At 43.3% G+C, this 288,358-nt stretch overlaps 1 protein-coding gene across 6 annotated transcripts; it reads left to right on the top strand.

Moving 5' to 3' along the window:
- The first annotated feature begins 85,179 nt into the window (after positions 1-85,179).
- LOC137529038 (kelch-like protein 13) lies at positions 85,180-277,193 on the top strand. Of its 6 annotated transcripts, none has more exons than XM_068250925.1 (8): positions 85,180-85,260; positions 102,579-102,652; positions 198,243-198,384; positions 215,922-216,054; positions 219,920-220,116; positions 239,601-240,396; positions 268,080-268,193; positions 274,986-277,193. In XM_068250925.1, exons 2-8 carry the CDS (start codon positions 102,600-102,602, stop codon positions 275,471-275,473), a joined length of 1,923 nt encoding a protein of 640 aa, XP_068107026.1. In that variant the 5' UTR covers positions 85,180-85,260; positions 102,579-102,599; the 3' UTR covers positions 275,474-277,193. The 6 variants fall into 6 exon arrangements, with proteins under 6 accessions (XP_068107026.1, XP_068107025.1, XP_068107024.1 ...); XM_068250924.1 differs by lacking the exon at positions 85,180-85,260 and adding an exon at positions 85,293-85,620; XM_068250922.1 differs by lacking the exons at positions 85,180-85,260; positions 102,579-102,652 and adding exons at positions 147,472-147,531; positions 147,794-148,172.
- The last annotated feature ends 11,165 nt before the right edge of the window (positions 277,194-288,358 follow it).

The raw sequence follows: 288,358 nt of genomic DNA, 5'->3' as shown, positions 1-288,358 counted from the left end.
GTTAGGATTGTATTATTTGTATTGCCTGTTCTGTCTGTCTGTGGGGTGCTAACCAGAGCAGCGGTTGCTACTGGTAGGCCCTTCTGTTCTGTTATTATCTTCTCTGGATCGCACTAGTCTCTTTGCGCTAGTGCCGTGGATCCTTCTGTTCTGTCTTCTGGGATCGCGCTAGCTACTTTTTGCTAGCGCTGGGGATCCTTCTGTTCTGTCTTCTGGGATCGCGCTAGCCACTTTTCGCTAGCGCTGGGGATCCTTCTGATCTGTCTTCCTGTATCGCACTAACCGCTAGCGGTAGCGGCTGTGGATCGTTCTGATCTGTGTTTCTGCTTGGATCACACTTGCTCTGACGGAAGAGCGGTGGATCCTTTCTGCCTAGTTCCTGTTTCACGTTTGTCTGTCTTGTCTGATTCGAAACGCTTGCTTTAGGCTCGGTGAGGTAACCGTTAGGCAAGCGCTCGCGTTCTCTGTTTCGTGTTTCTCTGTCTTTGGTTAGTTAGGCGTGCTTGTCTCTGTTGTGCGTAACACGCGGAGACCGCGCACGAACGCGTGCACTGTTGCGAATGAGTGCAGTGTTCACGTTCAGCTAGCATTTGTTATTTTCTTTATCTTTCTCTTTGTATGATTTGCTGTGCCTTTGCTGTCCTGCTCAGTCTTGTGTCGCTATTGGCAATCGCCATTCTTGCGATTGCGTTTCCTACTTCATTTCCGCCGTTGTGTGTTCGCCGTCGCTGGGTGGCGACTAATTTGGTGGGCACGCATTGGTTCTGTCCCTTTGCTCTGTTCCCTGTGGGCTATCCAGCCCTGCCTGATTGTACCTTGTCCCGGATCTGTACAATTCCCATTTGGCATCTGTGGCTGTGCAGCGGCTGTGTTCGCCTGCACTCCACAGCGCCATCTGCCGGTGGGAATTGCCCTCTGCGGGTGCATAGCACCTAGCCTGGGTGTCCGCAATAATACGCTTGTGGAGGAAATCCGCCGCGTCAGCGCACGTCTGGTGCACTGACCACGGAGACGATTCCACAATCGTTACATGTGCTGGATGAAGAGATCAGCCAATTCCTGGGCCGAGGGGAGTCTTTTCAGGGGGACAAAATGGGCCATCTTACTGAATTGATCGACTACCACCCAAATGACCAACATGCCCTTCAACCTGGGGAGTTCGCCCACAAAATCCATGGACAAATGGGTCCACGGCTCATTCGGAACTGGTAAAGGCTGCAATGTTCCAACAGGTGCCTGACGGGAGGGTTTGCTTCTAGCACATACTGCACATTCTCTTACATACTCCTTACAGTCTGTTGCCAATGACGGCCATCACGCACATCTAGCAATGAGATCCTGAGTTCTGGTGGGCCCAGGATGCCCAGCATTCTTGTGGTAATGAAACAGCTGCAACAGTTGTAGGCGAAAAGGCAATGGTACAAACATGACCCCCTCAGGCTTCCCCTCTGGAACATCTTGTTGGAACGGACTTAAAGTGACAGTCCAGTCTTTCCAGGTCTCAGTGGCTGCCAGGACCACTTTCTGAGGGACAATGGTCTCTGGGTCTGAGGGCTGTGCTGTCTCGGGCTCAAAACACCTGGATAAGGCATCAGCCTTGATGTTCTTACTACCAGGGGTATACGTGATTACAAATCTGAATCTTGAGAAAAATAATGACCACCGGGCCTGTTGGGGGCTAAGTCTCTTAGCGCCCTCAATGTACTCCAAATTCTTGTGGTCAGTGTAAACAGTAATGGTATGTTCTGCTTCTTCTAGCCAATGTCGCCATTCCTCAAAGGCCAATTTTCCTGGCTAGAAGTTCCCTATTGCCTATATCGTAGTTTTTCTCTGTGGGTGAAAACCTACGGGGAAAATAGGCACAGGGGTGAAGTTTCCCCTGCAAACCAGAATGCTGAGACAGCACAGCCCCTACCCCTACCTCTGAGGCATCAACCTCCACGATAAAGGGAAAGGTGACATCTACATGTCTCAAAATAGGTGCAGAACAGAACAATTTCTTCAGAGTGGAGAAAGCAGCATGGGCCTCTGGGGACCAGTGGTGAGTATCTGCCCCTTTCTTGGTGAGACTGGTGAGAGGTGAAATCACCGTAGAGTACCCCTTTATGAACCTCCTGTAGTAGTTGGCAAACCCCAGGAATCTCTGGAGAGCTTTCAGTCCTACAGGTTGAGGCCACTCCAAGACAGCTGAAACCTTTCCAGGGTTCATAGAGAGGCCAGAGGTCGAGATTATGTACCCCAGAATGGCGACAGAGGTCACTTTGAAAATGCACTTTTCCAACTTAGCATACAGCATATTTTGTCTTAACTTCCGTAACACAAACGCAATATGTTTCCTGTGTTCTGAGAAGTTGGATGAGAAAATTAGTATGTCGTCTAAGTACACTAAGACGAATTTGCCCAATACCACTCTGAAGACCTCGTTAATCAGCTCTTGGAAGACGGCCGGGGCGTTACACAACCCGAAGGGCATCACTAGGTACTCGTAATGCCCATCGGGAGTGTTAAAGGCCGTCTTCCATTCATCACCGTCCCTGATACGCACAAGGTTGTATGCACCCCTTAAATCCAGCTTCGAGAAAATCTTAGCATTGGTGACTTGGGTAAACAAATCGTCTAATAAGGGCAGAGGATAACGATTTTTTACTGTAATTTTATTTAAGCCCCGATAATCAATGCATGGACAGAGGCCTCCATCCTTCTTTTTCACAAAAAAGAATCCTGCCCCTGCTGGTGACCGAGAGGGACGAATAAAGCCTTTAGCTAAATTTTCTCGGATGTATTCTTGCATAGCTAATTTCTCTGGCCCAGATAAATTATAGAGATGACCTCTAGGGGGCATACAACCACACCTGAGATCAATGGGACAATCAAAAGGGCGATGCAGAGGAAGTTTATTTGCTGACTTGGGACAAAACACGTCCGCAAATTCTGAATACTGGTCTGGCAACTCCTCCATGTGAATCTTGGTTTTACCCAATGTTACCTTCGTTAGACAATGATGATAACAATGGGTAGACCAGCGTTAGCTGACCTGAAGCCCAATTAATCTGAGGAGAGTGAAGTTGTAACCATGGCATACCAGGAATGATTGAGGAGGTTGTCATCTGCAAGACCAGAAACTGTAGATTATCTCTATGTAACACCCCCACCGTAACCCTTAACTCTGGGGTCTGAGACAGAGGGTGTTTACTCTGCAGAGGAGAATCGTCCACTGCAGTGACTAGAATCCGTTGATTCAACGGGGAAATAGGAATCCCCAATTTTTTAGCAAATTCGTAATCCATAAAATTGGCTGCTGAGCCAGAGTCAATGAAGGCCTCAGTGATCTCTGTCTGATCCTTCCAAGATATAGTACAAGGGAGGAGCAAACATTTATCGTCTAGAGGCAAAGACTGCTTGGGACAGCTCTGGACAACTCTGCACTCTATGACCCACCTCTGCACAGTATAGACAGGGCTGCTCTGTCTTTCTGCGCCTCTGCTCCACCCGGGACAATTTCGACCGCCCAATCTGCATTGGTTCTGGTGGAGATGAAACAGGTTGAGGCGCGGCGTAGGAAACATATCTCACATCGTTCCTACTCCGAGTCTGTCTTTGATAGCGTAGGCGACGATCAACCCTGACTGCTAATGAAATGGCCTCATCAATAGACTTCGGTTCGGGGTGACCCAACATTAGATCAGAGACCGCGTCTGATAACCCTGACAAAAAACAGTCCAGAAGTGTGAATGAGTCCCATCTAGCTGACACTGCCCATTTCCTGAACTCAGCTGCATAATTTTCCACCGGACTCTTGCCCTGCCGTAGCGTCTTGAGCTTCCACTCAGCGGTAGAGGCAATGTCCGGATCATCATAAATTATAGCCATAGCTTTAAAAAATTCCTCAACCGAGGCTAGAGCCTCATTCCCTGGCTGAAGATTATATGCCCAGGTCTGGGAATCCCCTGACAACAGAGTCTTAATGAACGTAATTCTCTGTGCCACGGTTCCTGAAGAATTAGGTCTCAACTCAAAATACGATAACACTCGATTTCTAAAGTTCTGAAAGTCAGATCTGTGACCAGAAAACCAGGCATGCATATGTCTGTGCTAGGAGGAGATCGCACTGTATTCACAGCCGTCTGAAAGACTTGTACAGACCCAGATAATGCGTTGATCTGAGTCTGATGACTGTCCAGCACTCGGATGAAAGTTTCCACCAAGGTGGTGAGTGCATCAAGACATGTGTAAAGTGCATGACCAGAAAACCTTTCGGGTACAGGCATGCATATGTCTGTGCTAGGAGGAGATCGCACTGTATTCACAGCCATCTGAAAGACTTGTACAGACCCAGATAATGCGTTGATTTGAGTCTGATGACTGTCCAGCACTCGGATGAAAGTTTCCACCAAGGTGGTGAGTGCATCAAGACGTCTGTAAAGTGCGTGACCAGAAAACCTTTCGGGTACAGGCATGCATATGTCTGTGCTAGGAGGAGATCGCACTGTATTCACAGCCATCTGAAAGACTTGTACAGACCCAGATAATGCGTTGATCTGAGTCTGATGACTGTCCAGCACTCGGATGAAAGTTTCCACCAAGGTGGTGAGTGCATCAAGACGTCTGTAAAGTGCGTCCATTTGGGTTTGGTCTGCCGTTCTGTAACGATCGGTGTCAGCACACAGAGAGAATCTGATTATTGGTGATCTGCAGTATCACCAAGAATACAGATATATACCTGATTATTGATGATCTGCAGAATCACCAATAATACAGATATAGTACTAACCTCTGGACACCTATATGTATCGTGAGTGTTTGGTGCAACAGTATTTACTTTGAGTAATCCACCTGATGAGCAGGTGGTCCTTGGCAGTGTGGACAACACTGCTATTTGAAAAGCACGAGAACCCTTAAGCAGCCTAAGGCTGAAGTAGGAAGGGTCAGAGAGTGAGTGACACCTGAAGGTGGATGTCACTAACTGATCTGGAGACTATCTCCTAAAGAGGAGAGATAGCTCTCGAGGTCGGGCAAGCCGGGTCGGCAACACACAGACAATTAAAGTACAAAGACAGAAGGCTGGTTCGGTATCCAAGACAGGCAGGGTTGGCAACAGGTAATCAGATATGCGTGGTACCGAATCAGCGAACGGAGGGATAGTCAGGAAAGCAATAGGTCATAACAGATATCAAACAATGCCTAGTCTTGGGTGTGAGGTCCATGGTCTCTACACCCTGGAACTAGGCTGATGTATAACAGAATGATAACACAAGTTCCCTAGTCTTGGGTGTGAGGTCCGTGGTTTCTACACCCTGGAACTAGTCTGAAGTATAACAGAATGATAACACAAGTTCCCTAGTCTTGGGTGTGAGGTCCGTGGTCTCTACACCCTGGAACTGGGATAAAGTTCAATTTTGGGTTAAAGTTCCTCTTTAAATTCGGTACAGTTGTGCTAACTGGGTTGTAGAAGCTCAGAGATCATATTTCACAGTTTCTCCAAGATGGTATAACAAAATATTGCAAGATTAATGACTGCAGATGCCACACAATGAAGCGGATTATCCAGTCTGGTCATGAACTGATATTTACAAGATTGAACCCTGTTAATTCACTTGTCACTTGCACTGAACACTAAAGGTAGCCATACATTGGTCGATTTGCCATTAGATCGACCAACTGACAGATCCCTATCTGATCGAATCTGATCAGAGAGGGATCGTATGGCTGCCTTTACTGCAATTCTGCAAACAGATTGTGAATCGGTTTCAGGCTGAAACCGATCACAATCTGTTCAGCTGCTCCTGCCGCCTGTCTGCCCCCCCCCCCCCCCCCCCCGTATACATTACCTGAAGCTGGTTCCGGGTCCTCTTCTCCGCGCTGCACCGCATCCCAGCATCCTGCACCCAGGGCCGGCCCTAGACTTTTTGCCGCCTGAGGCAAAATTAGAAAAAAAATCGCTCCCCCCCCCCCCCCCCCGTGGGTGGGGGGGGGGGGGGGTGCCGCCGAGCTGGAGGGGTAGCTAGCAGAAAGGGGGTATTGGGCCTAGCGGCGGGGAGGGGGGTCGGACCCCCCCCTCCCTCGCCTGGGTCCCCCGATCTGCGCTCCTTCTCCAGCGTAAAGTACCAGCCAACCTGTCCTGCATATGAGAAGAGGCAACGGGCGGGGGAATCACTCACCTTCCGCGTTCCATCGTGCGCTCCACCGACGTCACTTCCTGCAAGGCCGTCCACTTACAATACAGTGGGCGGCGTTGCCGGAAGTGACGTCAGTGGAGCACGCGATGGAACGCGGAAGGTGAGTGATTCCCCCGCCCGTTGCCTCTTCTCATATGCACGCTGGCTGGTACTTTACGCTGGAGGAGGAGCGCAGATCGGGGGACCCAGGCGAGGGAGGGGGGGGTCCGACCCCCCTCCCCGCCGCTAGGCCCAATACCCCCTTTCTGCCCGCTACCCCTCCAGCTCGGCGGGCGGCCCCAGCGTCCATGGACGGGCGGGTGCCGCCCCCCCAGATCTGCCGCCTGAGGCAAATGTTTCACCCCGCCTCATGAGCGGGCCGGCCCTGCCTGCACCGCATCCTAGTGTACACTGTGTCACTCCGTGACCAGGAAGTTCAAATAGAGCACCCTCTAGTTGAACTTCCTGGTCACTGGAGTGACACAGGAAGTTAATGTACGCCGGGATGGAGCAGGAACAGTGCGGTGCAGCGCGGAGAAGATGCCCGGGAGCCAGCGTCAGGTAATGTATACCTGCATCGGATCGTCCGCCGCTAGCGACGCGCTCCCTACCCGCGGGCGATCGACGGTAATTTCCCGCACGGCGCGATCGACGGACCGATCCGATTTTGGGAGGAAATCGGATCGGCGGGTGCGTTTAGCGCGAACGATTGGCAGCAGATTCGATCCCAGTGTTCGAATCTGCTGTCGAAACGGCGGCAAATCGGGCCAGTGTATGGCCAGCTTAAATGATAGGCTGAATATTGCTCAATATTTCCGCCTGAGGGCATCTGGTAATCTATGTGGACAACAGGTACTCTTTAAAATTTTGTCTTAAAACTAAAAACAAGAAAAAGCTTATTACAGTGAATCTCTAATGGGTGCGACTGCAGCTCATTCATAGAATACATTATTGCAAAACGAAGGGGAATGACAATGCGCTCCGAATGGTATTACCCCGCCAAATGATGGAAATGACTTCCTTAGTCTCATAAAATCTATTTAAGGGCTAATGCATGCGCAATTAGTTGAAGGTCAGAAAAACCTTGTGAGAGATGGCAGAAGAAAAGCTAAAACCTTGTTTATTTTCAAGTCCTGTGCCTAGGAGAGCACATGAGGGTCATAAATAGGATGCAAATTATTGTTTCCTTAACTTGCTCCGCACGAAATGAAATATATCCCTTTTTAAAACTATTTCATGCATTCACCTACCGGATAACTTGATGAAAAGCCTCTCAGTCAAAATAAACAATTAGAGATGACACTCTTGGCTGCATTTCATAGCGTGAGGAGGAGAAATATGTCACTGGGTACATTATGCTGGCAGCATGTGCTGCAAACAGAATGCTCAAGCGACTGGCACACCAAGATGGAATAAATGGCCTGTGGATTATTTTTAAAGCAAACCTGTCATAGGAGAAATATTTTACCACCTCCTGAAAAAAATGCTACTTTCCTGGCAGTAAAGCTGATCCTCTGTTGGCATTTCTTTGACCTTTAGGAACAGGGAGAAATTGGCAGCGCTCCTAATCAGGATACACCTGAAATGACTACCAACAGAGGTGTGCAGAGCCCCCTAGAGTTTAAATACACACTTTGAATTCAAAACAGATGCAAACTGTGCACTAAACCCTAGACTCAGATTAAAATACAATGCAAACTGAAATAGCAAATGGACGCAGCTATCCATAACATAAGTAAACATACATTTCAATTCAGCAAGGAGGAGGAGGTGGCAACGCTTACCTAGACATACTACATCTGACTGACTAACTGCATAGATGTGCAGAGCCTAATTATAGGTAGGTTACACAACTTGCATACAAATCAGCTGCAACAAAATAGAGGATGTTGGCTTCCAAAAACAGTTTGCCAGCAGAGTGTTCCTGCACTAGACTCTTCCACCACGTTGAGGGATCCTCATGAAAGAAATCCTTAATTAGTGGTTAGGGTCTTTTCCATGAGGATCTCTCAATGCGGTGGAAGAATCTAGTACAGGAACACTCTGCGCGCAAACTGTTTTTGGAAGCCAACATCCTCCATTTTGTTGCATCTGATTTGTATGCAAGTTGTGTAACCTGCCTATATTTAGGCTCTGCACATCTATGCAGTTAGTCAGGCAGATGTAGTATGTCTAGGGAAACCCTTCACCTCCTCCTCATTTATCTGACCTTCCTGATCTGCCTTCACTGTTAAATAAGTATTAAAATCAGAGGATCAGGATTGCAGCATTCAATTCATATTTTAAGGAGAAGGAACAATGGCAGACTCAGTGGTGTAGCAATAGGGGTTACAGGGTTTGTAACACATTAGGGCCCCTGAATCAAAGGGAACTACCAGGGGCCCTCCTTCAACTGCTGAATTAGCTCTTCATTGGTGCTATGCTGGTAATAATAACTTCCATATGTGGAAGTATAACTTACTTTTACAGTTTCAAATGTGTCTACCTAGCCGCATCGCATCACTTCCGCCACCGGCCGCAACACTTCCACATCTCCCGATGCGGAAGTGTATTGGAGGAGATGGGACGCGGCTGCGGGCAGATGCGGCCGTGCGAGAATCTGCAGCATTCTGCAGATTCTCAGTTCGCTCCGCACCGCTCCGCACAACATGCACGCAGTGGAAACTCTTCCATAGCCGTGCATGTGTTTCAGCACACCTGCGGTGCGATGTGGCTATGTAGCCGCATCGCACCGCTCCTAGTGGAAACGGGCCCTAACTGTCATGTCATTGGCAGATTTGCAAGTGTTACATATAGAAAACATGTGGGGCCACAAAATAAAACTTGCATAGGGGCTAATAGTTCCTCAGCCGTGTCATCACTGGGCAGACTCAATATTTATTTCATGACAGGTGTGCTTAAAAGTGCAAGTGAACTATATCTCAACCCCACTAGTATACATAATTTCAAGTGACATACAACACAGGTCAAATAATCTGCGGGCTAATTCCTGCAATGGAACAATCTCTACAGCATAATGCCATGATACTGAAACTGGAGCTCTGTGGTATATAATTACAAATTTAATTAAATAATAGGTTAGTTACAGATCAATCTCAGCTACTGATTGGGATGGAATTTAATCCTGGGTTAAAGGGCCTTTTTAAACATTGGGCCAAACACAAACTCAGAGCAGCAGAATCTTCAGGGTCTCAAAGGCAGTTAACTCTTTACACACTTGAGTGTGCGAGGGGTTAACTGACTTTGCTATTTTGTTGGCCAGGCCCTTTAGTACCTCCCTTATAACTTATTTAAATGTCCTAACTTGAGGTGATGTGCCTAACTCTGTGAGATTTTTCTTCAGTGTCTCAGTCTCTCTTTTGTATGATCTGACTCCAAATATAACGACAGCATTATGCGACTATCAGGTAGCATGAGCAAGGGGAACACCGGCACTAATGCAAGCCACATAGATACACATGAAAGCAGTGAGGTATAAAGCAGTACTCACACTTTTTTGGTTGTTGATGTAACCACTGAGATGAGGTTGGTGTTGATGAATGTCTTCAGATCATTTCCCTACTTTGCATATTCTACAAACCAGCCTTTCTCAACCGTTTTACCCTGGAGGAACCCTGCAAATATCTTTTGGATCTCAAGGAACCCTTGCAAACAATTTTTTGATCTTGCAGGAGGCATGGTCTTTAAAAGTAGGCAAGGCTGTTTATTTCACTCCCGCCTATTACACTCACACTCATTATACTGTCTCCTTATCCCAGTGCTTTATTATTTTTTATATTTTTTTTCATATGCTCATTATTATTCTGACCCCCAATATAGTGCTACTTTTTACAATACCCCCTATTATAATGTGCTCCAGTATACTTCCCCCCACTATGGGGGAAAATGCCAAGGAACCCCTACAGAGTACTCAAGGAACCCTGGGGTTCTAGGGAAACTTGGTTGGGAAAGCCTGCGACAGTATAAACTGTAAGGGTGGCCATGTATTACCTAATTTTCGGCATCAATATTTATAATGAGTCTGGCGGAGATCGATGCTGCTACATGGCCACCCGATTGATGATTTCCATCAATTTCCAGCTGAATCGATCTGGCATGCTGGAAATTCCTAGTTGAAAGGGCTTGATTGGGTGCGTGATGGTAGAGCCTTTAAATTCCTGACAACCGATGGACCCGACGGACCCTGGCCGATCTCCACACAAGTGTATGTGTCCCCCCCTAGGTCCATGGTGAGTCTTTCAAGCTCCCCTGTAATACTTTTGCAGCTCCTCACCTCCTCAAGTGTCTGGTGTCTTTTTGAATTGCCACTGCGAGCGCCTGTACCATGTGGTACAAGCGCTTATTGTGGTAATTCAAAAAGACATGATGTGGCACAGAAGTAGACCAGGAGTCGTGCTGGTGTGACAGGTGTGGGGCAAACCCAGGATTTTCAAGGGGGGATTCCTAAAAAGGTCTTCCTCAGCCCTGCACAATACAGTATAATAATATGGTAGGACATCATGCTGGGTACACATAATGCAATTTCCCGTCCGACCAACCGACAACAGGATCTATCAGAAGCAGTTTGGATACAGAAAATAATGAGGACAGCTGACTAATAAAGGGGAAAGTGAAGCAGTCACACAGCAGGGACACAGGATTGTGCTCATACCTGACTCTGTTAAGTTTCCCAGAGCTGCTCCATGCTCTGTTCACACACTGCTGCTACATCCAAAGTCAACTGTAGCAGGGAAATTAAGGGGGAAGATATTCTGGTGTCTCAGCTTGTGCCTGTCCCCAGACACTGCACCGGCCCTTGTCTGAGTGGGGATTCTGGGCAGCTGTAATCCCCCCCTGCGTTTGCCTGTGAGCCTGCAATACTCACCACAGGCCCGCAGTGGCAGTAGGTTGATTTTTAATAGACTTCAAGCCGAAATCTAATGAAACTATGTGAATTTAAAATGAGATTTTACCCATGAGGTAAATTATCAAACGTTTGATAAAGTGTTTGATAAACGTTTGATAATGCTCAGTGAATTGAGGCCTATGTCTGCAGTATTTGGGCATGTAGTAGATCTAACTTTGTTTGGGCAAGTCTATCTGATGGTCAATCTGGTGGCCATCATCTAATCCATGGCCACCTTTAGTTGCTCTCTTTGATGGGCCACCTTGTGAAACTGAGAAAAGACAGGTGGAGTTACTGAACTTTATTGTGTAAGGGAAAACTGGTGAAATAGGTGAAGGAAAAAAGGAGCCCAAACAATCAAAGTATTAAAAGAATAAAATTCACTGCTGGAGAGGAGCTTTCCTCCGATTAAGAAAAGAAGCTTAATAGCTATTATAGGGCAGAAGAAATGATAGACTTTATTAACAATGCGCTTCTCTGGTTGCTGTCAGCTTCTTCAGGTTAAAAGTCTTTCTCTTCCAGTAAGCACAAATAACAGAGGCACTTATTTGTGCTGTAATAGCTATATAAGCTATTGAGCTTCTTTTCTTCGTAGGAGTGAAGCACCCCTCCAACAAAGAATTTTATTCTTTTAATCCTTTTATTCTTTGGGTGCCGCTTTTCCCGCACCTATTGCTTGTATGAAAGAAAAATTCTGACAGTGGGTGTCTGTGAAGGGCAAAGGGAAGATTATTACTAATAACATGACACTGAAAAGGTAAACTACTTACAATAGCGGATAGGCAGGCAGCTGGTTTCCGTTCTGCTTGTGGCAGTGTTATAACAAATAAGAGCAAAATAACCACGATTACAATGTATAACATTATGTGCCAATCTACATAGGAAATTCAGCGCTGGCATTGTTTGTGACCGTCATAGGTCACTGAATTACGCTGTATATTGCATTGTTATTTCTGAACCGTGTGTGACTATGAGTCATCTTTTGGTTGTGTTAAACTGCTGTGTAGAAATGAACCATGCAAATGTACTGTGTATTTGTAGCATATGGATTCTGCATGAAAACATAGGCAAGCTATAGTTTACTGTTACAGAGAACTTATCTTGAATTATCATTATAATATTTACCTAAAGGAATAATGTCTGGTGCCTGATCAGTATAACTTTAAGACATTTTGGAGTTTACAAACTTACAAACTGATGTCTTGTATTATTTTTAGTCACTAAAGTCCATAACCAGGCACAAATCAGATATACAGCACAGTTGCGAACAACAGCTTCCTGCCCACTACAATATTAAACTTACTAGTCCTTAAAGGACACCTGAAGTGACAGGGATATGGAGGCTGCCATATTTATTTCCTTCAAACAATACTAGTTGCCTGGCTTTACTGGTGATCTTTTGGCTGCGATAGTGTCTGAATCCCACTCGTGAAACAAACATGCAGTTTACCCAGTCAGAAACACCTGGACTGCATCATTGTTTTGGGTCTATGGCTAAACGTATTGAAGGCAGAGGATCAGCAGGACAGCCAATGTGCATTGTTTAAATGGAAGTAAATATATCAGCCTCCATATCCCTTTCACTTTAGGTGTCCTATAAAGTAAACCTGAGGTGAGAGGTATATGGAGGCTGCCATATTTAATTACACCAGAAACAAGCATGCAGCTAATCTGGTCAGTTCTGACAATTTTGTCGGAAACACCTGATCTGGATAAATTTGTTCAGGGTATGTGGTGAAAAGTATTAGAGGCTTAGCAGGACAGCCAGGCAATTGCTATTGGTTAAAAGGAAGTAAATATGTCTGCCTCCATATCCCTCTCACTTTAAGTGTCATTTAAATCTGTGCGATAATCCTAGGCTGTAATAAAGTATGCCCACCAAAAGCAAGAGATTTAGGCAGGCACCAGAAGGTAAAAGTCTGTGGCTGTGCCCCTCACATGTTTTCTATTTTTCTTTTGTTAAATCTATTAAAAGGAAAAAAAAATCACTGGAGTGCTACTTGCACTGTGTGATTTCAGGCCAGGCAGGCAGCTGTAAAGCCAACCTGGTATATAATTCTCCTCCTCCTCACATAAGGCCAGCATTGCAGGTAGGACTTTGTGTACCCATTGCTTTGCAGTCCTGGGATCTCTGGAATGTATACATTTAAAAGCGCTGCATGTTAAATTGGGTGCAAAATGTACCCAACAATAGTCACCAATGTTCTACTATCTCCAGTTCCCGACATTTTACTATCGCTTAATTTTATCCTATCCTCACTCTACCACACCCCCACCCCCACCATGCCTAACACTAATTTTCCTTCTAACGATGCCTCACAATAACCTAACCCTTCCTACGCCTAACACTAGTCTACCTACACTTAACACTAACCTACCCACTACCCATGCCTAACACTAACCTACCTCCTAACTAGGCCTAACACTAACCTACCTCCGCCAAACACTAGCCTACCCCCTACCTATGCCTGAAACTAACCTACCCCCCTACCTAGGCCTAACACTAACCTACTCCCTACCTATTCCTGCCACTAACACTTGAAGTCCCTGTCGCTACCTGGAGTTCAGCAACATAGTAGCCACACTGTACTGGCGTAGTCACTACTGCTATTTACACAGTAGTCAATCTACGATGCTACCACCAGTTCTCTGGAGCCCAAATTACCATCCATAGTCACAATTTGTATGGGCGCCTATAATGGGTCCAATGTATGTGGATGTGCAGCAGACCCAAGTTACCTGTTCTGCTCTGGAATTGGCAAACAGTGCTCTGACAGGCTGACAGACTGGTAATTTCATTTCAATTAGCATTTTCATTTCTCCTAGGCTTTGTACCAGGGGACTGAAGAAAGCAATATGTGGCTAAGAAGGGGACACAGTAATATGGGGCAGTGTGTTGCCTGTTTAGCTGTGTATATCATGTGCATTAATAGAAGGCATGTCTGGAAACTAGGCGGGGTTGAGCCTGAGAAGTGGGGATTGTGACCAGAACTGAGCATAGCCAATGACAGCAAATGGCAGGGCAGCTTTGTTGTATCCTGTTATAAAGTTCCCCTGTTACAACAATGCACCTTTTATAGTATTAAGGCTCGTACACACGCCGTACTAAAGGCAAGGATGGGTCCGTCGTCACCTCCCGCTGGGCGGGTTTTCAGCAGACAGTACAGCATGTGTACAGTCTGTCGGCGGACTCATAAGGCTGTTTCTGAACGATCCGCCCGGTGTATGAGCCTTTACACTCCCATTTTAGTACAGTGCTCCCCATTGGCGACTTCTGCCTCTTGCACACTGCAAGCGATTCCGATTCAGATTCCGCTTTTTAATCAGTTTTTACATCCGATTCAGATTCTGATTTGCAGTTTGCTCCCTGCACACTGCAAATCTGAATCTGAATCGGATGTAAAAACTGATTAAAAAGCGGAATCTGAATCTGAATAATTATAGTTTCCAAAAGAATGCCATTTTTGCTAGAGTGCAAAGATGGAGTTATTCACAAAGATTTCTATTTTCAAAGGGTGATATAATGTATCTTACCCAATATGATATTCACCTTAAAGTGGACTTTTAGAAGAAATAAATACCTGTAGGTGCAAAGAATAAAACATCACACTTTCTCTGGCACTGTGATTCTAGCACAGATCAGGGCCATGATCTCTTTTTCTGGCCAGTGCTTCATTCCCTCCACAATAGAGACAGAGTGTTTGGTTAGTATAAGAAAAACTGCAGAAAACGATAAAAATTAGACACCGAGATCCCAATATAATGTAGGTGGGTGTGAAAGGGTAAATATAATGCTCTACTCACAAGTCAGGGTTGCCATCCAGGTAACCACTATGTAGGCAGGTGGGGAGTATTTGACCTTTCCCCACTCAGGATTAAGAAGTCGCTCTCTGGAGATCGGAAGCAAGGGGCCAAATCCCCTCCTCCAGGGGTGGACACGATTAGTTGTACAGTGGTGCCAGTAGAGTAAAAAAGGCTAAATCATTTAAAATGGAGGAAGCAGTGGTGGACTTACCCCCTCGAAGTAGACACAAGATGCTGTTGAGTTTTTTTCAACAAAAACATTTTATTACAGTAATGTAAGGAATGTCCCTGTTGATCCTAAAAGCGCCGCCGAGACCAGGGCAGAATCTGCCATTTCCGGGTCTCAGCGCTTGTTCCCTGCCGCCAGCCCTGCTGGTGACTCACAGTCCACACACACTGATAGGTGGAGGGCGCGTTCACAGTACGCCCTCCGCAAGGGTACACAATAGTCAGCTGACCCGCTCAGCTGACAGGAGCGGTGTCAGCTGATCTCTAGCTGATATTTGCCTTGCTGTGTGATTGGTTGAGCGAAAGGTGGCCGGCCACTGATTGGAGAATGATTGCTATTTAAATGTGCAGAGTGCTCCCAGTCATTGTCCGTGATAAGTATAGCTTTGGCTAGTTGCTGGGTGCGCACTCTGAAACCTGTATTGATATTCTGGACATTGACCTCGGCTTGTATTGACTACTCAGTTGTGATTAACCTCTGCTTGATTCCTGGATTACCCTTTTGCCTGCCGCCTGGACCGACCACTGCTAAGTTACTGGAAACAATATTAGACTTGTGTCTCTGCTGCTAATGTTTTCTTTCTTAGCTGTACTACACATACAAATTATTATAACATTTTTTTTTTTTTGCTTCAGTGTCTCTTTAAGGACCCATTAAAACTGGGGATCGCAAAATGCTAGCGATTAGCGCTAGCGAGTAGCAGCTGTGTTTTTTCAATGTAAACATGTATTTTTCATTGTACATTTTTGCAATTTATGAGCAATTCATGTTTTTTAACATGGCAATCGTGATCGCTCAAAAATCGCAGAAAAAATGCTGCATGCACTGTGTTTGCATTTACCATGAATTGCCAGCGATCGCGGCAGTGAGATCACTGCAAAATACTTTTAGTTACACCAGTGCTTTAGCTATAGCTGGTGAATCGTGATTAGCGGTAAATGGCGTCTAATCACCCCAGTGTGAATGGGCCCTAACTTTTACAGGTTTGTTTATTTTTGTCTTGAGTTCTTCTTTAATGTTGGGAAGTAAACAAAAAAGGTAGTGTAAAACCTCCGGCAAATGCTGCTGTTTACGCCTTATATGACAGCTCTGACTTCTATATATTCTTTATAGGCTTAAGATAAATACCATCTCCTTGCCATTAACCAAGTGCAAAACCTTCACGCTCTGTGATTCAAAACTCCCTAACCTGCTCATAATAAATACTTCATATTACCAAAATGATATTCCTCTCCATGTAAAACAGACAGAAATGCAGTAAGTGCTGGAAAATTGTACCGCTGGCGGATGAGTCAGTAGCGGTAACGGGAAATTTAATAAGCAGGTAAAGTTCACTGCGACTTTTTGCTACAGCTAACCTCTAAGTGAAAACTGAGTGGGAAGCCAATATTTATGTGATTTGTCGCTGTTTATTTTTATTTCCACTTAGACCTTATTTAGTTTATCTTGCTCCTGGCGTTCCTTTTCTTTTTAGAGAACTAGCCAGATGGTGTATGTGGAGAGGGGGTGTGAACTTGGACGTAACCGCAGAGCAGCACAGAGGCAGGGTTGCTTTGTAGGTTAATGACTTGTCAATTGAAGTTGGTAGGGTATGGTGCCATTGAAGTGTTCCTGAACTCAGGAGCTCGATTGCAAGAAAAACTTATATCTAAGCTTGACTCACAAACATAGCTCAACAAATAGGTACCGTTTGATTGCAAAGCCAAAGCTACTTTTAGCAGATGTTGCATTTTTAATTTAGAGAACCAACCTTAACCACTGCTGAGTAGCGGCACTCCTGTGGTTGGCATCACCACTCATGCCTTATACAACCATTGTTTAAAGTGGACCTGAACTCTTGCACAGGGCAGAAGGACAACAGAGAGAAACACACCCTGTGTGTTTTTAGAGAGAAGAGCCTGTCTAATTCCCCCTCGTCTGCAAGTATTCACAAGTGTAATTTGAGCACTCAGCACAGAAATTCAGCAGTCTCGGCAGACACGGCTAACAAGTAAACACAGGATGTTAACCCTTTCTTTGCTTCCATGAAACCAGGAAGTAGACACCGCAGATTTATTGCAGGAGTTCTGTAAGCTGTAACAAAGAAATGTTTTTCTTTAAAGGTTATTCTTTAAAGGTTATGCTGTTGCTTATCTTTTAGAGCAGAAATGAAGTTCTCAGTTCAGGTCTGCTTTAAATAAAGAAAGGCTGCTAAAAGTTGGTATATGGAATCAAGTAAACAGAACTCTAATATACGGTTTCTGCTTTAGTATGGTTTTGTATGGCTCCAGCTTGTATTTAGCATAAATACTGATCATAACCCTGCTATATGTAATCTTGGCGCTAGTCTAGTTTAGGGGACTCGGGTGGAAACCACATAGGCAGTGGTGGGCCAAAATTTCCCATATGTGGAATTTTGCATCAAAATTAGCATTTACGAAATTTCAGGGAAAATCTTAATTAATTTTGTATGTAATAGTAATATTTAATAATTTTGCGTACATTTTTGCGTAATTTTCTCACAACAACACGTGAAATTTTGTGCTGACTTTGGCGGTACACCTCCCTGGGGTTATGATTATTTCCAGATTTAGGGTCTAAAGGCCGTGCAATTTTTTTCATAAGCTTTTAGACCCTAAAATCAAGAAGAAAAACATACCTCAGGGAGGTCTGCAGCAGCTCCTGCATGAAACTCACTTAAGTACGGGATTATCACCTTGTTCTGTGGCTTTCCGTCCCGAGCCTGACTTGGGATTATTGCTAAGGAGGTTAATAGCAAAGCTCCCATACATGCTATTACTGCCAAAATTGCTACATATGTTAAGAAGAATATTGGGTACAAGTAAAAAAAAATTAATTTTTCAAAAAGACTGTGTAGTTTTTGAGAAAAATCAATTTTAAACATACAAATATGCAATGAAAACTGACATTTGTTTGTTTAAAAACCATTTTTTCTTTGCATTTTTAAAATCGATTTTCTCAAAAACTACAAGGTCTTTTTGGAAAATTATTTTTTTGACTTGTACCCACTATTCTCCTTACCATATTTAGAAATTTTGGTGTCACTACCATGTATGGGGGCTTTGCTATTCCCTGCAATGATTGGTACGAAATTACGCAAAAATCTCGCAAAATTTTAGGCGAAATTACGAATCCCTATACGAAATCAATTGAATTTACAAACTGTAATTACATACTGTATAAGCGTAAATGCTAAAATAATGCTGTATAAGCATAAATCACTGCTCATAGGGAACAGTGGCCAGTCACAGCACCCCCTACAGTGTTGTGATTGGCCAAATAGTGTGGAGATCATTTACTACAACATATCTGAAATCTAGAAGTTCGAACGGTTACTCTCCAACCAATCACATTGATGGAATTTCCGTAATCTTTGCAAACTCATTGTATATAATTACAAGAATACATTTTTTACAAAAATATTTTGGTATACTGTATTTTATTTAATTGGTTATATTTGTGATACTACAACCACATATTATTGGAATGACAGTGACTGAGAGTCCAGTTGGTTAACCTATTTTATGTAGGAATTGATACCTGATTATAATTAGGCCAAGGATACTGCATAGAGATTGTATGTTCTCACAGTGCTTGCATGGGTTTCCTTGGGGCCCTTTGGTTTCCTCCCACATCACAAGAACATGTTTCCCACAAAATTGGCATTAGTCTACGATAAGGATGACTATGTCAATAATATCAATAATATATGGTTTATTACTTTGTTTATTAATTACAGGGAAAAATGCACTCATCTTGCAGAGAGAGAGAGAGATTTTCTACCTTTTTTTTCTCTGGAGAAGCACATAAACAAGAACTACATAAGCAGCTCTAAAAGCATTTGAAATGAGTGGCATTAGATAAACTAAAAGTGTGCAGTCTGTTCCTGAACTCAGGTTTTAGGACACCGTTTTGCTGCAAATAGTCAGATAGTCTAAAGCAGAGACCTTTTGTTCAGGCTCTCTCCCTCCCTGCATGATAATGCATTTTACCAGTTGGAAGCAGTGGACAGGAACAGAATGTTAAAGCAAAGAGAGTGAACTGCATTACACATCGTCTCCTGTTTTCCTTGCGAAATATACTGTATGGATCACTTGTACTGAATGGATGAATGAATTTACAGATATAAAGTTTAGCTTCCCTTGTTTCCCCTCGAAAACAGCAAAAAACGAAATACTGCGCATACCTTGGAGTTCCTGTTCTTTCAAATGACCCACTTTGGCTCCCAATGGCGGTGCAGCTAAAATAGGCTGTACCCAAACTTGTCTCGGGGATAAGGTTAGGCCGGGGGAAGGGGGGGGTTGAGAGTTTGGGATTGACCAGGGGGATAAGGTTACTGTGAGGGGGTTGAGGTTAGGTGCCCACCAGGGATGGGGGGGAGGGGGATGTTAACATAGCTCCCAACTGTCCCTTTTTTAGAGGGACAGTCCCTTTTTGGGAACCAAATCCCTCTGCCCCTCTCTCTTTCTCATTTGTCTCTCTTTAGGACTCATGAACAGATCTATGTAAAGCATTTTGCTACTGAGAACTGTGTTTAACTGACTCTAAACTTTATTTTTATCATCTAAATTGATATATTTCTTATTTTTAAATGATAAAATGAAGGAGAACTTTGATGATAGAGAGGGCCAGTGTGGGCTAAATGAAAAAAAAAAACAGTAACATTGTGATTGAATAGAATCGCATTGCAACATATTGGGCATAGTGTGCAAGGAGCCTTTGAGAATATGCTTCATAGACACCCCACAGAGAAACACATTTATGAGCTTTGTTTTGCATTTTTACACTGATAATTATAGGGCGTTTTACTCCCCATAAGGGATTGTGTCTGTTTGCAGCCACTATGCATGTTATGATACACGGTACATTTTTTTTATTGTAATATTTTTTTGGGCCACTAGACTTCCCCACGCATTTTCCTGTCTGGTTAGAATGCAGCTCCAGCTGCTTTCCAGCCAACAGGAAATTACAGTTACTGTCATTTTGCAATGGAATGATTACTGTTGTTGTGTTTTTAAACATAAAATACTGTATATACCATGAATTATCCCCCCCAAAAAGGTAATTTATAAGAGTAGGATAGATACAATTATTTATCTCATCAGTTTAAGATAACAAACCACATAACTTATAAAAAAACTGTTCACAACCCCCAAAAGTCACACATTCTCCCATTGGAAACTAATAGCAGAAGGTTGAAAACCAGCTCCATTTGCTCACAGTTCTATCATAGCAGCAGATACTGTCATCCCTACTCTTATACCATTATTGGTTTTAGAGATGCGGTACTCTGTCTGCAAGTATCATGCATTACCTTTCCCTATTACCTTCCATATTACCTTCACAGCCATGCAATTACGCAGCATAATATCTCACATTACAACAGCGTTCCTTTTAATTGGAGCGAAAGCGAATGAAGTCTTATTGGAAAGCCATACTATGTAAATAATGTGTGGCTAACAGTGATGCATGCCATGGCTTTTTTTAGTTGGCGAGGTGTTAGCTACATAGTTGAACCTCAGCCAGAATATACAAGAGTGGAATGAGCTGTCTGACAGCAAAGATAAATGCCAAAGCTCAACATCCAGTTTAGAAATGACACCATGCTTCATAACTGAGAATTTTTCTGCTTGACTTTAGAGTTTTATTAAGCCGGTGCCTAATTTAGGACTTCATGGAAGGAGAAACTATTATCCCTGCCATAAAAAGAATGCTTGGTGGTCCTTGTTTCCTAAATAGTAACCTGGCCTGTTTTGGAGTTTATTAATAGGACATTAGGCCAAAGGAGTTTACTATATAAGCTCAGCCTGTATTGTTAAGTAAATATGAATAATTTACTTCAATTGGTTGAAGGATAGGATCAGCAGACAAGCCATTTTAAGATGCAGTGAATATTACTCTTCAAGACTCTGTGTACATTGATTTTATGGATTTTAAATGCATTTTGGTCCTTATTCAATATTAAATTCACTTTTTCTCCGAATGTTTTCTCCTGGGAGATCATGTTTCATCTCTTCTTTAGAATAACTTTTCAGCCCTCTGGAAGTACCAAAAGGTAGGTGAAAAATTGGTGTAAAAAAATATCCTTAGTATGTGCTTTAAAAGACATTTTATTGATGATAAGGTGTGAAAATATCACTTAGGAGAAAACATAGGAGAAACAGCATAGATACAATAAGGGCACTGGGGTGCTCAGAAAACTAGTACAATATTGGTAAGTTTACAGAAATTCAAGTTAATTGGCCTTTCCCTATAGTGGCCCTAGACCATGATACATACACTACACGATACATACATAGACATATGACTAAGGCAGGGATTAGATTGAGAGCCCACCTGAGGGACAGTTAGTGACAAGACAACATACTTTGTACAGCACTGCGGACGATGTCGGCGCTATATAAATAAATAAAAATTAATAAAATTCTACTATTACAGTGAAAATGACAATAATAAATATGATTTATAAATAACGATATTTTACTATAGCTAAACATGACTTTATTCTCACGCTGAACCCCCCTTCTCACCTTAACCCCCCCCAATGGCTAATCTTAACCACCCTCCCCCATGGCTAATCTTAACCACCCAAGTATTTACAAATGAGGTATGCACACCTATATAAATAGCAATAAACCTTAACAACAGGGGGTGCTGAGTCGATAAACAGGCCTATCACAGGCCATACATCAATACAATATATATAAAAGACTCGCACACCAACACAGTGATCTATGCAAAATTAGTTTATCGATGAAAACGTAGCCCATACAAAATAGCCACACAAAGTGTTACAAGGTTACAATAATGACACCATAGTAATACACCACAGCAGGTGAGGTTAGCAGCAATTACACATGGGGAAATTCAAATGCATACAGTTATATGAATAAACAGCAAAGCGACAATATCAAAAAAGTAGCAAATGCAATCAATCATAATGGTATCCCCATGTTTAACAGAAATATACCCTGACAGCGCGCTGTTTCGGAAATGTCCTTCGTCAGAGAGTATATACGACCTTCCGGCTGCTGTAAGAATACTGCCCTAGTGAGACCTTAAATACCTGAATGTTACTATGCCTCCCGCTCTGGACATCCGGGCCGGCCCCTCTGGCGCATGTGAGACTACGCGGCGGCTGCCGCGAGTCACCATGCGTCACTTCCGGTCCCCCGCAGCTCCGCTTCCTGTGCGGCCAACCACCCGGAGACAGGCCAGCCATCCCCAGTATGGCCACCGCACATGCGCAAGCGGGGCAGCAGTGCCGGGTTTACGGCTAACTCTAATCCCATACATGGAGCAAAAAGCAACAATAATCAGCATAGTGCAACGTAGTGTCCAAATAGCGGGGGCTTCAGAGCTTGTCAACAGGATGTCCAGAGACCGGGAATCCCAGCTTCAAACATACAGGCAATATCTAAAAGGATAAAAACCAGAATTAAAATCAAAAAAACGGAAGTCGACAGAATATTAAAGGGAAAGGTCAGTCATAATGGTTAGTTACAGAGAAGTCAAAGCACACTAAAGTCACCACACCTAACACTGACCTAGCGACCCCCAAGCCAACATACTTCATCTCAGGAATGGTGATAGGTCCACATCCTCATTCATCCCATTAGGTACTTTGCTATCCAATTTATAGATCCAGTACAATTCTCTCTGTAGCAACTTTTGTTCCAAATCACCTCCCCTATACGACGGGGTCACCTCCTCCACCACCCTAAACCTCAACTGAGTTACATTGTGACCTGCCTCCCAAAAGTGGCGTGCAACAGGTGAGTCCATGTCACCGCAGCGAATGTTGCTGTGGTGCTCGCTTATCCTAGTCCTAATCTCTCTGGTAGTCTGTCCGACATATAGTCGGCCACACGGGCATAGCAGGCAATACACTACAAACTTAGAAGAGCAATTGGCAAACCCTTTAAGCATAATACGCTCCCCCGTGCGTGGATGGGGAAAAGAAGGACCCCTTTGTACATAGCTGCATTGTGCACAATGTCCACATGAGAACATACCCATTGGTCTTTGCAAACTGCCAAGCCAAGTAGCCCGACTCGGTGTTGGTGTACTAGTATTCCTGGCATGAACAAGGGAGTCCCTCAAATTCTTGGAACGTCGGTAAGCGCAAATTGGTTGATCATGAAAGGTTTCCGCTAACTCCGGATCGCTACTCAGTACATGCCAATGCTTTCTGACTATCTGTTGGGCCTGCAATGAAAAAGGTGAGTATGTTAGGACCATAGGAATACGTTTAGATTTCATTTTAGGTTTATTCTTGAGGAAAGAAGTGCGGTCCTGCCTAGGGATGCTCGGAAAATTCCGCGGAATTATAAATTCCGTGATTCCGGCCGGAATTAGGTTAATTCCGATTCCGGTAGTCAATCGGAATTCCTATACCTCTCAAACGGAATTCCGCGGAAATTTTATAATTCCGACGGAATTTTCCGGAATAGTACAAAAAAAATCTCTCTCTCTCTCTCTCTCTCTCTCTCTCTCTCTCTCTCTCTCTCTCTCTCTCTCTCTCTCTCTCTCTCTCTCTCTCTCTCTCTCTCTCTCTCTCTCTCTCTCTCTCTCTCTCTCTCTCTCTCTCTCTCTCTCTCTCTCTCTCTCTCTCTCTCTCTCTCTCTCTCTCTCTCTCTCTCTCTCTCTCTCTCTCTCTCTCTCTCTCTCTCTCTCTCTCTCTCTCTCTCTCTCTCTCTCTCTCTCTCTCTCTCTCTCTCTCTCTCTCTCTCTCTCTCTCTCTCTCTCTCTCTCTCTCTCTCTCTCTCTCTCTCTCTCTCTCTCTCTCTCTCTCTCTCATCCATCCATCTCATGCAGTAGGGAATTGCAGATTTTCAAAACAGCTTATATACCATAGCTGGGATTTGAACCTAGAACCTAGTGTGTAGTAGGTATGTGTCTTAACCTCTAGACCATGACCCACACTACATGCTAAAGCTGGCGGTAGCATAAACCATACTTCCATTATGATCAATTCGATAGAAAAAGTAGCATGATTAAGGATTTGTACTTTTTGAAAAGCATGCCTATATACCATAGCTGGGATTTGAACCAAGGACCTTGTGTATAGTAGGTATCTGTCTTAACCTCTAGACCATGACCCACACTACATGCTAAAGCTGGCGGTAGCATAAACCATACTTCCATTATGATCAATTCGATAGAAAAAGTAGCATGATTAAGGATTTGTACTTTTTGAAAAGCATGCCTATATACCATAGCTGGGATTTGAACCAAGGACCTTGTGTATAGTAGGTATCTGTCTTAACCTCTAGACCATGACCCACACTACATGCTAAAGCTGGCGGTAGCATAAACCATACTTCCATTATGATCAATTCGATAGAAAAAGTAGCATGATTAAGGATTTGTACTTTTTGAAAAGCATGCCTATATACCATAGCTGGGATTTGAACCAAGGACCTTGTGTATAGTAGGTATCTGTCTTAACCTCTAGACCATGACCCACACTACATGCTAAAGCTGGCGGTAGCATAAACCATACTTCCATTATGATCAATTCGATAGAAAAAGTAGCATGATTAAGGATTTGTACTTTTTGAAAAGCATGCCTATATACCATAGCTGGGATTTGAACCAAGGACCTTGTGTATAGTAGGTATCTGTCTTAACCTCTAGACCATGACCCACACTACATGCTAAAGCTGGCGGTAGCATAAACCATACTTCCATTATGATCAATTCGATAGAAAAAGTAGCATGATTAAGGATTTGTACTTTTTGAAAAGCATGCCTATATACCATAGCTGGGATTTGAACCAAGGACCTAGTGTATAGTAGGTATCTGTCTTAACCTCTAGACCATGACCCACACTACATGCTAAAGCTGGCGGTAGCATAAACCATTAAACCATACTTCCATTATGATCAATTCGATAGAAAAAGTAGCATGATTAAGGATTTGTACTTTTTGAAAAGCATGCCTATATACCATAGCTGGGATTTGAACCAAGGACCTTGTGTATAGTAGGTATCTGTCTTAACCTCTAGACCATGACCCACACTACATGCTAAAGCTGGCGGTAGCATAAACCATACTTCCATTATGATCAATTCGATAGAAAAAGTAGCATGATTAAGGATTTGTACTTTTTGAAAAGCATGCCTATATACCATAGCTGGGATTTGAACCAAGGACCTTGTGTATAGTAGGTATCTGTCTTAACCTCTAGACCATGACCCACACTACATGCTAAAGCTGGCGGTAGCATAAACCATACTTCCATTATGATCAATTCGATAGAAAAAGTAGCATGATTAAGGATTTGTACTTTTTGAAAAGCATGCCTATATACCATAGCTGGGATTTGAACCAAGGACCTTGTGTATAGTAGGTATCTGTCTTAACCTCTAGACCATGACCCACACTACATGCTAAAGCTGGCGGTAGCATAAACCATACTTCCATTATGATCAATTCGATAGAAAAAGTAGCATGATTAAGGATTTGTACTTTTTGAAAAGCATGCCTATATACCATAGCTGGGATTTGAACCAAGGACCTAGTGTATAGTAGGTATCTGTCTTAACCTCTAGACCATGACCCACACTACATGCTAAAGCTGGCGGTAGCATAAACCATTAAACCATACTTCCATTATGATCAATTCGATAGAAAAAGTAGCATGATTAAGGATTTGTACTTTTTGAAAAGCATGCCTATATACCATAGCTGGGATTTGAACCAAGGACCTTGTGTATAGTAGGTATCTGTCTTAACCTCTAGACCATGACCCACACTACATGCTAAAGCTGGCGGTAGCATAAACCATACTTCCATTATGATCAATTCGATAGAAAAAGTAGCATGATTAAGGATTTGTACTTTTTGAAAAGCATGCCTATATACCATAGCTGGGATTTGAACCAAGGACCTTGTGTATAGTAGGTATCTGTCTTAACCTCTAGACCATGACCCACACTACATGCTAAAGCTGGTGGTAGCATAAACCATACTTCCATTATGATCAATTCGATAGAAAAAGTAGCATGATTAAGGATTTGTACTTTCTGGCTTCCATGTGGATGGGGGGTGCTGCACTGCTATTCCATATGTGGACCACCAATATTTAAAGATGTAGCTGACTGCATTCATAAGCAATACATTTTCTGTGTGGGGGGCCGGTAAGAAAGCCTTAGGGGGCCACATTCGGCCTGCGGGCCTTAGTTTGAGGACCACTGCTCTAGACCATCAACCACACTCAGGGCCAGGCTTTAGCATGTAGTGTGGTCAGAGGTGGGACAAGGTCCTTCAGCACCCAAGGCTGAGACAGCAAAGTGCGCCCCCCCATCCCTCCCACCCCAGCTGTCACACACTGATTGCTATTACACTAAGAGGTGCCCCAGGGCCCCCCCCCCCCACCCCCAACACCTTAATCTCTACTTATCTGGCTTGCAGTCGCTGCCATGTATCACCTTTTCTTATTTCTTTCTGCTTCAAACACAATTGGGAATGACAGCTGAATGAATTGTGCACCCCCTCCTACACTGCGCCCTGAGGCTGCAGCCTCTCCCTTACTAGTGGGTAAGACAGGTACCTACTACTATGCAGTGTGGGTCATGGTCTAGAGGTTAAGACAGATTTCTACTATACACTAGGTCCTTGGTTCAAATCCCAGCTATGGTATATAGGCATGCTTTTCAAAAAGTACAAATCCTTAATCATGCTACTTTTTCTATCGAATTGATCATAATGGAAGTATGGTTTATGCTACCGCCAGCTTTAGCATGTAGTGTGGGTCATGGTCTAGAGGTTAAGACAGATACCTACTATACACAAGGTCCTTGGTTCAAATCCCAGCTATGGCATATAGGCATGCTTTTCAAAAAGTACAAATCCTTAATCATGCTACTTTTTCTATCGAATTGATCATAATGGAAGTATGGTTTATGCTACCGCCAGCTTTAACATGTAGTGTGGGTCATGGTCTAGAGGTTAAGACAGATACCTACTACACACTAGGTTCTGGGTTCAAATCCCAGCTATGGTATATAAGCTGTTTTGAAAATCTGCAATTCCCTACTGTGATGGATGGATGGATGGATGGATGGAGAGAGAGAGAGAGAGAATGAGAGAGAGAGAGAGAGAGAATGAGAGAGAGAGAGAGAGAGAATGAGAGAGAGAGAGAGAGAATTTTAAAAATTTTCCGGCGGAATTCCGACTTAAACGGAATTCCGCGGAATTACCCCGGTATACCGTCGGAATGGAACGGTAACGGAATTTCTATATGACGGAATGCGGAATTGTGACGGAAACGGAAATGGGCTATTCCGACCATGCCTGGACTCCTGCCTAGTCGCTTTCTCCAAAGCCTGGTTTAACAAATCATGGCTATATCCTCTCTTTCTAAAATTTTCCAACATAACCCCTGCCTCCCTAAAGAAGGCCTCGTCCGTGGAGGAGATTCTCCGAAGTCTCAGGAGCTGGCTATAGGGCAATCCCTTTATAAGCCTCTGTGGATGATAGCTCTTAGCCAACAGGTAAGTATTTTTTATCAGTTGGCTTCCTGTATGTGGACCTATCACCATTCCTGAGATGAAGTATGTTGGCTTGGGGGTCGCTAGGTCAGTGTTAGGTGTGGTGACTTTAGTGTGCTTTGACTTCTCTGTAACTAACCATTATGACTGACCTTTCCCTTTAATATTCTGTCGACTTCCGTTTTTTTGATTTTAATTCTGGTTTTTATCCTTTTAGATATTGCCTGTATGTTTGAAGCTGGGATTCCCGGTCTCTGGACATCCTGTTGACAAGCTCTGAAGCCCCCGCTATTTGGACACTACGTTGCACTATGCTGATTATTGTTGCTTTTTGCTCCATGTATGGGATTAGAGTTAGCCGTAAACCCGGCACTGCTGCCCCGCTTGCGCATGTGCGGTGGCCATACTGGGGATGGCTGGCCTGTCTCCGGGTGGTTGGCCGCACAGGAAGCGGAGCTGCGGGGGACCGGAAGTGACGCATGGTGACTCGCGGTGGCCGCCGCGTAGTCTCACATGCGCCAGAGGGGCCGGCCCGGATGTCCAGAGCGGGAGGCATAGTAACATTCAGGTATTTAAGGTCTCACTAGGGCAGTATTCTTACAGCAGCCGGAAGGTCGTATATACTCTCTGACAAAGGACATTTCCGAAACAGCGCGCTGTCAGGGTATATTTCTGTTAAACATGGGGATACCATTATGATTGATTGCATTTGCTACTTTTTTGATATTGTCGCTTTGCTGTTTATTCATATAACTGTATGCATTTGAATTTCCCCATGTGTAATTGCTGCTAACCTCACCTGCTGTGGTGTATTACTATGGTGTCATTATTGTAACCTTGTAACACTTTGTGTGGCTATTTTGTATGGGCTACGTTTTCATCGATAAACTAATTTTGCATAGATCACTGTGTTGGTGTGCGAGTCTTTTATATATATTGTAATCTTAACCACCCACCATGCACGACTAACCTTAAAGTGTACCTGAGATGGGGCCACATAAAAAATGTATACATACCTGGGGCTTTTCTCCAGTCCCCTCCAGGCTGATCGATCCCACGCCCTCCTCTTCCGACTCCTCGTTCACCAGCAACTGGCCCTGGAAATTGCTCCAGTTGTGCATGTGCTGTTGGCCCCAGACCGGGGGACTTTTCAAGTCGAAGAAGGAAGGTGTGGGAGCGATTACAGCCTGAAGGGGGCTGGAGGAGCTCCACGTATGTATAAATTGTTGTTTTAGTCCCATTTCAGGTTCCCTTTAACCCCCCACCACCAATCAACACAAAGTTTTTTGGGCATCGATGAAATTTGTGAGCCTGTGGTGCCCATTGTGGGCACCCAAATATCCTGTCAGGCGCAGGACGCTATTTCAAATGGGAACCTGAACAAGGATTTGCATGGCCAGAGCTGCACAGACGCAGTGGTCTGCCGACTCCAAGTCAGCGAAATCTAAACTAACCCGCGGCGGGTGACCAGAGCATCGGTGTCACGTACCTTGATGTGAGGAGACCAATGTGCTGAGGACAGCAACCCCTGCAACTTATTAACTGGTAGCCCTGGAATGGGTACAGAGGCGGCCAGTGAACAAAGGGCAGGAGCGCTAACAGGACCGATGGCGGGACCACGATGGAACTGAAGCGCTCCCGCAGGCTGAGTCGGGTAGTGCAAGGACTCAGCTGGTAGTTGGTAGCAGGAACAGGCTGGATTCCAGTGAGCAGGTAAGTAGGTAAACAGGCAGAGGTCGGCAACAGTGCAGGTTCTCGGACAGGCAGCAGGTCGGCAACAAATCGGATTCTCAGAAGGGCCGGGGTCAGCAACAAAGCGGGTAGTCGGACGGAGCAGAAGTCAAAGCCAGAGCGGGTAATCAGACAAGCCAGGTTCAGCATCAGTAATCAGGAACAGGTAATTAGGCAGACTCAAAGTCACGTCACAGGAGTGCAAACTTGCTGCAATACTACAGCTCCGCAGTGTTGCACTCTCCAGGCTTTTATAGGCCGTTTTGCACAGCGCTACGTGCAACGCGCGCATGAGCAAACACACACGCGCACAACAACCAGAGACATGCATAAAACAGATCACCCTTTGCGCACGCGCGTGCACAATGCTCACATCAGCGCCTTGATACGCCAATGCTTACGCCGTGCAACGCAACGTGCGCTGGAGAGCACCGACAGGCCACCCCGTGAGGAAGCCCGCCGAGACCCCCCAGGATGACTGCCAGCACCTGTATGTGCCAGCCGCCTCGCCTGAACAGGTAACTGACCGTGACAATCGGTGAGTAGCTGTGCGGGCACAGGATGGCTGCCGGGAGCTGGAAGAAGCCCCAGGTAAGTGAAACTCTCAAGTATCCTTTATCTCAAATAATGTACAGGCAATACAGTGGACACTCTGACGTCAGGTCAGACAATGTTTGGGTAAAATGATGGACGAGCCAAGGTTAAGCTAGGCAGAGTTCAGGCACTACAATTGAGAAGCCTAGGTTGATACAAGGAAAAGTAACCAAATGTTAGTAAGACTGAATAGATCAGGCAATTGGTTGGAGGCCTTCCTAAATGTTTTGTTAGAATGCTGCCAAAAGGGACAGCTCTGCACACCAGGATTGGTGTTTAAAAATTGTTCCTACCCACCTGTCTAGCTGAACATGTACCATCCCATCCTTGGCCTTAAGACCATGCCAGGAATACACATACTGTACATACTGCTACACTGGGTAAGAGAACCTAATGAGAACTGTAACATTTTTCTTATTAATCTGTTTGGCATTATGATTATTTCCGGGTTTAGGGTCTAAAAGCCGTGCAATTTTTTAGGGCTTTTAGACCCTAAAAACAAGGTATAAAAACATACCACAGAGATATCTGCAGCAGCTCCTGCATATAACTCACCCAGGGACGGGATTACCGCTCTAAGATGTGGATTTCCATCCCGAGCCTGACTCAGGGTTACTGCTAAGGAGGTTAAAGACAAACCAAAAAACAAATGGAATCTGTTAAAACATGTTTTAACAAACTGAACTTCTGTTTATCAGTTCAGTAGTTTAGGTCTCAAGACTTAAGCTTTAAACAAAAGGTGCAGATATATTAAGCCTTTATTAATGCATGCTGAGTTTTCTAATCAGAAATCCCAGCACTGCCTGCACGTCTGGAGGCATATTCACTAACACTCAAACAAATGGGACATTAGTTTGTTTAAATTATTTGGCTGGGAGAGCAAGTAGATATTTCTCTTTATTAAATTACATACTTTTCACAATACAGAATGGACTTGTTTCTATTATGGAAGCAGGTAGAGTCAATAAACCCGACTTCAATTGGGGTGTCCAGATGGAACTGGATGTGGTTGCTCTCTTTAGTAGAAAAAAAAGTGTGTTTGGACCGAGGAAAAACATTGCCTGTGTTAAATAAACCTTTTGACTTATGTGACTACTGGTATTGAGATAAGCCACCTCATTTGTATGGTTTTTAGTTTTACCTACACCTGAGCACCTCTTTACCCTTTTGTTTTCTGCTGCAGATGGAGGGGTGAGGCTTCATGACAAAACAGGCAGAATTGGGATCATTGGAGTACCTGGAGCCTTGTGTTGACAACAGACATTTGATATCAGTTGGCCAGATTGGAGAGGGCTTCTGCTCCTCTCTCCACCCACTTCACTTCATAGGTCAAAACAAGATGCCTGGTGAAGTCAAGCAGGGATGCAAGTGGAGGTCACCCAACATTCTTTCTACCAAAAGCTCTGATGTCTGTGTGGCATTATGAAGATATAAGAAGCCACTAAGTGGCACAGTCCACTAGAGTTGAGTGAGAATATTAAAAACTGCTCCACAAATCATCTGCCTACCTGGATTCACAAATTTGCCCCCCATCTCTTCAACAAAGGGAATTTCAAACTCTCACTCGGGAAGGACCGTACCCCACTTCCAGATGACTACATACTGGTACTCATCATTCTGCTCTAATGGGAAGTCTTTGCTTTAATTACAAGCTTAGTCTTCAAATATCTCTCCATTTATGTGCAGTCCTTTTATAATGACCACCAGGTGGAGAGTGAAATCTTGAAATAAGAGTGGAGAGGGTGCTTACCGAAAGTGTAACGATCGGTGTAACACAGAGAGGGTCTGATTACCGGTGATCTGCAGTATAACCAAGAATGCAGAATATACCCGATTATTGATGATCTGCAGTATCACCGATAATCAGATATATATTCTAACCTCTGGACACCTGAGAGATAAGGGTGTTTTGTTGTAACAGTAATACTTTGAGTATTGCACCTTAGGAAAAGGTACAGTAGCAGTAAGGAGTACTGCACAGAAGTGTGTTCCTTCAGTATGCCTAGACTCTCCCGGGGGAGGAGCTAGGCTGAGGGTAGGAAGGACAGAACGTGAGTGACACCAGTGAGGGGGTGTCACTAACAGATCTGGGAACTGCCTCTAACAGTAAGGCCAGTTCTCGAGGTCGGGCAATCCAGGTCATTTAACACACAGACAGATACAGTACAGATTCAGGAGACAGATACGGAATCCAATAAACAGGCAGGGTTTGGCAACGGAGTATCAGAATAGCGGGGTACAGAATCAGGAGGCAAATGCAGAGTCCAGGAACAAGCAGAGTTTGGCAACAGGATATCAGAGATAGCAAGGTACAGAATCAGAGTACAGGAGGATAGTCAGGCAGGCAGAAGGTCATAACAAATAATACAGTTCAATATTCCTAACGCTAAGGTATGAGGTCCGTGATCGTCAACACCGTTGGAAAATATGCTAGAACACAGATACAGACAAGGCCTGAGTGCTACCACGTAGTGATCGCAACGACAGACAACCAGAGAATGACCAGCACCCAGTATATATACACCAGTGCTCTCCAGCACCTCCCTTAAGTGCTGGACCAATGAAAGTTGCTGCAATTGTCAGCTGACCGGCCTGGTCAGCTGACCCTCCTCTGACTGCCATAAAGGCCCTGCCTCTCTGCGCGCGCACGCGTCCTCCTAAACCAGTGTGGACTATCAGTCCCAGCCACACCAGTCATGTGTTGTAATGTTGTATGGGATGCGGAATCCGCCGCCACGCTATCTGAGCGTGCGGCGTTTCCTCCGCATCCCGCCTCACTGAGAGAAGCAGGCCTATGCGTACAAACCGCTGCGTCTGACGCGGCGGTTTCTCCGCGTTCTGCTATGCCAGCCGCGGAAACAGCCGCCTCATCCTGCGTCCATGCGGCAACTTTTCCGCGTTTCTTCACAGAAAGTGTTGGCTTTCAATTAAAGGAAAGAGCATTGCATGTAGTGAGTGAACCGGTAGCCCTTTCAACAATTTTCAATTGCGATAAATAAGCCAACACGTTGCATTTTTCTTTCACTCTAGTCCAGGGATGTCAAATTCCAGTCCTCAAGGGCCTGAGGTTCTCACACATTTTTGGCACAGCTCAAATTATTTAAAAAAGAACACCTTTCTCACTCCATCCTAAGCACTGAGATGGCTATGGCACTCGGAGACTGGAGTTAGACACTTGTGCTCTAGATCAACCAAATCTTACCATGCAACACCACAGCACATTACCAAAATACTAGTTGAGGGTGGATAGAACCTTTGGTGAAATACAGTGGCTTGCAAAAGTATTTGGCCCCCTTGAAGTTTTCCACATTTTGTCATAATACTGCCACAAACATGAATCAATTCAATTGGAATTCCACGTGAAAGACCAATACAAAGTGGTGTACACGTGAGAGGTGGAACGAAAATCATACATGATTCCAAACATTTTTTACAAATCAATAACTACAAAGTGGGGTGTGCGTAATTATTCAGCCCCCCTTTGGTCTGAGTGCAGTCAGTTGCCCATAGACATTGCCTGATGAGTGCTAATGACTAAATAGAGTGCACCTGTGTGTAATCTAATGTCAGAACAAATACAGATGCTCTGTGATGCCCTCAGAGGTTGTCTAAGAGAATATTGGGAGCAATAACACCATGAAGTCCAAAGAACACACCAGACAGGTCAGGGATAAAGTTATTGAGAAATTTAAAGCACGCTTAGACTACAAAAATATTTCCAAAGCCTTAAACATCCCACGGAGTACTGTTCAAGCGATCATTCAGAAATGGAAGGAGTATGGCACAACTGTAAACCTACCAAGACAAGGCCGTCCACCTAAACTCACAGGCCGAACAAGAAGAGCGCTGATCAGAAATGCAGTCAAGAGGCCCATGGTGACTCTCGATGAGCTGTAGAGATCTACAGCTCAGGTGGGGGAATCTGTCCATAGGACAACTATTAGTCGTGCACTGCACAAAGTTGGCCTTTATGGAAGAGTAGCAAGAAGAAAGCCATTGTTATCAGAAAAGCATAAGAAGTCCCGTTTGCAGTTTGCCACAAGCCATGTGGGGGACACAGTAAACATGTGGAAGAAAGTGCTCTGGTCAGATGAGACCAAAATGGAACTTTTTGGCCAAAATGCAAAACGCTATGTGTGGCGGAAAACTAACACTGCACATCACTCTGAACACACCATCCCCACCCCACTGTCAAATATGGTGGTGGCAGCATCATGCTCTGGGGGTGCTTCTCTTCAGCAGGGACAGGGAAGATTGTCAGAGTTGATGGGAAGATGGATGGAGCCAAATACAGGGCAATCTGGAAGAAAACCTCTTGGAGTCTGCAAAAGACTTGAGACTGGGGTGGAGGTTCACCTTCCAGCAGGACAACGACCCTAAACATACAGCCAGGGCAACAATGGAATGGTTTACAACAAAACATATCCATGTGTTAGAATGGCCCAGTCAATGTCCAGATCTAAATCCAATCCAGAATCTGTGGCAAGATCTGAAATCTGCTGTTCACAAACGCTGTCCATCTAATCTGACTGAGCTGGAGCTGTTTTGCAAAGAAGAATGGACAAGGATTTCAGTCTCTAGATGTGCAAAGCTGGTAGAGACATACCATAAAAGACAGGCAGCTGTAATAGCAGCAAAAGGTGGTTCTATAAAGTATTGACTCAGGGGGCTGAATAATTACTCACACCCCACTTTGCAGTTATTGATTTGTAAAAAAATGTTTGGAATCATGTATGATTTTCGTTCCACTTCTCACGTGTGCACCACTTTGTATTGGTCTTTCATGTGGAATTCCAATAAAATTGATTCATGTTTGTGGCAGTAATGTGACAAAATGTGGAAAACTTCAAGGGGGCCGAATACTTTTGCAAGCCACTGTAAGTCTGCTATTGTTTGTATGCTGGTGGACTCACATAGACTTCTGAAGAGGAGTATACATCCTGCGCGCTTGAATAGCTTGTTCAGTCTCACATATGACAATTATACACTGTGCTTTGCTCTTATAGTTGCTTTCCCAGCTGAGCACTGTGAAAATGTAGTACACTTGTGGACAATTTACACCCACAGACACCCACCCTGAGTGTCATCTGCTCATTCTGTAATTATTTTTGAAGAATGCCCTCAGGATGTTATCTACAGATGAATACTCAAGACATTTGCCAAGTAACATATGAAGTGCTTCACACACTTGCAAGTTGCAACATAAAAATAAATAAGAACATATCTGTATGGTGTATGGAGTCTCATCAAGTTACATTGTACAAACTGCTGTAATAGATATAATGGAACTGTTGTGTAGAATCAGGAGGTCCAGGCCCACCTGCACTCCCCTCCAGGTATCGCACATTGGCCTTGGGGCCCCTGGCCATCGTGTGAACCAATCGTGTGTTTTTAGAATCAGGATATGTTAGAAGTTATCCTGATATTTATGTGAGAAAAGCTTGCTTACACCACACAACCATCAGGAACTAACCAAAAACCTGGAGCTACCAGTGCTTTATCATTTTTATGTCCAGCACTGATCAGAGAGGTGGCAACTTTAACAGAGGTGGCCAGTAGAGAAGTATGGAGATATACTCTGTGCAAGCACAATTCTCCCTTTTTAGACATACACAGCTTGATTCATGAGACCTCTCTATTACTACACCGAAAAGTGATGCTTTTAAATTTCACAATTACTGACTTTATATTCTGTATTTAAAAGGAACCTGAACACAAGTAAAACAATGCCATACTGAACTTAACTGTGGCATCTTCCAACCCCCCATAGTCCATGAGGTCCCTCGGCATCCTCTGGGCTCCCTCCATTCTCCCACTGGGGGTTCCGCTAGCTGTGTGACTTGGCCAGGAGTCATGTGCAACTGCACTCGTGCAGCCTATTTGCGCGCCTGTCTAGCTTTCGTGCCCATCACCATGAGCATTCAGCGCAGTTCTCAAAAGGATGAACCGCGCATGCATAGAACGCCTATGGTGATGGGCGCACAAACGTTATGCGTGTGTGGACGGGCCACGCATCTGAAATTACACGCAACTCCTGGCCAAGTTGGTGTGGCTAATGGAGCAACCAGCGGGAGAAAGGAGGGAGCCCAGAGAATGCCTAGGGACCTCATGGACTCGGGAAGGGGGGGGGGAGGTGAGGTTGGGATAGGGGCTAGAGGAAGCCACAGGTGAGTTCAGTATACCATTTTTTACTTGTGTTCAGGTTCTCTTCAACGCAATCGTGAATTTGTCTGAACATGATCCGAACAGGAGGTAAGGCTAGGCTCCCTGGTATGGTCTTACAAGCCCTCCCATACCACAGATATACAGTATTATAGCCAGGCCTCTGCATCAATGCAGAAATTGGACTGTGTGTGTGTGAGGGGTGCTGGGGGGGGGGGGGGGGGTTGGAGGATGACACATTTATTTAATTTATTTAAAGATAACATTTACTGAATGTAATATACTGATTAAAATAGCTTATGTTTTACAATATTTGTTGATAACTTATTTAGTCAATGTTTGCTTATGGTAAAATCTTTCCTCTCCCTGATTTACATTCTTGTATTTGTCACAGGCAGCCACATCTTTACTGCTGTCAAGGTGCATCACTGGGGAATGTTTTTTTGTTGTGTGTTCCAAAGTAATTAGAAATAACACCTGGGCCCATATGCAATTCACTTTTCCTCCTTAGTTTTCTCCAAGTTGACTTTTTTTAAACTTGTCAATAAAATGCCTTTTAAGCCACCAGAAACCAAGAAAATACTCAAAATAATTTTGATAATACTTTTTCAACTACTTTTGGGTACTTTTTTAGTTGAAAAGTGCTGGAAAGTTATTTTAAAGAGAACCCGAGGTGTGTTTTAAGAATGTAATCTGCATACAGAGGCTGGATCTGCCTATACAGCCCAGCCTCTGTTGGTATCCCAAACCCCCTAAGGTCCCCCTGCACTCTGCAATCAGACATAAATCACAGCCGCACACGCTGTGATGGCTGTGTTTACATCTGTAGTGTCAGTCTCGGCTGCTCTCCCGCCTCCTGCAGAGCTCCGGTCCCTGCCCTCCTCCCTTCCCTCTAATCAGCGGGGAGGGAAGGGAGGCAGGCGGGGACCGGAGTTCTGCAGGAGGTGGGGAGAGCAGCAGACACATCCTGCTGCAACAGAGAGCAAAAACACATCCTGCTGCAACACTGCTGTGTGTCGACAGTGAGGCTGTGATTTATGAGGGATTGCAGAGTGGAAGGGGACCTTAGGGGGGTTTGGGATACCGACAGAGCCTGGGCTGTATAGGCAGATCCAGCCTCTGTACGCAGATCACGTTCTTCAAACCCACCTCGGGTTCTCTTTAACCACCTTGCATCCAGACCTTGTTTCCCACTTATGGACCAGAGTAGTTTTGACAGTTTAGCTATGCCCTTATTTAATCAGAAATAACTTTATCCCTACTTATGACACCTAAATGAAATATATATTGTATTTTTCAAGACAAACACGGCTTTCATTGTATGCCATTTTTTCCCTCAAACAATTTTGTTTTGTATTAATTTTAATGGGAAAACAAGGAAAAAATAGAAAAAACACATTATTTCTCAGTTTTACCAATTCCGGTTTAAAAATAAAAAGTGCTACTGTAGATAAAAAACACATATTTTGTTTGGCTATTCTTGCCGCTTATCACAAAACTTAGATTATGTTCCTGTCACTATTTAAGGTGCAGATATTTGATTCTGAAATGATGCTACAGAGTGTATTTTTCACTATGAACTGAGAAAATAAAAGTATTTTTAATGGTAAAATTAGCTCAGGAAACATATATTCCCGTTCACCAATTAGTGCTGCATCAGATAGTGCCAGAAATGTGCACAGAAGCAAGCCCAACCCTGCACAGCACTGCTTCTGCTACAAGACGTATATCTACTGACTCGTGGCTTAGATGAAGTCACAGAGGACGCCGATATACTGTAGTGGTGGATAAAGTGGTTTAATTGAAAATGAAAAAGTATCTCCTAGGAGAAAACTCAGGTGAAAAAGTGAATTGCATATGTCCCCTGGTCTCCCTTAATGCACTTGACGGAGAAGGGTAAACATCATTAGGAGGGTGGGGTTACATACCAATACACAGCAATATATACATATAGAAAGCGTTTCTGCTGCAGAAACCAGGATAATCAATGTTGCATTACACATGATTTTCTGGTATCTGTTCGGCTAGTTTCACAGTAGGACATTGCAGTGCTGCGTCATAAAGTCTTATAACACAGCTTACCGTATTGTAATTAAAAGTCTATACTATGTTCACAGTAGGATGTTAGCATTGCATTGTAACGTGTAGCATTATGGTAACCCACTGCTGCGGTGCGTTATCTCTAAATGCACACGTTACCAGGTACAGGAAAGCAGAGGCGTATCTAGAGGGGTGCAGGCATGGCTTGTGCTATGGGCGCCACAGCACCATGGGCGCCATGGCTGCCTCCTCCTCCCTCATGCTTCACCACCATACTGAAGGATGCCTCTCAGGCATTTGTACCAGCTCTTATACTGGAGGACATTTCTCACCACCTATACTGGGGGGGGTCTACTTATACTGGGAGACACCTGCCAAATCTATACTGGGGGGTTACTTATACTGAGGAGAACCTCTCATTACCTATACTGAGGGACTACTTATACTGGGGAGATAGCTCTTACCACTTATAGTAAAGAAGGCTACTTATACTGGGGAGACATCTCTAAGTACATATACTGGGAGGGCAACGTAAACATGGGTCTACTTATACTGGGAGAACTACATCTGGCTACCTATACTAGGGTGCTACCTCTCGTTACTTTTACTTGGGGGTTAACTCTAGCAACCTATACTGGGGAGACTTGTATCATTGAAAACTTGCAAGAAAATAAGCTCTTATTATGGGAAAAGGTGGTCTGATGGAGGAGGGGGGCACAATTTCAGTGTTTGCCATAGGCGCTATGTCACCCAGATACGCCCCTGCAGGAAAGCATACTTTTCATTGACTGTATGTACCTGTACCTACTTTATGCACCAGTAATGCAGCGTTAATCTGCGTTACCACTTTTTTGTTGCATTGCATTGTGTTGCAACTTTACAATGCAACGTCCTAGTGTGAACCTAGTCTTAGAGTCTGTATATGCCTCATGTGTCTCCATCATCCAATCGCAGGTGATGATTCTGCGCTTTAAAACAAAGTCCTTGTTTTTGGCAGCACAAACTCTGTTGCACACAACACCCAGCAGTATTAAAAATAAAAAAATAAAAAAAAAATAAAAAAACTTTTTAGAAAACCTCAGAAACTCACCTATACTTTTATTTCATCAGCTCATATCCTCGCAGCTCCTGATCGCTTTGATGTATAATTTCAGTAACGCTAACATCTGGTTATGATTTTCCTTTCACCATATGCTCAGTTTTTACAGCTCAGCTTAATGGCAGGATTGCTTTAATGACAGATTCCCCTCCGTTAACATTTCATGTGACACGGTTAATGACAAAGAGGGTTGGGTTGTGTACAAGCAGGTGTCACATTTAACAACATCCTAGGACAGAATGACGAACCTAGGCACAGCCGCTAAGGACAGGCAGCCCCTGCCATGCGGCACAACCACAGCTGTTTGTTTTTTGGGAATAGAGATGAGGAAGTTGAAAACTGCATTTCTAATGTTGTTTATTTGCTAACTCGTGATGAACTATCTTTAATAATATAGAATGATAGGGAAGTTGAAACAGTTTTAAAAATAATTTTGTGGCACGCAGATGTTTTACAGAGAAGGGTGCTAATGAGGCACCTTGCATGGCAGAAATACAAGTGCTTTGCACATACCAGCTATTTTTATCTTCGCAAATGATTGGTCGGGCAGTCCAACAATTGGCACAATTTGATATGAACACGACCCGATGCCAACTTTTTTAAATTCCTCTTAACGCCGGCCAAGAAGCTTAGAGGAAGATAAGGATTTGGAAGTATGTGTCTGACTCACACTATATTTGGACTTGTTGGTACAGTGAGCTCAGCCTTGTATTCCTAAAGAGGAGGACCGCACTTGGCCAGAAATACCATTATGTCATAAGCCAGAGCTGGGAAATGCATTTCTTTCTTTTTTTAGATAGCATACTGCTTTTAAACCATGTCTGACCTACATTAAGCAGCAAATACTGGGGTCTAAGGAAAAAACATCACTGAATTTAAGAAATAACTGCAATACCAGTTATACTTGTTACAGTTATTTCAACCATAAAATCCTAAAGGAGCACATATAGCAAGAAATACAATTAAATCATGTACCATAGCTGGGAAATACATTTTTTTTTATTTAAAGCGGACCCAAACCAAACATTTTTTTTAATTCAAAATATTTAGTTGCAGCACTCTGACACATACAAAGATAAACAATCCTTCAAGCCTATGAGCATTTCAGTGCATGCTTTTCACTCTTCTCTTTTCATAACTAGGGTTATACAGGTGGCAGCCATTATTAGGCAATATGAAAGGAAGGGAGGGGTTCCTCCAATAAATGTAAAATATTTTATATTTGTCATCATGCAGCTGAAAAAAGGTTGCTATTTATTATTATAATTTTGAAAATAGATTTTATTTCTGAAATCTTGTATTTTTTATTTGGGTCCACTTTAAGGTAGCATAATTTTTTTTTTTTTTAAGAATTTTAACCAAGGACTGAACTTCATTCCAATCAGTAACTGATACCCCCTTTCCCACAAGAAAACATTTCCTTTTCTCAAATAGATCATCAGGGGGGTCTGTATGGCTGATATTGTGGTGAAACCCCTCCCACAGCATGATGTCATGACCAAAGTCCTGACAGTTTGCTGTCTGTGAACCTGATTGCATTGTAGGAAATAACAGTTTTTTCCAACTGCCAAGTAAGCAATATCTCTCTCTGTGAATAGAACTCTCAGTAAATGAACATTCCGTACAGATCACCTGACAGAACTAGAGATGGCACCACCAGTGATAAATTTCAGAATGTAAAGGCCCATACACACGTCGGATTAATCAGGGAGAGGAATGATTTTACAATGGGCAAACACTGACTAAATAATTTAGAAATTAATATTGTACAAAAATATCAATTTTATTCATTATGCTATTTTCACTACAGTTCCTCTTTAAGTTCATAATCAGAGCACTTGTACTCTTGTAACGCTTATTAATGTGTGTATGTAAAGGGCAAGGTAATAGAATGTGTACCTCTCCACAACGCTGAGAACTCTTCAACCTAAACACCACCTTAAAGAGAACCCGAGGTGGGTTCTAAGAATCCTATTAGCACACAGAGGCTGGGTCTGCATATAATGCCCAGCCTCTGTTGCTATACTGTCTACCGCCATGCCCTCCCCCCCCCTATGCTCTGCTGTCCCCCATAAATCACACAGCAATGCTAGCGACATTGCTAGCTGGCTGTTTACATCTCCACTGTCACTCTTGCCGCTCTCCCGCCTCCTCTTTCGTCGCTGCTCCCTGCCTCCGTCCCTTCCCTCCCCGCTGTTTGGAGGGATGGGTCGCAGGCGGGAGTGGCGAGAGTGACAGTGTGCATGTAAACAGCCTGCTATCGACACGCTGCTTGTTGCTAGCAAGGCTGTGTGATTTATGGGGGCCAGCAGAGCGCAGGGGGGGCCTGGAGGGAAACAGTATAGCAACAGAGGCTGGGCATTATATGCAGACCCAGACTCTGTGTGCTAATAGGATTCTTACAAGCCACCTTGGGTTCTCTTTAAAGTTCTCAGTTAATAGTAAATGGTAATTAGGGATGGTCAGAAATGCCCATTTCCGATTCCGCAGAAATTTGAATTTTCGTCAATTTCCATTTTCATTTTCCCAATTTCCGTTTTTCCATTTTCTGTTTTTCCGATTTCAGATTTTGTTATTCATTTTTTGCATCAGAAAAAGTAAAAAAAACAGAAAATTGGTTAAAGCGGTATAAAACCCTGACATATTATTCAATAAAAACGTGTTTTCCTACTTTTTATATGCCATACGGTTAGCATATTTTCTTTTGTGCATAAGTATTATTATTCATTTAGAAATTATACGTTTCTAAAGTACACTTATTTTACTCTGAGAGCTGACTTTGCATTTTATTTATAACTACTTTATTAATCCTCTAACTTAATCAGAAAGCATCAGAAAGCATTTATGCTTGTCTGACTTTGTTCGGGGACCAGGCAGTGTGAGAGAAGGCTTTGTTTACATTTCTCACTTGATACAATTAAACACAAGATAACATTATGTAAAGTTCGGAAGCGGCCAGCTCTGCTGGCAGGGAAGCTTCTAAAGCCTGTGTTAACCCTTTGAATGCATTTCTAGTAAAAAAAAAATGCTGGTTGTATATAATATGCTGTAAATAATCTATTAGAGCAAAGTAGAAATGCTGGATTTCATTCCACTTTAATTAGCGTGGTGATCGAATTTTTGCAGAAAAAAATCTGCATTCTCTGATTGGTCCAATGCTTCCAAATCCTGTGATAGGGGTTAAAATTACAGAGTTGCAGTAAATTGCATTTTTGTGGAATTCTGATTTCTGTTTTCCGATCAGAAATGCTTAAATTTTAATTCTGCAGAATCCTAATAAGCATCCCTAATGGCAATACATTCATACTGTACTTAATTAAGCATCCATTTTTTTTAAACTGAGTCAATGTGTGTTCTTCCCATAATTATATACACTGTGCAAAAATTGGGAATATAATTAAAATAATGAAGAAAATAACATAAAAAGGAAGGACAAAGATAGAAAAAAGAAAAGAAGGGGGGCATAAAGGGAAAAAGAAAAGAAAAAGAATGGGCAGAGGAATAAGGGAAGAGGGAGAAAGAAAATAAATAAATCTCAACATTGAAGAAAGGGGAAAGTGGATGGGAAAAGAGAGAGGGGGTAAAAATAAAGAAAAAGAAGAAATTTGAAGTGAAAGGTACAAAGAAGGGATAAGAAGGGATTAAGTAAATCCCCAGGAGTAAAAGATCATAATGTAGATAACATGTTATATAGCCTTAAAACCTATGCTTGTTATTACAACTGCACATGGACCAGTATCTGCCAAACAACTAAAGGGTCCAAAATATGTCTCTGAATCTAACAACACTTAGGTATGAATATGTGGTAAAAGGATTTTGCCCTATGGATCATAATGACAGGCACACACTAAACTCATTTATTTGCTTAATTAAATGACAATATTTCATAAGCTTCTCACATTAACCAAGGCCTGCTGAAAAATAGAGGAAAAGAAGGAAATAGGGAAGGGGGAGGAACAAGTAGGGAAGATGGGGGAGTAAGAGTAAGAAAAAGAAGATAAATGGCATTAACTCATTGGCAGCTTCAATAGAGTTATCTCATTTGAGATAGTGCATTGCTTTTGACCTCAGTCAAGAGGCAGAACTCATTGTGCTGTAAATTATAGGAATGCTTTGATCTCTCTCTGCTAGCAGAAACTACTGATACTGAAAGCAGAACTCTCTTTTATTGCCTCACACTGCCCCCTAGTGACAAGTGGCCATAAATACACTTTCTAGCAGTACTATTTAGTAGCACACAAATGTAACAAATAAGAAATACAAAAAATGTGCTAAAATAAATTGGCCTGGAATGCAGATTTATTTAGAGGCCTTGCTAGCCTCTAAATAAATTGGCATCTAAAGGGTTAAAAGACAGAAGAGGCCAACCGAAGCCCCCACCCCACCCCACCCCCATATGTAATAATTGAAATTTGACTGATTTCTGTTCTCCATAGCATATATACAACCAGGCTTATCTTTCAGATGAAACAAGGATTTGGGATGGTTGCTAAGGACAACAATCCTCTTATTCCTGCAGGTTTTTAGTCAGTCCAACCTTTACGGCTTCTTGACTTTTTAAAAAAAACTTTTTAAACATTAAGGTAATGGAGATAAATACATATATTTCCTGGAACAAGCTGTTCTTTCCAGAAGAGTAGGAATCTCAGATGAGAGAAGATGTACTTTTACATTAAAACGGCAGCGTATTGTTGAAGTAAGAAGAGATAGCGGGATTCCTGTTTCAATACATTTTGTCCTCTGCTCTTGTGTAAGAAAACCTCTAACTGACAGCCAAATAAATATTCAGCTTTTTATTGAAAAAAAACTTTCCTTTTGAGAGTGGAAACAAATTGGTACACGGAAAGGTAAGAGGAGATAAGAGATATTTCAATTGGATCTGTCATGCTGGTTTTAAATATCTTAAAAGTTAACTGGAGGCTTTTGCCATCTGACTCACAAGTTGCATGATGGTTCCAGGGCCATAAAGCTCCTGTTAAAGATGAACTTTAGCAAAAGGGGAAAAATAAATCAATACATTGCAAATTTATCAGCAAAAAAATAAATAAAAGATAGATCAATAAATGATTGATATTCACCATGTAATTTGTTCCTATTTTTTAAACCACAGTGAGCCTGCACAACATCATCTTTACTACTGGCAGACATGAAAACCACCAACTGCCATTATCCATAACCTCACCCCCTAACAATGCGATAGGCTAAAGGTTTTTTTTTTTTAATATATGTGTGTATATATGTATATATGTACACACACACACACACACACACACACGGAGATACTGGTTGCTTGGCAGTTGGAAACAGCCATTATTTCCCACAATGCAACACTTTTCCCAGACAGGAAACTGTCAGAACCTAGGCCTTGATATCATATTGTGGGAGGGGTTTCACCACAATACCAGCCATACAGACCCCCCCTTATGATCTATTCGAGAAAAAGTAAATATTTCTAAAGAGAAAAGAGGTTTCAGCTACTGATGAGATGAAGTTCGATCTTTGGTTACAGTTCCTTTTTAACTATTACTGTCAATCACATGACTGTAGAAAGATGGCTACATGATTTTGATTTTATAAGTTGACCAATCAGTATTTCCCGTACAATGGTTGTTTACTTGGATTACAACCTTTCATCAATTTATGTCAGTCAGATATTAGCTTTGCCTGCAGTAAAAGACTATGGGCCTGATGTTATTCCATGCATGAAAGCTACTTATTCCTTGCCTACAAGTTGCATATATCACCAGGCCAACGCACCAGGTAACAAAAGTAATTGCCAAGCCTTAATTGCATTACTCCGATGAATACTCAATATTTGCACAAATACTCACTATTTGCCCGAGGGATGGGGAGTGAGGTTTCGTGCTGTGGTGCTGTCCTTCAGCACCATGGTACTGCTGCCTCGCTCCCCCGGGAGATGCGTGTGCACCTGTCGCTGTCGCCTAATGTCTGTGGTGAAAGCCAGCAGCAGCTGGCACCCAACCACTTACTGGCATCGTTGTCTCCCAGTTGCTATGTGTCACCAGTGGACCTCCCGGGAAATCCGCAAATGAAGTCCTCTTCTTCATCTTCACTGGAGCCCTGGCATAAGCATCTTCCAATGTCCGGGGCTCTCCATTCTTATAGTAGGTGGACTAATGTGAGTGATTCTCATTGGACTATTGCTAAATTTCTATTTATTTTTAGGGATGTTGAAAGCTCAGTACCTCTACAAAACATTTATAAGTAATCTTTGTTATAGTATTACGCCTGGCACCCAGTTTGTTACCTACAATAAAATAAATAGTGTTAATGTACATGAAAAAATACATCTTGTATTCAGGTCGCCTGTCCTGTTTATCACAAAAGTGAAATTATGTTGCCGGTGGTACAATGTACGGTGGAGATATTTTATTTTGAAATAAAGGTGTACTTTTTCACCTTGTACTTTATCAATAATTAAAAACCTTAAGACAGCGTTATACCCTCATGCCATACATATTTAAAAATCAGCGTCCTTAAGGTAATAATTTATGCCTGCGCTCCTAAATTCTGTCACTTTATTTTCTTTTTACAGATAATTTATTTTGATACATGATATATGAATATGACATTTTTATTGCTTTTGTTGCAATTTGTCACCATATTTTTTTCACATGAGCGAGGTCTCCGATTTAAAACACTGTGAAACCTATTCAACCACTTCACTCTTAAAATTATGTCACACATGCCTCATTTGATAACTAGCTGGGCATGCAGCAGACTGTTAACCCCGAGGTACTCATTTGGATTCTTGCAGGCCAATATTTTACACTTAATATTTTAGTCTCATTCATTTTTTTGCAGAATCCCAGGAGTGTCTGAACATCAGAACCCCCCCACACACACAAATGTCACAATTTTTACAAGCAGACATGCAAGACAAATGTGAGTATTTCATACATTTCTTTACACATGACTTTGTAAATTTTTTCCAAAATTTGATAACTAAAAAATGTGTCCCTAATTCAGATATTTATTTTTTTCAGTTTGCCACAAATGATTTTTTACGTGATATAGCTTAAAATATATCTGAATACATGTGTCATTGTTAAAATGAAGCTACATTTGCCCTGATTTGTTAATGTAGTGTTCAACTCAAGTTGTATTAGGCCAGATGTATTATTATTATTGATTTACAAAGCACCAACATATTCCATGGTGCTATACAATGTAAGAAACAGTAATACAGACAATAGCATAAACTAAATATAGACACAGGTACAAACTACAAAAGTGGTAGACTTAGCAATTACAGTGACAAATGTAATATGATAAATAAAATGTATAACAAATTCCAAGACAAAAAAGGGTAAAAGAGCCCTGCCCTTGTGAGCTTACAATCTAAAGGAATAGGGAGGAAACAAAAGGTTGGGTATTATACAATATGTTTAGGTTATATATAGGTTAAAATATTGCTTAAAATATTTCCCCAGTACAATGTATGGCGCCAATATTTAATTTGGAAATAAAGGTGCATTTTTTTTTATACAAAAGTTTTATTTAGGTAACTATGGGAGAGTGTGAGAGGTCAGGGTTTACTTTTAAATGTATGTATAGTTTTTTTTATTTAAAAAAAAATGTATGTATGTGTAAGTTTACTATTTGGTCACAAGATTAGTACGCTAACAGGAAATAATGCGTGAATGTGTTACTTTCGTTTTTTGTCAATGAACATGGCATCTAATTGATGCCGGTGATCATTGACATGGTGCTCCCATCCATTGATCTACCCTCTAACAATTGGCGGCGTGAACGAGCACGGGAGCGAGCAGGAGTGCGTGATGGCAATGGACAAGTATCTACATCCCTGAGAGCTGTAGAGGTATTTTGCAGGGACGTAGTAGATACTTATCCCCGGGAGGGGACGTGGTTAAAGTTGTATCAGATACAAAAATACATTTTTGCTCTAAAATATTAAACACAGCAAAAAACAAATAAATAAAAAAAAACACCAACAGAAAACAGTAAAATATTGATATTATGTCCCTCAAATACATATTTAACATACATCATGTGCAGGCAGCCCACTTAAAGTTTAAAGAGATATTTACCTTTCAAGATTCTATTGAGGATTCCCTTCATGCTCTGATGTCGCCTCTTATTCAGCGCAGCTCCCCTCCACATTCGGGGCCACACTACTCACCTTTTATGAGTGCGGCCGTGAAGTAGCCATATGAAAACAGCCGTGCATGCGCAGTAGCATCTATCTATCTATCTATCTATCTATCTATCTATCTATCTATCTATCTATCTAATCTATCAAAAATATCCAAGTATGCTGCGTTAACCACATAGACAACACACTGGTTCAATAGGTAGCGGCTTTTTGTGGGTGCACACATAGGTAGAGTTCCAGAGTGTAAAACGGTATGTCAAATTACCAGTGTGCTCTCCATACCCATGAAAATGTAGACCCGTCTCTCCGTCTCACGGCATTTTTCATTTGACTCATCTGGGGCTTCAGTTCAGTCTGCTGTTAGATGAGCTCCTGCTTCCTGCTCCTCGATAACAGGCTTTTGTCTTCTATTTACTTTTCTGGAAACTGGACTAAATTCTACAAGCTGTTGGACAAGCTCATTCGCATAGACAACACTAGAGCCTAAATCTATTACATTTTGATGAGTGTGGAGAGCGCACTGGTAATTTAACATACAATCTAATCTATCTATCTATCTATCTATCTATCTATCTATCTATCTATCTATATTAGTTACAGTGTGTATGCAGCCAGCTCTAAACAGGGGCTGTCTAATTTTCTGGCTTTACTTGTTGTTGCAACTACTTTGTGCCACCATTGTGGGGGAAAAATACCACCAGTCAACATGGTGGAGAAAGGGAAAAAAGGAAGGGGGGATGTATCATTTTTAGAGTGATGCATGGTGCTGAAGACAGCTCCACACAACCCAACATCTGGCTTTACATCCCCTGTATAGCTCAAAGCAATTTGTTAACATGCTGTGCAGTGATAACCTTGCATAGAAACTAGGAGCATGTGTGTCTCTGCATCTTTGCATTTAATCCATTCATTAACTAAGATGGATTTGGTCTTTTTTATATGATGCTGCTGCTGTGATGACATCCATATCATCATTATAACATTACATTCATGGTTAACAATTCAAATCAAGTACAGTATCTAAAATAACACCATCACATCCATTCTATTGCGGTGCACGTGCTTTTTATTTTATTTTTTTGCTAGAAGGGTATGGCTTGAATTCAGATGATTATCCAGTAACCTTTACCATGGAAGCCCTTCTCTCTTAGAGTCTTAAATGAAATATTGTAAGGCATACTCTGAGACCATTATAATTGTGCAGCTGTTCAGTTTCACTCATCTTGATAGCATTAAGTAGACGTACACTTCTGTTTTTTTCTGTGGCTGTCTATGCAGCTGTGATGTGAAGGGCAGCTTTACAGAACTAGGATCCTATGGCCAAATAACGCTAGCAATTTTATACTTAAAAACAATTCTGTCATCATACCTGCTTAGCTACAGGATGTGGAAAAACCTGACGCACGGTAAACATGTTTTGTTTGTGTTAACATTCATTTAATTATTCAGAAAATGCAGAAGGTTCGGTACAATGCTAGAGACTAGAAATTTGATATGAAATGTAACTTTCCATTTTTGTTTTCCTCTGCAATCACCACAGTTAGAAAAAGTTGAACTTGAATTTTGCTGTAAGAAACTTACCTGATGGCTCCAGCGATGCGGCCAGGTCTGTTGCAAGTTGGTATTATCCATTTACTTCCTGTTTTAGGTGGAGCTCTGGGGATGCTCCTGCTGTCCTGGTATTGCTCCTGGCGGGGTCGTGCATGCACAGCTGAGTGCTAGCAGAGGACGGGCACACGTGACCACGCGTCCATCCTACTTGATAATTAATTTTCAATATTCATTTGAAAATTGTTTAGTCAGATTTTTCCTTTTGTAAAATCTTTCCTCTCCCTGATTTACATTCTGAAACTTATCACAGGTGGCGACATCTTTAGTATTGGAAAGTGATCTCTACAAAATGAGTTCTAAAGCCAGTACAAAAGCATACCTGGTCTCCCAGAATACTCAGGGAGTGAGAATTCCACGTAATAAACAACCTAAGATAAGCCTCAGTGGAGTCAATATACAGCAATCTATAGCTATAAGGATTTTTTTTGATGCTGAAACCAGGGTATTTCACATAAAAGTGGGTATCCTGAATAATTGACTGCATTCTACTGTATGTTGTTAGAGTTCTTCTTTAAATCAAGAAGCATCTCTCTATGAAAACCCTTCCATGCCAGTGTCTGTTAAATACAGTGGCTTGCAAAAGTATTCAGCCCCCTTGAAGTTTTTCACATTTAGTCCCATTACTGCCACAAACAAGAATCTTTTTTTTTTTTGGAATTCCACGTGAAAGACCAATACAAAGTGGTGTACACGTGAGAAATGGAATGAAAATCATACATGATTCCAAATTTTTTTTTAAAATAAATAACTGCAAAGTGGGGTGTGCGTAATTATTCAGCCCCCTTTGGTCTGAGTGCAGTCAGTTGCCCATAGACATTGCCTGATAAGTGCTAATGACTAAATAGAGTGCACCTGTGTGTAATCTAATGTCAGTACAAATACAGCTGCTCTGTGACGGCCTTAGAGGTTGTCTAAGAGAATATTGGGAGCAACAAAACCGTGAAGTTCAAAGAACACACCAGACAGGTCAGGGATAAAGTTATTGAGAAATTGAAAGAAGGCTTAGGCTACAAAAAATATTTCCAAGGCCTTGAACATCCCACGGAGCACTGTTCAAGCGATCATTCAGAAATGGAAGCAGTATGGCACAACTGTAAACCTACCAAGAAGACAAGGCCGTCCACCTCAACTCACAGGCCAAACAAGGAGAGCGCTGATCAGAAATGCAGTTAAGAGGCCTATGGTGACTCTGGACGAGCTGCAGAGATCTACAGCTCAGGTGGGGGAATCTGTCCATAGGACAACTATTAGTCGTGCACTGCACAAAGTTGGCCATTATTGAAGAGTGGCAAGAAGAAAGCCGTTGTTAACCGAAAAGCATAAGAAGTCCCGTTTGCAGTTTGCCACAACCCATATGGGGGACACAGCAAACATGTGCTCTGGTCAGATGAGACCAAAAATTGAACTTTTTGGCCAAAATGCAAAACGCTATGTGTGGTGGAAAACTATCACTGCACATTATTCTGAACACACCATCCACACTGTCAAATATGGTGGTGGCAGCATCATGCTCTGGGGGAGCTTCTCTTCAGCAGGGACAGGGAAGCTGATCAGAGTTGATGGGAAGATGGATGGAGACAAATACAGGGCAATCTTGGAAGAAAACCTCTTAGAGTCTGCAAGAGACTTGAGACTGGGGCGGAGGTTCACCTTCCAGCAGGACAACGACCCTAAACATAAAGCCAGGGCAGCAATGGAATGGTTTAAAGCAAAACATATCCATGTGTTAGAATGGCCCAGTCAATGTCCAGATCTAAATCCAATCCAGAATCTGTGGCAAGATCTGAAAACTGGTGTTCACAAACGCTGTCCATCTAATCTGACTGAGCTGGAGCTGTTTTGCAAAGAAGAATGGGCAAGGATTTCAGTCTCTAGATGTGCTAAGCTGGTAGAGACATACCCTAAAAGACTGACAGCTGTAATAGCAGCAAAAGGTGGTTCTACAAAGTATTGACTCAGGGGGCTGAATAATTAAGCACCCCCCCACTTTGCAGTTATTTATTTGTAAAAAATGTTTGGAATCATGTATGATTTTTGTTCCACTTCTCATGTGTACACCACTTTGTATTGGTCTTTCACGTGAAATTCCAATAAAATTGATTCATGTTTGTGGCAGTAATATGACAAAATGTGGAAAACTTCAAGGGGGCCGAATACTTTTGCAAGCCACTGTATCTACACAAGCACACCTCGTACAGCTTTATGAAGTACTGAGTAGGTGATCACCTGAATCCTCTTATTTAATGAACAAAAGTATGAAAACACTGCTGTAATCAACACTCTCCACTTTCGGTGTGACCAGTTTGATCATGGTAAAACACTGCTAGAAGTACAGGGTGGGACATTTATATGGATGCACCTTAATAAAATGGGAATGGTTGGTGATATTAACATCCTGTTTGTGGCACATTAGTACATGTGAGGGGGGAAACTTTTCAAGATGGGTGGTGACCATGGTGGCCATTTTGAAGTCGGCCATTTTGAATCCAACTTTAGTTTTTTCAATAGGAAGAGGGTCATGTGACACATCAAACTTATTGGGAATTTTACAAGAAAAACAATGGTGTGCTTGAAAAGTTTCCCCCCTCACATATACTAATGTGCCACAAACAGGAAGTTAATATCACCAACCATTCCCATTTTATTAAGGTATATCCATATAAATGGCCCACCCTGTACATCTATGGATTATCTACTATGCAACCTAGGCAAGTGCTTGGGGCCTAGTGGGTGTCAAGGGGTCCATCTGCCACTTTCTGTGACTTCTCTCCTCTTCAGCTTACAAAAAGGACCACAAGCCCCCCCCCCCCCCCCCCCCCCAAATCTATTACCTTGCCTTGCCTAGGCCCCCATTATATCTTAATCCATCTATGATCTATACTAATTAAAAATAAAATTAATGATTGATCATACCAAAACAGAAGAAAGTCCAACACCTGATCATGTTATGTTTAGATCAAATTCTGTAAAAGCCTAAAGCCACAGTGTATTACAACCAACTGTAACATATGGAGAAGGATCAGTCATCACTGACCTAGGGGTGCTTCCTCATTGTCATTGGGAAAATGTGTCTTTGGGAAGGACATGTGAATCAAGCCAAATGCAAGGTAGTCCTTGAAAAAAAAACATTTACTTCCTTCTGCTATGGCTACATTCCCCAATAGGGAATAGAATAGGGGATTCTCAGCAAGGCTTTTATTCTCTATAACGATATTCCCTAAAAAGCATTTCAAGAATGATGCTGGCCAGCTTTCCTGCTCGCTACACAGTTTCTTGGCAGTTGGACAAAGCAACTACCATTCACTAAGTGCTTTTGAAAATAAATAAACCCCTGAGAATCCCCCCATGAAGAGGTGGACTAGTCCAAAACCTGTCACTTCTGTCAGATTTCTACTACCTACTGTAAGTGACAGCAACATAGAAGAAAATAAATTTATGGCTCACTTTACTCTGGAAAAAATGTACGTCTTATTTGTTTATATTTGCACATATTTAAAATTTTTAAATTTTTCACCATAGTGCCCCTTTAACTACCTGCCGACCACCTAACGCCAATGGGCGTGGCCGTGACGTCAAGTCCTGGGGCTCTGTTTTGCAGGAGATCGCGTGCAGGCTGCGCGCGCATCTCCTGCTCGGGGGAGGAGCTTCACCCCGCCTTCAGTCTCCGAGTGGCAACTGCCGCTCGGGAGACTGTTAGACGGTGAAACCACCGTCTTTACATATAGTATGGAGGATGAGCAAATCTCCAGATCTGAACCCTAAAGAAAACGTCTAGAGTGAAATTAAGAGGAAGATAGATGGTCACAAACAAACAAGCAAAGCTGAGCTGTTTGATTTGTTTTTGCAGAAAGAGTTGTATGAAGCTACCCAACAGTAATGTGAAAAACTGGTGGAGAACATGCCAAAACATACTTTTTCTGCACATTCTGTAGTCAAAACAGTATTGCCACCTCCTTGTGACTGCCTAACGCCAATAGGTGGTCGCAGGGTGGCAGCCCCAGGACCGCGTAATGCCAATTGGTGTTGAGTCCTGGGGGAGTGGTTTGCAGGGGATTGTGCGCGCCAATGCGTGCGCATCTCCACTTGAGTGACAGAGCCTCGCTCCGTCATCAGTCTAACTGATCGCCGCATTAGAATGTTATCTATTTATATTGTACAGCGATGCGATCTAGGGCAGCGCTGTACTGGGAACAGCCGTGTCACTCGGCTGTCCCTGGGGAGGCTCAGAAAGCGATCGGTTCTCATAGGCTGATGCGGGAGGGGGGGGGGGGGGGGGATTAAAAAATAGTAAAATACACTTATTTATTTAAAAAGAACACAAATAAAAAAATAAATAAACACTGCAGCAACGATCAGAGCCCACCAACAGAAAGCTCTGCTGGTGGGCAGAAAAAAAGGGGGGATTCATATGTGTGCTAAGTTGTATGGCTCTGCAGCAAGCTCTTAAAGCTGCAAATCCCAGAATTGTAAAAAAAATAGCCTGGTCACTAGGGGGTGTAAGCCTATGGTACTGAAGTGGTTAAAGGACACCTGAAGGGAGAGGGACATGGAGGCTGCCATATTTATTTCCTTTTAATTTCAATAGAATACTAGTTGCCTGGAAGTTCTGCTAAGCTTTCAGGCATCAGTGGCGTTTGAATCACTCATCTAAAACAAGCATGCAGCAAATGCAGTCAAATTTAAGTCAAACAGAGACATGGCTACAAGTATTAGAGTCTGAATTGTTTAAAAAGAATTAAATATGGCAGCCTCCATATCCCTCTTACTTTAGGTTTGCTTTAAGAGAAAATGGGATTTATTTTCTTTGAATTATTCAAGTTCTGCAAACACTGCATAATTTCTCTAATTTTGATGCACTGCTATTTCCTTTGAATGTAGGCTTTCAAGTGTACTTGTAGGAAAAAGGATCCCCATTTAGATACTAGAGTCTCTGGATAATCCAGAATCTTCCCTGCCTCCACCAATCCAGCTGTAGGACTCCCCTCAAACCTCTTTGACAAAGGCATGTTGAGATTCACGTAGCCGTGCTCCCATCCATGGTCAAGAGCGGTCACACTGGGAAGTAGCGTGGAGCTGTTTGGGCTTGGCTTTTTCTGCTGAGCCCGATCATCTCCATCTTACTGCATAGGTGTAAGGCATCCTGCACCTGCGGCGTGCAGCCTTGGTTGTGGTCGCAAACTTCCAGAGGAACCCAGCACTGGATCGGTGGTCTCAAGGAGGACTAGAGATGTCGCGAACCGCCGATTTTCGGTTTGCGAACCCGGTTCGCGAACTTCCGCGGAAGGTTCGGTTCGCGGAAAAGTTTGCGAACCGCAATAGACTTTAATGGGGAGGCGAACTTTGAAAAATAGAAAAAATTATGCTGGCCACAAAAGTGATGGAAAAGATGTTTCAAGGGGTCTAACACCTGGAGGGGGGCATGGCGGAGTGGGATACATGCCCAAAGTCCCGGGGAAAAATCTGGATGTGACGCAAATCAGCGTTTTAAGGGCAGAAATCACATTGAATGCTAAATTGCAGGCCTAACGTGCTTTCAAACATCTTGCATGTGTATACATCAATCAGGGAGTGTAATTAGAGTACTGCTTCACACTGACACACCAAACTCACTGTGTAACGCACCGCAAATAGCTGTTTGTGTAGTGACGGCCATGCTGGACTGGTGCGCACCATGGCGAGATTGGTCTTCCTCACTCAGTGTCAGGTAATGTGTGACTTCCTTCTCAACTTTCCATGGCATTGTTAAAAAGCTTACGTTTTGTTTTTAAATTACATTTTCTACTTGCTGTGTACTTGTTCAGTACCGCTACAATGAGAATCCTGTGGAGGCGGGCAAGTCTGCCATTGTGACCCCGGGTAATGGCCGGGGAATGAGAGGTTTGAATCCGGTGTGGAGCCTGAGCAACGGCTACCACTGCACATCCAGGCAAGGAGGGCAGCAGGCAGGCATGCCCGCCCTGAGGTAGTGACCAAAAATAACAATACAGGACTCAGGAGGACCTTTTGCGTCCCTAATTGTCATGAATCAACTTCAGGCTCCCTGCACACTGCAAATCCGTTTTCCGATTCCGATTCCGATTCCGTTTCCGATTCCGATTCCGATTCCGTTTCCGATTTTCCTTGAATACATTCAACAGAAAAACGGATCAAAAAACGCAGCATGCAGTTAAGATTAAAAATCTGAATCGGAATCAGATGTAAAAACAGATTCAAAATCTGAATCTGAATCTGATTTGCTTGCAGTGTGCAAGAGGCCTTAAATCCTTTAACGGGAAATCGTTATGGCGGGCAAAGATGACACCACATTCCTTTCACGAGAATCATATGGAGGCAGGCAAGTCTGCCATTTGTGAGTGACCCCGGGTAATGGCCGGGGAATGAGGGATGGAATCCGGTATGGAGCCTGAGCAACGGCTACCACTGCACATCCAAGGAGGGCAGCAGGCAGGCATGCAATACAGGACTTTGAGGCCCTAATTGTAATGAATCAACTTTAAATCCTTTTAACGGGAATCCGTTATGGAGGGCAAGTCTGCCATTGTCACCGCGGGGAATGAAGGTTGGATTCCGGCCCGAAGTGGGAGCCTGCTGAGACCCATGCTGTAGCTGCCCAGACCGTGCTTTGCAGACCAGGCATCTGTGGTCAGATGGACCCTTGACCCAGCGGAAGACAAACCAAGTCGAAAGCATTTGCCAAGAATGTTTTACGGAGGGCAAGTTTTTTTGCCCTTTTTTTAAATTGTTTGAAAATGATAGATGGTTGTATTTTTAAATTGTTTGAAAGTTAGATGGTTGTATTTTTAAATTGTTCGAAAGTTTAGATGGTTGTATTTTTAAATTGTTTAAAAGTGTATCCATTCAAGTGCAAGTTATGCACTGACTGCCAGGTATAATGTGCAGTCACAGATGCAGTGAAAGATATGCAGTGACTGCAAACAGCCGTTTGTGTAGTGACGGCCGTGCTGGATTGGTGCGCACCATGACGAGAGTGCAGGTGATGGTGGCTTTTCAGGCCATATGCTCGCCCGGCTGATGTAGCTGAATGACAGAACAGTGACTGTCCAGCTGATCAAATTTGGTCTGACCACAATGAAGCAACGACCTTATTATCTTTTGTGTGCCACCCCCACCCGAGACACTCAAATAGCCGGCGGTCATTGCTTCATTGTGATGCGCAAGCCCCTTCACCGCGGCAAGGTAATGATCACAAAGGGGGATGGGCACATGTACACGCACCAGAAAAATTAGTGTAGAGGCCGCTGCTAGCAGCGGCCTTAAAAATTCAGGAATCCGCCTAGAGTCCTGGACCCTGTTGGTGGTGGCGGAGAAGGCAGTAAAGCGGCCTGCAGGCAGAGATGCTGTGTGTGGGGACTGACTTAGTCTTCGGTGGTGCAGTAGCCCTCCGTGATCCATTCCTCATTCATTTTGATAAAGGTCAGGTACTGAACACTGTCGTGACTTAGGCGACATCTCATCTCAGTAACTATGCCTCCAGCTGCACTGAAGGTCCTTTCTGACAGGACGCTTGTGGCAGGGCAAGAGAGAAGTTGTATGGCAAATTGGGACAGCTCTGGCCACAGGTCAAGCCTGCGCAACCAGTAGTCCAAGGGTCCATCATCGCTTTTCGCAGAGTCTACATCCACACTCAAGGCCAGGTAGTCGGCTACCTGCCGGTCCAGGCGTTGGTGGAGGGTGGATCCGGAAGGACTATGATGAGGAGTTGGACTAAAGAACGTCCGCATGTCCGACATCACCCTGAGATCGCTGGAGCGTCCTGTCCTTGCCTGCGTGGACTTGGGAGGAGGAGGGTTACTGCCAGTGGTACCTTGATTGCGTTGTGCAGCCACATCACCCTTAAATGCATTGTAAAGCATCCTCGACAGCTTGTTCTGCAAGTGCTGCATCCTTTCTGCCTTTTGTTGAGTTGCTAAGAGGTCCGCCACTTTGTGCCTGTACTGAGGGTCTAGTAGCGTGGCCACCCAGTACAGGTCATTCGTCTTGAGTTTTTTGATACGGAGGTCCCTCAACAGGCTGGACAACATGAAAGAGGACATCTGCACAAAGCTGGATGCAGACGTACTCTCCATCTCCTCTTGCTCTTCCTCAGTGACGGGACGCAACTCCTCTTTCTCCCCCCATCCACGAACAATACCACGGGAACGTGGAGCAGCAGAAGCCCACTGTGATGGCTGCCGCGGTTGTTCTCCTTCCGCCGCCTCTTCCTCCTCCACAGAAACACCTTCCTCATCATCACCATCATCAGAGTCTGACTCCTCTCCTTCCCCACACGACTCCTCTTCTTCCTCCTCCTCCCCCCTCTGTGCTGCCGCCGGTGTTGTGGAAACATCGGGTTCGTGTGTAAATGGCTCCCACGACTCCTGCTGCCCTAACTCTTCTTGTTCACGCTCCTCCACAGCTGTATCCACCAATCTACGCACGGCACGCTCCAGGAAGTAAGCGTAGGGGATCAAGTCGCTGATGGTGCCCTCATCGCGACTCACCAGTTTGGTCACCTCCTCAAAGGGCTCCATGACCCTGCATGCATTTCGCATCAGTGTCCAGTTGTTAGGCCAGAACATCCCCATCCTCCCAGATTGTGTCCTTGTACTGTAATTATACAGGTACTGGGTGACGGCTTTTTCCTGGTCTAGCAGGCGAGAGAACATCAGCAGGGTGGAATTCCAGCGAGTCGGGCTATCGCAAATCAGGCGTCTCACCGGCAAGTTGATTCTACGCTGAATCTCCGCAAAGCGTGCCATGGCCTTGTAAGAGCGCCTGAAATGCCCACACAACTTCCTGGCCTGCTTCAGGACGTCCTCTAAGCCTGGGTACTTGGACACAAATCTTTGCACGACCAGATTCAGCACATGTGCCATGCAGGGTATGTGTGTCAGCTTTCCCAAATTCAATGCAGCAAAGAGATTGCTGCCGTTGTCACACACCACGTTGCCGATCTCAAGCTTGTGCAGGGTCAGCTATTGCTCCACCTGTTTGTTAAGAGCAGCCAGGAGAGCTGCTCCAGTGTGACTCTCCGCTTTCAGGCAAGACATGTCTAACACTGCGTGACACCATCGTACCTGGCATGCAGCATAGGCCCTGGGGTGCTGGGGCTGTGTAGCTGGAGAGGAGATGGCGGCACCAGCCAAGGAGGAGGAGGAGGAGGAGGATGACGACAGCGAAGCGGTGATAGCAGGTGGATAGGAGGTGGCTGGAGGCCTGCCTGCAAGCCGTGGAGGTGTGACAAGTCGGTCCTCTGCGCAGCCACGTACTCCCTGCTTGCTACCATCGGTCACCAGGTTGACCTAATGGGCTGTGTATGTAATGTAGTGGCCCTACCCGTGCTTGGCAGACCAGGCATCCGTGGTCAGGTTGCCCCTTGACCCAACGCTGTGTGCCAGAGATGACACCACTTGCCTCTCAACTGCACGGTAGAGTTTGGGTATGGCCTTTTGTAAAAAATAATTGCGGCCTGGTATCTTCCACTGTGGTGTACCAATGGCCACAAACTTACGGAAAGCCTCCGACTCCACCAGCTTGTATGGTAATAGCTGGCGAGCTAATAGTTCCGCCACGCCAGCTGTCAGACGCCGGGCAAGAGGGTGACTGGTAGACATTTGCTTCCTACGCTCAAATACTTCCTTCACGGACAGCTGGGTACTGCTGTGGGCAGAGGAGAAGGAACCGCTGAAGGGAAGAGGCGGTGTGGAGGAGGGTGGCTGTGAAGGTGCAAGGGAGAAAGTGGATGAAGACGATGCACCTGAAGGAGGAAGAGGAGAAGGAGGGTGGCTTGTCTTTTGAGGGGTGCTGCTTTTCCTCAGGTGTTCTTGCCATAGCTGTTTGTGCCTTCTCTCCAGGTGCCTTCGTAAGGCACTTGTCCCTACGTGAGAGTTGGCCTTTCCACAGCTCAATTTTTGCTGGCAGAGACAACAGATGGCTTTGCTCCGATCTGAGACACACACGTGAAAAAATTTCCAAACCGCTGAGCCCCCCTGGGGTGATGGTGGTACGGTGGCATCAGCAGCTGACGTTGAAGGGCATGTGTGCTGGCTGGCCATAGCTGGCGATACATGGCGCAGGATACACCCCCCAGCTGTTTCTGAGGACGAGCTCCCTCTGCTTTTATCATGGAGTCGTCTCCTCCTACTCCTCTCTGACTCCTCCTCTGAACTGTCCTCCTGGTCATCTCCTCTACCGGGAACATATGTGGTATCCGTATAATCGTCATCATAATCCTCCTGGCCAGCTGCGCTTTCCTCAGACACCTCCTCAAGTGCACCAACTTCAAGTGGTCCACCATCATCCCCATCCACACACGTTACGTCCATACTATCGCCACCTAACTCAGACGTATGAGGTGGTGTACCTGCGCCTTCTTGTTGTTGTGGCAGTAGTGGCTGGGAATCAGTGATTTCACCACCACTACCAAATAACTCCTGCGAAGTGTCAAATGCAGTGGATGTGGTGCTTGTTGTAGCGCTGGTGGTTGCGGGAGATGAGGTGTTCTGTGTTAAATACTCAATCACCTCCTCACGATTTTGGGAAGTGATGGCACGTGCCTTCTTCTGAGCACTGTATTTTGGGCCAGGTCCGCACGAAATCACAGCAACACCACCTCGCACAGACCTGCCGGTGCCTGGTGGCCTTCCTCTGGGTCTGCCTCTAGCTCTTCCTCTACCTGGTTTGTCCATTTTGTCCATCTCGGGGGGATGCTAGGTATATGCAGTGAGCTGGGTTCACTGAACAGTAAAGGTTCTTGGATGCAGTGAGGTGGGTTCACTCAACACAACAGGTAGTTGGATGCAGTGAGCTGGGTTCACTCAACACAACAGGTAGTAGGATGAGGTGAGCTGGGTTCACTGAACACTAAAGGTACTAGGATGCAGTGAGCTGGGTTCACTGAACAGTAAAGGTACTAGGATGCAGTGAGGTGGGTTCACTCAACACAACAGGTAGTAGGATGCAGTGAGCTGGGTTCACTCAACACAACAGGTAGTAGGTATATGCAGTGAGCTGGGTTCACTTAACACAACAGGTAGTTATGTGCAGTGATGAGGTGGGTTAAGTAAACACAACAGGTAGTAGGTATATGCAGTGAGCTGGGTTCACTCAACACAACAGGTAGTAGGTATATGCAGTGAGCTGGGTTCACTCAACACAACATGTAGTAGGTATATGCAGTGAGCTGGGTTTACTCAACACTACAGGTAGTTGTGTGCAGTGATGAGGTGGGTTAAGTAAACACAACAGGTAGTAGGTATATGCAGTGAGCTGGGTTTACTCAACACAACAGGTAGTTATGTGCAGTGATGAGGTGGGTTAAGTAAACACAACAGGTAGTAGGTATATGCAGTGAGCTGGGTTCACTCAACACAACAGGTAATAGGTATATGCAGTGAGCTGGGTTCACTCAACACAACAGGTAGTTATGTGCAGTGATGAGGTGGGTTAAGTAAACACAACAGGTAGTAGGTATATGCAGTGAGCTGGGTTCACTCAACACAACAGGTAGTAGGTATATGCAGTGAGCTGGGTTCACTCAACACAACAGGTAGTAGGTATATGCAGTGAGCTGGGTTCACTCAACACAACAGGTAGTAGATATATGCAGTGAGCTGGGTTCACTCAACACAACAGGTAGTAGGTATATGCAGTGAGCTGGGTTCACTTAACACAACAGGTAGTTATGTGCAGTGATGAGGTGGGTTAAGTAAACACAACAGGTAGTAGGTATATGCAGTGAGCTGGGTTCACTCAACACAACAGGTAGTAGGTATATGCAGTGAGCTGGGTTCACTCAACACAACATGTAGTAGGTATATGCAGTGAGCTGGGTTTACTCAACACTACAGGTAGTTATGTGCAGTGATGAGCTGGGTTAAGTAAACACAACAGGTAGTAGGTATATGCAGTGAGCTGGGTTCACTCAACACAACATGTAGTAGGTATATGCAGTGAGCTGGGTTTACTCAACACTACTATGTGCAGTGATGAGGTGGGTTAAGTAAACGCAACAGGTAGTAGGTATATGCAGTGAGCTGGGTTCACTCAACACAACAGGTAGTAGGTATATGCAGTGAGCTGGGTTCACTCAACACAACAGGTAGTAGGTATATGCAGTGAGCTGGGTTCACTTAACACAACAGGTAGTTATGTGCAGTGATGAGGTGGGTTAAGTAAACACAGCAGGTAGTAGGTATATGCAGTGAGCTGGGTTTACTCAACACTACAGGTAGTTGTTAGGCTTGGTGGGCTTATTCTCCACCGTCAGCATGCAACACATAAGCTGACGTGAAGGAGGTACACACACCAGCACAAGGAATCAGGATATCCCCAGTTTAGTGGAGGAGAGGACTGACTCCAATAGGAGATTGTGGCGCACAGAGCCGGTGCAGATCCGAACAGCCACAAACAATACTTCGTGATAACGTCTCAGCGCAAAATAGCGCTGAGCGCAAAAACCAGAACTGAGGAGATCAGGACAGGTAGACAGAATGAACGCTTGCTTAACTAGCCACTACTTAGTGACAGCAAGCGTCCACAACAAGACAGACTGGAATGAGGCAGCCAATGCGTAGCAGCGATGGCGTGCCTCACAAAGACAGGACAGGATAGTCAGGAAATAGGAGGATCAAGATAGATGAACGTAACACAGACAAATATACAATAAGTATGTTTTTTCCTAGCGTATTACAATTACAGCTATCAATGAAACTATTTGTAACGTCTGACTAACATATGTATATATCGGCAATGAACCGATATATGACATAAGCAGGAACACTGACTAGGACTGGAGCAATACAGGGAACAGGACTCAGAAGGATTCGCTATCTCTTCGCAGAGATGAACGCAATCCACAAACAGAACCAGGAGCAGGATAACTAACTCAGCACCGGTGATCACGATACGCGCAAACTACCAAAACGTGCAGGAAAGCTGACTAACTCAACACAGGATATAAACAGTTCGTGTACGTATACATCAGCGACACTGGTGTATCAACGTAACACTAATACAAGGAAAATAACTAAACGTGCAAGTATGCGTATATATTGGCGATGAACCAATATATGACACAAGACAAGCAAAGTAACAACTTCTAGAAACAAGAGCAGAACTAGGAGGACTCGCTGACCCCTTCGCAGGAGTCAGCACAGTCTACACCGACTAGGAACGAAGTGGGAGCCGCACAGAGTAACAGACAGAATCTGAGACTATGGTAGCCCATGGAGCATTGCAGGAAGCAGTTCTTTATACTGAGGTCATCCAATGGGAGCAGACATGCAGATTCCCACACAAGTGAATGGTAATTAATCACAGGCTGACAGCAGGAAAAGGCAGACAATGATATGCAGCCTGCAGGAAAGGGATTGCCACTCCATTGCAGCAGACAATGTTTGTTTTCACAAAAGCATATTAAACTGTCATTAACTTCAGAGCGACTGCAGATGGAATCAGCAACTAGTTTAAGTGCAAACCAAACTATGCAAGCAAATGCATGTAATGACATCAGAACTGCTTGGGTTGCAATACCACTGCAGCCAGCAGTAAACGCTGCAGAAGCGATCGTAACAGTAGTTATGTGCAGTGATGAGGTGGGTTAAGTAAACACAACAGGTAGTAGGTATATGCAGTGAGCTGGGTTCACTCAACACAACAGGTAGTAGGTATATGCAGTGAGCTGGGTTCACTCAACACAACATGTAGTAGGTATATGCAGTGAGCTGGGTTTACTCAACACTACAGGTAGTTATGTGCAGTGATGAGGTGGGTTAAGTAAACACAACAGGCAGTAGGTATATGCAGTGAGCTGGGTTCACTCAACACAACATGTAGTAGGTATATGCAGTGAGCTGGGTTTACTCAACACTACTATGTGCAGTGATGAGGTGGGTTAAGTAAACACAACAGGTAATAGGTATATGCAGTGAGCTGGGTTCACTCAACACAACAGGTAGTAGGTATATGCAGTGAGCTGGGTTCACTCAACACAACATGTAGTAGGTATATGCAGTGAGCTGGGTTCACTTAACACAACAGGTAGTTATGTGCAGTGATGAGGTGGGTTAAGTAAACACAACAGGTAGTAGGTATATGCAGTGAGCTGGGTTCACTCAACACAAAGCTAGGTATATGCAGTGATGAGGTGGGTTAAGTAAACACAACAGGTACTGGGTATATGCAGTACTGGGTAGTACAATGTGCAGCTCCCTGTCACACACACAGGTAGTCAGTCACTGAATGTGCTGGGCTGCTGGCAGTGGCACACACACACTATCAATTAGCAAGGCTGTGCATACAACAAAAGTGTCAGTTTGACACACAGTAAAAAAAATAAAGTACAGGATGAGCTCTGAAAAGAGCTAGGGTGCTATAAAAGCAATAACAATCAGCCAGGAGCAAACCAAGTAGCCAAGAACCTAACTAATCTGTCCCTAGAAGAACAAGTCTGCAGCAGCTCGCCCTAGTCTGTCTAATAGCAGGCACACGAGTGAGTGTAATGGCCGCCGGACCCTGCCTTATATAAGGGGGGGTGGGGCTCCAGGGCTTACTGTAGCCTGAATGGCTACAATGTGCCTGCTGACTGTAATGCAGAGGGTCAAAGTTGACCCTCATAGTGCATTATGGGGCGAATCGAACTTCTGCAAAGGTTCGCCTGGCGCAGGCGAACGCGAACCCCCAATGTTCGCCTGGAACCGTTCGCCGGCTACATCTCTAAGGAGGACGTGGGAAGCCACTGGAAGTATGCAAGTTTTAATTTTGTCAAAGTTACAGGTTTGCTTTAAAGAACAATATTTTTGAAAATTAGGAGAAATATTGTAAGCAGCTCTTAAAACTATGGCAATGGTTCACCATCTTTTTGTTCACATCTCTGTGACATGCTGTTGCTGGCAAAGCTGCGGCTGCTAATCAGTGTCCGCTACAACTGATGATGGCTGCTAATCAGTGGCTGTTACTGCTGCTGGAACAGTGGCAGCTGCTAATGAGTGACTGCTACTGTTGCTGGCATACATGCCACAGCTGCCAATTAGTGGTTGCTATTTCTGCTAGTACATTGGAGGCAAATAATCAGTGGCTGCTGGTGGCACAGTGATGGATGCTAATCAGTGGCTGCTGGTAGTGATGCTCATCCGAGCTAGAATATCTGAGATACTTGGATATCCTAGCTCTTTTTTCACTATTCGAGCTGGAATACCGAGCTCGAATAGTATTAGCTATCCGGGCTGTGTTATCCGAGCGCATTTGGATAGCAATCAGCTATCCGGAGATATCTGAGCTATCCGAGCTCGAATACGGAGCTCGGATAGCGTCATCAGCGGGTGACGTCACCTCGAGTCCTCACAAGCGAATCAGAGGGCTCCCAGCCTCTGACTGCAGCCAATCACAGAGGGGGAGCCTGGCCAAGCCCCCCTCTATATAAAATATATATAAAATATATGATGTCTGGCACTGGCAGCCGCGGTTTGGGCAGGGGCAGCAAGGGCATCGGCAAGAGAGGAGGTCGTGGCAGCCGTGCCACCACCACCACCATGCGCAGTTCTGTGTCTGCACCAGTGGCTTGTCATGATTCTAATTCATTGGTATGCAATGGAAGGGAATCACAAGGAGGATTGTTCTGTCAGGACGCATAAACAATAGCATTAAGTTTATGCAGAGAATCATACAAACGTCAGGCTATTAGTATAAGCAATGGTGCAACTGGAAACTGACACAGTAGCAAAACCTATCAGGGATTGTATATGCTATGGGCCCCCCGCATATAGGATAATATGCAAAGGTATCTCAAGCATAACAATAGTGTGCACACTGAACCCTGAACCTGACTGAAATATACACTTAGGAATTATATACACTATATACATAGGCAAAGTAACAGAATATAATCGGCAGGCAATGGAACGTCATACATGCAGGGTCAAACCAGAGAAACAAAAAAGATACAATCGCTTAGGCAAAGGGTTAGTCAAAATACAGTAAAACAGGTCAAACACGGCAAGAGCAGATACAAGGCTGAGCAAGACAGGAAGGCTAGGACTCAGGACCAAGAACTGACATTGATGAGCTAGCACAGGGTGGTCTGTTAAAGCAGCTTATATAGTGTGCAAGAAAGTCAGATGACAAAGTCCAGGTGATCACAGACCTGCCCTCATTAAATCTGCAATAACAGTTTCTGTGAGTGGGACCTCTGCTGGTGGCAGAGAATATTTCCGGCTGCTGCAAACACTGAGGACACGGAGGACATCTGCTGGCGAAATGGAGAAAGTTCATCAATAGTTCAGGAAATTTGCCAGCAGATGCATTTTGTGACATGGCTATTCCGCCATTAGCCACTGGCCGTGGCCGTCTTGGCCGCCCAACAGCTGGGAGTCACGCTGCAGAGACACAGCAGCAGCGCGTGGTGCAGATGTTCCTCCCACCGCCAGGTCGTAGCCGTCCTATTGAGGAGAAGGACGCAGACTCTGTGGTGGAACTGATGGTGGATGAGCAGGCCACCATTAGCTCTGGAACCGAGTCCTCCACCCCCGCCACCACTCCTGTTTGCAAGAGCAGAAGCAGCCGCCCAGCACTGCCTGGGGAGGAGGAGGAGGAGGAGTGCAGTTCTCCAGCCCCAGCGGGCAACACCAGCACCCTGTCACTCAGCACCTTCTTATCCCCAAGCACAGTGAGGCTATGGAGTGCTGTTGCGGCAGAATTGGAGGAGGAAGAAATGCTGATGGGCACTTTGGGGGATGATGCTTTGGACAGTCAGACAGTGGTGAGTGTCCATCAGCCCATGCATGCAGAAGGGGAGTTTGTGGGGTCATCCCAGCAGGACATGTTTGCGGAGGGTGAGGATAATGATGACAGGGTAAAGGACAGAGACTGGGTGGCAGATCCTGGGGATGTCATCAGCTCTGAGGAGGAGGAGTATGCGTCTGCGGGCCTTGCTAGAAGGATCAGCATCGCAGACATAGGCAAGATCAGAAGTGGGCGTGGTATGCAGGCCACACAGCGTGCTGATCCGGAAAGTTCTGCCAGTGCCACCAGCCGCACCAAGAACCCCCCCAACCACCACAGGGAGACCAGCGGCAGCAGCACCTTCGAGCCGAAGGGGAAACTTCACCTCCCCAATTTGGAATTTTTTCACCCTGCCATATGTGGATTGCAAGTATGCCACCTGCAACCAGTGCCGCCAGCAGCTCAGCAGAGGAAAGGACACCTCTGCGTATGGCACCACCTCTCTGGTGAACCATCTGGCAGGGAAACACTTTCATGAGCATGAGGAGTTAATGAAGTTGAAGGAAGCTGGCAGTGGCAGAGCCGCCACCACTGCGAAGCCGTCGGCAGCAGCCACCCGCCCTCCTCCACCTCCTCCAGCAGCACCAGCAGGAGTGCATCAGAAACGCACTGCTCCTCCTCCCTCTGCAACTCCTGCCACCGACACTGAGGCCTGTTCTGGCAGCCAGTCCTCAGTGGCCTCCTCTGCTCCCTCCAGTGATTCCTGTGCCAGCAAAAGGCGTCGCCAGACCCTGCTCAGCGACACCTTCCAGAGGGGGGTCAGGGTTCTGCCTCCCAGCAGCCGTCGCGTGCGTCAGCTGAACGGCTTGCTGGCACGGGCCATGTGCTCCCAACTCCTGCCTTATCCTCTTGTGCTGGAGGGGAGCAACATGCGTGCGCTCCTGATGTGTGCAGCCCCCGATTGGCCAATCCCCAGCCGACATTTTTTTGCACGCACGGCCATCCCTGCACGTCACCGCTCTGTGATGGCCAATGTCAGGAGAGGGCTGGATCACGCGGTGGGTCAACGGGTCCACGTCACCATGGACTCGTGGAGCAGCCAGTTTGGGACAGGCCGCTATCTGTCCTTCACCGTGCATTGGGTCAGCTTGGTGGAAGGGGGTTAGGAGGGGGGAGCAGCATTGGGCACTGTCAGAGCAGCAGCAGCAGCAACAACGCAGTGGGTGGTGCCACCATGCAGGGTCAGCGGAATTGCAGCAGGTTCCTTTGATCCGCTTCCATCCTCCGCCACACCAGCCCAAACCCCCTGCCTCAGCAGCAGCATGAAGCCCCGCCACTGCCAAGCGCTGCTGGAATTGGTCAGCCTGAGGAAGACCAAAATGACAGCGAACCATGTCCTGGCCAAACTCCGAGAGCAGGAGAGGAATTGGCTGACCCCCAGAGGCCTCAGAGTCGGAGAGGTGGTGTCCGACAATGGGGCAAACCTGGTTGCTGCAATCAGCAGGGGAGACCTGACCCACATCCCCTGCCTGGCGCACGTCCTGAACCTGGTAGTCCAAAAGTTCCTGCGGACCTACCAGGGGATGAACCGACTCCTTGAGGCGGCAAGTAAGGTTGTGCGTCATTTCCGGCACTCGGCTGCAGCCGTAGCGAGCCTGGAAGAGGTGCAGAAGGAGCTGCACCTGCCACAGCACCGACTCATGATCGATGTTCCAACTCGCTGGAACTCCACCCTGGCAATGTTGGAGCGTATGGTTGAACAGAGGCAGGCTGTCAGCCAGTACGTTGCACGAGCAACAGTTGCCGCCATCACTGCAACTGGGCGTACCGCCACCAACCTCCCGTCCATCATCTCCACGGAATACTGGGGGCACATGCAGCAGGTGTGCTCAGTGCTGGCACCCTTCCTGCAGGCCACCAACATGGTAAGCAGGGACCATGCAATGGTGTGCGAGTGGGTCCCCATGGTGTGTGTGCTGGACAGGGCCCTGTATGCACTGCTGGAAGAGGGAGCGGCAGCCTTGGACCAGCAGGAGCTGCAGGCAGCTTCACAGGCCACCTCTGAGGAGGAGGGCTTGGAGTTGGTGGAGGTCCCTGACCTTGCTGCTGATGAGGGGGAGCAGCAGAGTGCAGCTGGAGTAGTGCGGAGGTGAAGAGAGGATGAGGTGGAGGAGGCAGAGGATGAGGAGGACAGCACTTTCGGCTCTGGGGCTGCCGATGATGTGCAGGCAGACGTGGCCAGACTCTTCCCAATGGCAGCGCACATGCTGGGGTGCCTGCGCAAGGACCCAAGGGTCATCCAGATGAAGCAGAGGGAGGACATCTGGATCTGCATGATGCTGGACCCACGTCTGAAGGGGAAGCTCAGCCAGTTCCTGCCTGCAGGAGGAGACCGTGCGCAACAAATGAGGGATTTGCAGCTGTCCCTTGTTGAGCGCTTGGAGGAAGCCTTCCCTCAGCCATCCACCCCCACTGTCTAGCCAGCACAGAGGCAGCAGCAGGTGCCTGCATCCACCAGCAGCAAGCGCACGCGCACCACAGACCTGCTGTCTCTGACCAACGAGCTCTACATGAGTGTAGAGCTGCCAGGGACTAGAGAGGAGGTGCCTGCAGCAGCATCCTTCTCCAGTTACAGACAGCGCATGACCCGCATGGTGGCTGACTACATGGGGTCCTTCAGCGGGCTTGACAGCGTTGCCCCTGTTGATCCCATGGAGTATTGGGTCAAGCACCTGCCGATCTGGAGCGAGCTTGCGCAGTACGCCCTGGAAGTGCTCTCCTGCCCCCCTTCCAGCTTACTGTCAGAGCGTTGCTTCACTGCAGCCGGTGGAGTCGTCACTAAGAAGCGATCTCGTCTGTCTCACAAGTCTGTGGACAGACTGACGTTTCTCAAAATAAACCAGGCTTGGGTGGAAGGCGAATTCCTGGCCCCTGTTGTCGGCGAGAGGGGGACATGAAGTGGCACACACACATTACACCTGCTGCTGCTGCTGCTGTATTTCTTCCTGCTGTCTGTGTCTCCACTGCCAGGGAACACATTACAAGGTGCTGCTGCCCATGCGCCACCAGCTATTTACGCTCACAAATAGCTGCATTATTTTGAAAAAAAAAAACAATAATTAAATTATTTTAGAGGTGTCCGGGTTGAAAACTGTGCTGTCCCAATTGTGTATTGGACACAATGTGGGCTTCACGACCGCTGTCTGGAACCTCATGGTGTTTATTTACGGCCCTGGAACCACTGCTAGGACCCAGGGCCTATTATGTCTCGCTGCCTGCCCTCCTGCCTGCTGCCTGCTGCCAGTCTGCCACACATTTAACCTCCTCACGCTGCCTGCTGCTGTATTTCCTCCTGCTGTCTGTATGTTTCCACTGCCAGGGAACACATTACAAGGTGCTGCTGCCTATGCGCCACCAGCTATTTATGCTCACAAATAGCTGCATAATTTTGAAAAAAAGAAACAATAATTAAATTATTTTAGAGGTGTCCGGGTTGAAAACTGTGCTGTCCCAATTATGTATTGGACACAATGTGGGCTTCACGACCACTGTCTGGAACTTCATGGTGTTTATTTACGGCCCTGGAACCACCGCTAGGACCCAGGGCCTATTATGTCTCGCTGCCTGCCCTCCTGCCTGCTGGCAGTCTGCCACACACTCAACCTCCTCACGCTGCCTGCTGCTGTATTTCCTCCTGCTGTCTCTATGTTTCCACTGCCAGGGAACACATTACAAGGTGCTGCTACCCATGCGCCACCAGCTATTTACGCTCACAAATAGCTGCATTATTTTGAAAAAAATAAACAATAATTAAATTATTTTAGAGGTGTCCGGGTTGAAAACTGTGCTGTCCCAATTGTGTATTGGACACAATGTGGGCTTCACGATTACTGTCTGGAACCTCATGATGTTCATTTACGGCCCTGGTACCACCGCTAGGAACCAGGGCCTATTATGTCAGTCACATCACACTGCCTGACACACACTACTCCTCCTCCTGTAGCTGCATTGAGCTTCTGCTGTCTGTGTGCTGCTACCACTGCCAGGGAGAACAGAAGAACTATTTTCTGCTGCCACCCACTCTCCTACCAGCTATTACCACACTACAATAGCTGCAACTACTTCCTCCTCCTGCTGATGTCTGTGTTTTACCACCGCCAGGGTACACAGAAAAAGGCGCTGTGGCTTGTAATGTGCCACTAGTACCTATTATGCCATCAACACAAATATAACTATGGTGTTATTAAAATAAAATATTTCCACAAATGAAGTAAAAACAAATATTACAAAAGAAAGGAAAACCAAGACACATAATAATATAATGATAGAGAAGAAGAGGAAGAAGAAGAGGAAGAAGAAGAAGATATAGAAGAAGAAGATATAGAAGAAGAAGATATAGACGAAGAAGATATAGAAGAAGAAGAAGAAGAAGAAGAAGATATAGAAGAAGAAGACGAAGATATAGAAGAAGAAGACGAAGAAGAAGAAGATATAGAAGAAGAAGAAGAAGAAGAAGAAGAAGAAGAAGAAGAAGAAGATATAGAAGAAGTAGAAGATGATATAGAAGAAGAAGATATAGAAGAAGAAAAAGATAATTGAAGAAGATACAAAAAGTAGAAGATGAAGAAGATTCAAGTAGAAGAAGATATAGAAGATAAAGAAAAAAGAAGAAGATATAGAGGAAGAAGAAGATATAGAAGAAGAAGATGAAGATGACGTAAATGAAGACTTCCAACTTACAAACATTTTGGACACACCTTCTCTTGCAAACACTTTTCATGAAGTTAATTTACTATTTTTGATACCTTTTTTATAACTACTATATCACCACATAATCACTTGATGTTTTTCTTCATAAAAAAGGTGGTTTCATGCATCATTGACCTCCAATACAAGTTTTAAAAGCTATTTAAGGCCAGCTCGAATATTTTACTCGAATACAGACTCGGATAGTGACGTCGGATATCCGAGTTCGAATCGGATATTCGATTAACTCGAATATATCGAACTTCGAGTGAATTCGGATAGTTTACTCTCCGAATTCGACCAAACTCGAATAGGTTAATGAGGTATCCGATCAACACTGGCTGCTGGTGGCACAATAGTGGCTGCTAATCAGTGGCTGCTGTTGCAGCTGTCACAATGATGGGTGCTACAAGCCCAACAACAACACAACACACACACACACACACACACATACACACATACACACGGGCATAACTAGAAATCAGTGGGCTCCCCCTGCAAAACTTTGGATGGGCTCCCTCCCCATGCACAATGAATAGGGACTGCCTACAAATCTTTGTCTACAAAACTTTGTATAATTCATTATCAGTGGCTGAGCAGATGCAGTCATTAGAACAATTGCGCAGAAAGCAGAACATTTTTTATCTCCTTGCCCTTAGTTGTGAGTCTCTCAGTTCGGGGCCCCCAGTGGCTTTTGGGCCCCCCTGCGGCTGCATCCCTAGCAGGGCCAATTGTTACACACCCACTACACACACACACACACACACACACACACACACACACACACACACACACACACACACACACACACACACACAGCACTAACATTTTCTGATATAGCCAGTAAGTTAATATTTTGCTTCCCTTTTATTGTGGTAACAGTACAGTATTTGGTGTGTGACACTTCCCTAATTCACACCCACTGTCTGTGTAAGTGGCTGTATGGAGCAAAAATATATTTTTAGCATTCCCAACATCATTATTTTTAGGCTTACACTGGCAAGTCTCTCATCTATGTGCTCTAGATGCATTGTTTCACTTCTTAGAGCTTTGGAACTGATTATGTGATTATAGCGGTTTGACACTCCCACTTACCTCTTTCAGTTTGGAATTCACAAAAAAATGGTTGCGTCTGCATATGCACAGCAGCAGCAGCACATACTAATCTGCAGTAATTTGCTAAGATCCATGCAGAGACCTGGAGCAGATTGTTTATTTCTGTCAGCAAACTGGAGCTACATTTTAAATTCTGTGCCAAGGGTACTAAGGGAGAAGTGAAAAGCTGTGAAGGTTTATGGTGATCATGCCATACAGTCAATCGCATCTCATTTCTTCATCTGCATTCCTGTGTACGTAGGTGGATATCTGAAATGATCCTAGCAATACTTTGCATATTTAATTCACCGAATCACTGACATTTTTATATTAGAGAATTCCTTCCTGAGGAAAATGGAGCAAATAACCAAATTCCAAGAGGACTCGTCAGTAATGCTGCTGTGCCTGAAATCACTACAGTTACAGCACTTCTTAGCATAACATCAGAGCTGTATGTAGACATCATATGATCCATTGCTGTAATTCTACTGTTTCTGTTTAGATTAAGGAATGATTTGATGTCTGTATGGTAATTGCCTGAGCCTGTGGTCTGACCCGGCTTCGGAGAAAGAAATTGGCTGGGTTGAATTTCTTTGTCCAATCACATTACTTTTCTTGATGCAGGGAATTAATTTTCTGTCTGTTCCTTCTCCAGAGCAATGCACATGAAGCCAGACGTATAGCTAAGTCATAGCTTCAACCCATACCTCAATGTCTCATTCCAGCTGCCCTTGTTTGTCTGGACTATGTTTTGATAGAGCTATGACTTTGTAGGCATTTTCCAAAACAGACTTGGTAAAAAGTCTGGATATAAACAAGGAGCTGATAGACTTGTCTATGAACAGTTATGAAGATCTTCATTTACTCTGCTCACTGGCAGAAGTCAAGTTTGGTTTTTATACTTTTTCCATCTCTAAGCCAACTTTATGTTGCAGAAGCCCACCACCCATTCCATGTGCAGCCCCATCTTCCACATGTAACACGAGTCTACATAGGTCCTTTGTTGTTGTATCCATCTTACTTGGGCAGCAGCTCCTCTCTTTCATGTGTTACTCTCCATTTTCAGCCTCTTCTTTCATTTGCAGGCCCTTCTGCCATGCCCAGCATTAGCCCAAGACCAGAGCCTTTGTGACCTTTCCAGAAATTCAGGGGCTCTACATTAAGTGCAATAATGGACATCTCATAAGAAGATGATTTAATAAAGGTGACCAACATGGGGAAATTTTGTGATATACTTGATCACTTTAATTAACCCATTAGTATCTTCAATAGAGTTATCTCCTTAGAGATAAGTGTACTGCTTTTGGCCTCGGTCGGCAGAACTCATTTTGCTATAAATGATTTGGAATGCTTTGTTCTCTCCCTGCTAACAGAAAATACAGAAACTGAAAGCTCCTTTAGTATTGTCTCACACTGTCCCCTTGTGACAAGTGTCCATAAATACAGCAGTACTATTTCGTAGCAAATAAGAAATAAAAAAATGTGCAAAATTAAATTGGCCTGGAGCACGTGCAAACCTCTAAATAAATTGGCTGCTAAAGGGTTAAATCTGACAGTTATCTGTAGGCCTATGCATGCTTGTGTGATAAATTTGGAGCACTCTTTCATTCAAAAGTGTGAATTGGTTATAGGAATACATTTTTTGGGCCTCATGTATATTTAACCCCTTCCGTACCAGGAGTCTCTGGCCCCTCAAGGACCAGAAACTGCTGGTTAAAAAAAATGTTGCCTACCGCCATCACGCCACATTGAGCCGCTGCAACTGCCGTTCACACAGATGTCCCGTCGCTGTAGCCCCCTTGCACTGCGGAGAGCTCACTGAGGTGGCCAGGAGCTGATTTCATTGTACAATTGGCTCATAGTGATCATGGGGTAAGGAGGCAATGAAATCGGCTCCTGATCAGCTCAGGGAGATCTGCTGTCATACCGATGGCAGAGCAAGGGGGATGCAGCATCGAGAGAGTGGTGCGATCGGTGGGAATGTGCAGCGGGGCAAAGATAATAGATGCAAGATAGGGCATTGATTTCAATCAGCGCGGTACGGAAGTGGTTAACTAAACACTGTGAAACACTTGCTGCTTGCCTCTTGTATCCCCACTGGCGCACAGAGGCAGATTTCTACATTTGATCCCTGTGTACATGCCTACTCAATAATAGGTAGAGTGACCATTTAAAGGTTTAACGCAGTTTCAGAACAACATATGGAAATTGGTGTTACCATCAGCATCGTCAGTGTTTCAAGAAGCCATATACAGTAGATATGTGAGCTTTAATCTTATTACTTTCAATAATCCTTTCATGTGAAAAGAGCACTCTGATCTCTGAGTTTGTTTTCCTGAGAGGAATATAGAGGAGGGCTAAAGCAGTCTGCAGACATGAAATGAGGTGACAGTCTTGCAACCTGGATGTTTCAGAAGTTCAGCACTGATGTTTGTGTCTATATTCCAAGACTTAACCACTTGACGACCAGGGGATTTTTCAGTGATCGGTGCTGCGTGGGCTCGACAGCCCGCAGCACCGATCAGGAGTGCAGCAGGGCGATCAGACTACCCCCCTTTTTTCCCCACTAGGGGGATGTCCTGCTGGGGGGGGGGGTCTGATCGCCGCCGGCTGCATTTGCTTAGCGGGGGCTCTTCAAAGCCCCCCCTCTGCAGCGTTCTCCTCCCTCTCGCCCGTTCCCTCCCTCTCCCTTCCCCTCTGAGCGGCGCAGGACGAATATCCGTCCTGCGCCTGATAGGATAGGCTTCTGCCTATCAGATGCTGGCGATCCCCGGCCAATCAGAGGCCGGGGATCGCTGATCTACATCACGGCGCTGCTACGCAGTAGCGCCGTATGATGTAAACAGCGGGGATTTCTTCCCCGCATGTTTACATTTTGCCGGCGAGCCACGATCGGCGGCTCTCCGGCTGTTCACGGAGACTCCCTCCGTGAACTGACATGGAAAGGCCGCTCAAACGACCGGCCGTTTCCATGGAAACCCTCAGACAACTAGTTTACGCCAATCGGCGTTAGCTAGCGAATCTGAAGCAAAAATAAACTTATGAGATAATTAATTGAATTTGTAGTATGGATAATTAATAGAAGATTAGTAGCAAAAAAAAGATTCTTATGTATTTTTCCAGTAAAGGTAGAATTAAAAAAAGCGTGAATTATTATCAATGCAAAAGAGCTTCTCTGTGCTAGTCTACTAAAGGCCCATACACACGCCTGACTAAGGTGGCCCATAACGACCACCTCAGCCAATAGGCGTGTGTACAGCCACAGCCAACCCCCAACCCATAAGTGATCTGCTCGGTGGATCAACTCTCCCCCCCCCCCCCCCCCCGATGGCTCAACGCATTGTCTGCGTCTCTCCCCACCCACTGTGTGACATCACGCACATGCCGCTCCGTCGTCCCTCCACCCCCCCACCGCACAGCAACAGAATGCGGTATTAGCTACATAGCCCTGATTTGTTTTACAGCTTAAAATACAGAGTGTGGATTCTAAACATGCAACTGTGACAGTATGATGCAATGGTATAAATAAAGCTATGTAACCAAAAATAAAAATATGGGACTCTTTTCTTTGCTACTAATGTTCTATTTATTTTCCTACTATGCATACAAGTCATTATCTCATTAGTTTATTTCCGCTTCAAATTTGCTTTAAGTTAATTCTGTCCTTGATCATTTTAGTTGACTCTGTACAGGCCTACTAATCTTCAGTTCCCAAATAATGTGAATGTACTTTATTATTACAGTATATAATTTGTGTATATTTTGTGGGTACAACAGTACCCACTATTAGGTGTAACGGCCGACCCAAGAACAAGATTGGCCGTGATGCTATTCCTGGGGCTCCCCATGGATTTGTGCAATTGATGAATCTCAGGTTATACTGGAAATTGTCATGTATATTTGCTGCCTACACTGGTGCAAACCAGGGAATATCTTACTTCCAGTGAGTTAGCTTGCCTCACTCTGTGATACATTTTGATAAATAAGGAACTGCTTTATTTTATCATGCATTGCTGTGAGTCTCAATACAGGGAGCTTTAGGACCTCTGGGCATGGGGTAAGCTTCCAGGTAATTTACCTTTAACTGTTATGTATAGAGGTATATGTCCCAGTGTCAATGCACTATTTGTGTAGGAAACAATAGCAGTTATTGTTAGCATTGGGACCACAGAACGAGATTAACCTTGACGGTTGGCTGTAGGACCGCCTGCATTTGTCTGGATATGTGCAACTGACAACTTTCTGTTTATATCTCCGAGGCTGGATACCGATAGTACCTTTCTTTGCTAAAGCAAATGCAATCTTGCATGAGCCAATCACTGATCTTAAATAGAAAATACCATAAATAAAAAATGTGAAATTAGCATTAAAGAATTAAAAAAAACTAATCCCCACTGTCTATATTGAAAGGAAAAGATCCTTTTGCATAAAAAGAGATTTGTTAGTGGGTGGGTAGGGGGAAAACAAGGTAAAAGATAAACTGAAAAAGCAAAAAATAAAATATTACACAATAAAATATATAAAAAATCAGGTCAACACATAGACGTAAGCTGCAAAAATACAGAAAGGCAAAAGTAAATGTCTCAATCATCCCATACAACCCACGGTACTGATCACTGTTAATACAGAAGATTTAGTTACAATACTTGATGCAATGATGATATTTATAGCAGATGCTAAAGTAGAAGTCCTACCTTGGAGGCACCCAGATTAACACCTATCCCAGCTGGTGACTGGATGAAGGGAACGGCAAAAGCATGTCTTGATGCTGCACAAGTTACTCTACTTGGTCTTCTGCACTGGCACTGGCCATAAGTGATGTCACTCTATGGGAAACAATAGCAAAGTATGATGTGCTGGCCAATTGCTGGTGCCAATGCATTTAAGTGGGAAAGCCTATCATCATCAGGGTTGATCCCTGCCATACTTAACCCTCCTGTTGCTTTCATATTAGAGAACGTGTTATAGGACGTTAGAGGTCTCCTAATCTACTATTTCACCCACACTTGGAATATTAATGAGTCCTTCACATAGAATACTGCAATTATCGATATGATAAGATTGTATTATTGAAGGGCACCTTTAGAGGGAAGGCATCACTGAGCAGCCACGCACCTCATTTATTATATGTGTGGGCCAGTGTACACCAAAAACCGTTAGCGTATCCGCAAACGCTAGTGTTTTTTGAAGCGTTTTTTCAGAGCAATTCTAAGCATGTGCAGAGCAATTTTCTACACATTGCGCAAAAGGTGGATCAGCGCAACACCAGGCCGCCTCCGAATGGCCTCCAATCAGAGGTGCGCTGAGCCCCCCCAGAAACTACAAACGCACCTTGAACCCAAACAGAAGCTCTGCATATACACCAAAAGCATGGCTGTTAAGTGGGAGCAGCTGACCAAAACGAAATAAATTAGTACATAGCAAGGAAATGAGCAGCGCTACTTAAAAACAGACTAGTGCCTACCTGCAAAAGAGTGCAAGCCCCACTTGTGGGATAAAATACACACCGAGCATACACATGACCTGTCTACCACTAGAGGAGGATGTTGGTTTCCATTAACAGCTTGCATGCAACCTATTAAGTACTCGTCCCTCCCACTGCGAAGAAGTCGATCCTCCATGGGAGGGGCCTAACACTAACTAAATCCTAACCTATGTATATGCAAAGCCTGGGGGCGGCTAATCAAATAAAATCGAAAATTGAAAATTGCGCAAAAGGTGGATCAGCGCAACACCAGGCCGCCTCCGAATGGCCTCCAATCAGAGGTGCGCTGAGCCCCCCCCCCCAGAAACTACAAACGCACCTTGAACCCAAACAGAAGCTTTGCATATACACCAAAAGCATGGCTGTTAAGTGGGAGCAGCTGACCAAAACGAAATAAATTAGTACATAGCAAGGAAATGAACAGCACTACTTAAAAATTTTCTACACATGCCTAGCGTTTTTTGGAGCGTTTTGGTGTAGCATATTTTATTTGTTGTTACAGTAGAGCTTTAACTGAACAGCTTCTGTAACAAAAAACGCTTGGAAAATTGCTCTGATCTAGCGTTTTTCTAAGCGATTTTCCGATTTCCTATACTTAACATTGAGGCAGAATCGCCTCAGTAATCCGTAAAAATGCTGCAGGACCTGAGTTTGTGTTTGGGGAAGAAACAAATTGCTCTGGTGTGCACCATCCTATTGAAATACATTAACCAAGCGGGTTTCAAACCGCAAGCATTTTTAAAAATGCTCAGAACCGCTCTTGGGGCTTGATTCACTAAACCGTGATAACTCAAATATCACACCTTATCAAAGATCACACCTTATGAAAAGGTATCACGCCTTATGGAAAGATATCACACCTTATGAAAAGATATCACACCTTATCAAAGTTAACGCACATTATCAGAGTAGCATAGTGTGCGCTACAAACTTATGCCTGCTAATTGCACTCGTCCTGCCCTGAGCCCCTGCGGATTCATAGTGCTCGCTAGGCTACTCTGATAAGGCGTGTTAACTTTTATAAGATGTGATATCTTTTCATAAGGTGTGATATATTTTCATAAGGTGTGATATCTTTGATGAGGTGTGATATTTGAGTTATCACAGTTTAGTGAATCAAGCCCTTGGTGTGCACCAGGCGTGTGTGTGAGTGTGTGTGTGTGTGTGTGTGTGCGCACGTGTGTGTGTGTGTGTGTGTGTGTGTGTGTGTGTGTGTGTGTGTTTGTGTGTGTGTGTGTGTGTGTGCGCGTGTGTGTGTGTGTGGGCATCATTCAACTTGTTGGGAACAATGGTGAGGAGAGGAGATCATTATTACTGCAGGTGGAGGGTTGTATGGTTCTGACTCCAGATGCCCCAAAATATGTGTAATCCTGTTAGTCCCCAGGCTCCTCTACCCACACTGCCACTTTATCCTGACTTTCAGTCCGTGTCCTCTCTCAGTGACAGGGAAATAGACGGGGCAGCTCCTCCCAGCAGCATGCCTGAGGAGGTTACAGGAGCTGCCGCTGAACATTTACTGATTTTCTGGACTTAGCTGTAACTTGGCTTTTGTAGACATTGCAGTAACGAAACGCTAAGTCCCATGATACACGACTTTATGTATATGTTACGGCCAGAAACCGAAGCCTGGCAACTTCAGGATCTGGCCTGCCAATGTTAAACGTGGCCAGCTTCTGTGGCCAAAACAGTGGTGTAGCTAAGGAGCTGTGGGCCCTGATGCAAGTTTTACTTTGGGGCCCCACAAGCACTCTACACATAACAGTTGATACGGTGCACCAAAACCTGCCAATGGCAACTACAGTGTCAGAGGTGCAAGAAGGGGATGGGCAACAGTTTGCTAATGATTACCACTATTCAAAGCATCTATAGAAGTGATTATAATGAGCACAGGACCAATAGAGAGCTAATGCTGTAGTTGAGGGAGGGCCCTTCGGGGCCCCTCTGGCCCATGGGCCCCGATACGGTCACAACCTCTGCAACCCCTATTGCTACGCCCTTGGGCCAAAACGGAAACGCTTGTACATAGTTTTCAGTAATCGCAAATCCGGCCAGAACGCGACCTTACCAGAGCTGGCCAGGCAAGTTAAAAAAATCAGTAAACTTCAGTGGTGTTTTGACACTGCAACGGACAAAACATGTCCAAATGAATAAAGTCTTTAAGGGATTGTTCACACTAAGAGCGTTTTTGCCCTTTTTACAAGCACAGGCGACTTTCAAAATCGCTCACAAAATGCTTGTGCAACAGATCTCTATGAGAAGGTCCATATCAGCACTTTGCGTCTGCTTTGTGGTTCGCAAAGCGGTGCCTGTACCATTTTGGGGGCATTTTTGCTATAATGGAAGGTATAGGAAGGGCACTAAATGCTCACAAAACCACTTTATGCGGAGATTGCATTTGTGTTTTTTAGAATAAATACATTGTATTTATTCTTTTTCGGGTCAAAGAGTTCACTTCCTGACTTGTGTCAGGGAGTGAATGACAAAACCGCTGTGGAAAAGCGCTTAGAAAAGCAATTTTATCAAAAACACAGCACGCAGTGGAGTGCTGTGAGGAGGGAGAAAAATGCCGCACAAAATCGCAAAACGCTTGCGATTATGATTTTAGATGTGAATGAGGCTTCAGACAGACCGAAACCTAGAACTTCTGTTCTGTTCTAAAAGATAATCAACAGGATTATAACTTTTAAAGAAAAAACATTTGTTCATTACAACTTACAAAAATCTTACAAAACCCCCAGCAGTGTTTACGTCCTAGTATCCTGGGAGCACAGAAAGGGTTAACTTTCAGGCACACCTGACAGCCCTGATTTACACTTGAGATCATAAAGAAGGTTCCGCACACAGGCTGTACCCAATATTAGGTAGGATGTGACCGTTATCGCCATCGATCGTTTCAGAGCCAATCCGGTCCCCTTTGTCAAGGCATAGGGTAGACAAGAAATGTACGTTTCTTGTCTGCCCTATGCCTTGACAAAGGGGTCCAAATTGGCCCCAAAACGATTGGTGACGATAACAGTCAGATACTGTCTATTGTGCATGAGGGGGCAATTAAATTGCATAGTTCCTGAATATAGCCTGTGTGCGGAATCTTTTTCACAATCTCTTGTCATTTGCTGCCGATTGGGTTTCGGCTCATCCAGACCAATATGTGATCTTCCCGATTGGATACTAATTTCCACTTGCTCAATTAATTGCTGATAAGGCCTATTAAAGCCTGTAAACACACATAGAGCGAATTATATGTGTTTTCCTTCTCTGCTGTGCAAACGTTTAAGTGCGCTTTAAAGGACACCTGAAATGAGAGGGATACAGAGGCTGCCATATTTATTTCCTTTCAAAAAATGCAACTTGCCAGGCTGTCCCGTTGATCCTCTGCCTCTCCCGTAATACTTCAGGGATCTGTTTACAGTGATTTTCCTGTGGACTGTAATCACACAATGCGCAACTGACCCGCAGCACTCATAATAATGCATCTAGTGTCTTCTAATGGGCTGGTTTAAAGTGACTCTGTAACAAAAATTACAACGTTTTTCCTACCATCCTACAAGTTCCTAAACCTATTCTAATCTGTTCTGGCTCACTGCAGCACTTTGTACTATCACGGTCTCTGTAATAAATCAATGTATCTTTCCCTTGTCAGACTTTTCGGCCTGTGTCTGGAAGGCTGCCAACTTTTCCGTGCTCACTGTTCCTCTATGCACACTCCAGTGTGTGTTTTATTTACATAAGCCAGCAGCTTCTCTGCTATCTTATCAGTGATAGAAGAGAGCTGGATAAAAATCTTCCTCTGTTAGGCTGTGAAAGTAGCTGGCTGACACATACTGAGGAATTACAAACACAGGCACATGCAGAGCTGTCTGCAGGAAGCCTGTAATGTTCAGTGCATAAGAGAAGAAGGGGACAGAAGGTAAACACACAAATTATCTTTTGAGATTCAGAAGGAAGGCTGTATACAGCCTGCTTGTGTATAGATGTATTTTCTATGTGTGGACATACTGTACATCAATCTACTTCCTGTTTTGGTGGCCATTTTGTTTGTTTATAAACAAACTTTTAAAAACTGTTTTTGACTACTTTTAATGGGGCGGGGAGCGGCGAAATTGTGACAGAGGGTAATAGGAGATGTCCCCTAACGCACTGGTATGTTTACTTTTGTGCGATTTTAACAATACAGATTCTCTTTAAATCAATGAGCTGCAGCTCTGTGTGCCACGATGATGCACTGCTGCATACATTTTTGTGTGCATGCAAATCAGATGTTTGACTAACGTTCAATTGGATTTGCCGCATGTTTTTTTTCAGGTGTGTGATTCAGACACTACTGATGCATGAAACATAAGCAGGACGCCAGGCAACTGGTATTCTTTAAAAGGTAATAATTATTATTATTGATTTATGAAGCGCCAAAATATTCTGTGGCGCTGTACAAAGTAAGAAACAAACATGGGGTACATAATAATACAGACAATAGTATACACCAATATACAAGATGCATTATTGGTAAGAAAATACAGAATCAATACAAAATACAGAATTGGTAATGACAGTAACATATGTAACATGATGAATAACATTTGAATTCATCTTTTGAAAACATAATGAATTCCAAGACACAAAAGGGTGAGAGAGCCCTGCCCTTGCAAGCTTGCAATCTAAATAGAAATAAGGAATAGGGGGGAAACAAGAGGTGGGGTAGTATACAATGAACATACCTAGAGGCAGTGTGTTTTTAGGATATCTAGTAGGAGTGCAACTTGGGCATAGGCCTAAGGTAGAGCGTATGTTGCAAAAAGTGAGTTTTGAGAGGGCGTTTAAAGATACCAAAGGGTGGAGAGTGTTGGATGTGCTGTGAAAGGGCATTCCAGAGATCCAGATATACATAAATGCGAGGAGATAATTCTAGAGAAGGACAAAAGAAGGTCCTCCTCCCCTCGGCTTCTGAAATATCTGGCTGGTAATGCCTCCACCTCCTGCCCAGACTGAGCTCCCATAAGCCCTTGCTACATGGGACTCAGAATACCTAGGCACTGGAGAAGCTGTGGGGAGGCTTGTTTAGTTTATAGGGAATTAGGGTATTCAAACAAAAAAAAGTATTTAGCTAGGGGAATGCCCTATAAACTATATGTAAGGGGCACAATTATGCAATGAGTAAAAGTTTATCTCGGATGCACTTTAACCTCTTCAGGATCCACCCTTTACCCCCCCCCCCCTTAAGGACCAGCGCTGTTTTAGCTGATCTGTGCTGGGTGGGCTCTACAGCCCCCAGCACAGATCAGGGTGCAGGCAGAGCGACCAGATCGCCCCCCTTTTTTCCCCACTAGGGGGATGATGTGCTGGGGGGGTCTGATCGCTCCTGCCTGATGGGTGTTGCGGGGGGGGGGGGGCACCTCAAAGCCCCCCTCCGCGGCGAGATTCCCCCCTCCCTCTCCTCCCTGTCCCCCCTGGTGATCTGGGCTGCACAGGACGCTATCCGTCCAGTGCAGCCAGTGACAGGCTGTCCCCTGTCACATGGCGGCGATCCCCGGCCGCTGATTGGCCGGGGATCGCCGATCTGCCTTACGGCGCTGCTGCGCAGCAGCGTCGCACAATGTAAACAAAGCGGATTATTTCCGCTTGTGTTTACATTTAGCCTGCGAGCCGCGATCGGCGGCCCGCAGGCTATTCACGGAGCCCCCCGCCGTGAATTGACAGGAAGCAGCCGCTCGCGCGAGCGGCTGCTTCCTGATTAATTAGCCTGCAGTCGGCGACGCAGAACTGCGTCGCTGGTCCTGCAGCTGCCACTTTGCCGACGCGCGGTATGAGTGCGCGGTCGGCAAGTGGTTAAGAGCTTGAACTGGATCCTCTGGTTAATTGGTAGCCAATGAAGAGCTGGACAGAGAAAAGCAGCAGAGGAAGAGGGGGAAGAAATGCCTTCGACCAAGAATTTTGGATATGAAATGATGGGAGGTTTTAAAGGGGGCGGAGTATGGAAGTAATGGTTTTTGGAAAGTAATGTTTAAGAAGATTTTATGTGACGTAAATGCTAGTTATTCTGGTGCAGGATCGCTCTCTGTTAATTTAAAATTAACTGTTTACCTCCCACACCAAAAATTACCCAAATAAAATTTTTAAATGAAAAAAAAAAAATACAATTAAAAAACAAAACAAAAACATAGTTACCTAAGCGTCTGAACTTTTTGGGGTACTTTTCCGTTAGCCGGCCGTATCTACTAGGTGGCGATAAAACTCCAACAGAATTACATCTTTCCCTATTATCCATGGCGGCCTGGAGGGGAAATAGTAATTAACACCACCTGGTGGACGCGCCGGGTAACGGAAAAGTTCCCTTTTTTGGAAACAGTAAAAAAGGGTGCAGGAGGCTAGTGGACAAATCGGGCGCCGCCATTCACTCCCATAATAAATATCGTTTACTGGGCGCCGAACAGGAAAAAAGGGCGCCCGAGAATAATAACGTTTTCCAACGGCGCCTGAAGATTTTTAATGTTTTATAACTGCTTGTGATGATTTACGTTTCCTATTTCAATAAAACATTATTTTAAATGTTATCCCTTACTGTTTGTAAAACATTATTATTCACAAAATAAAGCGATCAGTACGTAACGTAAATTGTAATATATTTTATCCCTTAGGCCTCGTTCACATCTGCTGCGCTGAAAAACGTGTTAAAGCGCATGGTAAAAAACGCATGCGCTTGTGCGCGCTTTAGTCCGCGTTTCTGTGCGTTGCACTGCGCTTCTTTAAAGCACGTTTTGCTTACTGTAGCAGCAGCAGTTGTCAATAAAACTTTGTTTTTGTATGTAAATGTATTTTTTTCTCCAATTAGGGGTAAAAAACGCATGCGCTTCTATGCGCTTGTACGCGCTTCTATGCGCTAAAAAAGCGGACCCATTCACTTGCATTGCTGTGCGCTTTCCAGCTCAACGCACAGAAATGCCTGCAACACTACGTTTCTGTAACGCTGCTCAGCGCAGCGCATAGATGTGAACCAGCTACATTTAGTTACATGGAAAAATCAATACCTTGCTGAACGCACAGGGCAGTGCGCTGTGGAAAGCGCACAGAAACGGCCCTGATGTGAACGAGGCCTTACTGTTTCTAAAACATTATTCTACACACAATACAGTGATCACTAAGGAGGGTCTTAGGTTTAGGCACCACCAGGGGGGTCTTAGGTTTAGGCACCATCAGGGGAGTCTTAGGTTCAGGCACCACCAGGGGGTCTTAGGTTTAGGCACCACCAGGGGGGTCTTAGGTTTAGGCACCACCAGGGGGTCTTAGGTTTAGGCACCAATACGGGGGTCTAGGGGTTAGGGGTAGGTACAGGGAGGGTTACTTACTAATTTTTTTTAAACGTTATTATACATTTCACTTTTTAAACGGAAGACTAACGTTTTCACAATTGCCGATTTCATGCACATTATGTAATGATTTATAACTTTATAAAACAATATTTTTAAACGAAATATAGTACATTATATTTTTAAACGTTATCCATGTTTATCGTTTAAAACCCTGCGCCCTTTTTTCCCAGCGCCCCTTTTTAACGTACGCCCCTTTTTTCATATGCATGTGAAGAGGGTATATTACGAACATTTTTTAAAATTATAAGCTTGTAAATAGTGATGGACGTAAAACTGAAAAATGCACCTTTATTTCCAAATAAAATATTGGCGCCATATGTTGTGATAGGGACATAATTTAAATGGTGAAATAACCAGGACAAATGGGCAAATAAAATACATAGGTTTTAATTATGGTAGCATGTATTATTTTAAAGCTATAATGACCAAAAACTGAGAAATAATTAATTTTTTTCCATTTTTTTTCTTAATATTCCTGTGAAAATGCATTTAGAAAAAAATAATTCTTAGCAAAATGTACCACCCAAAGAAAGCCTAATTGGTGGCAGAAAAAAATAAATTATACATCAATTTATTGTGATAATGAATAATAAAGTTATTGGCGAATGAATGGGAGGTGAAAATTGTTTTGATGCATAAGGTGAAAAATACCCACTGAAATGGTTAAAAGAGTAGATTGCAGATGAGGGAGAATGACTCAGAATGTAAAGAAGAGATGAGGATGTTGATGAAAAAGCCTGAAAGGAAGAAGATATGGGTGTAGAAATATGGCTGCTTTATGAGGAACACTGACAGAGTGAGGGTGTAGTAACATGGCATGGAGAGTGACGTCATTACGAGCAGACGGAAAAAAAATCAAGATGGTGACAGAGAGCAGCTCCGGAATCTCTGCGTTGTGAGTGGCTGCGGGTGAGTGGAGGGTTCTGGGTCTGGGTACCGCCCCGTTTCCTCGCCAGAACTTGCCTCAGTGTTTAGTTTGAGGAGTCCGGTCTGCTGGGTGTGCGGGGCTGGATACACTGCGGCGGGACTTGGTGTTGGGATACATTCTGCTAGCTGGCGGCCAGGCGGAAGTATCCAGGAACTTAGTGCGGGATCCGTCCCGGCTGGGGATCTCTCATTGGCAGGCCGGGCAGCAGCGATCCTCCTCTGTAATGACAGTCCCGAGTGATGCGGGGAGCTGATACTGCATCACCCGCAGGTTACACGGCCCGGCCGCTTGCGTGACAGCACAGAGGACAGAGGGGCTGCTGGAGGCGAGTGACCTGGAAGGTGAGTATGGTGCATTATATGTAGTCGTAACTGATCCACACTGCCTAGTTATTGTTATTCATTTAGTTTGGGTCAGATGGGGTTGCACTTACTACCTTTATGATTTGGTGGAAATAGTATGATTTAGTATGTGTTGCACTCTACTTCATTTTGTTATTGAAGGATACATACTACTGTTATGTTTTTATGGTAAAGTACATTGTGTTATGGGTGATACAAGCAGACTGTGTTGTTATGGGGAGTACACTCTGACTCTGCTATTGGTAGCAGGTGCATAGCTAGAGACCATGGGGCTCCACAGCAAAATGTTGGTTCCCTCCCCCCTCACAAAAAATGTTTGTTCTCCAATACTTACTAGTTTTAGGTAGCCTGAGGTGCCCCCAAGAATTAGGCAACCCCCTAGTCTTAGTAGCCAGAGGCACCTCCAGTATTTGGTAGTTCCCCAGTATAACTAGCCAGAAGTCCTTTGCCTGCTCACATTACTCTGCACCTCAGGGGGCCCACTCAGAACCCCAGTATTGCTGCTGGTCATTGCCTCTAGGGCCCCCTTGGCTATGGGCCACATAGCCGGAGCAGTGCTTTTCAGCGCTGCTAGATTTGGGCGCAGCCGGCGGCTCCATAGACTACAATAGGAATCACTCCTATTGCAGCGCTCAGTGAGTATCGTCGGCTCCGTCAGAAGATGGAGCCGAGGTTGCTTAAAAAACACAATAATTCGGCCTCCAGCAATCGCTGGAAGCCAAATTATTTCATTCCCCCACTATCCATGGCAGCCTGGAGGTGGAATAGTAATTAAAACGGCCCGCACTTGTGCAGAAACAGGATCAGCCATATACCGGCTGTATCCTGTGCCCAAGTCTACCGGCGCCGATTTCAAATGTACTCTACATAGCAGCAGCTCCTATGGTGATCCTTACAACACTCATGGGGAGGCTACACGCTGGCTGGGTTGTCATAGGGAAGCATACACAGTTTCTGTGTTGTCATGGGGAGGGGCATGCATGTTGACTGCCATGCCATGGGGGGTGCATGTTGAATGTGTCGTGCTACTGGGGGGGGGTTATGGGGTAGAATGCTCACTGTCACGCCAAGGGGGTGCATGTTGACTGTGTCACGCAATGGTGGTACACGCTGTCTGTTGCTAATCATGCGGGTGGGGGGGTTACATGCTGACTGTATCTACCCATTGGGCTACACACTGACCGTCTCACTGTAGGGAGGTACATGCTGTCTGTCTTGTCTTAGCGGGTACATGTCTGTGTGGCGCTAGTCTATAGGGTGCCTGAGTTTCGACCTTCCATGCTGGGCTCTAAATTGAGCCCAGGTGGGGTGTACGGGGCTGCTCAAGAGGGTCACTTATGTGAGGTGAGGCACTTATTGATTGCGGTCCCCCTGCACATTTTTGTTCCTGTGATGTCCAGTTCATCTTCTTATATGGCTTTTTGATTATGATCTAATGCAGGCTTTCTCAACCCGGGTCCCCTAGAACCCACAGGGTTCCTTGAATTCTCTGCAGGGGTTCCTTGGCATTTTAGGGGGTACTGTAAAAAAAAAAAAGTAAATTGGGGGTCAGAATAATAATGAGCACATTAATTACAAAACACTCAAAGGAGAAAGTATAATGAGGGACACTAATAGGGGTAGTGAAATAAACAAAGTAGAAAGGAAGACCGGGTCTCTACCTGGATTTGTGCAATTATAGCAGAATTTGTATTGTGCCATAGCAGCCAGAAAAACTTTCGGCCAGAGGCCTTTATCAACACTTGATAAAGGCCTCTGGCCGAAACGTTGTGTTTCTAGCTGCTATGGCACAATAAAAATTCTGTTATCATTGCACAAATCCACGTAGAGACCCGGTCTTCCTTTGTACTTTGCTTGGCTTGCCATGCACCTTGTTGGATCCAGGTGCTGACTGGTTGATTCCCTGGTGTTAACTTAAAGTTTTGCAGTAGAGCTACTGGACTTTTTTTTTTCTCCTTCTACTGTGGTAAATAAATGCAGGGGTTCCTTGAGATCCAAAAATTATTTTGCAGGGTTCCTCCGGGGTAAAAAGGTTGAGAAAGGCTGATCTAATGTTTACAGACATTTCTCTATATTAGGTGGTGCAGCCTACTTTTCTCAGGATCTTTGTGGTTTTGGTTGATTATATCAATCCTGTGGTTTGCGGTTTGCGCACCCTGTATATATTTGGAATGCAGATATACAGTATATTTGTATGTATAAAAATGATGGAGCAGGCAAACACATAACGCTATGTCTGGCAGAGATGTGAGGTAACAGTAGGCAGGGAGATATTAGAATGCTGCAAATGAAAAAGGTCCTTGCATCTACCGCATCCGCAGAGATCCCGATCCACGGAGGCTGCCTCCGTGGATTGTAATATCTCCCCGCTTACTGTTACATCCAAGACCTCACATCTCTGCCGGCATAGCGTTGTGTTTGCCTGCAACGACAAACAGCCAATGAGAAGTAACTTTACGTAAGCATGCACTTTCTGTCCCCTTGTACATAGAAGGATCACTCCACAGTAAACCTTGGTGCTGTGGTTGCATTTTTTGGTGAGGGGCTACTAGTAAAATCTTATTATAATCTCGGTTATAGTAAACATTCGGGTATAGTAATCTACTTCTCCAGGTCTTGGCCATCCTCTCTTATTAGTCTATGGGAGCAACTCCTCAAATAGTAAATCCGGATATAATAAAAATTTTATCGTAAACGTTTTTTGGCCCCTACGCTGACTCTGGATATAATGAAAAGTGGGTGATGCATGTGTTATGTTAGTGGGAAACCCATGGTCAGCTGAAGTGTTCTCCCCGGGCTCTTTTAGCCAGGTACTGCACCTGGCTTGTTTTGGCGAGCACCCAGCTGTCATTGGCTCACCTCCTCATCATCCTCCTATGTGGTAAGCAGAGTTACGCAGAGAAGCATCAGGCTCTGTATTTTCCTGTTGTGCCCCACCCGGCTACTTTTTTGTGCCACCCGGCTGGATAAAATTCTGGAGTGTTACCACTTCCACTTTGCAATCGCTGATAAAAGTATTGTCACTATCCTCCCATGAGATTGTATGCACTCCCGGGTATCGCTTCCCTTGTTCACGATGACGCTCCTAGTAGCGTGTGGAGCACAGTACAGGCTACTTTCCCTTGTAGTGCTTACACAAAGAATTGAATGTGTGCATTAAAGGAAAGGTTCAGGGAGGGTGGGTAAAAAATAAAAATCAAATTCCACTTACCCGGGGCTTCCTCCAGCCCGTGGCAGGCAGGAGGTGCCCTCGCCGCCGCTCCGCAGGCTCCCGGTGGTCTCCGGTGGCCGACCCGACCTGGCCAGGCCGGCTGCCAGGTCGGGCTCTTCTGCGCTCCAAGGCCCGGAACTTCTGCGTCCCACGCCGGCGCTCTGACGTCATCGGACGTCCTCCGGGCTCTACTGCGCAGGCGCAGAAGTACTGCGCATGCGCAGTAGAGCCCGGAGGACGTCCGATGACGTCAGAGCGCCGGCGTGGGACGCAGAAGTTCCGGGCCTTGGAGCGCAGAAGAGCCCGACCTGGCAGCCGGCCTGGCCAGGTCGGGTCGGCCACCGGAGACCACCGGGAGCCTGCGGAGCGGCGGCGAGGGCACCTCCTGCCTGCCACGGGCTGGAGGAAGCCCCGGGTAAGTGGAATTTGATTTTTATTTTTTACCCACCCTCCCTGAACCTTCCCTTTTAAACACCAAGTGAACACCTGACTTATCTGGCTTTGCAAATTTGGCCTAATTGGCTATTCATGAGGCAATGCTCATGCAAAAATGCATTTGCTTTCGCATGCCAAACTGTGCAGGGTCAAAAACCAACACCGCAAAGCGGGAATTAGTTCATGCTTCATTAGCACTATCCAGGAGCGCCACGGGGAGGCTTCCCAATGCCCCCATACAACCGGGGGGGCCGCGAGGCCCCAAGCTCTCTCACTGCCTGGAGACCACAGCAGCACCCCGGAGGAGGAGGCTGAGGGGGTGCAACTTTCCCTTGTAGTGCAGATCAGAGTGGGCCTACTTGCTGCAAAACTGAGAGTGGAGAGGTGAGTTTTAAGTCCCGCCCGTGGAGGTTTTGGAGCCACTCGCATTGCAGATGCTAGTGGCTTATTATTTGGCTGCATTTTGAAGAGAGGCTTCATGATTGGCTCAAGTGTGAGCAGAAAGTTTTTCAGGACATTTCTTGCAAGTCCCACCTGCGGAGGTATCGGAGCCACTCACTGGAAGCGAGTGGCTGTCTCTATTCATTGACGGCTGCGATTTTTAAAGGGCCCTGGATACTGTACCAACAATTTGTCTAGCCTGTCTATGCAGCCCTAAGGTGTACATAACCTTGTAGTCCACTAAATGTGCCAGTGCTTGTACTGTACCTCCAATGGAAGCACAGAGTTGGTCCTTTGCAAAGAGAATGTAGCAGGGCATGCTGGGATATTTCTTATATAGTAAACTACTTTTTCTGGTTTCTTGGAGTTTACTGTAACAAGATAATACTGTATTTGTGTTCTGCCAGTACAGTCCGACTCTGTCAGTACTCTTATGGGCAGGGCTGTGGAGTTGGAGTCGTGGAGTCGGAGCAATTTTGGGTGCCTGGAGTCGGGAAAAAATGCACCGACTCCTAATGAATTTGTACCTGTAATTAAAATAGAAAATATGATAAAATGTTCTATTTCTCAGATAAGTCATTAAAAATAATGTATATATACAGTAATAGCTGTGTTCAGTCCACAAAAATGAAATCAACCAATCAAAATTAGTTACTTGTGCTGCTTCAATAAAGCAGTCCCCGTATTTTTGTTTCACTTTTTTTTTATTGAAAATTTTACAGTGACAAGGAAGAAGTTATACATCATAACATTACTTACAGGGAAGTACAAACGAAACAGTATCACATAGGAAATGCATATAGTACTAAGGGTGGGTACTCACGGGATAAGGAATAAAAGCATCCATATATGATAGAGCGCTATACCACATTATCCAACATTGTCAAACGGTTAGGAGGGACAGTGGGGGGGGGGGAGGGGCCTATGGATTATCTGCTTTACCTCCATCGGGGATTATCTAAATCTTGATGGGAATGCAAACACTGAAGATTGTACAGAAGGAACTCCAATGCAGTATCAGAAAGGGAGTCTACCATCCTACATTAACCACTCACGGCCGGGTGGAGACTACCCTTGTCAACAGGATTAGTACTCATTAGATAAAGGACCTGTCCTCCAGCGAGGTCAGGCCTGCCTATAAGATTATGGTGAGCCCAAATTACTTCAAGCTGAGTACTAAATCCTATGAAGTGGATCCGAGATGAACTTTTACTCCTTGCATAATTGTGTTCCTTACATATAGTTTATAGGGCATTCCTCAAGCCAAATACTTGTTTTGTTTTAATACCCTAATTTCCTATAAACTAAACAAGCCACACCCACAGTTTCTCCAGAGTGCCTTGGCGCTTGCAAGGGATTGTGGGATTTCAGTCTGGGCAGGTGAAAAAGGTGTTACTAGCTATAGATTTCAGAGGCAGAGTTTTCACAATCTGAGAGCTGCAGTGCAGATACAGATCAGTTGCCTGTGTAATGGAGGAGATAAGAGTGGAGTTTTCACAGAATATGCAGATTAGCATGCCTAGATACAGATAAGCTTGCCTGTGTGTGTAATTGTGTAATAGTGACAAGCAGAAAACATGTCTGCTCCCATTGTATCACAGGGAAAAATATTAATATACTGTTGAAGCTGTTTGAAGATAGATTTGCTGTGTAAACTATCTAAACTTTAGATAAGATATATAGACAAGTCACTTGTTAAATTTAGTTTTTCATCTCGGATCCGCTTTAACCTCCTTGCCGGTCTAAAAAATCCGGCAAGGAGGCAGCGCCGCACATTTTTTTAATTTTTTTTTTTTTTTAAATCATGTAGCGAGCCAAGGGCTCGCTACATGATAGCCGCTAAGCGGCGGCATCCCCCCACCCACTCCGATCGCCTTCGGCGATCAGAGTATGCAGGGAATCCCGTTGAGAACGGGATTTCCTGCAGGGCTTCCCCGGTCGCCATGGCGACGGGGCGGGATGACGTCACCGACGTCATGGACGTCGGGACGTCATAGGGAATCCCGATCCGCCCCTCAACGCTGCCTGGCACTGATTGGCCAGGCAGCGCAGGGCTCTGGGGCGGGGGGGAGCGACTCGGCGCGGCGGATCGGCGGCGAGCGGCGGCGATCGAAAGTTACAAGCAGCTAGCAAAGTGCTAGCTGCTTGTAACAAAAAAAAAATTATGCAAATCGGCCCAGCGGGGCCTGAGATATCCTCCTGCGCAGGTTACCCCGAGCTGAGCTCGGGATAACCGGCAAGGAGGTTAAGTAGGGTATAGAGCATAGGAAGTGCAAGTCATTCCTCTTCAGCAAATTAAGGATAGTTTTCCTACTGTGTTGGTAAATCACTACTATCTCTGCGTTGGGTGGAGATAGGGTAAGAAGAGAGAGAAGTCAGAGGTAGGAGGGAGAGTAGGTAGATAAAGGCAGAAAGGAAAGGAGTTGGGGGGGTGGACAAGAGAGCCCAGAGACGAAGGGGTCCAGAGACGAGGGTCTTTTGAGTACAGGCTTTGCATAGAATATATTTGTGTGTACGTGCAGAGTCGCCTGAAAAGAAAGCTCATTGGTTACGTGTCAGTGTGACTTGTTCAGGACCTAATAGGTAATTGATAAGGGGATCCCAGATATTATGGAATTTCTTCATGCTGTCATTCATGCAAGCTCTCAGTTTCTCGAAGAACAATATATTGCCAATTCTGTGTTTGATAGCTTCAAAGCACAGAGACCGAGTATTCCACGCTGCTGCTATTTTAATTTTAGTTACAGTGAAGATATAATTGAGGAGAGCGTTTTGCGCAACAGTTAGGTGTGGATAAGGACAGCCCAGTAAGACATGGAGCGGTTTCCGTGGGACTGGAGCATTAATCAGAGATGATGCCCAGGTACACACTCTGATCCATAGTCTACGTACGTTTTTACATGTCCACCAAATGTGGGCGAAGGATCCAGCCGTGTCACATCCCCTGAAACAGCCACCTGAGCACCTCGTGTTATACTTGGCTACTCTTTGAGGGCCTAAATACCATCTAAGTAAAAGTTTATAATTTACCTCAACCAAGTCCGCATTTATTGATATCTTAGGAATGTTGTCCCAGATGTCACACATTTCGGTGTAGTCAATCTGAAGACCTAAGTCTTCTTCCCATTTGAGTATATAGGAGGGTTTACTTTGTGAGTGAGAGAGCGTGAGTTCCCTGTATATGGATGAAATAATCCTTGAGGAGCGGGGGTTGGAGTCACAAATATTTTCAAAGTAGGTTCTACTCGTCAGGGAATCTACGTTTACAAGGTGCTGCTTTACAAAGTGGGGTATTTTTATATATATATTGGAATGACTCGGAGGGAGTAATTACAGATTTTTCTCGTAGGTAAGCAAACGATTTGATACCAGCATCAGTGACTAGGTCTTGGATTCTGTGGAGTTTGGCGGAGATCCACCATTGGTATGGACAGGAGGACTTTAAAGCTGCCGGGAATGAAGGGTTACCCAGGAAGGAAAGGAGTGGCCTATGTGCTGATATTAAACGACCAGAATATTTGCAGCTATCCCACACTTGTAGGCAGTGTTTTATAATAGGGTTATCAATCTTAGTACGGTGTGCTGGTATGAGCCAAAGGAGGTTCTTGATGTTAATAGGGGAGATAAGCTGGCTTTCTATATCTACCCAGGCAGGCCTATCGCTATCCACATGCCAGTTGGTCAAGATGGCCAATTGGGCTGCTTTGTAATAGTGAAAGATGTTAGGGATTCCCATCCCCCCATCCGCCCTTAGGCGGTATAAATAAAGTTTCTGAGTTCCCCAAATAAAACCATTAATTTTCCGCTAAATGGATTCAATAAACGGAGTGGGCAGAGAAATAGATAATAATCTAAATGCGTAAAGCAACTTGGGGAGAAAGGTCATCTTTATGGCCACTATTCTACCTAGCCAGGATATCGAGTACCTCTTCCAACACTCCAGCTAGTCCATTAGTTCCTTCACAAGCGGGGGGAAGTTGTGATGAAAAAGTGATTTATAGGAGTTGGTGAGATGGATACCAAGATAAGGCAGTTTATGGGGATCCCAGTCAAATTCAAATACATCTTGCAATGCATGCATCAGTTGTGATGGGAGGGAGATATTTAAAGCTTTCGATTTTGACGGATTAACCCGAAGTCCAGAGATTGCGCCAAATTGTTTCAATATCTTTGTTAAAGCTATAATTGATTTGGTGGGTTGTGAAATACAAACAATTAGGTCATCCGCGAACATGCCCACTTTATGCGTTCTCTTTCCCAGTGGGATGCCATGAATCTCCTCGCTATTCCTAATCTGAATAGCGAGTGGTTCGATTGATAACACAAATAGCAGGGGTGAAAGCGGGCAGCCTTGGCGGGTTCCTCTTGATATGGAGAAAGGGGGTGACTTAAAGCCGTTATAAATTACCGTTGCTAGAGGGTGCGAATAGAGAGCTTTGATCCACTTAACTAAATTAGTTCCGAAGCCCCATGCCTGGAGTGTAGATACTAAGTAAAGCCATGAGACAGAGTCGAACGCCTTGGTTATGTCGAGTGATAACAGCATAGCTGGTAGATGGGAAGTTTGAGCTTGGTGAATTAAGTGTAGAAGGCGTCGTACGCCGTCACTGGCTTGTCTGTTAGGCATAAACCCTACCTGGTCGTTACTGATAAATGAGGTAATTGCAGAGTTAAGGCGGGTAGCTAGAATTTTTGCTAGGAGCTTAACATCGGTGTTTAGCAATGAGATGGGGCGAAAGTTGGACCATTTTGTGTGATCAGAGTTAGGTTTAGGGATCATAGAGATCGTAGCTGTAATTGATTCTGAGTGAAATTAGGCTCCTTTGAGTATACTATTGAAAGCCTTAAGCAATCTAGGAGCCAGTATATCGCTAAATTTTTTTTGTAATAACAGGCTTTAAAGCCTTCTGGGCCGGGCTGCTTATTCGGTTTGAGTGACCCAATAGCTTGTTGCACTTCACCTAATGTGATTTCTTTATCCATGAGGTCTTTTAATCCCTCAGGGAGTGTCGGAAGAGGTATGCCTGACAGATAGGTTTGTATATTATGTACCGTGGATTCATCTGGGGAGTTGTATAGATTAGACAAGTTATGCTGAAAAATTTCCACAATTTTCAAGGGATTTGAGGTAAGTTGGTGCTTCTCTGTTTGCAGGGCGATAGGTTTGAACGTTGGGTCGGGCTGTCTAAGGCGTTTCGCTAGGAGTGTATCAGGTTTTGTTTTTTAGGTACAATTTTAACTTGGATTGAGAGATTTGTTTTTCAGCTATTTCAGTCATACTAAGATTGAGTGCAATTTCTACCTTCCTCAGGTTATTTTTGGTTTCCGGGTTAGGATTGCTAAGAAAAAGAGAGTGCTGTGCTGCGTATTCTCTTTCGAGATTAGTGAGTGTTTGGAGCCTGGTCTTTTTTCTTCTAGAGGCTATCTGTATTAGTATTCCTCGTATGACCGTTTAATGTGCTTCCCAGACCGTAAGGTCTGACACATCCTCACTGTTTTCGTTAGTGGTGAAATAATTAAGAAGTTCTTGCTTAACTTGCTGAACTACACTTTCTTCCGAAAGAAGGTAGCTATTTGGGACCCAGCGAAATTCGGAGGGATGCTGCGTGAGAGAAGAGACCACTAGTACATTCACGTCATGGTCAGACCATGGGATAGGATGTATGGTGGCAGATTTAATTAGAGGTAGAATTAATACCAAAACCCAGCAATGGTCTTTTCTAGAGAATGATGCATGCGGGTTCGAATAGAAAGTATAGTGCCTTTTGAAGGGGTTAAGTTCCCGCCAGATGTCGATTAGATGATGCGAGGAAAAAAGATTACGCAAACTCTCACTTTGCTTAGTATCCAAATTTGCTGGCTGGTTGGGCTGGCCAGGGAGGTGCTTGTCCCAAACTGGGTTGAGGATACATTGGTATCCCCACAGAGAAATAGTAGACCAACGCTATGTGCCATGGTAACCTTCAGGAGATGCGACAGGAAGGGGGTTTGCCTAGTGTTAGGGGCGTAGTATGTAACTACAGTAATCTGGGAATCTTGTAGGGTGCCCGTAACTAGGACTTATCTGCCTTCTGGGTCAGCTAAAGTTTTGGTGTGGACAAAGTTAAGACTGTTTTTAAAAGCAATCAGGACCCCCCTCTTTTTAACAGCAGCGCTGGCGTAGAACACCTGTCTGTAGTCTTTGTAGAGAAATTTAGGTTCATGCTCAGAGATAAAATGGGTTTCCTGTAGTCCCCGTATTTTTAAAGTGAGATATACATATCTGATTGTGACTGTACAGTATATATGATGTGTACACAGGAATCTCTTATATATACGAAATAACATCTATGCTGTAAGTATAAAGCCTGATGTGTAGCCATGTCACTAATAGAGATGGTCAATGAGATGGAAATAATTCTGCATTGATGCTGGTTTATGCAAATGTACTCTTTGCTCATGAAATCAAATAATTTGATATGTTGTTAAAATTTGGTTTGGTGACTATGAATTAAAGGGTACCTGAGGCGACTTAAAAGAAAAGCTTTATACATACCTGGGGCTTCCTCCAGCCCCCTTCAGGCCATTCAGTCCCTCGCTGTCCTCCTCCACCACCTGGATCTTCTGCTATGAGTCCAGGTAATTCAGCCAGTCAGCGCAGTCCGGCCGCATGCCGCTGCCACAGCCAGGAGCGTTCTGCACTTGCACAATAGTGCTGCGCAGGTGTAGTACGCTCCCGGCGGCGGAGTGTGTATGCACACTACACCAGACTGGCTCAAGTACCTGGACTCATAGCAGAAGATCCAGGTGGCGAAGGAGGGCAGCGAGGGACTTATTAGCCTGAAGGGGGCTGGAGGAAGCCCCAGGTATGTACAAAACTTTAATTTCATCTGTCTCAGGTTTCCTTTGTTACACAGTAGTACTATACTCTACATATGCACTCCCCACAGAGCTGCAGGGAACCCACTGAGAATGTTGTGCACATTGAACACAGAGGTGTTGTCTATCACCCATAAACCTTGTTCAGATTGTGCATGAAGAATGTGTAATAGAGGAAGAATCTCCTCATTCCCCTGCAGAGTACCTGCACTGCACATCATTCTTACATGTACCCACAGTCACACTGCCTAGGGCCTGATCCATGTTCAGATGTGTAATAGAGGAAGAATCTCCTCATTCTCCTGCAGAGTACCTGCACTGCACATCACTCTTACATGTACCCACAGTTACATTGCCTAGGGCCTGATAGATGTTCTTTGTTCTGGTCTGTACCTTTTACAAGCACTCTTACCAAGGACTAGTTTTAGTCTAAAGGGAATAAATATAGTAGTCTACATATCCTTTTCACTTCAGTTGTCTTGTAAAATTCCTAAGCGTTGGCAGTTAAGAGACGAATTTCATGTTACATACTGTTAATCAACAAAATTGTAATATGCTAATTAGAGGAGTCTGAGTCGGTGGAATCCTAAACTTCGGAGTCGGTGGATTTTTGGACCGACTCCACAACCCTGCTTATGGGTCAATGTTTTTCTGGCGCTGCAAGGAAAAAGGGACCATTTTTTTATTTTGAATGCCACACTGCACAAATATTTTCTACCATTTATTTGTGCAGTTGTGGAAAAAAGGTGTGCTTTAATAATTGTCCTCTAAAGGCATCCTACAGTGAAAAAATAAAAAAAAGTTGATCTTTACTTACCTGGCCCCCGCCCTCTATCTGCACCCTTGTGGTCTTCACAGTACCTACCACTGTGTCATTTTACCCCAAGTGCTGTCCCAGCCTTTTCACTCACCCTCCCGTGGCAGAAAGTGTTCTGTGAAGTTTATAAAACTTGCAACTGCCCAGGAACTCCCGACCACAGGACTGTGATCAAGGAGGCAGTTATCCCTGATAGGATAAAGGACAGCAAGGGACCATATAGACAAGGGGTGGGCTACTAAAATGGTCTTCGGGAAACCCGTCACTTAGTAAAAACGTTATTTAAATCAGAAAAAGCTCACAAAGTTGCTTAATGAGAACCCGAGGTGGGGTTCTTCCATCGCAATCCATATACAGAGGCTGGGTCTGTCTATAGAGCCCAGCCTCAGTTGCTAGTTAGTTCCCTCCAAAGCCCCCCCTGCGCGCTGTCAGACCCCATAAAACACAGCCGTGCTACGCGGCTGTGTTTACCTCGCTACTGTCAGTCTCGGCTGCTCCCCCGCCTGCTGAATCGCTCCGGTCCCCGCCCGCGTCCCTTCCCTCCAATCAGCGGCAAGGAAAGGGACGTAGGCGGGGACCGGAGCGATTCAGGAGGCGGGGGAGCAGCGACACTGACAGTAGTGAGCTAAACACAGCCGGCTGCGACACGCTTCGTGTCGCCAGCGCGGCTGTTTTATGGGGTCTGACAGCGCGCAGGGGGGGCTTTGAAGGAAACGAACTAGCAACAGAGGCTGGGCTCTATAGACAGACCCAGCCTCTGTATATGGATTGCGATGGAAGAACCCCACCTCGGGTTCTCTTTAAATTATAAAAAAAATAAAATGAAATCGATTTTTGAAAAGTGACTCAAAAGCAATTGTGCAGCATCCTGAACTTGCTCTAGTGCGCCCCAGGCCTTATTTGTTTTCTTTTTCGGTCTTTTCATAGAATGTCTGTCAAAATTCTTTCCTACTTGACTTTCTTAGCATCATAAACCTAGAGCTCATTCTTGTTCAATTTTAATAATACCCAAATGGCCACAATTTTGCTAGTATGTTTAATAAAGAATTCCATGATGCTTAAAATAAGGGTCCCCCGAGTCTTTTAAAGGCTGCAAAAAAACCATTTATTTGTTTCATGTCGTCTTTGAATTCTGCTATAGTCATAGGCTTGCAGTGACCCCTTAGCTGTGCTGAACCAAAAATGTTGTACAGCTAGATTCTGAGGCCCCTCAGTCCCTCACCGTTCCTGCCCTGTCCCTTTCTGAGCTAATAAAGTACATCTTTCCCTGGTAACTCTAGACTACTTAGTCTTCAGATGGTAAATAAGAAAGTACCTACAGCTGGCCTACCATCTGCAGGCTAACCCCAAGCTGTACTGCAGAGCAATGTCTTCTGAAAGGCACTTTTGCCCTGTTTCTGCCATCAGAATTTGGCCAGCTTTTGTGTCAGGGTACTTAAAGAGAACCAGAGAAGGAAAAAATAAAGCTTTTATACATACCTGGGTCTTCCTCCAGCCCCATACGCGCTGATTGATCCCACACCGCCATCCTCCGCTGCCCGCAGCTACGAGAACCGGCTCCCCGCTGTTCAGTCAGTTGGAGCCAGTCTAAGCGTAGCAGAAGTGCGCTCTTTGTGGATCTCTGCAGCAGTGTATGGAGAGATACGTAGAGGACGCACTTCTCCTGCGTAGCTGGCTCCGATGACGGGAGCCGGTTCTCGTAGATGCGTACAGCGGAGGACTGCGGCGTGGGATCGATCAACGCGTATGGGGCTGGAGGAAGTCCCAGGTATGTACAACTTATTTTTTTCATCTATGGTACATCTCTGGTACCCTTTAATGCCTGGAACACACCATGCAATTTCCCATCAGATAGATGGGTCAATAGATAATTTTCAAAATTTTTCTGATTGATTTTCTGATCACTTCTATGCAAATCGATCAGAAAAGCTATCGGAAATCAGATCAGACCTGTCGGAAATTATCTATTCGACCCATCTATCTGACGGGAAATTGCATGGTGTGCACCAGGCTCTAGACAGGTTAACATGGTTGCATGGCACTTCTCTGATTGTCTGTCTAAAAGAATCCGAGCGAGGTGGGCGGGTGCGGGCGCGCGCCTGCGTTGGGCGTGGCGGTTGTGTGCGCGCATTGCGCACTGGTGACGGCCGTAGACCTAGAGCCCGTTTTTAAACGGGCTGGGTCTACTAGTTTGGAAATAAAGGTGCATTTTTCAGTTTTGCGTCCTTCACTAATTACAAACCTGTAAATGTAAAATTAACAGTAATATACCCTCTTGACTACATATTAAAAAATTTCAGTCCCTAAGGTAAGTACGTATTTTTTTTTTTTTTATGTATATATATTTTTTTTCCTATACAAAACTTTTTTTTTTTTGTTTGTTTGTTTGTTTTTTGGGTACGATGGGAGGGTGTGGGAGGGAAATGGTTAATTATAAAAGTCAGTGTAGGGATTTTTATTAAATAAAAGTGGATTTTGGTGTAACTTACTATTTGGCCACAAGATGTCCTCAGTCATTATTTCTAATTCACGTACGTAAGAACTAGGGATGCTCATTGGGATTCCGTGGAAATGCAATTTCCGAATTTCCGATCGGAAATTGCATTTCCGCATCGGAATGCGGAAATCGGTAATGCAAGTGCGTTAGGCGGATTTCCTCCGGAAATCGCGGAAATTCCGCCCGACTTTTACATTGATTTTTCTTAAAAAACTATAAGGTCTTTTTAAAAACTTTTTTTTGCATCTTGTTCACATGATTCAGTTTAATAAACCCTGAAAATTTGGTGTTTCTAGGACTTACGGGGGCTTTGCTATTAACCGCTAAAGTCGGCGGATTTTTACTGTAATGTAAAATGCAGAAAATCTGCTTCTTACATTACAGGAAAAATCCGCCGACTTTAACGGTTAATAGAAAAGCCCCCATACGGCCTAAAAACACCAAATTTTCAGGGTTTATTAAACAGAATCTTCTGAACAAGATGCAAAAAAAAGTTTTGAAAACCACCTTATAGTTTTTGAGAAAATCGATGTTAAAGTCGGGCGGAATTTCCGCGATTTCCGGCGGAAATTCATCATTGGATTGCGGAAATTGGTAGCGGAAAACGGAATCGGTATTTGGCAATGGCGGAATGCGGAGTTACCGCAGAATCGGAAATTGGCATTTCCGACCATCCCTAGTAAGAACGTGAATCAGAGGTAATGCGTGGCACTGTAACAGGAAGATGCAATGAATGCAGGCATCTCATAGATGCTGGCATTTATTGAATCAGGGACTTAGATTAATGAATGGGAGCTGCATTCAGCTTGCCGCTGTAGACTTATATTCACGGCCCTTGTACTTCAAGTGAAGTTTTGCCGGGCTGTGAATATACTGCACAGCATGCAGTAAGTAGCTAATGTGCCCATAACAGGAGTGGAAAATGTCAGATTCAACATGCAGGGGTCAGTTTATGATGTGTTGAAAGTGGACAGATTTTTGTGAAAGACTATAGAAAGCAAACCTGGCAGTTTCAATTAACACTAAAGCCTTGTACACGGCAAGATGGTTCTTGTCTGAAACGGCTGGTCAGGGTTATCTTTGCTGGTCAGATGGATCACTGAGAAATCCAGTCTTGGATCATCTCGGGCAAGTGCATTATACTCCTTATCCCTTCCACTGAAGCTGTGTTATCATCCCTACCTCTTTCTAATGCAACAGTGCGCCATAAGGCTGTAGCTTTGAGATGCGTCTGTATTCGCTTTGCCCCAAAATATCACCTGAGTGATTAAAGTGGTATGAAACTTAGCATTTCCTCTTTTTTCTAAAATATTGTTTACAGTGTAAAATCTTCTACTACAAAAAAAGTTAGCAGAACATTATTTAAACAGTTTAAGGGCCAGTTCACACCAAAAAGCGATAGTGTAATGGCAAATGCTCAGTGCTTTTTGAAGTGATTTTTCTAAGCGATACTAGGCATGTGCCTAGCGATTTTCTAATCATGCCTAGCGATTTTTGGAGTGTTTTTTGGAGTGATCACTAGATAGATTTTAATATATAAATACAACAGCTTTGCAAGAAAAGGCAATGGCAGCTTTCAGAGCAGATACACTGTACTTTGTGGGGGCGAGGTCGGCAAAGAGCGGCTGTTGGGGGACACAGAGCCATGTCATTAAGCAGAGAACAGGGCTCTGTGTCCCATCTGCCCCCTGAAGATCCACCTCAGGTTCTCTTTAATGCTTCTGTAACTGATATCAGTAGATTGCTAGTAGTACCGTACTTATTTATTGGTACTGCAAGCTCTGAGATCAGAGCATTATGTTAGTTATTGAGATGAACCTGACTCTGAGAAACGATGATGATGATGATGATGATGATGAGGGGGGAGGGGGGGGGGCTGAACACCAGGAGTAATGCCAAGAGAGGACTTGCATCCGCTGAGTCAATGTAAATGGAAGCAAAACATGTCTACTCCCAGGTGGAGGCTCACCAGCTCTTGTTGTTTTTGGAAGGGCAGTTGTATGCTAATGTATACAGTAAATGTTACAATGTTACACTTAATGCAGAATGTGGACGTGGCACATTCTTCTAGTGCTGCTCAATTAATTAAACTAATTTCAAATATGTCAAAAAGAACAATAAACTTATGTCAAGACCGATAGTCATAGCCAGCGTCACAATTATTTATAGGTAGATTTACCTGGAAGATGTCAGTGTCACTCAGGTGGTTGTATCGCCTTGAATTGCTTTGGTATTCTGCAGCATATTTTCAAAACTAGGTTAAATATTTTTATTACACGTGTATAAGATGCGCGGCTTGGAGAACAGTAAACAATTGGCAGCACTGACTGTCCCTCAGTAAATCTTGCTATCTAGGGCCAGTCTCAAGTGTAGTTTTTGTGTGTGTAAATGAAAGGCATTCAGCTCTATAAGGTGGCAGTGCACGTTGCGCTTTCTTACTGTTAGGCCTCAGCCCTTGAGTAGTTCGTAAACCTTGGTGGCTGCATGCTTCAGCTGGACAGTTTAGTTGTGTAGGAGTAGCTTTTGTGAATGACTGTCTTAGTGTGACTGCAAAGCAGTGGCAATACTTCTGGCATGAGGTTCTGCTGTGGGCTGAAGAGGGCTGGTGTCTCTGGTGTGTGCTTCTGTGCAGGCTTTGATGGAGACAGACTGGCCTTATTGTTGTATTTCTCTTACAGGCACTCTGCTGGTGACGAGACATGGACTACCCTGTGACCAGGGGGGAGCTACTAACTGTGGGGCTATATGAAAGGTAAGCTGTAGGTTATTAGACTGTATGACAAGTAAACAGTACCTGCAGGATTTTGGGCTATATTACAGGTGAGCTGCAGCAACTGGTTGTTTAACTCTGTGCACATATAAGCTATTTGCTGCTGTCTGTAGGGCTGTCAAACAAGCAGAAGGGGCCGTGCAACAGGTAGACTGCAACTGGCTGCTGTCAGCTTGGAGTCTGTAGGACAGGCAAGTTGCAGGTGTAGACTTGTGGCAGAGTAAGCTACAGGGTGGGAGCCTGCATTAGAGGCAGGCTGCAGTTGCTCACTGTGCACTTGTTGGCTACAAGGCTGTTGGTTAAGCTGAGATAAAGGAAAAAACTAAGGGGCGCTGTATATTTAAAAAATGTGTATATGTCTCAAAAAAAGAGAAATACAAATTACTTCCCGCTGCTACCTCACACTGTGGGAGTACCTCCTACCCCCACAGAAAGTCAAATCAATCTAAATACAAAAAATAGAGGAGCGCAAGATTTAGGATTAAAAAGTTTCCTTCTCTTTATTTTGCTTTATTTTGTTCTTAATAAGAACCAAAATTAAAAAGATACAGATATATATGCACGTACATACAACCACTACTAATAACTACGTTTCCACACAGTCAAGAACGCAACTGTTGGTTAAGCTGTAGCTGCATTCTCTGGTGCTCCTGATTTTGGGTCTTTATGATGGGTAATATGGGGCTATAGGGCTGTCTTGTTCACGTACTGCAGCTTTTCGCTATGGAGGCATATAACATCCATGCAACCTGTTGGGATGTATTATGGGTAAAGTGAAACTGCTGTCGTATTGATATATTGGCACTCTTGGTAGACATTGGCATAACACGTAGAAAATATCTTAGAATTTTTGGCAATACAGTAATTTCACAACAGCCATTCATAGACTTCATGCACTAAGAAAAAACGAGCTCTACAGCTGAGTGACTACATAGATCTAGGAACTTAGCTTCACATGGGAACGGGGCTTAAAAACCCCAGAAACTAGCAACCGCTTACACCTAACACTCTCCAGCTAAGGAATCCCATTGGTTATTCCATAGACCAATAGGAAACTGCTGTGGCAAACTGATTATTTTGCCAGAGTTACTTGTGTTTACCAAATAAGGGAGAGCAGGAAACCCTGGAAAAAAGTAAATTTGAATAATCCTATTTTGATTTAACTTTTGATCTGACCAATGGGAATGATTCCTTGGAAGAGCTATCAGTGAACCAATGTAGAGCCTTGGAAGATTATTCAAAGTTGCTTTGATCTGGGACACCTTCAGTATGGCAATGAAAGGGGTGGTGGGCAGCTCTTTAAGCAAATTTTAGAAGAAAAGGCAGAAGAACAAATGTAGAATAACAGAAGACTAAAAGTAAGATGTTCAAAGGAGAAGAAAGAAGTTTTCTGATGAATGCCTGAGGGCATAGTATACAGAACATCGGTTACAGAAGTAGAAAAGATTGTATTTAAAATTTCCATGAATGCCAATGGGAATGTAAACACTTTTGTAAACTAAAGTCCATGTACTGATAACCAAGGCTGTGGAGTCGGCACAAAAATCCTCCGACTCCTCGACTCCAACTCCTTAGTCTAATACTTATACGAATAGATCTCGCTTCAGACCTCATATATAGCAGGGGCACCTGTCCCCCCAAATCCCCTCCGTAATGCGGGGGAGCGCTTCCGCATTGGGGCAGGGCTAACCGCCGCAGCCCTGCCCCACGCGCGTCTGTCAGCGCGTGTCTCCGCCTCTCCCCCGCCCCTCTCAGTCTTCCTTCACTGAGAGGGGCGGGGGAGAGGCGGTGATGCGCGTCTGATAGACGCGCTGGGAGGCAGGGCTGCAGCCGTTAGCCCTGCCTCCAGGAAGCAGAATCTGCGACCAAGAAGACGACCAAGGTTTGCGGGGGGTGGGTTTGGGGCTTCAGGGACCCTCGTGCAGCCGCGGGATAGCGGCGTTTTAGCAGGGGCACACATGCCCCTGCTATATATGAGAGCTGAAGTGAGATTTAGTCTCGCTTCAGTGTCTCTTTAACAGGGCTGTGGATTTGGTACAAAAATCATCCGACTCCTGACTTCGACTACTCAGTTTATGAAACCTCCAACTCTGACTCCAGGTACCCAAAATTACTCCGACTCCTCGACTCTGACTCCACAGCTCTGCTGATAACTGTGCAGAAAGATTCCTAGGATGTAATGGACTAAAATATAGATGGAAACAACTATATCAAGTAGGGGGAGCCCAGGATAAGTATCAGAGCTATACTTTAATTCGTCTCAGAGTCTCTTTAACTAATGCAGTAGTCCTGTTTTTCCCCTCCCACACCTCTGTTCCTCTCTGATTGTCCAATATTTCTCATGCTGAGACAATGCACTTTCTATAGTGAAGGGCAGGCAAATCAGGCAGAGGAGAGTAAGGGAGGAAATGACATCAGGATTGGCTTCAAAATAGCCACAGTTAAAATGGAAAATGCTAAGGGCTCTTTCACACTACAGGCAGCGGTGAAAGGCTAAAACGCTGCGTTTTGGCTGCAGGCGTTTTCAAGGCGTTTTAAAGGCGTTTTAACGCCTATACATTACAATCAATTGTAATGAGAAACGCCGCGGTAGGCCCAGAAAAAGCGCCTGGGAGCGTTGAAACGCAATGCTCCAAAACGCAGCGTTTAGTGTGAATGGTAAAATGAAAGTCTATGGACTTTCTTTTACCTAGGAAACCGCCAACTTCGGCCGTGGCGTTAAAACGCCGAAAAAGCCCTCTGGTGTGAAAGGGCCCTAAGGATTTTTTTTTTCTGTAGAAAAATAACTAAAAACGAAATGTGGACAGTGCAATACATATGTTATGTAAGTAGAGTAACTATTTATCTACTTAGGCATGTGTTTTTTTTTTCTGCGATAGTATGGCTGACAGCTCCTCTTTAAAAGGAAATAAATACGGCAACCTATATATACCTCTCACTTCAATTGTCCGTTAATGGACAAGAGCAGCAAATCCTAGACTGGTTAAGGTGAAAACAGACTTTTATGATTTTCATTACCATACATTTAGCAATACACAAACCAGAACACCATATTACAAACTATGTATAGCACATATGTAATTACCACTTACAGCTCCTGTCATTTTACATTACTCAACTGAACTATATAGCACACTATCTTGCCTTCTGCTGCATTAAACCTTTCTGTGTGTTTGAGAGACACATATCTTCTGATCTGTTTACACACTGTGACAATATAATTGCACATTCTATTACAGCTAACATACATCAGTTTACACACACAAACACATTCTTCCACCCATTGTATAATTACATCCCTTGCCTATTTTTGCCACACATCCTACTTAAAACACCGCTAAATGCTACACCTCCACCAACCACTACTCAAATATTTCTATTGCTTACACCTCCCTGTCCTGCCCTAAGAGGCTGATCAGTTGGCTAGTATTACTAAAACTTCCGGATAAATACAATATGTACGTATTTTTTGTTTTTGTTTTTTTATTTACTTTAAATTTGTTTTTAAAAATGTGTAGCCCTCGCCTGAGATAGCAACCCCTATGCAGGCATGTATGCTTGGCAGCCAGGAAAAAAAAACCCTAATGGGCTGATTCACACTATGAGAGCTTCACTACGAGAGCTTTTTCAACGCCAGAGATTTTAAAAGCTCTTGCTAATGCAATGCTATGGGGTATTTTTAGAAAAACACATCGCTCCAGTGTGAACACTCATATAGGATAACATTAGCAGGAGTTTTTAAAATCACCAGCACTCAGAAAAGCTCTTGTACTGTGAACGAGCCCTTACCTACTACTCCCGCATTTCCCCCTCGAGTTATACCAGCACACTTGGCTTTTAAGATTTGGGGGACTACCTTGACTACCCTCTAGAGTTAAGGAACACTGACCTTTTTATTTTTTTTTTTATTTTTTTTTTACTAATGTGACCATCACAGTGGAGCTGGGGGTGATAGAATGAGGGCTTGTGATGTTACCTTGTTGCACCTTAATTGGTGTTTGAATCTGAGCTTGCTTATTTGGAGACGTGGATAATGCCGGCCAAAGCAGTTCAGCGCCATTAAGATTGGAGAGGGTGACTGAGTTGCGTTCCACAGCACGCTTCATGCAACTCAGTGCTTCTTCTTTCTGGTTTGGAAGGAGGTGGCATGAGTCATGTAAAGCCCAACATGGAACGCAACTCCGTGACTCTCTCCGCAAGTAACGGGACTGAACTGCTTTGGATAGTATTATTCCAAATAAGGAAACCAGGATTTTAACAATAACACTAAAAGTGTACCTGAGACGAGAAGTGTCTCATTTACCATACTTACCTGGGGCTTCCTTCCTTCGCTGTCTCCCCGAGTAGCTCCAGTCCTCCGCAATTCAGTCCGAAAGCCTGGCCGAGTCTCTCTTAGTTTTGGGACGGGAGTGCGATGTGGGAGCACTTCTGGCTCCGCATGTGCGATGAAGTGCTACTCAGCCAGGCTTTCGGGCAGAACTGTGGGGAACAGGAGCCGCCTGTGGAGACAGTGCGGGACGAGCAGCCTTTAAGGGGGCTTAAAGAAGCTCCAATTACGTTTGGAACTTGAGACGCTTCTTGTTTCAGGTGCCCTTTAATACATGCCTGAATTAAGAATAAAGATGAGATGGCAATACCTAGGGATTTTTCAATTACCCTTTACATTTCTTCATATTACTTAAAGTTAAACTGAAGGGAAAATGTGCCCATAGGGACTACTTACCTCGTTAGGGGGAAGCCTCTGGATCCTAAAGCAGAGGTGAACCAGTGCTGGGATCCCCCGAAAGTCTGCTTGTCGGCGCTTTTAGTCGCTGCACGCAGGCAACTTCTGCCGGTACCCGAGTGGAAAGCCAGTGGAAAGCCTCTAGTGTGTCTGCAGGCAGTGGCAATTTTTTTGGAAGGGGGAAAAAAAATAGTCAGCTTCATTAAAAAAAACAAATAAAACAAACAAACGTTACAGCAATGATCAGAGCCCACCAACAGAAAGCTCTGTTGGTAGGCAGAAAAGGGGGGCAGACTCATTTGGCTGCTAAGTTGTATCGCTGTGCAGCACACAGCAGTGTGCTGAATTATAAAAATAGCCTGGTCACTAAGAGGGTGTATACCTGTTGTCCTCAACTGGTTAAGGGCAGAGGATCAGGCCAACAGCCGGGCAAACAGCATTTTTGATATTAGTAATGTCCTCCACATTCCTCACATTAGCTTCTCTCTGTTGTATTTGAACATTTGCTGACAAGAAGTCTTGCAATGTATATTGCTTTACTTCTGAATTGCTTTTCCTTTACTTCAGAGACTTATCCAAGGAATCATGAAGCGAGTTTCCCCAACTGTAGCAGAGCATGCACAGACTCGCATACAGAGTGTATATCTCAGGTCCTGTGTTTACATGGGTGTGATGGGCTCATGCCTTTAGAATGAATTCCTCTCTATGGTGACCTCTAGATATTAATATGCTTTGAGCATATGCAGAATCTGACTTCTCCTATTTGCATGAGTTCACCTCAAGACAAGCACCAGTGTTTTATGGAGTCACCATAGTAATGACTTTCTGTCATAGTCGAGCGATTCAAGCAGGTTTAAGCATGTGTGTATCCAGCTCTATGAGTCGTCTGTAAGCTTTTAAATTCATGCTTGAAATCTGATTTGTGAGTTTGACCACATAGTGTGGACGGTTATGTTGCCTCCGCATTTGCTTTCCTTGTGATACATTACTTTTACTTTTCCCTGAAATGTTTGTCCTGCTTCCAGTTCTAGTTTTTATTTTTCTCTCCCTCTCTCTTGTATTGGGTTAATGTATCTCAAGCCCTATAGCAGCCTATTATTTTATGTTCTGTATGCAGTATTTAAATGGGTAAAAAAAAAAAAAAATTATGTTCATTGGTCCCTTCCTGTGAAAATGTGGCATTTACTTGTCTTTTTGCCCTCCCACAAGCAGTCTATACTTTTCTTAAATAGTGCCCCTCTCTGTCTCCATGTATGTGAAGGGCAAGTGAAGCCCTGCCATGCCCTCACTTCTAGGGATAATCTGTGACGTGCACATTATTTCTTCGAACATACATGTAAATTGTATGCAACTTGACATTGGACCTATCAGAATAACTTCCTGTCAATTTTTATTGGTCAAAGTTCAAGCTGCAAATAATTTATATGAAATTTGAATGTAACAAGAAATTACTTGCATCTTGTTGATCATCCCTACTTTGTGCTGCCTGTCTTTCATTTATCTTTATTATGTGATGGCATGGAACTACAAATCCACAATGCAGCAGGCCACCTACTTTTTGGTTCAGAGGCAGTGACTGTCCACTGGAACCAAGGATTTCATGCATACATTATTTGTGTTGGGTAAACCGCTGTAAGCTGTTCGAAGTTCAAAAAGACTTTCCTGGTCGAAACCTTGTTCTCAGCCAAAAAATGCATTACCTTCAGATGGCTGTCCCCGATATGTCCCCCTCTGGAAGACTGGAAAACCAAATTGAAGGCTTCTCTGTCCTAGTTATCTAGTTTGGTTAGCTGATTATTGTACAGGACTCAAAGGATGGGTCCTGAATGGAAGGTACGTTTCCCCTTATTTTCTGTTGGGGTCCTTTTTTAGAAGCAGGTGTGGACTAGGGAAGGTGCCCGGGGTAGTTTTGGCAACCATCGGTTGCCTTGTTTTTTTGTTCCGGTTGCAGGGTCCTGCTGCTCTGGAACCAGAGGGAAGGAATCTGGGTGGGCCTTCCTGTTCCACCCAAGTCCATTCCTGATTTTGGAAGCAACCAGACCAGGAGATAAGAGTGCTCTGTGAAGGGGGCACGGTGGCTAGAGTATGCAGCCGGTGAGCTGCTTACCAGGGGGTGGACCCTCTGAACACAAGTACTACTGGTGTTTTGCTCTGCCTAAAGAGTCTCTTTACAAAGCTGAATTGTTCTGGAACAGTGAGCTTTTCTTTGTACTAAGGACTTTACTTTCTGGTTAGTGAAAAAAAAAAGGCAGCTTGTAAGCTGTGAAATGTGACAGTTCTCTGCCACAACTTTAGGGTCCTTATTGAAACCAGCAGTAATTAGGAAGGCAAATGCAGAAGTGCAGAAGCAACATATACTTCTGCTTCTCTCATGTCCAAGTTCAGAGTCTGATTTAACCACTTCAGGACCAAACAAACTTTCACATATCAGCACTGCTCCCAATCATTTGCCAATAACTTTATAATTACTAATCACACCTAAATGATCTATATATTTTTTTTTCAGGACAAATTAGGCTTTTAGTAAGTGATAATTTTGTTTAGTAATTACCTTGTTTTCAATGCATTTTAAAAGGAAAAATGGGGAAAAAAACAGAAAAACACACTTTCTCCATTTGCATCCATTATAGTTGTACAATAAACAGTGCTAACTATAAGTTAGACCCACACATTTTATTTGCTTATTCATCCTAGTGATAACAAAGTTTAAATTATGTTCCTAGCACAATGTATGGTGACAATTTTGTATTTGGAAATAAAGATTTCTTTTTTTTTTCTGGTTTTTGTTTTTTTGTTTTCTCATTGTACACTATTGATGATTATAAGATTTTGTTTGCCCAAAAATTTGTAGTAAAAATAGTAGTAATCCTTCTGATGGTTTCCTATATGTATGGCTCTCCTTATTATTATCATCCTATTTTCTGTACTTTGATCTTTCTGCTAAGTTATTGTGTTGGAAAACTTAAAAAAAGATGTAAAAAAAAAATATAGAATTAAAAGTAGTAATATACCCTAGTGGCATGCATATTTAAAAAGCCAAGTTCCTAAGTTAACAATATATGTTGTTTCTTTCATATGTCATTTTGTTTTCATTTTACAAGTCTTATTTTGGTACAGAATGTGAAAAATGAAATTGACTTGATTCAGTTTGTGACTAAAAAGAATACACAAGACATGGGTATCAACCCTAAAACGTTCTAAACTCTATCCTACTACTTATCATGGTTAAAATGTTACCACATATGTCTCTTGTAGCTTTGCTAAAACTTTCCCAAATTTGATCATAATTTTGCAAATGACTTTTTTTTTATGTTGGACTGAGTTTGTCATACCTATTTTTTTATGTGATGTGTGTCCAAGCTTTAAGACAAACCAAAATGTATTCTATAACTTGTCATGGTTAAAATACCACATGTGCCTCATTTAAAGTAACAAACTGGTGGTGCACTCTCCACAAATACACTGGACGTTTATAAACGTCCAGTTGTCATAAATTGGTTAAAGCATGCATACTGCTATATAGTGTTTCGCTGCCGCCACAATGGATTTCGACACTTCCACCCACCCTCTCACCTTATTAAACAACTTTGTATACATGTGCTGTGGCCAAAAAGTCCCCAGCTCAGGCTCTTGTTTTGTGTGGAACATTTCCTTATTTGCAACCTACAAAGTTATCTGCATTGCACACAAACATTAGATGGATTAGCTGCATGATTGTTTCAAATGTGTAATTCAGACACTACTGCAGCCAAAGAGATCAGCCTGGCTGTCCTACCCTGCCAGGCAACCGTTATGGTTCAAAATGAAACAAACATGGCAGCCTCCATATCCCTCTCATTTCAGGTGGACTTCAAGTCAAACATCTGATCTGCATGCTTGTTCAGGGTCTATGACTTAAAGGGAACCTTAACTGAATGTGAGTAAACAGTTTCACTTACCTGGGGCTATTATCAGCCCCCTGCAGCAGTCCTGTGCCCTCGGAGCCGCTCTGGAATTCTCCGGTCCCCCGCTGTCACTTAGTTTCGTTTTTGACGACTCAACAGTCGCGCGCCCGCCATGCGTATTATTGGACGCATTCCCTACATGTGGTTTCTTTTGCGGGGGACAGCAGAGCGCGGGGGGGGGGGGGGGGAGGAGTGGGCCGGGGGGGAACAATATAGTAACAGTGGCTGGTGATTATATGCAGAACTACCCTCTGTGTGCTAATAATAATTCTTAAAACCCGCCTCGGGTTCTCTTTATGGGGAAATTTGCGTTTGATATAAGAGCGCTTTGGATTACAAACATGTTTCCGGAACAAATCTTCTTGCAAACCAAGGTTCCACTGTTTTTCTCTATTTATTGAAATGTTTGTCCATTTTATTAAGCCTTTTTCCCAGCAAACAAATATTAAGACTTGTTTTGCCCCTAGCATTGTTAAAGCAATGGAGAAGCAAGCATACACAAGAAGTAACAAACGCAAGAAAAACAAAATACAAATGCTTCTGGTTTAGGAAAACAATTGCAGATCATTTTTATTGTTCATAGTGTTCTCAATCTGTTGCTTTTTATACTACATACATGTGGTAAGACTATAAGTTTCCTTGCCAAGTGTCGTTAGTTTTGTGTGGCAGCTTCAAAGCATGTTGCCGCTTATTCATTTAATGTGGAAGAAAAAATGTGTACCATACTTAGAGTTCCTGTGAGGGAAAAAAAGTTCAACTTTGACCTCACCAGTCCAGTGTTGGCAACCTCCGAACATACTGTATATACTCGCAAGCAAGCCGACCCGCATGTAAGCCGACCCCCCCCCCCCCCCCAACTTTTACCTGAAAAAACAGGAACAAATGATTGACCCCCATATAAGCTGGGGGTATGAAATGCTGGCCTTCTGATTTCCCCCCCCCCCTAGTGTGTCCCAGTATAGCTAGTATAGTGCCCAGTATAGCTAGTATAGTGTCCAGTATGGGTAGGTAGTCCCCCAGTATAGCTAGTATAGTGTCCCAAGATAGCTAGTATAGTGCCCAGTATGGGTAGGTAGCGACCCAGTATAGCTAGTATAGTGCCCAGTATAGCTAGTAAAGTGCCCAGTATGGGTAGGTAGTCTCCCAGTATGGCTAGCATAGTGCCCCAGTATGGCTAGCATAGTGCCCCAGTATGGCTAGCATAGTGCCCCAGTATGGCTAGCATAGTGCCCCAGTATGGCTAGCATAGTGCCCCAGTATGGCTAGCATAGTGCCCCAGTATGGCTAGCATAGTGCCCCAGTATGGCTAGCATAGTGCCCCAGTATGGCTAGGTGGGTAGGTAGGTAGTTACTGCCCCTCCCCGCTCCCCCCGAGGCCGCCGCTGCTATTACCTTAGGCGGCGCCGCTTCCTCTATCCCCGTCCTGCTCCGGTAACTAATTCACAGCAGCGCGCCCCTCGGCGGCTGCTGTGATGACAGAGGAAACCATAGAGAGTGGCTTCCTGTAGCGGCGATATGTATCGCCATTACTATGGGAACCGCTCTCTATGGTTTCCTCCGTCATCACAGCAGCCGCTGAGGGGCGCGCTGCTGTGAGTCAGGTACCGGAGCAGGACGGGGATAGAGGAAGCGGCGCCGCCTAAGGTAATAGCGGCGGCCGTGGGGAGGGGCACTACCTACCTACCCACCCACCCATACTGGAAAATAACTCGCAAGCAAGCCGACCTCCCCCAACTTTTGGGCCACTTTTGGGGAGTGAAAAATTCGGCTTGCTTTCGAGTATATACGGTATTCGACAAGAGCTTGTCAAATGCGTTCTCATGGCCGCGTTCCTGCCTGTGTGCACTGATTTTTCCTCTATGCACAAACTGCTTTGGGCTACTGCGTAGGTGTGGTCTTACATGGACAGGAGCGTGGCCACAAATAAAAAGAGCTTTTGTGGGGTGGAAGAGGATAGGTGTAAGGCTATAGAAAAGACCTCTTCAGCGTTAAGCTCAACCACATATAAGATGCCAACCCACAATGAAAAGCTTGATTTGGCAAAATAATCACATCTAGGCAAAATCAAACTGTAGTTTTTGCAATCATTGGTAAATTGAATTTGTCTTTCAGTTACTTATCAAATTATAGAATGAGTTGGCCAAACTCAAGAGAAATCTTTTTTTTATTGCACTATTGCATTAGCTTCTTTTACTTCTATTTTTTTATTGCTTTACCAATATACCGTGTATTAAACAAACCCATTAATATCTGTGTGCGGTCATGTTTTCACAGAAGGTTTGGTTGTACGTTAAATATTAGTCTCTGACCGGGAGAGCGCTAGCTCAGCCACTTGTTAAGTGCAGCTTGAACTTCTTACCGCTGTGCATTAAACATAGGTTGGTGTAGGTAAAACAGAAGAAAACCTGTATTTATAATTCTCTAGAAATTTGAAATTATAGCAGCGTAAGAAAGCCTTTTAACGTGCCGGAGGGGGAATGAGTTGCTCTGAACAATGTTTGTCTCAACTGAAAGCCTCCAGAGTTTTGTTAAGCAAAATAAAGCGGAGATTAAAACGTATGTTGGGCGGAGTTATCCTGCAAAATCCTGGTTTTGGTTTCTCACGCAAAGTAGAATAAAACTTTGTGCAGGCGAGCTCTGCTGAGCCATGTGATTATGCTGCAAGTGTTGAATGACTTCATCATAAGAAAATGTCATTACTCGTGTTCCAGCCAGTCCTTTGAAATATTATCACTGTTTTCACATGATACTTTGCAGACAAGTTTTTGTTTTTCTCATAATTACATTGACTTTGGGATGATCCATATGTTCTGGAACACATTCAAAGCACAGACTTCATTGTGTTTAGCTGCATGGTTTAGCTTGAGAATATTTCTTTTGTTGATGGCTGTATTCCCTTGTCATAAAGTATAATGCAAAAGAGATTGTTTGAACGCTACAACTTTTATTTTGTTTATTAAAATATTTATCTATACCTATATCTATATATCTCGAACATCTATATTTCACTCTGTTCTTACTGCATTACATTTTAAAGCGGTATAAAACCCTGACATAAAATTCAATATAAACATGTTTTCCTACTTTTTATATGCTATACGGTTATTTATTTTTTTATGCTTTTGTGCATAAGTATTATTATTCATTTAGAAATTACAAGTTCCCAAAGTACAGCTTTTTTGCTCTGAGAGTTGCCTTTGCATTTTATTCATAACCAATTTATTCCATCTTGAATTTTGAGCAGAAATGCTTTCAGAGTGACTGTCTGTGTTCAGGAGAGTCTGCACAGTCAGAGAATGTATCACATTCCTCACTTGATACAATTAAGTAAACACAATATAACATTATCTCCAGTTCCGAGGCATCCAGCTTTCTTTGCAGGGAACTTGTGAAGGGGCCCATACACTGGTTGATTTCAGTGATCAGTCGATTCTATAAAATGGTGGTAGTATATAATATGCTGTAAATATTCTTTTAGAGCAAAGAAGAAATGCTGGGTTTTATTCCGCTTTAATAAAACACCCAAAACGTAGTGCAAGATGATACATTGCTTTAAATGGGTTTGTCTTAAATTCCATAAAAGCAATATATGTGTGAAGGTGCAAAAAAGTTCATATTTCACTGTACACTATGGTATACAAGACAAACCTACAGAATGTCGAAATCGCATACCCAGAGTTTCGGAGACCATATAGTTGAGGACAGCTGCTTTAAAGTGGTTTGAAACTCCGTATTTGTTCTTCACTCTAAAAGATTTACAGCATAAAAACAGTTTTTAAACAGTTAAATACAGAACTTTCTTCTTCAGTGGGAAGATTTGTATCCAAAGTTGAAGTAATTACATTACCTTGTTTGTTTTCTTATCTGCCACTATTAGTAAACATTCTTGGCAGTGCTTTAGATGAACACAAGCAGAAAGTGAAACTGGAGACACATTCTCGGTGGATACATTATAATATGTAAATAGAGAAGCTATGCAATAAATTGCAATGGCAGCTTTCCGAACGGATAAACTTTACTTTGGGAACTTGTGATTTTGTAAACTGGCGATAATAATTGTGCACAAAAGCAAATATAACTGTATGGGTAATAAAAAGTAGAAACATCTGTTTTTATTGATTGATATCTCAGTTTGATTCCACGTCAATGACTCATCAGTTGTCACAGATATCTTAAAGGGGCACCATAGTGACTTATAGTAGAATGTAGTAAATTCTCCAGGATACTTACTCCTAAGATAATCCTGGTTTCAACATCAGAAACACTTTCTGTATCTATACAATGCTGTTTATCGGTTTGCAACCCTGTTTTTCCCAGTGACGTTTTGCTTAGGCTATATAGTGGCTGGATAGTGTACTGGTTAAGGGCTCTGCCTCTGAAACAGGAGACTTGGGTTCGGATTTCGGCTCTTTCTGTTCAGTAAGCCTACACCTATTCAGTGAGGAAACCTTGGGCAAGACTTTCTAACACTGCTACTGCCTATACAGCGAGTCCTAGTGGCTGCAGCTTAAGTGCTTTGAGTCTACCAGAAGAAAAACATAATAGTTCTGTGTCTTGTCTAGTTATGCAGAATCCTCCTCCCCAGAGCATTCTGGGAGACCAGGTGTTTCTACTGGCTTTGGAACCGACTGAACCTTATTGATCTGGTTATTTTATTCTGCTGGATATTACAATATGCATGGCTTGATATCTTGCATTTTACCAATTTACATATCAACATTGATGTTACTGGCTAATCACGGTTTGCCAGGAGAACTGGTGATTTCTTAAATAGTTCCTCATTGTAGACACTGAGGTGTGTCTGTCATAGAAACAGAAAAAATCTAACAGAAGCGGTTTGTGGTATGTAAATTATCTGCTGACTGATTAGAAACTGACAGGATAGCTACCCTTTACCTTTATTTCTCAATACAGGGGCATTTGGTGTGATTTATGTGTTTTCATACTATGTTAAAGAAATCGTCAGGCATAAAAAAAAAAAAGTTTCACTTACCTGGGGCTTCTACCATCCCCATGCAGCCATCCTGTGCCCTCGTAGTCACTCACTGCTGCTCCGGTCCCCCGCTGGCAGCTAGTTTCGTTTTTGCCGACCTTTGGGTCGGCAGGCCGCCATGCAAACATTTGCACGCATTACCGCTGGTGCATGAAGCTATCGCGGACATTAGCCCATACATTTTTACGCGTTAGTGGTGCAACGCGTACATTTTTCTTTCTTTTATTCCTTTAAGGCGACCAGGTACTGAAACACTAAATGAAGCCGTCCTAGTTCTTATTTTGCAAAGTTGTGTGCTGTTCACTATTTACAAAGCTCATATTCACCCCGGGGGAAAGAAAAGTGAATGTGCCTGTTTTGAAAAAAAAAATGAATGTTCCATAGTTTTCAGTTTAAAGCGGACTGAACTTCCTCTCTGCTCTTAAAGATAAGCAAGAGGCAATAACCTTTAACCCATTTCTTTGTTACAGCTGATACAAATCCTGCAAGAAATCTGTACTGTTTCTTCTTCCTGGTTTCATGAAAGCAGACATATTGTTAATAATCTTTGCTTTCAAATGAGTTTATATGCCGTTAGTCATGTGACACGGGAGAGATCAAATTACAACTTGTGATTAGACACAGATGAGGGGTATTTAGACAGGCTAAACTCATACAGGGTGCATTCTCTGTGTTTTCCCTCTCTCCTGTGCAAGAGTGCAGGTCCACTTTAAAGGGAACCTTAGCTGAGAGGGATAAGCTGAAATATATGATGTGGCTATTTCCTTTTAAACAATACCAGTTGCTTGTCAGTCCTACTGATCTCTTTGGCTGCAGTAGTGGCTGAATCACACACCTTAAACAAGCATGCAGCTGATCCAGTCTGACTTCAGTCAGAGCACCTGATCTGCATGCTTATTGAGGGGCTGTGGCTAACAGGATTAGAGACACAGGATCAGGCAACTGTTATTATTTTGAAAGGAAAAATCCATATCCTTCTCAGTTTAGGTTCCCTTTAAGGCGAGTACAGTTGTTTAACCACTTCGCATCCAGACCTTGTTTCCCCCTTATGGACCAGAGCAGTTTTAATGTTTTGGCACGACCCTAGTTAATCAGTAATAACTTTATCCCTACTCATGACACTTAAATGATCTATGTACCGTTTTTTTTCAAGACAAACTAGGCTTTCATTGGGGGGTATTTTGTACTAAGAAAATAGTTGTTTTCTATTCATTTTAATGGGAAAAAAGAGGAAAAAAAAATAAAAATGCACGATTTATCAGTTTTTATTAGTTCCAGCTTAAAAATAAAAATGGCTACTGTAATAAAAACTATGCCACTAGTATTATGTCCCCCAGAATAGATAGCCAGATGTGTCCCCAGTATCAGCCCCCCCCCAGGATAGACAGATATGTCCCCAATATAAGCCCCCCCAGTATAGTCAGATGTGTCCCCTGCATTTGCCACCCCCAGCATAGATCGTCAGATGCACCCCTAAGAATAGTGCCCCTAATTATAGCCAGAAGTGCCCCTGGGATCAGCATTCCCCTATTTTAACCAGATATGCCCCCAGGATTAGCACCGGCCCCCCATCATAGCCAAATGTGCCCCCAGTATTAGATTACCCCCCCCCCCGGGTAACCAGATGTGCCTTACTATTAGACACTATTCCCCCCCCCCCCGTTAGCCAGATAGCCAGATGCCCCCTCCGTGCATAAATAGTTAAAAATCCTCCAGCAAGCAGCCTCACTCACCTTACCTCGTTCCTGCGACTATCCTGAAGCCCGAGCCTCCGATCCCCGTTCTGCAGTCAGCCCCGCTATGCCGAATATCCGGTCCCGCCTTGATGACGTCATCAAGCCGGGATCCAGATATTTGGCATAGCGGGGCTAACTGCAGAGCAGGGATCGGAGGCTCGGGCTTCAGGATAGTCGCAGGAACGAGGTAAGGTGAGTGAGGCTGCTTGCTGGAGGATTTTTAACTATGCACGGAGGGGGACAGATGAAGGATCGCTGCAGTTGACTACTGCAGTGATTGTTCATGGGAGGGAGGTGGAATAATTGGCTATAAGGGAACGTTCCCTTTCGCCAATTAGTAATGCAGCTGACAGTGCTGGGGGGTGCGCTCTGAAGCACACCCGATCACGCACAGCAGGGCTGCAAACAAGTCAGTATATCTACGTCATTGTGGCTTGGAGGGTGCCACAGCTGACGTAGATATACTGTAGCAGTGGAAGTGGTTAAAGCCAGTTGGGGTTTGTCATACACAGCAGAGTCTGGGAGAGTAAGGCTTGGTTCACATTAGCGGTGAGCGGGACTATACTGTGCAAACTGATCTAATGCTAAACCAATGGGTCCGTTCACATACATTCGCTTGTACGGATCCGTTGTCTGTTCCACTCAACGGACAAAAAATGCAGCAGGACCTAATTTCCCGGACCGTTGTGCCCAGCAGACCGGAAACGGAAAGTTTTGCAGCTACATAGGAACAAATAGAAAACGGACACTTTACAGCACCGTAATAACGGACAGTTTTTGCCTGATCCTGATGGCTGGATCTGTATGCGCGGTTACGTGAAAATACGCAAATGTGAACTGGGCCTGAGCATTTGCTCTCTCTAAAAGACAGTAGGCAATGGCATGAGTTTTACTTCAGTATTGTAGCCTTCAAAAAAAACTAAAACACAAAAGCCTAGCTTCTAAATATTGTTCTGCATCAAAGGACACCTGAAATGAGAGGGATATGGATGCTGCCGTGTTGGTGTCCTTTTAAACTATACCAGTTGCCTGGCAGTCCTGAGGATCTACCAGCCATCAGTGTCTGAATCGCACACCTGAAACAAGAATCTAACAAATCTACCTAAACTTCAGCCACACCTATGAAATACATGCTTGCTGAGCGTTTTAGAGGCAGACGACCAGCAGGGCAGCCAGGCAACTTGCGTTTTTTAAAGGAAATAAATCTAGCATCCCCCATATCCCTCTCTTCAGGTATCCTTTGAGTGTATCAAGGTGTGGTTCTCTGATAAACCATAAGAGGTGGTATGGCTCTTGGTTAGGGTGCTTTTTTCTTGGTGAAAAATTAAACCATCTTCTGAAATGCTACATGAATTGTTTGGCTGTAGTATACCTCTTTTATTTCAGGTGTCCTCTGCTAATACAGATCTTTGGAACTTGTCCTTGAAAATAACTCATCCAGTTTTTGATTGGCCAATTTAACCATTTTTATGAGCATTTACCTGCATGTACATTGCAGTAAGATCCAGAATATTGGATCCTCTCATATGAGCGCTCTGTTCCCTTGTTACACCCTGCTGAAAACCATTACTTTGTATACCTGAAACAGGAATTGAAGGTGTTTACGCACTTTAAAGCAATACTGAAGCGACACAAAAAACTGATATGTTCACCAATGAAGAGTGCATGCTCTGGATCTCATGGACTCTTCCCAGTCCTTGTTCTGTTCCCTTGTTCCTGCATTGTCCCCCTAAAGAAATTCTGCATCTTAAGGATTTCTCAGCAGACTTTGTAAGTACTTGCGTTACTGAGAACTTTCAAAGACAAGCGCAGCCATACAGCACATGAACAATGTCAAACTTGCACATGAGCAGTATGGATCCTCTCGTCTTCAGAAGTACTCAGACATGGGTACTTCTAAAGACTGCCTGAGGGAAAGCCAAATACTTCTTCAACCAAGCTGGTTAAATAACTTGACTGGGGCTTGGCACTGGAGCAGCGGCATGGAGCAAGGACCATGAAGGCTCTCTGTGTTCCTCTCTATAGGTGAGTATTCAACTCATTTTCCCCCTGCCTTCAGTATACATGTAAGTTCACCATGTTCTCATAGAGATAATACTCGAGTCGGTCATCTGATTGCGTATGCACAGGAAGGTTCACCTAGGACAGTGTGGAATTAAACTTAGCTGTTCAGTGGAGGGGAATAGTGGTTGGATTGTTGAGGACCAGGCATGGAAAGCCATTTGTGGCATACTCTACCCCAGAGGAAATGTTCTGTTTGCATGGAGTTCTGTACGTATATTTGCACAGCTGCTATTAATCATTTATTAGACTTATCTTGCTTTCTTTTGTGCATAATGTAGCCATGAAATATAGCGGTAGCCACCTATAAACAGTCTGTAGTTCACCTAAAACAAGTATTTTTTCCCTTTCCTTTATAATAAGGCATGAATTATATTTTGATGAAGCTGATCTTATTACCTTTATATCAAACATTGAAAACAATACAGTTCTGCTGTAAAAAAATGTAGTGGGACTGTAGTAAGTGACACTTGTGCTGAGACATGTTGCTAATAATTTGCAGCTGTAGAATTACCAGAGGATGACCTTAGCACTGCAGTACGCCTGTATTTGTCCATTTCCTTTCTCTTCCTGATCTTGACACCATTAATAAGCTCTCGGCTGTTTCACAGATATCCTCTTTCATGTGCACAGCTGGCTCCGCTCTATTACTGACTGAGCCAAAGTTTCCCTTTCTTGTTTTTGCTCCTAATAAAACGATGTGGTCTCTGGAAACTGTGAATGGCTTGAATCCCGTTTTGGTTTTCTGTCTGGCTTGATATGTAGGGCAGTATTAAGCATATATGGAATAAATGTTGGGTGATTTTGTGTATATAGGGAAATTTGCAAGCAGTCCTATTTATGTATTCTTCCTTTCTCAACTAACAGGAATTTGATAGCTATAGGCAACCTAGGCAGAGTTTAAGGGAACCTAAACTGAGAGGGATAGGGATGTTTCCCTTTAAACCATACCAGTTGCCTGGCTGTCCTGCTGATCTCTGTGGCTGCTGTGGTGACTGAATCACAACCTGAATCAAGCATGCAGCTAATCTAGTCTGATTTAAGTCAGAGCACCTGATCTGGATGCTTGTTGAGGGGCTGTGACTAAAAGTATTAGAGACACAGGATTAGCAGAAGAGTCGGGCAATTGGTATTGTTTAAAAGGAAAAATCCATATCCTTCTCAGTTTAGGTTCCCTTTAATTAAGACTGTGAATTTGATATTTTGGTTAAACCTGCTGATAGAGGCTGTTTAGCGTAAAGGCGCACACACACCGGACTTTTTCAATCTGCGGGTCGTCGGAGTGGATTTAAAAGAAAAAGTTTGTGTGCACGCGCGTCTGTACTGCTGAGTCGCAAGCGCTAATGGGCCCCAGAACCATTGCCCACACATGACAGTGGTTAGAGGCAAAAAACCCCAAAACACATTAGACCGACCATGTGCATGCAGGAAAAGCACATGGGGCGCCCATACATCCTGATGGCATCAAGGGGAGGCAAACTGGACACGCCTAAATATCCAATTTGCTATCAGTGGTTAATCTTTTCCTATATAGAAAGAAAAACACTTTTTGTTAAAAAATAAATAAAAAATAGTTTTTATTGTACTTTATCATTATTTAGGATGTTAATTGTATCCTTGCATTGTGAAACATACAGCCAGGTTTTGTCCTTGGTCTGCTGCAGCAAAGTGAAATTGGTAATCTAGTTTGGTGATGTGTGGAATTAATAGCTTGCCTGAAGATATGTAAAACTGAGTTTTCTCTTCGCCCAACAATAAAATGCTATTGTTTGGTGTTCTGCAATGTTCTGTTGCACGAGGCACAGATATGAAACAATGCAGAAACAAAGGCCTCCATGAACTTGGCTGTCTGCGCTGCAATTTGTGCACCTGTTGTTTTTCATTATATGCTTGACAGAATGAGATCTACACACAGGAACGCTGGCATTTAGGATTAGCAGTCCTATACTATAGAGGTGACCCTGCTACAGGCGTAATGCAGCCCAAGACTGACTTCATGTTAGGCATTTGATCTCTTGTTGCTCTTCATATTAGGATACTAGGTACAAAGCTCTAGGAGCCTTTTTCTTAAAAAATAAAGATGGCAGGCTGTTCATCAGAAAAATGCAATGAAAATAATGGCACATTTTAGGTTTTCAGAAGTGGTGATCAGTTTAAAGAAAACTTGAACTGAAAATAAGCTTATGAGATTTTTATATATTTAGTACTAATGGTAATCAGAATGTTCCTGGAATCTCATACTCTTCTTTTCAATTTAAGGGCTGATTTCTAAACTGCAGCCATGTCAGTGTGACATAAATCCTTCATTCAGCTGCAAAACAAAATAACTGTCTTTTGTACTTTTGAGCTTACCGTATAAACTCGCATATAAGCCAACCCGCATATAAACCGAGGTACCCAACTTTCCTTAAAAAAACCCTGGAAAAAGTGATGGACTCGCATATAAGCCCCCTCCCCAGTAAAGCCCTCTCCATGGTATAAATGGAAAGGAAGTTCTGAGTTCAGTACCATTTCAACCCTTCATATAATTAAAATGAGAGTCTGGCAAGCAGGATAGGGATAAGGACAACATAAGGACTGACAGGCTGGCATGACAGGGATATGGGCAACAAGTTCAGACTGGAATGGCTGGCTGGAAAGTTAGGGAGGACAACACATGTGGACTGGCAGGCTTGACTGGTAGGCTGGTATGACAGGGACAACAATAAGTGTGGACTGGAGTATCTGGCTAGTAGGATGGGGATAAGGAACAACACATGTTGACTGGACTGATTGGCAGGCTGGCATGACATGTGTAACCACCAGCACAAGGGGACTGACTTGTGTAAGGGATCGTGCAATAATCCCACACTCATGTGCTGCTCCCCCCTCTCTTATGACCCTGCACCCCCGCGGCATAGAGTTTAACCCAGCACTAAAACTGACCTATGTCCCCTGATGCGTTGTAGCAGAGAGAGACATTGTCACTGCTCCATGGACTCAAAACGAAGTTGCCGCTTCCTGTAAGGCTCCCCGTTGTGTCCATTTCCGTGGTAGCTCAGAAGCTGTGTAGGTATCAGTCACATGCAGCTCTGGGGATTCCCTTGCCTCTCCCGTTTGCTGTGTCTCATATGACGCCATCTAGTGGCACCTTGAGAAACAGTTAGCGGGGCAGACAGATGAGGGAATCCCCAGAGCTGCACCCGACTGATAAACGCACTGCTTCTGAGCTACCACGGAAATGGACACAGCGGGAAGCCCTTGAGGAAGCGACAACTTTGTTTTAAACTGTGTGTCCGTGGAGCATTGACGATGTCTTTCTTCTACAATATTTTAGGGGACACAGGTCAGTTGTAATGCTGGTTTGCACACTGTTGCCGCGGGTGTGCAGGGACATAAAAGGTAGCCCGGGGATGCAGTACATGAGTGTGGGATCATTGCACGATCCCTTACACTCCTCAGTGACAAGTTGGGAGGGCACCTGGGGGGCTTTGACTCCCATATAAGCCTGGGGGGGCTGACTACTTTTGAGCATGTTTTTTGTGCTCAAAAATCCGGCTTATATGCAAGTATATATGGTAATTGTGTCGTCGGCAAGTGTGTCCTCAGCTAGACAGAAGAGTTTGGTCTTCTATTTACTTTTACGGGGGGCCAGACGGCGTTTTACTGCATATATTAATAGATAAAAGCACTAGTTCAATAACCCTTGCATTTAAATGGGACCTCAGACAAATTCTTATTTAGAATTAGTGCTATATTTCTATCTTGTCGCATGTCAGTTCATGTACACTTTAAATAAAAGAGAAACTGTAGTGAAAATAATGCTACAGAGGAGACAACAGAAGACCGGTTCACCTCCTTAGCGGTAATCCCGAGTCAGGCTCGGGGAGGAAAGCCTCAGAACAGGGTGGTAATCCCTTGCCTGAGTGAGTGTCATGCAGGAGCTGCTGCAGACCTCTCTGTAATATATTTTTCTTCTTGTTTTTAGGGTCTAAAAGCTTGTGAATTTTTTTAATGGCTTTTTTTACATCTTGAAATCATAATGCCAGGGAGTTTAAGAGCATAATTGCGGCGAGGGACACACAAGACTTCTAGGAGCTAGAAGAAGCCTCAGATAAGTAACAGTGCATTCATTTTTTGCCCTCTTGTATCCTTTAAGACACATCCATCAATGGATCCATGTAATGTACTCAGCAATGCCACATTATAATACAGCCCTTAGTAGGCAGTACTGCTGTTGACATTTTATTATAGCTGAGGTGGGTTCAGCAATGCATTCCTGAAACCCCAGGATGAAGTAGATGGAGTGCCTTGCATAATCTGGAGTGACAGGTGTTCGCCAAGAATAGCAGCATATTCGAATAACACCATTAATAAGCCAACCAAAAAGAAGTGTCCCCTGTAAATAGGCAGCACCGCAATAGTAAGTAATCAATAAATATGGACTTCTTTAAACAATCACTGGTACAGTACAAAAGTGAAAGACAGTTACAAAATGGAGATAACCTTCAACACAACAATATAATAAACTCCCTGATGTAAAGAGTAAATCCTGCTGACCAATGCTGAAGCCTGTTATTAGGGAAATTAATCTTCCCCTAATAAGGGATGGGACCTGGGTATAAAAAGCTGTGACTGCCTGAGGCTGAATGCATGCAACACCATATGTGAAAAAGTCAATATTGAAATGGCTCACTAAACTTACAAATATATGTAATAATGTGATGATTAATTGCAAGTAAATGAGTGCATTACCTCTTTAAAGGACGCCATAACTGAGAGGGATATGAAGGCTGTCATATTTTGTTTCCTTTTAAACAATACCAATTCCTGGCAGCCCTGCTGATCTTTGTTGCTGCAGTGGTGTCCGACCCCACACCTGGAACAAGCATGCTGCTAATCTTGTCAGATCTGACAATGATGTCAAACACCTGATCTGCTGCATACTTGTTCAGGGTCTGCGACTAATACTGCATACACACTTGAGATAAAAGTCTTTGGAAAAGGAAAGATCACAGACCAATTTTACCCCATTCCATGTAGTATGAGAGCCATACTCTACACAGTCTATTCTATGGAGCTGAACTCCCCATCAGATAAAATCTTTGCAAGATGCTGCACACAAAGATGCTGTACACATGCAACAGATCAGTATCTGCAAAAGATCAGTTCCTACAAAAGATCCATTCCTGCAAAATGCATTCATAGTCTATGATATCTGCAGATCCTCATACACACCTTCTTTAACAGACTTAAAGGGAAGGTTCAGAGACACTGTGAAAAAAACAAAAATCCAAATCCACTTACCTGGGGCTTCCTCAAGCCCGTGGCAGGCAGGAGGTGCCCTCGTCGCGGCTCCGCAGGCTCCCGGTCTCCTCCGGTGGCGCGCCCGACCTGGCCAGGCCGGCTGCCAGGTCGGGCTCTTCTGCGCTCCAATGTGCGGCTCACTGGTGCGCGCTGACGTCATCTGACGTCCTCCGGGCTGTTCTGCGCAGGCTCAGTAGTTCTGAGCCTGCGCAGTACAGCCCGGAGGACGTCCGATGACGTCAGGGTGCACCAGTGAGCCGCACATTGGAGCGCAGAAGAGCCCGACCTGGCAGCCGGCCTGGCCAGGTCGGGCGCGCCACCGGAGGAGACCGGGAGCCTGCGGAGCCGCGACGAGGGCACCTCCTGCCTGCCACGGGCTGGAGGAAGCCCCAGGTAAGTGGATTTGGATTTTTGTTTTTTTCACAGCGTCCCTGAACCTTCCCTTTAATCTGCATATCTGGCAATCATCTGCAGATCTGAAAATCCATCCTGGTGGAACTGATCTGCAGATGATTGCCTGTTAAACAAGGTGTGTATGAGGATCTGCAGATCTCATAGACTATGGCCCAGTGCACACCGAGCGGTTTTTGGAGTGATCCGCCGGCCGGATCCGCCTGGAAAAATGCTTGGCTCATGTATTGCCAAGCCGCAAACGCGCCTCCTGCTGCGCGTTTGTGGTTTGCTAAAAAACCTCAAACCGCCGGTGTGCACCACACATTGAAATACAATAGCCAAGCGTTTTCACTGGCTGATGCGGCTGGTGGATCGCATACAAAATCCGCTTGGTGTGCACCCGGCCAAATATCTGCTCTCTGCTCCCAAATCTGCTAGCGTTTTGACGATCTGCTAGCGGTTTTGGTGTGCACTGGGCCTATGAATGCATTTTGCATTCATAGTTTTTTTTTGAATGTGATGCAGAGTGTTGGACTCCTTTTGTGCAGTTATGTTGTAAGCATGATGTTGCTTGTTACTCCGTCATGTGCTGTGATCTCGCTGCTCCTCAACACTTCTGAAGAATTATTACTGAGGTCTTCCACAGCAGTTTCCCCTTCCCCTTCACTGTATTATTAGTTACGTTTGAGGATGTTGTCCTGTCATGAATTCTTCTATTTATTTTCGGTTAGTAAGACTTAAACCCATAACTTGTACTCTACACAATGTTCTGTTTTTCCAAAAATTAGTAAAGGGACTCTAGGGGGATTTTTGTTTTCTTTTAATGTAATGCTTTGGGTTTAGTGCATTTTTTTTTTATTTAAATGCTTGCAAATAAATGCCACAAATGTATACGTAATATTTACAGGCAGAGGTGAGGGAATTGCTAAGTACTAAAAAAATAATTTTGAGTTTTTTTTTTTTTTTTTTTGCTTGCTGGTGGCTTAAAAGGCATTTTATTGACAAGTTTAAAAATATCATCTAGGAGAAAACTCGGGAGAGAAAGTTCATTGCATAATATTGGGTACCTTGCTAAGCTAGGGAGAACATCGCTGTTTTGTGTTATTGGGTTTAAAAAAAAGTCCTGTACTGAAAACACTGCAAGATGTAGCTTTACCGTAGATAATTATAGGCTATCCCTTCCAGTCAAAAGACCATAATATGTACTTCTCTGTAGTTAGCGAAATAGCACAATTAATTCTTTTGTATCCTTGTGACGTATGCATTCATAACTGCTGGTTATTGCACATCTATAGCCTTACTTGTACAGTAATGTATTCAAACATGCATACAGCAGATTCTTGTACATTTGCCCTTCATCAATTCATGATTTGAAATATATAAGAAGTTAAAGGTAATCTGAAGTGAAAATAAACCTATGAAATAATGATTTGTATGTGTAGTACAGCTAAGAAATAGAACATTAGTAGCACAGATATGAGTCCTAATCGCTGAGCGGATCGTTCAGAAACAGCCTTCTTATCAGTCTGCCGACAGACTGTACACACGCTCTACTGTTGGCAGAACGAGGGTCTGACGGACCCGGCGTTCCTTAGTGCGTGTGTACGCGCCTTTTATGCAGCACAATTGTTGAACAACTTTTGTTGTGAAACAAGTTGAAACAGCTAAAAAAAAGTATTTTGCTATTGTTCAAAAAGCTGAGAAGACATCAATCCAACAGTTGGACTGCCTTCTTATCAGTCTTATCAGCTTTTTGAACAATGTGTATGGGGGCTTTATATTGTTTCCAGTGCAGGGAGAGTTAAGGTGGCCATACAATAGCCAACCAATCGACCATCCCAATTCAATTATAATCAAATTGGATGAAAATTGGTGCTGCCAAGTGCAAGCCCGACCGACAAAGCGACCAATTTCGGGACAGACATTGGCCCATACTCACGGGCTACAATTGTCGCCGCAACCATGTGGCACGCGCGTGTTGTGGCGACAGGTCGCCCGTGGGTATGAGGCGCGCACCCCGAACCATCGCTCGTCGCTGCTGTCGGCAGGCGATTGGCGGCGGTCAATCGCATGGCGACAGTTGCCGCCGCAACTTCGCCTCAACTGTCGCTAGTCCGCGTGTGTATGCGGACTAGCGACAGCAACATAAGACAATCCACGGCGTTTCCGGCGAGGGGGAGGAACGTCGGCGACAGCTTCTGTCGCTTCAGTAATCCCTCTTCCGCGTGTGTACGCGGAGGGACCTGGCGAGGAGCTGTCGCCGAACCTGTCGCGCACACGCTTCCGTGTGCTAGCGACAGGACAAAAAGTATGGGCCATAAGAAACTTCAGTTGTTTATGCAAAAGAGCTAAGATCAAATTGGTCCCTGATTTCTCGAACACTATACATCAAAGAAACAGTGACAGGCAGCTTCAGATAAGATTCAGTGAGGCGAGAAGTTCAAAGGGTCATTACCTCTGCAAACCACACTCTGTATTTTAAACTATGACAGAGCAAACTGCAAATATGACAATGTGATGCACTGTTATAAAAAATGCTGTAAACCTAAAAATAAAAATGACTCATTTCTTTGCTACTAATGTATTCCTTATCTGTACTTTACATACCATATTACCATTCTAAGAAAAACAAGTTTGCTTTCTTAAAACAGAAAGAATTTGCGATAATTCAGGTTGGAGTGAGCTTGAGATGTCTCCCAGTGCATCACTGCTGAATATATGCAAATTAACCATTCATTATCATAAGTTTTTTTTTTTTTTTTTTTTTTTTTTCACTTCAGTGTCACTTAAAAGCATATGGCTAATTTTTAAACTTAAGTTGAGTGCAAATATAGTGCATTACAAAAGCTAATGTATATTTTAAGTTTCACAAAAACAATTTAAAATAACTCTTGGTTATAATGGCCTGTATAAAATAAGATGGCTAAGGGAAGTAAGGAAATGGCTCATACTAGTTCAGTATGGTTGTTAATGTTTTTTTTTTTTTTGTCTGCCTTAGGCCCGGTTCACATTAGCGGTCGCCGTCCGGAATCGCCGTGCCGGAGCCGGACCGCATGCGGAACGGACGCACGGCATAGCAATGAAAGCCTATGCGTCCGTTCACATGCGTCCGTTTCGTCCGGACCGGATCCGGACTCCGGCATAAGACCCAACATGCGCTATTTTTTGGTCCGGCTCCTCCGGCAGCCGTATCCGGAGCGGAGCCGGACTGCACCATCCGGCCAATACAAAACAATGAGAACCGGAGAGCGCACAACACACTGGCTAAAAATCCGGATGTTCTACCCCACTTCCTATGCGTATTGTAGCGGCGATTTTGGATGGGGACACATGGGAAAGCATTTTGGAGTGGAGCAGCAGTGATTTTAAACGTGCTGGAGATGTTGGCAGTATGTCGGAGTTGGAGGTGAGTGCTAAACAGCGGAGGGCCTGATTCCACAGGTCCACCTTCTGCTGACCTCCCAGACCCCAACATTTTTATTCTATTTCTACTATCTTTTGCCAAACGGATCCGGATCGCATCCTGATGAACACCTGATGCAACCTGACCGGATCCGGATCAGAACCGTACGGTTCCGATCCGGTCAGGTCATCCGGTCCGTTTGGCAGGGAACCGCAAGTGTGAACCGGCCCTTATCCTCTTATTGCCATCTGCATTCCTTTTTGTACTGGTTTACAAATAAAACTGTATTTTGCAATTTTCTTTTATATTTTTGTAAAACAAAATAAAAAGGTTGAAAAAAAAAATAAGGAAATATTTACAAAACCTTTTTATTAACCTTTTCTGTTATGTAGTGAGCGGTGTTTTGTCTAGATTCTGTTTGTGTGTGTATTGACTTTCTGCATTGTGTGTTTATTATTGTATCCTTTGTATACAGTTTGTATGTAAGGTGCCAACTCTCTTGCTTTGCCTTTATGTTTGGAAATAAATGCTACAATTTTGACATTGTACAGTCTTATACAGCTGCTGGTTATTGTCTCTCTTAATGAATGCAGAGAATGTTTTGTGCTTTTGTCTTCTTTCTTTTTTCATTACTCGAGTCTTTGCATTCATTATACGTCCTCTAGATGGTGCTGAAAGCTGAACTGAGAATTTTGTTGTCCCAATTACAGCCAGTTCATAGTGGGAGCTTTTCATTAAAGGTCGTTTTTTTTTTTTTTTTTTTTTTTTTTTTTTTAATGCGTGTGTGTGCTGCATGAAAATATGTTTGTACAAATCTTTGTGAACTGCTCTTCATGCATGCATACATACCTGTACATAGACTTATATGTATGTGCACGCACGCACGCACACACACACACACACACACACACACACACCCACACCATAAAGTGACCACTCAGAGTCGGAAGCCAGCAACATTACCTCTTTTCATCTCCAAGTCTGCTTCAGCATTAACATCAAAGATGACTCGCCGCATCCCAGCGGCAGAACAGTGTATTTAACCCCCTGAAATCCCAGGGCAAAATTCTACGACTTTCCAAGTTGTAGGTTTTGGTGCCCGGGGAAGGCAGAGCTGAGCGCAGTAGCTCTACCTCCAGACCAGTCAATCTCCGCTGATCTCCGTCCCTCTCAGTGAAAAGACAGGGTCGGGAAGAGGCGGAGATCGGCGGATATTGACTGCACTGGAGGCAGAGCTACAGCGCAAAGCTCTGCCTCCTCCAGGAAGTAACAGAAAATTTCCCCCCTGGGAATTTCGGGGGATTAAATTCATTGTTCTGCCGCTGGGATGCGACGAATCATCTTTGATGTTCATGCTGAAGCGGACTTGGAAATAAAGAGGTAATTTTACTGGCTGCAGACTTTCTTTAAAGGACAACTGTAACAAAAGGGATATGGAGGCTGCCATATTTATTTCCTGTTAAACCATATCAGTTCCCTGGCAGCCCTGCTGATCTATTTGGCTGCAGTAATGTCTGAATAACACCAGAAACAAGCATGCAACTAATCTTGTCAGATCTAACAATGTCAGAAACATCTGATCCGCTGCATACTTGTTCAGGGTCGATGGTTGAAAGTGTTAGAGGCAGAGGATCACCAGGAAATATGGCCGCCTTGATATACTTCACGCTTCAGTTAAGTGTTGCAGTACTCTTAATTTACCTCGCTCCCTCTGTATGTTTAAAGGTCCTTTTTTGACCAAGTGGTACCCAGTTTCTGACAATGGCCTCAATTCACTAAGATCATGCTGGAGATAAGGCAAGAGAAAACTGCCACCACATAGTTAGAGAGTAATCGCAACAATGGTAGAGTAGAAAGGATCCGGGCACCATCAAACTGCAGCTTCCAAACTTTATTGCATCCCCATACACAGATATACACATATACAGGGCTGGTCTAACAGCCGTTTCACAAGCAGATACGCTTGCTTCCTCAGAGACAAACAGCCTCCGCAAAATGACACATTTTATATAAAATCACCATAGGGCAGATTGCGCCGAAAGGGGGAGGAAGGAAGAGAGAAGAGGGAGGGAGGATCGACTCACCAATCAGCAGAACCGGCTCATTACCGGGCGTATATCGCCGTTGATAGTTTGCCCCGAGCCTTCCGGTGCGCACTGCGTGTAGGCCCCGCCCCTTTTGGGGTTGGTACAGCCAGGAGTTTCCTCCAATCCCAGTCACTCGCGTGTATTGCGTAGTGACGTCATTACGCGTGCGGCTGCCGGGAGGTATCAATAAGCCGGCTTCTGCGTTCCAGACCAGGTTGGTTACCTGGGGAACGCGTCTATGCTGTCGGCGAAATCCACTTCCTCCTACATGAAAAGGAAAGAGAGAGAGAGAATTACATAGAGTAATAAATAAGAACATATACCAACAATAATTTATAAGCATACATCAGCATAGAGAGGTCAAACCACCATCAGAATCCCATTTATACACAGTAGGGTATATCTTTTGAACACCAGCATTGGGGCATTCAACCTTTAGCATTTGTCATCCCACCGATTCTAAACTGCAGACCTCTAGTGGACTTATCACAAACTGTCATTTACCCAGACTCAGATTAGAATGGTAAGAGGTCCATTCACTAAACATCTACAGAAAACACTATGTCTATAAAAAGGAAGGTATAGAGGAAATCTTACCAAGGACCATCTATAAAAGGCGGGATTAAATTTCAAATTTCAAAAACTGGGGTCTAGCAAAAGTACCTTAACCTAGATATTCATGAACAGTTCGACCTCATATATTATGTATCCACATAGCAGGGTTCTAATGTTTATCGAGAAAATAATGCAGTTCATTGCGTTCATTAAAACCCAGGTTGCTACAAGCATCCGTGATGGATATCAATCTAACTTCTTCTGCATAGATTCTTTTCTCTGTCTCCACCTCTATGATCCACAGATCTCAGACCACAAAACCTAAGGACATCAGCATTGCTTCCATTAAATTCCCTGACATGGGAGATTAATCTAGTGGCCCCCCCCTGCCCGTTTCTATGGAATGATAGTGTTCCTGAAATCGTGTACACATCTGCCTGGTGGTTTCACCAATATAGAAACGACCGCAGGGACAGACCACTGCATACATGACAAATTTGGATCTGCAGTGCATGAATTCTCTTATGTTCAGGGTGACCCCCCCCCCCCAGGACTAAAGATTTCCCTGGGATGAACTGGCTACAATGATTGCAATTATAACACTTGTAATTGCCTTTCGGTTTCATCTGTTCTAACCAATTCAATTCTCGTGGGACCCGAAATTCGCTACGCACGATTACGTCACCAATCGTGCGAGCACGCCTGAAGGAGATAAGTGGTCTGTCCCCTATTTGTCATACCCAGGCCAGGGTTTTCCCTTAAGTCATTCCAATTTTTAAGAATACTGGACCGTATTTTCTCTGCCATTGGGCAGAAATCAGACAAAGGGGGCAACCTTTTTGGTGGATCCATGTCCAGAGGATTTTCTTTTCCTCTTTTTCTTGGCGATCAATTCTGATCGCTGTAAACTATCAGCTCTATTATAGGCCTGAATCAGGAGGGGGAGCGGATAACCTCTTGCTAACAATCTGAGGCCCAGATCTCGGCTTTGTACTTCAAAATCCTCCTGCCTAGAATTATTTCTTTTAATTCTAAGGAATTGACTGAAAGGGATGGAGTCAAGGACATGACGTGGGTGGTAGCTTGAATAATGGAGAATAGAGTTGGTGGCAGTGGTTTTTCTAAACCCCTTGCTAAGGAGCCTATCCCCCTCCGGGTAGATTTTCAAATCGAGGAATTCTAGGGACTTTCCTCCCCACATACCAGTAAATCTCATATTGAGATCATTGACGCAGAGCCAATCCACAAACTCCAGGAACTGTGGTTTGCTACCCCGCCAGACCAGTAAGATGTCATCCATATACCTGGACCAGGACACAATGGCGTGGCGATAGGGATTGGTATTACTGTAAATATATTTCTCTTCCCAGCACCCCAAAAAAATATTAGCAAAGGTGGGGGCCACAGGGGTCCCCATCGCCACGCCCGAAGCCTGCCTGTACCAGGTATCTTTAAACAGGAATGCATTGTGCGCCAGAACATAGGAGAGACACTCCCCCACGTAACTGGCCCACCCGACGTCCTTACCTTGGTCCGCGAGGAAGCCCCTCAGTACCTCGACTCCTTTGTCCTGGGGAATCCGTGTATAAAGGCTCTCAACGTCAATAGATGTCAAATGATAGTCATCTCTCCATTCCACCTTTGGTAGCCATCTTAACACCGCCAATGTATCTGCTAGGTAGGAAGAAATTTTTGTCAGAAAAGGTCTCCACAAAAAATCCAGGTACCTCGAGAGGGGCTCTGTTACTGATCCCCGTGCCGAGACAATTGGACGGCCCGGCGGGTTCTCGAGGCTCTTATGGACCTTGGGGAGAAAATACCAGACGGGCTTCCTAGGATAATCAGGTAGGAGCCCCTCTCCCAGTTTGCGGGATAACCATTCCAGCTTGACCCCCCCCCTGCGTAGGAGACTCTGCAAGTTCCTTTTGTATTGAAAGGTGGGATCTTTATTTAATTTCACATAGAACCCGTCGGGACCCTCCAACTGCCTCAGCGCTTCTTTAGCATACCCATTCTTGGACATAACCACCAGGTTGCCCCCTTTGTCTGCCCTTTTAACTAGCTGGGGGTGTCTTTTTAACCAGTTCAAGGCTTTCACCTCAACTGGAGTCAGATTGTTATTGGCCTGTGGATAAATCAGGGCCTTGAGGTCATTCCTGACCTTAATGTCAAACTGATCGATTTTAGATCCAGGGGTGTACGGAAAGTCCCTTATGGATTTACATGGAATAAAGGGGTTCTTTTCCCCTTCGTCAAATCCTATTGTATCATCAACATTGGATTCCTTCCAGAGGGCTTCCAGATCTTCAAGTGCTCGAAGATCCAGACCAACCTGGTCTGGAACGCAGAAGCCGGCTTATTGATACCTCCCGGCAGCCGCACGCGTAATGACGTCACGACGCAATACACGCGAGAGACTGGGATTGGAGGAAACTCCTGGCTGTACCAACCCCGAAAGGGGCGGGGCCTACACGCAGTGCGCACCGGAAGGCTCGGGGCAAACTATCAACTGCAATATACGCCTGGCAATGAGCCGGTTCTGCTGATTGGTGAGTCGATCCTCCCTCCCTCTTCTCTCTTCCTTCCTCCCCCTTTCGGCGCAATCTGCCCTATGGTGATTTTGTATAAAATGTGTCATTTTGCGGAGGCTGTTTGTCTCTGAGGAAGCAAGCGTATCTGCTTGTGAAACGTTTGTTAGACCAGCCCTGTATACGTGTATCTATCTGTGTATGGGGATGCAATAAAGTTTGGAAGCTGCAGTTTGATGGTGCCCGGATCCTTTCTACTCTACCATTGTTGCGATTAGTTTCTACTATCTGGAGGCACGTCTAACCTTCCATCACTAACCCCCATTGGGCTTGCCAGAGCAACTAGTGCCGGTTCAATTTGATCTCTCATCTATACATAGTGAGAGAGTTATCTTATCTCTTCACTCCTTGAAGAGAACTCGAGGTGGGATTTACTTATGCTAGTGGGGCACAGAGGCTGGTTGTGCACACTAACACCAGCCTCTGTTGCCCTATGGTGTGTCTCCAAGACCCCCCTGCGCACCGCTATACCCCCCGCAGTGCTGGCGACACGCAGCGTGCTGGCGACACGCACAATGTTTACCTCTCGCCTGTCTGTTAGTGCCGCTCCCCCGCCTCCTCCGTATCGGCGCTACCCGCCCGCGTCCCTTCCCTCTCGCTGATTGGAGGGAAGTGACACGGGTGGGTAGCGCCGATACGGAGGAGGCGGGGGAGCGGCGCTAACAGACAGGCGAGAGGTAAACATTGTGCTGGCGACACGCTGCGTCTCGCCAGCACTGCGGGGGGTATAGCGGCGCACAGGGGGGTCTTGGAGGCACACCATGGGGCAACAGAGGCTGGTGTTAGTGTGCACAACCAGCCTCTGTGCCAAACTAGCATAAGTAAATCCCACCTCGGGTTCTCTTTAAGTTACCTCCTCTGTAGTTTTCACATGCAGTTAATTAGCAACCTGTCTTTAACTCTGGAGTTATTTTAAGGATTAAAGAGTTAACTTAAAGACAGAAGAGTTAACTTTAGGTTTACCTGAGGTAAAATGTTTCCTGAATAGGTGTTATGGTATCATGGTGATAACTCTATAAACGTTATTAAAGACAGGAGGTAAGCTTAGTGAGGTGCTCATTCAATACTTGGATTGGATACAGCTTTTTTGAACTCCTGTATAGCCTGAGGAAGCGGTGCTGTGGCCCGCGAAACGCGTTGCATCTTTAGGAGTTACACTGTTTAATAAATGCATACTACTCTACCTCAGAGTTTTGTTGTCCACTGCTAGAGGGAGGTAAGTCCACCTTACCAATGTATTTGTTGTTTACTCATAGCCATTAGTAGGGCACTTTATTGTAGTTTGGTCTCGTGTACCTATCTATATAGTATGGTGTGTTAACGGGAGTGGAAAATACCTAGCTTGACAAAGGGGGGATGTTTTGTGACCCCAAAACTGTTGTTGGTTTTTGTGTGGTTTTTATGAATAAAGGGAACACACTTGTACACCATTTTTTTTGCACTAGCAACACACACCACTGCACATGTAACTGGGTCGCTAGGGAATAAAGATTTTTTTTTTTCACTCCTCTGCGTTCTGTTTCTGCATTTTCCTCTGCATTCAAAAAATATTGGACAGCCATTCGCTTTTTTTCCCACATTCATTCTTGTATCTAGTTCAATTGTATCTTGACACAAAAGGAAAAGTCGCTAAAATCCTGCATGAAAAAATGTAACTGAAACTCCCAAAAATTGAAAAAATGGCCTCGTTATCGCATTGGCAAGTGTGTTCCCTGCCTTACTTGCCTGTCTCATGGAACTTTTGGTGTGCTTACCAATGTGTGACTGATATAATAATAATAATAATAATAATAATATAACACACAGCAAGAGCAACATTTCTGGCAGAAGCACTCAGACTTTTACATCACTAATAGATACTTTTACTTGACACATAAGGCAATTTTTTTTATTTTTTTATTTTTATTTTTTTTACAATCCAATAAATGAATCGATTTTTCCTTACGCATCTTCAAAAAGCATAATTTGCTAAATAAGGTGTAAGATTCCTTCATAATAAATGTTGTTCTTGGGTCTAATCTGTTAGTTTGGGTGTTACAATTTGGCAAATAGAATTTGGAACAGCCAAATACTGCAGGACACCATGCTTCAGCACCATTTCAGCACCAAACAAGTGGACAGGGTCAGGAGGAACTCATTTGCTTGCGCTTCAGTGAGTTACATGGGGCTCCGGTGCTTCTTCCAAATCCAGAAGGAACCTGTTATTGCTGAGATATTAGGGATGTGCACTGTGAATGCCGAGATGGCCAAGAAAATCAGACTGGTGAAGCAACTAGCGTAAGCTGAACCACACTTGGGTGGTGGAGACTAGAAAACTGGCACAGATTTGGAGGAGTTTGGACTGGGGTCCAGTATACAGACACTGGAAATGTGAGCTCTACTTTGCCATGGTTTTCTATTGCTCTTTTGTATGTATGTGGAGCCAAGGAAAGATTCAACATGCAAATGGGGGCACTGGAACGTTGGCTCATTCAATTACTTGTGGCATTGCCACTTATTGGCCACACCTATGTTTTCACGTCACAGCTATGGCTTCACACAACCAGCCTAAAAAAAATAAAAAATTGGAGAATAATAGTTTCACGAATTCATATTTAACCTCCCTGGCGGTATGATTATTTCCAGATTTTAGGGTCTTTTTAAAACCGTTCAGATCCTAAAATTAGGAAAAAATCATGCCGCCGGAGTCTCTGCAGCAGCCTCTGCTCTCCCTCACCTCCCTGGGCTCCGGCACTGCAATTTTACCTCCGTCCTCAGAGTGGCGCTGTAACTCTGGTGAAATCGATGACCGTAATCTCTCCAGAGTGATTCAGAGCCTTGGAGGACAGGAAGGAGAATGGCTACTGATGTTTTGATCCCACGGGAGGTGATTAAAAACATCCGCTGCATGCTATACTCTGCATAGAGCACCCAACGGCTAGCCCGAGCATAGCTCAGGATTACCGCCAGGGAGGTTAATTTTGCTGACAAATCGTGCAGAATGTAGTTGTGGTTGCCGTCATGCTCTCTACGAATTATAACAACTTTTAATTTCCTCTGACTCGGAACAAATCATTTCTGCATGTAGGAGTATTTTTAGATAACCCAGTTTACATGAGGGAGAAAAGAAGACAGCTAATTTCAGGCTACACTTCTATTATCAGGTCCTACCCATAGAGCCATAATCAGTTCATATCTTGACTAGGACAGTTATCTGCTGTTCTGGATGTTTATCTGTATATTCAGGTAGAGGGACGTGAAGGAATGATTTGCCTATACATTATAGGGAGTATTTCTTGGTCCGGTGAAGCTGAATTGTTTGGTGGGGTTGCGATATGTTAGGACTTGTTTTTTCTGCCTCAAAATGTGATGGCAAATGAGCTGCAGTCGTGATTTTAACCTATTTCCACCACATGATTTTCTGTTCCTTTGCAGGTCTATTTTTGTGCGATTGGCCAGTTTTACATTGTGATTGCAATTTTATAACTATTCATGGGAGAAAATTACATAGAGGAATTGAGAAAAAATTGTATATTTATTGTATTTATATGGTACCAACATACTGCGCAGGGCTGAGAAAGGAGACAAACAACAAGGTACAAAATCATTCAGAGTTTAAAGTAAACCTTAACTGAAAATAATTACAAGTGTTTCAATTATCTGGGGCTTCGACCGCGGCATGGCAAACTTTATTTCCCCGCCGCCTCTTAGTTTAGTTTCTGCCGACCGATCAGTCGGCGGTCCACTGTGCCTGTGCGGCCCTGGCAGCGTGCATCCTCGTACGCGTTCATGTTGGCGAACGCGTCCTGCGCAGGCTCAGTAAGAGAGAACCTCGCTGATTTGAACGCGTACGAGGATGTGCGCGACCAGGACCACACAGGCGCAGTGGACTGCCTACTGATCAGTCGGCAAAAACTAAACCGCGGTGGGGGGAGCGGATGATTGGTTCAGCACGCCACGGGCACAGGATGGCTGCGGGGGGCTGGATCGAAGCCCCAAGTAAGTGAAACTCTTTTTGTAATTCTTTTCAGTTAAAGTGGACCTGAACACAGGACCGAAGGAAAATATAGGGAAATGCACCCTGTGTGTATTTAGAGAGTTTAGCCTGTTTAATTCCCCCTCATTTGTGTCTAATCACAAGTTGTAATCTGATCACTCCCCTGTGTCACATGACTGCCTATGGCAGATAAGCCCATTTGAAAGCACAGGCTGTAAACAGTATGTCTGCTTCCATTAATCAGGAAGTATAAACTGTGCAGATTTATTTTAGGATTTGTATCCGCTGTAACAAAGAAATGTTTTTGGTTTTAAAGGTTATGTTGTTTTTGTATCTTTTAGAGCAGAGAGGAGTTCTGAGTTCAGGTCCACTTTAAGGCTCCCTTTAAAGTGAACCCGAGGTGAAAATAAACTGAGAAGATAAACCATTATATTTATCCTACTCCTAAAAATAACTCTTTGTTAACCACTTCAGGACTAGCCACCTAACCCCCCTTAAGGACCTGGGCAATTTGCATGGAGGGGGTGGGGGTGCGCTTGGGGGGGTTGCGCGGCTGCATCCCGTCTATGGCTGGCTGGGCGTGGTGTCCGCCATGGAGGCAGGTGTCCCCCCTGTAGCTGGCAGCTTTCACTCACCTTCCATGCTCCAGCGATGAGCCGCAGTAGCCACCTCTTCTCTAGCCAGCATATCTGCTCCAAATGACGCTCAGGTCCGGGTCGCGGCTTGATGACGTCATCAAGCCGGGACCCGGCGCTGACGTCAGACGGAGCAGAGATGCCGGCCAGAGCAGAGGGGGGCCCTGATCGTCGCTGGAATGGCAGGGAGGTGAGTGGATCCTCCTCCTTTCCCCCCTGCCGCCGCCGCTGTCAACGTGATCACTACGATCCGCCGGCGATCGTAGTGATCACGTGATCAGCAGCCATACGCGATGGCTGCTGATCACACAGGGGAGATGCCAGCTGTCATATGACAGCTTAATCTCCCCTCCCACCCCCGGGTGCGCACGATTGCGTCGGGATGGTTTGTTAGCGTGGACGTTGAATCAACGTCCGGTCAGAACGGTAGCACCACCTGCTGGACGTTGATTCAACGTACCTGGTCCGCAAGTGGTTAAGCATCCCCTGGTTTTAAACATTTACAGAGTACCGTATATACTCGAATACACGTTGACCTTGTGTATAAGCCGATTCCAATATTCAACCCTCTTAAGCTGGAATTTTTTTTTTTTACTCAACTATGTCTACCCAGCAAAGTTAATGGCTGCACTTGGGGCTCAGGAGGGGTTAATGACCCCTCTACTTTTATGAAATGAATCAGACCTAAAGTTCTAGACTATAGTCAAGTATATACAGTAGGTTGAATGTTTTACTGTCTCTAATCAGTGGCAGCCTAATAAGTGTCCCAGAGTTAGGGAAAGGTCAATAGTTCATGTATTTTATCTCCCCCTACGCTCAGCTGTATTCTGCCAGGAAAACTTTTATGGCTGTAATTTTCTTTATTGGTGATGTTCACTATATTCCTGACAATACAATACAACATAATACAATAACATTTCTATAGCGCTTTTTCCAATAGGACTCAAAGGCTCTCTCAGATTCAGTAGTTGGTAGTAGGATGAAGTATTCACACAACAAAAGTTATATTTCTGCAAATGCCAAACTGAACAGGTGGGTTTTCAGTCTAGATTTAAACACCTCTAGAGATCGAGCTGTCCTGATCTGTTGAGGTAAGGAGTTCCAAAACGTAGGGGCAGCATGACAGAAGGCTCTGGGACTAACAGTTTCCAAGTGGACTCTGGGTATGACTAGATTATTAGAACATGTGGATCTGAGAATTTGGGGATTGCTACGCAGCTGCAACATTTCTTTCATGTATCCAGGGCCCAGATTATTCAGTGATTTAAATGTCAGTAGGCCGATCTTGAGTAGGACCCTCCATTCTATAGGTAGCCAGTGAAGGGAGTGCAGGACTGGCGTTATGTGGCAGTGACGGGGTTGGTTGGTTAGCAGTCTGGCAGCAGTGTTCTGTATCAGCTGTAGGCGGTACAAGTCCTTTTTTTGGAAGGCCAGTGTAGAGAGCATTGCAGTAATCCAGTCTGGAGGTAATGAAGGCATGAACTAAAGTTGGTACATCTTCTGGGGGGGATGAGGTGCTTGCTTTTTGCGATGTTCTTAAGGTGAAAATAGAATGATTTCATCACAGCAGAGATGTGAGTTCTGAAGTTTAAATCCCCATCAATTAGAACTCCAAGGCTATGCACGATTAGAGCTGCGTAGATCCGTGCCTCCTATTCCCAGTGGTGAAGACTGCAAGTTAAGTTGTTTTGTTGTCATGCACTGCCTTCCAATCAGAAGGACTTCAGTTTTGTCTGCATTTAGTTTCAGCCAGTTGTCATTCATCCATTGCTGTAATTCACGTAAGCAGGCGTTTATAGTTGGAGTTGGGTCTGTTGAAGGAAAGATATAGTTGGGTGTCGTCCGCATAGCAGTGGTATCTCAGGCCATGTTTTTGTATTAGTTTTCCAAGCGGTAACATGTAAATCGTAAAGAGCAGGGGAGAGAGGATTGAGCCCTGGGGCACTCCATACTTAAGTGGTATAGGGGTGGACAGGAAGGGCCCCATAGACACTTTTTTGGTTCTGCCACTCGAAGGATTTGAACCACTGAAGAACTATGCCTATCAATGCCGCAGTATTCCTGTAGCCTGTTTATCAAGATGTCATGGTCAACTGTGTCACAGGCTGCAGAAAGGTCTAGCAGTATGAGGATGGAGCACTCTCCTCTGTCTCTTGCCATGAGCAGGTGGTTGCATATTTGGATGAGGGGAGTTTCAGTGCTGTGGTTTTTCCTGAAGCCAGACTGGAATGGGTCATAGCTGTTGTTTTGTAGGATTTTGGATTCTAGCTGGAGATATACAGCTTTTTCTATTAGCTTGCCCACAAGGCACCCACAAGTCAGAAGCTGTCACTTCCATGCCTAGAAATTAAGTAAAATGACCTGGCTATTATGTTTTGTATTGTACACACACGTTTATCTCATCATTACACATATTGCCTCGGGTTCACTTTGTCTGAGACCTTATAGTTCAAGTCCAAGTGAGTCCACAGAAAGGAAGCAATATCTGCTTAGACTCTGTTTTGAAGACACTGCAGTGTGAAATGTACTTTTGAATAATTGACTCTTCCTTTACTTGTTGCAAATGTGTACTAAAAGAAATATGAAGGGTTTATTTAGCAGAAACCATTGACAAATATTGCTTACTTCTCTACTGTGCTAATTCTTTGCATATAACCTATAATAATTTCACAATCGCTGACTGAGCACAAGTACTATATATGGATCAGCTTTCTAACTCTATAGCTGCTTGCAAAATACAGATGTGCTTCTCAGACACTGTTGAAGCCAAAAGATCAGTATGACAGCCAGGCAAGTGCCATTTTCATAAAGGGAATATAGATGACTGCCTGTGTATTCCTCTTGTCAAGTCTCCTTTAACGCCAGGTTGCCAGCCATAAATAAAGCGAATTCCATTTACCCACTGCGCTCTTTATTATGCAGTCTACATCCTGACCCTGCATTGCAAGCCTTCCAGTGTAATCATAAATATTTCTGCTGCAATAAATCTTATCTCAGTCAGCCTGGCTTTATTTGGTACATAGCCGACGAGAAGGAAGCTTATTTCCCCTCCCACATTCCTGCTCCTCACTTATTGGCTGAGGGCAGTTCAGTGTGACACAAGGCTTAGAAGGGAGACTCTGCTGAAATACGATCTATGCTGTGCTCACGTGTTTACAAAGCAAGCTAGATATGACAGTGAAGTTTCTAGGAGGGAAAAAAAGAGTAAAGGAGAAAATTACTGCAGGATTGGCTTCAGCCAGAGGCAATAAAGAGGGAAAGTGCCTGAAATAGGTTCCTCTTTATTAACTATATAAAATACACTCAAATCAAAATGTGTATAGTTCAATACATATGTTAGTAAAACAAGTGTTTATCTACTTATATATGTATTTTTTCCTGAGATAGTATGGCTGTCCTGCCTGCTTTAACTCTAGTATCCAATTTCAGCCTGTTCATATTGTACTAGGAATACCATTCTCTACAGACTGCAATCTAACATTCAGTACAGCGTTTGTGGGGCATGTTAGGATGCCAGTGCTTACAACACTCGCTGAATAAGCAGAACATAGCCATGGGTTTAAAAATTCAGTCGTGCCTATTTAAAATTCAACACACTTGGTTGGGAGGAATTTTTCAACGTCTCTTCCTTCACCTTGAAGGACCCTTTAACAAATTTAATGCTTATATAATCAGCCTCTGTTTAGACAGCATCCGTAGTTAAAGCTTTTAGAGGAACTCAATTCCACTGCTTGCCTAGATTCTCAACATGTGGTAGGGGAACCCCAGGGGGTACTTCACTTGGGTTGTGGGGGTATGTGAACTTGTCATTTTCATTACAGAATGCTTGAATGATAAACCTGATCAAATAGACCTGAATACGTACATCGTGGCACATTGAGTCACAAGGGAATGCTTGGAAGTGTTCATACAGAACACTAGTAACATGTACTGCATGGGTCAAAGGGTTCTTGAGATGATGTTGCACACAGTGGGGAACTTGGTAAATATTTTGTTTCATAAATGGGACATGCTTTAATACTATATTGTTGAGGTACATTGATGCAGTGCATGCGAATTAGAAGGCACTTTTAGAAGCTGTGTTGGTTGATGTAGTGAATCTGCTCAGCTACATGAGAAGCAAGGGTCTGATTGAGATAACACACTTAAAGGACACCTGAAATAAGAGGCATATGGAGGCTGCCATATTAATTTCCTGTTAAGCTGATTATATGCCTCTAATACTTTTAGTTATAGACTCTGAACATGCATATGCAGATCAGGTTTTTCTGACAATATTGTCAGATCTGAGAAGATTAGCTGCATGCTTGTTTCTGGTGTCATTCAAACACTACTGCAGACAAATAGATCAGCAGGGCTGCCAGGCTACTGGTATTTAAGAGGAAACCAATATGGCAGCCTCCATATCCCTCTCACCTTGGGTTCACTTTAACAAACTGCCAGAGAAAAGTGGTCTCAAATCTAAAGCTTCCTGCATGCACAATTACTGTATTGTTGCTCTTAATTTCAGATCAGTTGTTAGGGCAACATTTCAGGGAATTGTGTCCTGCTAGGCAATATGTAATGTTCTTTGGAAAGGAGAAGATGGATGATGGACAGCAATAGGATCCACTTCCTGCACTGATCGGAGCTTGTACAGTTGTGTTCAAAATTATTCAACCCCCACTGAAATTGAGTGTTTTGGCCAGTTTGACATTGATTTTGATCATTTCAGTCATCTTGTTTACAATTAAATAAAAGAGGCACTTGTAAGTCAGACAAATATAACATAACATTTATAATGAAATAACCACACATGTCTTTTCTGTGCTCACATCATCAGTTTTATTCAACCCCCAAGTGACATTCATTCTTAGTACAACATCCTTTTCCAGTTCTAGCAACTTTTAAACGTGAAGCATAGCTTGACACAAGTGTCTTGCAGCGATCTACAGGTATCTTAGCCCATTCTTCATGGGCAAAAGCCTCCAGTTCAGTCACATTCTTAGGCTTGCGCGCTGCAACTGCTTTCTTTCGGTCCCACCAGAGGTTCTCAATCGGATTTAAGTCTGGTGACTGTGATGTCCACTCAAAAATCTTCCAGCCTTTAATCTGCAACCATGCTCTAGTGGAAGGTCCAACGTCTCCCAAGCCTCAGGTTTGTGATGCACTGCATCACATTTTCATCCAATATCTCCTGGTACTGAAGATAATTCATGGTACCTTGCACATGCTAAAGCTTCCCTGTACCTGCAGAAGCAAAACAGCCCAAAGCATGATTGATCCCCCGCCATACTTCTCAGTAGGCAAGGTGTTCTTTTCTTCATAGGCCTTGTTCTTCCTCCTCCAAACATAGCGTTGATCAATGGGCCCAAACAGTTCTAATTTTGTTTTATCAGTCCACAGAACACTACCACAAAAGTTTTGGGTCCCGAGTGGGACAATTGGAGCAGCCGTTAGTTTTTGGGGAATTGAGAGGAAGTACAGCAGTAGCGTGCCTACTTTGAAAATGTCCTGACTCAGTCCCATCAGTTAGTGCCAAAATCGTGGAGCCTTCGAGGACTGGATATCTCTGATTAAGACTGATGCTTGAATTCTGACCGTGTAACTGGCAGTTGAATAACATTTGAGTAAAAAAGGCAGGAGGATGAAATTTACCTTTGGAGCAGTAATGAAATGGCAAATAGGTAGACTGTAGCACTGTCTAGGCTCACATGATAGCTGATAGAATGTCATTGAAGACTAAATGTGTACTGGTTAAGGGCTCTGCCTTTGACATGGGAGACCAGTTTGAATCCTGGCTAGGGTCAGCACCTATTTAGTAAGAAGTCCTGGGGCAAGACTTCCTATCACTGCAGGGTGGCCCCTTGAGCGAACCCTTAGTGGCTGCAGCTCTGAGCGCTTTGAGTCCAACAGAAAAAAAGTGCGATACAAATGTTAGGATTAGGATCTAATATCTTGCACAGAGGTAGGTCTTATGCATGGTACATATCATGCAATTTCCCGTCATAGATGGGTCTAATCAATTATTTCCGACAGGTCTGATCTGACTTCCGATCGTTTTTCTGATTGATTTTCTAATCACTTCTATAGAAAATCATAAAAACGTTCAGAAAGATCGGACCTGTCAGAAATAATAGATTCAACTCGTCTGACTGGAAATTGCGTGGTTGTGTACCAGGCACTATGGTTCCTGTGGCATGAGGGCAGTAACTTTGTAAACCTTTTATAGTACTTTAATGGCTTTGCGTGGTAGTAATGCCCCATCATATGCAACTGTTTTTAGTTAAGTGTAAAGTAGAAAATCTGTGACACAAGATGTTTGCAGGGAACAGAAACTGCTGATCTTATGTGCACTATGTACATGCTCTCCAGTGTTCTCCCCAGAAATGTTTTCCAGCCGGGTGGCATGAAATAGTAGCCGGGTGGGGCGAGATGAGAGAATGCAGGGCCTGTGCTTCTATGACCAACTCTGCTTACCACATAGGAGGAGGTGAGCCTATGACAGCCGGGTGGTCATCAAAACTAGCCGGGTGGAGCACCCGGCTAAAAGAGCCTGGGGAGAACACTGCTCTCAGAAAGGACATCAAATGCATAATGTGAAGAGAATGAGGCACCGTATGTGTGTATAGACTTTTGTAAGAAGCCCACATGAGAGAGTGGTTACAGCAGGGGTGAAGTTGATAAAAGCCTGACAACTGTTTTGCGGGTTGGAGGCTGAATAACTGCCGAAGCGGGGTTTCCCGTGAAACGGCTGCCTGGCTTTTTTGCATTTCACCTCTCCTGGAACCTCTGTATCTCATGCCCGGTTGCTAACAAAGGTGTATGATTAGGTACGATCAGGTGTCTCATCCTCTTCACATTGAGTGTTTTTAGTTCGGTGTTTGGTAATTGACAGGACAAGCAGTGGTTGGCTGCCCAACTTGCAAAAACTGCTTTTGAAACTGATCAGCATCCGCAAATGACTGGCCTACTAATAGTTGGAGGTTGGAGTCAGCGCCCTACAAGCAGCTGTTAGGAAGGGGGCACTTAGTGCCCTCAAAGATTGATTGGCAGACAATATGGAGGATGCCGCTCTCAATGCTGAAGTGTAACGTGAGTGCCTCAGGCAACAGTGGTCCTGTAGTTCAGGAAATGATGAACTATTTGTGGATGATCCTCCCACATGATCCTCCCACATTATTATGAGTGTAACAGTATGAGCAGCCTTGAAGGAAAGGCCTCTTTTTGTCGCTTTGCATTTATGTTCCAGGAACTTAACAGAATTATTGCTGTTGTGCTTTTAACATCATTTCTTTTTTTTTTTTTATATATGTAAACGGTTTGATGGCTTAATCTGTGAGGCATTGTTGCTAAATCCAATTAAAACAGCTGGCTAGCTCCTTCCTTATGTAATGAGTCAGCCCAGTTAGTCATCGTATTGCGATATCTGCATGCACGGTATTGCCAACTCCTCTGGAGCACCTGCAGTTTCTAGTGTTCTCTCCACTCATAGACATCTCCTGCCAAGTTTTGAAGCGTATGACCCAGAAAGGTGAAATCTTCAGTGGTGACAATCCGAGCATATGCAGCTATTTGGGGATATTCTTCTGTAAACTTGATTTGAAATGTTTTTGTTTTTTTTAATCCAAAAATGATAGAGATTGAAGGCTGAGCTTTTAAGTGATTAAAAATGAAATCCAATACATAACTAGCATTTGATATAAAGCAATCTCTGCATGGGTGGTTGACATGGAGCCCACGGTGATGGTGCATTGTACAGTGCATGGTGCCTCTTCTGGTCCGGTGCTCTTTTGTTTCCTGATTAGCTGGAGCACACCATCCCTTTTTTATAATGAGCTGGCTGGATTGCTGGTTTATCTGCTGCTCTCGCTGCTCTGAAATCTTCCTGTCAGTCAGCAGCCTCTGGAGGTCAGTAAACAGAGCATAGAGCTGCAGAGTGGCCCCCAGATGGACACCTGCATGCCTGGCTTCCCTGTCAGTACTTTAGGCAATTTGCGATCCGTTCAGGTGGGGGGGAGGGGTGAGCATTGAATTAGATTGTTGATAACGTCCCTACAAGGACTGCTATTAAGAGCACGCTTCTCTACTGCAGAAGACACACAGATATCCCTGAATCCACAGCATGTTAGCCGTGCGAGATCCTCCTTTTGCAGAATGTGGCAACAGACTAGGGAAATGAGAGAGGCATCAGCACCAGCCACCGCACGTTCTGCTGAAATGTGCAGCACTTCGTCTTTGCAATTTTCCATCCCAGTGAAGGATTAAAAGGACCGTTCTTTTTGTTTTGTTGTTTTTTTTTTCTTCCTCTTTCCCCCCCTTCATAATGGCACTCTTGCATTGTTTGACCAGAGCTTGCTCCCGAGGAAGACAGGCTGCTGATTTTAGCCACTGATCACTCGCAAGCCCCTGGCCCAAGGCTATGCTGAGATTTATATCCCATTTGTATTGTTGCAGCTCAAACGAAGATTGTTCAGAGGATGACAAGTGTATTCTGAGTAGGTATGTTTTATTTTATGCAAATCCACTTCTCCCACCCTCTGTACTGGATAGGAATCGAGCTGGTAGCGTGGTAGGTTCCTGATTAAAGTGCTGCAGTGTCCTTAGCAGAGTTCCGTTAGAAGCAAGATTTTATTTGCATCCATATCCTTTTTAGCTGTTGAAAATCTAGCTGCATTGGACTGCTTTGTGCAGTGCAGATTTTACTACTTCTTTTTTTTTTTTTTTCCTTCTTTTTCTCCCCTCTCCCTACAATCCACTGCAGTCAACGCATCCCTAACGAGGTGGCACTATTGTTGAGGTAGAACGATAGACTCATCATATCGCTTTAGGGGACAGGAGGATTTAAAAAGCGATGCCTGGCAACCCTATTTTACAGATTGGAAGCATCGGTTTGAGGGCATTGGCAATCATTTTCTTGTGTGCAGAGCAGCAGAAGCAGCAGCAGCAGCCCCTGCGATGTCAGTAGTGTGTGGGATGGAAGTCCTAGTCGGTAGTCTGTTATGGAAACGCTGTTTACTGTTATTGTAGTACCGTGGTGACAACATGCCATTGAAATGGAAAACCAGCTCTCCTGCTATCTGGAAATTCCCCGTTCCTGTGCTTAAAACATCCAGGTCATCGCTGCTATCTCCAGCATACATGTAAGTGAGAGACACGAGGCACCCTAAGGTGGGCTTTCATTTCAAAAAGAATACCCTCTGCCTAAGTTGCTTTGGCACAATTTGCCTGAGAAAGTTAATGCAAATGCGGTGAACTGACAACCTAGCCTATGATCAATCTCCACGTCTTTTACGTTTTTCCATCAGACCTGCACAAATTTTTATATCTTGGTCATGAATAAAAACAAATTCCAATTCTAATATTTGTTGTCTTTTTACTGGGTATTCTACATTGGAAAAAGGTCCAGCCTTAATCTTAGTGGTATTTGTAAGTTTCCGTAATCAACTACCTTTGGTGTTTCAGTATGTGTAAGGTGGATGATTATCCTGAATTTTTAATTCTGGTTTTTGGCAAGCCATACCTTCCAGTGTTTTGACCAATGACGTGTCCAGTTTGTACAACATGCCAATAAACCTTCATAAATCATGGTTACTCATGATTTATACGTTGTGAAAAGGTCTTTTTTCTCCTACCCCCTCCCCCCCTTATTTAAGCGTGTGCTATGCTTAGCATGTTTATGTATGTACTTGATACCTTTTTTAATATCGTGTTTCCAGTACTTGTGTGTACCCAGTGTATCGATTGAACAGTTGTATGTCTTGGCTAATTTTTAAACTGTTTTTCCAACTAACTGATTTGTGTTTAATATTCTATCTTGATTACTGTACTAAAACAATTGGTTCTTATTGTGCACTTTAGTGAAAAGTGACTTAGAATAGTAAAGTACTGGGCTTTATTTTATTGGTCTTTAAGGTTATTTAATGCTTTTTTAACCACTGACCTCCAAAATGATAGATTCCTGTATATGTATCTTAAAATGGGCCTCCATGTGCTATAGCTTCTCTAGCTTCCAGTCTTAAGAATTTAAAGACCATGCTGTCAGAAAAGGAGATAGTCTAACTGATAGCATTCCAATGACAAGCACTTCCCTAAGTCCACTTTTTCCCCCTAGTTGTGTGGTTTACTAAATATACTTCCCATTTCTTCAAATAATCAAGGACTTTGTTATGGCAACAGAAAGATCTGAATGCAGGTGCTGCTGTCTTAAATCCGGGGTTAACATGGATGCCTTGGACAAAGGATTCTTTATATGCTACAGTATTGAAAAGGATTCTTTGTCACCTTGATTCTGCCTTTGTGCTAAGATGTACATCAAAGCTCTGTAGGCAAACATCAGGCAAAGCTTAGATTATGCATCCTGTAACCCTTTAGATGCTGCCTTTGTTGGTTGGAAGGGTTAATTGCAGATGTATAACCCATAAATAACTATGCCTTTCACACATGAAGTTTTGACGTTCTTATGTTGGACGCAAGCTAGATAATATTTGACTGGTTCAGTGGTTTCTGTGGCAGTGTACTGTACCAGAACTGTTGCTCAGATGAGCTTCAGTATGTTGCTCACTTACTTCCAAAACTGGATGCATGCATGTGGACAATGGTAGTAATGAAAAAGTGGCAGGGGGTGATTTTGGCAGATACTGGCATTTCTAGAGATTCGACATGTAGCCAGTGTATGTAATAATTGGTCTTAGTGTTTTTGTTGGGGGGGGGGACTCTTAATTTTCCCCTTTGGTGCCAACCAAAGAACTAGTTCTCTAGATTCTTTAACTTCCTGCTGGCTCAGCCACAAACGCGTCGGATTTGTTCCTGTAATTGTAATTTATTCTGCCTACCTTGTTAAACGAGGCTTCTCTGGGTTACTAGTTTACATCCAACTGCAAGGATGACAAGTAGCAGTCATTTAGAAATGAGTTTAGTAAATACCAAGACTTTCATAGCTATGTAATACAGGGATCTCATTTTGTAATCCTTTCTATGATTATTTGAGAACAAATTCCTGGCTCCTCAGTTTGCCTTGATCATCTAACTTTTACATGAATTTGTTTCGTGTATATTGATTTCTATTCAACTATGTTTTTAAACATCATCCCATTCATTTCCCTGGAGAAAAGCGGTGTGATATATATGTAGATCAGGTATTTAGAATGCATTTCTGGTAACACAGGATGTGCTGGTAGTGTTTTTCCACAATTAGTTGCAGCTGAAGTGGTTGCCTGACATCGGTCCGGAAGTGACCATTTTGGTGAAATAGACAAGCGACAAGTGCAGTTAAACCACCTTCTCCTCAAAATCAGTACTGCAGTTATTCTTTGATTTTCTTCACTGAAAATGTGCTCCTTTCTGTGGAAATATCTGTAAATAACAAGTGTTGTCTAGTTTTTCATGGTGTTAATGTCCAGGTAACACAGATATTAGTGTTTCAAGTTTATTATGTTGAGAATACTTCTTTCTGTATGAGACTGGATGATGCTGGTAGCTTGGCGGTTGGTGTGCTTCTTATTAGAATTTAAAGAGACACTGAAGCGAAAAAAATATATATGATATAATGAATTGGTTGTGTACTATGAATAATAACTAGAAGATTAGCAGCAAAGAAAATATTCTCATATTTTTAGTTTCAGGTATATAGTGTTTTTTTCTTACATTGCATCATTCTATAATATGTGCAGATTACACAACACTCAGCATTCAAAATGAGTCTTTCAGAGCAGTCTGTGAAGTAATGAACTCTCCTCTAGCAGAGGAAAAGTAAACAGTTCAATTAGTTGAGATAATAAAAGTCAGATAACAGCCCTCTCCACGTCGGAGAGCTTAATAGCTTTTTTTCATAGAGATAACAACTGGAGTTTCTCAACTCTTCCTGTACTGGAAACAATTAGACTGATGTATCTGATCTTAATGTTTTATTTCTTAGCTGTACTACACATACAAATCATAATATCATCATTTTTTTTCGCTTCAGTGTCTCTTTAAGAACCACAGTTTTTGTGCGAGGAGCAAGTACCATACCTCTGCCTGATCATGTGGGGCTTTGTAACCCTTAAATTGCTGTTGATACACCACAGTAATAGACTGTTTTTTTTTTTTTTTTTTTTTTGTTTTTTTGCTTCCTATTTTTTTTCCTATTCTTTCTCTGCACCCATTCATGATTTGCAGTGTTTCACTAAGATTTTTTTCTGTCTTTGGTGTATAGATTGTCCATGACCTGATTTTTTTCCATGAAGAGAAGCAGCCTGGGGCTATGCATATTGTTTTTTTCCCCTGGCCTTGTTATGACCCATTTTTGCTTTCTCTTGATTGTGCCCTGTTCCTCGCAGAAGAATGAATGCATGCTTTAATCTTCAGATCAGGTTGGCTCCGAGTTGTGGAGAAAATCACACTCTAAAGATAAAAATAAAATGTGTTTAAGGGAAACTAAACTCATAATTCAGTGTGGTCTGGAAACCAGACTGCTGCTGTGGGTAGGCAGATATCCGTGTTTGAGTCACATGTTCATCCATGGATGTACAGATATGCCATGCTGAAAAAAATAGAAATCAGTAGCTTGTGCTAGCTAGATTATGGTTTCCTGTTTAGACACAGAGTACATATGTCTAATCATTACAGGTCTTTGTGCATTTGTAACAAGCCAGTGACCCATCTCTTTTCGTAAGTAGTTTTTAAGAAGTAGTGACTAGACTACTTTTAGTGTCCATTTCACCATGTCATTCCAGTTGGCTAAACCATGTGGCTAAACGGTTCATTATGAACTGAACAGGCGGTGGAGATCATGCCTTAGGGCTGTACTTGCCTAATGTATATGATGTGTACAACTTGTGGCTTGTGTTCCCACTCTGTGAAAAGTACAGTTATTTTTTAATACTAGATAGACCATGGCAGAGAATAGCTCTGCTCTGAAACTTGTCCATGTTCTCATGGTCTTCTTAGGAATAGTTACATAGTTACAGTTATTTTGGTTGAAAAAAGACATACGTCCATCGAGTTCAACCAGTACAAAGTACAACTCCAGCCCGTCCCCCACATACCCCTGTTGATCCAGAGGAAGGCGAAAAAACCCCCACAAGGCATGGTCCAATTAGCCCCAAAAAGGGAAAAATTCCTTCCTGACTCCAGATGGCAATCAGATAAAATCCCTGGATCAACATCATTAGGCATAACCTAGTAATTGTAGCCATGGATGTCTTTCAACGCAAGGAAAGCATCTAAGCCCCCTTTAAATGCAGGTATAGAGTTTGCCATAACGACTTCCTGTGGCAATGCATTCCACATCTTAATCACTCTTACTGTAAAGAACCCTTTCCTAATTAAATGGCTAAAATGTTTTTCCTCCATGCGCAGATCATGTCCTCTAGTCCTTTGAGAAGGCCTAGGGACAAAAAGCTCATCCGCCAAGCTATTATATTGCCCTCTGATGTATTTATACATGTTAATTAGATCTCCTCTAAGGCGTCTTTTCTCTAGACTAAATAAACCCAGTTTATCTAACCTTTCTTGGTAAGCGTGACCTTCCATCCCACGTATCAATTTTGTAGCTCGTCTCTGCACCTGCTCTAAAACTGCAATATCTTTTTTGTAATGTGGTGCCCAGAACTGAATTCCATATTCCAGATGTGGCCTTACTAGAGAGTTAAACAGTGAACAGTGGTTCTCAAACTAAGGCTCGCGGGCCGAATGTGGCCCCCTGAGGCTTATTTACCGGCTCCCCCCCCCCCCCACACACATAAAATGTATAGATGCGGTCAGCTACATCTTTAAATATTGGTGGTTTGCATATAGAATGGAGCCAGAAAGCAGTAATTCGCTGGTTTCAAATCAAATTCCACATCAGGTGACACTGTTGTCCAATTGGATATGCTTCACTGTCTGGCCCGCAAAATACGTCTACATCATTTTATGTATGCTCTGGCCCCCCAGCAGTCTGAAGTATGTTGACCTGGCCCTCTACCCAAAACGCTTTGGGACCCCTGAGTTAGGCCCAGTGCACACCGAGCGGTTTTTGGAGCGATCCGCCGGCCGCATCCGCCTCTAAAAACGCTTGTCTAATGTATTGCAATGGGATGGTGCACACCGGCGGTTTGCGGTTTTTGCCAAGCCGCAAACGCGCCTCCTGCTGCGCGTTTGCGGTTTTCGGAAGCGTTTCGTCAATGTAAAGTATAGGAAAAACGCTAGTTCAGAGCGGTTTGCCCGGCATTTTTGTTACAGTAGCTGTTCAGTAACAGCTTTTACTGTAACAATATATGAAATCTGCTACACAAAAACGCACCCAAAACCGCTAGGTATGTTTAGAAAACCTCTCTAAACATACCTAGAATCGCTCTGAAATCAGCTCCCAAAACCGCTAGCGTATTGCGGATCTGCTAGCGGTTTTGGTGTGCACTGGGCCTTAGATGATTTGATGGTACTCAGTACTTGACAGCATGTGGTAAGTGTTGAACAGGGAAGGTTATAAAAGTCATGCTCCCAAATAGTTGGATGTGGCCTTTGGAGGCCATTTTGGCAAAAGCTACAATTAATTATTAGTTTACCTCTGTTATGAGAGAAACATTGAGGCCGGTTTCACACCAGAAATCGGTGGATTTGTTGAGGTGTGATCGTGCCATTGCACTGTAACATCAAAAACAGCCTTCGGAGATTACTGTGGCAATGCTGGGTGATTTACTTCTGACTGCAAGCCAAGCAGGAAGTGAGCCTCTCTAACGTTCACTTCCTGTGTTGGAAATACAAAGTGCACAGAAGTGTATTGACAATGACATGACTTCCGGTTGCCGTATGTCGTCGCCGATAACGCGCTGTTGTCAACCTGGTAAATTTGATACTTCTGTCGTTTTGCACCGTGGTAGATATGAAATACCCCATAGGTTATTATTGCTATAGGGTTGCCGTGCGGTAAAAAAGGATAACGTAACACAATGAAACGTGTCAGTGGGAAACGGACCTGAGGCTAGGTTCACAGTGGTCAGTTCATAAAGTATGTTATGAGTGTGAACTGCAATAGAGATTTGCCATAGACTTTAATACAAAGCTTATGTGGAGAGCGTTATAATAATGCAATCACTTACAGCTCAGTACTGTGAACATCCCCATAGACTAGTAGTGGCAATGAAATGACATGCAGACTTATTCTGCAACGCAACTGACCACTGTGAACAGGGCCTGAGGGTGATGGTATTTATCCTGAAATGGTCGATATAATGATCTTTAGACTATAAATACTCACTTGGAATAAAAATGCAGACCAGGATGGTTAGAACACTCTTGCAGGTGAGTGTTTTTAGAAAGCATGGTAGCCAAAGGATCAGCACTACAGTGTATGTATGTTACTGAGGACAGGTTTAATTTATGGTACCTTTAGTGATAACACTGTTGACTGCCCATGCAGACACAAACAACTGAGGCTAGTCATGGGAAACTGGCAGTTTAGAAACTCTTGCCTGATCTTAATAATTTCCAGACTTATTCCTTTTTAATTTGTGACCTAAAATTAAATCGGATGGAAGATTTATGTTGTTTGGGGGGCCATAGTGTTGCTGTACATTGAACAGTGCAAGGAAAACGTTTCAATTTATTGCAAATTTTTGTTCAGTGTGTGTGTGTGTGTGTGTGTAGTAGGAATTCAATACCTGTCTGAATCAATCCAGATCACAGAGGAATTGACCTTTTGGCCACATGAGGTGGCAGTCTATAAGTGTATGGGTACCTTTTTTAGTTTCTTCCTTATAGTTTGTTTTGTATATGTTTACCTCTTCCCTCTCCATAATGGCAACAGATTTACTTAGCCAAGCTGAGAACACCTGTTCCAAGTGCTGCATGGTGATGCAAAGTCTTGAGGTTACTTATTGTTTTCAATTCCCACCATCTTAAGTGGTCAGTACAGTATCTCAGCTTTAGAAAGCTGGTGTGCATGGAAAAGAGGCACCAGATTTGCAGCGATTAAAGACCTGGGGCTGGTTCATATGGGTGTCTGTGCCAGAAGCCTGAAAGCCGCCCCTTGTCTCGTTCAAATTCATTTTCTGTAAGCGTGCAGAAAAGCGTTTGGCTACCTTTGGTGATACTGCCCATCGGTTGTGTTTTTTTTTTTCCCTCCGACTTTGATTGACCCCCACAGGGAAACACTGTAGCACCATGGTTGTCTATACTGGACGTTGCATGCTGTGTCCAGGAAAAAAACAGAACTACAGAAAAAATTGGGATTGCAACGCAACATTTGCACAATGGTAAGCAACAGTACCAAGCTCGGCCTGTTAATTTGAATTGACAGCACTTACACGTCGAGCGCCATGGTTGTCTCACAAGCGTCTGTGTGAACCATCCCTTGACCGTGTGAACCAGCCCTCAATTGCTGGTTCATACAAGCAGCCTGCAGCTGCCCAGTGTCTTGTTAAAATGCATTTTCTGCAAGAATTCAGAAAAGCATTTGGCCACCTTTTGGCGGTGCCGTTTCCAATCCTTGGCGCTGTTAGTTGTGTCCAGGGAAAAAACAAAACTATGGGAAATGTTAGGATCAAAATGTGGCGTTTGCGCAAGCAAAGGTAGATGACAGTGCCAGTGCTTTCCTTTTTGTTGCATTTCCTGCTTAACACATATTCTAGATATTGTATAAGCTAATTTTCAAAATGGCTGCTGCAATGTGGTATACATTGTAGAGCCCTCGGACTACATACTTCAGCAGAGTCTTGTTACAGTAAACTCTGATACGGTAACCCTCTGGCTATAGTTAGTTCGGTGCCCAGGTCCCAGCCATGTGCCTGTATAAGTATACAATGTATGAAGACTTCTGTTATAGTAACCTTTTGATTTAGTAAAATAAATGACTGGGTTCCTGGAAGTTTACTATAAAGGGATACTGATGTATATGTTACCCTAACCTGTCCTAATCTTGCTGCAGCTCAGTATCGCCAAACTCTCTCATCAGCCCTAGAGAAAGCTGCTCCACCAATATTCCGCTGCAACGGACCCCCTAACCCCCAGCCCTGGCGAACTATACATACTCAACCTGCCACATGCCACTGAGCGGAAATGGAGGAAAACTAGACTTAAACAGGATTTCCTACAGTACAAGACTAACCTGCTGCAGTTCCACACTGCCCTTGCTCATGTGAAGCAGGAATACTTTACCAAGCTCATCGGAGCACAAGCTTCCAACCCCTGGCATCTTTTTGTCACTTTCAACTCCCTGCTTAACCACTTGCCGACCGCACGCTTATACCGTGCGTCGGCAAAGTGGCAGCTGCAGGACCAGCGACGCAGTACTGCGTCGCCAGCTGCAGCTTAATTAATCAAGAAGCAGCCGCTCGCGCGAGCGGCTGCTTCTTGTCAAATCACGGCGGGGGGCTCCGTGAATAGCCTGCGGGCCGCCGATGGCGGCTCGCAGGCTAGATGTAAACACAAGCGGAAATAATCCGCTTTGTTTACATTTGTACGGCGCTGCTGCGCAGCAGCGCCGTAAGGCAGATCGGCGATCCCCGGCCAATCAGCGGCCGGGGATCGCCGCCATGTGACAGAAGACAGCCTGTCACTGGCTGCACAGGACGGATAGCGTCCTGTGCAGCCCAGATCTCCGGGGGGAGCAGGTAGGAGAGGGAGGGGGGAGAATGTCGCCGCGGGGGGGGCTTTGAGGTGCCCCCCCCCGCAACATGCCTGCAGGTAGGAGCGATCAGACCCCCCCTGCACATCATCCCCCTAGTGGGGAAAAAAGGGGGGCGATCTGATCGCTCTGTGTGGCCGCGGATCTGTGCTGGGGGCTGCAGAGCCCACCCAGCACAGATCCAAACAAACAGCGCTGGTCCTTAAGGGGGGGTAAAGGGTGGGTCCTCAAGTGGTTAAACCCCCCCCTAGAGGAACAAGGCAGGAGCCAGCACCCAGATATCTTCAGGTATGCAATGTACAAACTGGTGCTTTGCTAACTAATGGAAATTTGTCATAAGTCATATTCTTCAAAACTGGGACTTTGATGGTGTCTACATAGCATAACTGTTAGAAGCAAAGTATGTAGTCATTTGACTTGATTAAAATCAGTTTCCCCATCATCTTGTATTTTGTTAAAGTGCTTGTGGGCATTAGTGTGAGTTGCACATCTGGTCTTCACTTTTTAGAAAAGCTTGGTACTATTAAAGGACAACTGAAGTGAGACGTACTGTATATGGAGGCTGCCGTATTTATTTCCTTTTAAGAAATAGTTGCCTGGTTATCCTGTTTTTCCTTTCCCTTTAGTACTTTAAAGGAATACTGTAGGGGGTCAGGGGAAAATGAGTTGAACTTACCCGGGGCTTTGTATGGTCCCCCGCAGACATCCTGTGCCCACGCAGCCACTCACCGATGTTCCAGCCCCTCCTTCGGTTCACTTCTGGAATTTCAGACTTTAAAGTCTGAAAACCAATGCGCCTGCGTTGCCGTGTCTTCACTCCCGCTGATGTCACCAGGAGCGTCCTGCGCAGGCACAGACCATACTGGGCCTGCGCAGTACGCTCCTGTTGACATCGGGAGCGAGGACACGGCAATGCAGGCGCAGTGGTTTTCAGACTTTAAAGTCTGAAATTCCAGAAGTGAACTGGAGGCGGGGCCGGAGCATCAGTGAGTGGCTGCAGGGGCACAGGATGTCTGCGGGGACCATTAGAAGCCCCAGGTAAGTTCAACCCTTTCCCCTCCCCCCCCCCTACAGTATCCCTTTAAACCATAGCCCCTGAACAAGCATGCAGCAGGTCAGGTGTTTCTGACATTGTCAGATCTGACAAGATTAGCTGCATGCTTGTTTCTGGTGTTCAGACACTACTGTAGCCAAATAGACCAGCAGAGCTGCCAGGCAACTGGTATAGCTTAAAGGGGGATTTGAGTATGAAGTATACAGAGGCTGCCATATTTATTTCCTTTCAATCAATACCAGTTGCCTGGCAGCCCTACTGGTCTATTGCTCTGCAGTAGTATCTGAATAACACCAGAAACAAGAATGCAGCTAGTCTTGTCAGATCTGACTTTAACCAGCTGAGCGGTCTGGACGAGCTCAGCTCGTCCAACACCGCCAGAGGCTGCCGCTCAGGCCCTGCTGGGCCGATTTTAATGAAATAAAAAGCAGCACACGCAGCCGGCACTTTGCCAGCCGCGTGTGCTGCCTGATCGCCGCTGCAGCGCGGCGATCCGCCGCGTGCAGCGGCGAAAGAGGGTCCCCCCAGCCGCCCGAGCCCAGCGTAGCCGGAACAAACAGTTCCGGCCAGTGCTAAGGGCTGGATCGGAGGCGGCATGACGTCACTCCGCTCGTCGCCATGGCGACGAGGTAAGCGAAACACGGAAGGCCGCTTATTGCGGCCTTCCGTGTTACTTCTGGCCGCCGGAGGCGATCGGAAGAACGCCTCCGGAGCGCCCTCTAGTGGGCTTTCATGCAGCCAACTTTCAGTTGGCTGCATGAAATAGTTTTTTTTTTTATTTAAAAAAAACCCTCCCACAGCCACCCTGGCGATTTAATCAGAACGCCAGGGTGGTTAAAGTCTGAAACACCTGATCTGCTGCATGCTTTTTCAGGGGCTATGGCTAATAGTATTAGAGGCAGAGGATCAGCAGGGCTGCCAGGTAACTAGTATTGCTTAAAAGGAAATAACCATGGCAGCCTCCATATACCTCTCTCTTCAGTTCCCCTTTAAAAGGAAATAACTATGGCAACCATCATATACCTCTCACTTCAGTTGTGAGGCTGGGATTTTTAAAAAAATGTACGGTACATACCTGGGGCTTCCTTCAGCCCCCCTCCAGGCTGATCGCTCTCTTTCGCCATCCTCTGCCACTGTCTGGATTGTACGCAATTTACTCCGTTAAGTCCTCCGGTCTGGAATACAGAAGTCCTTTTTTTTTTTTTTTTTTTTTCCTGGTTTCTTGAAACCTCTGGTTAACAGAGTTCTGGATAATGGGAGTTTTGCTGTATGCGGTAATCTGACTTTCTTGTTCATCTACACTAGTACAAGTTGTTAGTGTACTATAAAATTGCTCTTTAGATAATTGTGGACAGTTGCTATGGCAACAAGCAAAACTTGAATCTTGTTCATTAACTACACTTAATACTTTGCAAAACTGTCATTTCAGAACAGAGGTACTAGACAGAGATTTGTATTATTTCACTGAGCTGGCATAGACTATCACATTGTTCAGAGAGGTATCATGAGAAGGAGCATTTGTTATGGAGGTTCGGCCTGTTGAGCGTATGTGTGGGATTTCATAGCTAGTAATGTGTGATTTCTTAACAATTTCTGTGAAGTAGGTATCCGTCAGATAAACTACTGGTAACTGACACAGACCTAGAAATCCTGCATTATATGAAAAGGCCGTTAATTAAATATAGTACTATAAATATCTAGAACGCCAGCCATGGCAACATGATACTTCCTGCATGCTAGTACTTTTGGCTTCACATCTCCATCCTCCTTACAGAATCTATATTTCTACCTGTGTCACTCTTTTTGGCTTATTCTGAAAGTGTAGTGGCTAAAAAAGTACTGATGAACATACTGTACAGGGGAAGAATGGTGGTGGTTTAGTAGAGAAGTCGTGCCTGCAGCAGTAGAGTTTCGTGTTTGACTCTTAATCAGATCTTTATCTGTTTGGAGGTTATATGTTTTCATGTTTTACAAGTATTTTTTCCAGATACTCCAATTGTACCCACAATTCCATAACAGAACCTACTATTATGTCAATTTGTTCTATCTCCAAATTGGCCCTAAACCAGGGACGTCAAACTCCTGTCGAGGTCCCCACAAACTCGAGGTCCCTACATTTTTGATCCGACTCAAATTTTATAGATGGGACTGAATCAGGAAAGGTGTTGTTCCTCAAGTAGAACGCATTTCTCCATTTCTCATCCCATTCTTAAAGGAATACTGTAGGGGGTCGGGGGAAAATGAGTTGAACGTACCCGGGGGTGCTAATGGTCCCACGCAGCCACTCACCAATGCTCCGGTTCACTTCTGAAATTCCAAACTTTAAAGTCTGAAAACCACTGCGCTTGCGTTGCCGTGTCTTCTCTCCCGCTGATGTCACCAGGCGCGTACTGCGCAGGCACAGACCATACTGGAACTGCGAAGTACGCTCTTGGTGACTGGCTGCGCGGGCACAGGATATCTGCGGGGGGACCATTAGAAGCCCCGGGTAAGTTCAACTCATTTAAACCCCCCCCCCCCCCAGTATTACTTTAACACTGGTATGGATATGGAACTCTGGAGCTCAGCATCTATCTGGTCCCTAGACTATCTGGAAAGGGCACTAGTAAGCTAATGTAAGCCTATTGCATTAAAGTGGTTGTGGTTTGCTGAAATCACAGTTGTGGTGCCTGCATTTTTGGAGCAATTTCATTTAGGGAATGCAGGGTCCAAAAAAATCGTTTTCCCTGACTCAGTTTACACTGCAAAAATCAGTATCAGAAATGTGGTTTTAATAGTGATATTTGGTCTCTAATGGGTCCCAGACCTTAGTGATATTTCTAAAGTGCTACAGAAAATATGTTGGCAGATGTATAAATTCATAATAATAAAATGTTCCTGTTAATAAAATGGTTCTTCTTCAGAGGTTAAAAAATATGAAAATTGTCTCTCTGCTTGTTGTTTGCATGTGGCTTTCTTTATCGGCAGTTTGTACGTGTTCACAATGGGCCTTGTAGTTCCTTGTCTGACTTTCTGACTATACCCCTTGTTGCTTCTTGGGTGCTTTACCTCCATGTTTGCATATAGCTTTCTATTGTCAGTGTTTCTTGTGCAACTGAAAGTTGTTAATTGTATATTGGATTTCTGTTAAAGTGGACCTGAAACACAGAAAATTCTACCCTGTTTGTATTTATAAAGAACAGCCTGTAACAAACTTATCTGGTGTTGTCTCTGCAGGCTGCTCTGACAATGTTGAGCAGCTGCAAGAAGCTTCCTCTTTGTTCAGACGCATACCCGGCTCCCCTGTAGATGTGGGTCAGCGTGTTGTTTCTGGCAGTCTCCCTAGGAGGACGCACGTAGCTCAGAGCTGCCTTTTATAGGTTAAGTAGGCGTGTCTGAGGTGTGTCAGCTGGTTCCTGCAGTCAGACACTTGCTGCAGGGATGTTGGTGATTGGTCTGATTTTTCCTGGGGGCTTGGCCTGTGATCTATTCCTTCTATATAAGCTCTGGGCATTCAGTGACCACACGCACACACACTATATATACTCTAGTTAGATCAGACTTTTATATTGTATATTCTCCTGATTGTTTTCCTGTGTATGACCCGGCGTGCCCCTCACTTTTAGTCTCATCCTTCCTGTACTGCAGACATCTGATACTCTGTTTTGACCTCAGCCTATTTACGACTCTGATTTTTTCTGACTCCTGGTACCTCTGTTTCTGATACGTGTATGACCTTTGGCCATCCCCGCCTCCTCGATTTCTATTTCTATTGCTAATATCTAGTGCCCAGGCATTACACAGCCTGTCTAATTCTCCCTTCTCAGCAAGTAATTAGCTAGTGTAATCTGAGCTGTCAGCGTTTTGCCGACTAAGGCCTCTTGCACACTGCAAGCAATTCAGATTCAGATTCCGCTTTTTAATCTGTTTTTACTTCCGATTCAGATTCAGATTTGCAGTTTGCTCCTTGCACACTGCAAATCTGAATCTGAATCGGAGGTAAAAACTGATTAAAAAGCGGAATCTGAATCTGAATTGCTTGCAGTGTGCAAGAGGCCTAATATGTACTCACAGGAGGTTAACCTTTTCTGGGCTCCCAGGATGCCAGGAAATAACTACTTTGCAGAATCTCAGTAGGAGTTCTCTAAATAAAAACAGTGCCTTTTCCAGCTTAATGGTTTTTATGCTGTTGCTTATCTTTTAGAGCAGAGAGGAAGCTCTGAGTTCAAGTCCACTTTAATTACTGCCATCTAATCATTCCCATGAGGTACCTGTCTGCATCACTGATCAGTATCTGATAGATCACAGATATGTAAGGAATGTAGGTGCAGCAGGGGTAGTTTTTCAGAAGTGCTGGCAGGCTGTAGCAGCTCTGGCGTCCAATACATGTGGCAGCAAGAGGATTCTCTGATCTTTGGGGGAGTGAAGGCGGTAAAGCTATGTACCCACCAGAAGATCTATCGGGGAATCTGCAGCGACCAATGAGCGTTCCCCAACCAATCTTCCACAATGGCGTACTGCATAAACGGACTAGCGCTAACTAGTGTTGAAACGATCATGGTAAGTTGCACAGGAGTCAATGGACAACGGAATGATTGAGCCATCGTCCCTTTTGAACGACCCATCGTGGGTATCTGGATGTTTTTTACATTGTTTAATACATTTTTATTAAATGACGTTACCCGATATTACAGTAACAATCGTCCATCATAAAAAATTGTGGTAAAAAATCGCCTCCTTAGCTTCCAGTGATGTTTAGTGAATAAAAAATGCTACTTTAACATTAATATTCTTCCTGGTTTCAGGCATATGTGTTTTGTTGTATTACCGTATATACTAGAGTAATAGCTAATCCATGTATAAGCCTACCCCCAAACTTTTACCTTAAAAAACCTGGAAAAAATGTATGTCCCTGGTGGGGTAGGACATGTAAAACAAGTATATGTATACAATAATCATCAAAGGGTTAAAAATACTAGCCCTGAAATACAAAAAATAGTCCCATGCAGAAAGTTTGAATCAAGCAGTGGATGAGCTGCTATGGCAACTGTTCTATTACCGCTATTGCAGACTTTCGCCATTTGTATGCAGAGTGCCAATATTTGTGCAGCGGCTGCTGCTCTTGCTCTGTTCTTGGTCTACTCTAGATGGGAATCCTGCGTGGCCAGTTTTTAAAGTCCTTTCACAGGACTCATGTGTTGAATCGGAAGTTGTAATTTCATCTCTCCCCTGTAACCTGACTGCCATAGCAGATAAGCTCATTTGAAAGCACAGGATGTTAACAATATGTCTGCTTCCATAAAAGCAGCAAGTAGAAACCGTCCAGATTTATTGCAGTATTTCTATCAGTTGTAACAAAGAGAGTTTTTTCTTGAAAGGTTATGCTGTTGTGTATCTTTTAGAGCAGGGAGGAAGTTCTGAGTTCAGGTCAGTGTTCCCGTGCCCTGGCCGGTGGCTTGGGATATCCTGTTAGCTGGACCACTAGTCATTCTCCCACCGAGTGCCCCATTACATGTTCAGTGGTGCATTGTTCCCCCCCACCCATGAGTGCTTCCTCCGCCATATGCGGCAGCGTAATTGTGCTGAATGAATGGTGCGGTACAGTGATTTAAAGCGGTTTAAAACCCTGACATAATATTCAATAAAAACATGTTTTCCTACTTTTTATATGCCATACGGTTATCATATTTGCATTTGTGCATAAGTATTATTATTCATTTAGAAATTATAGGTTCCCAAATGTACAGTTTTTTGCTTTGTGAGCTGACTTTGCATTTTATTAATACCTGGTTTTGTTCATTATATATTGAAGGCAGAAATGCTTTCTCTGTCTGTGTGGAGCTGCTTCTCCATAGTCAGAGAATGTCACATTCCTCACTTGATACATTTAAGTAACCACAAGCTAACATAATTACAACTTCGGATGAGTCCACATTTCACTGCACTGAACTTTCAAGCTCTGTGTGTAAGGGCCCGTTAAGATCACAAATGAGGATGGCCATGCGTGCGGAACGCGTGCGGACTGCAACGCGTACGAACACATGCCATCTCCGTTTGTGTGCGTTGCGTGGCTGATCCCATCACTGAAAAGTGAATGGGACAGCCACGTGTTTTGACAATCTGCGTGCAGCATGCGTTCCTGGACCGCACAGGTCCGGAACGCATGCAGTGTGAACATCAGACAGTGCATTCTATGCACTGTCTGATGTCGTGCGTGTCGGCCTCCTGCATACGTTTCCAAAACGCGGCTGGAAACGCGTGCAGTCTGAACAGACCCTAACCCTTTGAATACTGATCTAGTAAAAACAAAAACAAAAATGCTGGTTGCTTTAAAACATTATTTACAGTATATTATATGCAAAGATGAAATGCTGGGTTATATTCCGCTTTAACGTGGCGCCACTACAGGATGTCTTATATACGAGACTGCGGCAGGCAGCGTGGATTGTTGAATGCTCCCATGTGCGCTTCTCGTGGGGCGGGATCATTCCGAACAGGGCTGTTACTGGCATCTATTTTACTGTTGTCAGAGAGATGCTTAGAATTATGAATTGATGCAATGGTTTGGGAAATGTGTTCTGATGGGAGTTTGACCAGTCAAATGCAGCAGCTCAGTCTAGCCTAGAATCTAGCATGTGTGCGCTCTCCATGGCTTAATTTTTCCACAGACAACCAGGATTTACCAGTTTTTCTTCAGGGAAAATGATCCTTACTTGATGCCCACTGGGGCAAGGCTAGCAGTAAGTAACTCTTCCACGTTATATCTAACATTTTATAGAGTCTAGAGGACTGTAGGAATTGTTTAAGTTTTTATGTGTTAAAACACGCTATTAACTATGTAGACAATAGATGTACGTTTTTGTATTTTTAATTTTGTTTCAGCCTAAGCTTAGCCTTTAACTTCTCCTTGTCCTTACTATGAATCCTAACTATCATGGCAGCTTAATGTTCACACACACTTCATATTCAACTCAGCCAAGCCACCTGCTACCGACCGCCATGGGTTAAAATCTAATGTGAGTTTGGCGGCCCCGATATACCGGGAAGAGAACCAGCATGCTGGGTCATATCACTCGAACGCAGCTCTACTCTCTTGTTATCTCACTTGCTCCGTTCCCTGTGTCATTTGCTGCACAATGCCTCTCCACCAGCCTCTATACTTGCTAGCTTGCAGTCAAGTGACCTGTCTGTACAGTCTTCGGGTCCGTTATCACTGACAAGTGATGTGAGTGCAGCTACCTAGCCACAGCGCATCATTTCCGCATCTCCCGATGCAGAAGTCTATGGAGGGGACGGCGGGCGGATGCGTGTGGATGCGGCCGTGTGAGAATCTGCAGCATGCTGCAGATTCTTGGATTGCTCCGCACGCAATGCACGCAGTGGAAACTGTTCCATTCTGTGCAATGGGATCAGGACACCCCTGTTGCGATGCGGCTATGTAGCCACATTGCACTGCTTCTGGTAGAAACGGGCCCTTCACCATAAACTGTCACCAGAAGTATCTTATCCGGATCCCGGCTGGGAAACAGTAGTCTCAAGGGTTTTTGAGGCTTAAAGGGCAACTGAAGTGAGAAGAAATATAGAGGCCGCCATATTTATTTCCTTTTAAACCAGGTATGTCAAACCGGGCCTTCAAGGGCCGAGATCCTCACACATTTTTGATACAGCTCAAATGAATTGATGGGTCTGAATCAGGAAAGGTGTGGTCCATCAGGTAGAACACATTCCTTTCTTTCTCAGTCCATCCTAAACACTGACATGGATCTGGCCCTCCAGGCCTGGAGTTTGACACGTGTTTTAAACAATACCAGTTGCTGGCAGTACTTCTGATCTATTTGGCTTCAGTTGTGTCTGAATCATACACCTGAAACAAGCATGCAGCTAATTTTGTCACATCTGAAAACAATGTCACAAAGGCTGATCGGCTACATGCTTGTTAAGAGTCTATGGCTAAAAGTATTAGAGGCAGAGGTTCAGCAGGACTGCCAGGCAACTAGTATTGTTTAAAATGAAATAAATATGGCAGCCTCCATAGCCCTTTCACTTTTAACTTTTAAGAATTCTGAGAGCTCACTTTTGTATATTTAGGCAGGGAGCATTTATTTGTTTAGTCCAGGACTCGGCAGGAACACACAGATTTCATGCTGAAATGATTTGAAAATCTGTGTGTTGTGTGTGGAGGAAATCGAGCAGATGGATCCCTATCTGATCACATAATGATCGGAGAGTGATCTATCTGCTGGCTTTAACCTGTTCATCATCGCTGGACAGTGTATCTACGCCCCTGTGGACTTCACTTCAGCACCAGGGGCGTAGATACACTTATCCTGCGGTTTACAACGGCACAAACCCGCGACTCACCCTGCAGCAGAGTACTGATAAGGTAATAGGAACATATGTTCCCATTTACCATTCATAGTGCCAGTAGTGAATGATCATCTGGCCGATGGTCATTCACAAAATGAAAGTAAAAGTCAGTTCTTCACTACTTCCTGTGTACTGTTTAGTGAACAGGACAGAGTGGGGCCTTCTAGTGGGTAAAAATAATACGTGTACAAATGTTAACATAATTTTAAAAAAATATTTTAACCAGGGCTGTGGAGTTGGAGTCAAAGCAGTTTTTGGGTATCTGGAGTTGGTGGTTTCATAAACTGAGTCAGTCTGAGTTAGTCAGATGATTGTTGTACCCACTCCATAGCCATGCAAGCACTGTGGAGTAGAAGTCGGAGTTAAAGCAAATTTGGGTACTTGGAGCAAATTTGGGTACTTGGAGTCGACGTCGGTGGTTTCATAGACTTGAGTTGGATGATTTTCCTACCGACTCCACAGTCCTGATTTTAACCCTTTATTTTCACTTCCTATAGTTACCTTGTTTTAAAAAAAAAAAAGTGACACCAGTAAAAAAATAAAAATCATAAATGGTTACCTTAGGGATTCAGCTTTTTTTATTTGTATGTCATAAGGGTATATCATTATTTTTGCAAATTAGGATTTATATTTATTGATCTAGTATAAAGAAACACAAATAGAAAAAATACACCATTATTTCCAAATAAAATATTGTCGCCATACATTGTACTAGGGATACAATTTAAACGTTGTAATAACCAAGACAAATGGGCCAATAAAATGTGGGGGTTTTATATAGTGTAGAACATTTTATTTTCAAATTATAATGGCTGAAAACTGAGAAATGATTTTTAACAGTTTTTTTTCTTATTCCCTTTATAATGCAGATAAAATAATTCTTGGCAAAAAGTACCACCCAAAGAAAGCCTAATTTGTGGCAAAAATAATGTAAAGATCATTTGTGTAATAAGTGGCAATAATGTTATTTCCAAATGAATGGGAGAAGCAGGAGAGCGATGAAAATTGCTCTGATTTTTAAAGGACAACCAAGGTGACATGATGAGATAGAGATGTGTATGTACAGTGCCAAACACACAAATGACTATGCTGTGTTCTTTTTTTTTTTTTTTTTTTTTTTTTTTCTCTCTGCTTGAAATTGTTATACATCAGGTATGTAAGTGACAGTTTCTGTCAGGGTGGGGACTCCGACTATAGCCTAACTCTTGCTGATGAGAAATTAGAGCCATAAAACAATTTCCTGTCAGTAAATGGCTTCTGAGAGCAGGAAAGAGATAAAAAGGGTCCATAATATTATAGCTCTGGCATACTTTATTGAAGGTGTCATTGAGCAGAGACAATGAAACCGTAAAAACTTAAACACTAAATTTAAATATATAATAAAACTGTGGCATATTAAAAGTAATTTTTGGGAGGAGGAGGATAGCTACAATTGTTTATCATCAGTTTTTCACCTCGGATGTCCTTTAAGTGGAAATAACCTGTGGCGGGGAACTGGTTAAGAGTTGCAACACCCAAACCTCACTAATCTCAGGGCTGGTGCGCACCTAGAGCGCTTCTGAATGCTTTTCAAATGCTAACATTTTGAAAAGCACTTGGCTAATGTATTTGAATGGGATGGATCACACCCATTCAAAATCTGTATACTTGCAGCTCTACTGTACAAAAAATAAAAAATTGCTACATAAAAACGCTCCAAAAATCGGTAGGTATCAGTAAAAAATCGCTAGGCACATGCCTAGAATCTCTTAAAAACACTTCTAAAAACCGCTGAGAGTTTGTGATTACGCTAGCACTTTAAGTTGTGCACCAGCCCTAACATTGGTCTGTGTCTATAGAATACCAAGCAGTCCCGGGACAAAATCCAATTGAATCTGGTGCTGGATATCTTCCTTAACCATTTATGCTGCGTGGACGTGAGCTTCACGTCTTCAGCGGCAGCTGCGAGAGCCGCAGTTTGGGGGGTTTGCAGTCGATCGTGATGCCAGCGATAGTGCTGCTGCTGATAGCAGGGGGGATTGGCTTCAGGGGACAACCCTGTCCAATCCGAGCATGTCTACCGAGAATAAACACAGCGTTTATTCTTCAAATACAGCTGCCGCCGTGATTTCCGTCAGTTTCTACCCATTCATAATCTCCCCGCCGCCACTGTGATCACTTCCTCAGTTGCAATGTGACAACACCTTGTATCCTATGTAGCGTACAAAGTATGCCATTAGTATTTTTGCTCAGAGGGGACATCTTGTGGCCAAGTAGTAAAATACACCTACTGACTTTGGGGGGGGGGGGGGGGGGGGTGAAATATCTGACAAGAGGTCATATACTTATTAAAGAGACTCTGTAACAAAATTTTCAGCATTATTTCTTCTAACCTGTAAGTTCCTATACCTGTTCTAATGTGGTCTGGATTGCTGCAGCCTTTCCTAGTTGCACAGTGGCTGTATTATTACTGTTATATAATCTAATCTTCTTTTCTCTGATGGCTTTGTCGGGCTCAGGCAGGAATGTGCTGCTCTGTTTGTGATAGGATAGAAGCTATACACACCCTCTTCACACCCCCTGCAGGCTCTGTGTGAGTCACAGACTGAGCTCCTCTCAGCCTATCACACTCTGGTTAGCAGCCATGTCTTTTGTTTGTAAACACTGCCTAAAACTGGCAATTACAAGCCAGGATTGCAGCAGAGAGTGGCAGAAACAGCACAGAGGGGCCCTGGAGAACCTAATGAATAGAATGGTATGCTTTTTATTGTAAGAATTTTAGAGTACAGATTCTCTTTAAATAATGGGCTAAAAATTGGTGATGGATGTAAAACTGAAAAAAATGCACCTTTGTTTCCAAATAAAATATTGTCACCATACATTGTACTAGGGATATAATTTTAACATTGCAATAACCGGAACAAATGGCCAAATAAAATGTGTGGATTTTAATTATGGTAGCATGAATTATTTTAAAGCTGTAATGGCTGAAAACTGATAAATAAGGAATTTTAAAAAAATGTTTTCTTATTATTCCTATCATAATGCATTTAGAATAAAATAATTCTTAGCATAATGTACCAACCAAACAAAGCCTAATTGGTGGTGGAAAAAACAAGGTATAGATCATTTTGTTGTGATAAGTAGTGATAAAGTTATTGGGGAATGAATGGGAGAAGTGCTGACAAGTGAAAATTCCTCTCGTCCATAAGGTTAAAAATGCCCGCGGGCTGAAATGGTTAATTCAGAATTTTCATTTATTTGAAATGGACGCAGAAGACAACTGTGATGACATGACCTTGGTGCTGAACAGCAGTTGGTTTAGTTTCAGCCCTATTCATTGGGACACTATTTGGGTAGTGTCCAAATGAATAGGGATCCTGCTGTTGGGCATTTTGCACTTGCCGTGCAGTGCTAGGGTACCAGGACATACTACATAGAGTTTGTGTGTTTTTCCTTGTTAGCATGGGCTTCCTCGGCGCACTCTTGGCAGTAAGACTGCATACCATACAACATTATTACCTCAGCAGAGTGACACACAACCCAGTCACTTGTTTGCTTAAATTAGTAGGTAATGAAGAGACAAGTGGCTGAAACAGGATATAAAACAGCAGCAGTCTGAGGATTTGCATACCCCTTTTCTTGTTACAGAAGTATACATTAGTTTAATCCTTAGCTGTATTGCTGCATATTTATAGTCACTGTATCTGTGCATACGTCATGCTGTTCTGACCTTCATTATGACAAATATTTACTCCTCCTCCCCTGTAACAGATGGAATGCAATCATGCTGAAGGTCTGCCTTTCTAGCAACGCTACCAAACTTGCAAATGATCACTGCAGAATAGGGTTTTTTTTGGCTTGCGCTGTAATGGACAGTTTGTGTCTTTGGCAGTAAAAACCTGCTTGGGGCGAAAGGGCCACATGGACAACCTCACTAGATTCCCAAGGTCAACTATAAAGATAGAGAAATGTGTGAGGGCTGGTGCACACCGAGCAGCTTTTTCAGCGTTTCTGCAGCCGCTTGCGGCTGCGGATCCGCTTGGTCAATGTGTCTCAATGGGGTGGTGCACACCAGAGCGGGAGGCGTTTTGCAGAAACGAAAAATGCCGTTGTGAGGCATTTTTTGGATTTCGAATGCGTTTCTGCCTCTATGTTAAGTATAGGAAAAACGCAAACCGCTCTGAAAAACGCCAGTTCAGAGCGGTTTTGCCGGCGTTTTTGTTACAGAAGCTGTTCAGTAACAGCTTTACTGTAACAATATATGAAATGTACTATACTGAAATCCGCTGCAGCAATCCGCAAAACGCCATAGAAAAATAAGAAAAAGCGTTTCAAAATCTGCTAGCATTTTGCGGATCTGCTAGCGGTTTTTGGTGTGCACCGGGTGTTTGTGATAAACAGGGAAATGAGGGAGCAACAGGACCTGACAGCATAGTCCACCCCACACTGTTGAAATGAGTAAAGATTGTTGCTGACTGACTGCCCATTGTCTGTGCTGGTACTGCGGGGCTGATATTACTTTTCCACAATACATCTACTGTATGTACTTGACTAGAAGTCTAGAAATGTAGGTCTGACTCCCTAAATAAAAGTAGAGAGGTCGACATATACGCAAGTCACAAGCAGCACTTAGCACATTGAGTAATGAGTGTACTATTAGTGACATTCCCATTTGCAGCAATTTACCCCACGGTTTGTGACACTTTGTTGATGAAGAAAACTGGTCTGAAAGTCCTGACTACAACAATTAACAAGGAAAGGGGCGGCGGGAATACTGGGCTGCAGGAAGGGGAGAGAGATTGTTTCACTTGGGGGGCTGGAGGAGGTATTGGCTGCACTTAAAGAGGAACTATTGTGAAAATCTTAAAATTTAAAACTCATACAAATAGTACATTTTCCCCAGAGTAAAATGAGCCATAAATTACTTTCCTCCTATGTTGCTGTCACTTACAGTAGGTAGTAGAAATCTGACATTACCGACAGGTTTTGGGCTAGTCCATCTCTGCATGAGGGATTCTCAGCATAGCCTTTATTTTTTATAAAGACATTCCCTGATAATGATTAATACAAAAAGATGCTGGCCAGCTGTCCTGCTTGCTGCACACTATTTTGGCAGTCGGACAGAGCAACTGCCATTCACTTAGTGCTTTTAAAAATAAAGAAAATCCTGAGAACCCCCCTATGAGAAGATGGGCTAGTCCAAAATATGTCTGTAAGGTCAGATTTCTACTACTTACTATAAGTGACAGCAACATAGGAGAAAAGTGATTTATGGCTCATTTTACTCTGGGAAAAATGTACTTCTTATTTGTATATGTTTTTAAATTTTAAGATTTTCGCGACAGTTCCTCTTTAAAGGACCACTACCGTGAAAGAAAGCAGGCAGTTAAAATCTGACTAAACTGACAGGTTTTGGGCCAGTCCATCTCTTTATAAGGGATTCTTAGGGTTTTCATTGTTTTCAATAGCATTGCCTGAACAGCAGTTGCAAAGTGGGTGGAGTGGTTGGCTGCTATCTTACAATTTTGGCAGTTAAACTGCTGTTCAGGAAATGCTGTTGAAAACAAAGAAAACCCTGAGAATCCCCTATGAGGAGATGTCCTGGCCCAAAAACTGATGGTTCTGTTCGATTTTAACTGCCTACTTTTTGTAATAATGTTCCTTTAATCCTCTGAGCCCCAAGTGCAGCTGTTAATTCTTCCTGGTCTCCAAGTGCAGCCATTAACTTTGCTTGGTAGACTTATACTTGAGTCAATAAAAAATTCCAGCCCAAGCGGGTCAAATATGAGTTAATTTATACACAAGGCCAACTTATATTCGAGTTTATACGGGTAATATTTAGTGGTTCTTTGGGCTGAAATGGGAAGGTCTTTCTTTTTTTATTTTTTTTTTCTTCTTCTGTTTTAAAATCGAATGATAGTTGAGATATGTATTTTCCCCACCTACTATGAAATCATCCCAGTAAAGCTCCCAATGATGCATTCCACACAGTGCGAACTTCAAATAATACTGCTGGGGAAAGGTATTATTACTATTTTGGAATACACACTAATTCACACACACTTCTCCACCTCTTAATTCTGTAATTTGGTTAGCAATGAGCAGGTAATCTGTGTAGAAGCAGTAGCATTGATCCCCTGCAGATTGTTAGCAATGGAGCACACTCACCTGTCCACTGACGTGCTTCCTCCTCATTTCTGTCTCTTCTGGTGCCCCCTGTGAACCAGTATTAAATACATTATGTGATTATGTACATTCTGCAGAGTCTTGGGGGAACCAGTGGGGATAGAGACAGGGCACAGGAGAAGCAGGACAGTGGAGTGCACTCCACTGCAACACTTTGCAGGGCCAACTGAAAGTGGGGGTTGACTAGTAGGTCTTTCAGCCGCCACTGCAGTGGTGGTAGTTCGTAGGTTTTCAATGGATTTCAAGTGTGTGGTAATAATAGATCCTTCTCTAATCAGATATTCAAATCTAGTGGACATCGGCCAGGGTATGGCCTCCTTTGCAGTAGTTCTTTCATCTTTCTTTCTGTAAATGTTTTTTTTGAGAACATGGATCTCTGAGCCCTGAGATATCCAGAGCATCCTCTATTGTTGGCACCCAGAGCCTATGTTTGTAATTCCTCAGTTCTGTTATTGATTATAGGTTTTACCAGCCTTTGAATGGAAAAAAACAAAGATGTTGCTGCATTAAAAAGTGCATCTTTGGCTTTCTTCCCTGTATTGATTTTTGAACCACAGATGAACTGCTAGGCATTCCAGTCAGCAATTTAAATGGAATCTGCCTGGATAGTAGTAATGGGCTTTTATGCTTATCAGTTGCTTCTCTACCAAGTGAATCTCTGATCTGCAACACAAGTCAGTCAGGTGTTCCTTGACTGTATGTTTATTATAAGTTAGTGATTTGCTAGTAGCACTCGTAGGTATCAGTGTTTTCCTGGCTGATCAGGTGTAAGGGGAAAAATGTAATTTGTGTCTGCGCCTGCTCTGTTTTTAGTAGAGAACAGCGCAACACTTTTAGAATGTTGGCATGGCCACAAAAAGGGCAAAGGGGATTCCCTGATGGCGGATTGGCCGCATGGCACTGGTTTAGATATTTCAAGTTGGGTTCTTTACTGGTGTGGCTCAATTAAATTTTTTCTTTCAATCTCAATTATCTTAAAGAGACTCTGAAGCGAGAATAAATCTCGCTTCAGAGCTCATAGTTAGCAGGGGCATGTGTGCCCCTGCTAAACCGCCGCAATAGCGCCGCTAAACGGGGGTCCCTTCACCCCCAAACCCACCACTGCGACACTTGGTCGCAGACTTGGTCGCTCCTGGAGGCAGGGCTAACGGCTGCAGCCCTGCCTCCAGTCACGTCTATCAGCGGCGCATCGCCGCCTCTCCCCCGCCCCTCTCAGTGAAGGAAGACTGAGAGGTGCGGGGGAGAGGCGGAGATACGCGCTGACAGACGCGCGTGGGGCAGGGCTGCGGCGGTTAGCCCTGCCCCAACCAGGAAGCGCTCCCCCGCATTACGGAAGGGATTTGGGGGATCAGGGACCCCTGTTAAGCCGCGGGAAAGCGGCGGTTTAGCAGGGGCACACGTGCCCCTGCTATATATGAGGTCTGAAGCGAGATTTATTCTCGCTTCGGACTCTCTTTAAATATATGATAATTTCCTAAAAATTGTGCTGTTAATGAACACCTTTAGGGGCCTCATCAATGATACAATCTTGATTGTACAATCATACCAGATTTATCTAGTAGAAGAGTAAAGGTGCGTATACACGTCTGATTTTATGCCCGATTGACTTGTCATTCAAACAAAAGGTTGTTCAGACTCCATGTGTACACCAACAAAATGTTTGAAATGCTAAGGACAACTCATTTACATGTCGTTTGACTGGTCAATGGACTTGAAAGCAATGGACTAGATCAAATGACTGATTAAACGACTTGTTGTTTAAAAGTTTTTTTTAGTGTCAAACTGATAGACTTTCAAACAACAAGTCGTTTGCACACATGCACAGACCTAACTGTAGTTTGAGTCCACAGATCCGCCAAGCAGATCAGTCAAAACTGCTGCTATCATTCTAACGACCGTTTGTACACACGCCAAACTGTTGTTCAAACGACCGGTTTGAATGACAAATCGGTCAGAAATATCAGACGTTCCTACGTACCTTAAAGGTACATACACCTAGTGATACTGATTCAATCAACAAAGGGATCAACTTTATTGAGGAATCGACTTAAAGAAAACCTGAACTGAAAATTAAAAGTCAAAATAAGCATACACAAGTCGTACTTACCTTCCATGTAGTCTACTCCACAGTGTCTTTTTCCTGTCCCATGTCCTGTTTGTTCACTGTGATCTAGGGAATTTTCGGTCCACCATTTTAAAAATGGCCATTACCCATAACAGCTTTCTGGTCAACACACAGTTAAACTGTAACATCGCCCACTTGAGTCATAGGGAAACATGGACATTACCTGGTACATCAGTTTTCCTCTCAGCTATAACTGACAGCAACTGATATTTTACTTACAGCAACTGATATATTTCAGATCTGACAACATATTGTCAGAACTGCAAGGGATTATTGTCAGAAGAAAATGTTGAGCTTCTGAGAGGAACTGATGGTAAGGTAACTATGTAATGTTCATTTGAAGTTACCTCATGTGTTTATTTTGAATATTTTTACTCCGTACCGGTTCTCTTTAAGTATGGTTGATCGAAAGTTGATTTACTAGTGGCCCATACACTACAAACTATATCCTATCCCGGGCAATTGACTGATATCTTGCATCTTGCTCTATGGATTAAGCTGGTTGATTTGACGTGATATCAGCCGCTTTTCATCGATTGGGAATTCTGGAACACACTCTATTCTCTCTCGATTCTATAAAATAATCAACTTAAATGGTTGATCATACAGTCAAATCGCTAGATGTATGGCTACCTCAAATGCACTATGAGCAGATATTTTAGGTAGTCCCTCACCTACATAGGTAAGATTGTACATTCTAGATCGATGAGCACCTCAAAGCGGTCTATTAACTCTGTGCTATTATGCAACATCAGCCTGTTCTCATGAATGATCACTGGTACCTGATACAGTTGTTTTCCAATGTGATTGTGTGGTTAGAAAACTTGAGTGATGAACACTCCTTAACCTCCTTGGCGGGAACCCCGAACGTAGTTCGGGTTAAGCCGCGCAGTAGGTTTTCTCCGGCCCTACTGGGCCGATTTGTTTAAATTTTTTTTTTTTTGCTGCACGCAGCTAGCACTTCGCCGCTATCCGTTGCGCCACGCGCCCCCCCCCCCAGACCCCGTGCACTGCCTGGCCAATCAGTGCCAGGCAGCGCTGAGGGGTGGTTCGGGACTCCCAATGACGTCCCGACGTTGGTGACATCATCCCGCCCCGTCGCCATGGCGACGGGGGAAGCCCTCCAGGAAATCCCGTTCTTTGAACGGGATTTCCTGATCTGAGATCGCCGAAGGTGATCGAAGCGGGCGGGGGGATTCCACTGAGCAGCGGCTATCATGTAGCGAGCCCTGGGCTCGCTACATGATATAAAAGAAAAACAAACAAACAAAAAAAGCTGCTGCGCTGCCTCCTGGCGGAATTTTTATACCACCAGGAGGGTTAAAGAGGAACTTTAACCCAAGATTGAACGTCATTCCAATCAGTAGCTGATACCCCTTTTCCGACAGGAAATCTTTACCTTTTCTCAAATAATCAGGGACATTTGGTATTTTGGTGAAACTCCTCTCACAGTGTGATGTCATGACCATGGTCCTGACAGTATGCTGTCTGTGAAACTTCTGTGAACCTCGTTGAATTGTGGGAATTAAAAGCTTTTTCCAACTGCCAAGCAAGCAGTATCCTCCTTTGTGCATAGAACTCTCAATAAACGATCATTCCGTACAGATCACCTGGCAGGGAGACAAAAGATTATATAATGGGCAAACTAAAATGACTGAATAATCTGTAAATGAATATTTATTTATTTTTTAATAAGCAATTTTACTCATTGTTTTCACTACAGTTCCTCTTTAATAGAAATGGGAAGAGTTAGTTCTCACACATGTTAGGAAACTGTTTTTCATAGTCATAAAGTTTTCCCTTTTTAAGGAGCACCGTTGTGGCTTAACCTCAGTGTAGTCATTACAGACAATACTTAGACATTGAATCAGCCTTTGTCCACCACGGAGTAGTCTTATCAGCCCTGAGAGCACATCAGGCCTCTTCGGAAGTTCAAGTGACATTGAATGGACAGAGCCAGCCAGGGCAAATATTATAATTCTGTGTCGAAGGTTATTTTGAAGTGACAGTAGAAGCACATCTATGTGTGAATTGAGTTACTGTAGTGTTAATGGAGTGGTCTGTAGATGCTGAAATTTAGTGAGGATTTACAGCTTCCATTTGTGTTGGAAGTCTGAAGGCTGAGTATCATGGGAATAGGTTTGCTGTAATAGAAAGCACAATTATAACCTTCAGGAAACACCAAGTTGGAAATAAGGTTAGAGTTTACACTGTGAAATGATGATTCTTGTTTTAAACCTATTCAGGTTTACTCAGAATTCTTTCTCAAAGTATGATGGTAAATTATGAAATTATAATATATTTACTGTTAGCTTTGGAAAGTATTGAAAGTATCGGCACAGAAGTTTTAATGTGATTTTTGCAATATTGGTAGAACTGTCGTGCCTAGTTGTTACTTTTTAGGACTATTGCACCATGCCCTACCACCCTCTTGGCAACTCAGTCTCTGTAAAAAGGCTTTTTGGTGATCACTATTCGGTCAACATAAGGGTCAGACCTCAACAATTATCAATTAAGAGGTCCTTTTTTTTGATTTTTCAGTAGATTAAATTTTTATGTCAATTCTAACGTTCAAACTGTTGGAAATATCTTCTTATGTATTCCCCAGCTGCCTTTTACACACCTATTACCACGAAGCAGGAATGCTATGCTGCGTGCCCCATGTAGCGGTAATTCAGGGCTCTGGTGGCTGCCAGACCCCAAATTACATCTCACTCCGAGTTGTGACAATTCGAAGGTGGAATAGTATTCAACGCTCAGCGTTTAGTGGCTCTTCCCTCTTCCATACAGCGCTACCTGGTGTCTAGTGGCCCCCCTTCCCATACAGCATTACCTTTCGTCTAGTGCCCCCCCTTCCCATACAGCATTATTTGTCTAGTGGGCCCCCCTTTCCCATACAGCATTACCTTTAGTCTAGTGCCCCCCTGCCCATACAGCATTACCTGTTGTCCAGTTCCCCCATTACCATACAGCATTACTTGTGATCTTCAACCCCCCACCCCACATCATTTCCTGTCTTCTAGTGGCCCACCTCATCCATACATCATTACCTGTTGTCTATTGCCCCCGTCGCCCATACAGCGTTACCTGTCTTCTAGTGACCCACCTCATCCATACAGCATTACTTGTTGTCTATTTGCCCTGTCGCCCATACAGCGTTATCTGTCTTCTAGTGGCCCACCTCATCCATACATCATTACCTGCTTTCTATTGCCCCACCTCCTTATACCACATTACCTTTTTTCTAGTGGCCCTCGTCACCCATACAGCGCTACCTGTTGTCTAGTGCCCCATTTCCATATACAGCGTTGCGTGGTGATTAGTGGCCACATACAGCAATACCTGGTGCCTATAGCCATTTAAAGAAAATAATGCTATGTGGCCCCAATTCAAATCAGTGGGTCTTTTACTGCTATGCCTAGTGCAAAGTAAAGGATGCAACTTGGCATAAGCAGCACAAGTCATGAACAAGGTATATGTTATTTTTTATTGGATTTATATAGCGCCAACATATTACGCAGCGCTGTACAATGCATAAGATTACAGACTGATAACGGGTGACTGACAACACAATACAGGTAATAAGCAATAACCTACAACAACACAATACAGGTAATAAGCTATAACATACAACAACACAATACAGGTAATAAGCAATAACCTACAACAACACTATACCGGTAAGAAGCTATAACATACAACCACACAATACAGGTAATAAGCTATAACATCCAACAACACAATACAGGTAATAAGCAATAACATACAACACAATACAGGTAATAAGCAATAACGTACAACACAATACAGGTAATAAGCAATAACATACAACACAATACAGGTAATAAGCAATAACATACAACACAATACAGGTAATAAGCTATAACATCCAACAACACAATACAGGTAATAAGCCATAACCTACAACAACACAAAACAGGTAATACGCCATTACCTACAACAACACAATACAGGTAATAAGCAATAACTTACAACACAATACAGGTAATAAGCAATAACATACAACACAATACAGGTAATAAGCAGTAACCTACAACAACACAATACAGGTAATAAGCAATAACCTACAACAACACAATACAGGTAATAAGCAATAACATCCAACAACACAATACAGGTAATAAGCCATAACCTACAACAACACAATACAGGTAATAAGCTATAACATACAACAACACAATACAGGTAATAAGCAATAACATACAACACAATACAGGTAATAAGCTATAACATCCAACAACACAATACAGGTAATAAGCAATAACATCCAACAACACAATACAGGTAATAAGCAATAACTTACAACACAATACAGGTAATAAGCAATAACATATAACACAATACAGGTAATAAGCAATAACCTACAACACAATACAGGTAATAAGCTGTAACATACAACACAATACAGGTAATAAGCAATAACCTACAACAACACAATACAGGTAATAAGCAATAACATACAACAACACAATACAGGTAATAAGCAATAACATCCAACAACACAATACAGGTAATAAGCAATAACATACAACAACACAATACAGGTAATAAGCAATAACTTACAACACAATACAGGTAATAAGCAATAACATACAACACAATACAGGTAATAAGCTATAACATACAACACAATACAGGTAATAAGCAATAACCTACAACAACACAATACAGGTAATAAGCAGTAACCTACAACAACACAATACAGGTAATAAGCAATAACATACAACACAATACAGGTAATAAGCTATAACATCCAACAACACAATACAGGTAATAAGCAATAACCTACAACACAATACAGGTAATAAGCAATAACATACAACACAATACAGGTAATAAGCAATAACATACAACACAATACAGGTAATAAGCTATAACATACAACAACACAATACAGGTAATAAGCAGTAACCTACAACAACACAATACAGGTAATAAGCAATAACATACAACACAATACAGGTAATAAGCTATAACATCCAACAACACAATACAGGTAATAAGCAATAACATCCAACAACACAATACAGGTAATAAGCCATAACCTACAACAACACAATACAGGTAATAAGCCATAACCTACAACAACACAATACAGGTAATAAGCAATAACTTACAACACAATACAGGTAATAAGCAATAACATACAACACAATACAGGTAATAAGCAATAACCTACAACAACACAATACAGGTAATAAGCCATAACCTACAACAACACAATACAGGTAATAAGCAATAACTTACAACACAATACAGGTAATAAGCAATAACATACAACACAATACAGGTAATAAGCAATAACATACAACAACACAATACAGGTAATAAGCAATAACTTACAACACAATACAGGTAATAAGCAATAACATACAACACAATACAGGTAATAAGCTATAACATACAACACAATACAGGTAATAAGCCATAACCTACAACAACACAATACAGGTAATAAGCTATAACATCCAACAACACAATACAGGTAATAAGCAATAACATCCAACAACACAATACAGGTAATAAGCAATAACATATAACAACACAATACAGGTAGTAAGCAATAACTTACAACACAATACAGGTAATAAGCAATAACCTACAACACAATACAGGTAATAAGCAATAACATACAACACAATACAGGTAATAAGCAATAACATACAACACAATACAGGTAATAAGCAATAACATACAACAACACAATACAGGTAATAAGCTGTAACATACAACAACACAATACAGGTAATAAGCTGTAACATACAACAACACAATACAGGTAATAAGCAATAACATACAACAACACAATACAAGTACCGTATATACTCGCATACAAGCCGAATTTTTGACCCCCAAAAAGGGGGTCAAAAGTTGGGGGGTCGGCATGTATGCGAGTCTTTCCTTGTGGTCGTGTGGTCCACGCCCCGCTCCCCCCGCGGCCGCCGCTGCTATTAGCTGCTTAGGCAGCCACTTCCTAATCCGCGTTCCCCTCTCATGTTGCGTATAAGTGTATCACAGCAGCGCGCCCGGCGCTGCTGCTGTGACGATGCAGGGGGCAGGTTCCCCTGGTAACGGTGATACAGATCGCCACTACAGGGAGCCACGCTCTTTCCTGCCCCCTGCATCGTCACAGCAGCAGCGCCGGGCGCGCTGCTGTGATACACTTATATGCAACATGAGAGGGGAACGCGGATTAGGAAGCGGCTGCCTAAGCAGGTAATAGCAGCGGGGGGAGCGCTATACTGGCAACTACCTACCTATACTGGGCACTATACTAGCTATACTGGGCACTATACTAGCTATACTGGGCACTACCTACCTATACTGGCTAAACTGGGCACTTTACTAGCCATACTGGGGCACTATAGTCAGGGCTGTGGAGTCGGTACTCCGACTCCTCAGTTTAGGACTCCACCGACTCCTCAACTCCGACTCCTCTAATTTGCATATTAAAATCTTGTCGATTGAAAGTATGTAACATGAAATTCGTCTCTTAACTGCCAACGCTTAGGAATTTTAAAAGACAACTGAAGTGAGAAGGATATGGAGACTGCCATATTTATTCCCTTTAGTCATAGACTAAAACTAGTCCTTGGTAAGAGTACTTGTAAAAGGTACAGACCGGAACAAAGAACATCTATCAGGCCCTAGGCAATGTAACTGTGGGTACATGTAATAGTGATGTGCAGGTACTCTGCAGGGGAATAAGGGGATTCTTCCTCTATTACACATTCTTTATGCACAAGCTGAACCAGGTTTATGAGGTGATAAACACCTCTGTGTTCAATGTGCACAACATTCTCAGTGGATTCCCTGCAGCTCTGTGGAGAGTGCATACAGTATGTAGATTCTAGTACTACTGTGTAACAAAGTAAACCTGAGACAGATGAAATTAAAGTTTTATACATGCCTGGAGCTTCCTCCAGCCCCCTTCAGGCTAATCAGTCCCTCGCTGTCCTCCTCCGCCACCTGGATCTTCTGCTATGAGTCCAGGTACTTGAGCCAGTCTGGTGTAGTGCGCATGCACACACTCCGCCGCCGGGGGCGTACTACACCTGCGTAGCACTATTGCGCAGGTGCAGAACGCTCCTGGCTGTGAAAGCGGCATGAGGCCGGACTGCACTGACTGGCTGAATTACCAGGACTCATAGCATAAGATCCAGGTGGTGGAGGTGGACAGCGAAGGACTGATTAGCCTGAAGGGGGCTGGAAAAAGCCCCAAGTATGTATAAAACTTTTTTCTTTTCATCCTTCTCAGGTATCATTTAATTCGTAGTCACCAAACCAAATTTTAACATCTCAAATGATTTGATTTCATGAGCAAAGAGAGTGCGTACATTTGCATACATCAGAATCAACGCAGAAGTATTTCCATCTCATCGACCATCTCTATTAGTGACACGGCTACACATCAGGCTTTATACTTACAGCATAGATGTTATTTAATATATATAAGAGATTCCTGTGTACACATCATATATACAGTCACAATCAGATGTGTATATCTGACTTTAAAAATACGGGGACTGCTTTATTGAAGCAGCACAAGTAACTAATTTTTTCTATTGGTTTATTTCATTTTTGTGGACTAAGCAGAGCTATTACTGTATATATAAATTATTTATGATGACTATTATCTGAGAAATAGAACATTTTATCATATTTTCTATTTCAATTACAGTTTAAATTCATTAGGAGTCCGAGCATTATTTCCCGACTCCGACTCCATGCACCCAAAATTGCCCCGACTCAGACTCCACGACTCCGACTCCACAGCCCTGACTATACTAGCCATACTGGGGCACTATACTAGCCATACTGGGGCGCTATACTAGCCATACTTGGGTACTATGCTAGCTATACTGGGCACTATGCTAGCTATACTGGGCACTATGCTAGCTATACTGGGCACTATGCTAGCTATACTGGGCACTATGCTAGCTATACTGGGCACTATGCTAGCTATACTGGGCACTATGCTAGCTATAGTGGGCACTATGCTAGCTAAACTGGGCACTTTACTACAGGGCTGTGGAGTCGTAGTCGTGGTAATTTTGGGCAGCCGGAGCTGGAGTTGGAGTCGTTGATTTCATAAACTGAGGAGTCTGAGTCAGATGATTTTTGTACAAAATCCACAGTCGTGTTAAGTATTAGACCAAGGAGTTGGAGTCGAGGAGTCTGAGTCTGAGCCATTTTGGGTACCCGGAGTCGGAGTTGGAGTCGTAGTCGTGGTTTCAGAAACTGAGGAGTTGGAGTCGGAAGATTTTTGTACCGATTCCACAGCCCTGCTTTACTAGCTATACTGGGCACTATACTAGCTAAACTGGGCACTTTACTAGCTATAGTGGGCACTTTACTAGCTATACTGGGCACTATACTGGCTAAACTGGGAACACTTTACTAGCTAAACTGGGCACACTTTACTAGCTAAACTGGGCACACTTTACTAGCTAAACTGGGCACACTATACTAGCTAAACTGGGCACTATACTAGCTATACCGGACACTACCTACCTATACTGGGCACTATACTGACTATACTGGGCACTATACTGGCTATACTGGGCGCTATACTGGGCACTATACTAGCTATACTGAGGCACTACCTATTCATACTGGGCACTATACTAGCTATACTGGGACACACTGGGGGGCTGCACCAATCCAGCATTTCCTACCCCCGGCTTATATGGGGATCAATCATTTTTGGCGGGTCGGCTTATATGCCGGTCGGCTTATATGCGAGTATATACGGTAGTATGTTAAACATCACTGTCCATCCACTGAAGCCTCCACTGAAGTCCATCACTGCTCACCACAATACTAAAAAGCATCTAACCACAATACTAAAAAGCATCTAACCTTTGTACTACAAACTAGTGATCACGCTAATCATTGCTTTATAAAACTGGCGGCAATCATAATACAACAGTGGTGATTATAAAAAAAACTGGCAACCCTTCATAAAAAGTTCTGATTACCTGTGACCAAAATGGAGTTGCTCTTTTGTAAATATGCCATTGTGAAAAAGCAAATCCTATATATATTTTAAGATGGACGTTATTTACAATTACATACCTGCCTTAGAAAGTGCGCACAAACTGTTTTACAATAAAAGCCTTATTGAAGTTTTATTTTTGGAGTTTACTATTATTTTATATACAATATTATGCTGGGTATGTTGCTCTAATAGAGCTCTTGCATGATGCATTTTCTGTTATGCCCCCTGAAGCATTTTGTTCTCTTTGCAGTTTTCTTTTTAGACTTATAATTACGATTTTTTTTTATTCAGGATTATTGTGGGTAGTATTGTAATAAATTAGCACCTTTTGGCATTTCCCATTGTTCAGCTAATTACTTTGTTAGTAAGTTCAGTTATGAACCTGGAAATAGCGCTGCATTGCACCAGAAAAGAGTATTTTTCTCTTCAGCAGTTTAAGGGTTTTTGTCTTCCTCATTCCTTATTGCTCACAAATTTTGTGTGCGTGGGAGACATGAAAAGCCAATGTACTTTATTAAATTGTTATTGGAAATTGGAAATGAAAAAGAAAAGCTGTGTTTACGTAAGATGTCTTTGTTGATAGATAAGAATCTTTAACGGATAATTGTACTTTTAACTTTTGAAGTGTTTCTTCACAGAAAGCTTCCAAATTACCACCTGATCAGTGATGCCAACGTAACGCAAACTTGATTTTCCTTCTACAACTGTGAGAAGACAGTAGAAGCCCTTTGCTTTTATCTGTCACTGCAGCACAAAGCCGGGTGGGCACGTATTGTTTGTACCCCTAGCCCCTTGACCTGTTAGAGGAACTCCAGTGAAAATAATGTAATAAAAAAAGTGCTTAATTTTTACAATAATTATGTATAAATGATTTAGTCAGTGTTTGCCCATTGTAAAATCTTTCCTCTCCCTGATTTACATTCTGACATTTATCACATGGTGCCATTTTTTACTGCTGGCAGGTGATGTCACTGGAAGTACCTGATAATTGTTTTTTTGGCAGTTGGAAACAGCTGTAAACAGCTATTTCCCACAATGCAACAAGGTTCACAGACAAACTGCTAGGACCATGGTCCTCAGTTTCTTGTGGGAGGGGTTTTACCACAATATCAGCCATACAGAGCACCCCGATGATCCGTTTATGAAAAGGAATATATTTCTCATGTAAAAGTGGGTATCTGCTACTGATTGGGATGAAGTTCAATTCTTGGTTACGGTTTCTCTTTAAAGTAAACTGAGCACCATTTTTAGCATCCAGGGCATCTCAATAACACATGAACAATATGTCTCATTACTAAAAAAATCCATTCTACCTCTTATTTTTAACATTGAAATGTTTGTTAGAGGCTTTTATTGCTTTACTTCCGTGGCCTGCCATATGCAGAAAGAGCATGTAGATAAGGATTGCTGTAATTAGCAGTAGCAATGAGCAAACAAAAGCTTTCATCAGCAGGTGGGTTGGGGAGCTAGTACACTGTACTTCAAACAGTTTAGAGATTCAAACTTGATAACATACACACCTTCCACTGGATAATTGGTGGGGGGGGGGGGGGGGAGATGGCAGCTCCTACAGCTGTAAGATACCAGACAAACTGCAGAAAAAGACAGCTGCTTGGATCCCTTTAAAGCCGACATCAATTAATAGTACATTGTACAGGTTTAATGCCTAGTACACATCAGGCAATTTCCTGTCAGATAGATGGGTCAAATCGATTATTTCAAACAGGTCCGGCCTGATTTCCTGTCATGATTCTGATCAATTTTTTTTATCACTTTGATAAAAAAAATCAGAAAACCAATTGGTAATCAGATCGGATCTGTCAAAAAGAATTGATTTGACCTGTCTTATGTGATGAGAAAATGCATGGTTTGTAGCAGGCATTAAGTCTCTTAAACATTTATGTCAATAAATGTTTTCTTGCTTTTCCCCTGTGGGCCAGCTGCAGGGTTCCTCCATTTTGTGCTGGCTGCGTAGAGCAGAGTTTCTAAACTCAGTTCTCCAGTACCCTCAACAGTGCAAGGTTTACAGAAAACCTTCAGAGATGAGGGAATTTGTGTCCCAGCAAAGTTCATTAACTACCCCTGTAGTAAACATGTACTCTTCGGGGTATTTGAGAACTGAGTTGACAAACCCTGGTATAGAAGGTGTCCTGTGAGCTGCACACTAGCAGGTGTGGGCATTTATCAAATCCCCCATCACATTTGAGCCCTGAAATCTCTGCAACCATGTACAGCCACCACATTTGGAGAGTAGGGAAGGGAACCCACCAAGCTCCTTCCATACCAAATAGCAGTTTCCCGCAGGGCTGTCGAGTCAGTCCAAAAATCATCCGACTCCTCAGTTTATGAAACCTCAGACTCCAGGTACCCAAAATGGCTCTGACTCTTCGACTCTGACTCCTTAGTCTAATACTTAGCAGGGCTGTGGATTTTGTAGAAAAATCATCAGACTCCGACTCCAGGTACGCAAAATTGCTCCAACTCTGACTCTACAGCCCTGGTTTCCCGGCCCTGCAGATTCCAAAGATAGGTTTGTATAATTGTATCTCTGGAACCAGTAGGTCAGGGAGAGGGGAGGAGGGCTGAAATTGATACGGAAGTGGCTGTGGGGTTTACGGTCCACCATCCCTACCTCCAATTTTGGTTGGTATGGTTGAGGAATATTCACATCACAAGCCGGTTGAAACTGTTCACACAGCTGAAAGATTGTACTGTTGAAAATACTGCAGAGGCAGCATGTCACTCGGGACTTGGCATACTGCAAAAATCACTTGCTTTGCAAAATTAATGCTGCAATTGTGTATAAATAATTAATTTTGGAAAACAAAGAATGTTAATATATGATATATCAAATGGAAATTCTGCCCTGCCACACCTAAAAAGCTTTTTTCGCAATTTTTAAAAGCAAAAAAGAAAGGTTTGTAATCACCATAAATACAGAGTTTTATCGGACGCTCTACTGATGCTTTACTGTGTTTGAATAGGGAAGAGCATGCTACAAAGGACTATGTTCTCACGGTCTTCTCTCTCTCTCTCTCTCTCTCTCTCGAACTGAGCCCCTTCCCCTCATAAAAAGTAGGTTTCAAAGCTGCAGGAAAGGTGCAAGGAATAGAGCTATAGAGCTGGAGTGAGGAGAGGTACCTATAGTTTCTGGTACGCTTTCGATACTCTGCATGGTACATTGGCTGATCCACAAGTGATAGGCCAATTTCCCCAACCTGTAGGTGCAAAAGGTCAGCTTATTCACAAATGATATATGGTACTCGCTCCAGCTGTCCAGAATGATTTACCCAGTCACATTTCTGGTATATCATCCCAGTAGATTTTTTTGGGATAAGAATAGTAAGTTGCGTAGCTTGCATGAGCTCTGCTTCCCTGCAATGATGGGTGGGACAAATCTAGCAATGATAATCTATGGGCTGGACATTTAAATCCATTTCAAATGTTTCATCCTTCATTGTGTTTCTGCAATGCACATTTCCAACAGGTACCTTTTTGGATGCATTGCTGTTCATTTCATCAATGCCATTCATACACTCAGAAGTGGCAGTGGTCCATGCAATGCAACCCAGAGTAATACAGCATGTTTGCACAATACGAATTTGGTACTTGAACTGAACTTTAGAGGTGGGTTAGGGTTAATTATCAGGAAGGGAGTTTGGGTTTTGTATAAGGAAGGGAGGTTTAGTTAAGGGATTAGGGGGTGTTAGGGCACTTGTTTTCATCAAGGGGGTGTTTGTTAGTATTACTGAACTAATGGTGAGAAATATTGAAACTCCTGACAAAACAGTATTACATTTCTGAGATGGGAAACAATGGAAAATTGCATAGCCAAACTCCATAGGTTAAGGATGGTATTTTGAAGTTGATATAAATGTTATGCAATGGTTTACAGTCTGGGTTTGGATCAGTGAAAAGTGGTAGCTGCCATTTTTTTTAAATAACTGTTTATAGTAATTTAGAAAACTGACAAATTGGCAAAGGATATGCTGCTGAACACACATCTAAAAAAGTAAAGTTACTTCAAGAAAGTCAACTGAAACGTTATTGCTAATAAACTTGTGCTGTCCTTTTACAAACATGAGTTAATACATCTGTAAACATGTTACAAAGAAGGTACAATATGATATGATTGAATAAAGTATATGTTCACTTAGCTGGGGCTTCTACCAGCCCCATGCAGCCATCCTGTGCCCTCTTAGTCACGCACTGCTGTACAACGCGTTGCACCACTAATGCCTAAAAATGTATGTGTAAATGTTCATGCACCAGCGGGGATGTGTGCAAATATACGCGTGGCGGCCCGCCGACCCAAGGTTGGCAAAAATGAAACTAGCTGGCGTCGGGGGACCGGAGCAGCAGTGAGTGACTACGAGGGCACAGGATGGCTGCATTGGGGCTGGTAGAAGCCCTAGGTAAGTGAAACTTTTTTTTTTCTGCCTGACTATTCCTTTAAGCACTACTTCTGGAGACATAGCAGGGTCTCATCTGGGTTGAAGCTAGGATTGCATACCCTATGGATGTATTGTGTACACAATTTGCTGGGTAAAAGAAAAATGGCTGTATTTTTAGGGTAATTTCCGGCTGATCAAATTGAATTGGTTGTCACTAATGAATGTCACATTGGTTAGCCTGTAGCTTCACTACTTGGTATATTTCGGTAGAGGGACAGTTATAATGGTGAGCCGTATAATATATAATGATAGGGTGTATAAACAAAATAGAGATTTAATTAAGACCTCTGGTGTTAGTGAGGTAGCCGGTGGAGGTTGCGGTCCACTGTACTTTAAAATCCATCTTAAATTTGTATAACCTTTATGATTATCTGTGTATTGAGTGAACAGACAAAACAAAGGTTTAATGTAGCTGACCATGTTTTTTATATAGTCCAATTACATGCTGCTTGAATTTAAATTACCTATGCATGAGTTCAGAAATATTAGGACCAAATTGACCATCCTTATTGGCAAGTAAACCGCATGTTTATTGGTAAAAATTACAAAACCTAAGGAAAAATGAAAATACCTACCTAATAGCTTCATCTTTTGCTCCTCCCTCTGAAGGGGTATGCTGCTCTCACCCCTCCCATTTGGGTAGGATTGACCACAGCCTGACCACCTGGGCACATGCAAGAGACCCACACACACACACACAATCACACGCGCGCGCACACGCACGTCCCCTGTATGTATGTAGAAGTAAGTCAGCAAAAAGTGAGCAGTAACGCTGTTCAGATGCAACCTTCTCTGTTTTCTCGGGAGATGCAGATGTGTGGATATTATTTAACTATATCACTTTAGTGTTCAGTGATTACTAAGCACTATACATTCCTAGTCTTCCCCACATCCATGCAGATGAAGCACATTTCCATATAGCTTATTCTGTTTTCCTCTGTATTTGGAAACCTTTGAGAACAATCTTGGGATCATCACTAGTTTTGCAGTTCAGATTAAAGAACCTGGTCTTACAATACTTTCAGAAGGCACCTAATTTTCTGCACGTCAAAGAAGGGATCACCAGCATCATTTTGGAAATGAGTGCTTCCTAGTTTAGTTTGAAACTAGTGTAAGGTAAGAAAGAAGCTTGCACATCTAAAGGGTGGTGTAATGACCTTCATTCATTGAGTGCCAGAAAACACCAATTGGCTTTTCATACTTTTGCCATGCTTTTTGCTGTACATGAAGTCCTATTTCTGATAGTTTGTTTCTTCTGTGTCATGGTTTTAGAATGGATATTGCTTTGTAGGCCTAAATAGAAACATAACATCAGCTATAGCTATCAGAGGTGCTAACATTCTGTGCACCTTGCTACAAGGCAATGTGTATTGACCTGAGGCAGCAGGCTAGTGCCTGTGAAACGCATTGTCTATTTTGTGTTTTGAATAAATACTTTTCCAGTACCACTGGTGCTTTTGCCATCAGGAAAGGTAATAGATTACGGTACCTCTCATTTTTATTTTAACTATTAGAAGTTTATATATACAGTATTTTTACACTCTGGGGCCTCCATCCTTAAGAGTTTTGGTTGCGAATGTCACTTGCCCGTATGCACTGATAAGAGTTCAGAGAATGTAGTAAGCACCAAAATGAGCACTAAAGGTCCAGCGAACATATAGTAAAGACATTAGCTATATTTCATTTTCCGACCTCAGTTTCTGTACTAGAGAACTCCTTTCTCATTTCGTGCTAACCGCCGCTTGCAGTAAACATATGTCTTTATCTTTCACATCTGAAGATGCAAAGGAAGTAACTGCTTCCTGCGAGTACCTAAATTCTTGGGTAAAAAAGGCTTCTCGTGAAACTTGTCAAACACTTCGCTCTGACATTTACTATCAGTCTGCTTCAGCTGCATCACTTCATCCTTGTACAAGACTCCCGCTTGGCACCAAGAATCTCACCCATGGCTTTTAAACCAAGGTATTGTCGGCAGGTAGATGCTTGAAGGATCATTTATACTGGTGACCTTGTCAGCTGCTACATTTAGTCTCCTCATGAACATTTTACATGGTCTGTATCTCAAAGGGGAAAAAAGGAACTTTCTTTCTGCTTGTCAAGATTTCAGGGAATTTGTAATTCGTGCTACAGCTTAGAGGGAATTTAAAATTTGATTTCTGGAAGGACAGTGTGTTCTTTGAAGCAAGACTCAACCGAAAACCAATCTTTCTGTGTAAGCTATAGTAGGCAGAGTTCAGTTTTTGCTTTGTGGATTTCTAAAGGTCTCTCGTTAGTCCTGTATGGCTATAAAAGGTCTTGCCTAGCTCCTGGCAGAGGAGCTGCCTCATTTGGCCGACAGCAAATCCTTTATGTAATATGTATTTTCTTTTTACTATTGTACATTTCTATTTTTCTTCTTATTTCTCTTTACAGAACAAGTGTTTCTGGTGTCAGCTGCTTTTCTAGTAGAGTATATAGCACTATTAGCACCTTTATTATTTTTGTAATGTATATACCGGCATATACATCAATGACTTCTTCCACAGAGTCTAAAGTTCTTTCATGAACTATCCCTAAAATGTGCTCAAAGTCTACAAGGGAGGGTGACCAAACACTATAAAAAAGAACACAGAGACAACAAGAGCCCAAATCGTGCAGTACGTCACAAAAAGAAGTAATAGGTGTAAAGGTGAAGTTTGCACTCACAACGTAAGGTTGCATGAGGGGCAACCAGCCACTAGAAGCCTGTAGAGATGCATAAATCCGACTCCACTCGGGTACCCAGGGAAAGCTTGATATGGTCGCGCTCTTAGAAAACAAATGGTCCTAACAGTGGCAAAGCCACTTAGTTCAGTTCCATAAGTACACCACTCCAAAGGAGGGTGAGAAGCGCAGAGTGGGTAAGAGGCGCCCAGGAATAGATATAACGGAGTTAAAAACCGTGAAATATAGAAATAACAAGGTGACTTATCTCAGGAATGACAAATTCATATGAAAATTATTTTTATATGCACTGGCCACAGCATATTAAAATTTATTTTCATATGAATTTGTTGTTGAGGTAAGCCACCTCGTTATTTCTATATTTGACGGTTTCTAATTCTGTTTTATCTATGCTAGGCGTCTATAGCCCCATCTACACCATGGGACATTGTAGCGATCCGGCGGCTCTATTAGCCGCCGGATCGCCTCTTCCGCGTGCCCGCCGCGTCCCCGCCGCATTCGATTGCCCGCTCGTCCCCGCCGGCGCCGCTTATCTCCCGCACGATTCCCTGCCATTGTCCCCTCGCGGGGATCGAGCAGGGAATCGGCGGTGCGGAGATCCGTCCTGTCGGATCTTATCAATCGAGCCGCATCAGCATTGATAAGGAGCATCGCGGCCGCATCTACTCGTGTAGATGCGGCTTATAACCTCTGTTGTGCTCAATCTAATGTCCCTGCCAGTTTAAGGTTATTTTAGGGGGTGGGAAGCCATTCCATTTATCCTTAAGTTTTGGGTTGTGGAAATCCTATGCAAACATGAGAAATGCTCAAACTAAATGCATAGTGTCCTGGGCAAGATTTGGACTTAGGACTCTAGCTAGGTAAAAATGCTGTCCACTATACCATCACACGCCTTTGCCACCCAAGCATTTGTTCTTGTGGAGTAAGTCATTTTGAAAGCAGCAATTGTTTAAATGGCTTTTTTTTCTATGAAGGCAGCCTAAAAAGCTATTCCAAAACATTTAATTGTAATGGACCATAAGGCCCGTTCCACGTGTCGGAATCTGCTCCACAAATTCAAAGCAGAATTGCAGCCTATTAAAAGCAATAGACTGCTACCAAAATAAAATGCAACCTGCTGCATTTGGTGCCACGTCACATCCAAGTCATTGGAGTACCGGGGAGATACATATACAGATTCACATTAGCACAAGGGCTACATGTTTCTCTGAGAAGGATGCCAGCACTCAGTGGAAACTGTGCAAGGGCCTGAGCACACATCTGCATGTACGCTGCTGTCTGTCACAGCGCTGATACCGCTAAACGAGACTGATTAGAGCAATGTTTGCATACCGCATATATGTGGCAGTGCATTGTTGGCACCATATATGTGTGCTCATCAGACGGTGCAATTTATGCACTGTCTGATGTTTTGCGCATGGTTTACTAACATGTTGCTGAAATTTGCTCAGTCATTTGAAAGTTTGATCAAGCCGTTTTTAGGACGTGTTTTTACTGTATATTGCATACACATTTTCTGCAGTAAACAAAGAGAGGGACACCGAGAGCCCATTATAGTGTAGTATGTACTGGTGAATGGAGCGATGGATGGTGTAGGTAAGTAAATTTATACTCACAAACCAGGGTTACCAATAGGCAACTACTGTAGATACAGGTGGGGAGATTAGACCTGTCCCCACTCAGGATTAAGAAATCGCTCTCTGTAGAGGTGAAGAAAAAGGGGGTAACACCCCTCCACCAAGGAAAAAACAGAGGTACCAAAAGAATAAAATTCACTAAAATAGTTAAAAAATTGCTGGGGAGGCAGTGGTGGACTTACCTCCTTTAAGTAGACACACAATCACTGTGCAAGTTCAAGGTCATAGAACATTTATTTTTCCACTCCAGTAAATCAATACATTTTCTACGACACTGAACTTGCACAGTGATTGTGTGTCTGCTTGGAGGAGGTTAAGTACACCACTGCCCAACCCTCCCCCCCCCCCCCCCAAATGTTTTAAAATGAGGCTTTGATCAATAATGGGATATACTGTAATTGTTAATGGTTTTTAACCTCATTTTAAAATATGGGTATGTACAATGTATTCAATGCAGAGACCTAATGAGTGCCTATATAAAGTTTACAATAAGCATGGGGAAAAAGGAAAGAATTTTGAAGCATTAGCACACTTTTCATGCAGGAATCGGCACCGGAGCAGTGCTTTTCAGCGCAGGAAGATTTGGACGCATCTGGCACCACCATAGACTGTAATGGGAATTACGGCTCTGGCGCTCAATGAGTAACTTCGGCGCCGTCAGACGGAGCTGAAGTTACTTTTAAAACACTATAATTGGGCCACCAGCAATCGCTGGAAACCGAATTATATCATTCCCTACTATCCACAAGGACCTAAAGGGGGGATAGTAATTAACATTGCTGGGAACTTGTGCAGAAGCAGGATAAGCCATACCAGCTGTATCCTGCGCCCCCAAGTCTCCCGACGCCGATTTCAATTGTATGCATCGGCACACCCTCCAGCTAGTGTGTGGTATCAGCAGTTGCTATTATTCTTTTTTTATGTACAGATAGTAATTTATATCACAGTTTTAAAATACAGGTAAAATCTGTTGTGACATTTAATTGTGTGATTTGATCAAGACCCAATTTTAATCATGCAGATAACTACACTAACTTAAAAGCTTTGCACACATTTAACTTCAGGGCAATGGAGGCAGTACAAAAATCATCTGACTACTAAGTTTATAAAACCATCGACTCTGACTCCGGGTACCCAAAATTACTCTGACTCCCAACTGCTTAGTCTATAGATTACCAGGCCTGTAGAGTTGGTACAAAAATCTTCCGACTCCTCAGTTTATGAAAGCTTCAACTTCAACCTATTCAAAATTAGTGTGTTTATGCACATGCAAATATGTACATTAGTTTATTATGTATTTATATAGTGCTGACTTCTTCCGTTGTGCTTTACTCTGTTACTAACTGTCCCTCAAAGGGGATCACAATCACATCCATACTATAGTCCTTTGTAGTCTGCAGCCAATTATATGGAGAAGCCAATTAACTTGCCTGTATGTTTTAGGGTGTGGGAGGAAACTGGAGTGCCTGAAGGAAACCCACACAGACACTGAAAGATACAAACTCAGTGCTGAATGGATTGAATGTGTTTATGTACCTTATTAACTTTTTTTTTTAATAAGTTCTTTTAAATTCAGTCTGCTGCAATGCATTTCACTACACTGCCATGCTGCACACTGATGAGTATGTGTGTGTACTGTATGGGCTAGCTCACCCTACGAACTCAAAACGTAAATCACAATTGGGATTTAGAATTGTGCTTCCCATTCAAGAGAACAAGAAAAAACACCTCGTAATCGCCCCCAAAGCACTGTATGCAGTGTACATTAGCAGCAGCGCTTTGCTGATCACCAGAAATCCGCAAAGCCCTGAAAGTGCCCAGTGTGAACCGGCCCTTAAGGTGATTATTTTGTGCTTCATAGATAATGGATGCAGCAGTTAACTGCTGTTACAGATATTGGTTTTTTTTATTGATCACTTATTGTCCTTGGCAAATAGATTTTAAGGGTGGTGGAATTGTGCCTTGATATCTATCTATCCCCTGATGTCTGATGTGGGTACTTGAGATTATTTTGAAATTGACTGCAGGAATGGAAAGGCTGCTGGCTACTCAGTATTACACGCAGACAAGGTTCCGTATGGTGTGTGCCATGTAAAAGTGTTCATACACAGCTGGGTTACAAACACAAAATAAACACTCAAGCTTGTTGTCTTTTTTTTTTTTTTTTTTTTTTAGTCTGCTTTTATACTGTATTTTTTGACTAAGACTCACTTTTCCCCCCTAAAAAGTGGGGAAAAAGTCACTGCGTCTTATAGCCCAAATGCAGGGAGTTCCTGACTTGTGAACACCTGCCAATACGAAGCTCCAATCCACTGCAATGTCTGGGACTCCCCATACTGGGCCCATGCAGAGGACGACACAAGGATAAACAAAGGACACAGGGTAACACAAAGCGACATACCGTCTTTCCCCGAAAATAAGACACTGTCTTATATTCTTTTTTTCTTCAATATTTGTTCTAGGTCTTATTCTCGGGGAGGTCTTAAATATATTTCCCTCTTGTGATTCCTGATTCCCCCACCTCCACTTTACCTTCTGCCGACCCCCTCCTCCACAAAGTCGCATTGCCCACCGACATGCCTCGACTGCAGATCAGCGTAGGTAAATGGCTGATTCCCGCACTGCCGCTCGTGGCCACGTTCTGCCCTTTCTGCCGGCATAACGTTCAAACCCCAGATCAGCAGTAAAGTGTGGTGAAGAAAGCTAGTTACACTGTAACAGGCACTTCCGTGTACAGGAAGTAAACAGATGTCACTTCCTGTACACGGAAGCGCTGTTACAGTGTAACTAGCTTTCGTCACCACATTTTACTGCTGATCTGGGGTTTGAACGTTATGCCGGCAGAAAGGGCAGAACGGGGCCACAAGCGGCGGTGCGGGAATCAGCCGTTTACCCACACTGATCTGCAGTAGAGATAGCGGTATGGCGGCGGGCAGTGTGACTTTCTGGTGGGGTCGGCATGAGGTACAGTGGGAGCGGGTAAGGGGGGGCGGGGGTGCAGACGGATGGGACCTCCTCGGCCACTAGGGCTTATTTTAAGGGTAGGCCCCCGGTTTTTGTCCTCTAAACCTAGGTGTGTCTTATGGTCAGGAACGTCTTATATCCCGAAAAATACGTTAGTTTGGGCAAAGTAGGATTTTCATTAAAAAAAAAAAAAAAAAGTTAGTAAAGAGAGTGTGGGAGAACTTTTAAAATAAAATTCGGGTCCATAGTTTAATATACTGTATTTGCATTACTTATTTTTGCACTTGTTTTTAAATGCTGGTAAAGTTTATTCCCCTGTAGGCAGTGTGTGCTGAATTGCTTAAAGGCCACTGAAGCGAGCGTGATGTGGAGGCTGCCATATTTATTTCCTTTTAAGCAGTACAAGTTGCCTGAATATCCTGCTGATCGTCTGCCTCTAATACATTTAGTCATAGACCCCGAACAAGCATGCAGCAGATCAGGTGTTTCTGACATTATTGCAAGATCTGACAAGATTAGGTGCATGCTTGTTTTTGGTGTGATTCAGACAGTACTGCAGCCAAATAGATCAGCAGGACAGCCAGGAAACTGGTATTGTTTAAAAGGAAATGCATATGGCAGCCTCCATATCCTTCACACTTCAGTTGTCCTTTATGTGTTTTACACACCTTTTACGTTTTTGTACAAAGACAAAAACAGCAGGGGAGATGGAAAGCAGTGGAGATGATGTATTTCTACCGTCCGCATAGACTAGAGCTAGTTAACAATTTCTATAGGAACAGAGTAACCACTTGTACTGTGCGTACTGGAGGTGACATGACGGAATTGTATAAAATAGGGTAAAATTGGTAATGCAAGTAATGCTAGTTTGTATGAGGCAGAGAACACACTTGGAATCGAGTGTTTTTCCACTCGATTCCCGTGCCTCTGTCTTGGTACGCTCCCGTTTGCGTGTCTTTTGGGCGTGGTGGAATACAGTGTAATTGTGAACACATGCGTTGTGCGGAAAAAAGCAGAAAGCTGTGTGGTTTAAAATGTGCAGAAAACGCAAACTTTCCCGAGTGGGGCCATTGACTTCAATGTCCAGTTCAGTTTTCCTCCCTGTCAGATTGTGAACTATGGAATAGAAAGGTCCCGTGTTTCCAGATACAGAGTACAGTCACCCAGGGAACTTAGTCAAGCATGAATGGATGTCTGCACGTTTCACCTGACGTCCTTTGGCTGACTCTGCAGACAGGGAAGAGCAATCCGCTGGGATGGATTCTCCAGAGGTTTTCCAACAAGGCGAGCCAGAGTGGGGAACATCTTTTCCTCCTTTCATACAAATGAATGTGCTAAGCATGTGTTTTGGCAGGCAGATAATGCTTCCATGTCCCACTGCTTTATGCGTCTTTTGCTTTATTTGAGCCACAGTCAGGGTCTGGTAAAGATTCTTGATGGGTCGCTTTGGGTTGTTGAATTTGAAGTTATTGATTATACCTGTAGGGCACAAACTATTCTTTAATATAGTTTTTTTGGGGTTTTTTTTGGCAGGCTTTCTTAATTCCTAAAGATTAGCTTTTAGAAAAGAGGGAGCCAGCACCTTCAAATGATATTTATGGCTTTTATTAAAGGCAGATTGTGATATATTAGCAGCGATGTTTCGGACAAGATGTAGCGGTGTCCTTTCTCCTCATTAGGCAGATTGGTTCAGCTTGAGAAAGGACTACATTGTGTCCAAAACATTGCCGATAATACATACGCCTTTAATAAAAACAGCCATAAATACTATTTGATGGTGCCGGCTTCGTCTCCTCCTCCAGGGTGCTGTGCGGGTATAGCCTGACACATCGCCACCTTTGCTATTACTGCTGGTTGTGAGTGCATTTTCCTACTTCTCAGTACTAATACAGTATATTCTGGCGTATAAGTACTTTTAACTCTTGAAAATCTTCTGAAAAGTCAGGGGTCGTCTTATATGCCAGATGTCAGTGATGCCGGGTGATGCGTCTTATCCTGTTACTGCCTTTCAGATCTGAGAGTCAGAGAAGTAGGTAAATAGGATACAGGGGTGGGCCAGAAGGGTGAAAGAGGCGTGTTTTATGGGCAGAGCGCGCTCTATTCTTCCATACCGCTCTGATAAATGTGGAGACTGAGAGCTGACCAGTCCACTTAGGGAGAGTTGACCAATCCAAACAGTCAATCTCCTATATGCTGTTATATACTGGGTACCACATACAGTACAGCACCAGTATCTGTTCATACATAGGACCAGTATATGATGATTTTTCTTTTTATTTGGTGTGGGTTGGAAAAGGGGTAGTCTTATATGGCGAGTATATCCCAAACTTTATATTTTAACTGGAAAAGTTGGGGGGAGTCGTCTTATACGTCGGGATACACGGTAGTTTTAAAATCCATGTTCTAGTTGTAACATGGAAAATTAAAGGTCTGTTTTCAAGCCAAAAAAGGGTGCACCAAAGTAGCGTGCAAGCGAGTAAGGAGTCCGGCTTGTATCTTTGTATAGATCCTTTCCAGCAAACGCTTTTGAAAAAAAAAAATCTAGAATCCCGCATGAGTACTGCTTACTTTAAGTGATGGCAACCTAAGAGAGAGGTCATTTATAGTGCACCTTACTCTGGGGCAAATGCACGTTCTATAAAAGTGTATTTAAAATGTTACTATTTTTTGCGATCGTGGTCCTTTAAATAATAACAAATGTCCTCACAAAACGCTTTTACATTTTTTGTTTTGTTTTATACTTGCCCCACCAGGTAGGATAATAAACTGTCACCACTGAAATATCCAACTTGTCTTACTGATTCTTTCCGGCATGAGAACGTCCGTAGTCGTGGTCTTCTGCCAGCTGTTCATACATTCCCAATTGTCTGAACCTGCCAAAATTGCAAGCATCAGATCCAATAGTGCCTGTTTTTTTTAGAGATATCCAACCATTTCTCGATACTTGCAGTCTTTGGTTTTCCCGATTTGTTTGGTATATTGTGTCTAGAATACTTAGTCACAGTTTTCTCCCTTGCATCCCCACCCGGAGTCCTCTAAGCAACAAGTGATGCTTTACACACTTGTAGATTTAAATTGCATGTAGATAACACTTCTTTATCATTGATAGGCAAATGTGTACAAGGCTGAGTTATGTTGTCATTTTTCTTTTAGATCTTTGGTGGAAGAGGAGGATCCTCACCTGAAAGTCTCTCTGGGGAGCACCGATATGGGTGTGTCTGCTCACCTACAGTCTTCAAAGACGGGCACCACTCGCTTCTTCACCAGCAATACTCATAGTTCAGTGGTGTTACAGGTAGGTGACCTTGCTAAGTACTTGATATATGGCATCTATACTGATTTTAAAATACTCACTGTCCAGAAATAATCCAAAAAATAATTGGCCTCGATTCATAAAGCATTACCGCATGCGGTAATGCAGAAAACGGCTGACTTTACTGATCACTTCGGAAATAGTCAATTCATAAAGGCTCTTAACGCATGAAAAACTGAAGTTATCCCAGCAGTGAGGTAAATTACTGACTTGTGCGGTAAATACCTCAACAAATGTCAATTCATAAAGACTAGATCATACGGTAACAACCCAAAAAATTACTGGCTCCTCTGGGCTGGCGAAATGAGAGCGTTAACTGAGTAGGATAAGCTATGACTGACAGGTGCAGAGCCAATAGAAACCGTTCCTGTCGCCGTCAGGTCAAGGTGACCTGATTTTTTTACCACACAGCCTTTTATGAATTGACCCTTATGGGTGTGTGTTCTTGTTTATTTGTAGAAGGCTGACCAACTAAAATGAACCCGAGGTGAGAGAGATATGGAGGCTGGTTGGCAGTCCTGCTCATCTTTCTGTCAGTGGTGTCTGAATCACACTGTTGAGTCAAGTATGCAACTAATCTTGTCAGATTTTTGTCAAACATATGATCTGCATGCTAGTTCAGGGTTTATGGCTAAAAGATTCAGTGAATCAGCAGGACAGCCAGGCAGTGTGTATTGTTTTAAAGGAAATATGTCAGCCTCCATGTGTGTCTCACCTCTGATTCCTTTTAAATGTATACTTTGCTTCTCTTTTTATAAAAGAGCCACGTTCGTCAGATAATATGGACTTTTCACTTGCCTTCAATGGTCCTTATTAATTGCTTAAAGGAAACCTGAAGTGAAAATAAAACTGGTGAGATAAACACATGAATCTATATTCCTACATTTAAAGAGAACCCGAGGTGGGGTTCTGACAATGCTATCCACATACAGAGGCTAGGTCTGCTTATATTGCCCAGTCTCTGTTGCTATCCAGATCCCCCTGCGCTCTGCTATCCCCCATAAATCACAGCCGCGCTGCCGACATGCAGTGTGTCACAGCGGGCTGTGTTTACCTCTGTACTGTCAGTCTCGGCGCTCCCCCCGCCTCCTGCATCGCTCCGGTCCCTGCCTGCGTCCCTTCCCTCCCCGCGGCTGTGATTTATGGGGGATAGCAGAGCGCAGGGGGAACTTGGGGGGGATCTGGATAGCAACAGAGGCTGAGCAATATAAGCAGACCCAGCCTCTGTATGTGGATAGCATTGTCAGAACCCCACTTCGGGTTCTCTTTAAATAAAACTTTATTAGAGTCCTATAATCTTATTTTGTATTTTGGAGTTAAAACCTACTTTTAGCTTTTGACAGTTTCAAGGACATGGGTAGATATTTCATGTTATTCTGCCACATACAATTTTTAAGTTCGACTACAGAGAAAGTGTTTAGGGCCCGGGATTCCAAATTCTTACAGTGCCAAAAAAAGGGGGAAACTGCTTATTTCGAAGTAGAATTGAGTATGTACACATTTCTTACCATGTGACTTTAGGTACCCTTTAGTGAAGGAGGATGTTCAGACAACTCTAAAGTTGAGGAGGATACGACAGCTTAACATCAGTTGTATGCAAATTATTTGAGGGGTTACTAAGAGATGCTATAAAGACAAAGACAAACACTTATATAGCACTTTTCTCCTGGCGGACTCAAAGCGCCAGAGCTGCAGCCACTAGGACGCGCTCTATAGGCAGTAGCAGTGTTAGGGAGACTTGCCTAAGATCTCCTGCTGAATAGGTGCTGGCTTACTGAACAGGCAGAGCCGAGATTTGAACCCTGGTCTCCCGTGTCAGAGGCAGAGCCCTTAACCATTACACTATCCAGTGTACACTATACATGACTTCATAGTAGAACATATTCTTATTTCTCAGCATCAGCATGGGTTTACTAAAGACAGGTCCTGTTTGACTAACATGCTCAGCTTTTATGAGGTAGTGAACGCTATTGTGGATATTGGGAATGCTGTAGATGTGATATACTTGGACTTTGCAAAGGCCTTCGACACGGTTCCCCACAAAAGTCTGGTGTAAAAGTTGGGAATGCAAGGACTGGGGAAGAGTCTGTGTGCATGGATAGGGAACTGGCTAATGGACAGAAAACAAAGAGTTGTGGTCAGTGGATCATACTCAAAATGGGAGACTGTTAGCAGTGGGGTCCCACAGGGGTCTGTACTGGGTCCAGTGCTCTTCAATGTATTTATTAATGACCTAGTAGATGCAGTAGTGAGCAATGTTGCAATTTTTGCAGATGATACAAAATTGTGCAAAATCATCAACTCTCGGGAAGATGGGGACATATTGCAACAGGATCTGGATAGGATGGCTATATGGGCACATAAATGGCAGATGAAATTCAATGTTGAAAAATGTAAAGTCATGCATTTTGTTCGTACCAATAGTCAAGCAGCATACAAAATAAATGGGATACAGTTGGGGACATCAAAATAGGATAAGGACTTGGGAGTACTCACCGACAACAAGTTAAATTATCGTATTCAATGCCAAGCCGCTGCAGCTAAAGCTAATAAAATTTTGGGATGCTTTAAAAGGGAAATAAAATCTCGAGATGCTAGCATAATATTGCCCCTGTTTAACTCTCTAGTAAGGCAACATCTGGAATATGGAATTCAGTTCTGGGCACCACATTACAGGAAAGATATTGCTGTTTTAGAGCAGGTGCAGAGACGAGCAACAAAATTGATACGTGGGATGGAGGGTCTCACTTAACAAGAAAGGTTAGATAATCTGGGTTTATTTAGTCTAGAGAAAAGACACATTAGAGAGATCTAATTAAGGTGTATAAATACATCAGAGGGCAATATAAAAGCTTGGCGAATGAGCTTTTTGTCCCTAGACCTTCTCAAATGACTAGAGGACATGATCTGCGCATGGAGGAAAAATGTTTGACATTTATTTAGGAAAGGGTTCTTTACAGTAAGAGTGATTAAGATGTGGGATGCATTGTCACAGGAAGTAGTTATGGCAAATTCTATACCTGCATTTAAAGGTGGCTTAGATGCTTTCCTTGCGTTGAAAGACATCCATGGCTACAATTAGTAGGTAATGCCCAGTGATGTTGTTCCAGGGATTTTATCTGATTGCCATCTGGAGTTGGGAAGGATTTTTTTTTCCCTTTTGGGGCTAATTGGACCATGCCTTGTAAGGTTTTTTTGCCTTCCTCTGGATCAACAGGGGATATAGGAGGGAGCAGGCTGGTGTTGTACTTTGTTCTCTGGTTGAACTCGATGGACGTATGTCTTTTTTTCAACCCAAATAACTATGCAACTATGACAACTAGACCAGATAGTTTTTTTTCCTACAGTATATACAGATCAGGCAAAGCATTAATACTACTGAGGGTCTGAAGTGGAAAAATATTGATCTTGTTACAAGGATACCAGACGAGTTGGGATTTTATATACCCGTATTATATGGAAAGTCTTTTTTAAAGGGGATTTGGTGGAAGCAGGAAAAATGGGCAAGTGTGAGGATCTGAGTGACTTTGGTAGGGGCCAGGTTCTAGGCTAGATGACTGGCTTACTGTTTCTCCAAAACAGGAGGACTTGCAGTTGGTAACCACCCAACGGAATTCAAGGAAGGAGAGTTGGTGAATCGGTGACTGAGGCAAGGTTACCCAAGGCTTATTGATGCAAGTGGATAGTGAAAGCTAGTTTGTCTATACCAGTTCCACCATAGAGCTACTGTAGACCAGCTTGCTGGAAATCTGTTCTTTCCATGAAGGAAATGTGTCCAAGCACACCATGTATCACAGCATGCTGCATTCCAGGCTGTAGGGCAGTCAGTCTGCCCACAATGACCACTGTCTACTGATAAGTAGTGATGGTCATGTCGAAGAGATCTCTTAGAGAAACATGTGATTTGTTTGGTCAGGTGATAGATTTGCAAAGCTCTGACTTGCTGTCCTCACATCCAGCTTTAGCACATGACTAGCAAATGAAACTTGCATATCGATCACCTAACCAAACTGATCACATGCTTCTCCATGAGTTGTGAAGCGCCACATGTGCAGGCGAAGTATGCTTGCATGACGCGCTTCACAGTGTGGAAGGCGAACAATAGGACGCGTTGCCGGGAGCCGACTGGCAGTCGCCGAAAACAAAACTAAGTTGCAGCGGGGGACCGGATGACACTTGAGGAGCTGCGAGGGCACAGGACAGCTGCAGGGGGCTTGGGAAAACCCCAGGTAAGTGAAACTTTTTTTCCTATCCACAGTTGAGGTTCCAGGGTTCTCCCCAGAAATTTTTTTTTCAGCCGGGTGCCATGAAAAAGTAGCCGGGTGGGGAAGTAAGGGCCCTTTTCCACTAGGTAGTGCGATCGCAAATGCGCTGCGATCACGCAACCTACAATTTACACTACCAGTGATTGCTTTATATAGCTGTTGGGAACGGAGCACGATCACCCGACAATTGTGATTCAGAAAAATACGATGCATGCTAGTGGGAAATTAGCACCACGATTAACATGTTATCACAGTGCTCATCAAAACGGCTGCGATCAGCTTTCTGAAGCAGATCGCAGCTAGTGGAAAAGGGCCCTAAGGTCATGCTGGGTGGAAAAGAAGGGTAACACCGAAGTGGTGTGGGTGGGTAAGTCAGGCTGGTGGGTTGAGTAAGTGGGTAGGTAGGTCTAGGGTAGGCTTGTGGTCAGGCTGGTGGGCTAGTGGGGTGGGTGGTCAGGCTGGTGGGCTATTGATGAGGTGGTCAGGCTTGTGGGCTAGTGGTGGTCAGACTTGGTGAGCTAGTGGTCAGGCTGGTTAGCTAGTGGGGTGGTGATTAGGCTGGTGAGCTAGTGGGTTGGTGATTAGGCTGGTGGGCTAGTGGTCAGGCTGGTGGGCTAGTTGGGTGGTGCTCAGGCTGGTGGGCTAGTGGGGTGGTGGTCAGGCTGGTGGGCTAGTGGGGAGGTGGTCAGGCTGGTGGGCTAGTGGGGTGGTGGTCAGGCTGGTGGGCTAGTGGGGTGGTGGTCAGGCTGGTGGGCTAGTGGGGTGGTGGTCAGGCTGGTGGGCTAGTGGGGAGGTGGTCAGGCTGGTGGGCTAGTGGGGTGGTGGTCAGGCTGGTGGGCTAGTGGGGTGGTGGTCAGCCTGGTGGGCTAGTGGGGAGGTGGTCAGCCTGGTGGGCTAGTGGGGAGGTGGTCAGGCTGGTGGGCTAGTGGGGTGGGTTGTCAGGCTGGTGAGCTAGTGGTCAGGCGGGTGAGCTAGTGGGGAGGTGGTCAGGCTGGTGGGCTAGTGGGGAGGTGGTCAGGCTGGTGGGCTAGTGGGGAGGTGGTCAGGCTGGTGGGCTAGTGGGGTGGTGGTCAGGCTGGTGGGGAGGTGGTCAGGCTGGTGGGCTAGTGGGGTGGTGGTCAGGCTGGTGGGCTAGTGGGGTGGTGGTCAGGCTGGTGAGCTAGTGGTCAGGCTGGTGGGCTAGTGGGGAGGTGGTCAGGCTGGTGGGCTAGTGGGGAGGTGGTCAGGCTGGTGGGCTAGTGGGGAGGTGGTCAGGCTGGTGGGCCAAAGGGGGAGGTGGTCAGGCTGGTGGGCTAGTGATTAGGCTGGTGTGCTAGTGGGGAGGTGGTCAGGCTGGTGGGGAGGGTGTGCAACTCACCTCGCCCCCCCCCCCGCAGATGCAGTTGGCTCCCCGGGCTCTCGCAAACCTTAAGTGGGGGCGGCAGCATGCTTTGCGCGCAGTGTGAGGTAGGGGAATGCCCACAAGTGCAGTAGCTGGGGTTTGACCTCTATCCCCCCTCCCTCTTCCCCCACTCAACCAGCTACTCAGGCGGTGGCAAATTCAGCGTCACTGGCTTTCGGCTGTCTCAAACGCTAGAGCACAAGCCTGCCGCCTGATCCACATTGTCTCATGTCCTCTCTCCGATGATGTGCACACTAAAAAGTATGCGCAGCATCGGGGAGAGGACAGGAGACTACGGGAATCAGGCGGCAGGCTTGTGCTCTAGCGTTTGAGACAGCCGAGAGCCAGTGACGCTGAGCGGGGGGAGAGGGAGGGGGGATAGAGCCGGGCCCAGCTACTGCACTTGTGGGCATTCCCCTACTCCACACTGCTCGCAGCCTGGGGGGAACACTGAGGAGTTTTTTTTTTTTTTTTTTTTTTTTTTTAGATCGGTCTGTTTTTTTTTTTCATTCCCTACAATAGATAGCTCCCAACAACTCGCCCACCCGCAACTTCATTCATATGGCTTTAGATCGCACGGCCTGTCAGCCTGTTACATACGCATACTTACAGGCTTAACAGTGTCCGTGCACGCAGACAGCCTCAATGCGCGCCTCTGAACTGTGTCGGCTGCCTCGCTCGTGCGCCGCCTCCTACCACTGTTCTGCATGGAGGTCTCTGAAGAGACGGTCTTCAGCTTTAGCGCTGGTCCCGCCTCTACTGCTCAGCCAATTAATGCACGAGATCTCGTGCACGGAATTGTGTAGCTTCAGGAGCAGCGCTGCTTGCTTTTTTTTTTCTGTTATTTTTTTTTTTTTTGCCAGAGTGACCAGCGCGATAGCCGGGCACCGGTGATGACAACTGGAACGCAGCCAGCCGGGCTGTAATTGAATTTACCGGGGCGGCCCGCCCACTTGTTTGATCCTGGGGAGAACACTGCGGTTCCCTTTAAAGAGAACCTGAACTGAAAACTTAAAAGTCAAAATAAACATACGCAGGTCATACTTGCCTCCTGTGTAGGGATGCTCATTCGGATTCCGCGGAAATGCAAATTCCGAAATTCCGATCGGAAATTGCATTTCCGCATCGGAATGCGGAAATCGGCAATGCAAGTGCTGTAGGCGGATTTCCGCCGGAAATCGCGGAAATTTCCGCCGGAAATCGCGGAAATTCTACCCGACTTTAACATCGATTTTCTCAAAAACTATAAGGTCTTTTTGAAAACTTTTTTTTGCATCTTGTTCACAAGATTCGGTTTAATAAACCCTGAAAATGTGGTGTTTCTAGGACATAAGGGGGCTTTGCTATTAACTGCTAAAATCGGCAGATTTTTACTGTAATGTAAAATGCAGAAAATCTGCATCTGCCTATTTTCTGCATTTTACATTACAGTAAAAATCCGCCGACTTTAGCAGTTGATAGCAAAGCCCCAGTAAGTCCTAGAAACACCAAATTTTCAGGGTTTATTAAACCGAATCTTCTGAACAAGATGCAAAAAAAAGTTTTCAAAAAGACCTTATAGTTTTTGAGAAAATCGATGTTAAAGTCGGGCGGAATTTCCGCGTGGAATGCGGAAATTGGTAGCGGTATGCGGAATCGGTAATCTGTACATGACGGAATGCGGATTTACCGCGGAATCGGAAATTAGCATTCCGACCATCCCTACTCCTGTGTAGTCTACTCCTCAATCTCTTTCTCCTCTCTTGCATCCTTTTTGTCTCCTGTGATCAAGGGAATTCTCTGTCCTCCATTTTGAAAATGGCCATTACCCCATAGCAGCTTCCTGTTCAGCATAGTGTTAAACTGTATTATCGCCCACTTGAGCCATAGGAAAACATGGACATTCAGTTGTAACTGACAGCAACTGGTATATTTCAGTTCTGACAAAATATTGTCAGAACTGGAAGGGGTCACTGTAAGAAGAAAATTGTGAGCTTCTTAGAGGAACTGACGGCGAGGTTAGTATGTAATATTCATTTGCAGCTACATCATGTGTTTATTTTAAATAATTTTACTCAGTTCAGGTTCCCTTTAAAGTGTACCAGACTAAAAATTGACTCAGCAGCACTGAAAAGGCTTGGTGTTTCTTTAACAGTTTCACAGCATCAGAACTTTTTTTCTCTTATACAAGCCTCATTTTTAGCTGCACAGAAAAAAACTGCCCGGGCATTTTTCCCCTAATGCTGTGCAAAGCATGATGGGATTTCTGATGTTGTTGTTCTCGTTCTGCTGTTTTGGTGAAATTTTTTTTTTTTTACATTTTGAATTTGACATTTGAAGCCTAGCACATGCAGCTGGGAGGGGTGATCAGGACACAGGACAGTTGGAACTGTGTTTCCTGCTCCCTGTCACCTCCTTTCAACCAAAAAGATGGCTGCCCCCATGACAAAGATGGCAGCCCTCATGAATCACAAACATTTGCCTGTTCTTTTAAAACAGGGTCGGTACGAGATTATATTACCTATCTATTCTAATTAACATAACTAATGTAACTTAATGACAGTATGTTTGTTTAGGCTGAAGTTCCCCTTTAAACAGTAGTAACTAGTTGATGTTAATGATTTGGCTGATCAATGAGGGCCAGTTCACAGTGCTCAGTTGTAATGCAGAATAGTTCTGTACATGAACTCACTGACCATACAGTTTTATGGGCCTGTTCACAGCATTGCATTGTAACTGATGGCGTTATTGTAACTCGCTGCATGCAGGCTTTGTAATAAAGTATATGTCCAGTCTCCATTGCACTTCATACACATTATAACATGTGTGATATGCAATGGACCACTGTCTGTATGTAATGTGAAGGGGGAAACCTTGCAAACACTTTGTTTCAAGATGACTGTTCTCTTTTGTTGAATTAGTGTGAAACTCTTCATTTCTTCAACTTTTTCGTTTACTCGTAAAGAGAATTGAGTATAGCAAGACACGATTCTCCCAAGTCTTACTTTATTAGCCTGGCTTTTAGTGAACAAGACATCACAAGGAGGAGAGATAATTGTGTGGCATGAATCCTGACGGTCTATGCGATGTGTGTGATCAGCAATGCATGAGCTTTGAGACCGGACAGGCACCTTTTTGCATTGATGGAGTGACTGTGACTTGTGCGTAGGGCACGACACTATTATTCCTCCTCGACTTACTGGTGTGCTGAATGTTGCATTAACCAGAGGTTCTTTCTTTGCTCCGTATATAGTTTTAACTCTTAACTTTATGTAATATTTACAAAACGAGAACATTGCCATTATTCATTTAACAGGTGGGCAGCACGGTGGCATAGTGGTTAGAACTTGCAGCACTGGGTCCCTGGTTCAAATCCCAGCCAGGGCACTATTTGCACAGCGTTTGTATGTTCTCCCCGTCTCTGCGTGGGTTTCCCCTGGGCACTCCAGTTCAGTGATTGGAAACTCTGAGAAAATTGCTTGGATGTACGGTATATATTAATAAAACTGTCAATCTTCCACACACCATTACATTTTTTGTAAAAATTGATCAGAAAAATCCACCATTCCCAATCAACTTTTATTGAATAAAAACTGGAAATCCGATCAGATTTTTTGGCTCGAATTAAAAAAGAAAAAATAGCTTATAATCGGAACATTTCATTGTATCGTGTGTCGCCACTTTTAGCTACATAGACTAATTGACACAAACAAAGACATATGACTATGGTTGGGGTTAGATTGTGAGCCCCTCTGAGGGACAGTTAAGTGATAAGACAATATACTCAGTACAGTGCTACAAAATAGTTTTCCGGTGTTGCACAGGTAACATAAATGAAATGTAGTTGATTCTTTCATCACCTGTGTGGTAATCCTATCGAAGAAACAGTAAAGGTGGCCATACACTGGCCCGATTCGCAGCCGTTTCGACAGCAGATTCGATCCTGGGATCGAATCTGCTGCCAATCGTTCGCGCTAAACGCACCCGCCGATCCGATTTCCTCCCGAAATCGGATCGGTCCGTCGATCGCGCCGTGCGGGAAATTACCCTCGATCGCCCGCGGGTAGGGAGCGCGTCGCTAGCAGCGGCCGATCCAATCAGGTATACATTACCTGACGCTGGCTCCCGGGCGTCTTCTCCGCATCTTCTCCGCGCTGCACCCGCTCCATCGCGGCGCTTCCTGTCACTGCAGTGACCAGGAAGTTCAAATAGAGTGCGCTCTATTTGAACTTCCTGGTCACGGAGTGACACAGGAAGCGCCGGGATGGAGCGGGTGCAGCGTGGAAAAGATGCGGAGAAGATGCCCGGGAGCCAGCGTCAGGTAATGTATGCGCGGGGGGGAGGCGGCAGCGGCGGCTCCACAGATTGTGATCGGTTTCAGGCTGAAATCGATTCACAATCTGTTTGCAGTAAAGGCAGCCATACGATCCCTCTCTGAACAGATTCGATCAGATAGGGATCTGTCAGCTGGTCGATCTAATGGCAAATCGACCAGTGTATGGCTACCTTAAGGGTTGTTTTACAGCAAAAGCGCTTTTCTGCAATATCCAATCGCCAGCGTTTTGTACAGCGCTTGTTTAATGTACTCATACGGGCCATTTCATGTTGGAGTGATTTGTTTTTATAGAAATCTAGAAAGCGCTGCTTAAAGCATTTTTGTAGCGATTGCCATTCTGTAGAAAGTATGGGAAAGCAAAAGCGTTGTGATAATTGTTTACTAAAAATCTCTACAATATTGCTCCAAAATCACCTTTTGGTGTGTAACAGCCCTGAATATCTGAATATTTCATATTGAATACAAACCTATCACAATCCTGGGCAATAGAAAGTGTGCATGTGATGAAGTTTCCAGTTAGAGGTATTGGTGTCCTGTCACTGTCATATGGCTAGAGCGTGTGACTGTTAGCCAATCGGAGCTGCTCAGCGAGGCAGGAAGGGGTGGGAACGATTTACAAATGTATGCCGCCACCTCTCGCCATATACCTAAAGGAAGAAAACAACCTCAAAACAAAGCTTACATTGAAGCCAGCCACTGATCATTCATAGGGTGGAAACTTGTAATGTTATCACTCGTTTGCTTTACTTCAGGTTTGGACAATAGGTCACTTAAAGCAGGAGGATTAGCCATACTATGCCAGGGAAAAAACACATATATAAGTAGATAAATACTTGATCAGCTTACATAACACGTGTATTGTACATTCAGTGAATTTTATATAGTAAATTAAGAGAATTCTGTTCTTGGTCGGAACCATGCATTTTACCCACAGTTTGAGGCTAAATACTGATGTCACTTCTTCCCTCAACTTTTTTTTTTCCCTTTTTCCCCTCCAATCGCTGAGTCACCTCAGCCTTGCTTGTAAACAAAAATGAGCAGATATCATGTTTCAGCTAGGCAGCTAGGCATGGAAATAAAGGGAGGAGGAATATAGTATAGATAAAAAGAACCACCAGCATGCAACTGAATGGCAATGGCTATTAAAGGGCCAGTGCTCCTAAGGTATGTGATAACTCCAAACCATAACAGCAGAAACAGTTTTGAATGCAGGATTAGCATCTTTATCACTTAATACACTTAGACCAGTTGCTGTTGAAATGTGATTTTTATGGTGACAATCCCGCTTTAGAGCACCTTTATAACTGCATCTTTCTATTACAGTTTGAGTAATCCTTAAAGGGAACCTGAACTGAGAGTGATATGAAGCTGCCATATTTATTTCCTTTTAAACAATACCGGTTGCCTGGCAACCCTGCTGATCCTCTGCCTCTAATACTTAAAACCCAGAGCCGGAACAAGCATGCAGATCAGAGGCATCTGACCAGATTAGCTGCATGCTTGTTCCAGGTGTGTGATTCAGACATGCCTGCAGCCAAAGTAGTACTGCCAGGCAACTGGTATTGTTGAAAATGAAATTAATATGGCAGCCTCCATATACCGGTACATCTTGCTTCAGGTTCCCTTTAACACTTAGCTGGTCCCATTTGTTCTGCACTGTATACATATGTGCATGCAATCTGTATATGTTCTGTGGGAAGCATAAATTGCATGCAGTTTATCAAAGAAGCTGCAATAAAAGCACTTCAAAACAGAATGAGAAATACAAATCTTGTTTTGTAACCATTCTTTAGAGAGCATAGCTTTGTTCTATCACAGCTGTGTTACAATTGGAATATTTTGTGTGCCAAGGTACATGATGTTTATGCTTTTATGTATAGAAAAGGTTAACGGTGAAATGAGGACTAACTGCAGGGGACCCTGACCATTTCACGCTAGAAGCATTACTTCAGTGGATTATTGTTCCTCATTTACCTTATAGCATGTGACGGAGTGCAAAATGGCTGCCAGACCATGTTCATGTTGGCTCTTATTTGTGAACTCAAGCTGGGCAGCTAGAAAAAATGGAAGGAAAAAAAAAACCTTTGATGCCCGGTGTGTTACTTCATAGCAATTATTTATTCCATTTCTCATCAGTTTTGTTTAAACTTCAGAAACCCTGGAGAATTGTAGAAGTGGTAGCAGTTACACAGAGAGCTTAGAGACTAAAAGTGCCTGAAATTGTGTATTGTTACATGGCAAGCTATCAAATGTTCCACTACCGGCCGGCCCTCCACACAATCTTCTGCAGGATATGATTACACTGTTTTTGTTTCGTTTTTTTTTTTTTACAGAAAGCCTGGCCTGGGTATATGAATCTTAGACACATGAAAAAAAAAATTCACCCGTCTTTATTTATATTTTATCGAATTACTTTTCCACACTGGTTGGCGGTCAAATTTGTAAATGATTAGTAGACTTGTAGAACTTGAGGGAACACCGAACACTTAGATAACATTAGATTGGGGTTTCATTGGACTAAATCATAGATTGCTTAGTGAAGGGTTGGGACGTTACCTCAGGATGCTTCTCCCCAGTCTTTTTTGAATGTCGGCATCTGTTTTTATGCAGCACCTTTCCATGGCCCTATCTTATGTGTCCCTCCCCAACCCTTTAGATTGTAAATTTGTAATCCTAATTCTAGCGCTTTTCTCCTGTTGGACTCAAAACGCTCAAAAGCCATACTAGTGCGCGCAAGGGTCCACCCTGCAGTGTTAGGAAGTCTTAACCAAGACTTCTTACTGAATAGGTACTGACCCTAGCCAGGATTCAAATCTTGGCCTCCCATGTCAAAGGCAGAGCCCTTAACCAGTACACTGTCCAGCCACTACTTTAGCAGAGTCTTTTACCATAGGTTGCTTAGTGTGTTCTTTTTGAACTTAGTAGCAGTAGGGTATTGTACCGTGTTAGCAAGAAGTTATAAATCAGGATGATGCCATTTATTGGCTAACTAAAAATGAATAAAAATAAGCAAGCTTTCGGCCTTGCAGCTTTTGTCGGGCTTATATCCTGTTAGTTTGCAGGCTGGTGGTACAGACAGCTATATACATGCAACATCAAAAGCTTGCTTATATTTATTCATTTTTAGTTAGCCAATAAATGGTATCATCCTGATTTATAACTTCTTGCTTTTTGATCTTGCAACCCTAGCTATGACACCCTTTCCATGGACTAACTCAGACTTGAATTGCTGGGTCTCTAAAATCACATAATCATGCATTTTATACCGTTTGCTTGGAAAACCTTGTTCTATGTTGTATAGATGTTAACCATGTGCTACCTCTCTGTCTGTCACCCCTTGTTTACATTGTATGTATCCCTATTTATTGTCCAGTGCTGTGTAATATGTTGGTGCTTTATAAATAATATTTCCTGTTGTGGAGGGATGGGGAAAGATCAGGTAAACTTGTGGTTGTACTTCACATTATCCTTTTTAAAGTGTACCTAAACTGACATGTGACAAGGAGAATATAGACCTCTGTGATAAGGGTCTAAATATTTGGTGAGTTTTGTACTTGTGGTGGGAATCCCCTGATGATGAAAGGCTATTGTCACGTGGTAGACATGGAGAGAACGAGTGTGATTCCCCTAATCCAGTTATTTTCAACCCTGTCCTGAAGTCGCACCAACAGTGCATGCTTTGCAAAAAACCACAAACATTCACAGGTGGGGTAATTGGTGCCTCAGCAGAGCTGATTACCGGTAACTGCCTCTGTGGATTTCCACAAAACATGCACTGTTGGTGGTACTTGAGGACAGGATTGAAAAGCCCTGCCCTAATCTACCAGAGACTCTACATATGTATGGTTGAAGCTCTGTCAGAAAATAACCAGTGTATAGGTACTTGCATTACTAGTCCTACTAAGAAATTGTCTGATGTATCTCTAAACCTCCCTGGCAGTCTATTAAAAACCGCCAGGGGGCAGCAGAGTAGTTTTTTTTTTTAAAATTTTTTAAATCATGAAGTGTGCCCAGGGCTCGCTACATGATAGCTGCTGTGCAGCGGCATCCCCCCGCCCTCTTCGATCGCCTCCGGCAATCTCCGATCAGGAAATCCCGTTCAAAGAATGGGATTTCCTGGAGGGCCTCCCCCGTCGCCATGGCGACGGGCGGCATGACGTCATCGATGGTGTGACGTCATTAAGAGTCCCGATCTACCCCTCAGCGCTGCCTGGCACTGATTGGCCAGGCAGCGCACGGGGTCTGGGGGGCGTGGGGCCCGGCGCGGCTAATGCCGGCGGATAATCGGCGCGGAGCGGCGGCGATCAGAGTGCACACGCAGCTAGCAAAGTGCTAGCTGCGTGTTGCAAAAAAAAAAGTGTGCAAATCGGCCCAGCAGGGCCTGAGAAATCCTCCTGCGCGGCATAGCCCGAGCTCAGCTCGGGCTTACCGCCAGGGAGGTTAATTTTCTGCTTGGCAAGTGTTATCAGCCAGCAAAAACGAATTAGTAGCCAAAACCCTTTTTTCTGGCTGAGAAAACAACGTTGATAACATTTTAGTGCCCTAAAGTTCAAGGGGACTTACCTTCTTGTTATGCAGCTGAATGAAGCAGATTTTGTATCAGACTGTCATGGCTGCTGTTTTTATTTAGAGTTCTAAAAATACAGCCCTTTAACAGAAAATATCATCATTAGTACTACACATATAATGAATAATAATTTACTATAGATTCAATTAATTATCTTAAGTTTATTTTCATTTCAGGTTTACTTAAACTACGTCATTAAAACATTTTGTATATGTTTTGCTGCCTGCAGATCTGCTTTAAAGGACAACTGTAACAAGAGTGATATGGAGGCTGCCATATTTTCTGTTAAGCAACACCAGTTACCTGGCTATCTTGCTGATCCTCTGGCTCTGATTCTTTTAGCCATAGACCCTGAACAAGCATATGCAGATCAGGTGTTTCTGACATTGTCCGTTCTGACAAGATAAACTGCATGCTTGTTTCTGGTGTGATTCAGACACTACGTCAGCAAAATAGATTAGCAGGATAGCCAGGCAACTGGTATTATTTAAAAGGAAATAAAGATGGCAGTCTCCATATTATTTGCAATGTAAAATAGTACCTGCCGGCCACAGAGATGTTTCAATTGTTGTGGGGAGTCCAGTGTGGTGAGAGGTCCATCAAACCCCTCGTTAAAGTTCCAATCAATCGTACAATCCACATAGGACTCGACCCTCCATAGATGATTCAATTGATATTTATTGCATCCATAAGCGGTGATATAGCACACAGAAAGCACAACGTTTCGGGCAGAGGCCCTTTCTCAAGTGCCTCAAGTGCCGCTTATGGATGCAATAAATATCAATTGAATCATCTATGGAGGGTCGAGTCCTATGTGGATTGTACGATTGAATAGTCTCCATATTCTTCTCACTACAGTTCTTAAAGTGTCATTCATGTTGGTCATTTCATTTCTATGAACAAGAATAGAGAATCTCCAGCCTCTGGTACTTTGTGATCTGAACCACCTGTTCAAGAAAATAATACCCAGAGAAACTGTACAATAATTAAATGGTATTAATTAGGTTACCAGTGCGTAGCGTTCTGCTTATGAGACGTGTATAATCAATCAGTCAGGTGCAGAAACAAGAAATGTCCTGCAAGTCTCCTGAGAGATCGCTGTGAGCCTTCTGAGAAATAGCCAAGCGTTTCAGAATGTGGACTGTTGCTATGTGGTAAAGAAAGAAGTACACAGGGGAAATATGAAGAGATTACAGTTTTAATGGACATATTTAAAATTGTGGTTTACCGACTGATACTTAAGAAATATTAGATGAATAAGATGTATATTAGCAGTCCGAACCTGAGAAAAGATTAGACTCCTGATTAATGCCAACATTTTTCCCCTTTGTTTAACTCTAGTCAGCCTATGGCATATGTCAATTTGCTTTCTGTTAATTTAACAGAATAGATCAGGGGGGGTCAAACTAGATCACTTAAGGGGCCAAAATCTAAAAACAGTCTAACTTATGGGCCAAATAGTTTAACATTTATCGGGGGTAGTCTTCGGTGGACACTCTAACATGTCATGTGCAATACCTGAATGTGGCCACTGGACTGGTGTGTGCCTCTGATCAAGAGGCTTAAAGTGGATCCGAGATGAACTTTTACTCATTGCATAATTGTGTTCGTTTGCTATTGTTTATAGGGCATGCCTCAAGCCAAATACTTTTTTGTTTTTGTTGTAATACTCTAATTCCCTATAAACTAAATAAACCACGCCCACATTTTTTCAGAGAGCCTTGGCAGTAGCAAGGGCTCATGGGAGCTCAGTCTGGGCAGGAGGAGGAGGAGGTGTTACTAGCCATTGATTTCAGAGGCAGAGGGGAGGAGGAGGGGGGATTAGGTTTTTTTCACAGGCTTAGTGATCAAGATACAGATAAGCCTGCCTCTGTTTACAAACAACATGGCTGCTGTCATTGTATCACAGGAAGAAAGAAACATTTCCTATTAGGGCCCTTTTCCACTAGCAGTCGCTAGCGTTCACGCTGAATGCTAGCGATTGCTGAATCGCAATTACCGGCGATTCCCCGACGTTCGCGGCCGCGATTTTGCTATGCTATGCACTGCATAGCAAAATCGCGGCAAATATCGCTCCGCCGCGCGTTCGCGTTCCCGTCAAAAACGAATCGCGGTAGTGGAAATGACCTACCGCGATTCCTATGTTAAAAAGCAAACCGTAGCGATTGTAAAATCGCTAGCGGTTTGCGTCTTTGCGCTGGTGGAAAAGGGCCCTTAAAGCCTTTTGCAGCTATATTTGCTGTGTAAACTATCTAAACTTTAGATAAGATATATACACAAGTTACTTGTTTATAGTTCGTTTTTCATCTCGGATCCACTTTAAGCCCCATACACACGATCAACAGCGGTCTTTTATGCTTTCACAACTTTTGTTGTGAAAGAAGTTGAAACACCTAAAGTCTTTTGCTATTGTTCAGAGAGCTGATAAGACTGATAAGAAGTCAATCCAACTGTTGTATTGACTTCTTATCAGCCTTATCAGCTCTTTGAACAATAGCAAAATACCTTTGCTTTGAAATGGTTGCCACCCATGAGCACCAACTGTATACTTGCCCCCTACCCATACATGACCAATCAAAATGGGAGACAAGGAGGGTGCATGAGTGCATGTGCACAAGGCAAAAAAGAAAAATGTGCATACACATACGTCAGCTGTGGCCCACTGTCTCCATGGAAATGCCTAGTGTCGCTGGTGCAAACACTGGAGTATCTTGCAATGCTGTAACCACCAGTTTGTTGTGAGCACACATAAAGCACCGGTTGGCGCTCTTCACTTCCGCCTTTCTTTTACTGCTTACATAATGCACATTTGAAGCTCTCATGGGTAACATAAAATGGTGAGGTGAGCCAGATTTGGCCAGCGGGCCTTGAGTTTTGACACCTTTGTAATAGGTAATTCCTGAACAAAGAAAATTGGTACTATTGCTTTTTCAGTGCAAATGAAAATATAACTCCAGGACTTAAATCTTGCTCCCCTTGTGTGTTTTTCAGGGCTTTGACCAGTTAAGGATAGAAGGCTTGCTCTGTGACGTCACATTGGTGCCAGGCGATGGGGATGAAATCTTTCCAGTTCACCGAGCCATGATGGCGTCGTCAAGCGATTACTTCAAAGCCATGTTTACAGGTGATTTATAACTGTGTCTCTATCAACCATGCTCTCTAGCAGGTCATTCTGCATGTTAAATATTACACCACTCTCACACGAAGTTCTCCCGAGCAGAAACTTCTTCTGACTGAAACTGCTTCATCACTATGCACCAGACAAAAGTCTGTGTAAATACAGCTCTCTCCAGTTACCTTCCAATTATCTCTCCTGTGAATTATTCTGTCACTATGTGGAAGAATGACACTTACACTTTTTAGATTGTAAAAACATTTTGTCAGTGAGATAAACGTGGAAAACATTGGCCTGACGTAAAAAAAATTTAAGGATGCTTCTGTTTTCCTTCTAGAAGCCATCACATTTTTTATATCCCGGTCTATCTTGCATGGCAGGCAGTGTTTCCAGCATCATGTGAGATTGCAATCTCTTCATGTGGGACTTTTGGCAAAGTAAGGAGCCACCCACATGGTTCTTGACCCAACTGACTGGTCAAGTACCCACCATACTCACGATAGATGAAACTCAACCGAGTGGTCGTGAACGACCACCACTTCCTAGAATCTAGCATGTGTACAGTGGCCTTGATGCTTTGGGAAGTGAGCCGCCAGCCATATTGAGTCAGGTGATCACTGGCCGAGAGCATTGTTTTCCTTACTCGACCACCGCATGCTGTCACTCACACGCCGCTTCGTCTTACTTGCGCTGTTTGCTTTAAAAAGATTGGTTATTAAGAAATGTTACCTGCTAAGAGCTGTGAAACCAGCCATTTCAGGATTTAGATCTTTATTAAAATACACGAAAAACTATTTTTAGTGACCTAATCCAGTGTTTCTCAACATTCTATTGGCATGTACCCCTTTAAAATCCCTGTACTTGCCAAGTACTCCCTAGCATAGTAAATCTTATAACAAGTACCCCTTAATAAATGTATGTTTAATCGTAGTACATAATTGCTTCTAAACAATTTCAAAGCATGTACTATTGCTTTTAATTAGCTAAAATACTAATTTAGGGTTGTTTAAGATTCATCATTTTCTAAAACTATAATTTTTTTAAGTATTGTTGGTTAAGTATATGAAGCCTGAGTACCCCCTGGAACCATCAGAAGTACCCCCTGGGGTACGCGTACCACACGTTGAGAACCTAGGACCTAATCTATCCTTAATTCAGTTACAAAAAAAAGCCTTGAGATATTCACAGGCGTGGTGTTTTTTTTTTTTTGTTTTTTTTTTTTTCCAGTTCTCATTTCCAAGGTAACACAGTGTTTTGACATGCAGCTTTTACTGAAGGGAATCTGGTAGTATATTTTTAATCGTATACTTAAGACTACTGGAGTGCGAAGTATATGGACGCTGCCATATTTATTTTATTGTAAGCAATACTAGTTGCCTGGCTGTCCTGCTGATCCTCTGCCTTTAATACTTTTTATCCATACTCCCTGAACAAGATTCGCTGCATGCTTTTTTCTGGTGTTGTTCAGACACTGCTGCAGCCAAATAAATCAGCAGGGTTGCAAGGCAACTGGCATTGTTAAGGAAATGAATATGGCAGCCTCCATATTCTTCTCACTTCAGTTGCTATTTGAAGCAGACCTAAATTAATTTCAGAACTTACTCTCGGGTCAAAAATATAAGCAACAGCATTATAACCTTTACAGAAAAGCATTTATTTATTGCACACCACAGAATTCCTGCAATACATCTGCAGTGTGTCTACTTCTTGCAATCATGGAAGCAGACAAAGGGTTAACATTCTGTTTACAAATTAGCTCAGGTTGCTGAGTCTGCTAAGATTCCTGTGCTGACACAGCTGAGAGCTAAAATTACAATCATGATTACTTGCAGCTGAAGGGGATTTAGACAGAGGGAATTAATCTGCTTTCATTGTGTACTGTGCTTGAGTTCAGGTCCACTTTAAACTGTGCAAACAAACAGTAGATCAGCACCAAATATATCAAGAAAGCTGCTGAAAAAGAAAACTAGTCCCAAGTTCCGATAGCAAATCTATGAATCAGCGCTATAATTTTTCATCATGCGATGATGGGGTACTCTGATGTCATCAACTTCAGTGACTATGCACCATCACCAAGTCAATAAAAGGCTTACCAGCCAGTTAGTGCCCGCATTACAAGGCTTTAAATGGCTCAGTAGACAATCCCAGCATCTCCTCCTTCAACGGATTATGGCTGCAGTTTCCAATAACCAGTTATGCTTTTGTATAGCACACCAACAGATACAGTCGACACAGCATATCGATATAAAATAGAACAGCAGATCTAAGTGTATACTGTTAAATTAACTAAAACTTCCAAGAGTCACATAAAAAGAATTAAAAGTTACATACAGGGCCCTATAGCATAGGAAACACCACAAGTATAATGTCCTCAATAACAAAGTCCAGACATATTGGAAAAGAAGGGTGCCACTTGTCCTTCCCGACTACACTCACAGAGGCGCTATTCGTGACCTTGAGACTGTACTGTGTACTCCTATCTGTTTATTGCCTGAGGAAGCAGGAATATACCCGTGAAACGCGTTGCGGTTCTGTTCGTGGAGTATGTGAATAAATTGTCTTTATCTTAAGCGACAGCATCGAGTCTATTTCTGAGTGGCCGGTCCACCGCCGCCACCCGAATATTTTAAACATTTTAGCATATTTTATCCTTTTGGCGCCTCTGTACATCTACTTCCCGACTAGTTTCACCTACTGGCATCTTCAGGGGATTGAGCACATTCTACTTGTGGGGTTTCCTGTAGGGCGACATATGCAAGTTTTAAGTCTTTTTATGTGACTCTTGGAAGTTTTTATTTGAATGGTTTACTCTTCGATCACCTGTTCTATTCTATTTTATATGGATATGCTGTATCGAGTGCTGTATCTGTTGTACTATGCAAGAGCATAATGATCTGGTTATTGGAGACTGCAGCCATAATCCATTAAAGGAGATGCTAGAATTGTCTGTTGAGCCATCTAAAGACTTGTAATGCTGGCACTAACTGGCTGGGTAAGCCTTTTATTGACATAGCGATGATGACATCCGAGTACGCTATCATTGCATGATGAAAAATTATAATGCTGATTAGTTGATTTTCTATTCACTTTAAAGAGGAACTCCAGTGAAAATAATGTAATAAAAAAAAGTGCTTCATTTTTTACAATAATTATGTATAAATGATTTAGTCAGTGTTTGCTCATTGTAAAATCTTTCCTCTCCCAGATTCACATTCTGACATGTATTACATGGTGACATTGTTACTGTGGGCAGATTATGTAGCTGTTTCTAGCTGTTCTGGCTTTAACAGACAGCTCTAAACAGCCATTTCCTGTCTGTGAACATTGTTACATTGTGGCAGTTTGCCCAGAGTACCTTACGGTACCAGAGCCTCTTGTGGGAGGGGTTTCAGCACAAAATCATTCATACAGCGCCCCCTGATGGTCTGTTTGTGAAAATCATTATATTTCTCATGTAAAAGTGGGTATCAGCTACTGATTGGGATAAAGTTCAATTCTTGGTCGGAGTTTCTCTTTAAACTGACCAAATCTGGCTGTAAACGATTGAATTGGGTACCAGTCACCTTAAGTCTGTAGAAGACTCTCCCTGAATAGCTGTAGTGTTCTTAAGACCTTTCAGGGCGTTCTTGGTTCATTAGGTACAGTAGTTGCTTAGTGTTTTCCTTCTGCACCTGTTTTCTGCAGATGTAATCTAATGCACAAGAACATTGCATATACTTTTTATTCTGTGAATAATTAACACTAGAGTTTTGTTAAACATCATCTGCATATTCAAGTGTCGGCTGCGAACAAAAGGCCAGCAATGTGCTGCGTTTTGTGTAAAACGTGAACGTCTTAAGGCTAATTAAAACTGAGACTGTTTTCTCCTTCCTAGGTGGAATGAAGGAACAAGATTTAATGTGCATTAAATTACACGGCGTGAACAAAATTGGATTAAAGAAAATTATTGATTTCATTTACACTGCAAAACTTTCTCTGAATATGGATAATCTTCAAGACACACTGGAGGCTGCAAGCTTTTTACAGATACTGCCTGTGCTGGACTTCTGCAAAGTGTTTCTTATATCTGGGGTAAGAGCAAAGCCATGCCACTCACTTTCTCTAGTCACCGGGGTGCTGCGTGAACATGTGCATGCGGATGATCAATCCTGATTAAAGCGGACCCAAACCAAACATTTTTTTAATTCAAAATATTTAGTTGCACCACTCTGACTCATACAAAGATAAATAAACACTCTTTCAAGCCTATGAGCATTTCAGTGCATGCTTTTCACCCTTCTCCTTTCATAACTAGGGTTATACAGGTGGCAGCCATTACTTCTGAGCTTAGTAGGAGGTTTTAGATCGTGGGTGTGTTTGTCATCAGCTACCATCCCTCACAAGGGCGTCATCTATGTCTAATCTCACACAAGCTGAGATCACCTCCCCTGTGACATCATCAGTAGCAGCCTGTTTTTGTTTTTTTTTTTTGTTTTTTTTTTTTAGGTTTTTTTATCTCCTCCTGAAAATTCCCGGCAATATGAAAGGAAGGGAGGGGTTCCTCCGATAAATGTAAAATACTTTATATTTGTCATTATGCAGCTGAAAAAAGGCTGCTATTTATTATTATAGGTTAGAAAATAGATTTTATTTCTGAAATCTTGTATTTTTAATTTGGGTCCACTTTAAGGGCTGGTGCACACCAGAAGAGCTTTTCTGAGCGCTTTGTGATTTTAAAAGCTCCTGCTAATGTTATACTATGTGTCTATTCTCACCTGAGCAATGTGATTTTGTAAAAATACCACGTAGCATTGCATTAGCAAGAGCTTTTAAAATCTCTAGCGTTTAAAAAGCTCTTGTAGCATGCACCAGCCCTTACTGAGAAGAAAACATGGCTCAGTCTTTGTTGCACTCCGTGAATTTGGATGCCAGATCTGGATTTGTCACCTCGTAGTGCTCCAATAAGATTAATTTATCAATATTCTGGGACGCGCTCCTTTGAGAACTGTCAGTTGTATAGAACCAAAACTGTATATTCCAGTGTATAAAATGACTTTTTAACCCCTTAAAGTGTGTGTGTGTGTGTGTGTGTGTGTGTGTGTGTGTGTGTGTGTGTGTCTCTCTCTTATACGCCGGGTTTCAGTGCCAGGCAGAGCTTTAAATTACGTACCGGGTGCTACAGCCATCGGGAGAAAGATCCATTTGAGAAATCCATTAGTCAAAGCTTCCTGCAAAACTGATAACATCTTGTGAGCAGCTGCTCGCGCGGTCAACAGAGCAGCTTCCTGGTCCGGGGGTCACCTGACTGGTGACATGTGCGTTCATATTGGAAGAGGTTGCCAGATGAGGAACACACTGAATAGTGGCGCGCACACGTCACCAATCAGGTGACCCATAACCAGGAAGCTGCTCCGCTACAAAGCTATAGGGATTGCAGGAAGCTTTGACTGGAAACTGATTTTTCAAATGGATCTTTCCCTGATGGCTGCAGCACCCGGTATGTAATTTAAAGCTCTGCCTGGCACAATGTACTTTGCTAGTTTTGAAAAAAGAAAGCACAGCCCCTATGGGCCCGTTTCCACTAGCGCGAATTCGCATGCAGACAACGCATAGGCAATACAAGTGGATGGGACTGTTTCCACTTGTCAGTTTTCATTTGCGTTTTTATGTGCAGGATTTTTCTGCACGGTAGACCCTGCAGAATTCGCCTGCGTGTGGAATGCAGGCGAATCGCAGGCAATGTATTTAATAGGGAAATCGCATGCGTTTTTTGCATGCGTTTTTTGCATGCGTTTTTTGCCGCGATTTCGCGTGCGATTTCGCATTGAAAGTAATGTAAATTGACACAGGCAGTGACATGGTTAAATTCACATATACCCTGCCTATGCAAAATCGCATGCGAAATCGCGGCAAAAAACGCATGCGGAATCGCATCTGCATGCGATTTTGTCAGCGGTGATATGCGGCGATTCCGCACCGCACTAGTGGAAATGGGCCCTATCTCTTTTCCCTCCCCTGGTTGACTGCAGCACCCAGTAATGCCAGTTCTGTGTTCTCTTATAATAATTATAATTAATTTGATGTGAGGCGCAGAGAGTATACAGGCCAGATGGATGGAGGAGGTAGTCTTATACGACGAGTATATCCTAAACTCTATATTTTAACACTAAAAGTTGGGGGGCCGTCTTATACGTCGGAATATACAGTAGTTTATTTAGAAACAAGTATACAAGATGATACAACATATAGAGTTATGAAGTTATGAAGAATAAAATTTAAAATGCAAAAAATACAATGCAACAATCAACAGGATCCTGCTACAGTCATACAACCACCTCACCAGCACACTCTGCTGCAGCAGTAAAAGTCCGTCAGATCAGCCAAAAAGGGTGGCACAAGAATGATCAAAGCTGTTAAAAGTGATGCAGGGGTTAATTCGTTTATATTGCTCTAGAAACAATAACAGACCAGCGCTAAGCCCAAATCGCGCTAATCTGCTACTGAAGTGGTGTTGAAAGTACTAGCTGGGTCTGCCTAAAGCTTAATTGCACTAATGAAGTACTGTAATGTAAAATATAGCAAGTGCAGAAATGCCTTCCAGTATAGCAATATTTAGTGTGGCAAATGAAGTTCAGTGAGTACTGTAATCCAATATTATGGTAATCAAATCAACACTTTATTCAGTATGTGCTAGCACTCAGTGTAGTTACCAGGCACCGTGATGGCTTCAGGGATTGTAAATCCAATCAGTACGCAGGTGCATGGAGCTTACCACATCTGTCGCTTGTCCGTGCAGTCGTGATCAGTGATTAAACCAGAACCGCTCTATCCTGGCAGCCTCTGCCGGCGGTTACACAGGAGGATCTTGGTGCCAGATGTCCGGCCGTTCCAATGCGCTAGAATCCACTGACCCGGTTCTGGTATGCACGTCACCGCGCTCCACGTCAGGACAGGAAGTCCAGCCCCTGGAGTCAGATTGGTGGTGACATCACACTCCTCCCCCAATCGCTCAAAAGAATAATTGACTATGATTTAAAAATATTGTATTATTACGATAGCCATAAATATTATCAGGAAGGGAATAGTTTATAATAATCTAAAAAGCTTTAAATGCATTTAAAACACCACTTTGTAACAATGTATTAAAAGAAAATAGTGTGCAATAACATGAATAACTATAAATAGACAATGGTTTTATAGGTACATACCTATAGTCACTCGCATATTCAATCAAACCACAACCATAGCACCTTCACTCACTGCAGTGAAAAAAATGGACTTGGAGGGTCCTGATCCTGAAAAAGTGTGCAAAATAGCAAATGGTAAAAAGCAAAAATATGCAATTAACCTGCTAATAAACAGAATTAAGCAATTAACCTTCTAGTAAACTCTGCAGGCTTCTTTGAAAGAATCGCCAAGCAATACATGTACATTGTCTATTTGTATTTTTTTTTAATTCTAGTTATTGCACGCCTAGTTTTATTTTAATACATTGTTATAGTGCTATTTTATTGCAAATTTGGTGTAATTGCAAATATGACAGAATGATGCAATGTTATAAAAATAAAGCTTTATAACTGAAAATAAAATTGACTTTTCTTTGCTACGAATGTTCTATTAATTATCTGTACTACACATGCAATTAATTATATCATACGTTTGTTTTGTTTTTTGCTTCAGTATCACTTTGTTAGAAAGCTAATTATGCTTATTTGGATAGACACAAACTACTTTATAACCCTTTTGACGCTTGCTCTTCCGGCTTGGCTGTACGTGTTATTTGTATAGACGTGCATGTGAAGCTATAGTCATTTGTATACAAACTGCTATGAAACATGCTTGCTTTTGATGGTCTTAATCCTTGTACAGATTCTACCTTCCTGTCGCCTGGAAACATTGCATGTAATTATTTCAAGTGACAGTTTAGCAATAGTGGTTGTACAGATATGCTAGTCTGATCTGTTCTATGCAGATGGGTGTAAGGAGGGTGAGCATGAGGCTCACTTGTTGCAGATGGTCAAGATGTATCAACTCAGTGTATCGCTGAGGCCTGGAACCCACTAGGAAGCACAAAATACTATCGCAAAAGCTAGTGATTTGTGACAGTGTTTTTCAAGCGATTTTGGGAGTGAGTTCCCTTCTCCTATACAATTAGAATGGAAACGCTCCCAAAATGCTGCATGTCCTGTGATTGCCATTTCCTTAATCGCAGTCGCTGTAGTGGAATCTGTCCCATCCATTTACATTGGCAGAGCGTTTAGGGAAATCGCTAGGGATTGAAAGCGGATTCCAGGCCTCAAAGAGGAGGCCGCTGATGCTGGAAACCCAAGAGGATTGCATATGATTCTCTGGTCATATAAACCTAGCATGTGTTTGTAACTTCATCTTTAAGTCACAGGCTCTTTTAAACCTTTAGCACCCAATTTATTTAGAGGCTTGCAAGAGCTCCAGGCCAAGTTATTTTAGCACTTTTTTTTCTAATTCTTTACAGTTCCCTGCTTCTAATCGGTTCTGCTGTAATGTGTATTTATGGCCACTTGTCACTTGGGGGCAGTGTGAGACAGTAACAGAGGACTTTTGCTTTCAGTTTCTATATCTTCTGTTATTAGAGAGAGATCAAAGGATTGCAAACATTTACAGCACAACGAGTTCTGCCGACTGAGGTCAAAAGCAGTGCACTTATCTTAAACGAGATAACCCTATTGAAGCTGCTAATGGGTTAAAAGGCACCAGAACCGCAATCAAGCATTCCACAGTGAGGCTCGGTTCCCACTTGTGCCAGACCAGCGGGAGCGGACAGTGTAATTTCCTCTCCAGTGGTCCGTCTGCAGCCCAGGGCAGATGCTTTACCCCCATTGGCTATATGGGGGATCGCATGCGCTTGAATTGCAGTCCGCTTACTGCCACAGATCCCGCAGATCCGCCACAGTGTGAGGAGCCATTCACTCGATGAGCAGAGAATGGACAAAAAAAATGTCCGTTCTCCACTCCGAGCCTGATGCTCCTTGACAGCAGTAAAGATTTTGCCTCCTGGAATAAATTTAGGAACGTTAATCAGGTTGAGGAAACATTTTATAATAAGCAAATATTGACTAAACAGTTTATAAATGAATATTGTAATATAAAAGCAATTTTCACTCTTCTTAGGTAGGTGGGTGATTTTTTGACCTGAGGTTCACCTCTGGTTCACTTTAAGTTACTTTCCGTAAAGTTCCCCTGTAAGTAGCTACAGTAAGAAGCTGACTGGTTAGCCACATCAGAAATGACATGACTGGTTAACTATCTGTAAATATCTGGACACCGGATGTGGTTCTTAAGAAGCACATCTACAGTTCTGTAGCAAGTACACTTTGTTGCAGACATTCTTACATACAGGATCTTCTCAAAAAATTAGCATATTGTGATAAAGTTCATTATTTTCTGTAATGTACTGATAAACATTAGACTTTCATATATTTTAGATTCAAATACACACAACTGAAGTAGTTCAAGCCTTTTATTGTTTTAATATTGATGATTTTGGCATACAGCTCATGCAAACCCAAATTTCCTATCTCAAAAAATTAGCATATTTCATCCGACCAATAAAAGAAAAATGTTTTTAAAACAAAAAAAAGTCAACCTTCAAATAATTATGTTCAGTCATGCACTCAATACTTGGTCGGGAATCCTTTTGCAGAAATGAGTGCTTTAATGCGGCATGGCATGGAGGCAATCAGCCTGTGGCACTGCTCAGGTGTTATGGAGGCCCAGGATGCTTCGACAGCGGCCTTAAGCTTATCCAGAGTGGTGGGTCTTGTGTCTCTCAACTCTCTTCACAATATCCCACAGATTCTCTATGGGGTTCAGGTCAGGAGAGTTGGCAGGCCAATTGAGCACAGTAATACCATGATCAGTAAACCATTTACCAGTGGTTTTGGCACTGTGAGCAGGTGCCAGGTCGTGCTGAAAAATGAAATCTTCATCTCCATAAAGCTTTTCAGCAGATGGAAGCATGAACGCACTTTTGAACCAGAAACAGCGGCAGAAGCGCCTGACCTGGGCTACAGAGAAGCAGCACTGGACTGTTGCTCAGTGGTCCAAATTACTTTTTCGGATGAAAGCAACTTTTACATGTCATTCGGAAATCAAGGTGCCAGAGTCTGGAGGAAGACTGGGGAGAGGGAAATGCCAAAATGCCTGAAGTCCAGTGTCAAGTACCCACAGTCAGTGATGGTCTGGGGTGCCATGTCAGCTGCTGGTGTTGGTCCACTGTGTTTTATCAAGGGCAGGGTCAATGCAGCTAGCTATCAGGAGATTTTGGAGCACTTCATGCTTCCATCTGCTGAAAAGCTTTATGGAGATGAAGATTTCATTTTTCAGCACGGCCTGGCACCTGCTCACAGTGCCAAAACCACTGGTAAATGGTTTACTGACCATGGTATTACTGTACTCAATTGGCCTGCCAACTCTACTAACCTGAACCCCATAGAGAATCTGTGGGATATTGTGAAGAGAAAGTTGAGAGACGCAAGACCCAACACTCTGGATGAGCTTAAGGCCGCTATCGAAGCATCCTGGGCCTCCATAACGCCTGAGCAGTGCCACAGGCTGATTGCCTCCATGCCACGCCGCATTGAAGCAGTCATTTCTGCAAAAGGATTCCCGACCAAGTATTGAGTGCATAACTGAACATAATTATTTGAAGGTTGACTTTTTTTGTTTTAAAAACATTTTTCTTTTATTGGTCGGATGAAATATGCTAATTTTCTGAGATAGGAAATTTGGGTTTTCATGAGCTGTATGCCAAAATCATCAATATTAAAACAATAAAAGGCTTGAACTACTTCAGTTGTGTGTATTTGAATCTAAAATATATGAAAGTCTAATGTTTATCAGTACATTACAGAAAATAATGAGCTTTATCACAATATGCTAATTTTTTTAGAAGATCCTGTATAGTGAATAAATATGTGTGCAAAATTGCATATTTTAATTGTATGGTGTGTGGCCATTGGAGGGATGTTGTGGCATAAAGGCTCATACATGCGTACCAGTAATCTGTCCAACTATCTTCCAAATTTGTCTGTTGGAAGATAAATTGGACATGTGCATGTGTCAGATGACCAACTGATAACAGGTTGTTTGCCAGATCCAACCAGTGAATCAATTTGACCAACTATCAGGCAGGTTGGACTGCGTACAAGTCTTTTGAACAACGTTGTTGTCTTTGAATGCGGACATATTGTACAGTTTGTCATTTAGCGTGCAGGCATGGTATTCAAGTTAGTGAGTTGGTTGTTTAGTTGGTCTGCATGTACGTACGTACGCACTTGTCAGGTAAACTTGTTGTGTGTTTGGTTGTGCATATAGTTGAACATGTGCAATGTAGGGTATAGAAATGACTTAAAACTGTGGTTTAAGCAGCTGGTGAACTGAAGGATCCCCAGTTTTGGGAAGTGTTGGGCTTTTGAATCTGTTGGATGAACTGGGAGTGATTTGATTAGGAAAAAAATCAATCCAAGATAGGCACATAGGCAGGAGGAACCCATTTCTCCCATATACACTTTTACATTTATGCGTATAGGGAATGTTTTTTTTCCCCAAAACAAACTTTGTTTGAACACGGGACCTGGATAATCTCTATGATCTGAGCTGTGAGTAAACAGCAACAACATTCTACCCCCCCCCCCAACATTCTACACCTAAGAAACTGCCCACTGTAGGACAAGGTTTTATGGAGCTCAACAGTAAACATACAGTTGTAGCAAGATTTTGTTTTTAAAATAAATGCATAACAATGGGGTTGGCACATTAAAATGAAACCATTACTAATGTCACATCTTACGTAGTCCATTAACTAGAGCCTGACGCCTGCTTCACAGTTTCACAGACAGCTTCATTTTAGGCAGTGTTCAAACACTCTTGTATGTGGTGCTGGTTTTAAAAGTAATGCAATAAGCTCTAGAAAAGGTAATTTTCTCTTTTGCAATGCGTTATACAGTAATTGACTGTTGTAATTTTTCTGTTTGTTGTCCATGTATGAAATTAATAGAAAATACTTTTTTGTGACATGGTTTGATTCTTAAAATTCCCATTTTCTAATTACTACTGTGGCAATTTTGTAATGTAATAAAACATTACAGAGCTTGAAATTGGCCCAGGCAAATGTATTTCCTACTGAAATTGATTGGCCCAATACCAAGCTGCATACAGTTTGTTTTACATTTTGAAGCAAACCAGATTTATTAGCATACTATTAACCTACCACTTCCTCACCATAATAAAGTAGTATTAGCTGTAAAAGCAAAATGACCATTTTACAAGCTGTGGCAATTTATCCAGTTCTGTTTTGCCATGCTTAGTGGTCAGCCATGAAATATAGCGCCATCTAGCAACTGCTGTGCACCCTTGCATGTATAAACCCTAAAGTCTTCCCACAGTTAGTGTGCCTTGCATGGACATATTCAGCATCAGGGCTCTTTTACACTACATGTGATTTGATTATGATTTTAATGTGATTTTACATGCAATTACGATTTTTTTTTAATTTATTTTTATGCAATAAAAGTCCTGCATGCTGCATTTCTTCTTGCGTTGTTAGTATCCAGTGAAAATCGGAATTGCAATTTAAAATGTAAAAGAAGCCTTTAGGGTCCACTCTTACTGGGAATTGTAAAACGTTACAAAAACCGCCAGGGATTTTTTGCGTATTTTTGACTACAATTTCAACGATCGTGATTCATGTTTTTTAACATTTCAATTTGTTTTAAATCGTGAAAAAGGGATCTATGCACTATGTTTTTGTTTACCGCGAATTGCTGGCTGCCGCTGCAGTGAGATCACTGCCATATACTTTAGTCGCAGTACCGCATTACAAAGTGGTGGCGATTGGCGGTAAATGCCTGCAAATCGCCCCAGTGTGAATGGGCCCTAAAACTGTACATAAAAAAAGGTACGTTTGCATTAAGCAATAGCTTGCTTTATTTTATCATTGTATTGAATTTCTTTCTTCCTTTTTTTGCCTCATTTCCTTAGAGAGTGAATCACTTTTCTTTATGGGAGGCTCATCCTGCTGGTAAAATGAGATGCTTCTGCAGACAGAGATGTTTGTGATTGAATCTCGCTGAACACATGCAGGAAAACCTGTGGCTGCCTAGAGGGGCAACATTTTAAATACTTGCAAACAATTGATATGTACAACTTGGCAACAGAGCAGGGAGTAATTAAGCTTGCATAATTATTTGACCTGTTTTCATTTAATTACCATAACAATTTAATGTTTACCTCTGATTGTAAGTCAGGTGTGAATTTTTTAATCCTGTAGACAGTGTGCTGGAAGGTAAGGAATTTTCCTTGACAGGTTAAAAGAAACCTGCGGAAAGCTCAATTCTGGCACAGTTTTTAAGACTTTTAATTAAACATTTAAAATGAAACTGATTTCTATCCTTTGAAGAATGACCACATTGTCCGGCATCTAAAACGCTCCAGACTATAAGATGCACCTAGGTTTAGAGGACAAAAAATAGGGAAAATAAATACCAAACCCGGTGTGTCCATGGTCCAGGAGCATCTTGTAGATGTTCTCTCCCAATTAGTGTGTCCCTAGGGTGTCCTCCTGTGTCCCCAGGGTGTCTACGTCTGTCCTGCACTGTCCCCCCTCCCACGACATTGCGGCGGTTCGTATCGGCAGGCATTCGTTTTCACCATATAAGATGCAGGAGAAAAAGTACGTTTTATATGCTGAAAAAATATGGTACTAGGCACAAGGTCAGCCACAACATAGTCCAGGGATGTCGATCTTCAGTCCTCAAGGGCTGAATTTCCCTCACATTTTTGGAATTGCTCAAATTAATTGATGGGACTGAATCAGAAAAGGTGTGGTTCATCAAGTAGAACACATTTCTCAGTCCATCCTAAACACTGGCATGGATATGGCCCCCCGAGGACTGGATTTAGACACCTGTGGTTTAGTCAAACATATTATACAGGAAGCACAGCTGCAGCGTGACGGTGAGATGTACCCTATGCACGTATGGCTATGGGTATAGAGCAAGCCAATAGGGAAGGTACCAATTTTACCTCGGAAGGGAGGTGGATTAAGCGCAAAACATTGGCAGAGGGTGGCAGGAGAGATGAAGTATTACGTCATTTTTTTGGATACACTGTGATGGTGTGGTGAGGACTGGTACCTAGTGACATTTCACCTGGGAGGGGCTTTCATTTTGTAAAAAAAATAGAAAAATGAAAAAGTAGTTTTTGCAAAATACCCCATTCTCATTGCCATGCGTACGTGTTATTACACCAAATGACTGCTCACCCTGCTTACGCTCAAATTCCTGGTGGCATTACATGATATTCTTCCTCTGAGTCATAGAAACCTGGAGGGAGAAGCAATTCGGGGTCTGGCGATTGCCATGCCCCGCGCACTATAGCATTAGTACTAAAGCGGTGCCTAGCTTCGGCACCAAAACCACCTGCTTTGTGTGACATGCCTGCGAAGATGTTAGTTAGTAGGTCTATGGGCAGTACAAAGTGGAGGAAGCAGTCACAATTTAGAATCCTGCTTTGTCCATAAACTTAAATTAACTGATCCCTATTCCAGGCTTTTTTTTTCTAAATTATTTTTTAAACTTCTTGTCCTATATATACAGTTGGATACAAAAGTTTGGGCAACCTTGTTAATCGTCATGATTTTCCTGTATAAATCGTTGCTTGTTACGATAAAATGTCAGATAAATATATCATATTATAGGAGACACGCACAGTGATATTTGAGAAGGGAAAGTGCGCAATAATTGTTGAAACAAAATTAGGCAGGTGCATAAATTTAGGCACCACAAAAAAGAAATTAAATCAATATTTAGTAGATCCTCCTTTTGCAGAAATTACAGCCTAAACGCTTCCTGTAGCTTCCAATGAGAGTCTGGATTCTGGTTGAAGGTATTTTGGACCATTCCCCTGTAAAAAACATCTCTAGTTCATTCAGGTTTGATGGCTTCTGAGCATGGACAGCTCTCTTTAACTTACACCACAGATTTTCAATTATATTCAGGTCTGGAGACTGAGATGGCATTTCCAGAATGTTGTACTTGTTCCTCTGCATGAATACCTTAGTGGATTTTGAGTAGTGTTTAAGGTCGTTGTCTTGTTGAAAGATCCAGCCCCAGCGCAGCCTCAGCTTTGTCACGGATTACTGGACATTGGTCTCCAGAACCTGCTGATACTGAGTGGAATCCATGCATCCCTCAACTTGATTCCCAGTCCCTGCACTGACCACACATCCCCACAACATAATGGAACCACCACCATATTATACTGTAGGTAGCAGGTATTTTTCCTCCATGCATAACTCCCCTTGTTATGCCCAAATAACTAAATTTTAGTTTCATCAGTCCACAGCACCTTATTCCAACATGAAGCTGGCTTGTGCAGATGTGCTTTAGCATACCTCAAGCAGCTTTGTTTGTGCTGTGGGCGAAGAAAAGTCTTCCTCTGCATTACTCTCGCATACAGCATCTCCTTGAGGTGATCTTGTAGGTCTTTGGTGCTGGTCTGTGGGTTGACTCTGATTGTTCTCACCATTTGTCGCTTCTGTCTATCCGAGATTTTTCTTGGTCTGCCACTTCGAGCCTTAAAGCGGTTTAACACCCAGCATTACAACTTTGCTTTAAAAGATTGCTTGCAGCTTACAAACTATTATGCCAGATTTTTTTTTAAGCAGAAATTCACTGAATGGGTTAAACATGACATTTTAGTGTTGGATTTAACTAGGAATCCGCATCCGTTCTTATCTGTAGTTACAAATGTATCTTTATTTGGAATACAAATAGACCATTGAAAAGCCTGCCAGGGAAGCCCTCTTTGTTCTCTCAGAGCAGTGTTTGTTTGTTACATTGTAGATAGATACATTTGTAACTAAACAAGCCAGCACGGAGGAGGATTTCTAGCTAAATGCAGCACTAAAATGTCATGTTTAATCCATTCAGTGAATTTCTGCTAAAAAAAAAAAATCTGGCATAATAGTTTATAAGCTGTAAGCAATCTTTTAAAGCAAAGTTGAAATGCTGGGTGTTAGACCACTTTAACTTAAACTGAGCCTGTGGTCTTCCATGTTCTCAATATGTTCCGAACTGTGGAAACAGACAGCTGAAATCTGAGACAGCTTTCTGTATCCTTACCCTAAACCATGATGGTGAACAACCTGTCTTCAGGTCATTTGAGAGTTGTTTTGAGACCCCCATGTTGCTACTCTTCAGAGAAAATTAAGAGGGGGGAAACTTTCAGTTGACCTCAAATACTCTCTCATAATTGGATTCACCTGTGTATGTAGGTCAGGGGTCACTGAGCTTGCTAAGCCAATTTGAGTTCCAATAATTAGTTCTAAAGGTTTGGAATCAATAAAATAACAGTGCCCAAATGTATGCACCTGCCTAATTTTATTTAAACAGTTATTGCGCACTTTCTGTAAATCCAATTGCCTTCATTTCACTTCTCAAATATACTGTGTGTGTCTCCTACATTATATATTTAACTGACATTTTTTTATCGTAATAACCGATTTACACGGGAAAATCATGACAATTAACAAGGTTGCCCAAACTTTCGCATTTTTTTTTCTTAGAACATTCAGAGCTGCTGACAGCCTCAAAGCAGCTGGGAAGAAAAAGTGTTGTTCTTTTTTCACCCCCACCTCCCTGGCTCTTAAAGAGACTCTGAAGCGAGAATAAATCTCGCTTCAGAGCTCATAGTTAGCAGGAGCATGTGTGCCCCTGCTAAAACGCCGCTATCGCGCGGCTAAACGAAATCCTGTCCGTGCAGCCGGGGAACACTTCCTGATTGAGGCAGGGCTAACCGCCGCAGCCCTGCCCCACGCGCGTCTGTCAGCGCGTATCTCCGCCTCTCCCCCGCCCCTCTCAGTCTTCCTTCACTGAGAGGGGCGGTGGGGAGGCGGCGATGCGCCGCTGATAGATGCGACTAGAGGCAGGGCTGCAGCCGTTATCCCTGCCTCTAGGAGCAGCAAAATCTACGACCTATTTGGTCGTTGATTTTGCGCGGGGGGGGGGGGGGGGGTGTTTGGGGGTGAAGGGACCCCCGTTTAGCCGCGGGATAGCGGCGTTTTAACTATGGGCTCTGAAGCGACTCAGTGTCTCTTTAACTACAGTTTATACAGTCAGCATTTTACACAGCAGTATATATATATATATATATATATATATATATATATATATATATATATATATATATATATATATATATATATATATATATATATATATATATATATATATATATATATATATATATATATATATATATATCTATATCTATATCAGCCCATTTGTCACAGGACTATACATTCTGCCCTACTAACTGGTTAGCGCACTGTTGAAGAAACCTGCGCAATAACATTTTCCCTCTCGTAGTGAGAAGATGCAAATGGGATTGCTATGAGGACCAACATTTCATGCAGTTTTCAAAGTTCTTTGAGCCAGCACGTTGTTTTACTCTTGAACTTGGGCAAACTAATTTGAAATTTCAGAGCCGGTATGTACATTCCGAGAGCCAAGAAATGTAGGAATAAGCAACCTTGATAGCAGTTGGAGAAAACAGAGATGAAAAGTATAAATAATGCCAATTGCCTGGCAGTCCTGCTGATTTTTTTGGCTGGAGTAGTGTCTGGATCACGCACCTGAAACAGTAGAGTACACTAGGCACCTAAGTGAACGCATAAATGTAACTGGAGCGTTTGCCTATGTAGGCACCGCAAGGCAGTATCGTGACTGTGTTTGTGTCTTGTGATATTGGGTACCCTTTGTGTCTCACTTCAAATGTTTTCAGCGTCTCCAGAATGCAGATGTATGCCTTGCTTTGCATTAGGGTTTGTTGCCATGCAGCCGTCTCTAGAGGTTTCGCTTTGAAAGCTCAATTGAATGAATTTAAATACATGTATGTATGTGAAATGTGTTCCTGCACTTGTGCAAAGTGTGGCTATTACATGGCTTGATGTCTGAATTGATTCAGTTCATTGACTGCTGCTTGTAAATGTGCTTTTTATTGCACAGGGTTGATTTGTCGATTTATTGTTCTCAATGTACGTGGGACATTGACCTGGAAAGATTGCTTTGGCACGTGAAAAGCTATTTGTCTGTGTTGGTAGCTAGTAAAATACCTGGGAAATAATTGAATGTTATAGCTACAAGCTGAATGTTTTTTTTTTACCTTTTCTTCCCTATTTTTTGTGTGTGTTCAGGTTTGCTGTTTCTTTGTTGCCTGATTTATGGCCCACTGAGGAGAAATTGGCATTCATATGATCAAAATTTGCATCATCTTGCAGATAAAATGTCCATTTTTGTAAAGCTGAAAAGGTTGTACAATGAAAAAATAGGGATGTGTATGAACAACATAACATTTGCAAACCGCTTTCCTCCTATAGGGCTCACAGTGCATGATGCGGCGTAATGTCAATCAGTCCTGATCCTGCACTATTGAATGGCATTTTTTGCAGCAGAGAAAGAAATGACCATTTTTCTCAGCTTTTCCTGCTTCCTAGAAACACAGCCACCACCGGATTTTTAGAAAAGCCACAAAGGCCCAGGCCTTGGGTGGCTGCAGCCAAAGGTATGGCTGCATATGGAGTGGGAGGCTGCAAATAGAGAGACTGCAAATGAAAGAAGGGGTGCTACCTCCCAAGAGAGCTGTACATGACAGGTGCTGCTGTACATAGATAGTCCACATGGGATGGGGTGGCTGCACATGGAGGGAAAAATTGGCCTAGGGGCTCAAAGTATAAATCTAGCCTTAAAGGGACACTGCGTTGCCGTGTCCTCACTCTCGCTGGTGGCACAAGGAGCGTACTGCGCAGGTCCAGTATGGTCTGTGCCTGCGCCGTGCGCTCCTGGTGACATCAGGGGAAGCGAGGACACGGCAACGCAGGCACAGTGGTTTTCAGACTTTAAAGTCTGAAATTCCAGACGTGAACCGGAGGCGGGGCCGGAGCATCGGCGAGTGGCTGCACGGGCACAGGATGCCTGCAGGGGACCATTAGAAGCCCCGGATAACTTCAACTCATTTTCCCCTGACCCCCCTACAGTATCCCTTTAACCACTTAACGACCGCCCCCAGCCGATGGGCGGCGGCAAAGACCGGGCCCAAACGACCGCAATACGCCCATCGGCGGGGGCGGCTGCGGGAGTGGCTGTGCGGCGATCGCGTCATTCGTGACGCGATCAGCCGCCGGGGACTGGCTCCGCCCACCGTTCGTTGTAACCCGCCGGCCGTTCGGAAGCGCCGGCGGGTTACTAGCACCCGGATCGCCGCATGTAACAAGTATAATAGGCTTTGTAATGTATACAAAGCCTATTATACTGGCTGCCTCCTGCCCTGGTGGTCCCAGTGTTCGAGGGACCACCAGGGCAGGCTGCAGCCACCCTAGTCTGCACCCAAGCACACTGATTTCCCCCTCCCCTGCCCCCTGATCGCCCACAGCACCCCTCAGACCCCCCCCTGCCCACCCCCCAGACCACTGTTTGCACCCAGTCACCCCCCTAATCACCCATCAATCACTCCCTGTCACTATCTGTCAACGCTATTTTATTTTTAAGTCCCTAATCTGCCCCCTACTCCCTCCTGATCACCCCCCCACCCCTCAGATTCTCCCCAGACCCCCCCCCCCAGATCCCCCCCCCCCCGTGTACTGTATGCATCTATCCCCCCTGATCACCTGTCAATCACCTGTCAATCACCTGTCAATCACCCGTCAATCACCCGTCAATCACCCCCTGTCACTGCCACCCATCAATCAGCCCCTAACCTGCCCCTTGCGGGCAATCTGATCACCCACCCACACCAATAGATCGCCCGCAGATCCGACATCAGATCACCTCCCAAATCCATTGTTTACATCTCTTATCTCCTCTAAACACCCACTAATTACCCATCAATCACCCCCTATCACCACCTGTCACTGTTACCCATCAGATTAGACCCTAATCTGCCCCTTGCGGGCACCCAATCACCCGCCCACACGCTCAGATTGCCCTCAGACCCCCCCTTATCAATTCGCCCGTGCAATATTTACATCTGTTATTCCCTGTAATAACCCACTGATCACCTGTCAATCACCCATCAATCACCCCCTGTCACTGCCACCCATCAATCACCCCCTGTCACTGCCACCCATCAAACAGCCCCTAACCTGCCCCTTGCGGGCAATCTGATCACCCACCCACACCAATAGATCGCCCGCAGATCTTCTCTCCTCTAAACACCCACTAATTACCCATCAATCACCCCCTATCACCACCTGTCACTGTTACCCATCAGATTAGACCCTAATCTGCCCCTTGCGGGCACCCAATCACCCGCCCACACCTCAGAACGCCCTCAGACCCCAGCCCTGATCACCTCGCCAGTGCATTGCTTGCATCTATTTCCCCCCTCTAATCACACCTTGAGACACCCATCAATCACCTCCTGTCACCCCCTAGCACACCTACCCATCAGATCAGGCCCTAATTTGCCCCGTGTGGGCTCCTGATCACTCGGCCAAACCCTCAGATCCCCCTCAGACCCCCTTCCGATCACGTCCCCAGTGCATTGATTGCATCTATTTTCCCCTCTAACCGCCCCCTGAGACACCCATCAATCACCTCCTGTCACCCCCCTAGCACTCCTATCCATCAGATCAGGCCCAATACATCCTGTCATCTAAGAGGCCACCCTGCTTATGACCGCTTCCACAAAATTTGCCCCCTCATAGACCACCTGTCATCAAAATTTGCAGATGCTTATACCCCTGAACAGTCATTTTGAGAAATTTGGTTTCCAGACTACTCACAGTTTTGGGCCCGTAAAATGCCAGGGCAGTATAGGAACCCCACAAGTGACCCCATTTTAGAAAGAAGACACCCCAAGGTATTCTGTTAGGTGTATGATGAGTTCATAGAATATTTTATTTTTTGTCAAAAGTTAGAGGAAATTGGATTTTTATTGTTTTTTTCACAAAGTGTCATTTTTCACTAACTTGTGACAAAAAATAAAATCTTCTATGAACTCACCATACCCCTAACGGAATACCTTGGGGTGTCTTCTTTCTAAAATGGGGTCACTTGTGGGGTTCCTATACTGCCCTGGCATTTTAGGGGCCCTAAACCGTGAGGAGTAGTCTAGAATCCAAATGCCTCAAAATGACCTGTGAATAGGACGTTAGGCCCCTTAGCGCACCTAGGTTGCAAAAAAGTGTCACACATGTGGTATCGCCGTACTCAGAAGAAGTAGTATAATGTGTTTTGCGGTGTATTTTTATACATACCCATGCTGGGTGGGAGAAATCTCTCTGTAAATGGACAATTGTGTGTAAAAAAAATCAAATAATTGTCATTTACAGAGATATTTCTCCCACCCAGCATCTGTATGTGTAAAAATACACCCCAAAACACATTATACTACTTCTCCTGAGTACGGCGGTACCACATGTGTGGCACTTTTTTGCACCCTAAGTGCGCTAAGGGGCCCAAAGTCCAATGAGTACCTTTAGGATTTCACAGGTCATTTTGCGACATTTGGTTTCAAGACTACTCCTCACGGTTTAGGGCCCCTAAAATGCCAGGGCAGTATAGGAACCCCACAAATGACCCCATTTTAGAAAGAAGACACCCCAAGGTATTCCGTTAGGAGTATGGTGAGTTCATAGAAGATTTTATTTTTTGTCACAAGTTAGCGGAAAATGACACTTTGTGAAAAAAAAACAATTAACATCAATTTCCGCTAACTTGTGACAAAAAAAAAAATCTTCTATGAACTCACCATACTCCTAATGGAATACCTTGGGGTGTCTTCTTTCTAAAATGGGGTAATTTGTGGGGTTCCTATACTGTCCTGGCATTTTAGGGGCCCTAAACCGTGAGGAGTAGTCTTGAAACGAAATTTCTCAAAATGACCTGTGAAATCCTAAAGGTACTCATTGGACTTTGGGCCCCTTAGCGCAGTTAGGGTGCAAAAAAGTGCCACACATGTGGTATCGCCGTACTCAGGAGAAGTAGTATAATGTGTTTTGGGGTGTATTTTTCCACATACCCATGCTGAGTGGGAGAAATATCTCTATAAATAGACAATTGTGTGTAAAAAAAATAAAAAAATTGTCATTTACGGAGATATTTCTCCCACCCAGCATGGGTATGTGTAAAAATACACCCCAAAACACATTATACTACTTTTCCTGAGTACGGCAATACCACATGTGTGGCACTTTTTTGCAGCCTAACTGCGCTAAGGGGCCCAAAGTCCAATGAGCATCTTTAGGCTTTACAGGGGTGCTTACAATTAGGCACCCCCCAAAATGCCAGGACAGTGAACACACCCCACAAATGACCCCATTTTGGAAAGTAGACACTTCAAGGTATTCAGAGAGGAGCATAGTGAGTCCGTGGCAGATTTCATTTTTTTTTTGTCGCAAGTTAGAAGAAATGGAAACTTTTTTTTTTGTTGTTGTTGTCACAAAGTGTCATTTTCTGCTAACTTGTGACAAAAAATAAAATCTTCTATGAACTCACCATGCCTCTCACTGAATACTTTGGGATGTCTTCTTTCCAAAATGGGGTCATTTGGGGGGTATTTGTACTATCCTGGAATTTTAGCCCCTCATGAAACCTGACAGGTGCGCAGAAAAGTCAGAGATGCTTGAAAATGGGAAAATTCACTTTTGGCACCATAGTTTGTAAACGCTATAACTTTTACCCAATCCAATAAATATACACTGAATGGTTTGTTTTTTTTATCAAAGACATGTAGCAGAATAACTTTCGCGCTCAAATGTATAGGAAATTTTACTTTATTTGAAAAATGTCAGCACAGAAAGTTAAAAAAGTCATTTTTTTGACAAAATTCATGTCTTTTTTGATGAATATAATAAAAAGTAAAACTCGCAGCAGCAATCAAATAGCATCAAAAGAAAGCTGTATTAGTGACAAGAAAAGGAGGTAAAATTCATTTAGGTGGTAGGTTGTATGACCGAGCATTAAACCGTGAAAGCTGCAGTGGTCTGAATGGAGAAAAAGGCTCTGGTCCTTAAGGGGCGAAAAGACTGTGGTTCTGAAGTGGTTAAACACAGCAGAAACAAGCAGACTTTATTGGGGACATATTGGGCATAGGCAATCTTCCACTGCCTTGGCATGCATAGGCAGGGAGGCAGAGCATGCGCAGCACATTAAAGCTAAACTCCAGCCACAGATTGTGGCTGAAGAAAAGTCTGTGGGGTGGAAGGTTTTCTGGACCATTAGAGAGATATGAGAACCTCCTCCTCCAGAAGATTTGCGTAGTTTTGTTGGTGTTACACAAATAATTTTAGGTAGTCAAAAATATGCTTAAATTAGTGGACACTAGTTTGCAGATATTCTTACATAGTTGCATAGTTACATAGTTTGGTTGAAAAAAGACCTTCATCCATAAAGTCCAATCAGATCCTAGGATAGCTGTTATTGCTTGCTAGCATAAAAAAGCCCTTGTTTTTCAATAGACTACCCTACCCAATAAACTTCATAAAGTATTAAAAGGCTTGGTTTTAAAGAGTCTAATTAAATGTATTTTCTTTGTTTTAGGTCACGCTGGAGAACTGCGTTGAGGTTGGACGAATTGCAAACACCTACAATCTCACCGAAGTAGATAAATATGTGAATAACTATATTTTGAAAAATTTCCCACCCTTATTAACTACTGGGGAGTTTGTGAAGCTCCCATATGAACGCCTTGCCTTTGTGCTTTCCAGTAATAGCCTTAAGCAATGTAGTGAGCTGGAACTGTTCAAAGCGGCGTGCCGTTGGCTGCGGGTAGAAGACGCACGTATGGAATATGCTGCAAAAATAATGAAGAACATCCGATTCCCTCTGATGTCACCACAGGACCTTATAAATCACGTCCAGACCGTTGACTTCATGAGAACTGACAACACGTGTGTTAATTTACTTTTGGAAGCTAGCAATTACCAAATGATGCCGTACATGCAGCCGGTGATGCAGTCTGAAAGAACTGCCATTCGCTCAGATAACACGCACTTGGTAACGTTGGGAGGAGTCTTACGACAGCAGCTGGTGGTTAGCAAGGAGTTGCGCATGTACGATGAGAAAGGCCACGAGTGGAAATCTTTAGCTCCCATGGATGCACCCCGATACCAGCATGGAATAGCGGTCATTGGGAATTTCCTCTACGTGGTCGGAGGCCAAAGCAATTACGACACAAAAGGAAAAACTGCTGTGGACACGGTCTTTAGATTTGACCCTCGCTATAACAAATGGATGCAAGTGGCTTCTTTAAATGAGAAACGTACCTTTTTCCACCTAAGTGCCCTGAAAGGCCATCTGTATGCAGTTGGTGGTCGCAATGCAGCCGGTGAACTTGGTAAGACATTTGTTTTTAAAATAGGAATTACCTAACTTGTGTAGTGCGTTTGTAACCCATACACTCCATTAATGTTTGTGATAGACTGAGCAAAAGCAGCTTCAAAGTTCCTACTTGGAAGTTATCAGAAAGTTCTCCTTGCCGTGGAAAGCTGAGTTTTATTGGTTTTAATGACAGAGAACATGGCAAATGCCGAGAACTCGAGGCAGTATGTTAGTAAAAGTAAAAAAACCTTCACCACGTTGCCTCTCAATGAATATGCGCCGCTGTCCACTGCTCTGTGGCCCCTTTCATCCTCCTTGACTGTCAGAAAGTTGTGCTTTGGAGTCCAAAATGACCACTAGCTCAAAACTACTTCCAGGTCACGGCACGTTCATGATAGGATGAGAGCCTCAGGGGCGAGCAGAGGCAGACTGGGAGGGGAGTTCCTGACGCTGGAGTAGGCTCCTGCTGGTGAAAACAAACTGCTTGTCAGAATTTGTAGGGGGTTGCTGCAGACACCTGGGGGAGGGGAGGGGGGGGGGACAGAGTGGTGCAGAGAGGACACATTGTGATTGTGAAGGGTGCATGCCTCTGTGTCCCATTTAATAAGCAGAATCTGCTTCAGAAACTCTTTAATGTTCTCAAAGGACACACGAACTGAGAGAGATATGGAGCATGGCCTAGTTATTTTCTTTTAAATGATGCAGGTTGACTGGCTGTTCTACTGATCCACTGCCTCTGATATTGTTAGCCCATAGACCCTGAACAAGCATGGGGATTAGGTATTTCTGACTAAAGTCTGACTAGATTAGCCACATGCTTGTTTCTGGAGTGTGACTTGGACACTATCGCAATCAAAGAGATCAACAGGATGCATTCTGCAAAAAAAATACTTTAAGGCTGTAGTTTTGGTAAAATTTTCTTTTAATGATGAATTGTAATTCCTAGAAATGCAATTATAAGATGCATCCACACAGCAAGTAGCGTGCAGATCCCTTGATACTCACCCCTCCACTCATGATCCTGGGACATCAGCCAAGCAGTCTGCTGGATCAAGTGGTACTGCGATGACATGGGGCCAGCTGCAGTCCTGCCGCAGCCGCTCCTCCCTGGTGACTGATGGCAAAAGCAAGGGCTGTGAGAAGCAAAGGGGAAGAAGGAGGGCCAGAATACTCACGGCTATTTGAACAGTGTCCTTGTGACCTCTGACAGCATGCAACCTGAAATGAGCTTTTTTATATTTTAATTCTTAATGCACTGTTTACGTTTAGTTGTATATCTAAAAATGCAATTCTAAAAATAAGCTGATGTGAACTTGGGGTTAAAATGCTCCCTCAACTGTAATGCATTTCTGCATACATCAATATTACTATTGATTTATATATTGCCATTTTAGAATTACAAGAAACGAGTGCATAAAACAAAGGGAGTACAATGCAAGTATGGCAATTATTACTAATCTGTACAACTACAGCTGTTTGGAGAAGCAATAGAAAATGGTGCCCTGCTTTCGCAAGCTTTCAAACCAAGCCATTCCCCCCCACCAGAAATCCAGCGGGTAGTAGTTGCCTCTGCTGTGTGCTGCTGCTACCATCCAAGAGAAAGATTTACTGACATCAAACTTGTATTCCATCCAAGCTTGCCAGCAGAAAGGCCCTGCCCAGCAGGTGGACAGAAAATAAAATGTATATGCTAAAAACTATTGAAGGAAAAGTTTGGAAGGTCGGCACTGCAAAGTATAGCATGTACCATGAGGGGAACAGTATGACCTGGTATGGCTGCAGTGGACTGCAACGCGCTCTAGGTGTAGGAGTGTGCAGAAGCCAATGCAGAAGCCAATGTTTCAAAATAGAAGAAAGATGTACCTGGCACTGACGCAGTATAATTGATTATTTATTGATATAATCACCTCTGGGCAAATCCAATATGAAGAGAAAAGGTGGAGATTCACATATCAGAGCCTCGGAAGAAGCGAGGGCTGGCGCAAAACGGCTGTCAGGCTTCTTGTGCCCCACACCCACGAACTTAACTTGTCTCCAGATCCTGGTATGTGAATCTCTACCTTTATACCTTCATAGAATTTCTATCTTCATATTGGATTTGCCCACACAGGGGTGATTACATCAATAATCATCTATACTGCCTCATTGTCAGATACATCTTTCTTCTATTATGAAAAATATATGTGCATGTTTTGAGGTTATGCAGGACAACTGAAAATTGACTGGTGACTTTGCCATAGTCCCTGTTTTTTTTTTTTTCATTTCAGATGGTACAGGTGCTAAAAGCTGCTATTTCGACATGTTGTACATAATCCTTTGCCCTCTGTCCTTGGTTTTTCTTTTTATAAATGTCTAGTGGAATGGATCCTCAGTTTTAGGGATGGTCAATGAAATGCAAGAAAAAAATTGATGCAGACTTCTGAATATGTTTTAATACAAATGTTTGCAGCTTGAAAGCAGGCCATTTAATGAAGCTGATGTGGGATTTCATTGAACCATTTTTAAGTGTATAATTTTGCATAAAAAATTGAATTCTGTATCAACCTGGAGTTATTTGCATTTGATTGACCATCCTACTCAGCTGTGCATTCTAGTTTAGTATGAAACACTGTAGTTTACGCTATAATGGGCTCTATTCACAGAACTTCTCATAAATGACTTATTTATCACCTAATTCAGCCTTTCTCAACCTTTCTACCATGGAGGAACCCTGCAAATAATTTTTGGATCTCAAGGAACCCCTGCAGACAATTTTTTGGTCTCGAGGAACCCCTGCATTTATTTTGCAGGAGGCATGGTCTTTAAAAGTATGTGTGGCTGTTTATTTCACTACCCCTATTACACTGCCACTCATTATACCATCTCCTGATGCCCTAATTTAGTGCTTCTTGTTACAGTACTACCTATTATATTGTGCTCTATTATACTCCCCCCCCCCCCCCCCCCCCACGATGGGGAAAAATGCCAAGGAACCCCTGCAGAGTACTCAAGGAACCCTGGGGTTCCAGGGAACCCTGGTTGAGAAAGCCTGACCTAATTGATAAAAATAACCTTTCAGCACAATTATCAAAATAATCACTCAATGTAAGTTGTTTCTGATTAACTTCATTTCAGTATTACTTTTCTTACCTTAATTATATTATATTTTTACTCTTTGGGAACTTAAAAAAAAAACAAGTAGGATCCTGAGCTTGGCTGTACAATAAGTGGTGCAAAAAAAAAGTTATACTGTAATGCTGGGAACACACCATAAGTTTGTTTTTTTTTTTTTTTGTTTTTTTTTTCAGCAGATGGTTCGATAGATAATTTTCGACATGTCTGATCTTAGTTTCGATCATTTTTTTGATCGATTTCTAATAGAAAAGAATGGAAATTGATAAGAAAAGATAAGAAAATAGGATAATAAGTTCGGACAGTAAATCGTCTGAAAATTCTCATTGTGTATTCCCAACATTAGTGTTAAAATTTTTAATTAAAATATACCTGAAGATGGGTACATATAGTACTAAGCCTAATTAGAACCTGTCTCTCTCTGCTTTTTTATTTTTCTTTATTCAATGAGTTGAGGAGCAGATGTATCTGCATGCAAATGAAGCAGTCCAACAAGTGAAAGGCAGTGAGGTGTCCTGAAGAGTAAACAGATGCAAATTCGTTTTATCTGGGCAAGCAAACACTGCTGATACCAAGATAAAAAAAAAAAATTGGTTGCAGATGGCACTGAAGGGATTAAACCTCAGTGTTCACTATATGGAAAACTGCCTTATGCTGGGAATACACGTTAAGTTTTTACTTTAGATAGATGGGTTCGATAGATAAATTCCAACCTGTTGGATCTGGTCGATTCTACTTTCGTTTCGATTCTCCTCATTCAAGTGAATGTAATTGATAAGAAAAGATAAGGAATCGAGAGGAGAATCGAGCAGTGAATCGAGAGTAGAATCGAACGAAAGCAAAAACGGACGCAAAAACGCATCGTGTATTCCCAGCATTAGTAGAGCCCTCCTGCAGTCTATTCACAGTTACTGATAAGAACTAATTTGATTTGTTAATTTGCCGAAACAAAAACAATATTCAGCAAATATATGTGAAATAAAGACTTTTCATTGCTGTGCCAGAGTTCGGGTCTGCTTTAAACGATCATCCTTTCTTTTTGCTGGCAGGTAAATGAACCAGATTTTGCATCACACTGAAATGACTTCTGTGAAAACTTCAGAGATCAAATGCAACACCTTAAATTGAAAATGGGAATAAATTACCTCAGGGAGGTTGTAAATAATATTGCTGCTAAACATACAATTAGTTATTTCACAAGTTTATTTTCAGTTCAGGTTTGCATTGTATTCTTACTAAGTGGAAGCGTCCGTTTGTAGTGTTGTTTAGTTAAAAATTAAACATTTGTATTTCTGCTTTAAGTTTTATATGGATTATAGATGGCATTGAAAGTGTAAAGCGAACTTCAGCTAACCTGAACACACATGCTTGGCTCATATGATTATGTATATTCAATTTCCTGGAGAAAGTAAGTGGAAGGGATCAGGAGCACCCTCTTGTAAGGTTATGCAAAGGGATGTGCCAGGGAATTGCAACCTAATGGAATACTATTCCCCTGAGCAACCCCATATGTTACGTGAAGCTTGTGCATACATAGCTGGCTGTCTAATCTGGTTTTGGTAACAACAACAAATAACATTTGTAAAGCGCTTTTCTCCCATGGGACTCAAAGCGCATAAGCATGGCTCCGACCATCGTGGTACAGAGGAAGAATTTTATAAATCTGGAAATGCCAGGCTAAACAGGTGGCTTTTCAGTCTGGATTTGAATAGCTCCAGGGATGGTGCTGTCTTTACTGGGTGTGGCAGGGAGTTCCAAAGAGTAGGGGCAGCATGAGAGAAGGCTCTATCTCCAGATTTTTTGAGGTGCACTCTGGGAGTGACCAAGTTTATAGAACTTGCTGATCTGAGGCTGTGAGAGGTGTGGTGCAGCTTCAGCAAGTCCTTCATGTATCCAGGGCCCAGATTGTGCAGGGATTTGAATGTCAGCAGTCCAATCTTGAAGAGTATTCTCCATTCTACTGGTAGCCAGTGCAGTAAGCGAAGGATCGGTGTAATGTGACAGTGGCGAGGCTGGTTTGTTAGCAATCTGGCAGCAGCATTCTGCACTAATTGCAGGCGACGCAGGTCCTTTTTGGGGAGGCCAGCATAAAGGACATTGCAGTAGTCCAGCCGTGATGTGATGAAGGCGTGGACTAGGGTTGGAAGATCCTCTGGGGGAATCATGTTTAATCTTTGCAATGTTCTTCAGATGAAAGTAGGAAGAGTTAACTACAGATGAAATTTGGTTTCTGAAACTCAGTTGCCCATCGATTAATACGCCAAGGCTGGCACAAGGTTGGAGCTGTTTATGTCTGAATTCCCAATCCTGATTGGTGTTGCTTTAGGATAGAGCTGTTTTGATGGCGAGTGCTGGCTTTGGACAAACAGGACCTCGGTTTTGTCAGCATTCAGTTTCAACCAGTTATCATTCATCCATGCCTGTAGCTCAGCTAAGCAAAAGTTTATTTTTGTAACGGTAAATATATTACTGCGAAACTCGAAAAAATTAGAATATCGTGCAAAAGTCCATTTAGTTCATTAATCCAACTTAGAAGGTGAAACTAATATATGAAATCGACTCATTACATACAAATTTCAAGCCTTTTGTTATAATTTTGAGGATTATGGCTTACAGCTTATGAGAACCCCAAAATCAAAATCTCAGACCATTAGAGTATTGTTAAAAATGTTCTATATTCTAGGCTTAACTTGCCAGAGTTTAATCGGCCAATTAATCTAAAACGCCTACAAAGGGTTCCTATTTCATACATTAGTTTCAACTTATAAGTTGAATTACTGAAATAGATGGACTTTTGCACGATATTCTGCGCAGAAAACTCCAGATGATGTCAGTGCGACTGAGAGCGTCTCTAGTGCAGGCGTAGTAGATGTGTGTTGGCATCTACACTGGAGAGGACCGCGGGCCAGTGTCTGGGAGCGGAGCTGCGGCGAGGAACCTATTGGCTGCCAGGGGTGGGAGGAAACCCGGGGTAAGTAGATCTTTTTTTTTTTTTTTTTTTTTTTTTTTTTCGCAAGCTCGGATCTTCCCTTTAAATGTTTAATCCTGACAGCTCTGGCTGGGTAATAAGTCTACCTGCATACAGTATTACAACCAGTGACTTTGTATCAATAGATTCATGGTCAAGTGATCAACCATGTCCTCTCCAGCTTTTAAAATACTCCATACGATCCGCACTATCAAAAATAGTATCTTTATTTATAGCTTTAAAAGCAATTAAAATCCATATATGGGTTTGTACAAAATGGATGACGCACAGGCGTTTCGGGCCATCATAGGTCCTTTCTCAAATCATGACCAGCCCATAATGATCTCTAGACCATGCAATAGTACATTTAAGGTCTCAAAGAGGACCACATGGAAGACTGCAAAATTTACATATATACATATTCATGTTTACAAACAACCAATAGGAAGCCACAGGATAGTACATTTCAAACAAAGATGGAAAATTGTTGCTTATATACTCCATACACTCTCCTGATATTCATACCTATCTTATTCAACAAAAAGGATACTCACCAACTGCCTCACACGTATAAAATATGTGTGGAACAAGCAGGGTATATATAAGGATCATAGTATCCAATTGGAATAAAGCCTACAGCGTCCGCCGTAGGACTGTATCCAATCACTGGGAGGGAATCTGGCACGCCCCTCTCCTCACATTGGCCATTCACGGGCATGGAGGCGGAAAAACCTCGTCGTTTAATATAGAAGCTTTCCGTATCTAAGTACGGAAATGGCAAGGAGGAGCGCCGCCCAATCACGGGGGACTTGCTTAAGCTCTCAGCCAATCAAAAAGTGAAGCGACGACGTCCGCCTCAAAGTGTGCAATGAAAGCACAGCAGAGTGCCAGCCAATCCACGTGTCTCCAAGACTGCAGCTAGCGGACGCTATCAGCGGTCCGACTATTGGTTAGAAGCGTGGTCCTTATGAGCGGACGGTGGAGGCGCTGCTCTCATTGGCCGCCTACTTCGTTTTCTCTCTTCCCTAGTCTTGGATTGGCTGGCACTCTGCTGTGCTTTCATTGCGCACTTTGAGACGGACGTCGTCGCTTCACTTTTTGATTGGCTGAGAGCTTAAGCAAGTCCCCCGTGATTGGGCGGCGCTGCTCCTTGCCATTTCCGTACTTAGATACGGAAAGCTTCTATATTAAACGACGAGGTTTTTCCGCCTCCATGCCCGTGAATGGCCAATGTGAGGAGAGGGGCGTGCCAGATTCCCTCCCAGTGATTGGATACAGTCCTACGGCGGACGCTGTAGGCTTTATTCCAATTGGATACTATGATCCTTATATATACCCTGCTTGTTCCACACATATTTTATACGTGTGAGGCAGTTGGTGAGTATCCTTTTTGTTGAATAAGATATGTATGAATATCAGGAGAGTGTATGGAGTATATAAGCAACAATTTTCCATCTTTGTTTGAAATGTACTATCCTGTGGCTTCCTATTGGTTGTTTGTAAACATGAATATGTATATATGTAAATTTTGCAGTCTTCCATGTGGTCCTCTTTGAGACCTTAAATGTACTATTGCATGGTCTAGAGATCATTATGGGCTGGTCATGATTTGAGAAAGGACCTATGATGGCCCGAAACGCCTGTGCGTCATCCATTTTGTACGAACCCATATATGGATTTTAATTGCTTTTAAAGCTATAAATAAAGATACTATTTTTGATGGTGCGGATCGTATGGAGTATTTTGCATGATACTTGTGGCTCCAGAGGTGATATCAGCACATCATTTTTTACCATTGGTGCAGTGGCCTTTACTTTTTCTCTCCAGCTTTTAAGGCAGGAAGGAGGTGTAGCCTTAACTTCCCGTTCACATCTGAAAAGCGCAAAACGTTAGTTCGGTAAAATCACTGGACACATCCGCGATTCAGAGCGATTGTGATAGTGCTTTATTAAGCACTGTACTGCGACCGCTCCAGTATCGCGGCAAAAATGCTGCATGTAACGCATTTTTGAGATTGCCGCGAATTGCAAAACGCCAATCGCGGCAGTTAGATCACTGCACAGGGTAAAATGGCACTAGCGCTGCTATAGCAATTAGCAGGAATCGCTTCCTAATCGCTCAGATGTGAACAGGGCCTTACTGCCAGGGTGTAGGACCCTCCATGACACTCCAGGGCCAAGCTGGAGTTGCAGCTGTATGACCTCTAGCCTGGATTGGCATTAAAAGAGCTTGCAGCAGTTTTTTTGCATTGCCTGCTGTTGTTGAGCGATTGTGTCCTAGTAATGGGGGCTTATCTTTTTGAAATTAAGCTATGAAACTCTTATTGACTGAATTTGTTCCTGACTATTAAATGCTTTTGTTGGAACCTGTTAGACATTGGCTTTCAGCTCTCTGTAGGTGTTACTTTTACATTGACTGACAGGTTTAACTGAGTCACTGACATGCAGTGATTAAATCATAGATTGAATGTATAGTAAAATTATGTTGTTGAAGTGACTTGAAGAGAATTATGGTTTCTGCTATGGTACAATTGCTTCTGTTTCAAAGAATGTGAAAAGCAGTGTCAGTCTACTTTTCACTGTCCTATAAAATAATCTGTGGTAAAATTAGAATCTTCCTGCAAGGAACTTCTAACTGTGCCTTTGGAGAAAGCTGTCACTGGAATTACATTACTGTACATCTGTGCATTGTCATACTTATCAGCAAACATACAATTTTATTTTCCTTGCTTTTGAGTCCTCTTTTACCCCCACCCCTCAATCATTTCAAGGAATGCTTAAGTGATAGGGATATTAAGTTAAACTTACCTGGGTTTTTTTTCAGGGCTGTGGAGTCGGAGTTGGAGTCTGGGCAATTTTGGGCACTCTGAGTCTTGAGTCGGAGTTGTGGTTTCATAAACTTCGGAGTTGGGTGATTTTTGTACAAAATCCACACCCCTGTTAAATATTAGACTAAGGAGTCGGAGTCTGGGCCCTTTTGGTTAGTCGGATTTGGAGTCGAAGTCTGGGTTTCATAAACGTTGGAGTTGGAAGATTTTTGTAACGACTCCACAGCCCTTTTTTTTTCTCAGCCCCATGTAGTCCTTCAGGTCCTTTTGTGTCCTGGGTTATGCCGGTGTCAGCTCTGCTTAAAGTGGATCCGAGATAAACTTTTACTCATTGCATAATTGTGTTCCTTTCATATAGTTTATAGGACATTCCTAAAGCCAAATACTTTTTTTGTTTTGTTTTAATACTGTAATTCCCTATAAACTAAACCAGCCTTCCCCACAGCTTCTCCAGTGCCTTGGCACTCTGAGACTCATGTAGCAAGTGCTTATGGGAGCTCAGTCTAGGGTAGGCAGGAGGAGGTTACTAGCCAGAGATTTCAGAGGCAGATGAGAGGGGAGTGAAGTTTTCACAGGCTTAGGGCTGGAGATGCAGACCAGCTTGCCAATGTGTAATGATCACAATCAGAAAATGGCTGCTCTCATTGTATCACAGGAAGAAATAATCATCTACTGTTGAAACTGTTTGCAGCTAGATTTGCTGTGTAAACTATCTAAACTTTAGATAAGATATATAGATTAGTTACTTGTTGTAGTTCGTTTTTCATCTCGGATGCGCTTTAAAGAGTAACTGTCAGGCTGCAAAAGCTAATTTAAACCTCTATTCTCCTGTGTTAAACAGTTTAGAAGGAAACCAAAAAGGCAATACTGAAGTTAAAAATCTCTCTTACTGTGATGTGTGCTGAACAGCAACGCTGGTTATTCCCAAGCTCTGCAGGAGGCCGGCAGGATGCATAACAGATACTGCAAAGCATTCTGGGGCTGCCTCTTCTCCCCAGTGCAGTACTTTGGGTCATCCCCTTCATTTCCCTATCACGCCCTAAGCCTGCTTTCGTTCAGTGAGAAGTTACAGGCTCATGTTACAGCAGCTTGTAACAGCAGCCAGCACTGAAAAATCACAAGGCACATGCTCCGTTAGAGCAGGCTCTCTCAACCAGGGTTCCCTGGAACCCCAGGGTTTCTTGAGTACTCTGCAGGGGTTCCTTGTCATTTTCCCACATCGTGGGGATGTATAATGGAGCTCACTATAATAGGTGGTACTGAAACAAGAAGCACTAAATTAGGGGCTTTGGAGGCAGTATAATGAGTGGCAGTGTAATAGGGGCAGTGAAATAAACAGCCACACATACGTTTTAAGACCATGCCTCCTGCAAAATAAATGCAGGGGTTCCTCGAGATCAAAAAATTGTTTGCAGTGGTTCCTTGAGATCCAAAAGCTATTTGCAGGGTTCCTCCAGGGTAAAAAGGTTGAGAAAGGCTGCGTTGGAGTATACTGCATGAGTCCGCTATTGTTCCTAGCCACATGGCTAATTAATATTCACTGCACAGTAGTGTTGTCCATTAGGATCTTTTTTGTGAGTCGAATCATCAGGAAGCAGGGAGGATATGACATCACAATTGGCTTCATAGGAGACAGACAAACATGGAACCTGCCATGAGCTGTCAGGAGCATCATTCTCTGCAAATACTATATAAAAATTCTGTGAAATACAAACGTGGACAGTGAAATGCATATGTAATGTAAGTACAGTAAATATTTAGTTACTGATATATGTGTTTTTTTCTTTGAGACTCTATACCTAACAGCTCCTCTTTAAGTCCGTGACTGGCACAGTCGTGGACTACTGTGCAGCTCAGGCAGTGTGCCTCGTTGATTGCACTCCAGTGACCAGGAGTGTTCTACGCAGTTGCAAGGTTTATGAACCGGACATGCCCATTCTCTGCAGATTCTATCATGTCTGAGAAAGGGACACAATGATGGGTGAATAGCAAAATGTCAGGAAACCAATTTTTTCACATTGGCTTGCCCAATGTTGGACCTTGGCTGGTTGTGTTAATTGGCCAGTTTGAGAAATACCCAGCCAGTTCCAAAATATAGAGATCTCAAACTATCCTAACGAACCAGCGGTGGTCTTGTTGCCATTACTGTTCCTTCAGCTCCCTCATTGATAGTTTGGTTCCCAATTAGAGACTTGGAGTTGTGCCTTCCATATTTCCCCTACCATTGAGCCCCAGGGGCGAGGGGTTAGGTAGCATGCTGATGACAGCTCCTCACACATCCTTTGTAGGAGGGGTGGAGAGCTGCAGCCCAGCCGAGGACTCAAAAATGCTTTTGGGGGGGGGGGGGGGTTGTTTGCAATGCTAGTGAAAGGGGGAATGTATGAAGATAGAGGCAGGGCCTTTAAATGTAATTCTGATTTTAAAAAAAGTCACTTGTATTCATTTGAACAAGGCCACACATTAAAACAAGATCTTGATGTTTTAAAGGGAACCTAAACTGAGAAGCATATGGATGTTTCCTTTTAAACAATACCAGTTGCTCGGCAGTCCTGCTGATCCTTGGCTGCAGTAGTGGCTGAATCACACACCTGAAACAAGCATGCAGCTAATCCAGTCTGACTTCAGTCAGAGCACCTGATCTGCATGCTTGTTCAGGGGCTGTGGCTGAAAGTATTAGAGACACAGGATCAGCAGGAGAGCCAGGCAACTAGTATTAGTTTAAAAAGTAAAATCAATATCTTGTTCAGTTTAGGTTCCCTTTAATGGAGCAGAATTCTTCTTGAAGTTGTATTGCGCATTCCTTATGCATGGTTTTGGGGCAGGGCTGCTTTACAGAGATCTTGGAGTTCAACGCTTGAACAGTCAGCAGAATCCAGACTAGGTCTCAGTGCTTTGTGTGCACCTGCTTATTGATTTATGGGCCTTTGTGCTAGAATGTGCACAGTGCTTCATTCTTGATTATCCCTGCAAGCTACAACAATGCTTTTGAAGCTGTTTTCTTTATTCCTACCAAACAGTAACCTGTTCTGAATGGATAAAAGAGAAAATCTCCTGGTATATAGTCATTATTTTTTCTTACTATTGTACATATAGTGGGGCCTTTGTTATTGATGATTGCTCCAAGTTTGGTTCAGGCAACCTATTTATTTTGTCAGTTAAAACCTTTGGGACTGAAGTCCCTAAACCTGGTTCAGAGAGTATTATGTAATGGTCCTGTGGATGGTAAATTAAGGAGAAATGTATGTAAGCCTTATTCTAAAAATAAAATGGATAGTCTTAACCATCCCCATTAAAGTAGAAATTGTTGAACATTGGAGGTGGCAGTTTGGGGGGTAGCTGAGAGCAGAAGTCCCAGAGGTTTCTGTATAGTGCCCCTGGCATGCTGTCCTGGGGAGCTTAAAGGACAACTAACCTGAACGCATGCAAAGTAAATAAACATAGGAATACAGTAGAATCCCTTTATAGTAAACTACTAGGGACCAAGAAAAGTAGATTACTATATCAGAAGTTTATTATATCCAAATTGGTCATACATTGTATAGTTATAATGATGCATTTGCTGGGACCTGAGGACTTAGTTTACCATATCCAGAGATTTACTGTATCAAAGTTTACTATGAGATTCCTCTATACAATACTTGCCTCCTGCAAGCTCTGTCCACTATGTATTTTTGACCTGTTCGACCATGGCTCACTTCCGAAAAAAGGTCTCCTCCGACCTCGGAATAACTTCCAGTTCAGCGCTTCTTCTGTGTGCCTGCAAGCTTCGGTAGCTTTGAAATACCCTATCTCAGTAGGCAGTGGGGTTATAAGGTTTGTTTGGGTTTGTCCCCTCCCTACCCTGCCCTCAAAATTTGCAGTGTGTAGGAGCTATAAGCGCTGAGATATTGTGCCTTTCATATCACTAGCCTAATATAGTGCTGTAGACATAGGAGGATCCGACACAGCATCGGCATAGCAACCTAGTGGAGAGCAGAGAAATGGCAACAGGAGCACAGGATCAGACTAAGCACTGATATAGTTGCCTAGTGGAGATCAGAGAAATCGTATAAGTAGCAGAAAATAGCATTGTAAAAAGCAGTCTTTCATACTGAAAATCGTGCCAACATTTTTCCACAAATGTGTTTACATTTCTACTTCAGTGAACGATAATTGCTCCCTGAACCAGAATTGTTGAAAAATAGCTGGGCTTTTGTGGTGGTTTTTAATGTTAAACCGATCAATAAGCAATCTGGATAAACTTGGGTATCTTCATAAGGCAAAAAAGGGGTGTGTCTTCAACTAAGGGAATAAAGAAAAATCCATCTTACCCTGCATGCCAGTAGTAAAAATGATTCCCCATGCTGCATGAGTCACTTTTCCATCTTCACGATGAGTAAGGGTAGGAGCATTTTTTTTCCTTTTTTGCTTATCTCTTCTTCTTCTCCTCATAACACTTGTCCACATGTTAGGCTTGCTATACACTGACATACATGTCTGACATGTGAAACAATTTTATGGCCTTGATCTGGAATCGATGGATAACACAGGGTACTAAGTGGTTTTCGATCAGTATTTTCCCATCACATTTCAGTAAAAATGTGATTGAACATAGTTTGCAACTGTGACACTAGCACTGTACTGATCCCTACAGTACAAAGTTATGCAATTGTCATCTTTTTACACATTCTCTGCATATAGCATAGCTTGTTTTTCTTCTGTTACTAGAAAATTGTAAATATAGAATGGCAATAGGGCCTATCTGGTCGTCAAGTCTTGAAGACTTAGCTGTTTTTTGTTGTGTTTTTTTATTTTCTTATGTTGCTGCACCAGTAAAGTGTGACTTTCTTAGTGCCCTTTTCCACTAGCTGCGTTTTTGCCAGTGTTTGCTGATTATTAAGTGCACCCTGTTTAAAATAAGAATCTTGGGTGGCCTTTTCCACTGCTGCGTTTCAATATTTTTAAAAACGCAAACTCATGTCTGTGCGATTATGATGCGTTTAGCATTTCAATATCAAGTATAGGAATGCATGAAAAACGCATAAAAATGCGTTTGCGTTTTGTATTGATTTAACCACTAGTATCTCGTTTTAAAAATAAAGACACTTGCCAATCAGAAAAACGCAAACGCATAAACTCACATCAAAATTGGTTTCCACTACACGCAGATTGGATGCAGAATGGATGCAGAAAAACTGACTCCAATGAATGCCTATGGGAAAATCTGTATCAGAAAAATCGTGTTTAGTGGAAACAGGCCCATAGACATTTATTGGAGTCCGTTTTTTCTGCATCCATTCTGCATCCAATCTGCCTGTAGTGGAAACAGGCCCTTACAGATTTTTCAGTCAGCCAGCAGATGGAGCTGCAGTAAAAAGTTTTTGTATTATTTCACGATCCAGATGTGCTCCAGTGCTGAATAATTTCTCTTGTCTTGTGATGGAAGTTACTGTTACTCCTGGCTGATTTCAGATAAGACCCATGGAGTATTTGCGCCAGACTGCTGTAATGAGAATAACATGCATAAAGTCTCACACATGATGAGTAGAGCGTAATGCATTGCATGCAATATATTTTTAGGCACCTTATTCTCAATGCAGTTTAGTGAATATATCCCATTGTCTGTCTTCTACCGCACCTGTAGCTACAAATGTCCTTTCATTTCCAGGGGAAAAAGTTATTGTTCTTGATAGTTTTGACATAATACAATAACATTTGTAATGCGCTTTTCTCCCGTAGGACTTAGAGGAACTCCAGTGAAAATAATGTAATAAAAAAGTGCTTTATTTTTACAATCATTATATATAAATGATTTAGTCAGCGTTTGCCCATTGTAAAAGCTTTCCTCTCCCTGATTTACATTCTGACATTTAATACATGTTGACATTTTTACTGCTGGCAAGTGATGTAGCTGCTGCATGCTTTTTAGGCAGTTGGAAACAGCTGTAAACAGTTATTTCCCACAATGCAGCAAGGTTCACAGACAGGAAACTGCCAAGAGTACATACTCAGAATTTCTTTGTGGGAGGGGTTTCACCACAATATGAGCCATACAGAGCCCCCTGATGGTGTGTTTGTGAAAAGGAATAGATTTCTCATGTAAAAGGGGTATCAGCTACTGATTGGGATAAAGTTCAGTTCTTGGTCGGAGTTTCTCTTTAAAGCTTTTCAATTTGGACTTAAATGCTTCCAGAGATGGAGATTTCCTGATTGGGTGTGGAAGAGATTTCCAAAGTGTGGGGGCAGCATGACAGAAGGCTGTCTGTGAGCAAGCTATTAGATTTTTTTTTTATTATTTTATTTGAGTTTGTGTATTGGGGGGATCCTTTAGCTATCCAGGGCCCAGATTGTGCAAGGATTGGAATGCCAATAAACCAATCTTAAACAGATTTCTCCATTTTATTGGGAGCCAGTGGAGTGAGCGGAGGGGTTGTGTTATGTGGCAATGGCGGGGTTGGCTAGTTAACAGCCTTGGAGCTGCATTCTGTATTTACTGCAGGTTGGTGCAGGTCTTGGTTTGGAAGGCCTGTGTAGAGAACATTGCTATAGTCTAGCCTTGATGTAATGAAGGCGTGAACTAGGGTTGGAAGATCTGCTAGAGGTATTACATTTTGCAATGTTCCTTAGGTAAACAAAGGAATGTTTCACAACAGCTGAGATTTGATTCCTGAAGCTTATTCCACATCGGTCAGTACATCCAGGCTGCGCAAAAAAGTTGTTCATGCATACTGTCAGCATGGCCATCAGCCATTCAGCCATCTTTTATGCCTTTCAAGATGCAGCTGGAAAGCAACTAGTCACAGCAGAACTTGCTAGCCAATTTGTCCCAAGGCACCCCCTCTGTTTCATAGGACAATATATATTGATTAGCTAAGTAGTGTGCTTGAACTGCCATTTACAGCTCTGAGCTCCCAATTTGAATCCCAGCTAGGGGGCTTTGCATGCTCTCCCCATGTCTGTGTGGGTTTCTTCCAGGTAACCAGTTTCCTCTCACATCCCAAAAACATTAATTGGCTTCCCTTAAAATTGGCCCTAGACTGTGATAAGCATAGGACTATGTTAGGTATTAGATTGTGAACTTTTCTGAGGGAGCGTTAGTGGCAAGACTATGCTGTGTAAAGCACTATATATAGTTTACTTAAAATTCCATGCGTACAGCAGTATAAAGTGATGCAGCTTAATCCGGGCAAAGCAAAAAATCATCCAAGCACAGGAAACAACAATACTATCTGTCTAACTAATAACCCTCAGTAAAAACATAAATGGGCAGAACCAAAATTGTAAAACCAGTTTTTTTTTTCTGCACTGTCTGAGGAAGGGGACCAGATAGGCCCCGAAACAATTGTCACATTTCTGTGCTGATGAAGCAATAAAGTAGACTATTGCATCTTGAACTGGGTGTGCGAGCCTGGACCTACATTGTGAAAATTATAAACAGAATTGAGGGCAAGTGAAAAATAGAATACAGCATCAGAAATCTACAGAACAATGCAGTACGAAATCGAGGTCAGAATCTGGTCATAGAATAAAGCACAAAGGCCTCAATTCACTAATCATTACCACATTCAGTAATGCTGTAACAGGTGATTTTACCGATCACTTTCCTAAATCCCAATTCACTAAACCTATTACTGCACAAAAATTAGAATTGCCGACTAGTGAGGTAAATTACCGACTTGTGCAGTAAATGCCTCAGGAAGTGTCAAGAAATAGCAGTTATAGATTTCCGCATTCGTTAAATCGAGTAAGTGATCTATATTTTTTCCAGCTCTTACCAGCCGATAACTCACTCTTTCCATGCTCATTGGCCTCAATTCACTAAGATCATGCTAGAGATAATAAGGCAAGAGAAAACTTACCTCCACACGTGAGAGAGTTATCTTACCTCTTCATTCCTTAAGTTACCTCTCCTGTAGTTAATTTACCTCCTCTGTAGTTAATTTACCTCCTCTGTAGTTAATTTACCTCCTGTGTAGTTAATTTACCTCCTGTGTAGTTAATTTACCTCCTCTGTAGTTATTTTCACATGCAGCTAATTAACAGCCTGTCTTTAACTCTAGAGTTATTTTAAGGATTGGAGAGTTAATTTAAAGACAGAAGAGTTAAATTTAGGCTTGCCTGAGGTAAAATGTTTCCTGAATACTAAATGCCTTATCACCATGGTAACAACTCTAGAAGAGTTATTAAAGACAGGAGATAAGTTTAGTGAATTGAGGCCTTTGCCTGGTAAATTTGACAGACAGTCTTTAGGGAGAGCCATGCAGCCAATAGGGAGAGCCAAACAGCCCTGCTTCTCAAGCTGATTTGATCCGATATGGTGGAAGGCGGGTCTTCACTCTCTCAGAGCAGAGGAAGGTGACATTTTATTAGGCTTTTCTGAATCCCTTTAGATGTGAAAAATATGTATACTGGTGATTGCAGCACATCTCAAGGGATGTCAGAGATGCACTGGACAGAAAACACTGACTCATACGCACAGCTCCCTACGTCACTGCTGACATTCTACATGGCTGGTAAGTGTCACTTACTGTGAAGGGCTTAGTGAATTGAAGTATGTCTGTTCGGTAAATTACCGAACTTCTGCCTTATGTGGAAAATCTTAAGTGAATTTGGAAAAAAAAAGTGTAAAACACCAAATGCTGGATTTTACTGACTAAAATTATTTTGCCGACTTGTCCTTAGTGAATTGAGGCCTGTAATAGCCAGGAATAACAGTATCTGGTATCGCGACCAGGGCTGTCTCTACGGACGTGCAAATAGTGCAGTCGCCTGAGGCGCTGGACTGAGCAGCGGGGGGGGGGGGCGGCAGGGGGCATAGTGTAGTTAGAACTCGCCTCACTTGCGCGATGCGTCCGTCGCGCGTATGTGACCGCCTGTCATCACAGCAGGGGGCACTTACTAACGCGAACAGGAAGGAGAGGCTGCGGGGGATCGCGCGGGTGAGTTGTAACTATGCTATGCCTGCTACCCCCACTGCTGGAGACACCTACCTATCTAACCTATACTGGGGGCACCTACCCATCTAACCTATACTGGGGGCACCTACCCATCTAACCTATACTGGGGGCACCTACCCATCTAACCTATACTGGGGGCACCTACCCATCTAACCTATACTGGGGGCACCTACCTATCTAGCCTATACTGGGGCACCTACCAAACTAACCTATACTCGGGGCACCTACCTATCTAATTTTTACACCTTCGCCTAGGTGCAATTTAGCCTAGAAACTGCCCTGATCAGGACCAAGAGCTCAGGCACTGAGCAGCAAGCAGAGATTGTGTAGGTCTGGCAGAGTCTTTGTGGAAGGAGGGGTCTTTATAAAAGAACCACACAGCTGTTCTGCATAATTGCTGCAAGATGGCAGAGAGCTATTAGCTGGTGGGAAGCTGAAGTCCAACACATGCCACCTGCTGGTGAAACTATAACAGAACTATAGCGAGCCAGCTGCTGGTTGATAATAGAAGTCCAGAGCGGTCCAAGCATATGAGGTGCCACCAGTAGGTGAACCGGAGTTGCACGTCTCTTGAAATTTCCTTTCTGTGCAAATCTGACACGTAGCTATTCAAAATATGCACAGTCTGGATCTATTTTAGACTCCTTGGGTTTGTTCCTTAAACCAACATCATATAATTATACATGGAAACTGTTCTCCACATGTCAGTATTACTATACCAATACAAACTGCTGCTTTAAAGTGATTGGTTCTCCTCTAGAGTCTTGTAGAGACACAGTAAAATAGGCCTTACATTAAACAATAGCCCCACAAACCTTCTCTAGTCCAAAAAGATTCTGCTCTGACCACTGACTTTGGCCCAGTGCACACCGGGCGGTTTTTGGAGCGATCCGCCGGCCGCATCCGCCTCTAAAAACGCTTGTCTAATGTATTGAAATGGGATGGTGCACACCGGCGGTTTGCGGTTTTTGCCAAGCCGCAAACGCGCCTCCTGCTGCGCGTTTGCGGTTTTCGGAAGCGTTTCGTCCTCAATGTAAAGTATAGGAAAAACGCAAACCGCTCTGAAAAACGCTAGTTCAGAGCGGTTTGCCAGGCATTTTTGTTACAGTAGCTGTTCAGTAACAGCTTTTACTGTAACAATATGTGTAATCTGCTACACAAAAACGCACGCAAAACCGCTAGGTATGTTTAGAAAACCTCTCTAAACATACCTAGAATCGCTCTGAAATCAGCTCCCAAAACAGCTAGCATATTGCGGATCTGCTAGCGGTTTTGGTGTGCACTGGGCCTAAGTTGGAGGCAGTGCACTGACAGAGAAAACTGCAAGATGGTAGCGGACAGTCTGACACACAAAGGTACAAGCGTTAAACTCAGGGAGATGTTTTAGCTTACCATACTGGAGGTAGTTGTCAGGTTCACTTTAATCCACTGTTAGGACAGACTGGTGGGTTACATGAAATTCTTGAGCTACACTGTTTGTCTGGCAGAGACTGTCGAAGTCAGTGAACATGTAATTCCACTGCCATGACAGCAGAGAAGACAGAGCTGCAGGTGTAATTTTAAGGTCCATCAGCTATATGGCACCTGGAAATTATCCAGCCCTATTCAGTCTGTTAAAACTGATTTGTGCAGTTTGCCTTCAATTTTTTGGTGCCATCTTTTGTTACTGTGGCTTTTATACCAGCCTTTGACAGCTCTCTTAAAACCATCTTGACTATCCTGATTGCATTTATAGTGAAGCTCTGTGTAATGGTCAAATCACAGTAGTTTGCTCATTTTAATTGTTTTGCATAATGGTCTAGTGGTTCCCAATCCTGCCTTTCTTTGCTGGGGTCTGTAGCTATGTCCCATCATTGACTCTGGATGCCTGGAACACTTTTATTTGATTATTATGCTTCTGGGTTTATTCAGGGTGTATCTAGTGTTAGTAGCTTCAAGCTCACGTCCTTCTCAGCACGAAAGTGGAACCCTAACCAGAGTGACCCTATCCCACTTATTCTTAAAATAAAGAAAAAATAGATTTATCTTAGATAACTAAAGAGGCACCGTAACAACATATACTAGAATGTAATACATTAGTCAGAATTTCCAATTTTAGGTTAATTATCCCAGTTTCAGCTTCATAAACCCTTCCTTTATCTCTCTAATGCAGTTTATTGGTATGTAACCGCTGCCCGCCCAGTGATGATTGGCCTAGGTTATGATGTTTCACAGCAATTTGCCCCAGGGCTTCCTGGGAGTTTTCCTAGAAGAGAAGTTTCATATTCTTTCATTTTTAGCATTTTACAACTGAAAAGGTACCCACAAGTTGGTGAAAAAGTACTATCAAAATTATCCAGAGTATTTTCTTGCTTGCTGGTGGATTAAACGGCATTTTATGACAAGCTGTGAAAATATCACCTAGGAGAATACTCGGGAGAAAAAGTGATTTGTATATGGGCACTGGTTTTTCTACTCACTCTAGAATACAAAACAAACATGCATTCCACAGTTATGCATCCGCCAGCAGTAAAGATGTTGCCTCCTGAGATAAATTTAAGTTTGGAGATTATGGTGAGGAAAGATTTTACAATGGGTAAATATGGATAAGTTCTAAAGTAATGTAAAAAAAAATAGGCAAATGTATTTATATTCAGAAAGTGTCCTCTTTAAATCTGGTGGATATGTGCTAGGTGTGTCCTCTTCACTGAAATGATTGGAAACTTAGAGTGGCATGATAGTGCCTGTCCATGTCTTTGGGGGCTGATGAGGAAAAGTGCCCCAGACCAGTGGCGTAACTACAGTTCATGGGACCTTCCAGTAAAACTTTGATTGGACCCCTCAATGTTTACATCCCTTCCCTTGCCTCTCTTGGTGCCCTTAACAGCCTTGGGGCCCATCTCACAAGGGTCATAAAACAAGTGTGGCCATCATGATCTTCACACCCATAACAAGTGTAGCCACAAAAACACCTGATCTTAAAGAGGAACTTCAGCTTAAACACACACACTGTCATTAAGTTACATTAGTTATGTTAATTAAAATAGTTAGGTAATATAATCTCTTACCCACCTGGTTTTAAAAGAACAGGCAAATGTTTTTTGGTGGAAAGGAGGTTATAGGGAGTATGAGACACAGTTCCAACTGTCCTGAAAGCCCATTATGCTTTGCACAGCATCAGGGGAAAAATGCCCTGGCAGATTTCTTTGATGGGATGGAGCTTAGCTTCTGTGCAGCTAAAAATTAGGCTTGGGTAAGAAAAACAAAGTTCTGATGCTGTGAAACTGGCAAAGAATCACCAAGCCTTTTTAGTGCTGCTGAGTAGATTTTTAGTGTGGAGGTTCACTTTAAGTATAGTCTACTGTACCGGAGAGAAGGTAGATTAGTAGTTTGTTGCCCTCCACAAGGCCCCCATGCGATCACAGGGGCTGCTCTTATCTAGTTACGCCCCTGCCCCAGTCCTGCCTAATGCCTGTGGGAAGAATATGCATATTTTTCCTTTAAAAGGTGATTTACACAAGAGGGAACAGGGATTTGGTTCTTATGCTTACAGGTTGGAATTCAAAGTATAACTTTTTCAAGTCTGCACTGAAGAGACATTTGCTATAATCTGTAACCCCTTTTCAGCTTGTCACAGTGACGTTTCATACATATTTATAAGTGTAAAGGTGGTAATCAGCCTGATCCTCAGAAAAGCTCCATTAATCCTGCAGAAATAGCAGCATTTTCCAGATTGCCATATTTATAAGTGATGATCAGCTGAAAAGATTGCCACTTTCCAGCATGTTCCTCACACATTACACATTAGGGCTTCTTGAGTGGCAGTCACGTTGATCGCCACTTTATACATCACCAGACTGCTTTCCACTTTTATATTGGCAAACACCATAGGCTTCAATAACAAAATACTGGTGTTTTTCCCATTGCAAAAAAGAAGTTACATATTTGCTTTTTTGAGTTGCTTCATGAGAAAGAAACATAGAAATTGAGACCCTTTAGGGCCCATTCACACTTGCAAAACAAACGATTTTGCTAGCGTTTTGCTCTGGTGATTTTTTTTGCGAATAATGCCAAAAATCACCATTCACACTTGGGCGATTTTCCGCGATCGTGATTAGTGTTTCTGTAGCACTAAACGTGATCGTCGGAAAATCGTCTGAAATTTTTTGGAGCGATTAACGCAAATCGCCCAAGTGAGAACAGGCACATAGGTTTCTATTGTACTAGTGCTTTCAAAAGCGCTAGCGCTTCAGCGTTTTGCCGAAATCGCCAGCAAAACGCTCAGGTGTGAACGAGGCCTTAGGCTGGTTTTACATCTATTTTTTGTGTTGCGGTGGGGATACGATGGCCCTTCCACATCCCATGACAAACCTATGACCATGCGGTTGAGTGCGCCAACAGGGTCATATGCATAGCGCCGCCCCCATGCTGTGCAGGAAGTAACTCACTGCGCTCCGTCCTTTACACTGCGTGTGTCGCCCATAGACTACCATTGCCCAAAGCACCATGCGGTAAGCTCAGTGCTTGTGTTAATGTGCTTTTGACATTGCATCGGACCTGAAACTTCTGGTGCACCGCAAGTATGCATGAAAGTCTCCATAGACTTTTATTGCTCTTGCGGCAAAATAGGGTAACAGAATGCAAGTTTTTTAGCATATCCCTTCCCTTACCCTAATTGAACTGTGTACCCCATACGCCATAGTCACCTTGATGGATCTTAAATTAGGAGCACATGATAGCCATAGAGCTTGTAGCATTTGAAGCTAAGTTAAGCAACGATCAGTGCTGGCTTGACTTCTCCACTTTCAGCAACCACCGGCTATATCCAAGGAACCCCTCACATTGCTTTGAATCATGCACTGAAAACATACTCCGTACATCTCACTATACTGAAGGGCGTGTCTGTGGTTGTAACAGCTGTGCTTCCCGTTCATCGGCTGCAAAGGCAGTAGGGATGGTTCAATGAGATGCACATATTTTCAGCATGCTTGAAAGTTATATGCAGCTTGTCAAATGCACTTCCTGCCACACCCGACCATTTTTAGAAGGGTGAGTGATGGGAGCCCCATGCCCCCTCCCAGAAGTCACTGTGAGAAGCAGTGCGATATGAAGACATGGTGGCCTGTTTCTAGGTGACTCACATGAAAGCCTCGTGTGATATCATTGGTTGAACTGTAACCCTTTTTAATCCTATGTCAAATTAAGTCCGACATTGACATTTTCCTCCACAGGACCAATTAGACGTAGTCAAACACAGGAAAACAGGTCTTTAGATGGCGTTGCTGATGGATAAACTTTGACACATTGATTGCCGCCAGCCTCCTTCCCGCCACTGCACCATGTAATATTAATATTGTGTGTGCATTTGGGCTGATTAGTGGGGGCGCCACTGACAGATCTTTGTTCCTCTCCAGCACCACACAGCTCTGCGTAATAATGACATTAGGTTGCCCCACGTGCAGGAGGACAGAGCTACAGCGTGCGCTTGTGCTGCCAGTGATGCCGGGTCACTTTCTTGCTCTAGTGCGAGGAGGTACAGACACCTTACATATATATTTAAGAGCTTATCAATAACTTTCTTCTTTAATTCAGTAAAACCTTGTTATAGTAAATGCTGATATAGTAAACTACTTTTCCTGTTCCCTTGGAGTTTACCATAAAGGGATTCTACTGTATTGTTCTTGCTGTTGTATTTATGACATGATAAATCTACTAAATGTAAAATTTGGTCTACATACGGGATGAGGCTGTAGTGGCGCTATACTGTTTCCTGGCTAGGGATAAAAGCTACTTAGGCTGACCAATATACACGAGTGTCTGACATTATTTCATTAAACACTTGCATTGTTTCTGCCTCATGAACTGTATTGATTTTGCTTAGACTGAATTTCCTTTTGCCTGTCTTCATTTAACAGGAAGATATTCCTTACAGAAGTCTGTCATTTTCATGGGAAAACTGCACTTGAGATACTAAAACTAGGTTCTGTGTGTCAGCTTTCAAAATATTCAGCAACAGGGTTGCTACAACTCTCCTAAATAATGCTCATAAAATGAGTTTTATGGCTTGTGAGGCCTCGCAGATGTACTTTATAAGATTGTAAGGATTTCTTTATTGCAATGTCACTTGTACTTTGTCACATATCCTTTATTTACACACATACACAAATTACTGTGGTGGCCAAAGCTCCAGCTGTTTTTCTTTTTTATTGGGCAGTGCAGAGTGTGTTTGTTGATTGGCCAGACATATGTGTATGCCAGTGGAGCAGCTTACATTTTTAAAAAGGCACCTGTTTAAAAGGGAGCAAAATAGTGATATAATAGGGGTACATTTACAGATATACATCTACATTGATATTTTACTTTGACCTAACTTCTCCCTACTCTCACACAGAAATGCTGAACCCTCCGCTGGTGATGCCCAACCCTTAACCTTCACACACCTCCCCTCCCAGTGGTGCCTAACCTTACCACCCCCCCTTCCTCGGGGTGCCTAACCATAACCCCCCCCCTCCTTTGTGGGGCTTAATCGTAACCCTGCCTCGTGTTGCCTAACCTTAATCCCTTCTCGTGGTGTCTAAACTTAACACCCTCTCATGGTGTCTACCCTTAACCCCCCCCGCACCCCCCCCCTCCTGGTACCTAACCTTAACCCTCCCTCATGGTGCCTAATCTTAAACACACACACACACACACACACACACACACACACGGTGCTTAACCCTGCCCCCCTCCCCTCAAAGCTAACCTTAACTCCGTCACACCTACAACTGTGCCCACTATAAGTTTAACCCCACCTCATGGGGCTTAACTTGAACACCCCTCATGAATCCTAACCTTAACCCCCCCCCCCCCCCACCCCCCATCATGGTGCCTAACCCTAATTCTCCCCTCAACCAAACTAACCTTAACTCCTAGCACCTAAATCTGTGCCCACTATAATAGCAGGTAGCCTTTTAAACAAATCGTGACTTAACCCTTTTTAACTGCTCCTAGATGAGCAAGGTAGTGCTCACATTTAGTCCACAGTATTCTATAAATGAAGGTTGAAAATAACGGTATGTGTGCACCAGCAATAGCCGGAGCACGAATTAAGGAAATAAAGACGGTGGGGTAATTGAGGAATAGAGTTATAGTAGGGGAATTTATGAAAAGTTAGGCAAGGGAACCGTTACTGCAGGGGGGGTGCCTCATTCTGCTTCACCCTGCTCTCAAATTTCTCTGCGCCTTCTTCACGTGTGCATATTTTTTTTTTTAGTTTTACAGTCACTGGGGACTATTTTATCAAAACCAATACAAAAAAATTCAAACAGGTTGAATAGTGGATCAAATGCCTTGATCATGTATTCTGATTAGTAACCCAGAAAATTTGCTCCAGTTTTGCTCACATTTTTTTTCTGCAAAGGTGTTAATAGAAATTGTCCATTGTCTGTGGATCAGCCAGGTATGGCAGCGCTTTCTGTCTTACTCATAGTACCCTTTCTGACCTATATGATGCCTCATGCAAGGCAACCTGTCAGCCCACCTCCACTAACACATACTCTATGTAGAAGAGGAAAGACAAGCGGAATGCACCGCACTGCATGACCTCAGCCTAGGACTATACTACAAGGAATGCTGGCTTGCTGGAATACACTACAAAGGATCCCGGGATGCTAGATTACCTTACAGGGGCAATATACTTTGCTGTGCCCTGCAGATTGCCTGAAATAGAATTTCATTATTACAGAAGGTGCGGTATTGCATCCTGTACACTAGAGGGTGCCGTAGACTCTTGCCTGGGCAGCCTGTGCTCAGAAATAACCCTGCTTGCACATGTGCTGTAGCCATTAGGAGTCAATTCTGACAAGCTACTGTAATATTTAAAAGTTGTATAGATAACTGTTATTAAATAGTGCAGGCACCTCCTAAAACAGTCCTTAGCCATATACAGGGTATCACTCTCCAAAAAGCAATAAAAACAGATAAACTCTCCAAACGTATGTTTATAAATGTTAAAACTTCAGTTCAATACCATACTAAAAGGGCGGATTCAGACGATTTAGAAACGTTTGATAAAATATTTAAAGGCATTAAAATATTTGTCCATAAATTTCGTATTGCATTTTGATGTTAGAAATGGCCATGGGAAAAATTAGATATGCTGTGCTAGCTGTAATTCCTTTTAACTATTTTCCTATTGCACAGTTATGTGACCCAGCGCAGTGCTGAAAACAACACGATACATTTATTGCTTGTACATTTCCCTTGCAGCACTATTCTGTACTCCTCTTTGTCCTTCCTCTGTCACTCACTGACTGCTGTCTCTGAACATAGAGAACAAACTTTACTACAGACTCCTGACAGGGCTCTATGAATGTGAATGCGAGCAGGACTCATTTCTGTAGCAGCCAGTCATCAGTGACTAATGCATTCCCTTTTCATCCTCTCCTAACAATTCCCTTTGTGAACTGTGGCAAGGATAGCTCAGCAACACTTGGGCAGTGTGGCAGCCAGATCTCCTGAGATGGGTTCAAATGCTCTGCAGCCAAGTGCTGTCTTTAGGCTTGCAAATTATGTGATCATTTAATGTGCAGGGAAAAAAAAGCAGCGTGTTTCATTAGAATTAGGCCGTAGTGCTCCAGCATCCTATTACGTTGTATAAGGGCTCATTTACACTGCAGTACGTATGCACAAAACCAGTATTGAGAGACTATTAGAGACTTTCATGTGACCATGTGGATAGCACGATATGGGAGCTGTGTAATGACTGACAGTGCAGCACATAGTGTAAAAGAATCCTCAATGTTGTCATACAATTTAACTATCACTTTGCCCATTATTTGTTGCGGTGAAAGACATCCATGGTTATAATTAGTAGATAATGCCCAATAGTATTGATCCAGGGATTTTATCTGATTGCCATATGGTAGGCTGGGATTTTTTTTCCCTATTGGGGCTAATTGGACCATTGCCTTGTAAGGATTTTTCACCTTCCTCTGGATCAACAGGGATATGTGAGGGAGCAGGCTGGAGTTGTAATTTGTACTGGTTGAACTCGATGGACATATGTCTTTTTACAACCCAAATAACTATGTAACTATACTGGTTATTGATTTCTGAAAAGGGAAAAAAAAAACTATTTTTTTTTATAGTATTCAAATGATAGTTAAACGTCCAGAGTCCCTTGAAAAATTGTACCCCCTATCCAAAATACAACTCTGTAAAGAAGTGAATGGGATGTTTCATAACGACTTATACCTTTTTTTTTTTTTTTTTTTTTTTTTTTTTTTTTTTTTTTTTTGCTTATGCTAAGCCATTACATTACTTTTAAATAGAAACCTACAATTAATAAATACACATTTGGGCCAGTGCTGACTAATTCACCACCGCTCAACCCTCTCTTCCACTGTTTTCTATCATGCAGTGTAGTGTGCAGGCTTCCTTCTATTCTTACTATTCTATTCTTAGTATTCTTCTATTCTTATGTCTCCGGACATCCTAGCTCCTTTATAGTATTTCTAGGTGGGTAATCAATGAGGCCCTCTATCACAGTAATGAGCAAATAAAGGTAATTAAGGACTGGGAGGAGCAATTTTCATAGATTTGAAATGTGCTCATCAGTATGCATTGACTTTACGCCCAGGGTTCCCTGTGATGAGGAGGGTTTGCTCCAGTTTCCTTTGCAAAGAAAACTGGTGCAGAAGTGAAGCAGTTGCCCAGAGCAACAAGGCTGGGCCAGTCATTCATTCATTATCTGAAACCTGTTTCCTTGATGTGGACAATGGTTCTACATTCGCAGTGTATATAGCTAGATCTGTAGTGTTAGACATGCATGGTATATTGGTATTGTTGCTTCTGATATTGACATTTGATTGCATTTTATTTTTCTTTCCATGCAGCTACTGTAGAATGCTACAATCCCAGAACAAATGAATGGAATTACGTTGCAAAAATGAATGAGCCCCACTATGGCCATGCTGGGACTGTATTTGGTGGACTTATGTACATTTCAGGTAACTATACACAACTTTTTTTTTTTTTTTTTTATAAAACCTTGTTTTTGCCTCTGTGGTTTGTCATGTTCTTGTGCTTGCCAGAATAGTGATACTGACCCTCAGGTCTTGACGACCAGTGTTGCAGCTTCACCTTCTCCCAAAACAAGGGTGTGGTTTTAGTGGCTTTTAAAGCTGTTGCACACAAACTGCTTACATCAGTACAGTTAACTGCAGCCGCTCCTATTTATTTGCAGAAAGCTTGCCCCCACCTGCAATCCTCCAGCAGGGGCAGTTGTTCCACGCATGTACATCTGACTTAGCAACAGTCTCCTTGTAGACATGACAAGCTACATATTTTTACTGAACAGTAACGGCACCATGCATCGACTGAAGCAGAAGGCGCTCATTCCTGGTTATTGGGCAACTGAACAGCATGGTAAATATGCCATATTGCCGTCGATCTGAAAGAGCCCTTTGTGAGCTTTTCTAACACCAGCAAATACCGAGTGCAGAGCTGAATGATCCAAGCCAAACTGTACACCTCCTCTGTGCTCTGTTGGGCATGCCTAATTGTGAAAGAATAAATGAAATAGAATAGCATAACGCAGGTCTCTGTAGTTACTATTTTTAAAGAGAATCTGTACTCTAAAATTCTTACAATAAAAAGCATACCATTCTATTCATTATGTTCTCCTGGGCCCCTCTGCTGCTTCTGCCACTCTATGCTGCAAACCTGGCTTGTAATTGCCAGTTTTAAGCAGTGTTTACAAACAAACTAACCAGCTTGTAATAGGCTCACATAAGCAGAGTGTGTGAGTTATACAGAGCCTGCAGGGGGCCTGGAGAGGGTGTGTATAGCTTCTATCCAATCACAAGCAGCCCTGCACATTCCAGTCTGACTGCCTCAGCCCGGCAGAGCCAACAGAGGAGAGAAGATTAGATCATATAACAGAGATAATACAGCCACTGTGCAAGTAGGAAAGGCTGCAGTAAGCAAGACCACATTAGAACAGGCATAGGAACTTATAGGATAGAAGAGAGAAGGATGAACATTTTGTTACAGAGTCTCTTTAAAGTCTTGATGTGTGTGTACACATGTGCAAAGACTGCCGGGACTAGATCTTGCCATTCAATTGGCTGTGGGAGTGACTTAGGCTAGGTTGCTTTTCTACAATATAGAAACAGAGACAAGAATGTGGATAGAGTTGATCACATTGGGTGGCCCTGTATATAGGAGTGTATAAATTGCCATAAAGGCTGCTGTGGAGCCTAGTAGCAGATTGAAGAGTTGTGTGTCCAAAACTTGTCTTGAGACTAGGACAAGCTAGACAGCATTAAAAATCTTTTAGCACTGAAAGCATATTGTATTTCAGCTGTATATTTAGCGTCTTGACAGACATCCAGCCTTTCTAGTAGGTAGAATAACTCGGTTTAAATATTAAGATATTTATAGAACACCATTTTTGATAGAAAAAAAAGGAAATTGACAAAAGTCTTCATCATTAACTCACAAGCGAGATTTAATCCATAGATCTTCCATTCGTGTTTCACCTGAAACAATCCGACGTTTGCTCATTTTGCTTATCAATACGCTCTGAACAAACCGCATTTAAGTGGTCCTTGTTTGTGTCTTGCTGAGAGGCTCATCACAGGAAGAATATTCATTTCACAATGAAGAAGTCAATAGACCACAGCTGCAGCTGTACTGCTCTCTTCATAGTGGCCTAATCGCAGCAAGATAGATGGCCTTCCTGTGATCAGCACTCCCTTCCTGCATATGCGTGAAGAGGATTTCTGTTCTGCATTTAGTGTACGCCACATATTCTCATGGTAATTGTTCCTTCCCTGAAAAACCAGACACGCGCTGAATGACTTCCTTTATGCAGGGATGCAGTTGCTGAAAAGAGGATTTACTTTTCCTTTTATTTCTACGGACGTTCTGGGCTTTACTCGCTTGTACATTTTAGAATCCACCACTGAGACCACGGCAGAATTGGCTTTACACAAAGCTCCATGTTGTAAAGAAATATTTAAAGCACACCTCAAGGTAGAAAATGTTTGTAAACGGACACTGCTGTATAACTGTTGATTCCCAAATGTCCTTTCAGGGTGCTAACAGATGCAATTATGGAATCGCCGCGATCACCAGCGATTTTAAAAGTGCTAGGGTAATGCAAGTGGATGGAGCGGAGCCCACAGAAATGATTTGCTGAAATCCAAATTGTGGGCCCTATGCGATTTATTGGAGCAATTTCGTAGAGGGCAGTGAGGGCCCAAAATCGCTTTCTTCTAAATTGATCCACAATCGCTTGGTTTTAACTACTTATGTCATCCACGGCTGTATCTCTACGTCCGGGGGGGACTTCAGATCCTGCCCAGGGGTGTAGATATGCGTCTGCCGCCACGATCGCCTGCCATATGCGCTTGTGGGTGCTCCCGCATACGTTCTCATCCCTTTAGTACACTTCACTGAATGGGACACAACTCCTGTTCACCGATCCAAGTGCCTGTGACCAATGATGTGAAAATGAAAATAAAGATATACACACATTACTTCCTGTTGGCATACTGCACAGGAAGACAAAGTGTGTGTGTGTGTGTGTGTGTGTGTGTGTGGGGGGGGGGGGGGGGGGGGGGGGCATCTGGTGGCCAAATAGTAAAAATACATCATAATACTTCACAATTAATAAAAATACATACAATATCCCATAAATTAACCCCTTACCTCCCCTCGCATAGTTACTAAAATAAATAAAAAAAGACATTTTTAAAAATGCACAAATAGTTACCTTAGGTACTCAACTTTTTTTTCTTAAAGGGAACCTTAACAGAGAAGGATATGGATGTTTCCTTTTAACCCCCTTGGCGGTATGAAAAATCCCGCCAGGGGGCAGCGCAGCAATGTTTTTTTTTTTGTTTTTTTTTTTTTAAATCATGTAGCGAGCCCAGGGCTCGCTACATGATAGCCGCTGCTGAGCGGCATCCCCCCGCCCGCTTCGATCGCCTTCGGCGATCTCCGATCAGGAAATCCCGTTCATAGAACGGGATTTCCTGGAGGGCTTCCCCCGTCGCCATGGCGACGGGGCGGGATGACGTCACTGACGTCGGGACGTCATTGGGAGTCCCGGGCCACCCCTCGGCGCTGCCTGGCACTGATTGGCCAGGCAGCTCTGGGGGGGGGGGGGGGCGCGCGCCGCAGCAGATAGCGGCGATCGGGCGGGGGCCGGCGGCGATCAGAGTGCTGGCGCAGCTAGCAAAGTGCTAGCTGCGTCCAGCAAAAAAAAAATTTATGAAAATCGGCCCAGCAGGGCCTGAGCGGCACCCTCCGGCGGCTTACCCCGTGTCCAGCACGGGGTTACCGCTAAGGAGGTTAAACAATACCAGTTGCTGGTCAGTCCTGTTGATCTCTTTGGCTGCAGTAAAGAATAAATCCCACACCTGAAACAAGCATGCAGATAATCCACTCTGACTTCAGTCAGAGCAACTGATCTGCAGGCTTGTTCAGGGGCTGTGGCTAAAAGTATTAGAGACACAGGATCAGCAGGAGAGTTAGGCAACTGGTATTATTTTAAAAGGAAAAATCTATATCCTTCTCAGTGCAGGTTCCCTTTTAATATGCATGTCATTAGGGTATATTACTGATATTTTTGCAAATATGGGCTTGTAATTAGAGACGGACGCAAAACTTAAACACATCTTTATTTCCAAATAAAATATTGTCGCCATACATTGTATTTGGGACATATTTGAAAAGTTTTAATAACCGGGACAAATTGGCAAAAGAAAATGAGTGGGTTTTATCCATCGTAGAATGTTTTATTTTAAAACTGAGAAATAACGCATTGTTTCCATTTTCAGTTATTATCCCCATTAAAATGCATTTAGAATAAAATTCTTCGCAAAATATACCACCCACAGAAAGCCTAATTGGTAGCGAAAAACAAGATATAGATTGTTGTGATAAGCTGAAAAGTGAAAATTGCACTGGTCCATAAGTGGGAAAAAAAACCTCAGTAGTAAAGTGGTTACGTTGCAAAATCACGGTGTTTTGAGTGATTTGCAATCGCAAGTGGGTGCCTGGCCTCATGTAGTTCTGCCACACTCCGAACCCTTGCCTGTTTGTCCACGGAGCTTTCACAAACGTAAACCTGTACTTGGTAGAGGCTTTTAGGTTAGCATCTTGGAGCCCTACTGTCCCTCATCCTCCTGTACAAGAAACAACAAGAGCATGGATATTTACAGGGTGCACTCACAGCTTTCTGGACAACAAAAGGGGCAAAAAAAACTTGTAGGCTTTGCTTTTGTTTCATGAAATCAGGGGGCCCTAAGCACTCAGAAAATTACATGGAGTCTAGAGCCTAGCAATCACCTTCAATTTTGATTGGCCAATTTTACCACTTACGTGTAGTATGAGGGCCAGCAGATTTTGAATACTATGAGCAGATTGTGTATTTATATACTACACTGAGAAGGTAAAATTGATCAGTGAGTGGCCAATAAAAGTTAAAGATGTGTGCTAGGCTTAAAGAGAATCTGTATTGTTAAAATCGCTCAAAAGTAAACATACCAGTGCGTTAGGGGACATCTCCTATTACCCTCTGTCACAATTTCGCTGCTCCTCGCCGCAATAAAAGTGGTTAAAAACAGTTTTTAAAAGTTTGTTTGTAAACAAACAAAATGGCCACCAAAACAGGAAGTAGGTTAATGTACAGTATGTCCACACATAGAAAATACATCCATACACAAGCAGGCTGTATACAGCCTTCCTTTTGAATCTCAAGAGATCATTTGTGTGTTTCTTTCCCCCATGCACTGAAGTTTCAGGCTGTTCTTTTCTTCCTGCAAACAGCTTTGCCCTTGTTTGTAATTCCTCAGTATGTGAAAGCCCAGCCAGCTCAGAGGACGATTTATCCAGCTTGTAAAAGATAAGAGAGAGAGGAGAGAAGCTGCTCTAATCCTAAATAACATACAGGCAGTGTGCATAAAGGGGAGTTCATAGCAGAACCACAACACTGAAGAACTTGGCAGCCTTCCAGACACAGGCCGACAAGTCTGACAGGGGAAAGATACATTGATTTATTACAGAGACTGTGTTAGTAGAAAGTGCTGCAGTTAGCCAGAACACATTAGAATAGCTTTTGGAACTTGTAGGATGATAAAAAACAGGATGCAATTTTTGTTACGGAGTCTCTTTAACAAAGACACACCTTGTGATCAGGGCTGTGGAGTCAGAGTAAGGCCTCTTGCACACTGCAAGTGATTCCGATTCAGATTCCGCTTTTTAATCAGTTTTTACATCCGATTCAGATTCCGATTTACAGTTTGCTCCCTGCACACTGCAAATCGGAATCTGAATCGGATGTGAAAACTGATTAAAAAGCGGAATCTGAATCGGAATTGCGTGCAGTGTGCAAGAGGCCTTAGAGTCGAGGAGTCGTAGTCGATGCAATTTTGGGTACCTGGAGTCGGAGTTCGAGTTGGAGTCGATGATTTCATAAACTGAGTCGGATGATTTTGTACAAAATCTACAGCCCTGGTAAGTATTAGACTAAGGAGTCGGAGTCTGAGCCATTTTGGGTACCCGGAGTTGGAGTTGGAGTCGGAGTTGTTGGTTACATAAACTGAGGAGTCGGAGTTGGAAAATGTTTGTACCGACTCCACAGCCCTGCTTGTGATACCTGCACTTAAAGGACAACTGAAATGAGTTATATGGAGACTGACATATTTATTTCCTTTTAAGCAATACTAGTTGCCTGGATATGCAAGCAACTGGTACATCCGAACAGCGGAAAGGATAATCGGCTTTAGCTTCCCTTTCCTCCAGGATCTTTATGCTAACAGGTGCAGAAAGAGAGCGACCAAGATTACCTCTGATCCCTCTTGCCCTGCTTACTCCATCTTTCAATGCTTGCCTTCAGGAGTAAGATTCCGGTCAATCGCAAGTACTTAGGCATAGGAACAGCTTTTTCCCTCAGGGGGTAGCGATGCTTAATACAGAACCATGCTAGATCTAAGCTTGCAGCAGATCAGTTGTTTCTGACATTATCAGGTCTTACAAGATTAGCTGCATGCTTGTTTCTGATGTTGTTCAGACACCACTGCAGCAAAAGATCTGCGGGGCTGCCAGGCAACTAGTAATGCTTAAAAGGAAATGCATATGGCAGCCTCCATATACTTCTCATTTCAGTTGTCCTATAAAGGACAATCCCATTTTCATTTTAAAAAGTACAAGGTGAGTACTGCACAAATCTTTTTGCAATTTGCTGTTATTGAACACTTCACATCGAGAGGTTGTTTTCACCTTCTGGACCCAAGTCTTGATGTTTTACCCATGTTCTTATTTTTTAGCAATAACTTTTATTGCTATTTATGACACATACCAGAATAGACATTTTTTTTCCTAGACTAGACTTTCTTTAGGTGCTATTTTTTTTTCTGTCAAGAATTTTTATTTTCAATGCACTTCAAGTTCCTTATACAAGATAACAGTCCTAGAGGTTTTGAGCACTTTCCTTACTGTACCCAAGATTAATTGAGCATATTGGCCGAAGTTGTTATTTAATACTTGTTTCATCATAGCACTACTTCTCCTTCTCCATGCATGTACTGCATGAATCAATGGTTACTGAGCAGTCAGTAGTCAGAAGTACATTTACAGTATTATATCACTGTCTGGCCAAGCTCACTGCTTCATGTGTGTGTTAGGTATTGTTTTTGTCCCAAGTTGGCTTTTTAGGCTACAAATCTAGAATGTTTAAAAGAAAAAAAAAGAGGTCTCCTTTTAATAATGTCTGTAATGTCTTCTTTTAGGGGGAATTACCCATGACACTTTCCAAAAGGAACTAATGTGTTTTGACCCAAATACTGACAAATGGACTCAGAAGGCTCCTATGACAACGGTCCGCGGTCTGCATTGCATGTGCACTGTAGGAGACAAACTTTACGTCATTGGTGGGAATCATTTCAGAGGAACTAGTGACTACGATGATGTCCTAAGCTGTGAGTACTACTCCCCGTCTTTGGACCAGTGGACTCCAATTGCTGCAATGTTACGTGGACAAAGTGATGTTGGAGTAGCAGTTTTCGAGAACAAAATCTATGTTGTCGGAGGATATTCTTGGAACAATAGGTGTATGGTTGAAATTGTCCAGAAGTACGATCCTGAGAAAGATGAATGGCACAAAGTGTTTGATCTCCCGGAATCCCTTGGGGGTATCCGGGCATGTACTCTAACAGTTTTTCCACCAGAGGACAACAGCAATTCACCATCTCGGGAATCCCCTCTTTCAGCACCTTGAGGACTGATATTGTAATACCTTTGCACTGCAAATAAAATGGAATATTTTTTTTTTGTTCCATTTTCTCAAAATCAAAAGAGCTTGGCCAACCGGAATTGGCAGATTCTCTTCTGTAATGAATTTTGTACTATTCATTTGGCTTAGGTTATTTATCAAAAAATTGTTTATTTAAGAAGGCCAAATGTTCTGTATTTCACTTGACACCCCTAGGTACGATGGGATTCCTTGGTTTATGAACTTAAAAATCATCAGAGGTTGGTTGTAATAAGCCTCTGACCCTTGATGTTTGGGTATTCTTTTTTTCTAGCTTAAAATTGACTATAAATTATCTAGTACAAGAAATATTACCTTCGGCAAATTAATTTAAGCACTTTGTTAAGTGTCCTTCAAAAGGGCCAGTAGTAACTTTGAAAGGGATCGCTTAACACCAAACGTGTCCCTCTCCAGACATTTGCAAATGGCTTCTTTTTTGGCAAGTGGCTACATTTTCATTTATGGCAAGGCTTGATCTAGTTACTTTCAATAGATGTAGTCTTCTACATACTCAGTTTTTCAGTTTTTCTGCCTCTGCAACATGACTTGAAGCCATTGGGGCAATATAGCGGGGAAAAATATGGACTAAAAGATCTAGGCTTTGTTATTATGCACAAAAGGGGGCCTCAGTAAACCTGGGATTCCCTTTTTGTTGTATTCTCTTCCTGCGTACATTTTCTAGTTTTTGCTTGAAGTCAAAGCTGTAGTTTACAAATTGCATCTGTTGTTGAAAACCCGGAGTAGCAGCCCAGCTGCTGTTGTGTTACTTATTGAAGGGCTTCAGTTGGCAAACAGGAAGTTTTCCACCGTTCACAGTGGCACAGCGGCAAAGACAAAAATAACTTTAATATGAGAAGTATCCACATTGTGGTGATGGAGAGGATGCATACAAACGCTAATCTGAAATGCTAGCAATGTAATTACCATTCACCAAATGTTGCAAAAAAAAAGCCTTAAGTTAAAATGGACAACGGACCAGTATGTTTATAAGGCCTAAGCCTCCATTTTTGTGCTATGAACTTTATGAACTAGGCCTATTTTACACTCTACACTGAAAAACTGATGCGGTTTAACTTTCCATAGCAGTGCATTGTGATATAGCTTTCAGTTAAAACCCGTATAGTGTGTCTCAAGGGTCCTTTTACACTTAATCAGTTGCTCTCCATTATAACTGAAAGACAACTGATTTTCAAAGTAATGTCTATGTTTTCCTATGGCAAAGTTAACACTATATACTTTTTTAACTGAAAGCTTTTTTTACAATGCACTGCTATGGAGAAACCCAAAAAAACAAAAAAAGCATACTAATGCATTAAGTGTAAAATGGCCGGAAGGTGGTAGTCGAGCAATTGTTTGGTAACATTTTGTGACTCCAGTCATTTAATGTTTTGACCTGTGGATTTTTGTTTTTTAGCTGTGGCACACCATGCCGATAACGGTTTTTATGGCGGTTCGCTATGTTTGCAATGCGTTACTAACATAAAGCACAGGGAAGCATCCTAGCTGGACCTTTTCCATCAGCACAATGTTCATAAGTTTGATAATATAATTAGCACTTAAAGTTGTTTTTCTCTTTCGTTTTGTTTTTCTAAAAGTGGCTATTAACGATAAAATCCCGCAGACAATAGTTTCCGATCACTATAGTAATCGGTCGCGTCCCTTAACTTTTTTTTTTTTTTTTTTTTTTTTTAATCCATCCCATCAAATTGGTTTATGGGTTTTTTTGCCCATTATTGGGCATGACCAATCTTTTCTGATCAATTATTGAAGCAGTCTCAAATGATTGTCCATGAGATTGTATCATTAATGGCCGCATTAAGTTAACAAGTTCATAGTCTAGCTGCAGCCACTGACCCTCCATCTACCTGCTGCGTCTCCATTTTCATTTTTTTTTATTGTTTATTTTAGCTTAACTGTTTACAGAAGACATTTTGGGAAGTAGAGACTAGGGCCTCTTCTCCTTTGAGAGGCGTGTCTCTATAGAAGTTGTTTGTGCTTTCACAAACTTTCCCCGCAATGCTAAAGTTGTTTTTGGGTTTGTTTGTTTTGTTTGTTTGGTTTTTTTGTTTTCATTTTTTTTATGCAAAAGTACCTCTAAAGAGACACCAAAACAACTTGACTGGATATTTTGAAGGGCATATTAAGCAAAATACAAACTTCGGTTTGCTTAAAGGGAACCTTAACTGAGAGGGATATGGATGTTTCCTTTTAAACAATACCAGTTGCTTGTCAGTCCAGCTGATCTCACTTGCTGCAGTAGTGAATGACACACCTGCAACAAGCATGCAGCTAATCCAGTCTGACTTAAGTCAGAGCACCTTATCCGCATGCTTGTTGAGGGGCTGTGGCTAAAAGTATTAGAGACACAGGATCAGCAGCAGAGTCAGGCAACTGGTATTATTTTAAAAGGAAAAATCCACATCCCTCTGTTTAGGTTCCCTTTAAGGAAAAATGTTGCTGAAGACATAGTGATGGATGTTAAAGAGAGTCTGACGCTATAAAAAATACCTCTTTTTACTGGCCAGTCCTCTTCAGCAATAAGATCATAGCTGATACTCCACATCCCCGCAGCAGAACGAGGTATTTATACCCTCAAAATCCTGTGGCAAAATTCCATGACTTTCCAGGCCGTGGATTTTGCTGTCTGGGGGAGGCAGAGCTTTGCGCTGTAGCTCTGCCTCCAGTCCAGTCAATCTCTGCTGATCTCCGCCTCTCCCCGCCCCTTTCAGTGAAAGAAAACTGAGAGGGGCGAGGAGAGGCGATGATAGGAGGAGATTGACTGGAGCAGAGGCAGAGCTACTGTGCAAAGCTCTGCCGCCTCCAGGAAGCGAACCGAGAATTTGGCCCCGGGATTTCAGGGGGATAAATACATAGTTCTGCTGCGGAAATGCGGAGTATCAGCTATGATCTTATTGCTGAAGAGGACTGGCTAGTAAAAAGAGGTATTGTCTTGGGCTTCAGACTCTTTAAAGCACAATGTTATTTGCAACATTTATTTCTGAGGCTAACTACTGTCATCCATTTTCCCTTGTGTAGAAATGTAGCGAGTCATTTTGTTACACATCTATAACACAATACCTAAAAAGCCTGAATCCGCTGTGAGCAGTCTGTGCTCTCTGAGTTGTGTTTTAAGTTGTAATTTTTGCTTTGGGTCTTAAAATAATTTTTTAAAAAGTTGTCTCATTTATGAGTTGCTGTTTTAAGGCAAGTAATAAAGTGAATTTTTGAACTTTAATACATGCAAAACAATCCTTAAGCTAGCCGGGTGACTTAATATGCAGTGCCTGTTCTGCCTGCAAGCAAATGTCTAATTGTACAGTTGGTGTCTCCAAATCAATTGCATTGCATAACCTTTTCTACAACACAAAGGTTCTAGAGAAACGGTCACTAATTTGGCGTTTGTAATAATCTGAATCTCTCCTATAAAATTATTTTATAGGTGCCCATTAACAGTAAAATTTTACTTTAAATGTGATCTTTTGATGCTTTTTTTATGATCAAAAAATAATCGGAAGGTAATTATCGATTGTTCACATTTACTGAACGATTCTTTCTTCAAATTTGATCATAAAATCCAACTTTCGGATCGATTTTATCTTAAGCAATCGACCAAAGAATCATTCTTTATCGATTGCCTTTATAAACGACAAATTTTCTATATAATTCGATCATTAAAATTGCAATCGAAAGATCACATTTGGTAAAAAAAAAAAATGTACTGTTAATGGGCACCTTTACAATGGGATTCTTTCAGCTGCATAAGGCTGGAAAATGCTCTACAGAAACATTTGTTGATTTTAGTGCCTCTGCTTCTCCCTTTCCTGATAACTTTCAGATAACAGATTTTCAGATTTTCGTTTTGGTCTATATAACAGTTGTATGAGCAAGTTAATAAAAAGAAATGTAAAGTTTGACTGTTTAAACATTTCAGCAAGGGATTTCGGATTCTTACAAATGCTTCTTTGTGAAAGTTTCTTTGATTAAAGTTTTATTAAACTTTATTAAATGTTCTGTATCTTAATTTGCAAATTTACTGCAAATATAAAACCTAAGCCCTTGTTGTCGTTGAAGTTTTCATTATTAATTTTTTTTTTTTTAGGCAGGTGGAGGTGTATATTATTTTACTTAAAGCTTAACTATATCTTGTACCCGAGGGGGGGATATGAAAAGATACTTACCTTGATGACATGTACACTCTTCAGACACCTCCAAGCTCCTTATTGCATCTAGCTTCCCCTCCATCTATTCACCATAGCCCCCATATGTAGCTGCCAATGGGGTCCAGTGCATTCACCTGTCCAGCTCAGTGGTGGAGGCAGAGAGCCTCCTTGACGTACACAGTTTGGAAACAATCAGAACTGCACATGCCCAGAAAAACTCCCAGCCGTGCAGGTACAGGAAGGATGGGACCGCGCATGCACCGTGGAGATCTGGAATTTTGAATGGGGCTACAGCGGCAAGGGAGGACACAATGAGACACCTAGAACTGTCTGGAGTGCTTATATACCATCTAGATAAGTATGTTTAATACTTTCTCCTCAGGTTGTCTTTAAGTGTTCTTATTATACATGTGAAAAAGGTCAAAATAATCAATACTTGTTAATGTTGTAAAATGTGGTACTCCTGTATTATTCTGTGCAAGGAGCAGCCATGTATGCTGATCTGTTATGCATGTTCTGATCCATACTTGTGCCTTATTTTTTATTCAAAACAAAATCTTTAATCTACATGTAGAAGGATCAAAACCTTGGAAAAAATCGGCACTAAATGCTGGAATGGCAGAAACTTTGGGGGGTCCTTGGCCTTACTCACTGTGCCTCCGGTAAAGACTTCAGCTATGCAATAGGAAAGACAACAGGCCGGGCACCAGCTGAGTTACTATGCCAATTTATTTCATCCCATCCAATGACAGATACAGAAAAAAAGTCAGGCAGCAGGCCAAACAGCCGTTTCGCAAGCTTACAATGCTTGCTTCCTCAGAGACCAACATTGCCCAGTGAAACACACACATATATACATAAAACATCTATGCTGCATGGAGCGCAGCGTCTGGCGTGTTGATACCCCCGGCGGAAAGCACGCAAGGTTTCATGACGTCACTGAGATTTGGAATCGTGACGTTGATTGGAGGAAACTCTGGCATGCTCCAGCCCCGGAAAAGGGGTGGAGCTATCTTGCGGTGCGCGCTGGGGGCTCGGAGCGGTTTGGCCATTGCGGCTACCCCTCGGTAACGAGCCGGAAGCGGCCTGGGTGAGTCCCTCCTCTTTTCAATTAGCAGCATAGATGTTTTATGTATATACAGTGGAGGAAATAATTATTTGACCCCTCACTGATTTTGTAAGTTTGTCCAATGACAAAGAAATGAAAAGTCTCAGAACAGTATCATTTCAATGGTAGGTTTATTTTAACAGTGGCAGATAGCACATCAAAAGGAAAATCGAAAAAATAACCTTAAATAAAAGATAGCAACTGATTTGCATTTCATTGAGTGAAATAAGTTTTTGAACCCTCTAACAATAAAAGACTTAATACTTAGTGGAAAAACCCTTGTTTGCAAGCACAGAGGTCAAACGTTTCTTGTAATTGATGACCAAGTTTGCACACATTTTAGGAGGAATGTTGATCCACTCCTCTTTGCAGATCATCTCTAAATCCCTAATGTTTCGAGGCTGTCTCTGTGCAACTCTGAGCTTGAGCTCCCTCCATAGGTTTTCTATTGGATTAAGGTCCGGAGACTGACTAGGCCACTCCATGACCTCAATGTGCTTCTTCTTGAGCCACTCCTTTGTTGCCTTTGCTGTATGTTTTGGGTCATTGTCGTGCTGGAACACCCATCCACGACCCATTTTCAGTTTCCTGGCAGAGGGAAGGAGGTTGTCGTTCAGGATTTCACAATACATGGCTCCGTCCATTTTACTGTTAATGCGATTAAGTTGTCCTGTGCCCTTAGCAGAAAAACACCCCCAAAGCAAAATGTTTCCACCCCCATGCTTGACGGTGGGGACGGTGTTTTGGGGGTCATAGGCAGCATTTTTCTTCCTCCAAACACAGCGAGTTGAGTTAATGCCAAAGAGCTCTATTTTGGTCTCATCAGACCACAGCACCTTCTCCCAGTCACTCACAGAATCATTCAGGTGTTCATTGGCAAACTTCAGACGGGCCTGCACATGTGCCTTCTTGAGCAGGGGGACCTTGCGAGCCCTGCAGGATTTTAATCCATTGCGGTGTAATGTGTTTCCAATGGTTTTCTTGGTGACTGTGGTCCCTGCTAATTTGAGGTCATTCACTAACTCCTGTGTAGTTCTAGGATGCTTTTTCACCTTTCTCAGAACCATTGACACCCCACGAGGTGAGATCTTGCGTGGAGCCCCAGAGCGAGGTCGATTGATGGTCATTTTGTGCTCCTTCCATTTTCGAACAATCGCACCAACAGTTGTCACCTTCTCTCCCAGCTTCTTGCTAATGGTTTTGTAGCCCATTCCAGCCTTGTGCAGGTCTAAAATTTTGTCTCTGACAAACTTGGACAGCTCTTTGGTCTTTCCCATGTTGGAGAATTTGGAGTCTGCTTGATTGATTGATTCTGTGGACAGGTGTCTTTTATACAGGTGACTAGTTAAGACAGGTGTCCTTAATGAGGTTGACTAATTGAGTGTCTAACCACTCTGTGGGAGCCAGAGCTCTTAATGGTTGGTAGGGGTTCAAAAACGTATTTCACTCAATGCAATGCAAATCAGTTGCTATCTTTTATTTAAGGTTATTTTTTCGATTTTTCCTTTTGATTTGCTATCTGCCACTGTTAAAATAAACCTACCATTGAAATGATACTGTTCTGAGACTTCATTTCTTTGTCATTGGACAAACTTACAAAATCAGTGAGGGGTCAAATAATTATTTCCTCCACTGTATGTGTGTGTTTCACTGGGCAATGTTGGTCTCTGAGGAAGCAAGCATTGTAAGCTTGCGAAACGGCTGTTAGGCCTGCTGCCTGACTTTTTTTCCGTATCGGTCATTGGATGGGATGAAATAAATTGGCATAGTAACTCAGCTGGTGCCCGGCCTGTTGTCTTTCCTATTGCATAGCAGAATCTTTATTCTACCTGCAGTTATCAGTATATCAAAGCACTATAGCAGAGAACACAGTCCACCAGAGTGCGCTACAACTTGGGTTAGGCAGACCCTATATATACATCAATAGAAATGTTTTAGCGCACATCCATAAAAAAAAATCCCACAGGTACAAGTCCATTATTATTCATGCTTCTTCACTTCCTTATTGACACCAACTTGTTCCATAAATATGTACAGTATATCCTTTACCAGGAACAACCAATTGTGAACAGACTCACCAGATATATCTGACCACTGCTAGACTGGTCAGATAAGCATATATCCAGGAAGCCTTGGAGCCTCAGGATCCTGGTACCAGATGGATAGTGTCAGACATTCATGGACCCCGAAACATATCTGAGAATGGCTTGTCTGATGTGTTACTGTGGCCGTGCTCCTCTCCATGCACAAGTGTGGCCTTAAAGTGAACCTAAATCCGATCAAAAAAAAATGAGATTAACTCACCTGGGGCTTCCCTCAGCCCCCTGCAGCCGATCTGTGCCCTCGCAGCTCCGCTCCGATGCCTTTGGACCCGCCGGCGACGACTTCCAGTTTCGCCGTCACCGGCCGACAGGCATGGGAACGCGAGTAATTCTTCGCGTTCCCAGCCTGTATATCGCCCCCTATGCTGCTATTGCGACCTCCTGGCCGCAATAGCAGCATAGGGGGTGATATACAGGCTGGGAACGCGAACAATCACTCGCGTTTCCATGCCTGTCAGCCGGTGATGGCCAAACTGGAAGTGTTCGCCGGCGGGTGCAGAGGCATCAGAGCGGAGCTGCGAGGGCACCGATCGGCTGCAGGGGGCTGAGGGAAGCCCCAGGTGAGTTGATCTCATTTTTTTTATCGGCTTTAGGTTCACTTTAATGACCCTGCCCAGTAAGCCAGAATCTCTTGTCTATGAGCAGCTCCATGATACTGTGCAGGCATGGTCCCAGGCAGCAACAGTGTTCTGGAAGATGATGTGGGAAGCCTCTGGAGGTCTGAAGTATATGTTGATGCTCATTCTACATGCTTGCATGTGTGCATGCAGAAAATGTTTGTCATTAACTCGTGCATCCATGGATCTGGATAGTTTAACTGTGCAATTCAGAATGAAAATGGTAAATATGAGAGCCTTTAGCGTTTCAGCCAAGTGCCAAAATATAACCATTTTCTTTATGTTAGTATAATGCTCTGATGCCGCTGTATTGATGCCCAGCCTTGCTCATCGGAAAAGTAAAGGACTGTCCAAACTTTAGAGCTCTTCATGCGTCCAACTCTGAAATTTGGGTGGAACTGTAGAATGCTGCTTCAATCAAAGTAGAAAGTTTTGTTGCAGAGTGGTGTATGGACAAGTTGCTTGCCCATAAGTAGTAGAGTTCCTTTGAATGATTTGAACTTGTATCTGGGCACACTTTTAAAATTCATCCACAGGACGCAGTGTTTGTGTTCCTGGTAAGGAAGTTGGCTTTGAAGCGACCTGAGCACCATATCTATAAAATATTTTAAATGGACCTCCTCCCAAGGGAGGCTCGTAACTGGTGGTGGTGGGGGGGTGCGCAACTCTAACTTACCTTCAAGGTAATAGCCCGTTTCCAGCTTGCAGCTTTCATGGCTTTTGGTCACATGGACCCTTTTTGGTAGGTTTACTGTTGGATAAGTTGTGTAGGGCGCATCTTCGTACTGTGTATATATAATGAGCAAATATGGGTGCCCTCATGTACATATACTATACATAGAAATTCACATTTTACAGTTTTAAAGGGAAATAAAATAAAAGAGCAGTTAAATTTACCTGGGCCTTTTTCCAGCCACCTGCAATCTGTGCCCTCTGCAGAAATCCGCAACTTTCCAGTCAGCCCCAGCGCCCCTCTGAAATCTGGCCAGTCGTGGGCCACTGAGCAATTTTTACATACTGCACAGACACAAAACACTCCTGTGTATGGGAGTGCAATCGGGAGGCGTGCAGCCCAGGGCCACTCGTACAGTTGACAGAATTGAATCGATATGACTACAAGGGCACAGAAGGACTGCAGGGGGCTGGAACAAGCCCTAAGTGGTCTTATTAATTTCAGTTTAGATTTGCTTTACACGTACCTTGTCTTTAATTGTTTCTTCTCAGTCATACCATGCTCACTCTGTAACAGTTTTAGCTTCTTGGATTCCCTCTTACAGCCAAAGGGAGCTCGTGGAGTTCCTGTGATTAAGTAGATGACAGCCTTTATGGGGGAACACAAATTAATTTGTGTATGGCCTCCCATTTGTCATAATTCCTATAAACAGATTGGGCTCCAGCTGCAAAGTGTGACCAGATCCTGGTCTTGGTACCATCCTCTACTGCTAGCAAGAGACGGGACTATTATGGTGATAGCCAAGAGGAGTCAATTAAAGGATGTTTTTTTTAAAAATTGCACTTGTCTGTTAAAGTGAATGGGAACCCATTTATAAATAAAAAAAAAGTCAGATACCTAAGGAGAGGGAGGCTCTGGGTCCTATAGAGCATCCCCTCTCCCGGTCCCTGCTGTTGCGCTGGCTCCCCCGTAGGGGTATTCAACCATTTCGGTCAAATACCGCTGTTTTCCGGCCAAAGGCTTCGGAAATGCTTTCGGGAGCCTGAGTGCTCCTGAAGACGGGCCGTTCTACACTGCGCGCGCGCCCACTATGACGCACTCGCGCGTGCGCGCAGTATGGAGCTGCCTGTCTTCGTGAGGACTCGGCTCCCGAAGACTTCCGAAGTCCCTTCGGCGGGAGATGTGAACGGAGGAGCCAGCGCAGCACCGGGAAAGGAGAGGGAAGGCTCATTAGGACCGAGCCTTCCCTCTCCTTAGGTGAGTATCTGACTTTTTTTATTTACATATGGGTTCCCATTAGCTTTAATATGCTTTGACAATGTTTAGGTTATGCTTCTCTTTCACATCAATATCTAAAAAGTTTGAAACCACCACGGTGTACCTAATAATATACTCAACATTCCCACCCCTACCGCCTTGCACAATTCCCATTAAAATAATGTAAAAAGTAGTTAACAAAATTGAATCTTAAGGGCTAGTGTGCACAAGCCTTAGAATTCAGTTTGACGTTCTAATAAGAGAACCTAAGGTCTTACTGCATTTGCTTCTTTAGTTCAGTTTCCCATTAATTTGTATAGCTGTACATGAACTGAATATAACCTGAGCTCGAAGTTCTGTGTACAATAGCCTTAAAAGTGTCAGTCATGTAAAAGATGTCTTTTATTTCACATGACAGGCTTGTCGTTCCCATTACCCTCTGCTTGACCTGTAGAGATGTGACTTTAGCCTTTACAGTGTTTGCTAGGTATGTTAGGCTAATGGAATATGAACATGTTCTCCAGAATCCATGCACTACAACTTCCAAACTTCTGTTTTACTACAGGTTTTATTTATTTAGTTTGCTTTTTATACTGCTTTGCAGTGCTTGGGTTCCAGATTCAAAACATGACCAGGACACTATAAGGAGGTTTTCTATTCTCTTTGAGTTGGTTGATCCTCTTGGGTTACTCTCATTTCCTCCTACATCCAAAAATACATACTGGTAGGTTAATTGGCTTACTCGCCTCCACCCAAAATTGTGGTAGTGGTGTTACATTGAGTTTGTCTGTGGAACAGTTAGTGTTGCGAATTGTTCACTTGACCCAACACTGCAGAAAATGTATCAGCACCATACAAGTATGATTTGTGCAAGGCTGGGAGTAAGAAGTTACATTTATCATGGATGAAGTTTAGCTTCTCAACAGTTAAAGGAAACCCCTGAGGTTCAAAAAAAAAAACTGAAAAGTTACATACTTGCCTAAGTAGTGGGAAGCCACTGGATGGTCCAAAGGTTATCCGTGTCCTCTGCTCTACCGCTGCTGGCCAGGACCCTTTTTTTTTCCTGTGGCTGTACTCCTGTCCATGTAGAAGGCTGGCCGCAGTGCACATGCACTAGTATGGTCTGTGCCTGCGCAGTAATATGAACCTGCTACTGTGCAGGCCTGGACTGTCCTCTCGCGCACTCAGTACGGCCGTTCCTCTACATGGATTGGAGCACGGCCACAAGAACATAACTAACACACTCTTGTTAATAATGTTCAGGCGGGGACTCTGTGTGGGAATGGTGGGCTCGAGAAGAGCAAGGGAAGTCTATCTAGAGGTTACTCTCTATTGAGGGAATTCTCTACCTTTTTAAAACATTATCACATCAGGGTTTTTTTTTAAAGAGAACCTGGGGTGGTTTTTACTAAAGTTAAAAGGACACAGAGGCATGTCCTGTGCACAATGACATGCCTCTGTGTCCTTACTGTGCTTTCCTAGTCTCCCCTGGGCACTGCTGTCCCCCCTTGAAAATAGCGGCAGGCTAGTGACAATCTGCTACCTTGCAATTGTCTATATGTGTCTCCTCAGTCTCCCTGCCTCCTCCATCTGCATTGCTCCCCATCTCTTTCAGCTTCCTCCAATCAGAAGCTAAGCTGCGACCCAGGAGACAATGCGGAGGAGACGCAGATTGACAATTGCAAGGTAAATAGCACGCTAGCGACAAGCAGATTGTCGCTAACCTGCTGCTATTTTTTGGGGGGACTAGGAACATGCTAAGGACACAGAGGCATGTCATTGTGCACAGGATATGCTTTACTAAAAACCACCTTGGGTTCTCTTTACCCTCCTTAGCGGTAACCCCATGCTGGACATCGGGGTAAGCCGCCGCGGAGGATTCCTCAGGCCCTGCTGGGCCGATTTGCATAATTTTTTTTTCAAACGCGCAGCTAGCACTTTGCTAGCTGCGTGTTTGTTGCAATCGCCGCCGATGTGCTGCTACCTGCCGCGATACAGGGCCCCCCCCGCATACCCCCTGCGCAGCCTGGCTAATCGCCGCCAGGCTGTGCTATGGGGTGGATCGGGATTCCTTGTGACGTCGATGACGTCACTCCGTTCGTCGCCATGGCGACGGGGGAAGCCCCTATGGAAATCCCGTTCAGAAAGGGATTTCCTTATGGGCAAGTGGTGATCGGTGAGTACAGGGGGACGCCGCAGGGAGGGGGGAAGCATGTAGCTAGCGCTAGGCTAGCTACATGCTGAAAAAAAAAAGTGAAAAAAAACCCTCCCGTGGACGCGCAGCCGCACAAATCATACCGCCAGGGGGAGGTTAAGTCTTACTTTAAAGACTGCGCAAGATGCTTAATACTAAAGTATAATTTGCAATGTGTTGTGATGTCTATGATCTTTTATGCAGTAAGGCTTGGTTCATACTATTCCATACAGATGCACAGCACTGCTCCAGAGATGCCCTGTTGTCCATTGCCACTCCAGAGCTGATATGTGCCATCTATCAGATGAATGTCAACAGTTTGTGGACCACAAAAATCACACTGGTCAGGATTGTGCAAGATAAACCAAACAGTCAAACAAATCCGTATGAACAAGGCCATAGAGAAACATTGCTGTTTGACCTATACATCCTGTCTGAGGCTTATTCCATCTATAGGGAGGGCAGCGCACCAGTATGAATCGAAATAAGCTTTTCTAGAAAGTAGATCTCCAATCTTTTCAGGCCGATAGATCCTCTGGAATTGTTTTAGCCTCTAAATAGTAGATATCTGGGCCTCTCTCCAAAAAGATGTTCCGTTTACAAATGCAGAGTCTGTCCAATAAATGCACACTGTGTTTTTCTGTGATACTACTGGCCCTTCAAAGTTGGCTGCTCCTGTTCTTCATTCAACTGGAAGCTGAGTTGTTATAGGCTTGTATGATTTTCCCTTCAGAAACGCCC

The sequence above is a fragment of the Hyperolius riggenbachi genome, chromosome 8 (assembly GCF_040937935.1).
Source record: "Hyperolius riggenbachi isolate aHypRig1 chromosome 8, aHypRig1.pri, whole genome shotgun sequence".
Classification (NCBI taxonomy): Eukaryota; Metazoa; Chordata; class Amphibia; order Anura; family Hyperoliidae; genus Hyperolius; species Hyperolius riggenbachi.
The sequence above is the reverse complement of the archived record's forward strand: the minus strand, read 5'-3'. Positions and strand labels throughout refer to the sequence as shown.

What these genes read in the sequence shown, in the direction of transcription:
- LOC137529038 (XM_068250922.1), top strand. Translation starts at nt 148,075, where the DNA reads ATGCCATTGAAATGGAAAACCAGCTCTCCTGCTATCTGGAAATTCCCC. An exon ending in CTGCTATCTCCAGCATACAT is followed by an intron (nt 148,173 to 198,242) that starts GTAAGTGAGAGA and finishes TTTTTCTTTTAG; the next exon opens with ATCTTTGGTGGAAGAGGAGG. An exon ending in CTTCAAAGCCATGTTTACAG is followed by an intron (nt 216,055 to 219,919) that starts GTGATTTATAAC and finishes TCTCCTTCCTAG; the next exon opens with GTGGAATGAAGGAACAAGAT.